Here is a 260,610-nt window from a genome sequence, read left to right as displayed (position 1 = left end):
CTTTTTGCACGACCAATACCTTCTTTTTAACTGACAGAAATTGAGAGGTGAACAAAACACACTTCATGTGTAGAACCAAAACAAAGTACTAAAAGGAATTCTGTCTTTGATGTAGGCATAGTTAACTTAACTATAAAGTTAAAACATAAATCAAACCCTCAAAATTTAGCAGGATTTAGATCTCTCTCTCTCTCCCCAACAAAGCCATTCTACACTGAAGATAATCACAACATATTTTTTACCATACCTCTCCTCTGAAGGTTGAAGAGAAGACCCCTGCTGTACCAGGCCACGGGGCTGAGGATGCTGCAGGGAAAATCCTCCAAAGCCACCACCCTGTCTTTTAAAGGAAACAGCTGTGACCTTGAAGAGAGCCAATTGCTGCCACCTTCAGCAGTATCACTCAGGGAGTGGTCTCCCTGATAATCACATCCCAAACTCTTTTGGGTGTCCCAGGCTAAATCTCCCATTCTAATTTCATTAGGGGACAAAGCAGAGGGCAGTGCAAACTGTTGGGCTGGGGTGCTCAGCGTGGTGCTGCTGCCTTTTTGGAATGCTCTTTCAGCACTGACTTTTCAGATGGGCCCAGGAAGAAACCCCAGTGAAGACTCTGTTACAGTCATTCCACAGGACTGGTACTCACAGCCAGGTCTGTATTGTCAGAAAAGAAAGAAATAAACGAATGCGCTATGCTAGGAAGAACAGATCAAAATCATCTCTTTAGACCTCTCTGTTCTGAACTCGCTCAGGATAAAGAAAATCATAATTTATATAATATTTATATTATAGTATATATATACCATAGTGTATACATATGGTGCAAATATATAGCATTATGTCCTTGCAGTCAATATTTTCTATTTCTTCTGCTTGCTTATCCAGTTAACCAGTACTTTAGCCATTCAGTATTCCTTGCCTTGTCAAGGAGGTGATTTAATCAATTAGCTTGCATATAAACCAAGCAAACTCCCTCAAGCGTGGAGCACTTTGCTGGATGATCTGAGTCACTTCATTGTGCAAGCCATGAATAGAAAAGGGTAGAGACATTTGTCAGTCAGTCAGTCAACAAATACTCATGCTTTACACAGATTTAACATCCTCCACAGGGAGTCACATGGATAATAATTTCATTATTTATATCTCTGGTAATTGAGGATAAATAAAAATCACACCCACAGTTACGTAAAAATCTCCTTTTATTTTTTTTCCCAAATTCTGCAGTTCCTTCAAAGCACAGGAAAATCTCTACTGTTTCCATCCACGTAGATCTCTAAGATTTATAAATAACTGGATTGTATGAAAACTGTGTCAGCTTATCCTCATCATATCCTTTTATATTTTGTGATACATATTTATATTTTGTGATTCCTCTAACAAAGTACTATCCACTGTAGATAAAAATTTCAGCAAAAGTTAACAAAGGCACAGTAAGGCTTCCAGATCAGTTTCATAATTTCTTTCTACAAATATAGCAGTAGAAGTCAAATATCTGCTTACAGAATGCTCAAATGGCACATTCAGATATGCTACAGTTTCTAGATCCAATCTTTTCACTTTTTAAGGTGTTACAAAGAGCCTCTAAAATGAATGTTTTATTTCAATTTTATTTGTTGAGCCAGCAAGTATTTAGTTCAATCCATATGCTAAAGGAGATATAGGCTGCAGTCCTTTTTACCCAATATAAAACAAATCTGATGATCTTATCACTGGAGCAGTCAGTGGAGATTTGCTGCTGCACCTCTGCAGATCATTTTGCTTTTGCATGGTTCCAGTTGTTGCCTCTGGCACAGTGCTCCAGTGGTCCCCTTTCCTTACCTCTCCAATTCTCCCCTTTTTCCATATGCTTTAGTTTGCAGCACACTGATAGACCTGTGTAATTTCTGTTGTCCTGCCAACTGGGAAACAACATCATACCAAAAAGGGTATAGTGATTGGTACATAAGTATAGGATGGGACAGGGGAACTCTTGGTGTACCCTTTTGTTCTCAGAGATGACTAAATCATCGCTTTGTGAACAACAGCCAGAGGCCTGGAGCCTAAGGGGCAGTGTTGTGCTCAGCCACGGCTCTGATCTTAGAAGGCCCATTCAGCCCTGGCACTCTGGTTGGTCCCAGAATACATCCCATTGGAAAAGTGAAGAGATGAGCATCAAGGCTTTGATTTTATTTTTTCCTTTATCTTATGCATTCTCCCTCAAATAGGCAGAAGAAAGTGCCTGAAGTGTTACCACTGAGGGACACCAAACTATTAAAAAAAACTCCTTTCCTCTTGGGTTCTTCATCTCCCATTGTTTTTCTAGTCACTCTTCACCTACAACAGAATAGAATTAATTGGAAGCCCTGATGTGATTTACTGCTCTTTGTTTTCAGGATGCTTTTTTAAAGTAAAAAACTGTCACAGCCAGCTAGATAAATAAACTGATTCAGATAAAAATCAAACACAAGCTATGTTACTGTCTCAAGGTGCAACTGAACTTTCTGTAGTAAGACATTTGTAGATTAGTTTTCCTTTCCATACAGTTGTAATATCTCCTCGTTGAATGACAGATGGCAAAAGAAAGCTTCCAGCTCCATTTTACAGGTACAGAATTATTTGGACACTGATACCCTTTAAGAGCTGCAGCTACCCACAAAGACAGAACTGCTGGATGATGTAAAGGCTCAGGGCAGCCTTGGCTGCAGTGAGCTTGAGACTGTGAAGTTTCAGATCTTCAGAGGAGTGAGCAAGACAAAGAAGGGAATTACAGGCATAGACTTCAGATGAGCAGATTTCAGGGAGCTGCTTGGCAGGATCTGTGGGAAATTGCCCTGGAGAGCAGAGGCCCAGAAGAACTGGCTAATCTTCAAGGGCAGCTGCCTTAGAGCATCAGAATGGTTCATTACAATGTTCAGACAGTTGAGCAACTATGGCAGAAGGCCAGCATGGATAAACATGGAGCTCCTGAGTGAACTCAAAAAAAAAAACAAAAACCAAACAAAAAAGCAGTATACAGAAGATGGAAATTGAGACCAGCTACTTGGAGTAAAGGACCTACAATGCTTGCACATGTAGGAATGAAGTTAGGAATGCCAAAGCTCAGTTAGAACTGAAATTAGTTTGGGAGGTGAAGAGCAACAGGAAAGGTTTCTGTAGATGTATAGACAGCGAAAGGAACTCTAGGGAGAATGTGCTCAGTGGGCCAGGGAACTCGTGAAAAGAGACATAGGACTTACTAGCAGGACTTGTCCCCTCTCCTCCCTGGTTGCTGAGCTCCTAGTGGGGTTTGTGGGAGTGAGACAGCACTTACAGTAGAGTTAGAGTTTAGAATCAGTTAACATACTTGGGCACACACATATTCATGGGAGCAGACAGGGTGCACCTGCAGGTGGTTGATCTCATTGTGGAGATGCTCTCTATCCATAACACATCTTCAAATTGTCATGGCACTCAATAGAGGTTCCTCATGACTGGAAAAAGGCAGACATCATACCTGGCTTTAAGAAGGTCAAGGAGGATGATCCAGAGAAGTCAATCTTACCTCTGGGAAGGTTATGGGACAAAATGTATAAGCTATGTCAAAAGCACATGAAAGATAAGGTGACTGGAAGAAGCCAGCATGGGTTTTTCAAGGAGAGACCATTCCTAACAAACCTAATTTTTTAATTTTATGAGTTGACTGGTATTGTGGACAAGGAGATGACAGTGGATGTTCTATATCTTCATTTCAGCAATACCTCTGACACAGTCTCCTTTAGCCTCATCACCAAGTTGGTGATCTATGGGTTGGAGAAGGTAAGATGGAAAATTGGCTGGAGTGCCAGAGGCAAAGAGCTGTGATCAGTAAAGTCCAACTGTTGACCAGCAAATAGTGGAGGTCCCACAAGGAATTAGTAATGTGACCAATACTGTCTAATGCCAACTGGATGAAGGGACAGGCTGCACTCTCAGCTAGTTTGTGAATTATACCAAACTAGGGGGAGCAGGGCAGGGTTTCTTTTCTGAGAAACATGGACAAGATGGGCAAACTGACAGGAATGACATAAAGTTAACGAGAGTAAATGTGAAGCCTTGCATCTGAGAGGGAATAACTCCTGGCAGCAGTAAAGACTGGTGGCTGTTTAGAAAGCATCTGAAGAAAAGGACCTGGGAGTCCTAATGGACAAGAAGTTGAACACAGACCTACAGGTACAGGTCCTTCCCAGCTGTCTGACCCTTGCATATGGAGTACTGTGTCCAATTTGGCCTTCCCAGTACAAGAAGGATATTGATATCCTGGATCAAGTACAGCAGATGCTGTCAACATGACCTACACAAAAGTCTGCGACCTCAGGCTTCTTCCTTCAGCTTGGAGAAGAGAGAGCTTGAAAGACCTTTTTGTTGTCTACAACTTTTTATCAAGGAATACAGAGAAAATGGAACCAGACTTTTTGGCACAGGTTCTCCGGAGAGGTTGTGGAACCTCCATCCTTGGAGGGGTTCAAGACTACACTGGACACAGCCCTCAGTAACCTGATCTAATTAGTCCTGGTTTGAGTCAGGGTCTGGACTAGATTATATGATTCCATAATTTGATGATAATTCATTGGATTTTAGAAATCTGTTCCCACTCTAGGTATCCAGTTGCAAAGGGACAAATTGTGACATTTTTTACAAAGACTAAGGTCTCATTCCATACACAAAGTTTTGTTAACTCTGATGGAGATAAACTGAATAATGCAAGAACAGGTTTCTGAAAATAATAAATTGTGGTACCTGTAATTCTAGTGACAAGAAACAGTCACTCATCAGGCTGCAATGAATTTTCTAAAGCATCAGCAATACTGTCAACTACTCTCACTGTACTAACCCCAACAGATTCAGTTTGTGAAAAGATTAAGAAGTTTAATAAAACATTAAAAATAGTGAAACACCCCCCTCATGATTCTAATTATAGCTTCTACTCCCTAGAAGCCAAGAGAAGGAAACTACATTTTTCTCCTATTACTGTTTAAAGGTAAAGGGGCATTAGGAGTGACTGTGGAGGACTTCATCTCCCTCTTCCTCATATTTGTAGTGAACATCAGTGGAAACCAGCAGATGACCCTGAGGGAAAAAGAACATATAAAATGACCTTAAATTTCATACAGACATATTCAGGGTCAGTATTATGAGAATACAGCAGGGCAGCAGACAGTGTGGCTATGTGCCTCCTGAACTTTAGTTAGCTTTAGAGCAGGAATGGGCTCAGATGTAAGTTAATACAACCTTCCAGAAAGCTGAGTAACACCACAGAGACACTCAAGTTGCTTATAAGCTTTCCTGAAGAGCGGTCAGAGTAGTGAGAACATACCAACATTTAGATCTGCCCAACACAGGAACACTCACAAGTGCACAAGCCTGAAAAAGAAGCAATATTCTTCAGCAAAAAATGCAGCTTCTCACCTGATTCATTTTTATTATGGGTCCAGTCAAGGTAGTGTGGGCCAAGTGAAGAAGGGGAAATCCTTTTCCTAGTTTATCTTCAGAAGAGGACAAATATGAATAAATTTGAAAGTAATAATAAAATGCATTTCAGAAGCATCTTTTTCAATAAACCCTATTTGCTTTGTCATTTTTCTTTAATCAGCATCCTTGTGCCTCCCAAGGGAGCTATTGTTCATATTTGTAAAAAAGAAAAAACTCCTGTAAAAAGTTGCATACAAGCCTCTCACAATCTCTCAGCTATCTGACACTGGGATATGACTGCCTTTGTTCTTCTCCAGATATCTGCCCCCCAAGATATGGTTTCTACTGTCTTCCACTCTGATTAAATCTCAATCTTCCTTTCCTTTTTTTTTTTCTTAATTTTATTTTATTTTGGTTTGGTTTGTTTGGTTTTTGTTTGTTTCTTTGGTTGGTTTTTGTTGGTTTTGGGGGTTTTGTTTTCTTTGGTTGGTTGGTTTTTTTCCCCTCCATTGAACCTCCAATCCTGTTGGTCTCTCTTATTCTCACCTACCTTTAAGTTTCTGGATAAAGCCCAACCTCTCTTCCTATTTGCTTTTAAAAGCATTTTACTTTTGCACCCCTCCCCCTCATTCTCTTTCCTTTCTCCTCATCAACAGCTCACTTCCTTCATCATCAGTCGCCTCACCTCTGTTTACCAGAGGTGTTTCCACCTGCTTTTTTCCACCTTCTCCACCTTTTTTCCTCTTTCTATCCTGAAGCCTCAGGATGCAAGGGTGCTTCTGCACTTCCCCAGTATGGGCCATCCTCTGATCAGGGCTTGACTGTGTCAGGACAAGACTCAAGTATGTCCCACCTCTGCTGCCACACTGCATCCAGTGAAAAGGAAACCCAAGCCTAGTGTGTGGAATGGAGCCAAGACTTGCTTTGTCCCATCTCCCAATCCAGGGGACTGAGGGAACAGGACAGCAAACCAGAACAGTGTAGACGTGTCCAGGTGTAGCCAAACAAAAAGAAAACTTCCCATAACACTGTCTTTAAAGCTGGCCACTCTGTTTTATGGTTTCATTCTTGCTTTGCCACCAACCTTGCTCAGGAACTGGCCACAATCCTTACCATTGATTACTGGGATCACTGCACTCCGTAAAGTGTAAGACAGAAAATTCTCCATAAGTGACATCTGCTGTAAGGAAAACACATTTGATGACTATTGCCTCATGCCCGTGAGATTGCATCTTGATGGGATCCTTTCCTTTTCCTTTCCTTTTCCTTTCTCTTGCTTTGCCTTACGTTGCCCTGCCTTGCCCTGCCCTGCCTATCCCTGCCCTGCCTTGCCTTGCATTGCCTTGCCTTGCCTTGCCTTGCCTTGCCCTGCCCTGCCTTGCCCTGCCTTGCCTTCCCTTGGCTTTCCTGCCCTTGCCCTGCCTTGTCTTGCCTTCCCATGCCCTGTCTTCCTCTCCCTTGCCTTGTCTTCTCTTGCCTTGCCTGCCCTTTCCTTGCCTTGACTTGCTTTGCCTTGCCCTTCCTTGCCTTGCCCTGCCCTGCCCTTCCTTGCGTTGCCCTGCCTTGCTTTGTATTGCCCTGCCTTGCCCTGCCCTGCTTTTCCTTTCCCTGCCCTTCCTTGCCCTGCCTTCCCTTCCCTGCCCTGCCCTGCTCTGCCCTCCCCTTCCCAGCACTACCCAGCCTTGCCCTGCTCTGCCCTGCCCTGCCTTGCCTTGTCTTTCCTTGCCTTGCCTGTCCTTCCCTTGCTTTCCTTGCCTAGTCTTTCCCTGCCTTGCTTTGCCTGGCTTTGCCATTCCCTGCCTTGACTTGCCTTGCTCTGCCTTGCCTTCCCTTCCCTTGCCCTGCCTTGTGTTCCCTTGCCTTGCCTTGCCTTTCCCTGCCCTTCCCTTCTCTTCCCTGCCTTGCCCTGCCCTGACCAGCCTTTCCCTGCCCTGCCTTTCCATGCCCTGCCTTGCCTTGCCTTCCCTCGCCATGCCTTGCCTTGCCCTGTCCTGCCTTGCCCTGCCTTGCTCTGCCCTGCCTTGCCTTGCCCTGTCCTGCCTTTCCTTGCCCTGCCCTGTCTCGCCTTGCCCTGCCCTGCCCTTTCCTGCCCCGCCCTGTCCTGACTTTCCCTGCTCTTCAATGCCCTGCCTTTCATTGCCCTGCGTTGCTTGCCTTGCCCTTCCCTGCCTTGCTTTGCCCGGCCCTGTCCTGTCCTGCCCCGTCCTGCCCTGCCTTGCCTTGTTGAACCTTGCCTTGTCCTTCCTTGCCCTGCCCTGCCCTGCCCTTCCCTGCCTTGCCTCGCCTTGCCTTGTCCTGACCAGTATTGCTTTGCCCGGCCCTGCCCTGCCCTGCCTTGCTTTGCCTTGCCCAGCCCTGCGCTGCCTTGCCCTGCCTTTCCCTGCCCTGCCCTGTAATAACTCCATAATATTTGGAGACTCTGATTAAAAAAAAAAAAAAAAAAAAAAAAAGCAACACCAAAGCGGTATTTCCTCACACTGGAAAGAAAACAAAATGCAGAAAATATGCTATTTTAAAGCAGAAAGAGGAGTGACAGACGACTTACCCAAGACAGATCAAGAATTGTCCAGCAACAAGTTCTGATTAATTTCCTTTATTTCTAAAGGGCTCACCTACATTCTCTAGGCACTGAAACCATCAACTTACCTCAGAGAAGCCAAGAGTGGGATTCAGCAGAGAGAACTGGAGCCTGAGGAAAAGAAGCAAAAGAAGAGGAGTCACTAGAAAGGATGAAGGTGCAAGTTATGCATGCTGCTTAAACATTTCTTTGTGGAACTGCATACTGATTTCATGCTGATTCACACATTCAACTTTGCCAAAAACTCTATGATTCCCAACAGCTTTTTTATAATCAAAACTGGCACATAAGTTGTATTATCACTGGATCTTTCTGATACTAACCTCTTCCTACAGTCATGTGTAGTCCTGGACTGCCACTATGAGACTTTGAAAATAATTCTTTTTTCTGAATTGGCATTTTCTACAATGGCTGAACTACACATTTCATTATGATTTAAATAAATTCATAGCTATTCCTAACCATGATGGTTTCCTAGCTTTTTCCACTGATGCCTGTAATGTATCCTCAAAGCACTGTAAATATAATCATGAGCAAAACCAACATTTTGAGGAACAGAAAACCACATTATTGCATCAAAAGCTGGGAGTGGCAACATTATTTCTTAAACTTTTACTGACAAACTCTGCTCACTCTAAGTCCTCTTTGCCTGTTAAAAAGTTCCAGTGACCAAAATTAAGAAAAGACTGCTCTTATTTTTCTTTAATGAAAATTTAATAGGTTAAAAAATATAATACATTCTGGAATTCTGCCCCAACTTGGAGTATAAAGCTAATGAAAAGAAACACTGATGTGGGCTACTTACCTGAAAGTCTGCACTGATACCCACCTGATGCACTACAGGAGAAAGGAACCATCTTAAAGTGTGAATAAAATTTGCTGTAAAGACAGCTGAGAACAGGTGCAGCTGTAGGTAATCACAAAACCAGACAGATCTATGCAAAATCTAAAAAGCTCTGAGCTTTGCTTCAAACTACAGACGCTTTTCTAGTCATTTCTTTGATGGCATGGTGTCTGCTGTTGTGGTATGTGCTATGCTGTCTGACTTTTCCCTTCCTCTCCTGTGCAGGCATCCAGAGAGCTCATTACAGTGGCCAGTGCAGTGTTTGCACTCTGGCAGTTCTGTTTGTGATGCTCAGACATGGCATGACAGCAACAACTAAAGGGTTTTGAATAAACTACTGAACTTCATTCTTCAGCATCAGCACTGACTCAAACAGATGCCTTTCAGGTAACCAATACATTAAATACTGTAATCTGGGAAGGTATTTAGCCTACAGAAAAAGAGTGGTATCATGTTGTGCAAGACACATGATTTCCCACATTATAAGTCATCTGCAAGATTTAGACCAACTAGTCAAAAGTAACTTAAAACCTTTGTGAGAAAGAAGGTGACTAATTTGCTTTTTCTCATGGAGAAAAAAGCACTGCCAGGCTGACACCCAGGTTCTGTTGTGTCCTCAAGTGTTGGAATCATTAATGTTGCTTTCTGAATTTTCCTTGGTTACCTCTTCAGAAGTAATGATATAATCAGCTTCTGCTTGGTTATTGTCAAATTGGCTCTGGTACTGGCTGTCTGCAGGGAAAAAACAAAACAGTCTTCTGTGACTCTACACACAGACAGATACTCTCTTAGATACAGCCCCAAATGCAATTACTTTTGTGACTAGAAACGCAATGTCTAAACTTGTTATTTGGTCAATACGCATAGATAGTTAAATCATCTGTGAATTTGGCTCTTTCTGCCAGCCACTGAGGCTGTGTGAGTTTAGTGATAATACTGCCCTGATTGCCTCTTTATCATTAGGATAATTTAAGTCCCTGCATGGCTGACATAAGTAGTTCACATTCAAGGTAATGAAAAGATGCCTGGGGACACACTGAACTATTTCATAAGAAACAAGTTAGGAAGACTGGTCATCAGATAACCACACTTTTATATATTACAATTTATTCTTGAATTATCACACAATCTCCCACATGGAAAAAAAGGCTTTATAAGTAGCTCTCTCTACCTATTCTAAATTCTAAAATGTGTGGTGCACGTTTCCTCCTTGTGTTTCCCTACAACAGAAAAGTATGCACACTTGTGGCAGACCAGTTTATGCTATTTTATGATGATCCCTATGACTGTCAGAGCATCTGGAAGACTACTGTGTGATTTTTTCAGCCCTAGCACTGAATGTTATCTTTGAGCTCAAGATACTTACTACATTCCCTGTAAAGATGTACTGGGTGGTTGAATTTGGCAGAACAGCATGCACTTCTACACAACCAGTGATTTGTAGGATGCATCTGTCCATGTTTAAAGTGACTGCAGGTGGTGATGTAGCCATCAGCTTCAGCAGCACCGGGAACGCCATTACGTAACTCAGAGAAATCTGTGGAATTCCAGAGGAAAAAAAGTCTGAACACAGAGAAGCTTTTCTTAAGCAACAGTTTCTGTGGATGCACCATAATCAGGTGTAATACTAATTCTCTTGTTAATTAACCTGTATTAAAAATACCTAAATTTAATTACACCAACTGAAATGATGAAATAAGAATTGCATATATTCTGAGTTTCAGAAACCATAGAACAAATGATGAAATCCCTGTCTCACAGATATTGAACTTATATAGAGAAATAATTTAAAGGTTGTTCCTGGAAAATGTATTTCAAGAGTGAACGTGTGATTTGAGTAATAATAATACCCCTAACAATATAAAGTATTTGGAAAAGAATCAGCCTTCCAAAGGAACCAGTCTTTTGAAAAACAGAGAAACTTCTAGAGGACAAAACTTTAGTTTGCAATGCCACAGATTCAATATTTCATGTATCTATAGTAAATATTCCCATATTAGGGATTTTAAAAGCATTTCACAGTGTCTTAATTTCTTGCATCACATTTATCAATTTAGCTACTCATGACCATGACTTCCCGTTGTATATAATCTCCAGTAATGATAAATCTTTGCATGGGGAATGTAGGCTACCAGTAGCAGAGATACCATTTACCTTGAACAGGATTAAAAAAGAGACTGATCTCACAGATGTCTCCCACTTCAGACTTTAAACTGTTCCAGAGACTGAGAGTGAATTCAGCACTTAGAGAGGCAGAAAATGGCTAAAGTGTGATATAGTTAGGAAAAGCATAAGTTTTGATGGGACAGATATGGATGTTAATCATAAGCCTGCTCAGTTTCCTTTTCTCCCCCAAACTTTTGCAAATGATCTAGAACACAGATAATACCTATAAGATACACTATCTGCTGTTCTTTCTTAAAAGGTCTGTGTAAGTAGAAGTACTTACCTCAGGAACAAAATCTTTGAGCAAAGCAGTACTCAGGTAAAAAGTAGTAGCAAGCTGTAAACAAATGTAATAAATTATATCATTATATCCTCTTGAAAAAGAGGTTTTCCTTGGGAAAAAACCCCAGCATATACTTTTAGTTTTAGATAATCCATATTATGATTGCCCTTGCCCCAGACTGATTCCTAGGGAACCCACAGGGCTCTGTGGGACAAAGAGAGACAGATTTTTCATGGCTATGTTTCAGAAATGTGTATCAGTGAACAAGCATTATTCTTTGAAAGAACAAACATAGCATCCTACTTACTTCCTGCATTTGGGACTTTCTTATAAGGAATCTGTCAGAGACAGGACTCAAAAAATTTAATTTGCCCTTTTGCTTCTGACCACTGTGATGGCCACTGTTTGCTTTACAAAAAGGGTTGTTAAACACTGGAGCAGGCTGCACAGGGAAGTGGTGGAGTCACCACCCCTGGAGGATGTTAAAAGATGTGCAGGGGGTGCTTAGGGACATGGTGTAGTGGTGGACTTGCAGTGCTGGGGAACAGCTGGACTTGATCTTAAAGGTCTTCTCCAACCACAATGATTCTCTGATACTATGATGTTTGCCAGTGACATTTGTGTCATCCATTTTTACAATGACCCTCTTAGCACTGCTGCAGTTAGCAAAATTCTTCTTGGAAATTCTGACTACTGATGCCAGTGTGGAAACAGCATTTCCAAGAGAAGTCTTGTATGTCCTTCACCCAGAGCTGAAAGTTTGGTTTCCTTGTAGCTGCTTCTTGCCTCATTTGGATGCTCTGTTAAGTCTGAGAGTTTATTCCAGCTCTCAACACAGCCAATGCATTTGTTGTGGGCCCCTCTGCAGGAGAATGTGGCTCCAGTATACTTTTTCCTGTCTTGCCCTTTCCTTTCCTATGTGGAATCCATGCAGACAGAAGTTTTAATTTTTATTCTTTCTGCAACTCCTTGCACTCTAACTGTGTGATGCTCATATTATCATTCCTTGCCTAGAGCTGCCACGAAGTTCAGACTTAGGTCTGAGCTTCACTTTGACTATTTTAAAGGATGACATACAGAATCACAGATCACTCCTACAAATAGTAGAACACCAAACATAAAGTGTTAGTCTCCTCGGCTGACTATCCATGCTAATAGTAATAATTCTATTACATGCAAGTTGTACTCACCTCTTCGGAGATAATGATGTTAAAGGCCCCTGCTCTGTAGTAAGCCAGTGAAGCAGATTTAAGAAAATAACTGGAAACTCCCAGGTAGATCATAGAATCACACTGGTCTGGCAGAACAAATGGAGCTGGCACAAAGGGAGGGTCTGTGTGATTTCCTACTGGATAGACTGTGCCCTGCAAAGAATCATTATCAAGTATTTCTAGTTGTAAGCATTTGTAGCTGTCAGAATGCACTAGCAGTAGTTGAATAGAAATAATTCTTCCTAACATGAGAAAAGATTGATTAAAGAAAACACAAAGAAAGCAAATGAGCTTGTGTTAAGTCCTGAAAATCAGCAAATTCATGCCCTTTTGGAAAAATACAGGAATCACAGAGAAAATCTGATTGTCATAGTGTCAAAGTTTTACTTTGAAAATTCATCTGAGTATCCTGGACTCCAGCTATGAGACACACAGAGAGAAAATAATCTTCTGGACCACAGTCCTCTTTCTCCTGTGGCAAAGACACACCTGTTAATTTAATTCTGAGGGTGGCATTTCAAGAAAATCTTCAGACATGTTTCAAAAGCACTGGAAGTTGCTTGGGACAGGGACAAAAAGAGGGTTTTATACTACCTAACTCTTAAGTCTTGTTCCAGCTGCAAGTCCTCCGTGACCTAGTATGGGCACTGCAAAGGTGTGGGACCTTGGTTAAGCTGTACTAAGAAAATAATTCTTAAAACATGAGAAGGTATGTGAGCTCCAACCATGAAAGACAGGAACAGTAAGGAAAACAAGAACAGACAGGAAGTAGTGTAATTACTGATACTGTAATGGTTAGTAGCTGAACAATTCAACAGGAAAAATATTTATGGGAAAAGCTATAAAGAAAAAAGTTGAGAATTGGAAGATAACAACTCATAACTACCAAGAATCAGCCTGCTCCAAGGAGTACTGAAGAGCAATAACTTTTTTAACTGATTAATCACTGGCTGACAAAGACTCCTTTAGTGTCCTATTGGAGTGTCAGCATGGTGAAGTTTAGCCTGTAAGTTCTAGTTCACCACAGTAGCTGATAAATAATAATAACTGTTCAGTACTTTTAAGCTAGGTATATCCTGCTTGCAGAGTGTGATTTGTGCACGGTAAAAGTTGCTCTAACAAAATAATCAAGAGGGAAAGTCTCAGCCATAGCTCTAGTGCATCTTTCTTAAGTGAAGTCAGTTCTAAGAGCCACAGGGATGCTCTGAATTACAAGGGCCGTTAAAGTTGCTGGAAAAGGTGGACATTGCTGAGGTATCTCCTGCCAACAAAGATGCCCCCTCAGTTTAGGAAGGATATCGAGGTCCTGGAGCGGGTCCAAAGGAGGGCAACTGGGCTGGTGAAGGGACTGGAGCACAGATCCTATGAGGAGAGGCTGAGGGAGCTGGGGTTGTTCAGCCTGGAGAAGAGGTGGCTCAGGGGAGACCTCATCGCTCTCTACAACTCCCTGAAAGGAGGGGGTAGCCAGGGGGGGGTTGGTCTCTTTTGCCAAACGACTTTCAACAAGACAAGAGGGCACGGTCTCAAGTTGTGCCAGGGGAGGTTTAGGTTGGATATTAGAAAGAATTTCTTTACAGAGAGGGTGATCAGGCATTGGAATGGGCTGCCCAGGGAAGTGGTGGATTCTCCATCCCTGGAGATATTTAAAAAGAGACTGGATGTGGCACTCAGTGCCATGGTCTGGTAACTGCAGCGGTGGTTCAAGGGTTGGACTCAATGATCTCTGAGGTCCCTTCCAACCCAGCCAATTCTATGATTCTATGAAAAATAGATAAGGAAGGAACTTCTGTGTGCTGCTAAAGGGCTCTCTGTGAGAAGTCTTTTTTTGGGATGTGACTTGTACATAAACAGGTACTGAATGATCTCAAAGCAAATACTTTGGATTGCAATCACATTGGTAGCCACCATGGATTATATATCACTGGTAACAACTGAAGATCAAGCAGCACTGGAAGAGCTGTGTATCCAAAGAACACTTTCATGCTGTTTATAAAGCACCTCTGAATGGTTTCATCTGTTAAAGATTTTAATTCTGAATAACAGCTTTGGTTAATTAACAAATGCAGTTAATCTATTAAATAAACAACCATATCTGGTTTCTGAAATAGCTTTTATTCAAAATGTCCAAATGTTTTATTGCTTTTATAATTAAATATTGGAGAGGCTAAGACTGCACTGAAAAAAAATGAAGCAACACAGCAGAGCATCAGAAGAGTCTTAGAGAGCACACAGATATTAAAGACAATTACCTTCAAATCCAAGTTAACGTGTGATTTGAAGACTGCTGGAGAACTAACTAGGGAATAGTCTATTTGTGCAAAGGCATCAATCTGGCTTAACACTAGAACAATGGACAAAAACAAAACAGCCACTATTACAAAAACACATCACAAAGAGTTATTTTTTAGTTAAAGGTATGGTTTAGTTAAAGGTGACTCTGAAGAAGAATGGTGGGAGAAGGAGGAAGAAAATAAAAAAACTTGTTATAAGGGAAAAAGTGAGAGCATCCCTTCCGGAGAAATCACTAATTCCTCCTATTTTAGGTCTTGTTTTCCTTGTTCTCTCTCTTGTCCACAACTGAATACACTCCTCAAAAATCTCTCCCATGCAATGAAAGGAGTACCCAGGGCAGAGTCCTCTTTTTTGTTATGTGTTTGCACAACAGAACTAAACACTCCCATATGATTAGTGAAATACAGGTAAATACTACTAAGTACTTTGTAAGCTGACATCAGGACATTTTTTTGCACACCAGCGTTGAAGACACAGGATGTTTTACACAAAAACAGGGGGCACTTTATCAGACAATATTGTTGAAGATTTTTTAATGAAAGGTTCTTGCAAGCTGTTATAAACAACTCACCTGTATGGTTTCTTAGCTGTGCATCCATCATTTGGATTTTGTATTTGATATATAGGCACAGCTATATGAAAAGAGAAACAAGTCAGTAATGTAAGGGCTGTATGCAACTTCCCCCTTCACTTGCTGAAACTGTCTTTGCAAACTTACATTTTTATCCAACTGGGTCTGAACAGGCTTCTTAAGATAGCCAGACAGAAAACTGTAGATCCAGCTGGAGGAAAGGAAATTAACACAATGAATTTTAATCATGGGGTGAGATCTTTGAAATATAAAGTCTAGCAGACTGGAACATCAAGGTGATATTAATGAGACACAAGTACAGTGATACTGGTAGACTATGCAGTTGACTGGTTTTATGAATTTCTGAATGTCAGACAAATGTCAGGGGTTCTTAATCTCATAAAAGCTATTTAGAAGGCAATCTGCAAAGAAGTGAATATTCATCTTAATGTGTTGATAAACAATACCCAGCTAGCCACCTTTTGTCTTCAAGTAAGACAAAAAAAAATTCTAGAAAACTAAAATGAGGAGAACTATAAGCACTGTTTCATATTCTGTTTTTTAAAGTTTTCTTATGAAATTGCAGGTCAGCTTGTCAAGAGGCATAATCAGTCTAGACTGCCTTTGTATCTCCAAACCCTAGCCTCCAATCTTGTATTCTTTAATGTGCCCAAATGGCATTTTTTCATATGCAGTATGTTTAGTCAGTTCATTTGTTGGCACATGCACAAAGAAGTATAGATAAACTGCCCTTCACAAAACCAGCAAAGGAGCCTGGTTTTGAAACCAGACCTTTAACAATCTATTTTCATAGCCTTCATTAGTTAGTAGTATCCCCTAGCTGGATGCATAAAAGTCAAAATTTGAGAAGTGGCCTTTCCTGCTTCTTCCCACAGATTAATTAGGAAATCTACTGTACATACCTAGATCCTCCGTGTAACTTGATTTTTACACTATTAATGCTCATCTGGCAGTTGTCTAGCAACACAGACAAGTGGCCTGTGCTATCCCTTGACAGTTTGAAGATAACTGCAATAAACAGTCCTGAGATGGACACGGTAATTCCTCCTTGGTCTTTGCTGCTCAGAAAAAAAAAGAAATCCAGGCTCAGTTAATGAAAAATCTGCTTTAAAGGAACAGTTTAAAAAACTACCTGTAAATCAAGTTTGAAAGGAATTCTTGTCTCTATCATCTAGAATGAAGAATGTTTTTTCTAGAGATTAAAGTAGATTAGGGACATGCCTGGTATTCACAAATAAGTTATATGCATGAGTTTCCAGGACATGGATGTTCCAGTGTTGTGCAGGATGTGACAATTTTGAAAAGTTGTGGCAATTTCAAAGCAACACAAGACATTCCAGTCCTTTATGACAGAAGGGCTCTGGGACTTCAGCAGCAGAAGCCATTTAGCTAATAAATATATAACCCAGCAGCTCTCAGCTGAGCAATTCTTCAACTTTATTCTTTCTCGTAACAATTACCCTTTAAATAAATATATTTCCCCACTCTTCGTCCTGCACCCAGACCATTCATCCTGTCTCCTTTCTGTAAAAATCCCTTCTAAGACTCCAACAAAAACAGTCTTATACCTAAATTCCAGCAAATTGAGGAGTATGGTTAGGAGTTGCAGAGTCTGTAGAACAACCAAGCAGAATATAGGGAGCTGAATGGATGTTAGAATAGATTTATAAAACCCTCATTTACCCTCATAACAGAACTGGCACTCAAAATACCACTTTTCACCCCTTCATTCTGATTACTCAGGTTTTCTTTTCCTAGGTATGACTACAGTGGCAGTACTATGATACGGAGAAAGAGCCCAGCCTAGTAAGAATCTCAAACCATGATTATCTCAGCTTTCTTCTTTACTTTTCAGGCTAAGCAAATACCCAGGAGAAAGAGGTTATAATACCAAAAGTTTAATCTTGACCCAGCCTCAAACCATAGATTAGCCCTGGCTAGTTACAAAGTCCCTTCTGCCACGACTACTACCATTTTGAACCAATTTTCAGTCTATGCACATGAAGTGGCTACCTGGAGAAAGTGCAACTCTTCAGACCCTTACTTTCCAGTCCCTAAACAATCCCCCATCCCACAGGACATTAGGAATTTTTCCGAGAGGGTTCTGCAATGTTGAGACAGGTTACTTGGAGGGGTTGTGGAATTGCCATCCTTGGCTAAACAAGGCCACTAGACAGGTGATCTGATCTAGTCTGGTGACTGCTCTGTTTGGAGCAGGAGGTTGGACAGGAATGGCTTCCAGAGACCCTTCTAACCTAGGTTTACCCCTGCTTCAGTGACAGGGACCATCACAAAAGGATCTCAGCCTTCCTTCTCCCTTTTTGGACTGCTTGGGAGATGGGGAGATGCCCAGCTTCTCCTCTGCTCCTCTGTTTTTTCTTCCTTGTATATTCTGTTCTTCAGGAGGAATCAGGATTCACTGAGGCAAAGTCTCAGCTCCAGACTTCGAGGAGCAAAGAGTCTGCCAGAAGATTTTGTGGCCAGCAGAGTGCTTTAGGAGGGCTACAATGAGACCAGGAAATTCAGGGATAACACTATCACAACTAAAAAGCTGTGATAATACCCATTTTACTGACCCTGGAAACAGCCCAGGAGGAGTGGGTTATCCATGGGAAGTTCATTTTCAGCTGCCCCCTCTAAGTCTGCTATAGAGAAAGCAAAATCCTTGGGAAGGCAGGGAATGAGAAGTAGGGCATATTCTGCTTCTGTCTAAACCTACAGCTGTTAACAAAACATCCCATTGAACACAGCAGCACAGATTGTTGCTTCTGCCCCTGAGAAAGGCAAGAAAAATCCTTCACTCCCTGGGCTACACCAAAGCTGGCTTTCACCACCTCCACCACAATCTGCTCTGCCAACTCCTGCATATCAGCTCCCTGCATCCCTAGCTGTCTGTGAAGTCTTTGAAGTTTTATACATCTGGGGTCTCTCCAGATTATGCCCAGGTCCTTATCCTTCAGCAAGAAGAAGAGGTGGCTTTGTGTTTGGGAACAGCTGATCTGCCCTGCCAAACCCAAGATCTTTTCCCCCACAGTACTGGTATGACAGAAGGCACAACAGACAGGCTAGAGACACAGTGACAGCAGTTTCCAGGAAGCAGTGATGAGACTGAATGTTAAACTGCATGTCTTTCCTCCTTTAGGATCAGGACATGGTATGAGACTTGCATCTTGGTGATCAGTCATAGAATCATAGAATCATAGAATCATAGAATCATAGAATCATAGGGGTTGGAAGGGACCTCGAAAGATCATCTAGTCCAACCCCCCCTGCCAGAGCAGGGCCACCTAGAGTACCTCGCATAGGAACGTGTCCAGGCGGGTTTTGAATGCCTCCAGTGAAGGAGACTCCACGACCCCCCTGGGCAGCCTGTTCCAGGGCTCTGTCACCCTTACAGTAAAAAAATTTTTCCGGATATTCAACTTGAACCTCCTATGCTCCAATTTACACCCATTACCCCTTGTCCTATCACTGGTCACCACTGAGAAGAGCCTAACTCCTTCTCCTTGACACTCACCCCTTACATATTTGAAAACATTGATGAGGTCACCCCTCAGTCTCCTTTTCTGCAAACTAAAGAGACCCAGCTCCCTCAGCCTTTCCTCATAAGGGAGATGTTCCACCCCCTTAATCATCTTAGTAGCTCAGTCTTGCTGTACTATCTGGCTTGCAAATAGAGCAACGCCTTCTGCTGTTACTAGTTGATTGATGAACTCAGATTGTAGAGATTAGCACCTTGCAAACTTTTCTGATGCCCCAGAAGCTTTAGCACTCCCGCAACCCAAAGGAAATTTAGAATATTTTATTAAAATCTTACAGTTTTTACTATGCTAAGATAAAAAAGAGTGGGAAAATCAGCATGCCATCATGTCATTAAAGATAACTTCATATTGCAGAGGCTCATGAAACTATGTCAGTTTTCATAGCTATCTGATTTGTGGAGTTTCTGCAGTTCTGAATGTCTGGGATTGTGACAGTGCCCTTCCTATAGTCGGAGCACTTCAGAATATGATCTACACTGTACCAGCAAATAGATTGTTAGTTATAGGGTCAACATTCCAGTTATACTCTACAAAGAAAGTAACAAATGTGGCCACTGAAAATTCTGTGGTCCTGAATATTAATGAAATACTATGTAATATACAGCCTAGACAAACTGAGCATGCTAGCAGATATATGACCAGACACTTCCCAAAGAGACAACCTGTAGGGTAAAATAATAAAAAAGAAAGATTGGTAAAAAAAAAATTGGTAAAGGCACGTTTCCTTCTTAAGCAGTTTGATTACATAGATTGTTGTTAAATGATAAAGTATGTGAGCTGAAAACCAAGAAGTACCAACTAGATTTCTGAGTTTCATCTGCAGCTCTTCTCCCAGAACTGTCTCCTGCAGCTGCCTCACACTGTGCAATACTTACAGCAGCCAGGCGTTCATCCTCCAGTCTGCACTGACCGTAGCAGAGGCCTGTGCCACTGACAGGAGAATGCCAGTGCCAGGAACAAAGGAAGCAGAAGTTTCTGGGAAATCTACAGCATTAATTTTGAGCCTGCAGAAAACAGAAATGGGGATATTAGACTGCATATTAAAAGAGTAAAAGGACATCTGATCACTGAAATCCCTTCTGATATAAAAAGTAAAGTCTGTGTTTCTGTAAAAGAATTTCTTGGAACTGATTGACTCTTTGTACATCTTAGGAAAGAAAGACAGTGATACCATTACACTTACTAGCATCCTTGGAAAAAGAATCCTTGATGTCTGCTCAGGGAAAACGAATGTATGGAAAACCTTCCTCTGGGAGAAAAACAGACTCCTTAAAGTGAAATGTGGTTGCTGGGGGAAAGTAAGTTTGTGTGTTAAACCCAGACGCTACATCTATAAATAAATACAGGTTGTCTGAATCCTAGGATTTGCTGAAGAACATAAAAGCTTCTCTTTCCCCATTCTGTATCCCCTCCCTTGCCTCAGCAAAAGTCTCTGGAGAGAATAATTTTTTCTGAACATAATCTTACTTGAAGATTTCCTTGGCAAAACAAATGTTTCTGACACTCAAAGATAATGTCTTGCAAGTGGGTGTGTTGAACTGAGCTGAACATTGTAAAGATACCAATTGTAATCTTACCTTATAGTACACGTTCCTCATTGTTTCTTGCTATCTGGCAGAGATCTCTGAAACAACTGCCTTTAATTTACTTTCCCTGGGGCAGAAGGCACCAGCTACTTTTAGTTAAAATTATCATAATTTTCCAATAACACCTTGGGCAGTAGTAGGGCTGCCTTTAGTAATCTTGTTTGTAGTGTGCTAAAATCAGATTATCCACTGGGAAGATAGCCAGTTTCAAGAATTATGGTTGGGAGAATGAATTGGGGTTTTGAAGATCATATGATAATTTATGTTGGAATGGGACCTCAAGAGCTTTTCTGGTTCAACCCCCTACTCAAAAGTGGGCCAATTCAGGGGCTCTGCCAACTTGAGTGTTGAAAACCACCAGGGATGGAGATTCTCCCACCTGTCTGGGACCTTCTTCTTGGTGCTACCTACCATTTTTCCCTAACTTCTAATTGGAACTTCTCTTGATGTAATTTATGTCTATTGCTCATGATCCCTTCACTGTGTACCTCCTGGAAGAATCTGTCTCCAGATTCTCTATAATTGCCACTCAACAGTGAGTGGAAGTTGCAGTAAGACACACGCACCCCCACCCTGATAGTGTCCTCTTCTCCAGACTGTCTAAACACAGCTCCTTCAGATGTAAAGGGATTAAGGTTGCAGGCATGCTATATTATAATGAGGCCTACCAGAAAGCAGGCTATTAGGAAAAGATTAGGATAAAGGATGCAGGTCCTACCCAGCAGAAAGTATATGAAGTCTCTCAGATTATTTTCTTGTTCTGGGTAATTTGTAAGGAAAAGGCAGTAAAATGCTGCCAGGCAGCAGGACGTGGTTTGACAGCAGTATTACAAGACCAGGTTATGATTTTCTGGGAAACATTTAACTGGTTGATAGGATTGAAGGCTGAAGGAAAACTTTTTATATTAGTCTCCTCATTTGGAGAAATTTTTTTACTTTTAAAACTTAAAAAAATTTTTTTTACAACTTTTTCTACTGGTTGCTCCTGGTACAATGATCAAACCCTACCAAGCCCTATTGAATCAAAATGTTGATTTACCACTGTAAATCTATCCAAAAGTATTCTGTAAAAGTTATCTTCCTGCCATGCCAGCCCAGACACACTGTCCCCTTGCACACATTTTCATCTTATCCCTTTATCAACTTTTTCTCACCAAACACAAATTACTTTCATTGCTACAGGTCCTTCATAGTGGCAGACTGTTAATAATGCCAGTTCTTCCCTCTTTCCCACCCCTTTCCCTTGCTGTGTCATAGCCATGCTTACATTTGTCAAACTCTGAGGTGAACCAGCTGGAAAAGACACCCAAGGTGCTCCACATGTTTTCTAAAGCACATTTCTGAGTGTGGTAGAAAGAAGTACTTAAAAAAGCAATCAGTGTTTGGGCAATAGAAGCAGAGTTAGATGAACCATTACAATTTTTCACAGAGCAAAAAGAAATAGTTGCATAATTATTACTATGCAGTAACAATACAATAAGACGTTTCATGCTAAAACTTTAAAATGTATTTCCTTTACTTACCTTGAAATTACATAGTTAACATTAACAACTGAGAAAGTCTCCTGCCCACTCCAGCTTGGGAAGGTCTCGTTCAATACTTCTTGCTTCAGGAGCTCCATCCCAATCCTCCTGCCTATAAGGGGACAGAGAAAACCACATGCCTTGTAGACTGAATTCAGGCACCCAAAGGTCCAGATACATTCCAAAATAATCTAACCACTTCTAATATAGTTCATAAAACCTTCTGATTCTTAAAGCCTTACCTACTACTTATACACCCATTTATAAATCCTACTAGCTTCCTACACAAATCATTTAACCAAGATCATCTTGTCCCTGAGTTGTGTTTCATATTCTAAAACTCTCGGCAGCTTTCTGAACTGTTACTTGTCCTTCACAACACTGATAATGTGGAAAGCCTTGGGAAAGGCTCAGTCATCACCTTTACCTCAGATTATTTCACACCTGTTGAATGAAAAAGCCAGTTAGGAAGTAGCAAGCTTTACTTACAGAAAAAGTGTGATACACATATCCAAAGTGCTGCTATGTCAAATGCAGAACTACCTGGATTGTTGTTTGTGTGCAGGAAGTTGTTTGAGGTTTAAAGACAATCCTTTGAAATGTTTTTTTCTCCTCTCTTTCAGAGTATATATGTTTTGCCACTGTACCTTATCCATCACAGAATACAGCAGATCTCTTATTTCCTTAAGGTTCCCTTCCTTAAGGTTCTTATTTCCTTCAAGGAACCCCACTTTTGGTGCTACTTGGGTACTGAGAGTGCACAGAACTATCACCATCAGAAATCTTTAAATCTCAAATTCCTTTTGCCTCCCTTCTTTTTGCTTATCTTTGACAAGGACACTGCTAAAACTAAAATACTGAATGATGTGCTTCTTTAGGATGTTTTTAGCATGAATTTTACCTAGCTTCTAGCCTCACCACTGCTGATTACAAAATACCTATTTTTTCTCCACTAAACTTTAGTGTCTTAGAAAAGCAAATAATTGAAATCAGTGACACATCTGCACTGGAATACCTTTTCATACAATGAATCTTTTAGGACGGAGAGGTAAATTATGATTCCCTGGAAATTCCTGCCTCCAAAGCTACATATGGGCTCTGACTGAAATAATTTAAAGCTCTATTACGTCTGCCAGTGAAAGCAGCCAGTGGTCTGAAATTCGTCTCAGAGTTCTTGCAGCAGTCAGGATCTATTGCCTCAGCCTGAAAATCTCATCTTAAGGGAAAAGATGACAGACAACATGCTCTTCAAATTCAAGAAATACCCTTGGAAGGCACACAGTTAATGTCTGTTCTTACTACTAATGCAGGGATGTGCAAACTTACTCTGTTCAGCACTTGAAGGGCATGCTGAATGTCACAAAAACTGAGCTCACACTAAGAAATACCAGGCTGAATTCTCATTTCCACAGGCATGAGAGATCCCTAGGGAGCAATTTCTCCTGTGTGTCTTAAGATCTGGAGATCAGTTCTGTTTGGGGTGACTGATGTTTGCCCTGCACTTCTCAACTTCTCAAAGCCTTTAAAACAATGCTTATACACAGAAATAAGTGGACCTGATCCTTGCTTTCATCTCAAAGGCATAAACCCTGAGCTTCTACTTTTCATCTCCCAGGTCTATTGTTTACCTGTCAGCATATTCAGTGCATACATGACGATTAATACTTAGCATGACCCAGCCTTTATTGAATTGCTGTTTTGTTAACCTTTAGTAATAATATTAATTCTGTAAACAAATGAAATTATATTGTGTGTCCTGCACACCTGTGGAATAAGTCTTAGGTAAGAGAATTGAAAGAGTAAGGAAAGTACACTATGGAAATTACTGATACTCCATTAAGGGGCAGAATTACGGTATCTGTTTTTGAAAGAATCGTACGTGCAGGTTCTATCTTGGCTGTTCAAAAATTGTAAGCTTTTTTTTCCAATTATGACTTATTATCTTCAATTAAATATAGTATTTTCGTTCAGGTTTTTTGACATTTTTAAAGAGATGCAGGTATATGACCACCTTCTTCTGGTTCTAAGAAAGTAGACTGATGTGAGGAACGTAGCAGAAACACTGCTGGACTGTAGAATGCAATCAGCAATGCAAGGACAAGTTGACACATGGGGTGCACAAAAAGAAAGGAAAAAAGTGGGAGAAGAAGAAAAGAGCGTTCCTGGTGTGAGGCATTTTAATATTTAAGGAGCTTGCTTGTACATGGCACCTTTATTAAGGAACTATTCTATGCACAGCACGTTTATCATAAATTAACTTCTGGCAGTATTAGACATACCATAGTCCAGCCCCTTCTGAGTAATCCTCACTTTTAGACCAGGATTAGCTTCAAGCCCCAAGGACAGCCAACATAGCAGGAAAGCATACCATGTCTGCAGCATCTTCTCACCTTTGTCACAGGGACCTGTTAACAACAGTTACGATGCAATCATGTCATAAATGAGACATACCATGAGCTGCATCCATGTATTCCCTCATTGAAACTAGGACACGGGTGGATAGTCAGGAGAGGTTTAGCCAATGATTTTAGTGTATGGAGCAGTCAGTGTGGGAGCAGACACAGGTTTTGCTTGCTAGGATAGCACTCTGGCAGGCATTAGCTGCTGGGGAGACTGAATGGTTCTGCTTCACTGTTCTATGGTTGATTTTACCATCTGTCCCACCTCCTACAGAGTGAATGTGACAGAACAATGACAGCCACAGAGAATCAGGTCTCTCCTTCTGCTCTACAGAAACTTTTCTGCTTTTTATATACACAGGACCTAGGATATACTGGATTTGCAAATCCAAAAGGTTTTAAATTACATCAGCTGATCAAATAAAATGCAGGAGACCTCACTACAAAACCTGACTACACAAAACCTTCTGACTTAATACAAACACTGACACATAAGATTATGTAAATCAGGTCACAAGAGAAGGGAAAGCAAGGGTAAATTAAAATCAAACATGAGAATAATACAGTGATCATGCAGGAACAGAGAAGAATGTCCTGGCATGAATCTGCAGAACAGTATCAATGCAAAGCTAGACTGTGAGACACTGTGTGGTGGGACATAACCACATAACACAGATTCACAAAAGCTGTGACAAAATAATTTCTTTCTGTTACACTTTCAGGGTTCTTTGTTCAAAGTTCTTACATTCATCCCAATTTTCACTACCAATGACATCCACTGCTCAGTTGCTTAGAAATAAAAATACTGTTTCTCAAGACAGCTTCTCAGTGCTGCATTAGGAAATTGTTCATTAGGGTTCTGTGGAAATTTTACTCTGGCCTTACCACCAAGATGTGTGGCACACCTTTTTCTATCATGTCTGACTGTGATCATGGTACCTGTCTATGTACAAAACCATTCTAAATGATAAGTAGCAAAAGGTCATTGATAGTTTCACAAATATTCCAGCCTGTAAGGTAATTCCTGGATTTCTAGTGAGTACCATATTGTCTTGGACAACTTATTCCATAATCTGACAGGCAACATGTAAAAGCGTTTTAAACTCACAAACCTTCCCCTCCACCAAAAAGACCCAAACCTTAACACCTTCTGATCGTCTTACTTCTGTGTTGGAATTAATATCAGGTTAGCCTCTAAGTGTTTGCAAATCCAAGATCTACCAGTACTTCATAAAATACTGCTTTTTGGTGGATTTCTGAACTATAAGACAGGTATCAGTATTGCTCAGTTCTCTGAGCAACCTTTACTAAGTTACTAAGTTACTAAGTAACCCCAAGATACTATGCCAGGAAAAAGTGGTTTCAGAGAAAAAACATTCTGAAAACATGGTCCACATTGTGACAAATTTTGAAAATCCCCCTTCTAATGAGCTCTTTTATCTCTAGTTCTTACACCTTTTTATTTTCTCTATTTTAAGCAACTCAAAGTAAATAATTACTTAAGGTAGCAATGTTATATTAGGCAGAGCAGCCACCTGGAGTCACAAATCTTGAGATTTTTTCAAAAAAGTGTCCTAGATTTCCCTGCAAACTTTCCCTTCCACTTTCTATCCTGATCATTATGGGTCAATTAAAAATCAATATAAGCTCAGAAAGATAGAATTTTCTATCATTAAAGTACATAGATATTTTCTGGATTCTTATTTAGCAGGACTACTTAGAAGCATTGATGCAGGTGAGGTACCTCGTTCTCATTGACTTTCATTCACACTGAGGAAAAAAAAAATCAGTAATCTTAGTCACTACAATACTTTTTCACTTACATGTTCTTGTTTGTATCTTAAACGTATGTCAGGTGAGAAGCTGAAAGAACAACAACTGAACTGCCAAGGCAATAAAAGATGGTAACATTTCATATCACTTTCTCAAACCAACAAGGCTGATATTCTCAGCTTTTTTTTTTTTTGCAGACCAAGGCTGGTATTGGTTTTATCAATGCCCCACTCCTCTGTCAGATGCTAGGATTGATTGTACAATGCCAGTCAGATGACTGAGATAGACAGAGCTAAGGAGATGGAAACTGTCAGTGGCCTGAGAGTGAATCAGAGATGCCAATTGCATTGTCACTGACAATACATGGTAGACAAATTGCTCTCATTTTTATCTCCAGGAACTGAGCATGCACCAAGCAATTCCTTGATGTAAATCATTCTCTTAATTCTTTTGTTTTTCCAGAGATAGTGTATTCAAGTAAGTTAAGTAGAGAAAAAGGATGACAACCTCCTTTGTTTCAGTCTGTGTAACTGTCTCACCCTAATGAAGTACTCTACTTACCAGTCTGTAGATACCACAGGTGGGTTCTCCTGGTTCTCCTTTGTGAACAGCCTACAAAAACTTTAAATAAAACTTGCAGTAAAGATTACAGTTGAAATCTGCCTAAGAACACATCTGATGCAAATTAAAAAAAAAAGTCACTATCATTGTCTTGTACTGGTTTAACACACCCATACAAACACACTATCTTTAACTGATCAACCTGTGAAACAGATTATGTCTGAAAAAGAACTTTTTCCTTCTCTTGCCTTGATCCTGTACAAACCCCTCTACTTGCAGCCCACGGAAAAAAAATTATTTCACTAAAAAAAAAAAAAATCAGAAAAGGAACCTCAATAGTTAACAAACTAAGTAAGGAAACTGTTCTCAGACATGAGAGCAAATACAGTGCCTACCCAACCTGAAGTCCAGAAAGAACACTTCAGTTCCACAAAAAACTCTGCTGGTGTCACAGAAATGGGACTGGATTTCTCAGTTTCTCCCTTGCTCCATTGTTTCTAGTTACTCTGCACCATGCTTAGGAACAGGTAGGTTTCTGCGGCTCACTCAACAATGTGAAATCACGGACTCAATAGCTTCAAGATTTTAACCCTTCCTATGCACTGACAGTCCAAATAGAAAACCACCTCTGAGGGAAAAGGAATACAAGATCTGTATGGGTTATAAGAGATATATATTGTCAGGAAGGCTTAAAGAAACCAGCAAATGACACGTTCAGGAGTTTGCTAAATGACATAAAAGAGGTGATCTCCACCTCTCCGCAACCATTGAAAATATGAAAACCTCTAAACCTCTAAAAAGCTCCTGATCATGGTTTTCTCCATGGAAAGCAATTCTGTCCACTTCCAAACTCATGAGGCAGCAGGTGATCTAGCTCAATGAAGTCTTCAGACAGAATCCATAGAAGAAATCTACCACCCTGGCTCCATGAGTTATATTTGTGAGTAGGTCTAGCAGTTCCCCCCCGACTCCTCTACTCCCCACTCTCAGAGGTTTTTGCAAAGGTTAAAAACTGTGCTACCACAGCTTTTTCTGCTCATGGATTGCCTACTGATGCCTTTCATAAAGGCTTTCAAAGCCTTGGAGCAGAGTTGCCAGAGAACTCTTAATCTGTGCCAGGCTGCAAAATAAATAACACAGCTGCAATGCCTACAAAGAATCTCTTAACAATGGATAACTATTTTGGGAAGCAGTAGTCCGATGAGCTGATGGAAAGTGAACATGTTCCACTCTTTGGATCTGCTGAGTTCATGTTGCTGACCACACTAACTGCCCAATCCTAGCACCACAGCCAGGACTACGAGGTTCATTTTTACCAAAGTCCAGTTAGCAAAAATAAAAAATAATTTAAAAATCAGCTTTCTTGATCTTGTAGTTAAGAATTTTAAGGGCTGGTCCCCAAGAGACAAGGGACGAGTAAGAGATATTGAGACCTTGAACAGGAATGCAGCAGGCATTGTTTGTCTGAGATCTCCCCAGATTCAGACCTGAATCCGTCAGTAGGCTCTAAAATTTCTTTTCTGCTTTTCTTTCACTTACTTGGCTCACTCACTAGTCAATTGTACAACCATTTAGTTAGTTTTGTGGAGCTGACAGAGGATGAGACACTCTCTCAACCTAAGCACCCCCTACTCTGGCTTTGCAAGAATGGCAATCCCATAACAAGTCACAACAGATTCCTGGACGGTGGATGCAGTAACCTCACTAAGAAAAATCTGACCTTTTGGTTAATCACAAGACATAGGGAATCTTCCTCCATGGGTGGAGCCTCTTTTTACTACCCAGAAAAATGTGATTTTGGTTTGCTAGTGCAAAGGTATCAAACTCCACCTTTGATGTGCCACTTTGAAGACTTTTGCTCTGGGCAAGAAATATATAAATCCAAGAGAGCATGCTGGTAGCTAGAAAGGTCTGAAACAGTCTGGCAGACCCCAGAAAACCCATTGAAAGGTCCTTTGCTCCATATGACCAAGACTTTTATCAGAAACAGAGAAGTTAAGAGCCACGTGGGCAAACTGCTGATGCCGCTTTAGGGTCCTCTGTAAACAGCCAACTTTATATGGTGTAAAGTAGAGCTCCACTCAATGTATTAGCTATAGAGCCCTAAAATGGTCCTTCAGATTTTCACAGATCTCCTGATGATACTCCAGCCTTCATATCCTTCTCTCTCCCATTCCACATCTTTCAGTGTGACCCTGGTACTTCAAAATATCAGTATCGTAAGAATATATACACAAATGTATACTTATTTATATGTGATATAAAAATTCAGTCTCTGTAGTGACAAATACAGAAAGAAAAACAATGCAAAAGGTCCACTGGATCACAGCTTTATTACTACACTTTGCTTTCGGGAGAAAAAAATAAATTCCATGAGGTATGTAACTGAACCCCAGAGACCTTTACTTTTTATAGTTCTCCTCTGCCATGGGAAGCTGACTGCAGGTCAACAGGACTACAGCTATATTAAGTTTCAAGTTTCTCAAGAAAAAACACTATGCCAATCAATAGGCTTTAATTTCTTCAATGGAATGGGTTCTATTGCTTGTGTTTTACACTGACTATGTGGGCAAGAAAAGCCCTCAGTAAAGTATTTTGAGTTGAAACACCGTGTTTGCTTTAACAACCATGCTTAACTACTTCATGCTGATAAGGAGCTTTCTTTTGCCACCATATTATATATTCTTCAAACAAATTAGTCTAAAAATTAGTCTAAAAAAACCCCTGCTATTTCTGAAAGTAATTTTTTTTTCTGTGTACAACTATTTCTTCAAGCTCATAAGCACACACATGTCTTGCACTATTTTGATAGAGTGCCTTCCCAGCCTGAGGGCAAGGATATGCTTGTTATTTAGGTCTCTGCCTGCAGATTAATATAAAATGAAAATGGTGGAGCAAAAATAATATTACTCATCAAATAACAGCCATTTCACAAAGATATGTGAGGGGAAAAAAATGATAGTGTTTTTGGGTCATTTGAAATTTGCACAGGCAAAGTTGAAAGCTATGGAAAATATTTGTGGAATGTTTTTTTTCTCATCATGTTTTTTTCTCAGGTGCTTTTCTGTTTAATGCTGTGTGGAAAATGTGTCTAAACTTTACATAGTGGCACGACTCACAAAATTCAAAAGAAAAATTAGCAGAATGTTAGCTCACTTGTAACTGGTGTAGCTGGTTACCTAATGAGTACTACAGCCAGCTCCTGCGAAATGGAACTATTTTATTTCACACAATTACTTTAGCTTTAATCCAAGATACTGAAATGGCATTTCTGCTGGAAACATCACGATGTATCCATGAACATTTCTTATAGCTCCACTTTTCCTGAAGAGGACGGATGAAGCAGCCCAGAGCCAGTGGGAACACAGGAGGGTGGCTAAGACAGGGACAACACTGAAGGACAAAACATGGTAGGTGACCATGTCCAGATGGCATAAAAGAAGTTTCACCAGCAGAACAGGATTTTTCTGACTTTTTCTCCTTCTTTTTTTGACTGGCTCCCTGAGCACTGTAAGGGCACAGCTCGGGCTGATCCTATAAATATAAGTTTAAGCAATGTGACTAGAGCCACAGTAAGTACATGTACTTGGTGGGAGCTTTGCAAGTGAGGTATTTCCTGTTAAGTTTCCCGTTATTTTAGTATTTTATTCCTAGAAAGTACCTCGATTTTTCCTGCACCTTGTATTTCTCATATTATTACCTGGTGTGGAGAGATGAGAGGTTGAGCAAGTTGTGTTGTCACAAGGAAAACCAAGATAACCTGAGAATAAGCATTGCTGAAAAGTTACCTCTGAACTCACTGCTCTCTAAAATATAACATTAATTCATCAAACAATATAAAAATGTGAACTGTGGCTTTTGCAATTCCATCAGCACTATTCTACTGTGTACATCCACGTGAAGTTCCGAGTACACTTCCCAAGGTCTAAGGAGTGAGGAGGAACTTTTACTTCCAGCACGGCAGATAAAGGGAACTAAATCCACTGGAGTCAAATTTGTGACATCTTTTTGGTGAGATTATTTGACGCTGACAACACTCAGATGAACATTCAGTAGCGTGCCTTAAAAACCGACTTTCCTCTCTAAACCTAAATGCTCTTGGATGCAGCGCCCTCCTTCAGCACATTTCCTCGAAATTAGCTATCAAGAGCTCAACGCCCAGGCAGCAACACTCTCAACTTTGTTGTTGTTATTACAACACCTAAGCCGCTATTCCACTCAGAGAAACCAAGTGAGTAAGGAAAAACAGCCCAACCGAAGCGCGGGGCACGGCGGCACGCAGCCCACCGGCCTGCAGACATCACCTCAGCCAGTGGCCTTACAAGCCCACAAGCGTGGCCACACCGCTAAGGGGGGATAACACCCACGGAACAACAGCGACAAACCCTGGGCGAATCGCCCACTGAGGGAACCAAACGGCCACAACGGCCGCCAACCGCCACCCCCGAGTTTATAAACGGGGGAGAGTGCGTATACGTGACGCAGATCAAGACTCCTCCTGCGCATGCGCGGGCACAGCCCGAACGCCCAATCACCGACGGCGTAGCGGCGGGGCGGGTCCCACCATGCGCGCTGCCGCGGGGCCGATGCGGGGCGGGGCCATAAGGGCTGAGGCGGGGCCGGTGCTACCAAAACAACGACACGCCCCGGCAGCCTTTGCGCCCGCTCCCCCGCTACCGCCGCCGCCACCACCACCATCGACGCCGCCAGCCGGCGGGGCCCCGCTGAGGGGTGGGAGCGGGGTCGCTGCCGCCACCACCGTCGCCATGAAGCTTCGCGTGCGGGTGCAGAAGCGAACGGCGCCGCTGGAGGTGGAGGGGGCGGAGCCAACGCTCGGGGAGCTGCGCGCGCAGCTGCGCCGGGCCTTGCTGCCTGCCTGGGGGTACAGGTAGCGTGCGGAGCCAACCATCGAGAGGGCGGGTGGGGGGGAGGAGGAGGAGGAAGAAGAGAAGGGAGGAGGGAAAAAGGGGGTGGTCGGAGCGGGCCGGCGGGACCATACCATGAGTGTGGCGGGGGGGTGGAGGTGCCTTCCTCCCGCCTCATATCCCCCCCCCCCCGTTGGAGCTGCTGCCCCCTGGCGGGCGGGCTCCGGCGGTGCCAGAACGGGGAAGGAGAGGGAAGGGAAGGGAAGGGGGCGGTGGGTAGCGGCGGCCGGCCGGGGATATGGGGTGCGCGGCTCCTCTCCTGGCCGGGCGGAAACGTGAGAAAAGGGCGAGGGGGAGCACTCCGCCCGATTGTGCCGCCGGCTGCGGGGCCCACGTTGCGCAGGCGGGAGCGGTTGGTAGCCCCGTCCCGCCGCGGGGCAGGGGGCGGCTGGGGCTGAGTCACACATCCCCGCGGGTTGAGAGGTGACGGTCCGGTGGTTTTTCACATGAACCCGTTGCCCAAGCTGATGGAAGGCTTGGCAAGGCCTCGGCGGGGGTGGGGCGGCGGGGCACTGCGGCCTCCGAAGAGTTTTGCTTCCCGGCTGTTCGCTATGGATCGGGAAAGTGAAACTTTGAGAAGCTTCTCAGCTGTGAAATGTGGGTCACATAAATGCCCGTGCGGTCTTGACGTTGTAAGAATGGAGGCAGGGTGTCGGTTTTACAGTTCTTTCAGGTTTTTTAGACAATTTCTGTGTTTAAATTTCATAAACGATTTATTTATGAAGAACTCATGGCAGCCTTTGTAGGCGAGTCCTGGAGCAGGTCCAAAGGAGGGCAACTAAGCTGGTGAAGGGACTTAAGCAAATATCCTATGAAGAGAGGCTGAGGGAGCTGGGGCTGTTCAGCCTGGAGAAGAGGAGGCTCAGGGGAGACCTCATCACTCTCTACAACTCCCTGAAAGGAGGGTGTAGCCAGCTGGGGGTTGGTCTCTTTTCCCAGGCAACTCTCAGCAAGACAAGAGGGCATGGGCTTAAGTTGTGCCAGGGGAGGTTTAGGTTGGATATTAGAAAGAACTTCTTTACGGAGAGAGTGATCAGACATTGGAATGGGCTGCCCAGGGAAGTAGTGGATTCTCCATCCCTGAAGATATTTAAAAAGAGACTGGATGTGGCACTCAGTGCTATGGTCTGGTAACTGCAGCGGTAGTGGATCAAGGGTTGGACTTGATGATCTCAGAGGTCCCTTCCAACCCAGTCGATTCTGTGATTCTATGAGTGAAGTCTTCAAAGTCACTTTAAGAAGCCCCTACAAAAGGGGCTCGTTTTGCTGATGCTGGTTGAAGCTTTTGTATTCACAAGCCTTTAAGTAGGTAGGACATACTAAAGTTTCAGCCATCAGATGCATATCTGATAGCATCGCACTGTGCTGCACAGCAACCTAGCAGAGAGAAATCTGATGTTACCCTGTGTCTTGTCATGTGGGTCTGCTTTGTAGAGGATACTCGATAGCTGATTTCGTGTTTAGGTTTTTGTTTTCTCTCATTTGCAGTTAGCATGCTGTAGGCCAGCTGCTTACCTGTTGAATGGTTTGCTTTGTCAGGAAGCAAGATGGCTGAGTCTGAAACACCATCATTAATTACTGCAAATGAAGTTATACATACCAAGCAGCTACAACTACTTAAGACATTCTTGGAGAGAAATACGGGGGAAATAATTTCTTACCGTGTTTTTTCCTCTTCTCTTTATATATAGCTAATTTTTAATGAATTAAAACCCCTGGCATAGTACTAAAATAGTATACAGTATGCTTTTTTAACTATACCTTTCTGTGCAGGGCAGCCAACTAGGTTTCCTTTATTTTTTTTTTCCTGTTTTGCAGTTCTGATACCAAGTTTTCAATAACATTGAACAGAAAAGATGCTCTCACAGAAGATCAGAAGACCTTAGCTTCATACGGGATTGTTTCTGGTGATCTGATATGCTTGTTACTAGAAGAAGCAGATGGACAACCCAAGGTGTCTCCTTCTCCTCCTTCTCCCCCACTTCAAAATGGTCATGAGCCATCCATCTTGATTCCAAACCAAAGTCAGGCCAGCAGCCCAAAAGAAGAGCAGAATGAGCAATCTGACAAGCAGAAAGCTCAGGTGGAAGTTCAGGAGAGTGATGAGAGGGTAAGTACATGGGAATTGCCCTGTACAACACAAGGCATAAAAGAAAGTATCTTACTGTGTCTGTTTTTGTACTGTAGATAATATCTTCAGAATGATTTCTTGTGTAATATTTAAAAGTCAGATATTTGGGTTCAAATTTGTCTCTATTTATTGTATATTAGCTGTGAACTGAAACTAGTTCTGATATCTTGAGATCTTTCAGGTCTGACACTTTTACAGGAGTGAATATCTTTGTTGGAACATGTGCTACCCATAGGAAATTTAGGAATGTGTTTCTTACCTGCCCCAGTGCTGTGTCCTTGAGAAAACTGGTTATAGTACTGAACAAATGCAACAGGCACTGCCTTTCAGAAACACCACTCACAAGATGAGTGCATGATTTGTTTTAATGGGTTATAACAGGCAGCCTGCTGTAGTGTGAGGTTGGTCTGTCTTGTGCATGGAGGTTGTGCTGCTGAGATAGCTCCTGCTTGTGCTTCACAGGTGTATTACCCTGTATGCTTTGTGCAGCTGGTAGGTACATTTTTTCATATTACTCTGTGGTTTGTTTCTTATGTGACAGTACATGCAGTAAAGTTCCCACCTGCTGTTTGGTATTAGTTGAGTTAGTGGTTAGTTGAGTTAGTTAGTGGTTAGTTGAGTCTTCCTAGAGAAGACTGCAGGTACAGCCTAGTGCCATCTGTTTATACAGTCCTGTCTGTTTCAGCCAGGAGCTTGAGAAACTGAGAGGAAATTATTCTCTAACATTCATTCAGAGTAGTTTTTTTGTCTTGAAACAGGCTTCAAATACAAAATGTCCCTTGATGCAGCCCTTGGGAGGTCTTTTAAAGCCTTGTTTTAATGTGTGAAAGCTAAGATTTAGGGTAAAAAGAATTGCAGGTAATGAAAGAAAATGTAGTTGGACCACTGTCCTGTTGATTCTTGTCAGGAGCAAAAATCCTTCTGTGGTGATGTGGGTGTGCAAGCTCCTGATGTTGCTAGTCAGGCCACAGTAAGCTCTGCTACTTCTGTTTCATATTTATTTATTAATTGAAGGCAAGCTGAAAGATCCTCTCATCTTCCTCCAAAACTGTGGTGAAAGATGGCAGGAAACTTTCTAGGTAACTGAGAGTCATTGTAGAAGAGCTTTATGAGCTTGAAAATATATGTTTGACTGGGGCTGTGTCCACTGCTGTTAGTTAGAGAGGAGAGGTTCCACAGGTGGGTGGCCATGCCAGCCTCATACAGACATGAGGTTGTCTTCTGCCATTGGGCATGGATCGAGGGGAGAAGTAGCTACAGCTCCTGTAGATTGTTTTTTTCCCTTTCCTAACCCTTCGCCTAGGTAAATCTGCATGCAGTTTTCATTCATTATTTTTTGAATGAGTCTTTGAGCAATTTTATAATTAAATGCAATAATACAGCTTGATTTTGATGGAAGAAAGGAAGCCACAGTGGAACTACAGTGCTCTTCAAGTGTCAACAGATGTACTCGATTTTTTTTTTTTTCCCATTCAGGCCAATTGTGTTTGTAGGTCCAAGTTATCATTTTGGTTTCTTGCCATGCATGTTAGCTATACTTAAATGGTGGTACTACAGTGAGTAAATTATTCCTGTTTATGTTAAGAAATTTCTGATGAAGGTTTAATGTATTATTAGCTCTCTGTCTTCAAGTGTTATATACAGTAAAGTAACAGACCCTTACATAAATATCAAAAAATACAGATGCTATGTGTATAATTCCAGTCTCCAGCTAGGATGGTGTAAAAAGGTGCTGAAACAAGTCTGTAAAACTAACTCAGAAATCGTTAGAATAGACTTGGTGTCCATGGGACTGGAGTAAGCAAATAATGCTGATGTACATAGAGGTGTAATTTTCTGAACAAAAGTGTTCTGCTGTCCCTTGAAGGCAGGACCCAGCCTAGAATTTTCTTCTGGATTGGTCCCAGAAGATGCAGACCTGGAAGAAGGCACAGGTTCCTATCCCTCCGAACCCATGCTGTGCAGTGAAGCTGCAGATGGTGAAATACCCCATTCCTTAGAGATGCTCTACCTTTCTGCTGAGTGTACCAGTGCCACTGATGCCTTGATCGTTCTAGTGCATCTCCTCATGATGGAGGCAGGCTATGTACCTCAGGTAGGTGCACAAACAATCAGGAAATTCCTTGAACAGATGGAGAAACCTGTGGAATGTCATGGGATTGTGGGATTGAAGGTGCTCCTGAAGATTTGCTTCTGCCTCTGTATATGCCAGTCAGCAGATGGGGCTGCCACAGTATCAGCTGTTTTAATTTTTCTGACCAGTAAGACTTTAGCTGAAGACTGGAGCAATTTTTATGTGTGAGGTGAGGCCTATCCCTGTATTGCTTTCAGTCCTCAGCCTTACTGGGACCCAGCTGATAAGCTCCTCTTTCTGCATTATACCATTGAGCTTGTGTAGATGTGCTTACACACTTCATTGAAGCATAGTCTGAAGCATCGGTGTGATCTCAATGGTGTACTGTTTAAACAGTGGCTAAGGGCCAGGTCTGCCAAAATGTCTTCAATTTCTTTTTAACTTCAACTGAGTTTAGTTAGGCTTTGGCTCTGCTTAACCTACAGAGATACTGTGTTTGAGTATCTGTGGCAGGACCTCTCTACCTTGTGTGAGTTCACCTTTTCCCCCTTAGATTTTCAGATTTGTATTGTGTGTTTGCTGTTTTGTGGTGAGCATGCAAAAGAAGACTTGCCCTCAAGGAAGGTGTTTAAATTTTTTTTCTGTAAGGCTGACTAGGGACGTGAGAGGGGTCAGTTTAAGTGTCAGGTTGACCAGTACCAATTTAGTAAATCCTCTTAAGTGAACAGCGTTTCTGTACCCTGAAATAGTATATGAAGAATACATTTGCCACTGAGAAGAAAGTTTATTTGAGTGAGTAGGCTTGGAAGTGGAGATAACTGTTGTTATTTAAGGGAAAAGTCTACTGGTACTTACGGTTTTGTTGTATCCCTCTCCATGATTCCATCTGAGCCTTTTTATACTGAAATTGAAAGAGAAAATTGTTAATCTACTCAGATTTTTCAGATTACTTTCAAGCTGTGATTTTCAAGTCCTGCCAAGAAATTGTAAGTTCATAGAAAATGTGCAATAAGGTATTTTCCATGCAGTAAATCAGCATATGTGTAGGAGCTGTCAGAATGCTGGAATGACAGAATGAAGCAAATGTCTCAAAGAAATAGGCATGAGTGCTCACTCAGCCACCTTTCCTGTCAGCAATTGGGGCAGGACAGAAAATAAACTTCACCTTAGATTTGCTGTTTAGTGAAAATGGTATATAATAGTGAAATTATGTGCATTGGTGCTAAAATATAAGTTGAATTGCAAGCATCATTCTGGCATTTTCTACCTTATTTCTCTTTTTTCACCCCTCAGTCTTGGAGCATGGCTAAAGTATGGCAATGTGTTATCCCTGTGGTTTTAGGGAACAGAAGCCAAGGCAGTGTCCATGCCGGAGAAGTGGAGAGGGAATGGTGTTTATAAACTACAGTACACACATCCCCTTTGTGAAGAAGGTTCTGCTGGTTTGACTTGTGTGCCTTTGGGAGAACTTGTTGCTATAAATGGTAAGTTGGTCAAGTTTTTATCCTAAAAACTTGTACATTGCTAAATATCATCACTGTTCAGCAAGAGAAAATTTAAAACAGAATGCATAAAAGCACATTCAGAACTGCACCTTTATTATCCAGGTTGCTGAGGTTCCAGAGATGCCACTTCTTGATGCTGAATATTCTTGGCATTTCCTGTCTCCATGTTAACTATTTTCCTCACTCCAATCATATCAGTCCTTAGGGGATTCAGCTGGCCTTTTCATTGCAATGTTGTAAAACTCTGTTGCTTCTCCAGTTTCATAGGAACTCTGGTAAACATTACCAGACATTTAAAAAGGTAGATGTTGGAGCTGGATGATGGAGCTGTTGCTCCAGCTACAGTATTTTGTCTTGTTGCCTGTTCTTTGCAAGACTTATAAACAACTCCCAGTGTATGTATTTTTTAGCTTTAGCATGTAATCTTTCTTGTAGCACAGCAACAGTTTAACTATGGTATCAAAAATTGTATTTAATTTAAGCTATTCAGTTCAGAAAATTTAGGGAAGTCTAGCTTTTGAAGCAACTCCCATATCACTAGGTGGGTTTTTGGTTTTGTTTTGTTTTTAATTTAATTTTTTTTTAATTTTTAAATTTTTTTTTTTAATTTAATGTTTTAATTTTTTAATTTGTTTCTTTTTCTTTACTTAGCATTTGAACAATTCCACATTTTTGCAGAACCAGTATTGAATTGGGACTTAGTTTTAATTTCAAGAGACCTTTGATTAAAGTTTTAATGTTTATTTATTAAACTTGTAACTGATTATGCCATGATTATTAGTTGGGTATTTTCCTAGAGGGAATCTGGTAAGGGAGGAAAGTAAAACACCTTTGAAGGCTAAGACAGTCATGAAGTGACCTTTGTCATCTCTTAGTGTGTTTTAAAAAATTATTTTTTCTTTTATTTGCAGCAACATTAAAAATCAACAAAGAGATTAAAGGTGTTAAGAGAATACAGCTATTGCCATCGTCCTTTGTTTGCTTTCAGGAGCCAGGTATGTTTGAGCTATGATATTTATAGTAGTAAAATGAAAAGTAAGGAAGGATATACTTCAGTAGAGGACCAAATAGATAAAGAAGAGTGGAAAAGAATATAAATGTTACCATTTGGATGAGTAGTAGCTTTATGGTAAAGCAATTCATAATGTAGTCATTTAATCACATTTGCATTTGAAAGAGTTTGAATGTTGGATTAACTGCCTAAGGAAAAAACTCTGCAAAGCCCGTCATCCTGTGGCCCATGTGCCTGTTATTTGTGGAGTCCTAAGCATATGTGTGAATCTGTGGGGCAGCAATGAAAGTGTTATACCAACCTTCTGCCCCAGGCAGTTTAGGACTTCAGAGGCTGATGGAACCTGATTTTTTTTTGGTCAGAGAAGATATGCTGATCACATGGTCTTCCCAAAATGCCAAAATTAAAAGGAAAACTATGGTGGGGGGCAAGAGCAGATAGGTGTGGACCCTTGTGAGCACAGACCCAACTAGACTTTTGTTCCCTGAAGTGTGCATGCACTGCTTTGTTGGCAGCTGAGGCTGACTTGGTGTCCTACACTGTATCCTGGGTAGCCCCCAGTTGCTGATGTACAATTTTAGTTGAAAGGCTTTAGTAGAATAACTGAAGAGTGCAGTGTCGTGTATAGCAGTGGAGTTTTCTGACTCCTGTTTCTTTAGAGAACAGCAGGAAAAAAATATTTCTTTCAGAAAAATGAATATTGCAAGCATTTACAGTAAATCTGGATGTTACACATGAGCTTTGAAATCTGACAGAGGAAGCTCTGACAGCTTCAGTCAGTTATTTTTGAAGTCTTTAAGTACTTCTTGTAATGGTGCTTTTTAAGGCTAGAGGAGGGCTTGACCTCACTATGGAACTGCAGTTATTGCATGATTATTACACTGTAGCTGATGAGCTGCTTCCATCAAGATTACATGCAGATTAATGTTTTGTTATAAGTAGACCACAATTCCTTTGGTCTTACACAGTTTTTGCATTATAACTCTCAGAAGTTAAGCCTTTTACCTCTCTTCTTTGATAGAAAAGGTTGCAGGTGTTTACAAAGACCTTCAGAAACTATCTCGTCTCTTTAAAGACCAGCTGGTTTACTCTCTCCTGGCTGCTGCCCGACAAGGTAAGAGAAAATATTTACAATTAGAGCTGATACTTATTTTTTTGAGTATGGAAGGAAGGAGGTATATCTAAATCCTGGAATGAAAAGTGTTAGAAACAGCTGTTCAGCGATGGGTAATAGAAAGCTTAAACATAAAGTATTTCATACATTCTAAAGTGATTGTATGAATATTTTTATCTCTGAAGATGTTAATTATTTTCTGGTTTTAATTTTTGTTTGCTGTATTCTCATTTAAGAGACCAGAGTGACTGTTTTCCACACTTGGTATTTTGAAAGTCATGCCACAATAATTTTGTGGTGGTGGTTCTGTAGTTTTGATCCAATTTTTTTGTCAAAGCAGGAAAATTTATATAGCATCATATTTGGATGTCTAACCCCAGGAATGATCTTCTCAGTAACTGGTAATTGAGGGCTTGGAAAGGATGGTAGGAAGTAACTCAAGCTGGTGTTTGTGGAACAGTAGGAAGCCAGACTTTCTCTACATAAGTATTGCCATAAAAGGTCTCAGCTTTCTGTTCTGAAGACTGTTCAATGATATTTCCTCTAGACTTCAGTATTGGAAGGTTTTATGTGAAGCGTGGTCTTTGTGTTTTTTGTGGGCTCGTGAAATTTTTCCTTTCTCTGTTCCTTTGTTCTGTAGCCTATAAACATAGTTAGGTGGGTGGAATTTTTCTCAGGCATGCAGTGGCCAATAGTGGTCAGTATAGAGTGCAGTTTTCCCTATTTTGTGCATTCTCTAATGTACTTAGAGTTACAAGTGATGTGTTTTATAAGAAGTCACGTCACAATACTTTCCGGGAAAAGCAGTGTAACTGAGGCATCAAAGGCAAATGATTTAAGGGAAAGATTATAATTTCCGTTCTTTCTTTTAGGGTCTTTAGAGATAAACTCTGCACCACTTAGGTAATGCTTCTGTTTTCTTTGTAGCTCTGAACTTGCCAGATGTGTTTGGGTTAGTGGTCCTTCCTCTTGAGCTCAAGCTTCGGATTTTCAGGCTTCTGGATGTCCGTTCACTCATCTCTCTTTCTGCTGTTTGCCGTGATCTTTACACAGCCTCAAATGACCAGCTGCTCTGGAGGTTTATGTATCTGAGAGATTTCCGAGGTAATGTCAAGACACATGTTTTTCTCATTACATTCCTGCATGTACAGGGGGATTAGGGCTGACATATTTTGATAAAAGGCTCCTCAGGCAATCCCTTCTGATTTTTATACGCTGAGTAAATGCACTCATTTGTAATGCTAAGCAGTACAGTTGGTCAGGTATAACTCGGGTGGAGGCATTTTTTTGCCATGAAAACTAATGGCAGTCTGCTGTGCCATTACTAATGGACCATATGTTTCTTAGCATTGTATGGTGCAGACTCTCCTTGTTTCCACATGGTTTTCTGGCTGCCTTGGTGTACCAGCTATTGCAGATTCTGGGAAGTGGAGGGAAGAGATGCTCCTCCACTAATTCCTCACAAGAGTTTGAAGAAATAAGGTGATAAGGAAAGTGCTGTCAGAAGCGAAAGATGGAGACAGTGCATTCAGGAACTTGTAGAAGTGATGCTTTATGTTGAGTGGGTGTGCAAGTACATTACCTATTGAGTCATCCTGGAGCTTTTTAAGATGCGTTATCTTTATGAAAAATGTATTAACTAAAGGTGGTTTTCAGTCCCTTGATTGTTCTGACAGAGCTGTGGGTATCTGTGGCACGCATGCTACTTAAATATTTATTTTTCAAATTATTTTTAGGAAATATATTAATGTTTTGCTTATTTTGTAGATCCCATTGCAAGGCCTCGGGACACAGACTGGAAAGAAGTAAGCGGTTTTTTAATATAACCTCTCTGAAATTTGTCTCCTTGAACTAAGATGATGAAACATAGATTTTGGGAGGCAGTAACTTCAAGTTAAAGTGTGGTTTTCCATATTGAATTTGGAATACATATATATATTGAATTTGGGTTATAGTAGGAAAAAACAGCATCAAGTTACATGATGCATGCTCAGATTGCGGGTTAGGGGTCTTCCAGAGATGCTGTGTTTGGTCTTTGGCAGGCAGCAGAATTGCAGTTCTGGGTTTTGAGATTGAGGAGGAGTGCTTTCCTGAGAAGTGCTGCAGAACTGAATGCAGTTGCTGAAGCTGGAACACGGAGCTCTTGCACAGCTTTAAAATGCCTTTATTTCTGTCTGCAGCTATACAAGAAAAAGTTGAAACAGAAGAAAGAGGCCCTGAGATGGAGACACATGATGTTTCTGCCCCCTACACCTCATCCAATCCCCTTTCATCCCAACCCATTCTATCCTAATCCTTTTCCTCCCAACCCATTTCCATCAAACCCAATCTATCCCCCAATGATCATTGGTGGAGAATATGATGAGAGACCAACACTTCCCTATGCTGGAGACCCAATTAACTCGCTCATTCCTGGCTCGGGAGAAGCACCAGGCCAGTTTCCTCCATTCAGACCACATTTTGATCCAATTGGTTCCTTACCTGGAGCAAATCCTACACTTCCAGGACGAGCTGGTCCCAGTGACAGGTTTACACCTAGACCCAGCCGAGGCCGCCCTATGGACATTCGCCGTGCGTTCATTTGATTGCTGCTTTTTCTCAGTGGGTTTTCTAGTCCCCGAGCTTGCTTTCTAACTGCAGGAGGTTTAAAATCCCAGGCACTAACATCTGCCTTCTCTTCACATTGTGGCAAGAACCAGGTGTGCATGTTTCCACCACAAAGGCTGGGTTTGTTTTATGCTCTGGTAGTACTGTACCACCTGGCACTAGAGTTTGTTTCACAAAGAGCTACAGTTTAGAACATGTTGCTCTGCTTCCCACCCCTTTTAATTATTTGTGAAGTGCTACTTAGAGACCAGAAGGAGACCAGCCAAATATTTGCTGCATCAGATAAAGAGCACTTTAAATGCAAACCCTATCCTTATCTGTCTTATTTGAAGAGTTTTATTAAATTGCCAGGAAAAACAGTGTTTCAAAGCTACCTGGCTAATAATCTTTATTAACAAAAATATCTACCATGTTCTGCCTAGAATAGGATGCTACCACTGTTATGGTAGATATGAGTTTGTAGAAAATGTGAAAGATAATGTTTCCCTTTTCCTTTAATGTTTTATTAGGTAAAAAGCATTTTTGTATTGTTGCTTAATACACAAAGAATACAGGGAAGGGATTTTCTTTACAATGGAAATATTAGAACACAAATCAATTTCTTTTACAAACAACTGTGTAAAGTCATGCTACAGTGCAACTCAGAAGTCTGAACAGAAGCAGAACAATTTTACAAAGAACCAGCAGCAAAATTTTTGTCTTTTGACTTTACAAATACGGAGCTGTAGTACATGGCTGTATTTACTGTGAACTAAAACTGGTGCAAAAATAAACCTTTCCTCAGGCCTGACTTGCGGAAGGAATTAAATAGGTTGCAATGGGAACAGTATCACAGCAGAAACTGAATGAGTTCTCACTTTACTGCAGTAAATTCCATTTAATTCCATTACTTAAGTATCAAAATATTTCTTACCACGAGGAGATGTGTTGAATAAGCACCTTCTAAGTGTTATCAACTAATGAGCAATTGACAAGACCACTGTTATTAACCAAGTCTCCTTATGAAATCTGCAAACTGATGCTGGAGCTCAATTAAAGGAAGACTGGAATGACTAAACTTTGCTAGAACTTCTCATTTCTTACATTTTTTTTAAGATGGGTTGATTTCAGTGTTTCTATAAATGTGTAAATGGTACTGATGACTGTTGTGACAGCTGGTATTATTTTCTAAAATCTTGAAATTCCAGAAGTGGAAATGGAATGACATTTCCTATTAAATACAAGCTATTTAGTCAGTAATTCTTGTGTGCTTTTTCAGCGATTCATCTTGTTTTGTACAAAAATCAGTGAACTTCAGTAGAGTCAGAAAGTTTTACCATTAACACCAGTGGAAGTAAAATACTTTATTTTGCTGTTAAAAGTTGTATTTCTTCTTTCTTCCCTCTTGTGCTTAACAGCAGTGGCATACCAGTGCAAATCCTGCCATGATTTAACACTCAGGAGTATGTATTGATACGAGCTGGGGGGGACAGTGGTTTCCCTTCCATACCAAATTAGCCTTAATTTTTAACACCTGCCTGCAGTGTTTGAATTACCTTGTTCCAACAGAGTTTTCACTTGAGTCTATAGTTAGACCTCTCAGAGCTTAGTGATTCTTTCTATTCCACTGACTATAAAAGGAAAAGAGAAATTTGCAGTGTGGTGGTCTCGCCCCTCAGAAATGCATATAATTCAGATAAGGTTCTACAGCTTTAACTGATAATTTATAGCTTCTTTCAATTTTTTCAAACTATTTCTAGGAACACGTATCTTACTGTGTGTGTGGGATACATTAATTTTGTGGTGCTGATGGTGCTTGTAGTACCTGAGGACAGTCACAGAGCTTGCCCTGCTGGCATGTCCCATGTCCAGTACTCCTCTGGAGCTGAGTCCTCCCTGCCATGAAGACAACCTCATCTTACTTCTGCCAGGCTAGTACCACAGGTTCTGTTTATGTCAAATTTGTCATTTTAACATTTGTTTTTTAATAAATTAATTCAGCCTTTTTACAGATACACCACTAAGTAACCTAAAGATACCCCTTTACTTTCTTGTGTTCCTTGTGTAGTAAAGGTATTGTGAGTTAAAGATAAAGGAACCTGATTTTGCCTGAACTGTCAAGTTCCCTAATTAGGAGGTTCTTGTATTCATAAAATGAGTTTGAAATATGAAAGTGTGTAGTGAAATGAGGCAACCAGGTGCCACTAATTACCCAGGAGTGGGCATGAGCTTGTGTTAAGCCCACCTGTGCCTGATTAAGGGTGAGGCTTGAGTGCCACTGCCAAGGTAGTGCGGTGCTGAGAGAAGAAGCCAATCTCCCTGCAGGCATGCTCAGGACTGAGCTGAACCTCTGTCTCAGGCCTTGCCTTTTATTGGCCCCCTAATCCTGCTCATGTGCAGTTAGGGCCCGCCCTAATCAGGCACAGGTGGGCTTAACACAAGCTCATGCCCACTACCTGGTAATTAGTGGCACCTGGTTGCCTCATTTCACTACAAAAGTGTCTTGGGACCAGCAGTGTAAAATGAGAATACAAAGCAGAGGAAACATTTGAAAACCGTCTGCTTATTTTCATCAGTTTCTAAGCTGGGTATGAGCATCGTTGTTTGCAAGCTCCATAGAAAACACAAAAGATGACCTGTCTGAAGATGAGCATTTCTCACCTGTGCTATTCATCTGTATCCAGCACTGTAAGGGTTGCTACTGTCACTTGGAAATTGGAACTATTGTCCTTAGCTTCTCTATTTATTGTTTTATCTAATTCTTGAAATTTCAGCTAATGACATGAAGCAGCTGGGTAAGGCGCAGAATGTTCAGGCCTGTGATAGTGAAAGAGAAGAAAGTGCCACTGGTGGTGTTAGAGCAGGACAGCTATTCTGAACTTCACCTTTGTACAAGACTTCTAGTTGCATGGGAAAGTAAGTGACATTCCTCTTGAAATTTCACACCTAGATATTACAAGAAAGTCAAGAAGTTTCTTGTCTGTATCTGAAGAGTAAAATGTAAGTTAATTTTCCAGGTGGCTGTCTTAGCTGTCTCTCAGCTCCTTGGGGGGTCCAAATACACAATTCTGTTCATGTTTCCTGGGAAAAAAACCCTGAAGCATGGAGGACAAAAGGGAGAGTCTGGTCAGGCGCTTGGTTTTTAGAATGGAGTGACAAAGATCCCCAGGCATGCTGTGGAACATGTCTGCCTTGTGGTTTAAATGTGACTTCTATTCACCAGCTTTTCTGTTGCCTTCTTAGTGCCCTTAATTCCTGCTGTTGTCTTTAGGTACTTCTTGGGCTCCCCAGGCATAAAATGGAGACTATGCCCCTTGTATTCACCCTCTGTCTTACTTTCTTAGATTGTAGGGATTTTGGAGTAGAAACCCTGCATCACAAGTGGTAACCTGAATATATCCTGATGTATTTGTACCTCTTGTGCTAGCCCAACAACTAGTATGTGAGCATTATAGTTGTAGATTGAAGTGTGTTGTTGGAATGTTTATAGGTATAGAGTTTTCATTATTTTAACTCATTTTGGGACATCAGTATTTTCCTTAAAGCAGTTTGGTGGATAGAACTTTGGAAATGCTTTTCAGGAACTATAGAAATAACAAAGATGGGAGTGCATGTTGCTTTTGCTTGTTTTTGCAAACTGGAGCAAGGGGGAGGAGAGATGCTGTTGTGTCTGCTTGTCCTGTGAAAGGCAGCAGCTGGGAGCTGTGGGCAAATGAAGAGATCTGAGTCACTGCTGGATGTCAAGTCAACATTGCTGTCCTGTTAACTCTGCTCCATTGGAGGACAGCCCTGCTGTGTTCAAGTGCAGCATCAGCAAGTGATCCAACTGTTGTGGTTTCAGTGGTGAACTGGGGTCAGTTTATGGGGTTAGGCCATACTGGTCTCCAGTTACTTATTTTTTTTATGAGTCGTGTTGGTAAGAGAGATGTAAAAGCCTTCAGGGGACAGAGCAGTTGAGGATTCTGCTGGTAAAACTTCTGTCTTTTGCATCTCTGGTTACTATTTAGTAGGGAAAGGCATAAACCATGCTGAAGGAACTGTTACAGAAGGAAACCCTCTCCCACCAGGTTTGTATTACCTCCTCTCAATATAATGGAGCTGATTAATCTGCTATTGTTCTTGCCAGTGGAACAGTGCTTGCTCAGGGCTATTTGTCACTCTTTTATTGCTTCTGAGGACAGCAAGAGAGCAGAGTCTGTTTTTTCCCTCAGACAATGAAGTATTTATGATGCTATGTTGTAAACTGTTTAGCATACCTGAAAAGACAACACAGAACTGAAAAAAAACCCAATCAGGGAATAGGGTGGTTCTGTAATAATTAATTTGAGGTATAAATCGTTGATCCAGATGAGTCTCTTGAGAGCTTTCCAAGCTGGAAAAGCTTTGCTGTTATTTGCCTGGAAGTGCATGGGTCACAAAAGCCATTATATGTGTAAAGGCCTGCTCCAGGGATAGGTCATACAAGGTCCAGATGACTGCATTGAATTTAGATGTTCATTACAGGTGCTGTGCAGGAAGGAATGGCTTGTTTGGCTTTATTCCCACCGGTGAATCATGAAATTCTGGATGGCAGATGCTGCTGTTGCTTTTGTTGCTTTGGGGATCTCTGTTTTTAAGTGACAGCAGCGATTTGGGCCATTGGCCCAGGTGTGTTTATCTTACTGACCTCCCTGCCTCCCTTGGCATTGCTAAGAGTCATCAGGATGAGGTTGCTAAGGGAAGCACAAAGCCAAACGTCCTTCCTTGAAGCTATATGCACGACTTGTGACTAAAGTACTTGACAGAATCTGACAAAAAGTCAAGGAGGTGAGATGAGGACTGGTGCCTGAATTAGATATGTTAAAATCGGAACTAGCACGGTGCAAGAGGTACTTTCACAGCTGGTAGAAATAGCTGTAGGTGCATTGATTTACCTAGGAAGGGTTTTGTTTGGATTATTTTTTTTTTTTATTTTATTTTTGAATCATGCATCAGGTTGTGTCATGCCTGGTCTTTGCCATGTCCCAGTTCTGGTATATGTGCTCAAACACAGCTTCATTCTGTGTTGCAGGTTAGAGGAAAAACACCTGGCAAAGATCGATCTCTGTCTTTTTTGGAAGAATAATTCTTGAGGGTGGTCAGGGAGAACTAGTAATGATCATTGCCTGCTTGGGGCAATCTCATACATGCCCTCCCAAAGCTTGGTGTCTCTGGATGGATCCCAGCTCATCTTATTTGTGAAGGACAGTTTTCCTGTTCTATTGCAGGTTTGTCACCTTGCATTCATTTGCACTCACCCCACTGAAGTCAATGGAAGTTCAAGGAGGGAGACAGGATTTCACTCCATCTCTCTCTCCGTTTGGTGTTATGGAACACTCAGCACACAAATATGTGCACTTCATCAGCTCTGCTATTAATTAAGCATGGTCCTGGGGGACGTACTTAGCCAGATGTGACCAAGTCACCAAAGTGCTTGGAGTTTAGCTGGGTTTTGTCTGGAATTCATGTGAACTGTGAACGTGAACTCTGGTGTTTCCAGGGGCAGGGGAAGAAGTTGTTTTTTTGTGTGGAAGGCCCATTTCTCAGGTTATTTTTGAGCTAAGGGTACAGGGTTAGAACATGACATTTTTCTCTCAGAACTCAGGAATCACGTGCAGGGGACATAAATGCAAGGCATGAAACAGACGTTTTATCAGCTACAAGCAGAGTGATCTGGAACAAACCAGCAGTCCAGCTGGATGACCTGCTCATGTGATCTTTGGTGCTTACTGATGTCTGGTACCGTAGTTAACTTCAAAGTGGTTTTGCTCTGAAAAGTGACCTTATTTATAAAGTTGATAACACCAAGTTCCACAGTTCACTGCGTTTCCATGCTCAAGCATGCTCACTGTGTTGGTCAATGAATACTTATTCCTGACTCCATCTTTGCACATCTGTTTCTGAAATAAGCCTTTTTGCCTTTTTGTTTTGTTTTTGTTTTTTTGCTTGACCTCAACAAGGATTCAGTAAATTGGAAGTTAGCAATTATATGGACTATATACAAATGAAAATCTAGGTTTCACTGTCATAACTGTGTTGACTCCACAGGGGTTAGCAAGAGTAGAATTTGCTTTACAGCTCAGTCATTTGAACAGATGGGGTTCTGTTTATGCATAAAACCCAGTGAAATAGTGCCACTTTTGTGCAGTCACTTTTCAGACCGTTATTGGTATATTTTCTTTGTATTAAAACAACTGTAGTCTTCTAAATTCCCTTTGCCCAGGTGTTAGTTGTAAATCACTGGCTACCACTGAAGGTATTCCAAGATGACATCAGGTATGCTGATATGAAGAGTGAGGGCTGACAAGAGGGTAGATCAGCTGCAGGGCTGTTAATCAGAAAACAGGCTGGCAAATGATTTCCTCAGGTTGCGGATGGTCTCAGCTTTTGCTTCGTCTTCGTTGGGATTTCCCCGCTGAGATGATTCAGGTATGTTGAAGGTGTTTGTCAGGGACTGCGATTTGCTGAAAGGGAAAACACAGTTGAGACTCAGCAGCAGAAGGTGATAGTTGCTGATGCTCTGTGTTCCATGACACAGACAAATATAAGGCTAAAAGGAGATGTTCGTGAGGAGAATCTTCATATGCTGACACGGTGGAATGGGAGAGGCAGGGGTGAAAGGGGATGGGGTATGGGGAGGTGGCTCCAGTATCACAGTCCAGACCTGTGATATCCTGTTTATGAAAACATCTGACTAAAAGTATGCAGTTTGGTGCAACTGTTGTAGAAACAGTTAAGTCATTTTGCTGCTAATACAGGAGTGTGGATTCATACTGGGGGTCACCTGTCTCTTGCCAGGCATACTGCAAATAATGGTCGCATCTCAGATGTGAGAGCATCGGAGGTTTGGCAAGTTGTAGCCAAGTCTCCTGCAATGCATGCTGTTGCCTACTCTCCCTGGCATCTCTGCTCTGTGCTGTGTTACACAAGTATATTTGTTGCCCAAACAGCTCAACAGCTCCTGCTGGGTGTATATCTGCTAGTGTTTAAGTTCAGATCAGGACTGTGCTTTTGAAGTAAATCTCCCAATTTTCCCTGCTACCATGCTTCCATGCTTTGTCACTGAGTGGTTTCTCCTGGTCAGCACTAGGCATTCAGGGCAAGACCAAACTCTGCATTAAAGTACCTAAAATATGTATAGGGTGATGACTGCATCCTTAGCACCAACATTTTGCTCCTTAAATATGCTGCTCTTGCTAATCATCACTGAAAGCCTGTTTCAGAGCATCACTTCTCTGCTGCCTAGAAACTGTCTTCTGATTCCTATCCTATATGAGGTTTTTTTGCCTGTTCATATAATTTTTCTCTTATGTCAACTTTTTGTCAACAAAAAACATTGCCAGTCTTTCCTGCCATAGTTCCAGCCAGATGTGCTCCATGAAGGGTGGCAGCAAAGGCTACTACAAAAGATCCACAGTAATGCAATGGTGTGCTCTGCTCCAGAAGAGCACTTAAACATACAGTCACCATCTAGAGTTTTATATACTGAGTAATGATACTTCCACTTCCTCCTGTCCTCACTCTCTTCACTGCCTTTTTGACCCCAGTTGGAAAAAGTTGCCTGGTAGAGAGCCTTATGTGATTTCTTCAGGTTTGTGTAAATTGTGGGAACCTCCTGCAGTCAGGAATGATTCTTGTTGAGTGTTCTGACCCACAATGTGCTGATTACAGCCTGTAAGGAGTAGATGCCCTGCTGGGAAGGGAGTTGTTGCATTGATATGGCTGGGGTAGAGCACACAATTAACAATGAAGAGCAAGAATGTGAAATATTAGAGTTGTCAAGTGCAATTGTTTTTCTATCAAGAGGTCAATGGCAGCCTGTTATCCCATACCCTCTGAAGGCACTCACAGTTGTCCAGACCTCTGTCCCTCCCCCTTCCTGACAACAGCTGATAGTTCCCCATATCAGCTCAGGGTACTTTTTTGCCAGTCTTTTATAATATCTGTGGGTATCAGCAGTTTAACAGAGCACCTACTTGAGATGTGGTTGTGGGCTGGCTTGCTGCTTGGATGTTTCAGTGGGGCTTGGCTGGTTAGGAGCCCGGCCTTGAGCAGGAGGTCTTGGCTGCTGTGGAGGAAACATTCCTGCCTTGGAAGCCTGGACTGGAGAGGATCCAGTTGCTGATCGGACTTGCTGTGGAGATCCAGGTGACCTTTGCTGCTGAGGTGATGTGGACTGGGGACTCTGAGGCTGCTGTCCCTGGGGAGAGAGCCGCTGCTGCGGGGGTGCGTTTGTCCGTGGGGACTGAGATCCCTGAGGCTGGCGTGGTCCACCTGAAAGGGATGTGTAGACATGAACGTGAGGAAGTGCCTGTGGTGAGCAACAAGCAAGGAGCATCTTTGTATGGGTTTTTCTAAGGGAAGAGACTCTTCAGAATAGCTTCATGCAAAAGGATAAAGAGCAACCTCTTTTATAGGTTTAACACTGGTGTCATGCCCATGTCTCTAGAGTAGTCCATTTCCCTACCACCTTCAGCAGCACTAAGGAACCTCTGTTACTCTCCCCAGAGGGAGTCACTTCAACATGCTCTAGTTTTCCTTGCAACTAATATTTCTCATCCTTGGCAAGAACTACCTGCACTGAGAAGGAAGAGTCACTGGAGACCCAACTCTGTGCAGGCAATAAAAGCTGAATTGAATCTGCTGGTTTGGTCAGCAGTCCTTTCATGGGCGTAGCATTTTGATCTTAAACTGTGCACCCTGTCATTATCCATACATCTGTTCCAGCATTATCTGCAGTGGCTTCAGCCTTGTTGGTTGCAGACTGTAAACTGTGGAGGATGTGGAGGACTGGATGTGACATGAGAAATTGCTGAACATGGCAGATAACACTGTTAGAAGTTACAGGTAGCATTGTGAGGGCTGGCTGGATTTCACAGGTGGTACAGGGAGAGTTATTTGAGAAAAAACTTCAGATAGGTGAGGGAGTAATTTCCTGCAAGAACAGCAGCTCCTTGATCATTGTATGAGTAGTAGTGCATAAAACCAAGATTACGTAGCTGCTTTTGGTATCAGTAGTACTAAATTGTGGATACAGCAAAACTGTGACTGATGAGGACATTGTAATTTGTGTTAAGGTGTTAATTTGATAGGAGATTAGGGTGGAGAAAGGAAAGGACAAGGTGGCAAGATGCAGAGTCTTACTGGCTATGTGAATTGAGAGGTTGGTGTGGTGTGGGTACCCATCGGGCAGCCCTGTACTTCTTCATCTCGGTGGAAATCAGGGCAGTAAACTAAATCTGTTGTTCTGACTAACCACACTGGTCAAACCTGCTTCTGCTGTCAGGAGGAGCTGGGAGTGTCCTCTCACTGACAGGGTATCTCCTGGTCAGAGGGATTAAGGATCCTGGCATCACTGTGTTCCAAGCCTGACAGCATCAGCACCTTCCTATGGCTTCTTAGCACCTGTGTTGCTACAGCTTTGAGCAAACACAAATACATTTTTTGGCTGGAAGCCTGCTCCAGTGCCACTTGAAGCAGTCTTGCCCACAGAGCTAAATGATACCATGTGTGTCAACTGGTTCTGTAGTAAAAATTTCACCTGGCTTTCTGAGCTGCTGTGGAATACGACAGCAACTGCTTTAACAGCACGCTGAATTTGCTGTCTACTTGTCAGTGAATTGGAACAATGAGTAGAATCTTTACCTTGGTAGCTTATATTTAGAAGGAAAACCAGTATGTCTCACAGTCTACACTGCCAGGGACCACAAAGAACTGTACCTTGGGGAGGAGGCCGTGGTTGGGACAGTTGTCCGAGCTGAGGTCCAATCTGAGATTTAATTGATGCAGGCTGAGCTTGTGGAGGCTAGAGGGAAAAAAGCCATTCCAGTCAACACAGAGTCCCCAAAGAGAGGCCCTGAGGTAATACAGGAACTGCGGAGTCATGAAGTGTTCCTTAAATACACACACACATGCAGCATCTGGCTGGTAAACTCTCATGGGATTAAAACAGAGAGCTGAGTAATAAAGAGCACAGAAGTTGTTTGCTCGCAGGGAATAACAATGAAGTTACAGTTTAGAATGTTTTTTAGGCAACTGAAACTACCAAATGTATCAGGCCTGGGGGGATCTCAGTCCCATCTCCCATTTTGGACAGTTGCCAGCACCAGATGTTTCAAAGGGAGGACAGATGAACCGTGGAAACATCTATGGAGTAATCATCTCTTTACCCTAAGGGGTCTTCTCTTGATTACTAATAAGCAAGGGCCAGCTTCAGCCCTGAAACATGAAGCTTATTATCTGCTTCACAAAATCTTTGCAAAAATTCCAGATACTCTGTTTTGATATTTACGCCCAGACCCTCTGAGCCTTGCTCAATTCTCAGCCTCACTGCCTTTCCCATTTCTTGACTCCGCTGCTTCATTCTGAGCCTCCCCTTGCTAGGCCATTTGTTATTTTGCAAACCTTTACTGAACTCTCTCTCCTTCCCCTCCTTTATAAAGCCAAGAGACTGAATCCCATTGGTCCCTCCATGGGAATGTTTCCAGGCCCCTAATTGTTTTCATCACCCACTTCTCTTTCCCAGCTTTGTGATTCCTTCTGCAGACACCAGAGGCAGATCTGCTAATGTTATTCCAGATGAAGCAGTATCTGGGTTCTCTATACATCACCATCTCCTGCATCCTAATATCCTGCTTCCCTCTTGTCAACACAGCCCCATACTGAGCAATGGTTTTTGTTAGCCTCTTTGTGACATCGTTCTCAAGGGCCATGGGTAATGCCCCTGGCAAGGTCTACAGATTATGTTCTCCCGTTCTCTACCTTTAGTCTATCTTACCTTTCAGTCTTCCATGTAGAGTTTCATTTGGTTGTGGTGGTATAACATACATAGCTCTGTCAGATGTTCTTCACTGCCATCCCTGCTCCTGCCTAATGCAAATAACTTTGTGCCATCTGCACTTTCTTCTCTCTCACTGTTTATTTTTGACAGCTATTTTAATAAACAGATTAGGCAACACAGAACTGTTGCACAGAGGGCTGGTCCAAGGTTAACAAAAGTCTGAGTAAGTCTATTGCACAAAATTGTTTTTGAAAGCAGGGGAAGCTGGAGACAGATAGGTTGGTACATGCCGGATTATTTGTGTGGAGAACAAAATGATAAAAGGGTCTTCAAGGCTCCTGGAATGTCAGGAGAATGAGCTAAGTGATTCTGGAAATGGGAAGAAATGTTTCATAGTTGGAAACACTGAAACAAGGTCCAACTGTCTAACATAAAGGTGATGAGGTTGTCAGCCCATCTGTTACACTGTGTATGTGGGGCTTGCAAATGGATGGGGAGGAGAATCTGGGAATTTTCCATTGACGACTTCAATCCTACATGGCTTGGTGCACTAAACCTTGCCTCAGTCTTGGTGGAAATTTACTGTCCTAATACTGTGAGACGTCCTGATTAGACCAGCCAAAGAAAGGGAATCAGATCTTATCTTCACCTCTGTGGCTGCCGACAGCTAACCAAGACTTCTGCTCTGCAATTAAACTTTGCCTTGGAACCCCTTGCTTACTTTAATAGGTCTTGTCTGCTACCTTACCTAAGGCTTTTTGACAGTCTAGCTACATTATTTTGACTGATTGCCTGTTATCTACCACTTTATGAGAGAATTCTTGAAGAAATGGGTGAAAAGAATCAGAAGAAAATTAATGGGACATTTTTCTTTTTAAAAAAATAAATGTGGTATATGCTTTTAATCTGTGGTTTTGTTGGTTTATTGGTCTTCTGTAATATTCTTTAAATTATTGTCTGAGATAATTTGTAAGGTCCATGACTTCCTTGTCTACATTTTCCTATGTTACTCTTACAACTTTTTAAGCACATATTTTGTATTTGTTGTATACCAATCCTCTGGAGCAATAGCTGTTTCTAATGAAATTGCAAATTTTTTTCTTGGCAGCTTAGTCATTTCCTAAATTCAATTCATTGGATGTAGCCATCTGGGCCTGGGGGCTTAATAGTTTTTAAGAATATCAGTTATCACTGATTTAATCACTGTCCTTACCCATGTCTTTATGATCAAGAAAAAATATATCTAGTTTAAGAAGTTTCTTACATTCAGCAATTAAATTTACTAGAGTCACAACACTGTCCCTGTTTTTCCTTCTTTCTCTTCATTTTGGATGCTCCACAGTGCCCCAAAGTTCTTTGGTAAGGTTCCATCTTCTGATGATCTCAAATAATTTGTTTCCTCGCTCTATCTGCTCTGCAAAATAGTTTTCTATCCTTTTTACATTTGCTTTTATTACTTGAATGATGATGCATAAAGGTCTTCTTAAATGTCAGATTTCCAAATTTGGAAGATTTTTTTTTCTGTCTTCAGCATCCTCTATCACTTTGTCACTTAACTCTATAAGTTTATTTCTTGCATTTCTGGCTTAGAAGCAGATCAGAAGTTTATATATGCATTATGGAAAGCAATGGTCTCAAACAGCATACATACAGTTTTCCTTTTAATGCTAGGGAGTTGATTAATTTTCTCATTTTATTAAAATCATATTTTCTAACTGCTTGTGTCATACCATTACGCTTTGGTATCCCATCTGTCTCTTGGACATCAAGCCTAATGGTACATATTAGCTTTCTGAATTTGTACCTTGGTATTTCTTAAAGCTAGGTCAAGGTTTGTGCTTGGATTTTGCAGTGCCAGGAAACAGACACAGAGATTGAGAACTTTCTCTGAACTGCTGTCCTACTATGATATTTAACTTGCTTCCTGATAGTCATAGTCTTACATTATTATAGCTTGTTGCTTCTTCCATCTCAATGCTCTGCACTCAGTTTCCCAATTTCTCAGTTTTTCTTGATCCAGACACTGGTACAGACAGCTCCAATAATATATATATATATATTCTATGCATACCCATAGGTTATCCAAGGGTCCATATTTCTATGTACTCAGTACTGCTGTCCGTGTATTCAGAATTGTTATTTTACTTCCTTCTGTGGAAGTCTTCACCTGGAACTTTAGTTCTGCATCTCACCAGCCCCACCTATAATTGTTTCTCTCTGCACATATGTGTGCCAAAACTATGTTTTTATTTGTATCTTGGCAGTTTCTGCAGTGTTTGTTGTACCAAGGCCTTTATAGCAAAACACTCTCGTTAACATCTGTGTGGTTTTAATTTTCTTGATTTTGTGTACATATTTGTAGGTTGTATCCTTGATGAAGACCGTTTCTTATTTAACTTTTCAATTTGACATCCTGTCCCTCCAAGACCACTTGTTTTGTTCTTATTTTCACCCTGTTCTATGTCTGTTGTAATCTAATGCAATCCAATCCTGTACCAGTATATTATAGACATAGCAAACAGATGCATCTGTCCATATTCTCAGTTTCTGCTGGCTTCCCCTTTGCTCCTAGTTCATACAGTATATGTTGGCTATTTTAGGTGGCAGCTGTTGATTCCGCTTTGGCCAGAGTAAATCCTATCCTTTCCATATTGCTTTCCCTGCCTTAAAGCATTTTTAGTGTCTATTATAAGTTTACCCTTTCACTCTAGATGAAACTGGCTTTGGGCTTATCCTGAATATATTCCATTCTTGGGACCTGGCTTGGCAGGAATGGGTTGTCATATGGCAAAGGCTGAGATCCATTAAGTGCTTTATACCATTTTTTTGTCTCAAGTGAAAATGGAAGCTGTTCCAGTGCACTGCAGCCAACATTATCCCTCAGCTTGTTTACTCTCCTGCCCTTTATTTTGTATTTAGTTGTGGTCCTCAAACCCTCATGCATGGCTAGATACTGAAAGAGGTGTAGCGAATACACTTGGGGACACAGATGATGCTCTGGTGTGTTTCATTTATACAGAACTGCCACTAGGAAATGTGGCACTAAGATTAGATGCATTTGATACTCAAAATTAATGAGAAACACTAAGGGAGTAGTTAAAATGCAAAACCAACAGATTCTTATATGAACTCAGCATTTGTCAAGCCTCTTCTTGATGAAGATGATGAAGGGCATCTCCAGAGAAGAAAGGCTGCAGTAAGGAACAACTCCTGGTGGAGATTCCCACTTTCCATTGGAAGAACAGATTTTCATCAGGAATGCAAAAACTGGAATGAAATCTGTCCTGAGGTATGGCCTTAGATGGAAATGAAGTTGGGCATTACAAGAACCTCGAAAAATCTCTGTCTTCATTGTGACTGTGAATTTAGCAAGCCAGAATACCTAGATATATGGACCACAATACACCACACAAATGTGTGATGTCACAGTTACATGGAAGGAGAGGAAGGAAGGTAGATGCTCACTCTTAGGTTTACCCACTTCAAAGAATGTGAGACATTTCTTTAGAAGAGAAGGGGTTAACCTATCCAGTACACTCCTATATGGGACTGTTCACATCTCTGTGTTATCTGACTGCCTAACACCCACAGGGAGATGTGAGAGAGAAAAAGTTTAGGATAACAACTTGGACATAAGGTCTCTGTTCACTCATACCCAAGGCCTCAGAGGTGATGGTGTAGATCCAGCAGTGCTGACAAGCTGAGTCATTTTGGAAACAACCAGGTCGGCTATAAGTTGTCTGTCCTCTTCTACGTGCTCCCCAATCAGGGGCATTGAGCTGTCCATCACCTGCCACAGGAGGGAAAAACATCAATTATTAAGGAGGTTTCCTGGCTACAGATACCTGTTTCAACTCATCTCTCACATTAACCTGTTTTGTGTCTCCACATCCTTGCCAACACCTATAGCCACCACTCCCCTCCAGGCTAAAACAGGCTTGATTTTCCTAGGTGTGGAATTTTGCTTAGGTTTTTTTTTGGAAATGGCATGTACTTTCCCCCTCTCTTCATTCCCTTTGCACCCTGAAGCCAGGCCAAGACTTCTGGTGATTGGAGGCTTTCTAAATCAACTATACATTAACTTTCTTCTTTACACATCCTGCTGAGATCCCTCTCATGGATGGGGTCTCTGGAATTGTCTCAGTATTTTGGGGTGACATTTGCAGCAGAAAGGGCCAAGCAGAAGGGAAATCATATACCAAAGCCTGAGGAGATGGGAGCAACAGGGACTAGAGGAAACCAGGAAACATTTGGGATTAATCAATGCAAAGCCCTGCACCCTGAGAGGGGAAATAAACACCACAGATGTGTAATGAAAAGGATGTCACTGAAACAACAGCACCCAATGCAGGAAAGTAAACTTATTCTCTGCTTGACTTTTTGATACTGTTGCGGTATGACTGCTTCCCAAGGAAGCACTACAACTGCTGATGAGAGCTGAGAAGCAGGACTGTGGGGATAGGAGAAGAAGAATTGTCAAAGGATCTTTGAGGTAAGAAATGGTCTGACAACAACAATAGTAATGAAAACACAGCAGACCCTCAGCTGTTTAGGAGCCCTTAACATAATTTTCAAGAGTTCATCATAAATCAAATGCTTTCCAAGCATTAGCTAAATCCCACAGGAAGAACTACACTATGATGAAGTTAAGATTCAGCTGGAGTGAATGTAATCGTACCAAAATATCAGGATTAGATGAGTTTATTTGATTTTGCTTTTATTTTTAAACCAAACATTAAAAACCCTGGAATTGCAGAGTTAAAGGTTGCACATTGCTCAAGAAAGGCACTGACTCAAGCTCGGATAACAATTGAAGTGCACTCCACCCTGGCAAGGCTGCAAGAGTCCACTCATGGAGTGAAATGGAAAGTTTTGCACCTTTTTTTTTTTTTTTTAAGATTTGAAGTAGTGGAAATCAGTGAGGTGAGTTCACCAAGTTTGTATTCTAGTCTTGCAAAATATTAATTTGTATTAATTTCTATAGGTGACTCATATAAACACTAGAGAAGCTGCTAAGTAAGTTTTAACTGGGGTTCTCATGAAGATAGAGTTGGTGTTTATATGCATAGCTTGCTTGAACCAGAGTGTGAAAGAAGGAGGTTTGAAAACTAGGTGAGAGTGCTCAGCTAAATATACAAAGTGGCTTTTCATTCCACTGTTCACTTTTATTAAAAAATGAGGCAAGGAACAGAGCTCTTTTCTGGCAGTCTTGGGGAACAGCCAGTTCCCACCTGTGTTTCACTATCCAGGGGCTCCTGGGGACCATCCAGGAGGTTCCTGTGCAGGTTGCCCTCCACTCCCTCCTTGAAAGCGTTTCCATTTTATTTGACAGTTCCAGTTCAGGTGTGAGAAAAGAGGTCCCAGCTCCCTGCCAAGGCACCGTGCGAGGGACCTGTCTGACCACCAGATGATGCCGTTGCTCTGCGTTCAGCCTGGCAAGCCAAACGAAGCTCCTGAAGCCTCTCTGAGAAAAACAGGGATACAGCTCTGGTCAAAACACCCCTAATCCTTCATTTCCCCATCTTAAGGACTGCTTTCCCCTCTTTCTGTGGCAACAGTGGCTGGAGAGGAAAGGGAAGATGCTGCTTTATGAAAGGCACAAGGGGGAATGAACTCTGGAGGAGGTCCCACTTGAACCAGTGCACCAGGGATGAGGTGATCTGCTGTCCTGCTGTGTAGGGTTTGGCAGGGGACCATGAGCTGTGGGGGGCTGCAGATACAGAAGGGAACAAGCACATGTAAAAGGGGAGGCCTTTGAAAATGGCAGTGAGTTTTGTGGGCAAAACAACACAGCTGGTTGACACTGCACTTAGAAGGCACATGAATTGCCACCTTGCCTGTCCCCCAGGAATTACTCTGCAATGGGGCAGATACAAATGTTAATGCTGAAATAAATCAAACAGCTGAGCGGAATATGTGAATCACCGGCAGTCTGCACTCATCTCTTCCTGGGGAGATCACAGAACATCTGGGCAAGACAAGGAGACATCAGCACATATGGACCTGGCCTTTGTAGCTGCCCAAGGTCAGTGGCTGCTCCTGACGCAGCTGCCGGTGCCTGATAAGGTGTGTGAGGAGGGAGCGGAAAGCAGCTGGGGAGAGAAGAGACTCAGGAAAACCCCATCCTGCTCCTCCCCCTGTGCCTATCTGATGCTGAGGCCTGAAGGCTGGACTTGTTATTCCATACTCTGATGTTAAAGAGCAGAGTGTTAGGTGATTTTTAGGGAAGGAAGGAAGCAGATGATTAGACGTATCAAAAGAAATGATAAGGCGGTCCTGAAGAGATGGGCAGAGCTTCTTGCATGGCAAGTGTGTCTAATAACACAGCTTAACTGAATGGCAGGTAGGGCTTAGCTGATCCAGCAAGACATGCCCAACACTTGCTCCATATTTGTTAGTTTAGCAGACATGTGGAACAGGGCTAGATTACCAAAAAAAAAAAAAAAGGAAGAGTGGAGATTATTAAACTAAACATACTGCTGAGCTCTTTTGAGAGACTGGCTGCTGACAGTGGTACTGGACTTGCAGTGTTTTGAGGATCTGAGCTTCTGATCAAGTGCTGACTATTCTTGCTGAATATCCCCCTCAAGTTACAAAGTTCTTTAAAGCAGAGGAAAAAAATGTACCTGCATTTACCACTAAATTCACAGCTGTTTCATTAAAATAATTCTTTGAAGAAATCTGGCAATTTCTTCAAAGTTTTCAGTATAAGCCATGGAAATTCTACTGTTTGTCATGGGAAAAGAAAAGAAAGTGAAGATCAAGTAACAGCAAATACCACGAGTGCAAGATTATTCTTGTGCTGTGCTGGTAACTCATCTGTCTTAATCTGATTCTGTTTGCAACAAACCACTGTGGTAAATCTCAGGTCACAGAACTGCCCATCAGTACCTCTGTGAATCTTTCCTGGAGAAATGCTTTACATTGTGAAAATTAACTACTGCCTGCAATTGCATTGTGCCTATTCCTTATTTGTTCAGCCAGTTTTTAGGTGTGCTTTCTTGTAAAAATGTCATAGCACACTTTTCTGTCTCACCAGGAAAAATACAACTGTTGCACTGTCAAATAATGTGGTTATTTTTTTCCCCACAATCAAAAGAAAAAAGCAAAATAAATTATCAGTTTCTGATCAAGAAAAGTACCCCAGGAAGTAGGCTGGAAGAAATTAATTAATTGTCAGCATCTCCTTCAGCTCTGTATAAATTAGAAAAGGTGACTGTTTAGTTTTGTTCTGCTCTTTGTATTTCACAACCCTACTCCTTTCCCTACAGTGTCCATCAGCCTGGCATCTGAATGCTTGCTAGGTGTTGGTACATCAGGCCTCTCAGTCAGGTTCACCACTGCACTAATTAAGCATGACCCATCTGAAGCTGATGAGTGTCTTCTGATTTGAACCATATTAGATCTGTTGCTTTTTACTTTGGTCTCAGAAAGAGAAATACTGGTGTGCATTTTGCTGTGTGCAAGCTGATGATGGCTGTTATCCTCTGGATGTGCTTTACATCCAGGCAGTCACAGACAAGGACAGATGTGAATACGCAGAGGTACGCTCAGACAGAAGCGTATAATCCTTAAGCACAGAGTAAGCCATGTGTGCACGTTCATAGGCTTATAGACAAGAATAGATGCAGGGATATGAAATCCACATTTCATGTCTGACCATGTATGGACACAGTCCAAATGTCCTTACAGTCATCTCTAGCAAGGCTGCTTTCTTGCCCTTCCTTTCCCAGCTACACGTGCATATAAACATAAAAGTGCATGACCGAGAGGCAGTCTGCTCTGGAGGATGCTCTTTGAGGTGCTAATGAATTGCACACAGGAGCAGACCCACCTGCCATGGTCCCAGCACTTCAGGAAAGGCAGAGGCTCACCAGCATTTTGTTACTGGCAGTGTGCTTATATCACATGGCCTTTGACAGGTCACTGCTCCCTGGGGAGCAGATACATAATGCAAGAATGCGCAGTCACTTGGCTCATGTGGTTCTCATCAGCATCCCAACCCTCAGCGGGTGGGACTGCTCTCCCACACATAGCTTTCCAGTGTGTCAGCACCCCTGCATGAAGCCATAGGCTGGCTCTGCTCATCTTCCTCTGCTGGCCTGTGTTGGTAGAGTTTACAGCAGGTCAGATGCTGTGCTTTCTTGAGTCCCATAGTGACAGAGGCGCTTGCTTATTTGCCAGATTTTCTCTCCCCCAGAGCATCTCTTAAGTTTCCACTTTGATTTTCTGGCCAGCTTTTCCCATTCTGCCCTGTTAGAATGACCTGAGTGTGCTATTTACCACACACTCACATCTGCCTCCTGGTCTGGCGAGGAACATGGAGAACTTTAGCTCTCAGAGCTGCAGTCTTCCAGCTCTGAACACAGAAGTTTGTAGTCTGTGCTGCCTACAGTAACTCTGTGGTGCTTTTGTCTTGCTGGTCTGTTACTATAATGAATTATGTCTGGGCAGAAGTTTTTAGAAAATACACCTGTTTTTTAAATTAACTTGTTCCTGCTACTTACAGACTTTATTGCTGCACTCTCACCATTCATTTTACTCTTTTAAATTGGCAGCTGGGATTTTTATTATTGAGGATCTCTTTAAAGTAACTGGGTGAAAGACAGGTCCATTTGGACTGAATTTTTAATGGACTGAATCACCTGGTGGACCTCTGTGTGGGTAATGGGAGGAGGTTAACACAACTGATATTCTAGCATCATTTGGCACCTCATGAATATGAGCATGTTTATTCATGATGCTGTTGATGCCTACTAGCAGCTAGGAGAGCTGCACTGGCTTTGGGAGTGCTTAGACTGGGAAGGATGGTACTGGGGCAATTGTACACTGACACACCAAACTTTGAATACTTCCAGAAACACTTGCAGGCTGTCACGTGCTTGATAACAAAGCAGCTTCACATCTGTCCCATGCTCCTAAGGTTCTGTAGGGATTTATCAGCTGGAAGGCTGTGGTGGCCAAGGCACATCAACCCTTACACCTCGCTGCATGTCTGCCAGTTTAGTTGAGACTCTAAATCAGTTTCTTGATTATCAGTGGGCCATAGTTTGGGGTATACAGGTGGGCACAGAGGAGCACTGGCTGATGGACCCTGCACGCAGGGTTAAGCGAGCACACTGGTGCATGTGAACTCTGAGGAAGCGTGTTTGCAGATACACTTCCCAAAGGAGACTTGCATTCGTGTTCCCCATGCTCTCACCTCAATGATATAGTCCTTTCCATCTTTGCTGTGGACAGCTTTGACAGCGCAGATGTCAAGACCTCCAAACATTTCTGCGCAGGCGTCCGCCCAGAGTCTGTACCTGCAGAAACCACAGAAGCATGGCCTAGGTTTAGCTGTTGTTGGGTAGTCCACCAAATACAGACACCCATCCCACTGCCCATAAGAAGGTAAAGAGGTTCAGGAGCCCTTTTCATCATAAGACAGACTTCATCTGCTTTGCTGGGTCATTGCCTCCCTCTCTTGCACAGGAGATGGAGCAAAAAAAAAAAAAAAAAAGAATCGTGCCTAAGGTTTCCTTTAATTTCAGAGTGCTTCAATCCTGCCCTCAAAGCCACCTTAAAATGTTTATTTCCCTCCTTGGTATTTACATCAGATCTCGAGTTGGTTGTAATTTAGCCAAGCTATAAATATTTAGCTCATTTAATCTCCCTGTAGTGTTGGCCCCTTAGCGTTTGTATTGGCTTTGCCTGAAAGCTCTCCATTATGCAGGCAGCTTTCTCCTGATAAGATATCCTGCACATTGAGGCTGGAATAGCATCAGAAAGGGAGTGCAGAATTTAACTAAGAGTAGCCATTCCCTCCCTGATCTGTAACCCAGGGACTCTTGCTTTTTACAATTTATTGTCTCAATTTCATCCTTTTATAGTTTCCTGTGTCCCTTCTGTCCCCCCGAATCCTGGTCCTATCCGTGCTGTCCTATCACACAGACCAGACACTGCTTGGTTGGAGGGACAGCTACAGGCTGCAGCCCTTTTCTCTAGCTGTCCCAGGATGGGAATGTGAGCTGGTGCCTCCTTAGCTATCCTGGTGTTGGAGGAGGAGAGAAAATGACAAGAGGAGTATTATAGGGGGACTGCATTCCCCTGCTGTGGAAACGAGCAGGGAACGAGGGGGCCTGGTTTTATTTCCTGTGCAGCTGTGCTGCAGTCCTGACCATTTCAATAAAAATAATAATCTCTGAACAGCAGATCTGTAAGCAGGGCTAAGACAAGATGTAAGGAGGGGAGGGAAGGCCACAGTCTCGTGAAAACAGTGACATTTTGCAGACCCCACAGGGACTGGGAAAAGAGCTGTTCTGGCCAAAGGACAAGTTTACATCCTTGAAGCCAGCCAGAGTCCCCATAGCCTGACAATATAATGATCAGCTTGTGTGAACAGTGTCTGCAGGAAGAAGCAAGAATATGGCTTACAGGTCTACTTGTGCACTCTTATCCCTAATGAAGAAACCAAGCACGTTGAACACAGCCTCCCTGAGGAAGAGAGCACCAGAGGAGGAGTCAGAAGGAGGAGAATAATGCATCCTGGCAGGAACCAGGCACTGCCAGCCCCCCTTTGGCACTGCTGTGGGCCCACACTCAGGGACACCATCATAGGAATCCCCTCTCTTCCTTGAAGGACTTCCCTAGGTGTCTGGGTTTCACAGCCAGGCTCAGGGAATGGCTGCCCATTGCAGACACCCTGACAGCTACATGACTTCAATGTTGCTGGTTCTAGGTGAGCACTGGGAGGCACCAGGGCTGCTGGAGTGGAAGAGAAGTGCTATGGGACAGAAGAGCAAATTTATGTATATGCATCAGGGGTAATATCTGTAGAGGATTTACTGCTATTTTTGCTAGTATTACCTGAACATGTCAATCCTTTGGGTTACTACTCATTACAGTATGTACATCAGGGTGCTCCTACTCATCAGAGCATTTCAGCACACTCCTGACTTTCAGCATGCACTGATGGCTCTCACACATCTCAACAGGATTTGTTGCATATATAGTTGGATAAGGCTAAAATGGTGAACTGTGGTGCTACATGTATAAAATGAACTTTCAAAGGGCAGGCTGAATGAAGTTTTAGCTGTGTCATAAACAAGCAGGATGCAGAATAATATCAAATTCCCACAGTCCTATTGAGGGTTTTGCAGAGTTACCTTCCCAAGAGAACGAAAGGTGCAGAAAGGAAAACTCCTTTACCCAAAAGAGGACACTTTTTTCAAAATCTGTTCTGAAAGAGGACAAGGAGTCTCTATCTACTCCAATTAATCCATTTCTGTGCTATGATATCCTTACTATTAGAAAATGAAGGAAATGTTCAAATAAACCTCTTCTGCTACAATTTAAGCCCAACGTATCTAACACTATTGTACAAATAATATGAAGAGTAATACCCTATTAGCAGCATTTTACATGTTTTGAGAGCTTGTGCCCTTTAAGTTTTTGGGATTTTTTTCATTTTTCAGATGAAGTCAAGTTCAGCTTGTGACAGCTTCTGCTCTCTGACAACTAATGAAGTAAAGTGAACCTCTGCACAACAGTCATATATTCATAATGCATGAGTCTTCACCTGTACTGGAAAAATATCAGTGGCCTGCTAACTAAAAAAGGAGGAAAACTACATAAGCAGTTGTTGCATTCTTTCCTCATAGACTGATTATATTTTCTCCTCTGAGCATTTCCTTTATTGTCCTTTGGGCTCTTTCCAGCTCATTACTATCTTTTTTCAAATGTGCTTTATCTCCTGTTTTCTCCCAAACCTGGGCAGTCAGATTAAACATGATTCTGACACATTAGAGGCATAACATGAATAAAGTCTTAGATTCATTAGGAAAGAGGGCCTATATATAATCTATGGATTCTATGAATAACCTCATTAAAAAATAGGATGAAGAGCAAGTGACTTGATAGCAGTTCTGTAGAATAAGGTTTGGGAGTTACAGCAAAGTTTAAGTTATCACGGATCAACAATGCCAAGCAGTGGCAATATTAGCAAATATCACAGTAATTTGAATACATGGAAATACCATCTGCAAATTTAAGTCTGCAAGATGACTGAGGCAGTTCTTTCTGTCTTGTTCAGCAAGGAGAAGAACTTCATTAAAAAACAATGTCCACTTTTACTTTTTTGAGACCAATGCAAAGAAGAATTTCCAGTACTTCAACTGACAGAAGAAGAACACTTTTCTATGTCTGCCTCTCATTAGTAATGTACTTAGAATAACTTCTTGTTACTTCTTGTTTGGTGCTGTGACCTTTCTGATTTTATCCCTACATGTTTGTGCTTGTGTGCTTGACCTTAGTACGCTGGTCTTGTTTCCTGTGGCTATATTCACTAAAGATCTAATGATTTAGCAATGCTGGTCTCTAGCTGTACTTCCAGCCTGTTCTCCAAAATAGGACAGTTTGCCTTTGTGCCCTCACTATTTTTTTAAGGAAACACTCAGTCTTTTAAACTTCTTTATCTAGCCTCCCGGGAGACCTCACTTACCAGTTCTCTCAGTCAACCAAAGTCTGCAACACAATTCCTCCCTTCTAACCCAAGAATAGCTAACACTGTCCTGAAACCCTCTTCCTTACCTCTCTGTCATTGCAATCTGTTCTAGCATCGCGGAACCTGTGTTTGCCTTCCAGTTTCCAGAGATGGACGTCCTCCTAGGAAAACAAACCAAAAGCATAACCTGAACATGCAAATACATTCCTGCCCCATCCTCCCTCATACTGTAGTCCTCATTCTTGACTCACTGCTTGTACAGGAGGTGATGAGGTGAGGTTCTTCCTCACAGAAGCCTTTACAAATCCTGCCTCAACAACATGCCATACAGGATATGTTGTTCAGACTCATGAAAGACTGAATGAGGAGTTAGACAGGGAAACCTCCAAGGAATCTTCTGCACACACCAAGCTCTGTTAGTACTTTCTTTCTTTATATATCAGACCCAGGAGAGCTGAAATGTCAGTAGAAGATCTCTGAAATAATCACCCGTGTGTTCTGCATCCTCCATCTGTGGGAGAGCAACTCTCCAGATAAACGTCTGCCTGAGCAGCTTCACAAATGTCAGCTGTGACAGTGTAGGTCTCCCTAACTGTGACTTCAATTGTACTGGTGTCATAAAAAATACTATTATACCCTCTTTTCACTGACATTTCATTGACATATCTTTGGCTCACTGTATCTGGACAAAATTAATTATTGCAATTAATAACTGCAAAATGGTTGGAGTACTGTTAGCTGCAACTGATAGTTAATTTCCAGAAAAAGTACTGTTGCTGGCAAATCCTGGGTTTTATCATCATCCATCAAGGGTTGAAAAAATTCCTTTTCTTGACTTTAGTCCCAGAGCAGACCTTGGGCAGCCTGTTGCAACATTGCAGAGATAACCTTGGAGTAGTGTACAAGCTAGCACAAGTCAACAAGCAGACAGGCTATATCCAGGGAGCATCTCCATGTTACAGGAGATTTAGATAGAGATTTAGGAGAGGAGTATCAAATGTAATCCAGCATTTCAGCGTGAAGTTGTGTGAACACTCTGCCAGTTCTTTCAACTTTTTCACATGGTGTGGAAGAAAGAATCTGAACTTGAAAAACTATGTGTAGCAGTGGTAATACTGATGTCTTGCTAGACTGTAAACCTGGATCATTACAGCTGGATACCTACGTTTCCTCTTCATTCTGATGAGGGACAGCTTGGTATCCTTTTCCCATTTCTCTTCTAAAGTGATATGTATAACTTCTGTGCAATTTAAATTGTCTTTGTAGCCCATATTTAAAGAAGTGTGAGTTGGCCCAAAGGAGCATGATTACTTTGTTGAATAACTGTGTTTCCATATGGATGACTCTTGTCCTTGATTCCCTTCACCCAGTGTCCATTTTCCTGCCTTACTTTCTAAGCAGAGGTATGGATTCCCTCTCAGGCTTTGATTGTTTCAAGCCCTTTGATGGCCTGAAAGGTCAATGTTTAGCCCTCAGCCTCTCCTTTTCCTTTGACATGGGATTCTTGGCATTATGCTTTTCAGTTCTGTAGTGGGAAGAACTACTCTTTTACAACATTTAGGTTCAGAAAATTCCTGTGCAGTGGCACATGGCATCCAGAATCTACTTATTACTAATGAGAACTCCCAAGTCTGATTAATGAAGACTGGATATCAGTGTTCAGAAAATGTACCTGGCATACCAAATGTAAATACTTGTGTCATCCCTAAGCAAACCAAACCGCAGCTATTCACTTTTGCAAGGAAATTTGATGTGGGCAAGCTCCCAAAATAAGAACTCTGTTCTGACAGAGTTGGGCTGATTGGTTTGCCTTGTTTGTATCTACCAATCTCCAGCCAACATGGGGCCTAAGATGTAAAATATTTCTTTCAGCTGTATCCATAACTTTCCTGTTAGAGAATTTTACTGGTTTTATATGAAAAAGCTTTATTTGAAGCCCTCTAGACCAGTCCCCAATTTCCTACACCATAGCCTCTCTCATGATCATTCTTTTCCAAGCATTGCCAATGTGAAGTGTGCCACCAAATTCTTCTGCTTTAACTTTTTCTGTTAAACCTGAGGTGCAAAAGGAGACTGAAGCCAAAGATCCTTCCCTAAAGATGCCCTGCCTCAAACTCCCTTTCTCTAGGGACTGAAAGTTGAAGTGCTTCGAACCGTATTAATGCCAGGGAGCTGCATCAGTGTATGGTCAGCATCTCAAAGGAAAGGATCTCAAGATATTAGAGATCAGTAGATCAAGCATATATGTGTGACCAAAACACCTTCGGCATTTCTTAGGAGAAATGGATTGATAAGCAGATCATGGGCTGTTTTCAGCCTATACTCAACATCTCCCAGCTGGGCCATTTCAGTCTAAAAGTAAAAGTAGTTTACATACAGCTGAAGCTGTAGCCCCTGCAGAGCATATTGAACTGCATTTGAGGTGACAAAATCAGAAGTGACACTCATGAAATTAGAAAGGAAAGGATATTACCCTCTTCTTAAATGCTGAAGGCAAGAAATATCCCACTCCTGAAAGTCAGCAGCTGCTGGCTTCATGGAAGGTGAACATTTCATGAGTCTTAACTGGAAATGATCACTCTGTTTGCCCCCAGGTGGAGCAGGGGTGAAAGTATAATTTCTGCCTCATTTTCCCCTGTCACGTGAGCATTATTTGTATTTTCTCTCCACCAGTATTACAGTGACAGTCAAATATGCTTAGTGGAATTTTAGGCATGTATCACATGCTGCTTATCTGCTCTTCTGAGACTGTCCCAAGGCATGGGCTAAGTAGGTGTTTGTTAGTAGTGTAGATCTGGAGTCACTGCACTGAAGTCAATGGGAAACTGAACTCAAGCCTTGGGTCATGGGCTGGAAGGAAGTGCACTGAACATCTGGGGCAGGGAGGAATGCATGAGTCACCCAGCAGCATCCTCCCTCTGGCAGATGCTTACTGCAAAGTAAACATATTCTGGAGGAATTTGGTACTCAGCCTTTTCTCAGAAGGAAGGGGCTTTTAAAGTCTCTATGTGTGGGTGAAGGTATAAAAATACTGGGTAGACTCCATGGCTCACAGATGAAAGCAATTCATGTAGTATGACGTTACTGCAGATGCTGTAATTGCCTTAATGGCTGAGATTTGCTAGCATGACTAACAATTTGAGTCTTCTATTTGAGACACCGGTGAGAGCTTTGATATTTGGGGTGCTTTTACCTATGTCCTTGGACATAGTAGGGACTTCTTAATACCATAGAAATAACCTTCTATTCTGTCTGATGCCAGGACAGAAGGAACAGCCCCTGATGGGACTGATGATACCTCTCTTCCAAGCTCATATCCATAAATGTCTCTCTCAATATAAGTCAACCTTCTGTTAGCAAGTCACTGGGTGAATTTCACTGTTTGCTTTTTTTGTTAATAAACTTAATTTCTCATTAAGGTGTTTCCCTTTCATGGCTGTTTTCACGCAAAAACATTTTTCATTTAGCAAACAATTGTTTGCGCAGCTATATTCCCAAATGGGATTAGCTCTTAGTGTGACTGCTTTCTTTGCTCAGTCATCTGGTATTATTTCTGATCCCTGTTTGGATGAGTGCACAGTGAGTGTGAATATAATAAATGGGGAGAGGATCTGGTCAGACTAACTGGGCCTTTGTTTCACTTAGAGGCAGGCTGGGACCAGGCTCTGGAGACAAGGTTGGGTAGGTTGGCAAGAAAAAGGGAATTTTAATTGATACTTTATACCTTCCTTCCTTTGGGCAATTTGAGCCAGGCTCCCTGAGATGTTAATGTAATATTAGGCAACTGTTCTATTGCTGACCTGATCATATTTAAAACAAATTTTCTCTCATTGAGTTCACATGAAGTAGCTGAGTGTCACTTAAGTCCTTCCCATGAAGAATGTGACTCAGTTATTATCTAGTTTACTTAATCACCTCTGTGCTAGGAGTCCAACTGGGAATTTTAGGCAGCTAAAGATGAAAAATATGTGATTGTGTACATTTGATTACCTGATTTAAGAATGCTGTACCAGAACTATGGCCTGGGGGGTTGTCAACATGGATCTAGAACTCACTGTGTTGTGGGTGTTAGGTAACATATGAAATTTACCTGGTGACCTGAAGAATGTACTGCTGGAGCTCTCTACTTGTCCAGAATTTTATGGCTGGATAAGGAGCTCCTGGAGAAGCTGTGCTATTTGGCTTTTCTCATCTGCTGGGTTTCAGCAAGAAGAAACAGGTGTCATACTGACACATCTGGTTACATCTTTAATTGAGCTTGATGACTACTGAAGTTTGCCTGAATGCTTTTAAATATTTTTAAGCATACCAGTGTTGAGTGTTGCTTTCATGCCACTTCCCTTGCTACTCCACAGGGCAGGGAGGAGCTTTGGAGCACCCACAGAAATGTCTCTCCTTTCCCTTCTTTGTACTCTTCAAGGAGTACACATGCAAAATGCCTATGGAAATCCTGCATGCTGGCCAGGATAAGGCCATTTGTACCCAGGTGTTGTGTGCTTCGTGTGTTCTTGTGTGACTGTAGTTCTGTAGTTCTCAGGAGATGCTGAGTGTTGTCATGGGTTGGACACTGTAGGACTCTTTGATTTGCAGTTGGTGCAACCTTTTTTTCAGTGGGTTCTGTTCCCACTGGAGAGTGTTTGGGAGCTGAAGGGTTTTGCTGGGAAAGATGAGACCTTCCACATGAGGAGGGAGAGGTGATAGTTAATGGTAGAGAACAGCTGGTATAGTGGGAACTAATTGAATCTCAGAAGAGAGATTTACCTTCTGGAAACAATGAGCTGATGGTGAGTAATGGAGAAGGTAATCGGTGGATGAGGTGGGAGGGGAACAGTAGGGCTATTCTTTGAGGAAATTAGGTCAGCTTCTTACTCCTGTCCGGAGCAGGCACTGACTGAATCACATCCACAGCACCATCTCCCCTCCATTTCCCTATCTCAATGTCATAGCCCCACACTCACATGTAAGCCTTGTAGTTGCTGCCAATTTTCTGGATTCGGATGTCGTACTTGGAGTCGATGAATGGCTCAGTGGTGGCGTAGGTTTTTGCCATGGCTACTATGCTGGCCACGTCCCGAAAGTCGTGCTGGTTCTCAACTTTCACCTTGATTGCCAAAATCCCAGGAAAAAGAAGTGATAAGCAAGAGCAACAACAACAACAACAAAAAAGGAACAGGAATACTTAGTGAGCAGAAGTCATCTCTGTGCCTGAATAGCACAATGTTAAAAACTACCACACAGATGGAGCTGAGGACAGAGCAGGGATTGTGTGATTTAGAGAAGTTCCCCAGACCAACCCAGCCCAGAGTAAATCAGCTCCTTTCTCCTTCTTCATGCAGAAGCCCTGGTAAACCTGGCACCAAGAAGACAGATGGCTCTTGCTAATGATCTTTGCTTTTATGGTACTTCAGAAAAATATTTGATCTCTTAAGGGGCATTACTGCATTCAAACATTGGATCTGCTGTTTCCTATGTTGTGATGGATGAAAACAGAGTATTTTGGGTGGTCAGGAAATAAAAACCAATGCCAGGAAATCAACAAGAGAGCTGGTTGTCTGCCACCTCTATGCTCAAGTTCCCTGGCATTTCACTTTACCCCCTTCCAGACTCTCTTTGAGGAGCAGTAAAGATCTCCTGGCTGGAAGCAAACTCTGAAGGCAAAAGATGTCTCTGGGGGACCTTGTGATTCTCAGGGAGATTTGTGTAAGTGTGATGCCATGGGCACGTGTGTGGTACAGCTGGTTGGGTGTTAGACTTGAGTTGCACTTGGAAATGAGAGGACAGTGGCCTGTGAGGTGGAGATTTTCTGAGAAGCTGGCTTTTCCAGGATTTGTGTTCAGTTTTGAGAAATGCTCTGTATCTTATTAAAAAAAAAAATAAAAGGAAAAAAGACCAAACACTGGAAGTTCTAGTGATATGATTGAATCTCTGCAAAAGCTAATTCATCTGGGACAGTAAAACTGAACAAGGTGGTAGCAAGAACACAGTGGACAACTTTACTTCATTCATATTACCCTCCCCAGCCTTCAGTCAATTGCCAAAAAACCTGCTCTGTGCATCAGAAAAACCCATGCAATTCTTGTCCTTTGGAGCAGGACAGATGCAGGAAGGGTGGGTCAACTGGCAGAAAAAAGAGCAGCATTCGCACACATTATGTGAAAAGGGTGAACAAGTGAGTGACTTTCTTTACATATTACCTAAACTTTGTAATTTGCTAACACTTTGAGACCACAGTGGGGAATTGCAAGCCCGATTTGCTAAGTGTTTCCTTGCTGGTGCCAACTGGTCAGTCTCCTCCAGAAGAGTTTCCCAGATGCGTCAGTGTGTGTGTGTTAAAGGAAGGTGATGCCAGACTATGTGGAGCCAGCTGAAGGAAACGCCTGTGATGGTATTTGGTGTTTCTTTGCAAAGAACAAACAAGTGGCTTTACATATCTACCTCAGCCGTGAGAGGGCAGGAGCCATCTTCATTAGTGAATAGAGGACAAGCTTGTTTCTAACCTGCTTTATTCTGTTTTGATGGTTTTCTGTAAGCACAAGTCATGACAGAAGCCAAAGATACAGCCACATCCTGGTGCAGAAAAGCTCTTGAGAACTGGTTAGGTTGTGGGGAAGGTGAAAAGTGCAACTAGTTTGACTTGTGACCGTTTCTAGAAGCCTGAATAAGAAGAAATAAAGCCTGGTCTTGGTTCCTCCGTTTACTGAACTTCAAATGCCCCTAGTCCTCATCCCTTTTGCGATGGCTAAAGTTCTCTTGCTATTCAGGGGCTGCTGAGGAAAGGAGCAGAGGAAGACAACAGTCGTCTGTGGGGTGGGAGTGTAGAGAAAAAAAGAAAAAAATTAACGATCACAAAGGGGAAATATAAAGGTAACCACTGCAGATCATCCAGGAGGAGCAGCCTTGCTCTGGGCTGTGTTGTTCCATTCTGTCTGAATGGGACTGTGTGTAATGCTGGCTGCTTCTGACATGGCAGGGCAGGGTAAGGTGGTAGAAAAGCCCTGGAAGTGAGAGGGGAGCAGAAGAGGGAAGCACCTCACATGGGAGAGGCCCCCATGGCTCACAAAATCATGGGGGGGGGTTGGGGAGAGTTTGCTGCTAAGCGGCCGGGTATCTGTAGCACTGATAAGGACAGATCTGGGTTGAATGAGATCAAATGAGACAGTCCCACCCAGATGGGACGAACACAGCAGGGACTGAGTGGGGAGGAGATGCACTGGCTTACGACATGTTCTCCCAGACCCTTTTGGCAATGGGAAAAGGCAGAAGCTGTTATAGAATGACCTCCTTGGAACAAGGACATTTGTGTGAGCTAAAACAAAATGCTGTGCTTGTGCAGGAGATGTATTTGGGCTCTGGGTGAAACATTTACATTCCCAGACCAGAACATTTGCCCCAGAGGCAGAGGAAAGGATGCTGCTTCCCTCTCCAGGTTGGAATTGGACTGTATTGTTCCTGCTAGAAAGGAGATAAATGATCATCTTGCTAAATTAATTTTTTTCTCAAAAATACAACATGCTATGGAAAGGAAGGGCCCATTTCTTTCTCCTCTCCATCGCCCTCTCCCTGTGGGAAGAGAGGGAAAGCACTTGAATATTTTTCTTCAATGGGCCTGAGGACTGGCTGGGTAAATAGTTAAAGGAGGGGTGGTAGAAACACCTGGCAAGGACACAAAGTAAGAAATGAAAACCAAAGATGATTCCCACAGTGCTACCCCACTGCAGTCCTCAGGAAACAGCTCTGCCATCTTGCCTGACCCATGGCAGAGCCCTTCCCATGGACTTTCAAAGAAAGCACCTCTCATAGGTCCACTTTTAGGATATTAGGCCTTATTCCCACCAGGCACCAAAATATTCACCCCACCAAAGCTGAAATCTGAGCCACCATTTGTTAATTGTTAGAGCCAACCAAATCCGACAAAATAACAGCCCTGTCCTGGGTTAATGTTGGTTTAGTCCAGGGTATGGTTATTACTTCATGAACAGGAAGCACTCAAGTTACAGTCAAATTAGATTTATTTTCCTGCCTTATCTACCAAGTCCACCATTTTATTGGCTTTCTACTTTTAAAATTTGTATAATTCATTTCCTCCTGCTTTGTGTAACCCTTTTACATGTCAATAAAATATCCATTCTTTTAACAGGAGAAGAAAAACCTTGAGATAACCAAAGCCAGGGTGGATGTCATGTGATGCCAGAGGGCATTATTTAAGAAGGGGCTATTAAAAATCATTCTAGAGCAAACAGTCACCAATTTACCTAATAAGGGATAAATCCGTCTTCTAAAATGGCAGGTCAGCCAATTTATGAAACTGAGAAAAGAAGTTGGAAAAGGGATCGACAGGAAGCCATTTTTCTCTCTCTCTTTCCCTTTCTCTCTCTCTCTTTTTTTTTTTTTTTTTTTTTTTCCCACCATTCTTAAGATAAATGCAATATCCCATTAGCTGTGTAGAGGAGTGCAAATAGTGAATGCAAACACAGCCCTTGCCCTGGCAGCCTGTTTGCTTAGCTGTGCTGCCTGTTTGAGCTGCAATAGACTCATTCTGGAGCCATCAATTGCTGTTTGCTGTAGAGTTTTAGTGATCTGTTGTGAAGAGTTTGGGCCAGTGTATTGACAAATGCCTTTTCTGAGTTAGAAAGCCAGGAGAGTCCCTGCTTCCCTATTGGATCTCTTCTCTAACCCAAGCACCAGCTGTGCACTAGCACGCTCCCTATTGCTCTCCTCTCCCAAGTAACTATCAGTAAGACAAGAGGGCATGGTCTTAAGCTCTGCCAGGGGAGGTTTAGGGTGGATATTAGGAATAAATTCTTTACAGAGAGGGTGATCAGACATTGGAATGGGCTGCCCAGGGAGGGGGTGGATTCTCCATCCCTGGAGGTTTTTAAGAAGAGACTGGATGTGGCACTCAGTGCCATGGTCTGGGAACCACAGTGGTGGTGGATCAAGGGTTGGACTTGATGGTCTCAGAGGTCCCTTCCAACCTGCCTGATTCTGTGATTCTGCGGTGAGGGGAGTCTGGCTGGATCTCTTGGGACAAGCTCATGTGACTGTCCCTTTGCCCTCTGGTGGCATTCCAAAAGCTGATACTACATGACCTGCAGCTGGTACCTGTTTCCATCCTCATCTTGCCCAAGAGGCATCAATCTTACTGCTCTTGGCTGGAGAACAGGCTGAAGGAAAGTTCAGGAAGAAATTCTTTTGTCCCATGCCTGCTGTGGACCTTCTTTTGAGGCCTTCCTGCAAGACAGGGTTTTGAAGAGTGGGTCCTGGCACTGTTAAAAACCCACTGTGGATATTTCCCAGGCAGTCTGAAACACTCATGCTTTCTGTGTGAGCCTGGGCTCCTCCAGTGAAGGGCCTGGGCAGAGATTTTTACTTCCTCTGTCTTATGGTAGCCAAGTCTACTGTCTCTCACATATCCCAGATGTTCCTAAACACTGGGGTAGAAGGGCTACAGCATTCCTCTCCCATCTTTAGCCTAAGCACTGCTAGGTATTGCCTCACAGTCCTCTTTCACTTCTCTAAGTTACATGGCCATGTGAAAAAAGTCAGGCAAAGTGGCATAATTACAATAATTTTCTGGGGATTGCCCAGCCTTGCCTCTCTGAGTGTCATCCAGAGTTAAATTTGCCTCACAGGTTACACACACACCACTTTGGAGATGGCTTGCAAAAGCAGTTTCTGTGTCCAGGCTGGGGTTAGAGGCAGGCACCGTGGTGTTTAACTGAGTCTTGGTAGGCTTGTGAAGTCTGAGTGTTTTCCTCCAGAGGAACTGGCATGGTCACACAAAGCCTGTTAATCTTTTGACAGTATTGACCTCTGCTTACCATTTCTGTTATGACTTCTCCATTTTGGGATATGAGGTTCCTGCACAGAGGGTTTCCTTAGTCTCTCTTTCCCTCTACTCCAAATTACACTTCCCTGCTCAGAAAATACCTGATCCAAGAGACAGGCATTCATTTTAGGCCTAACTTTGACCCACCTCAAAATAATAAAGACACAACAAAGCCTAATAATAATTTCCCTATAATCTTCGCATTGAAGTTCTCCAGATGTGCCTTTAACGCACGAAGCTTTGTAGTGCCTTCTCACTTTCTAATGGAGAGCTGCTCTCAGCTCCAGGTCTTGGCAGTTTTGGTCCCTGGTGCCTTGGGTCAGTCACTGTGTTCCATGGCCATCAAAAAATTCCAGACTGATGTGCAAGAAACAGGGATGCTGTTGCTATTTTCAATCTGGGTGGCACCTCCCTGCTCGTGAGTCAGTGGCAATGTAGCGATTGGGCTGCTCCGTTGTGAATGTTACATGTCAAGTTATTATTTGTCCTCTGTAAAAGAAATATTTGTTCCTTGACAAACCAAGACAGCCCTTTCCCCTTCCTTTCCTCTTTAGCACACTGGATTTTCAAAGCTCTCACTTTTGGAAAATTCTATTTCCAGTCCCGAGAGAGACAAGGTGACGAGCTGTCCTTCCTGATAAAAAGCTTGCAGTATTTTTACATTACAGAGTGTCTCTGTTTAGTTTGTGCTATATTTATACCAAGGGAAAAAAAAAGGAAAAAAAAAGAAGAGAAGTCTTTCCCATCCAGTAGGAGAGAAAATAACTCTGACAACATTATTATGAACAACAAGTTTTTCTTCTACAATGTAATAAATTCATCTGAGCCAGGATTTGTATGGGGGAGGTGTTTTCATAATTATGGGGCAGGAGGGGACAGGAGGTTACTCTTAAACTGGCCTAATTAGAGAGGTCTAAAAATAAAGCAAGAGTTGTAATATATATGTATTTACTAAATGCATATAAATATATCTATAAAAACACATGAGCAGATACTGTTTTTCCTCTCTTTGCAGATCAGGCAGTTCTTTCCTTCTCATGATTTGATCAGGAAGAGGTGAAGAGGTTCTTTGAGTGAATTTGCAGTGCTGGGTTCTGTTTCTAGGGCACTTCAGGGTCATGTTAGCACACAACTGGCAGATATGAACACACTCAGAGCTTTATTCTTTTCCATGGGCTCTGTCATTACGAGATCTGGAGCAGGAAGAAGTGAACATCCTTTCTCACTGTAGTTCTCACCCTGTTCAGCAGAGACACCCAACCATGTCTGGGTTAGGTAGACTTAAATTGTACAGCCCTTAAAAATCCCTTGACCTTTAGAAACTGCTGGGTGACCAGCAGTTCAGTTCTGTGCAGAAGGACATCTCCTCTCAGTGTTCATCCATGGTTTTTCTGAAAGAGTTTTTGAGTATTGTTGACCCCATGAGCCTGAGAAACTTAAACACAACATGAGAAAGATCCTCCTTTCCAACTCCATTATAAACCATTGTCTGAATAATATTTTTTACAGATATTTTATTTGTGGTGATTGTATTAGACCAGCAGCACATAGAGAATTTGTTATGATCTTCCAGTGCCAGTGAGATATGGAGCGACTCCAAATTTTGGAAGGGGCATAATGACAAACATGGGAGGGCCTGAGTGACATGTATCCTGTTTTTAGATGAGAAGATTGTCTGGGACCCCTTTGTCTCTCTGGGTGAAGGCTATTCCTTGTGCCTCTGTTCCAGTCAACAGAGAGGCTGTTGTTTCTGGATTCTTCAATAGAACTTTCAAAAGATGCTTTTTATTGCAGCTACATTTTCTTTATCTCCACCTGCACCTTACATGAACACATCAGGCACTACTGTTCCTCTTCCAAATTAAAGACAGTTAATAGAGCCTGTTTCTTACAAGTCCTAACATGGTTATTTTTCATTTTAGCTTTGAGGATTCTCTGTTTAGCCCTCAGATTAAAAAATGTGGTGAGTTTTGTGGATATGTTGTGAAAAGAAAGGATATGTGAAAATGAAAGCCTGACTATGCTCTTTCTACTTATTATTGCTGCAAAATTATAAACACTCATCACTTCTTTTGGTGCCAAGAGCCTTATGAACATGAATTAGCAATAAATATCAGGTAATCATTATAATCCCTTTTATCTGTAATGCAGAAAAACTGAAGACCTGTGAAATGATACAAATCTGCCTGCAAGACAAAGGTGGAAGTCTTTGGGGAAGAGGCCTTTTCTGTGACTGGAGTTTTTCTGGCTCATGGCCACTGCCTCTGTACAAATGAAGAATAACATTTTCTGGACTTCCCATCTTTGCTCTTTCTTCAAAGTCTTGGTGCCTCCCACTGCATGTGATTTTATCATTAATAGAAAGAAAAATATAAGTACTTCCTTGACAATTTCTGCTGCTAATGAGATTGTAATCTGAATGCTCACATCCTTTGAAGTACCCATTACAGGTACAAGTACATGGCTCGTTATCTTGGGATTGTTTGTTGCTGTAAGTACTATTTTTAATACTTTCATGTGTACTTTGGCTAATAGGTTGGTTATTGTATCCTTTGTTTCTTCAGTCACTGCAAGACATGACCCAGTGCAGGTGCTTTATTAGCACTTATTTTCTTATACTCATCTAAATCTAAAGCACACCTCTTTCATATTTCATATATTTTACAACTAAAGACCTGATATTTCCTGCTACTTCTGAAGACCAATGAGATTGAATTCTTCAGTTTTCTGTAGTCTCCTTATCATCACTGATTATTGCTTTTACATTATGATGGTTAAAATCACCATTACATCTCTGGGAAACTCTCCTCTTCTGAATGATAACTGGTTGTTGAATTATTTTTTTTTAAACTATAGGTGTTAATTTTTGTAATCTACCCATAGTTCTGCACATCTGTATTCCTTCTGAAATGTTCCATGGTTTCTTTCTGCCAGGCCCACATTGGCTTGAATCCTATTGTCTTAAAAATAACATAGTTCAAATTCCTGTTACTTGTCTTTTAAACCAAATGACTTATTCTTTATTTTATTTTCCCATTCTCTCTTTTTTTTCTTTCTTTCTTTTTTTTTTTTTTTCTCTCTATGCAATGAAATGCAGGGGGACTTCAAGAAAGGTAATTTAGTCAACCTCAACTTTCCTTCAGGCTACTTCTGGCCGGAGAAGGACCCAAACTACAACCAGAAGTTCAACAACCCTTCTTCCTCTACCTTTCCCATCTACAGAGCAGAGCAGTGTTGAAATTCTGTGTCCAAATCCACATCCAGACTTTGCTAGTACTCCCTAATTTCATAATGGACTAAAGTAAGCTTGGCCCCAGACCAAGTCTTTCTTCTAAGACGCTGGCTGTCAGCCTATCTTCATCTGGAACAACTTCCTACGTAACCCCCTTGTACCACTGTGTACAATTATGCCTGGAGTTTGAATAGAAATGCTCCTCCAGCAAAAAAACAACATTATTAAAGAATAAAATAGGAAGAAAAGTAAGGGGTGAAAGAAGATCTGGTGTCTGGTGCAGAAAACAACAGTTAAATATTCTGCTAAGAGTTTTGTCTGGAAACACTGTTAATATTGGGGTATTTTAGCTACCAAGGATTCTTTGAGCACAAAAGAAAACATGAAGCTCTCCCTCCATTACAGCTGAAGCTGCAGAGTGTTCAGAGACATCCAAGATTACGTGGTCTCAAAGAACTTGAAACACTCAAGGAGAGTCCTGTCCTAACCTCTTGGTTAGCGCTGGTTGGATTTTACTAATGAAATCCTTCCTAGGGACATGGTCAGTGGCTCACTCTACAAGTACCTCTGGGCTGTGACACCTCTGCCTGTTTATCATAAGCAGCACCAATATTTTAACAAACATTTCCTGCTTATTTAAATGTTTGTTCTTTGATGCTGGAAGCCAATTCTACCACTGGCCCAAGGATCTGAGCCCACTTCCTCTCTGGCAGCTACCATCCAGACAGGGGAAGATTGCAACCAAAGCAGGAAAGCTTGTGAGAACTTCCATGGACAATCCTGGAAGCCAGAAAGGACTTCTGTTTGCAAAGTGCAAACAAGCTGCCTCAGGCTTAGGTCTGGCATACCTATATATAATTTTCAGGCAAAGAGAGTGTGCAGCTGGGAGAAGGTCTGTCTGCTCCAGGGAAGCACTGTGACAGGGGTATTAGTTATGAAGTTGATGGACCACTCATTTGGTAGAGATGATATATCAGAATACTTCTAAACAATCAGAGTTCCTCCTTCTGAAAAAAAATCAAGCTTTAGCTAGATAAAATATGTTTTTTTAAAAGTTACATTCAAGAAAGAAGAGGCTCAAGGGCAGCAGGAGGGTGCTGGTGATGCCTCACTGAAAGGGGAGCCCAGTCACCCCAAGAAACAGGGGCCTCTTAATTCACTGGGGGAATAAAGATCCCAGAGAGCCTGAGAAAAACAAACAGGTCCTTCTGGGGAGTGAACTGTTATTCAGGATTCCTTGGCAGGCAACCAGCCACTCTGCTTTGTAAGGTCTTGTTCTTCCTTGCAAGGAGCTAGAAAATAACTGAAGGGCTCCTGTTTTATTGAATAAGGTCATCATAATGCACTCAAAAAGACCAGTGCCTCTGCTCCCCATTGTGAGAACTATGGGGTGTAGCTGCATATTACAGGTGCTTGAATAAACAACATTACCACTTGCAGGAGACGAGAAAATATATAAAAGATGAGCCTAATGACTTCAGCCCAGCCAGCTTTCCCCCCACTCTTCACAACCCCCCTTCCTGCATCCCAGACAGCTTCCAAACCAATGCCATTGCCTGTCTCCAAGTGCGTGACAGAGGAAAAAGGCCTTTTCTCCCACAGGAACAGAGAGCAAAACCCAGATAGGGTGTAAGGGAGGTTTAACCTCTTCTCTGGCTGGCAACACACCATGTATGACCCCAAGAATGCTGTGCCACATATATGCCTGTTTTCTGAGCTGTACATATTGTTTGTTTACTCACCTTCCCCATTCCAGCATGAGCATGCCCCAGCTTAACCACTACTGGGAAATTCAGAGTTGTGAGCTGAAAGATAAAAGAAGGAGTTCCTCATTAGTATTTCTTCCCAGACATTGTATTTGACATAGTTTACTTTTATTTAGTAGCTTTTATCCCCTTCGTGGATGCTGATGGTAGGAGAAAAAGGTCAGATAAAGATTGTCCAGGGGGTAGGACAGTAAGCAAGTAGCTCTTTACTGGGGCCCCTATAATCAGAAATGGAGGCCTGGCAGAATTCCTCAGATCTGACCCACTTTTGCTTCCTTATAGCAGTAACCTCTAAATCCTTATTTTTTCCCTTTGCTTTTCTGACCCTATACATATGGATGTGTGTACATTCATATGTGTGTGAAAAAAGCTGCACCTGCCAGTCTGCTGAGAACATCTGAACTGTGAGAAAGACAAGGGTTGTTTGTTATTTTCCACACAGACAGTTTTGCCCTTTAAAGTGAGTGTGAGCAGTTTCTCAGCAGCTCCCATTTCTCTCCCATCAGCAGTGGTGGGGGTAAGGAGAGAGGGGCCAGCCTGTGGGTACAACTCACAAAGTCCCTCTGTTCATAAAGCCTCTTTCTCTCTTCTCTGACTTCAGGGGTGGGGGCAGAGAATAAAAGAGAACAAAGAAGCGTTGGGATCAGCAATAAAAATAGAAAAAATTATGTCATGTCTTCTCCCTGGCTTGTATGGTGTTTACATTGGGCAGGGTCCTGCCATGTGAGCCATGGAAGTACATCTTAGTGCACATGTGTGATTTTACTTGGAGAACTTTTAAGTATCGTCTCTGCCTTCTATTCCTCAGTTTCAATCTCATGCAAGAATTCACTTGGAGTGATTGGCTGAGAGCTGGGTGGCTGGACTGCTGGGAAGTGCCAGGAATAATCAGGATAAATGCACCACGCCTCCCCTGCCTACCAGTTGGTCCATTTCTACACCTCTGCTTGACATCCCCTGTGATCTTAATCTTGTCCTGTGCTCCTGATTCTTGTGACCTAAGTACTATCTCTTTGGTACATAACTGGTTGTTTTGTATTGCATATTTAATTTTCTTTAATGGGAAGAATTTTCAAAGAGACTTTTGTCTTTACCTAAATGCCTGAAGCAGTGAACGATGAACTCTATTCATTAAGCAGTTAACCTGATCTGGCAAGAGGAAGGAGTTGGATTTTGACAGATAAATAGCTCTTCTATTTATTTAAGTTTAAGAGTGGATAAACAAATTGTTCTTGTGCTAATTACCAATTGTTTGTATGGATGGGCGGGCGCTATGCCCTAAAGATAGAATGGTGCGGCAGTCTCCATCTGTGGCAGCTCGCTATAAATAACAAAATTAGCAAGGAACACTGATATGTTTTGCTATTCAGCTGCTTATATAAAGCAATGTCACAGGAGAGGGGAACAGCGAGTGCCTCATGTTCTCAAACAACCTGCATCTCTAGCGAGAACCTTCTTCAGACAGAAAGCTGAAGGATCCTCTTCGGACCACAGAAGGGCACACAGCTGAAATAAATCACAGTCCTGGCACAGACAAAGACCAGCACCTGCTCTTTCAAAAGAAAAAGCAAGAGACTGTGATGGGTGGCCATCTTGAAGCCCCATAGTTAATCATATGTCCAGGCACATGAGTTTGTGCTCTGTTTTCCCTTTACGTCTAATTTGTTGTAAGAGCCTGAAACTTAATTTGTTGCTGGCATAAATTAATCAAATGGAGGACTGCACCTGAGGTTACTGAAGACAGGGCTGTAGATGGACTGTCCCAGGCCTTAAATGCTGGATGATGGAAGATAACCTAGTAATTAGGGTATCCACCTGCCCAGGCTCTGGGAGACCTGGCTCTCCTCCCAGCTCTGCCATCCGTGCCTCATGCACGCTGTTTGAGCCCAAGCATTTGCAAGTCCTGCCCTCTGTTCCCTGTTTGTGAGCAGAGGCAGCAGCTTCTTCCTACTGCACAGGAAGAGCAAGCTGCATGCTGTGAGCTGGCCTGATACCCTGGCTTGGAGGCCAAAGAAGTGTGTGGGATAGATAATATTCTCTCACCAGCTGAAAGCAGCCAGAGGCAGGAAGCGATGTCCCTGCTGCCCTCTTTGTGTACCCTACCTGCAGCTTTTGCTGAGGGAACCTGGCTCGAACACGGGGTCCTGGACTGGGAAGCATCTGTTTTCCTGTGTACATGCAAAAAAAGTTTGGGATCCAATAAACAACCCAAATTTACTGCTAGCCTGGAAGAAATCACCGGCAATGACAACGCTCTGCTCAGACCTCTCCCTTTCTATTTGCTTCTTGGAAACATAAGCTCAGCTTTCTTGGTAAGGCTTGGCTTTATCCTGGCAAGGGTCACCAGCTGGTGTGACAGCATGATAGAGTCACAAGTTGCTAGGCCTGGCCATAGAATGGGTGTCTTGAGGTAAAACACAGGTCCAGACTCTGAATGAGGGGCAGCCTTTCTGGGAAAGCTGCAGCTCCACGGAAAGGCTGGAGGACAGTTTTCCAGGAATTTGCTTCTGCCATGGAAACCTCACCAGATTTCCACATACATAAACCTGACTTACAGAGGAAGCAATGAAGGGGAGTGGCACATACACTTAACTGCATTTTATAATGGGTTTATCTACTGACAACGGATTGCCCTGAGTTTGTGCTGAAGTTCTATGGAACCAAAAGCTCTCGGTAGTCCACAAGGATAAAGAAACCAGAGCCCACAACCACCTTATAATGAATCTAGGAAGCCCTTGCTGAAGTTGTAGAAGTCAGCTGAACTACACTTCATTCAGTGGGGATACTTCCCACCAGAATCTTATTGGGACTCAGGTCCCGTTTCTGTTGCTAGTAAGGTAGCCAGCCAGAGTACTTGGCAAGCACCCAGGTGGACAGGGAAGCTGAATGAAGGGAGAATATATTATATACATGACTATGAGGCAATTCACACACATAGGTGGTGAGAAGTTTTGGGGGTGGCCACAGCCACCATGAGGGCAGAACCCTGAGACAAGTACTTACACATACTTAGTCATAGATTTCCTGGGAAAGAGAATGCTTAGAATCACAGGGTAGCACTAGAGTTTAATAAGAAAAGCATGTTTTTACTGAACTCATGCTAAGAAATATGTCTGTGTCTTTCTATGTGTTTGTTTATGTGTTGTAAGGGCTCTTTTTTTCTTGGAAAGATGGGGGGAAACACTTTGATGCTTTAAAAATGTGCGTGAACTGTTGACAGGATTGGTATAGATGACGTCTGTGGGCTGTGGGATGGGACTGTAGCACTGCAGCTCGGTCAGTGATCAGACATGGGGTGTTAGTTCATATGCATAACTCAACCCTTTGAATTGAAATGTTATGTATGTGTTCCCAGATGTTGTCCCACAGAAGCCTTGGGATGAAAAGGTTTACATATGTGTCTAAAACTCGATGTATTAAGATGCCTGGTTAGAGCCCAGCTGGAGTTTGCATCCTGAACTAGAAACTCAGCAAAGTCACCTCTGATTGGAGCAAAGGGATAGTTATGGAGTTATTTCCATTTTACAACACTGGCGGCCCAAAGAATATAATTTTAGCCCCTGATTTTAAGGTTTCTACTCTCTGTAGTAGCACTGCAAAGATCACTTTGCAGTTAATCAGTATTTTGGCACCAATGTGTAAAAGTGAGTGCTGGTATTAACCTCTATTTAGAAACACATAGCTGTAAACTATGACACTTTCCTCTCCTTTCCAATAAATAATGAGATTTTTGGTAGTTCTTGTAAATATATGAATGTTTTCCATATTTATTGCTGGTGAAGCAGTAGAACAGAGGTGGATATAAACCGATCTGTAAGGAGGAACCTTAGATTAAACCTAATACATAGCCTATTACATAAATACAAGTGCTTTCTACTCTTTGGTTTCCCATCAAGAGAGATGCTGCTCTTAGGTCTGTTATTTTGTGTACTGCCTTGTAGTCCCTAAACAATGTGGAAAGCCTTTCTTTTTTGTTTCCATCTGCCATGTTTAGTTTTGTGTATTAGTTTGCATTTTCCACCTTATCACATACAGTGCCCTTGCAGTTTTCAGTGTTACTCTTTCTTTTGCAAAGCCTTGCCATCCAGTACTAAAATCAGTAGTCCAGGCTACAGTGACATGATGGGTAATATTAGGAAGGATTTGGGTAGATGTGAGATGGAGACATGAAAACTTCATCACTATTGTATTACTATAGCATCTATGACCCTGAAGCCATAGCACAAGGTACTGTAATTTTTCCTTCTCTCAGCCCCCAGAAGTACTGCTGAAAACTTTTTAAGCTTTTATACTCTAAAACTGATCTGTCTGTTTATTTAGATGCCTTTACTTGCATGATGGCACAGTCTGCCTTGGGTGGGTACCCAATGGGTAATGGGAATGTTGCTCATGAACTTGAGAGATAATGTTGAAAGTAATGTGTGTGGCACTTCCCTGGTGTCAATTAAGTTGGAGGAGCAGTGAATATATATGATTTCCCATAAAAGCAAGCAAGTTGATTCAAACCTACAGGAAAGTGATGATGTAATGACATGATGTCATTGTGTTTATGGAACTATCTTACTGAAAATCTGAGTTGAAGAGCAGCGCTGATTGCATGCCAGCCTTGCCAGGCATAGCAAAGTCAGGGCTGTATAATGAAATACAGAGAAGCAGTAGTGCTCCCTATTAGTCATTTATTCATGAGCTGGTGTAATCACTGACTTCATGCAGAATGGCTCACTCAGTGGATTAATACTGTGGCTCCCTGGAAGTTTGTGGAGGCCAATAACCACGAAAGACAAATCCTTCCTCTCTGCTGTTTACCAGATCAGGAGTAGTGTAAGAAACAGCAAGCAAGGATGGGAGAACATGTTAAACAATAAGAGTTGCCAGCTTTAAGATCTGTGCTTTATTAAAGACATGTGATATAAATTCCTTTAAAATGGAGTCCTTTAAAACTCGTATGTCTGTATTCATTACTGTATTATAATTATAGCACAATGAAGAAAAATTAATTAGATGGGGAGAAGTAAAACCTCTTTTTAGGAGGAGTAGCTATCCTCAAGGGTATTTGGAGGAAGAAGGAGGTAGGCATTATGGTGAGAAAGGTGTTGAGATATTTGTGACAGGAGGATTTCAGTAATGGTTAGATCAAGCAGGTATTGTACAAGGTAGGATCTGAAGCAGCATGGTGACTGATCAACAGGATGGCAGCTGGAGTACAGCAGTGCACCTTCTAGCAAGTGTGGGCACAACATATCATTTTGGGATGGGTTAAGTTTTCCAGCTCGTTACTGAGCTGGGGTGATCAAATCAGTGCAAGGGACAAGGTAGATGGTTTAGACCACAGTAGTTTGAGTAGCCTGTGAGGGAAGTTTAATGCAAAGCACTGTAAGGCCAGAGGCCAAAGTTTTAGCAAGCAAGTGCAAGGTTTTAGAGGGGGCATAAAGAATATGCCAGGATGAGGCTTCTGATTAGAAGGTTTCGGGTGAGAAGAAAGATTCAATAATTTAAAGGGGATATCTGTGAGAACAATGGGAGGACCAGGAATGAGAGCAAAACAAAGGGTTACATTTAAAATGGTTTAGATAGATGGACCTTTTGTTCCATTTAGTTCTGGAGCTGAGATCTTCAGCATTAGATAGGAATGAACATTGTAAATAACTAGATGGAGTTATAGTATGCTATATACTTTGTATGAGTAACTGAAGTTAGCAGTGCCTTGATAGGTGTAATGATCCTTCAGGGTGGTAAAAATTATCCTTTGCTATCATCGCTTCTAAAAACCACAGCACAACAAAAGGAAAAGAAAACCCAACATCAACATGACTTATTCTCCACATCCTTGAGTGAACAAACCACAAACCAATGTTTCAGAGCTCCTAACACTTGCTGTGGTTAGAACTGGTCACGGAAGCAAGTGGAAAGGGTTAAGCACAAACTTGATTTTTTTTGTCTTTAATTCTACCTCTGATGTGACTTCACTTCTCCTTTATTTGAGACAGGATGCTTTTGAGTTCCCAGTGGTCCCCCTCAGCATTTGGAGGGTAAGAATGTGAGCATTTGCTATTATTCTCATTCCCTTGGAGTTTCAAGTGTGAGAATTATACAAATATATTCAGACCAGCAGAGAAGTAATATAGCATGTGTGTATATGTGCATGTGCTTGTATCCACACAAATACCTATCAGTCCTGGCCAATAAATCCCCATCATCACATCTTAAAACACAAGCAAGTTTTTTAAAGGTTTTTATGAATTAATACAAAAGTTTAATTTCTTAATGCATGGAGTTCACTTATCCAGTATTTTTCAGTGTTGCCATTTAGGACCCTCTTGTCTTTCCTTGACTGCTGGGAGAGGCAATATAATCCTCCAACTCCTGATGTTGAAAAACTGTTTAAATATTTTTTTGCTGGATGTGGTGGAAAAGAAGAAGAAACTCTTGAGTTTCCTCAGCCCCAAACCCCTGACCTGAATTGGGGTCACCTTGCTGTGTTTTTCTCTAGTCAGAAAACTCCATTCCCTGCATAAACACACTGCACGGGGGGAGATGGTGAACATCAGTTGCTGGAAGGGTGGTGAACTCTCTAGGAATTTTCTTTTGATGAGTTATCTTTGGAAAAACTGTAGCACCTGAGCTGTGCTAGTAGATAAAGGAAAGAGACAGAGGGGAAAAAAAAAAAAAGCTTATGGTGTTGTGCTGGAGTCTTCAAAGCCATTTCTCTTCCAGGAACCCCTAAGGTTCACAAGATGCTGGCTGACAGAGCTCATTCTCTTCACTCAGTTTTGACTCCCTCTTTTTGGGGTAATCTCTGAGTTCTCGCTCATTTCAAAATGAGCAGCATGGGCTTTCTTTGAAGAGAACAAAACTTCTCTGAACTTCACAGTGGAAAAGAACCACCAGCAACAGACACCAGAGGAGTAATTTGGTATCAAAGAAGCCAACCATTCCCCTATTACTGCTGGTCCCTGACCTCACCATGCAGTCTGCTGCAGGTGTTTCCCTTTCTCCAAATGGCAAAGTGAAGATGGTTCTCACCCAGCTTGTACATAAAGTGAATCTGCATGCCCTAACTGCAAAGCCTGGGAGAACCACACATTACTCCAAGGGTTTGGCTCTGGTGTTTTATTGTAATTGTGCCAATGACCCTGTGCAGCCTTGGCTGATATTGACATGTCAGATGCTGGCAGGAGGAGGGCCACAAGCAATGAACCATGGATGCTCCAGGGAACAGGATATTATGGTCCACTGGAACATCTGAAATAACTCTCAGGGCTCCTGAAAGCTGTTGGGCAATGGATCCACCTCCTTCCTTCTTGCCATTCTTCAGCACTCAGCTATAGAAATAGCAGCACAGAGAGCCAGACAGTCAGTTGAACTTTTTTTTAAAAGATTCCTGGTTTATTTTTACACTTTTAAAAAGCACAGCTAGTAGTCTTGATTAGAGCATAAGGGACTTTAGACATAAAGAAGAATGAGGAATATGGGCAGTGTCACCCTGCAGCTGGCATCTCAGGATATATCTACACAAGTAAATAGAGCAATGACATAGCAAGGACAACCTCCCTGAGTTGCCTGTACTGTTAAATTGTTAGATTGATCTCTGGCAGATGCTGGCTCATGACAAATAACCTTCTCCCACGTAATACCCAAACACAAGATGGAAACCAGCATAAGTCTGCAACCATACCCCACAGGATACTCTGCAGGCTGAGTTTGATAACACAGCTGGGGCTGGACCATGCCAGAGCTTCCAGAGAACGGGCCTGGCACTCTATGGTTTGCTACTGTTAATGTTAGAAAGTTTTTTTTTTTTCCTGATGTTTTTTTCTGATTATGCCCTATCTTTCTATGCTCCCAGTGTTTTATTGACCAGTGGTCTGTCCCATGCAGCCATATGTCATACCATTCCCACACAATAATTTCCACTGTCTACCTTTTTCAGACCAAATTCATAGTGGATACATTTTTGACCTACAGCCACAGATATTGACACAATTATTTATTTTTTCCACTGACCTGGTAAATCAGGTATTACCTCATCTTAGATATGTTTATGCTATGAGCCCAGCTTGTACTATTTTACAGCAGATCTTACTTATAGTGTTTTGAACTCCAGGCTCATGCAGGAATTGAAATGCTTCATTAATATGGCCTGACAGAGAGACACACATCCCCTGGTTTTTTATTTTTTATTTTTTATTTTTTTATTTTTTTCCTCTGAGACATGTATGTGAGAAATAAGTGTCTCCAAGCCCTATTCCTTGCACCTATCTCCTCCATGGGCTGTACATGGAATTGAATACTGGCAGCAGCCCTTATGAACCCTGAAATTTTTGTGGCATCTTTTGTAGGCACCAAGAACAGGTGGGGGCCAATTATGAGCCTTGCTCTTCCTACATCCTTGTGTTGGTTCAACAGTTTCAAATTTCTTTCTCAAGATAAAGATCTTCTGTGTTTACCCAGACTAATTTTTGCCTCATGGCAGAGACACTGAGGACATGGATGATAGCCATTGAATCCTATGATTGAATTTGCTCTGCATCTCTTGAGATTTCTTAGGAACTTTCAAATTACGTGGGAGGAGCCAAAAGCTGTAAGGAGGGCTCCATTTCAGCATCTCTCCCAATTCAGCACTTCCTTGGAGAAGAAAATGAGGTCCTAAAGTGCAAACTTCATATTTTCAAAGCTGAAAGTATCATGTGTCAATGGTTCTGAGATTGGGCACTAATGGATTTTTTTTCTATGGTTCAAAGGGGAAAGGAAATGCTGCCAAAATGTAAAAGGGAAGCTTCTCTTACATGCATTTTATGTCTCCACGTTTCATCCTTCAGGCTTTTAGAGTTTCTGACTTTGGTTTAGGAAAGCAATCTGAAACCTTGAAACCCCTCAAGAGATGAGAAAACCCTTTCCTACCCGGGGTTCATGGGCATAAACCCACTATGACACCGTATGGGTATTTGTCTCCCTCTTGTGGCTTTTTTCATGAGATATGATCCTGCTCCACCTGTTTGCTAAAGCCATTAGAGCTTCCACTGGAGTGGAAGAAACTTACTCAGTGGACATCCTGTGTGATGATCCTATCTGAAAACTTTGTCTGCCACCTCAGGGCTTTACCATTAGAAGTCAAAACCAGCAGGGGAATCAAAAAGGCTGCACATGGGACCTGGGCAGAGTTATTTTCAGCCGGGCCTGGCTTCTGTTTACACCTTTTCCCAGCTGTAATGAGAAAGGGGCTCCTGAAGTGAATGCATTCAGAAGAAGACAGAAGAAACCACTGTGTTTTTTCATCTCACAACCACCACCTTGGTCAGAGGCATTCTTCCCCAGCTGAGCACACACACTGATGTACCACAGGCTGCAGCAGCCAGGAATGGCAAGCAGCAGGAAGCAGAGAAATTCCTTTTGGAGTAACACATAGACACTCTTCTTTAGCTTGGCCAAGGCTGGAGCAGCAAAGGATGCTGTGGTCTCTGTGAGCCTGCTTCTCCTGTTTTGTCTAGAAAGAAAAGGTTTACCCTTTACTGGAAAAAGAGGTGGGGACCTGAGCTGATTTCATCTGTGAGGCAATATCTCCACTTCTCTGGGATAAATGAGACAAATGTGAGCTGAGCTGCTCCACGCCCAGTAAAGGAAGGTATTTGTTTCTTTCCCAGGCACACTACTGAAGCTGTATTGGGATCCAGGTGGGATTTTAGAATGGGGGCAGAAACCCACATGGAAGTGAGTGGGAATGTGCCCAAAAGAAGGGCATTGGGCTCAGCAGGGGAGTTCATGCCTGGCAGTCTGGTGGTGAGGCACGAGGAGCAAGGGCATCACTTGCCTACGTTACCTACAAATGTGTTGTCCTTTCATCACTGCATTCTGCTCGCTCACAGGAAAAGTCTAAAACTAGTATGGGAAGATGGGTACTTGTTTCCCTAGTATAATTCCATCTCCTTTTTTCTTCCCATCAGACTTACTGCCATTAAATTATTTTCTAAAACTGGTTGTTGAAGCCTTTTAGAATGGTTGTGCCTTTATTTCTCAGGGAGACAGTGCCAGTACCTCAGAAATGCTGTGCTGCACAAACAGTTGCTACCAAAATATAAAGACCAAACTTCAGGGAAGTGGGAGTTCCTTTGAAACAACAGCAACAATAGCAAAAAATCTTTGCACTGACAAAAAATGTTTGTTCTCTTAAAGAAGCTAAATCATACAGCAATCTGTTTAGGCCTACTCAAAACCTGTAAGATAAAACTTGAGTCACAAATGGGAGAAGCCAGTTGGGCTTTCTCACTTGTTCTTGGGTTAGCTTTAAAATTCTGAAATGAAAGAGAGTTTTGTATACACTTATCCTTGTGGACTTCTCAACTGATAGGTTTTCACTCATCAGTTGTGGGTGGGACAATGAAGAAAATGTTCAAAGTTTCCCATGAATGGGTTCTTCAGCTAATTCCATGCTTGGAGAGTAGCAGGTGTCCAGGCTGTATGTCTGTGCTCTTTTGGACTTCAGGAGCAAGAATCTCTGGTACTGGACCTTGAGAAAAGAGCACTATTTCATATTGGTTTTGTAGACAGGCCTAATTAGCTAAATTAGTTTGTCTGCATCATAAATGTAAAGCAGTGCAAGCTGGATTTGTCTCTAATTGTGGCATTGCTGCGGTGATGGGTTGCAGACTTTTTTTTAATTTTTTTTTTTTTTTAACTCTCTCATTAGTATTTGGCTTTAGGCATTTGTGAGAAACCACAGCCTCTAAAAACTCCCACTCCTGTCCTCTTAATTTTGACTCACAAGGTTTTAATGGATGAACAGAAAGCCTTTGGTTCTTGTACCATTCAGCAAACCTCCGGCTGGCACTGGCATTGTTTGGGAACCCTTGTGGGGATGAAAGCAAACTCTGTACAGATGTGGCCTCTTCTGAGACCGCTTTTTGAGGCCTGTTGATTCTCAGAACAAAAAGCACGTGAGGAGGGTGACTGGCAGGGGATTTCCATGGAGCTCTCTAAATGAAGTTATTTTAAAGTGCTCCTGCACCACACAGGGCTAGCGATAGGCCTTGGTGGGAGGGGTTCCCAAAAGCACGAAGAACGCTGCTGTGACCCTTTGTATACAGGGAAATTTTCCATAACCTCAGTGGGACCAGAGCTGTCACATCTGCTCCACAGAGTGGAACACTGCGTGGAGATCCTCTGGGCCAATAAGTTCAATGAAGCACGTCGTGAGATGAAGGCTCATCAGTTTGGAGCTGGGAAATGTCAGGCTGGTTGGATGTGGCAAAAAAGCCAAAAGCAAATGGCTTGTGCAGGGACAGCTGAGGTGTTTCTGTTCCCAGACCTTTCTAGGGTGAGAGCAGGGGGTTTAGCATACCTGAATCTGCCTGCTGTGTATTTTTGGACTTTGGTCTCCACCTGTGAGAAATTAATGGGGTGAAGCCATCTGGTTGGGTATCTCTGGGCCTGCTGTGAAGACACGATTGCAGAGCATTTATGACAAATCCTGTCCTTTCTTCCTAAACCCTCACATAGGGAGTTTATGAGGCATAATATACAAGCCCTGCCCCATGAAAGGATTAACCAGCTCTCAGAAACCGAGAGTGGTAAATGGAGTCCCTCCTGAAACAAATCCTGGTATGAGTGTGACTGCTGATTAAAGTGAGGCTTTGGATAGTAAAACTGTAACCAAGGCAGGAAATTTGATTACATCTATCAATCCAGCCATCTGACTTCATGTGGCTAATGCTATCCTGAACTCATTGCTATGGCAGCTTGGCATCTCACACGTAGAGTCCTGGCTGCACTGAAGGCAATGGGAGGAAAGCTCATTCATTTTGATGAGGCTAGAGTTGCTTTTGCAATATCTGGTAAAGAATGTGTATCTCTATTTTCTCTCCCACCCTGAGGTATTTTCACTGGTTTATTGCTTGGTGATGCAACTTTTAAGCAATTCTGTTAGGATGGCCTATCATGCCCAAAGCTGAAGCTGATCTAGAGTAGGAGGGTAGCTGAGGGACTGCAGTCAGTCACCCAGCTTATGACAAAAGGTCCCAGGGAAACATGAACCTAAGCTGCTTCAAGGTTTCCCTGTGGAGAGAGCAAACTCTTCTGGGAACTTGGAGCACTGCTGGGAAAGCCTGGAGAGAAGGGAAGCAGCCAGTCCCTTCTTCCCTCTCATCTCTTTCCATGTATCTGCAAGATTTCAGACAAGAGTATTAAGGAAAGGCTGGGACTGTTCCCTCTAGGGTGGCACATCACTATACCACACTTCTGCTGGCATGGGACCATGGGCCTCATTTGCCCCAAAGTTTCCAGGTTGCCAAGGTAATGCTAGGGAGACACAAATAATTTCTATATGTGATTTCATTCTTTTATGCCATAAGCTAATTGCTTCCTTGTACCACAATATGTTCCAGCTGTTGGTCTTTATCTGTTTCTGGGTTTCTTCTGTCACTCTGGTGCATGTGTAATTTAGAAATGTTTCCCACATTTCCTCTTTCACTTCAAAAGGAACAAGAAAACAAAAACACTCACAGTCAAAATTAGATTGCACTAAACTCTATTTCTCCATGTGAGAGGCTCCAAGATCAAATTCCTTAGAATATTGCCTATCAAAAGTGTTACTTTGCATTTGTTGATTGAGAGCAGAGCTTCTTCCTTGGTGACACTGCACACACAGAAGCCCAGACAGAAAGGGGACAAGCTAAACTGTGCACTAAATGAACAAAACAGCTTTAAATTTTAACATGGTGAGACTACTTGTCCAAAATTACAAAGACTTCCCTGTCTTGGGAGTGAAAAAGATTGATGACCCTTCAGTTTGTTTGTAAAACCTGATGTGATCCTTCTGTGTCCTCACCAATATATGACAGTGGTTATATTAAATTCAGTTCCTCAGATGCACTGGCCTGTTTTGAGAGGTGTTTAGCTGGAACACAGAACTAGATAGACAGCCAGAGATCAGATTTTCAGAGCTGCGAGCAATCTGTGTGAGAGGTGGATTAAACAGGTCCCTTTTTTCTCCAAGCACAGCCTCAAAACATCTCCCAACACCCAGAGCGAGGTTATAATTAATGTGCTTTCAAGATAGAAAGTAGCATATCAGTTTTAATTTTTTACAACTGCAAATAAGTTTTGAAGGGAAGAGGTATAAGGAGTTGCCTGGAGAGGTAGGTAAACTTGGCAGTGAGATTCAAAGCTGACCTTTCCAAGAGCTGTATTAATCACTGGCTAAGCTAACATCTGACATATAACTTCAACAAAACACAGACTGCTGAGTTTATGGAAAGAGTGAGGGAGAATTTTTCAGTGAATCGGAAGAAATTAAAACAGAAATGGCTGTATGGGAGAGGTGTGATTTGCAAGTGAACTGGCTAAATAGGGTGAAGCAGAGGGTATTTGCTTCAGTGTGAGTGCTACAGGAGTCAGATGCTCATGGACACTCTTATCCTTGGTGTCTACTGCTCTCCTTTGCTTACAGCTTCTTGATGGGAACCAGAGATGTGAAGAATTAAATACCCAGGTGTAGACTGAACCAGCTATGAACTTGAGTGACCTCTATTTCAGGCTCATTAGTCTGATCTGTCTCAGGAGTCTCAGATGGTGGCCAGAATTTTTCTCCCAAGGGATAGCCAGGAAGAGAGGTCTACCACATGACTATGTTCATGAGCAGGATGAGTTGCATCATGTTGCTTACAATGCTGTTGGGAAAATGTATCCAGCAATGAGCAGGACAGATTTAAACTGTTTGTGTATTTTTTATAATGAGTGGGGTTTATACTGACTCCAAATGACATGAAGAAATCTGAGTGCTATTGCTATCCACACCAGCTCCTCCCTGTGAACGTGATCAGACAAGCCAGTGGCACTTTGGCCCTTTGAGTCATGCTTGGGGCATGAGCCTTGTTGCCAGGTTGGCTATGGGAAATGTGTCATTTAGTGGAAGTCCATTTGGAATATGGGGCCTAAAACTGGCATGTGTGTTGGCAGCATGTTCACACTCATGTTCAGTGTCTCAGTTCCAGTTGCAGAAGATGATGGAATGTGTGTCAAGTGAAGAGAGGGGTTTTAGTGTGCCTGCATCAAGACTTTCTGCAGGTAGAAAAATTGTAGGGCTGAGCTGGTCTTTGTTCTTGGGCAGACACATGCAGCAGGAAGGGAGGAAGCCCCATAGATACTGTGGTCTTAAGAAGGGGCTTATACTGACCATGATGAAAATCAGTCTGTCTAAATGCTGTCAAGTAATAAAGTAACAGCATAATCCTATTGTGCATTAACTCTTTCTCACCCTTTTCACTGCAATTATAGCTGAACTTCCCAGATATGGAAAAATTAAGGCTTAGATCTAGGGTTCCATAGACCCGATTGGCTTGAGAAAATTATTTGTCTAAAGCCATCACTGACTGAAAACCGAGGGCACCTGCTCTGGTAACTACTGCTACTCTGGGGCTGCCAGCTTAAGTGCCAAGGTCTTCAGTATACAAAGCATTGTACAAAACCACAAGGCAAACATCCAGGCAAAACATGGAATGAACAGGAGAGCAGGTGTGTGCGGGTGTAGCGGGAAGGCAACCAGCACTAAAGACCATCAAGTTGTGACTGAAAATCACCACTGCTCCTCAGTAATTACCAGGCTAATTAGGGGTAGATCCTGTGCAGCCTATTCTGAGACTGATTATCTGACAGACGGAGATGTGAGAAACCATCACAGCAAAGCAGGTCCTTCAGCCATTCACACAATACTGACTTTTCCCAGGCGTGCCAGCCAAGCGTGCTCAAGCCGTAGTTTCTGTCTTACCTAACCCACAGGGCTGGACCTGATCTGTAGTAAAAGTCCTGCTGAGATTTCACACATTTCTTAACTCAGATGAAGTTTAAGGATGCAATGAAAGAACTAAGTTCTTCTTGAAGATGAGTTCTGGACTTCCAGAATAAAAGCCCAGGGTTTGGAAACCCAAGATCAGCATATTTCCAGTAATGAAAACTCAGTTTTGAGCATGATCTGGCAGAGGTCTGACTTACTGTCTGTCTGGGTGTGGTGGAAAGTATATTTGTTTGCAAATCTGTGAACTTGGAAGGACTTGCAGAGGTGGTTTTTTTGTTAGAGAAAAGATGCCATTATCAATATGTACAGTTAGAAATTGCAGTATAGCAGACTGAATGCTGTGAAAAAAAACCCTTCTTCAAGATTTTACAGTCAAAACAGGAAAGATGAAGGAGAATTATCACTGAAGAACTGAAATATAGGGAGATGAAGTTACTTGTCATGAATCAAACAGGCAATGTGTGGCAGAGACGAGAATAAAATCCAGACCCCACTGAAGCAACATAACCAGGAACATCCTTCCCATTGAATAGTTTAATTAACATAAATTAAGCAGCAAGTTGGCTCAATGTGTTTTTAATTTTACATGTGTACTTCAGAGAACATGATAATTGCATTTTATAATCTAAAAATAAACAAACACATATGCCTGTCAGAAAAACAACAGGCGCACAGGAAAAATAACTCATCCTTTTATTATATTTGGTGTGAAATCCTTTGTTAGCACTAAGATTATGATGTGAAGTGAAGGAAAAAAGCAAAGAACTCTCTCCTTCGGCACTAGTTTATTAGAATTAAAAATAACTCGTCTTTTAGGTCTGTGTTGTCTGAGTGCTAGGGCTTGGTGTAAACAGAAGAGCCCAATGCTGGATTCTTTAAGCACAGATACTGTCAAATCCAACACATCCCCAGTCACCCCTGGGGCATTCAGCAGGCAAGAGGCAGAGCTGAGAATTTGGTAGCACCTAATATGTGAATTCAAAATGGTGCAAAGACAGAAAGAGTCTGGGAAGCACCTGATCCCTGCCATGCACTGAAAAGGGAAGATGAGAGCGAAAGAGATACAATAGCAAATCCCAGTCAAGGGGAAGATGTCTTTTAAGCTCAACAACAAATCTGTCTGGTCTTTGAAGTTGGCTACGCCAGGCTTCATTCCCAGACAGCAGGGTGAGCATTCCTCTCTAAAATTAAGCCCCTGGCAATTGTTCCCCCCAGGAATAGGCATGTATTGAGTATAGGAAAGCTACACATGAGTGACAATAGGATTTAAAGAGCAGAGGAACTGATTTAGACCTCATGGGAACACTCACGGAGCCTTTTCTACATGCAAAACACTTGCATTGAGTTAAGCTAAATCAATATAAACCAGCTGGAAACTGATCAGTGCGGATGGTGTTCACAGGCAAACAAGAGATTATTTTGGAGGAGCTGCATACCAGCTGAGGGCTGTGCAGCCTTGGTCAGCACAGGTTCATGGGGAAGGTCAAAAGGCAACAGCTCTTATGGTACTCTCTCTGGTGAGGCAGAACGCAAGTGCATGCCTGGACCCTACACCCCTCCCAGATGACAGTAACATCACCACCCTTGACCATAGAGTACCCATCCTGAGACAGCTGCCCCTGTGGATAAGAATATATCAGCTGGAGCTGGGTGCTGTGCTAGAAAGCTTCTGTATCTCTTGGTCAGCCTAGAGTGTGTTGCAAGTCTGCTCGCTGCATGTTTTATATGTAGATCAGCCTTTATTACCTTGAGGTCTCTTCTGCAACTCTTTTCCCACAGTTAAAAAGTTTGGCAGACCTCTGGCTTTTGTCTACTGAGTTGAAAAGGCACGAAGCTCTCTTCCTGTGACACTGCTACCGGTACAACACAAGCCTTGCTTTGATTTTCCGTGGGGCAATTTTATGTACTTTTTTGTCTCTGAGGAGTGTCAGGAAACTGTCAGTAATATTTGATGCACCTGGCATTAAGTCTAAGATTGCACTTTGAGGCAGAAACTTGGCACACTGGAAACTGGTGGCTCCATCCTTCAACAGCTGCGTCCTTCAGCCACTGCATCCTTTCTTGAGAAATTGCTCCTATTGCACTCTCCTTTTCTTCCATGATCAAAGCTTGAAGAGCTTTATAAAGTCTAGGTATATCCCACTCCTGTGCCCAGCTTTATGCTGCTCACTGATGGAGCTGGAAGTGAGAGACTGGACAAAGCAGGCCTCTGTCATATTTCTTCAGTGAGATACTTCTCACCTAACATTAGGCACCCACAAATCTCAGTTCTACATCTGCAGCAGCCAGTCTGGACAAACTAGAGGTGGAGAAAACTAGAGGTTTTGGAGCCTGATTTGTCCAAACTATTTGAGATATGTACCTCAGGCTAAGAATAGCTGCTCTCCAGTGCTGTTTGTATTTCTCCCCACTGATGACAAAGACAGTGCTGATGACCAGGTCAAATATAAACACCCATGTAATACACATCTACAGGATACTTGTCTGCATTTGGTTAGATGAATCCTAGCTTTTAAATGAAACTGATTTTGAGCAACTCCCTGGTACCCATAGGTAAAAAAGCTAAGAAAATGCTCTGACTGGAAGAGTGGAGTCAATACAAGCTTCATCTTACTGGTGCTCTCTGGATGTACGGAGGGAGGGTAATTGGAGAAACTTTAAACAGAGCTTTGTTTAAAGCAGATACTGGGGACCAAGGAAAAGGAAGAACCTGGTTTGCTCTAAGATGCTGAGCAATGGTCTTCAGTGATTGTGCACAGTCATGTGGACATCTTGTGTCCTTCCAGCCTCCAGTGCTAGTATGTGGCCCTCAGTGGTTGTAGAAAATGATGCTAAGTGACTTGTCAGCTGGATGCTTCTGTGACAGTCGGTGGTGGCTTTATTTTTGACAATAGCTAGTGCTGAAGTACTGGATGTTTCTAATAGTTTTGAATTAAGCCTGACATCTGAGGCTCACCAGGACACTGTATCACAGGAATGTGAAGAATACTGGCTACCACATAAAAATGAAACATGTGAACCATATGTCACTAAGCTGTACAATAATCAGGCAAAAATGCAGCAGAGTTTGTGGTTATCAGGGGGCTGAGTAGCCAAGCTCCTTGATTTTGAGGAGCTAAGTCTCTAGGAAGAGAGCAAACATGGCTGGAACTGGAGACGTAGAAGTCACAATCTACTGGAGGAACTGGAGTAATTTTTGGGAAATGCAGTTAAAATTTGCCAGCCAAAAGAACTTACTTAATTCAGACTAAAACCTACAGAAGGCAGTGGTATCATGGCACAGAGGATGTAAACTGTTACGGGACAAGAGACTGGCAGCAGAATTGTACATTGAGCATGGAGCTGCTGTCCTCATAAAGCAGCACACACATCTACAAACAACACATGTCAGGACAATGGCTGGTATTTGGAAAAACCTTTGTGAACCACAGTAATTTCTATCACTTTCCAAGAGCCTCCCCAGCATGGACAAAGAGGACAATACCATCACGTCCTCAGATGACTCTTTATGGGACCTGTGAGCTGTGCTGCAGAGGATTAAAGCACTATCATCTTGAAAACAAATGAGAACAAATGAAATGCCTTTGCCTTGAACATGGACGTTGTTGTAAGCTGAAGCATCGCAGGGAATGTGCATGTAAGCAAGGAAAGAAAAACCATAGACAATTGACCATAAATAGATGAAGCTCAGGACTTACTGTGGCCAATTAATTCCTCTTGGAGTTGTGACTAAACTCATGGGCAATTAGCAAATTGGAAGAAGCACAATTTATAATCACACCAAGGGGAAAAAAATTATCCTTGAATAAAAACATGCCACTCCCTTTATCTCATTAAAGAGGTAGCACACCAAAGAGGCAGAAGATCAAAACAATTGAAAAAGAGTTCAAGGATATCTTCCAAGGGAATGGAAACCTGTTAAAGCTTGTCACAGATGCTGAAAGCACAGGCCAGTGAAATGAAAACTCCCATGGCATGGGAACAGTTGGTCAGCTGATGCTGTCTGGCACAGATTTCTTAATGTCTGAGGAAAGAGGTATTTATTTCAGAGACAGCCTTACTAGACAGTTGTGAAGGTGATCATACCCATTTTTGCTAGACCTAGGTGCCTGGCACAGCTAACAGCTAACCCAGCACTGCAGCTGAGTGGATCTGGGCTTAAGCACTTTGTGGGGAAGCTCAGTATGGGAAATTTTGTTGCTAGTTCAAATTTATACTGAGAACAACAGGCTGGTAGAAAGCAATATGAAAATAAGAAACCACAGAGTAAGGAGGTTAGCTGTGACCTGCATTTAGCAGTGTTAAATTATAGGATTATATAGAAGATGAATGCTTTGTCAGTTACAAAGATTTCCTTCAGCAAAAATCTGAAGAAGTAAGAAAGTGTTAGGAACTGATAACACCAAAACCTGGCACATCTATAAAGAATCAGACAATGTAAAACAAACCTTTAAGAACTGAGGTCCTGCAGCCATCCACTCCTACATGAAAGCAAAGCAGATGATCTCTACATACACACCAGAAAAAAAAAAAAAAAAAAGAGAAAAAAGAACAGCAACAAACACCAGAAAGACAAAAACCCCAGAGTTGCAAGCAGTAGTGAGATCTGAAAGGGTAGCCTTGAATTTATGACACTGCTGTAAGAAATGGGCATTTGAGCTCTGAAAACACAGGTGACTTCTCTTTTTAGAAGGGCTGAACAGATGGAGCTCAAAAGGGCAATTACTTTGCTCAGGAAGGTCTCAAGCAGGGGACAATCATAGCTGGCCGAGACATCTGCATCCTAGATTATCACACTGTAAGAATTAACAAAACTCAGAGGTGCTAATCAGTAATTGTGCTGGGTTTTGCACCAATGGGGATTTTGGGTAGGTCCATGTAACTCTACATGGTAGAGCAACCAATTGAATATTAGTTACTCTGCTCCATACAGGTATCTGGTACCCTACACTGTGTTTTTGCTGGTGAAGATATATATGGAGAATTGTACTTTCAAGAGGCTTTCCTAAAGCAAGTGGCATCAGCAGCTGCTTTGGTCACAGGTCCACGTGATGCACTGGAATAGGACAAGATCAACCCTCTTTCAGATATCATCACTCTTAAATGATTTCTGAATGACAAATGCAGCTCATTCAGGAGTAGTGTTTACTGCCATTGAGTGGGAAAGAACATCACTCAGGATAATCATCTCTTGCAATCAAAATAATTTTGCAATTACTCAGAAACTGATTGTGCTTTCATCACAATACTGATTTGCCAAAAGATCACATCTCAGTCCAGTATAGCTTGGGAAAAGCAAATCAGAAAGTACCTGAAATGCAAGGTTTCTGCAATTTACAGTGGCTTATCTTGTCGGCAAAAAATGTCATCAAGACAGAATTTTCTAGTGGAAATGTCAAATGATAGCAGGAGCATTTTAAATACAAGGAGAAGATTTAATTTCCCTTTAATGCAGAATTTTTTCCCCATGAAAATGTGTTAAAACAGTCTACTGACATTAATTTTCATGCAAAGCAGTACTATTGGTACATTCTAAATCACACACTTGTAATATTGTAATGGTCTACCTGCTCTCTTCTGCTAGGATTGCAGTCTCTCTGTTGTCTCTGAATACCACCAAACAGTGCAGATCTAATAGAAGCACATATGAATGCTCCAGGAGTTTCGGTGCAGCTAGTTACAAGCATTAATAATTGTAAACTTAATTAGGCCTTGAGGATAAGTATGCATCTCATGATTATTCCTGTTGTCTGAGCCTTAATACTTTTGGGACAAAGAGAAAGTATAGCAATTGGATTGAATATAGGTGAAAGACCCTTTATTTTGTCACTACATAGCTTCTAAATCCCAAACCTTTTCCCCCCAAACTCTATAAATCTCAAAATGCCAACAGCAAAAAATAAATCAAAGTGAAACAAAAGGGTTATCATGAAAATAAAACATAAAATTAAATCTCCTTCTGGATTGCCCAGAGGGTTCTCCCATCCCAACAAGGGAATAATGACATAGGTTCAAGGTGTCATCCCCTCTCTGAGTCATTCAGCTGCAGAGAAATGAAGGGAAAGGGAAAGCATTTAGAATGGGTCTCCAGGGCTTTATCCCACTAAATTCCTCCTCACCATACAATCTCTGGAAGAAGTGGAGGAACCCCTTGAGCAGGAAGTGATTCAGAAACATACGATGGTCTGTTTGCAGTGACTCACAACACATCAATAGCAGAATTGTCCAGAGACCTATAGAATGTCAGGACTCTTTTTATACCATTGTGCAACCACAAGTACCAAGAAACATGTGTTTCCTATCACTCAGCCCAGCTTTATGCTAGGCTAATATATATTAGTCTAAGTGCATGCTTGAAAACAGTCCTGGGCTTGCATGTATGTAGAATGTTTGGTGCTTAGGCATATTAATATTTTATTATTTTATTTTTAGATCACACATGTGTCTGTTAGAGATTGTATGGATGTAATTACAATTTGTTCTTTGTTTCCAGCAGACTGAACTACATAAATTTCTGTATATTTTGGATAGTACATACGTTTTACAGTATCTTGTATGAGCAGGTTCCATGCAGACATGTCATCGGGTCTCTGTGGCTTATCACAGTCATCTGTAACACTGCAGCAGTGACAGAGGGTTGGTGATATTATTTTGCCTATAACCTATAGCAAGATACTAATTTACTTTTTGAAAAAAATGCTGTCTGGTGACCATAGACTCGTGGAATCATAGAATGTTAGGCACTGGAAGGGACCTCTGGAGATCATCTAGTCCAAGCCCCCTGCCGAAGCAGGATCACCTAGGGAAGGCAACACAGGAACATAGCCAGGAGGGTTCTGAAAGTCTCCAGAGAAGGAGACTACACAACCTCTCTGGGCAGCCTGTGACAGTGTTTTGTCACCCTCACAGTAAAGAGGTTTCTCCTCATGTTCAGATGGAACTTCCTATATTCTAGCTTAAACCTATTACTCCTTGTCCTGTTACTGGGCACTACTGAAAAGAGATTGGCCTCTTCTTCTGGACATCCACCCCTCAAATGTTTATAGACATTAATAAGATATAAATAAGAAGACTTAGTAGGCGTGAATAAGAATGAAACAAACCATTCAGACTGAAATATTCCACCAACAACATATAGACAATTTTGGGTAAATCAGACATATACATTCAGGCATTGGAATGGGCTGCCCAGGAAGGTGGTGGATTCTCCATCCCTGGAGGTTTTTAAGAAGAGACTGATGTGGCACTCAGTGCCGTGGTCTGGGAACCATGGCAGTAGTGGATCAAGGGTTGGACTTGATGATCTCAGAGGTCCTTTCCAACCTGGCTGATTCTGTGATTCACACATACAAGCAAAGAAAGAGTTGCCCATAGTGAAGAATAAATGTGACTGCTTCCCTGGGACAATTCCAGCTATGAAAAATGTCACTGAAGCGTAGCAGTCCTTGAATTTCTTTTTCCTGATGAAAATTTGTCCAAATTTGGTCAAGCTTCAAACTTCTGGTACCTGTAGTTAGCACCTGCTAAGAACAGTCTTGCCAAAGATCTTTCCCAAGCTTATCAAAGTGTCTGTGCTGCAGGTTGCTCAAGTGCAGAGGTTCACCAAGACCTTCCCCTGCAACTGCAAGTCTCAGGTGCTATAGGTAGAAGGGAGTGTGGAGAAGGGAGAGTTTCCACCCAATGTGGGTGTGGAAACACCATGAAACAAATACAGGGAAGCAATTAACTTTGTGTGAAGTGCTATGTAGCCATTATTAGTGTTTATTCTTAGTCTGCATAAATGGGGGGTTAATTCACAGCAATCTAACCTTCAATAAAAGGAAACTAAACTACCTTAAATTTACAGCATGGTCAAGAATTTTCACACAGACAGATACCTTTAAAAGCTGATGGGATGTGCTACTACATGCTGACATTTTTGCATCTCTGTCCCCTTCTTTCTATGCTGGGCCAGTGTGCTGCATGTGAAAGCCATGGTTCTAATGTAGAGAAACCAAGGAGCAGCCCTGAGGAGGACTGTATTTGAACAGGGAAAGTCAAGTGGTGACACTGGGATTGAATACTGCTATAAAAAGAAAAAGAAAAGGAGGTCTGGCTGGGTAACAATAAGAGCAAATATATGGGGACCAATGGGACAGAAGGTCTGTGTGGAGAGAGTGCAGAGATGTGCTCTGATATGCAGCAATGAGGAAGGCAAGGAGTGGCTGGGTGAGAAGCTATGGACCAAGGAAGAGCAGGGTGTGGAAGTATCTCTATGGAAGGCAGATACCTCACAGGATCAAGGTGCAAACAGAGAACTGGGATGGGCTGGAGATAAACTATGAAATAAAGGGGTACACTGTGAATGAACGAGATGTCTGGGGAAGGAACCTCTCAGAAGAAATGAGCAGGAAGACAGAGTACTGGCAGGGAGGGGAGAGAGCACGGACTGAAGACGAGGGATAAATGCAGCAGGTGGGTCAGCCAAAGCCAGTGGCACTGTTGACAAACACTGGGATTCAGTGGGCAAGGTGTTTAAAACAGGGAAGAATAGGACAGATGTTAAACCAAACTACATGAGGAGAATGAGATTTGACAAAAGAGGCAGGATAGAAGAAGCTCAGCATGAAGATAAAGTTGAACATGAGGGAAGAGGGAAAGAAAGCCTGTCTCTGCTGTGACCTTTTCCTGTCAGAACCCTGAGTGGATTTTAAGTGTCCTGAGTGTCACCAGTTCTCTGCTAGCAGAAAATATTTGCAAAGACATCCATACAGCCACAGGTGATGAATGTAAACAGGTCTGCTCTTCATGAAGTGCAGGTCAAAGTGCCAACCTTGGTGAGTCATGCTGCCAGAGGGAATTTTTTTTCCAGTTTGCTTTGTGGTAAGCCTAGGAATCACCATGCCCATATATCATGTTAAAAGGACCTTATTAAGGTCAAAAAGCTAAGCACTCAAAATATAGGAAATGTGACCTTCATTTTCCTTCCTTGTGCATAAGCATTATGAATCAGTCTTTAATTACATGCTCATTAGGTATTTTTTCCACAAGTCTTCAGAAGGTCCTCCAGGTAGACCTGCTCTGAGGCTAAATACAGAATTAAGGAGGATATTGTTTGCAAGACCCCTGCTTAATTTCTTCTAGAAGTTGGAAAATGCATAAATTATGAGTCAGAGATTAGCAGAAAAAGAAAGGGCACTTTGATGATTAAGGAAGCTGAAAGGCATCTTAGTGAATTGGATTCTGTCCTGAACTGTACCAAAAAGTCCAAATAAAATTCTGAGAAAAATCTTACATACAAAAAACCAAAACAAAACAAAAAAAAGAAACAAAAAACCAACCAACGAACCAAGCAAAAAAGACACATTTAAAAATTGGTGTGGAAGAGAGAAACTGAAATTATTTAGGAGCTGGAGAACACGTCTATCAGTGAGTTGCCTACCAAATGTTTTGACATGTGACTTGAATATAGGTTAGAAATATGTTTCTAAAGAGTAAATACCATCTGTAAAAAGAATCTTTAATCCAGTAGAGAAAAATAAAGTAAAAACCTATGCCTGTGAGCTGAAGCTAGGCAGATCCAGATGAGGAATTTGGCATTAAGTTTTAACGGTGAGAGTAATTAATCACCCTTCAAAAATCAACCCAAGGAAATCAGCAGCTCTTTATCTCTTGAGGTCTTCCAATCGAGGCTAACTGCCTTCCTAGACTACTTGCTTTATACTTTGGGTAATCCTGAATTATTGGACTAATTACAGGGATAACTGAGTCAAAGGTATATATAGGTCCGTAAAATATGGAATGTCAGACTCTGTGACCTAACAGCTCTTATCTTTACTAATCCAAGTGCCAGGCAGTCATGGCTGCAGCTGAAGTCAGTGGAAACTTCTCTATGATTATATAAAATGCTAAATAGTGCTACACAGACAGAAAAAACAAGGTCTATGGTATTTCACTTAAGACACTCAAATATAGTACATACTTTTGAACTTAATCTCTTGCCAGCTTAGTTTTACATCTATAAATCTCCATGATGATCTCCCCTTAGCTGGAAAAGATGTTTTGAATGTACACTAATTGCCATTTGTGAAAATTCAGCAATGAGGACCACTGAAATACCCATGAGTAAAAGAACAATTCTGACTTCAGGACACAGTGGAGAAAAAATTATGATGGGGTATTGGTTCATTCAGTCAGAAACAATTATTAAGTGATGCAGAAAACTAGTGAAAATAACCTCACAGTATGTGATCTAGTAATCAAGGATTGGCATGTAGGTACATAAGCATAAGGGAAGTAAATAAAGTTGCATAATAAACATTATTCTGTCATTTCAAAAGAAATCTGGTGTTTTCAGCCTGATTGTATTCCTCATTTTATTAGCTGATGCATCCTCCACAGGACACACAGAAGAACATATAATATAGTAAAATATCTAACTGCAGCATGACATAAATCCAGGTGTATCTCCTTTGAGTCTAAACTAGGGAGAAACCTGTCTCAGTTACATAAACCAGCAGCTTATTCCTGAGCATCTGCAAGTCTAATGTGAGCCACAAAGACTGAAAAATACTGGAGAGCAAAGCCAATGGGATCTCTGCGACCGGATTTAGAGAAGAAAAATCATCCCAGTGAGAGACAGCAGGGAGGTATGATTAAATGAGTTGATTACAGTGAAGCAGAAATGTCATTTACCATGTGGTTAAGGAGTCAACACCTGGAAGGTAGTATATACAAAATAATCCCAGAATACATGGACCCTCTGTTTTTGTCAGAGACCTAAAATCATTAATGGCTGTAATGATGCAGATGTCTCACCTGGGGCCCACACCCATGGGCCCAGGAGATCTATTTAAGCTCAGTGTTGGGCTTTTGCCTCTTTGCTTGAGCTATGCCAGAAGAGAATTGGTCTCCTGTAAAGCCAAAACCTGACTCTGCTACAAAGACCTTTGAACTAGACCTCATCTTACGGATTGGCTTCTCCTGACTTGATTTTTGTCACTGTGGACCTGTCTGATGATGACTGAGCCTGCCTTATTCTACTCCTGATCTACTGACTGACTTCCTAGCTTGACCTCAGAACTGTTTCATCACCATTATACTGCAGGTTGACCTAAACTTTTTGTTGGACCTGCCCATCACCTCTGGGTCTGTCCTGCTCACCTCTCTCTGGCACTGTGGGGCTGAAACCTGGCAGGCTAAGTTCTTCCTTGGCTTCTGGCTCATCTCTGTTTAAGGAGCAACCCTGCTCTTGGTGCTGCCTGACAGATTTATCCTGGTGTTTGGATGTTTGGTGCTCCAGAGGGAGAGGCTTCCTTGCCAGCTGTACCAAGAAAACAACACAGCAAGCCTGAGAGGGAGAGAGCGAGCTCTCCAGCAAAAAAAAACCTAATTTAACTTTTCAGCCATATCAAAAGTTTGGTGACTGGTAGCTGTGTGTCTGTGTGACTAAGTGTATGCACCCAGAGCTCTGAGATGACATCAGCCCAAAGGAGCATGCCAGCAGCCTCTCAGTCATCTCTTTCCCCTTGCTTGCCAAGAGCTGTTGATGATCCCCAAAACATGTGGTAAAAGAAGCCTCAGGCATGTTTACATTCAAGGCAGGATGAGGGCCAGCCCCTGACCAGGCTGCTGCAATGTACTTCAGAGTCTGAGTCAAAACAATGCTGCTTTGACAGAGATTAATTTCTGATGTCTGCTTATTAACAAAGGCTAATAAGCATCTTTTCCCCATCTTGGCCCTTTGCAGTATCTGTTTATCTTCCATGACATTCTGAAATCTGAGGAATCAGACTTAAACTCAAGTGAGGAATAAAAATGGTCAGCCTAGGAATGACAGGAGTGAGGTCTCATGCTTGAAGCCAGCCTTGGTGAGTGGTTTCTGAGGGCTGGTACAAGCATGGAAGTTTGTGAAAAGCACTGTGTCCCCTCTTCCTGCTACTCAGCAAGTAAGTGTCATTTTCCATGATGGAGAATAACAGGAATGAGTTTATTCTGGTTTATAGACATTGGAGATAATACCAACAATGGCCAGCTTGGAACTACTGAAGCAGGCTTCATTAGTGAGCTAAATAGAAAAATTGAAGTTTGATGGGGGTGGAGACCTGTATGTTGAGGAGAGGTGGGTCTTGGGAGCAGTGTTTTCTCTCACCATCTTGGGAAGCACGTGAAAGGAACTAATTGGTAGGACTGAGTTTGTTCAGTTGGCTCATGAAGTTTTATCATCACAGGAGTTAAGTTTGTTTTTTTGTTTTTTGTGTTTTTTTAAAATTTTTGTTGTTGTTGTTTTTTGTTTGTGGTTTTTTTTGTGTCTTTTTTATTATTTTTTTTATTATTATGTGTGATAAGCTGAAGAAATCAGTGGCCTTTGAAAGTGCCCAGGAAGACTTGGAACACCCTAAGCTGTGCATGTTCTTGTTAAAACATTACTGAAGAAGTGACTGTCAGAGTCAGCACAGGCTGCCAGCTGCAATGACCTGTAGGGATGGTTAATGGACCCAAAGTGCTTGGTAGAAGTGGCCTGAACATGCTGTGTGATCTCCTAAAACCAGGGTTAGGCCTTGCTACCCAGCTGTGACAGTATCAGCCACAGACCAGCAGAAACTGCAAGCAGGCATCTCCACAGCAGCACCAGCAGCTGCTTCTTCAAAAGCTGAGGAGGCTTGAAATGATGGTTGTGTTATAGGAGAGGGCTAATTGGTTAATCTAGCCCTTACACTACACTGTTTTTATGGGACATTTTTCTGTTTATTTTCACTGTCTTGCCTTTCTTCAATAATGTGCTGTTTTGGTAAATCATTAAATTCACCATATGGCAGCAGAGAGACTGAGCTCTCAGATGAAATCAGTTCTTGTTTTCCCATATTTTGATGTGGGAGATTCAGCTGGTGTTTGTTGGAGCCTTAGAAATCAAGCTGCAACATTTTGCTGCCAGCCCAGAGTAATGCAGGAGGGGTTTAAAAATTAAGCTTTTCTTTAGATTGATTCTTTGCCTCTAGAATATGCCTAATTTCTGAATATAACAAGAGGGAGAATGGTACTTTCCAGGAACGTTTACCTTCTTAATGGCTTGAGACACTTTAGGGGAAAAGGTCCTCACCAGCTCATAAGAGCAGCCAACTGATAGGACCTCACAGATCTTGGTAAATTTTGGAAAATTGCAGAGGGCTCATTATCCTTCAGCTTTTTCAGACTTCAACATGCTTGATGAAGGGCTCTCTAAGCCTTCCTTAACCCCCTTACAGCAAATCTTAGGAAACTCATTGAGTCCATCACCTCCTACCACTCATTTGGATAAACTTCTCCCGGGTCTTGCTCCTGTTTCCCTTGGGATTTGTGGCTTTTAACTCCACAGGCAGAGCTGCATGAAAAGGAGGCTCCTGAATATGGTAGCAGGACTGCATTCAGAGCTGAATGTAATGGAGAGCTGCAATTTGTTGAACACAATGACCACTGCTGGGACAAGTGCAGAGCACAGGATTGTTCTCAGTGTTGCAGGCAAAGCTAAAGTGTATGCAGGTTTTTTTTTTCCCTCAGTCATTCTTATCTTCTGTAGAGGGCAAAGCTGCACTGGGTTCTCTGGTCCTTGCTGCCCTTTTGTACTATTCAAGGCCTTTCCAGCTCATGCTGTTTCCCAAGACAGAAATTGTCCCACTAACCCCAACCCACGGCTTCACCCAGTTAAAAGTGAAAGATGCCTGACTTGCACAGATCCTTTTCAATGAGGAGAAAAAGTAAGTTCAGCTGCCAGCACTGCTGGACTTAGTGGACACTGTCTTTCCTTGTTTAGTGTGAAAACTCATATACCCTGTGTAATTTGGATTTTGTGTAATTGAGGCTGAGAGAGCTGGGGTTGTTCAGCCTAAAGAAGAGGAGGCTCAGGGGAAACCTCATCGCTCTCTACAACTCCCTGAAAGGAGGGTGTAGCCAGGGGGGGGTTGGGCTCTTTTGCCAGACGACTTTCAACAAGACAAGAGGGCATGGTCTTAAGTTGTGCCAGGGGAAGTTTAGGTTGGATATTAGAAAGAATTTCTTTACAGAGAGAGTGATCCGGCATTGGAATGGGCTGCCCAGGGAAGTAGTGGATTCTCCATCCCTGGAGATATTTAAAAAGAGACTGGATGTGGCACTCAGTGCCATGGTCTGGTAACTGCAGCGGTGGTTCAAGGGTTGGACTCGATGATCTCTGAGGTCCCTTCCAACCCAGCCAATTCTATGATTCTATGATTCTATGATTTTATGATTCCCCTGATTATTGAACTTTTGACAGGAATACAGAAGCTTTTTTCATCAGTATTTTTCTCTCAGTGACTTTGTACCCTCTTCCCTCTTCTACTTCTGTATCCAACTTCTCTCTATTTGATTCCAGACACACCCATGTGTTGGCAAAATTTATGAATTGAATCCCCTGTATGTATCTATATTTGTGTATTACTTTTTTTGGGACAGCTTTTAACAAGTCTGTAAGGATGTATAACAATGTTGGTAGAAAAAATAGATATTTTTTTTCTTGTTCTAATACCCTGGGATCCATTCCAGTCTAGGGTCCGAAGATCCAAGTGAATAAAATGTCAGTTTATACTTGATTTTCTTTCTTCCAATCTAGACCTACTTATGCCAAGGGAGTTCTGAAATTATGCAGTAAGACAGAGATATTTATGTCCTTTTTCTTTTTTTTTTTTTTTTTTTGTGTCTTCTTGACATTTCAATCAACCTCTGAAAATTTCAAGCCAGAAACCAACCAAATCAGAAGTTAGGTGACTTTAAAACTATGTTATATGTTGAAACCCTGAGCTATCAGCCCTGGGAGATATTGCTAGTAAGCATTTGAATGCTGCAATCTGTAAAGAATATTTTAAAATTTCAAAAATAAAAGTCCTGTTTCACAAAAGAAATACTTGAGGTTTTTTTGCTGGAGTGCAGGTGATATAAATACCAATGGAAACCTGCACCTTTAATTAAAATCAGTTTATATGAAATTGTAGTAACGATGACTGTGCTGGTACTGGTTTCACTGATAAAAGTAGCAGCAGGCATTTAACATAATTCATCATAAACAATGACTTTTGAAAGCAGTCTCTGTGTTTGCTAACCAGTCACTTGTCCAGCTGGTTTCTTCAAATATACGTTTGTTAGCTGGGTGAAGGGAGCACGTCCAGCCCGTGGGCTCTTTTTAGAGATATTTGCAGCTCAAGGCACAATTTGTTACATCATACATGTTATTCTGTACTTTCCTGGATGTCAGAAACTACAGAAATACTTAGAAGTAAAAAAGATCAGACAGCCAAAAAGTCAAAGAAAGGAAAAAAATTGTAGGCAAGGAACTAAGCATGAGATATTAAGCAGTCTGCCAGTACTTACAAAGGAAAATCTATGCTAGACTAGGAATTGGACCCAGACATCCTGAATGTCAATCCAGCCTTAACCACAAAGCTGTCCCTCTTCTGATTCACAAATATTATTACAAATTAACTAGCGGTTCTCTGACTCCTTGTGATTCATTTGTCATGAACAGTGGAGTAAAACTATTGCATTCTTTGTAAAAATGCAACCCTTTGTTAGTGGGTTTTTCCTTGGTACCACCCAGAATCTTCAGCTAAAGGGTTATTAACTGTGGGCTGTGATCTGGCTGTCACCAGATTTAGAGACAGTTGGCTGTTTGTCATCAGTCTGTGTATTCCAGGATTCTCACAGGATACTACTCTTCTCTCTACTCAAGAGAACAGACTGGTAAAAAAGTAGACATAATATTAGCATTTTAGCTACCAGATCAAAGAAATAATTCTTGTGTTCCTGTCACCTGAATAAGTGCAATTTTCGTAATAGATATCATACATACATCTAGGACATAGACATGCCCTTCCAGTGATGCTTTAGATGACGAAATATTATTTGAAGGCAATTGGCCTTTTGCTTCAGGATTTTTGGATGACATCTCTTCATTATGGCTGGATACTTCTGAAAATGTCGAAATTCTGAAAGTTGTCTTGACCCATCAAGAATGGGTTCAAGCTTGCTTTCAAGACCTGGCTTAAGTGTAAACTTTTAAAATCCCAGGCTACTGCCTGGTGAGGCTCCTTATGACTAAGGACCAATTTGAGAAAAGACATTGATTGTGCAGCCGACCCCAATACTACTCCAGATGAACCAACATCACAAACTCAAGTTCTACCTAAGCATGATCAGCAGCCAACCTGTGGTCATCAACACAAATGACAGTCATGGTGCTGGGCATGAGAAAATCAAACTCTAATGCTGCCCACTGTAATTTAGAGGGAAAATGGCTGCGAGGTATGCAATGATGTAACTCTGGGCTAGGAAATTAATCTATCCGGGCAGTGAAATTTGGGAAATACCCTAGACAGATCCACTGACTAGTGACCATGAAGAATCACAGAACAATAGATATTGTGATTGCAATAGCTGAAGAAGTCATCTAGTCCACCCACTTATCCACAGAAGTAGTACTGCCAGCACATCATTAGGTCAGCCCTATCTTCCAATAGCTGAGTCCAGAAAACTGCCTAAATTGGATATTCCATGACCTCTGTGGGCTATCTGTTCCAATGCTGCACTATCTCTACAGGATTTTTTTCCTTAATGTCAAGGCTAATGTCCCAGGCAACAGTCTGTGGCTGTTATTTCATGCTGTAACATCTGACACTACTGAGGAGAGTATGTATCTGTAGTGTTTGAAATTACCCTTCAGGTAGTTGTAGGCTTTGAGACAAGCCTTCCCTTCACCTGCCTAAACAAGCCGTGATACCTCCACATACCCTTGCTTATCATGTGCTCTGATCATTGCTGTAACCTTTTGCTGGACACTTCCCAGTTTCTTCACATCCCTCTGAAATGAAGAGTCTCTATACTGGACAGTGTCACACACAGCCTCACCAGTGTCGGGCAGCAGGGAAAATAACTTTCCTAGATCTGCTAGCCATGTTCTCTTGATGCAGTGAACACTACCAGCTCATTCTGTCTGGTGTCCCCTGTAACCTCCTGATACTTTTCAGCAGTGCTGTTGCTCAGCCTGTTCACTTCCAGCATGTAGGGATGCAGGGAGTCATCCCACTTCAGGTGCAGAACTTTCAAGAAGTTTCTGTTGACACAGTTCTTAGGTTTTTGAGGTCCCTCACAGATGAAGATGTCAGTCAGCTCTCGTAATTTTGCATCTTCCACAGATATGCTGAGAGTTCACTTCTGTGTTGTCCAGGCTGTTGCTGAAGACTGAAGTATATGAAGAGCAGAATCAGTCTCTGGAGCACACCATTTGTTATTGGCTGTGAACAGATGCTAAACCCTTGATGGTTGTTCCTCTTTCAGTCTTAGAGTCCAGCTGATTTCCAGCCCACCTAGAAGTCCTTTGTTCCAGCTTTGGCACTGAAGGGCCCAGAAGGTAGCAGAGTTTTATCATTATTGGACATTTCTAAAGTAACCCTGGGACAATAGTTTCATAAATTAATTAATATTGATTAATCAAAAAAGCTTGCGTGTGTCAGTATGGGATTAAGAAAGAAAACTTGTTCAAACAGGAATTAGGTATTTGTGGAAGGGTGGCTCTGTTGTACTGTGAGCTCCAAAACTGTTATGCTTCCCGTCCCATCCTGACTTTCCTTCTTCCCTTACCTACAGAAACTGCGATTTAAATTGATTGTGCAGTTTAATGAGAAGGGATGAGGCCTGAGGTAGAGAAACAGTGAAGCTGATGCTTGTAGTTAATGTCTACAGAGCCAACAAAAAGTAGTGGAAAAAGGCCACTTTCATCTTTCATTGTCCAAATCTGTTAACTGAAAACATCCTCTTCTAGGAAAAAATACTTTTGCATTCTGTCATGATATTTAATTACAAGAGCCTTTTCTCTCCACCCCAGATAGACTGGATGTTTCAAAAAGTGAAAAAAATTAATTGCTACATTTTTATTTTTGCTTTGGCTGCAAGTCCTTCTCAGTGGTGTGAAAAGAAGGGGACAACCCCCCCCCAAAAAAACAAACCTCCGAACATTCCCTAACCAAATCTGCATGGCTCAGTATTCTGATATTTCATATCCAAGCAAGAGGTCAGAGATGAAAACCACCTCATACATCCAGATCAGAGCTTTTATAAGGGGACCTTTTATTCATTCATCTCTTCCTCGCCACTCCTCTTTAGGGTTCAGTTTCTTTTTGCTTCCTGTTAGGTTAAGGGGAATTACACATCCATATGCTAAGGAGAGAACAGATTCCTTCTTCCTCTGTAGACTGTAGGGAAAGCTAGAGGAAGCCTCAATTTGTAATGTAAGATCACCAAGGAAATCCTTAGTAATTATTACATCACAACTGTGTAATTATGAGGATACAGTTTCCACTCTGTACCTGGGAAACTGCAGATTTGAGCTATATCCTGTATTTGCCTGGTATGATTGAACAGTGCCAGAATTAAGTTCTAATGGAGAAGCTCCTCTGGTTGCTAAGCTGGTTGGGTGACCTACTTGCACCATTACTGGATACTAAGCACCCTTGTTTGAGCACAAAGTTGTCATTATTGCTGATGCTAAGACTTGTTAGTTATTTCTCTCTGCCATCCATGATAGGATTTAATCTCAAGTAATCTGAGGTGGAAATGAAACACGATGCAAAGCAACTTGAAGGGCTTTTCACATCAGACAGGCTTATTTAGTTTCCCCTTTATGGCACAGTTTGCTAAATATCAAACCAGAAACTTACAGGTAAAGCAATAGCTCTTCTCAGAGGGAAGAGAAGCCTCTCTCACAACACACCAGTGCTGTGGTCTGCTAATCCTGCAGGTGCTACTGAAATGCATTTCCTAGAGTCAGGTCTAAGAGAGAACTATGCAAGGATGCCTTTTATATAGGCAATGTACTTGTACTACCGTCTGTTAATTAACCCTGGACTATACATAATTTTTCTTTATTTGGATTTATACTTATTCTTAAAGTCTTGATCTGAAAAAAACCCACATGCTCCTCTGGTCCTAAATCTAGTCCTGCTGCACCTTGCCTGTGCCTTTCATTTTTATCCTTATGTGTTCGACTGCAAAGACTAGGAGGAAATTCTTGGGCAGTGCTGCTCTGTCACAAGAGGTTTTTATGCAGCTCTCAGCACTCATGCCCACTAGTCTTTCTTAATATATTACCCCCTCTGTGCTACATACATCCAGCAGATCTCTGGAAGGATTATCCTGGGTCAGAGGGCCTTTTCTCCCCCATATTGCACTGCTTGTCTTCACAACTTGTCATTCTCTGCACAGGGCATGTGGTTGTTTCCTGTGGATGAGCTACCAGGCTGGTGATAGCCAAGACTGGTACCTCAGTTAGCCCCTGTCCAGCTGCCTCACATTAAGTACATACCTGCATAGACCCTTACAATGATTTGCTGTGGTGAAGAAAGCTGCCCCGCCCTTGCCACCCTCCCATCTCCCCAAACCTTGCTTTTGTTCCTCTTGGATAACTAAAGGCACAAAATAGGCACCCAACAAAGAGATGAAGGAGCTGGACTTTGGAGGCAGTTTCCAGCAGTCTGGTGTCATGTCTCTCCTCCAGAATAAGCCCCTCTAGGGAGATAGGTGGGAACACAGCTTTGTCAATGGGTTCCCACCCCAAAGTAGGGACTTTCTCTGGCCTTGGGGATAAGGGAAGGGAAATTTCCCTTCAGCTCAGTGAACTGCTGCAATAAAGAGACTTTAAGTTCTCCATCTTTTGGTTACTTATTCTCCTGGCATTTTAGTGAAAGCCAAAGAATCTGTTTTCCATTTGCTGTACTTTTGCCGGAGACTGTAATTGCTCTTTGAACCTACAGGAGCAGGAAACCCATTAAAGGCCCAAGAGGACAGGGATTCAGTGCCAGCCAGCACATTCCTCAGCTCCTTTCATCCTGCAAAAGGAGAGTGCTTCTGGCTTCTCTAGAAGGGATATTACTATATTTTGTTCAAATTTAAGGCTGATTTCAAGAGTAATTCTACCACTCACCTTATAGTTATCATTGCTCCTGCTATTTGCATTATTATCTTTATGGCTATTATTATCACTAAAACGGAAATACCTAGGCAGAGGTCATTACAGAAGACCCAAGTAACAGGCTTGCTTTTCAGTATCTTGCAGACTATAAAGTCAGCTATAATAGCGAAACACCCCCACCTGGATTAAGGATGTGTCATATCAAACTGTGTGGAAAAACGTTGGTGGGAGCTTTTGAAGGCTTCTGGAAAGAAAATGAGAAGGTTGCACATTGTATGGGAAATAAAAGCTACCTGTTTCAGGTAGAGAAATTATAGAAAATCTTCCATGTATGCTGACACACCTTTAATGATGCAGGTGCCACCCAACAGGACCTTTTTTGACAAGAAGTGACATTGCTCAAAATAAGTGGGGTTGTTATAGTGCTCAATTAGCTGGGATGTGCAGCCTCTCTGCTAACTGCAGATAATCTTTCAGAAAGTGAATTACTCTCACTTTGCCCCAATACAGTGTGTCCCACAATGACTTTCCACTGCATGGGACCTATAGGGTAGATAGTTGGCTGCAGCTGAGTCTCTCTCATAGATTCTGGGGTGGGAAAGGAGAAAACAGCATAGTATAAAGAAAAAAGTATGAGTCTCAGAAGATATTTCCAATAAATCATAGGTAGACTGGGGTAATAGTGCAAGCCGAAGGCACTGATAATCTGAGCCTAAGAAATGAGAATGAGGATCTTGGATCACATGCAATGAAAGAAGGAATTCAGAAAAGTTGATTTTAAGGATGGAGTCTGAATCTGTTATTTTAGTGAACTTCACAAGAGATAGACTTTGTGCTCTAGGTTTTGGCCCATCTGGTAGCTGGGTCTGTGCCACTGTGGTTACATGGACCTTCACTTAAGATGATACATGAAACTGGTGGTGAATTATTTCAGTGCACAGGAATATAAGCAAAGTGGATGGCACTGCTGTACCATCCTCCACTGACATGGTGTCAGGTAAGGAAACAGGAGAAATGTGGATATCCTGTGTATCGTGCAGCTGCCAGAATGCCCCTGAGACTTTTTAAACTTATGTCTGGAACTGGGCTATAACAGCCAGAGATAGACAGACCAGTGTAGAAGTCAGTAATGGCATCTCCCAGACCATCCCAGTGATGGCTATACTTGAAGAAGGACTGTCACCTCTTTTAATATATTTCTGCTTACAAAAAAAAAAGGATTTTTCTGGGTAGTAATATGGAGCAAAGTCTGTCATTCATGCTCTATGAGTCCAGTAGTCACTGATTCACATATTGGCAGTGGTCATGGGTTAGGAAGGAGCCTATGCAACCATCTCACTCCCAATAGAAAATAACACTTTGCATGGGCAAATTGTCCTGCGAGTAACCAACAGCCACTTCAGCTCTGCAGTCTACAGCAATCAGCTTCTGACAGTGCAGAGCCTTTGCTGGCAAGCATTCCAGATTCCTTTATCTCAAAATAATCTAGCATAAAGATAAAAGAGAAAGCATTTTTCCAAACCTTGGCACTGCCCAAACAGCTATCTCTTCCCTCACTCATTCTTCTATGAGGACACATCTCACACACAAAAAAACCCGCATTAAAAAAATCATAATGGTTGTGGAGTCAAGCACTTAAAACACTAGGAAATCCTGGATTAAAGTTACCCAGGCAACATTTGTGCAGGTGGCTTTATGATGCTCTCTTCATTTCAAAGTGCATGGATTAGTGGTTCTCCACACCCTTGGTCTATGGGCAGAAGGGAGCTGCTCTGAAGGCTTCTCATGGCTGTGAAAGCCTTGCAACAGGTTTCCCTTCTGGGGAAAACAGATGGTGGTGGTCGCCTGAGGGGGCAGGGGACTCCAGAAAGAGTAAGGATCACCATGAGACTGAAGAAATGGACTGTGGCCTCACAGAGCTGGCTGGTGTCCCTGACACTGCCACACTGCTCCATTGTGATGCTGGTGAAGTTACTTTGTGCCACGTTTCCTACAGGTGATGGTGACATCCCTTGATGTCACAGAAAGCTGTCCCTTGCTTTCTGAATGCATGACACACCCTCCAGTCCCTGACTGTTCTCTGAGGCCCAAAAGGGTTATTTTTAATATGAAATGATTCCCTGGTCCTATTTTTAGAACAGAACCACTAGAAACTGGGAAAATCCAAGTCCTTCCCATTCTATACCAGGTACTCAAAATCTTTGCCCTTTCAGCAGGCAGTCCCTCATATACAAAATACAGAATATCCACTTTAGTGGTGTGAAAACATATTTATTGATGTTTCTGAAGCAGTTAGATATGATATCTTACTAAATGCCATGAGCTTAGAAGGAGTTTTAGTCATTCTGTTCTCAGAGCATGGTTTGAATCCTGTGTACTAGAGAAGATCTACATCTGTCCACTGAGCAGAAGGATAAAACTAGGTATGAAATAGTAAGATCTTAATTGCAGAAATTCTGTGGCAAGAATCCTGGGAAAGAAATTGCCTATAGGGAAGGGTTCAAAGAAGAAAAATTAAAACTTCAGGGGCAGCCCCTCTGAGGGCTCCTCCTATAGGCACTTAGGGGCTTTACAACCATAATGGTATTTTAGTAGTTTTAGTGCTTGAGCTATATTTTTAAAGTCATATTTTTTTGTAGCCTTTCAGTCCCTGCTGCCCTAAAACTTTCTTGACAGATAACATTTTATTATTTTAACTAACAGTCAGCAAGAAACTCAATTAAACCAAAACAAATCTTGCATATAGAAAGCTTGTTTTGGAATAAGTGGTTTATTTGATTTGGCTTCCTTTGTTATCTTTGTACAAGAAAAAAAAAGAAACACGTGGACATCTCTCATTGAGTTTATATTCTACAGGCCTTCCTGGATGGATTTGCTAGCACATCCTTGAAGAGACAAAAGGTATGTGTGGGAGCTGGATTATTGGCCCATGACCCCTTGTCAGGGCTAAGTTCAGTACCCTTTCTTATTTGGCAGCCTTTTAAGACAGGATTTTTTTTTTTTTAATTGGAAAGTAAAAAGAAGGTAATAATATTTTCAAAACTTGGTTATCTGCATCTTTACTTAGGTTTCTGCTCCTTGTTTACAGCTTGGAAGAAAAGAAATCAGATTCTTCCACCCCGTGAAAGGTTTAGCACAGGTTAAAGCAGCAGCTTAGGATTTTTCTGTAGTAATAACCAGCAAACAATGCTAAATCCTTTTGCAAAATAACAAATTTAATCGGACAGGCAGCTTTGCACCGGCTTCCGCCAATCTACTGCCCCGTGCAGAGGCACAGGAACCCGGGGGGTCACAGCTGGTCTCCAGGAAGGCTGGCACTGCTCCAGCCCCAGCTTGCCCAGCAGATAAAGGTTCCAGCTTGTTGGGAACACGCAGTGAAGTGTGTGACTGTCCCATTGGTACTCAACGTTGGGAAACTATTACAGGAATGCGTAGTTCAACAAGCCCCTACACACAAGCCTCTGGTTTTTTCCCTTGAGATAAGATTTCGTGTTATGAATTCTCAGGGCTTCCCCTGTTTTGCTGGGTAGAGGAATCCTGGCTTTACCCAGCAGATGATGAAAGGGGCCCAGAGCAGATTTTGTCACCGGAGGGACCCGCAAGCCACCTGGCAGGACATCAGGGAGGAGTTTGATAAAGCAGGGAGCTGCCACCATTGGCACAGCTCTCCATGCAGAAAGGGAACAGGGACTCTGGGAGTCCCACCCATGGTTAAGCTCAGGCCACCTGAGCTGGGTGCTAACAGCAGTGTAGCTGCAGAAGCTCAGAGCTCAGCAGGGGCTGCAGTTCCCTGGGAGGGAGAATGTGCTTGCTAATAGCTTTGCCATGAACTCCGTGGCCACGGTTATCAGCACACACACGAGATAGCTGAAAGCTGGTACGAGCTTGTCTGTGTGACCCACTGACTGGCCTCTGACTGCAACGTCACCCTGTGCTCAGCCTCTACGTGCCCTCTTGCACTGGCTCCTTTGATGGACCCCTAAATGCATGTAACACATTTTTGAAAGGGAGGAACAACACCCCCCTCATCCACTCAGGGGCTAATGGAGAAAAACCTTGTTCAAATACAAGTGCACAAAAGGCTTCAAAGTCATTTTCTTGAAATAGCTGGTAATAATTTCTTTCTTTGCCTCAGAACCTTTTTTTTTTTAATGTAAATAATTGCAACAATAGCTAATTGTCAGAAAAATGTAAGCTATTTCTAAGTAGGATTCTTGTCTGCCCATTTCTACATTCCAAGTTGTTGTCTTTGTAGCTGAGGTCTTGGCTAAATGATATAGCTCAACACTGAGCTAGGTATTACCTCTCCATAACTAGCCTGCTGGGACAGAGAAGTATTCTTGTTAAAAGCCTGAAATAAAATAATCTGTTCCAACTGACTTATTCTCAGCTCTGGCAACTAATAGTGTATATATGCCCCAAGTTACATTAATGTGGAAGTCATAGATCACAGAGAGCTTGTAGTGTTGTGTACATTACTTACACAGTAAGCCTATGGATATGACATCATTGCCCTTGTTCTGGGCTCCAGTGGCCAAAAAAAAAAAAGTGTAACTCAGAGCACAATGCATTGTTGCTCTCAGCTGCTGGGGCCAGAGTGACTTTGTGAGTCATGCTCAGCATGCAGGGGTGATACATCCAGTCATTAGTGTTACTAATTCCCTGGTTTGAGAAGAGAGTATTGCCTACTCCAAGAAAACAGGGAAGGTATGGAAAAGAGTTGGAACAAGTATCTCTCAGACTTTTCTGAGTTCATTTGTTTGTGGCACAGATGTTCAGTTGTTACAGAGGACTGCCCAGAGGCTTATACAGGAGAATTACTATTTTTTGGTGAGGCCTGATGAGATGCTCAGGCTGATCACAAGACACAAAGAATTAACCTGGACACCGTGTTTCCCCTTATGTTCTGTTAGTGTGCCAGCAGGGAGGGTCAGAGGGATTATAAACTAGAAGGTCATGACTGCTCTGCTGGCCTCAGTTGGAGAAAAAAGGAGCTGAAAAGCCCTAGAGGCAGCCCTAATGTGTGTACATTCTGATTTTGGTATGCTAGCACATATGGGAGGATTTGTGTAAGAAAACAGTAATCCCATCACAAAAATGAGGATAATGTGAATTTTAGTGAGCATGAAAAGCTAGGACTAGCAGTGCCCACAGTGACCACCCTTATCTTCATGGAATCATTTGCAGTCTTGAGATGTGAAAATACAGTGAACTAAGGGGTCAGGGAAGTTTAAGAAGACATCCTTGATCAACAAAAAGCCAGGACCCACTGAGGAATGGCAAGTAGATGGTGGATTATGCTTATCTGGAGCCACTAAGAGAAGCCACTAACAGATTTAATGGCTACAGGAAGCAGCAAACCAGAGGTTCTGGCCAGAGGTTCCCATTCCTGCTCACCTCCAGCTCTGAAGAAATGTTTGCTTCTCAGAAGGTGAGTGGTGAAGCCCTTAAATTGTCAGCTGTGAGTGGAACTTTTCTAGAGCAGTGGGAGGCAATGTGCTGCTGCTGCAGTTACGTCAGCAAGCAAGGAGAGAGGACTTTGGCAAATATTGCAGTTTTATTTATGTTTCTTTGTCCTTTTCTTTTCCAAAACAGTGCTGTTTTGCTAAGCCACTTATGACCTGTAAGCAAAGAAGTAAAGCTCTCTGAACACTCAGTTAAATTAATTTTCTCAGGTTAGGAGGGAGAACGTAACATTCTGCATATTAGTGGCCCTTAGAAACTGAACTGCCCTTGCAGCTGTCAATCAGTCTGTCAGATAGGGTACATTTATTCCTTCCTTTATTTTTTATCTTTTCCCTCTCATGTATTTGAGGGAGGAGTGGGGCTTATTGTTTGTGTTTGAGGTCTTTGCAGACTTGATGAGTCTCTGTGTCATAGGAGGATTCATTGGGAGCTAGGTACCACAAAATTGGGGTTTCAGTTTATATGTAGGAAAGAGATAAAGGGCCTGAGCACTTAACAGCTTGGCAGTTTTTTTATACCCATGGAGAGCCTGAATTGTTGTCTGCATCGGAGATATCCTCACCATGGTTGCAGTATGCAAAGGTGTGGAGGAACCAGATGTAAAAGAACTTATTTCAGTGGCAGCAAACACAACAGCCTGGACTTCAAGACAGGTCAAACATGCCCAGGCAAGATCCTGGCTAAATATCCACCAAGCGAAGCACATGACAGTACCAATGAGCTACACTTCAGTACCTGTGCTAGCTAGAGGAATGCTAGGTGGATGTGCCCCACACTGTCATGTCTCTGGAAGGATGGTGTCAAGGTGTTCCGAGTTTCACCTGTGAGGACCAGGAGACAAAAGAAGCAGCTTTGTTTATATCCTCACTGTAAGCAGGGCCAGAGGTACCCTGTGATCATGCCATCAGCATTTCCCAGAGCCATCAGAAGGACTTTTTACTGCCAGCCCACAGCTTCATGTGGAACAGCTTCTGTTCAAATGGCCACTCTGAAGGCTGTGCTTTCCCACCAATATAAGCAGTACAGCAGAATGAAAATGTTTGTTCCACTTGCAGCCTTTGGAATCTAAGGCCACTTTTGACTCTTATGATGGTGATAACAGCCTGGAATGATCTCTAACTTACTAGACTGCTTCCAAGGCTGAGGGAGTCTTTCAGTAGCAGTCAGGACTGGCAGAAGCCAACTGAATCAGGGAGAAGGGAATGCAGCTGCAGACTGGTCTGAGGCTGCTCATACAGCCCTGCAGGAGTTGGCTGCAGGGAAATGATGACTTGGGGAGACAGAATCAGATATTATGATGAGGAGAAGCTTTTTTACTATGAGTGTGATGGAGCACTGTCACAGGCTGCTCACAGAGGTTGTGGCATCTCTTTCTCTGGAGACTTTCAAAACCCACCTGGATGCATCCCTGTGTGTCCTGCCCTAGGTGACCCTGCTTTGGCAGGGGGGTTGAAGTAGATGATCTCTAGAGATCCCTTCCAACCCCTAACATTCTGTGATTCTATGACACCGGTTCACTAGCACAGGATGGAGAAGAGGCTGTTACCAGCCTAAAAAGAGTAGTTCTCTTGTGGCTAACTCTCTGTGAAAGACACCTTTGTTTATTCTGCCATCCTCCCCCATGGTATTTGTACTGCTACCTTAATGCTTTCTGCTCCCATGGAAGTTGACCCCCCATGTGCTGCTTGAGGACCTCTGTTCTGTCTACAAGAAGTCCCTTGCCAGGGAAAGGATCCTTCCTGGCATGAAAATTGTCAGAGTTGCCCTTTTTGCATAATAAATAGTGTGTTGGCCCCATGGAAGGGACAAGCCAGGTACTCTCCAAGAGTTTCAGACTCTTTACAGAGCCCAGGCCAATGACATGAGTAAGAGAAAGCTGCAGGGCATTTTGAACTGTGGTGGTACTGATGCTTAAGCCAAGGCTGACCAGGTTACAGGGTAAGCAGACAGCAAGCACTTTGCCAATGCTGCTCTGCCTCACCCTGGCCAAGGGCCAGATGCAGAACTGTGTCCAGCTTGTTCCTTCACTCCCATTTTATTCCCATGTACTTGAATCTATTCCCATGCTGTTCCATTCACATGGACTCGATTTGTTCCCATACACCTCCAGCCCTCCTGGAGAAAAGTGTTTCCTGAAGTCGAGCCCAAACCACCTTCATCATGTTACATGCCCTTTCACCTTGGTGCTCCTCCTGGATCCCCTTAAATGGGATTAGAAGATATCTAACCTACTTTGACTTTCTGAATTCCCTCTTCAGAGCGTTGTGTTTTGCTTCTTTCCCACAAAGGGGAAGGCTCCATGCATAAGATGCTGCCCAGAGCCTTTGCCCCCACCCAAAGTCTTGTTTTTCACAGTGACGCACACCCTGCTCTGCTATTACTTAATAAAAAGTGAAGTCACTGCTTTCCTCCCCTTCAAACTACTCCACCCTCAATCAGGAGGTCTGCTTCTCCACCCTTTGGCAGAACAGCTGTTTGGGGGTGGAGGAGAGTTTAAAGGGGCTGTTGGCCACACTCTCATTTGGGGAAAATAAAAAAAAAAAAGGCAAAGCCCAAACTCCTGTCCTGTTTAGCTGCTCTGAAGAGTTGGCAATAGCCCTGACAGCCTTGCCCCCTTCAGCACTTGTGAGCATTTAATGTGAGCACCAGTGAATAAGCTCACTCCTGTCAGTCTGTGAGTCTGGTTTGGGATGCAGAGAAGAGTGTAAGCAGAGTGCACCACTTGGCTGTTGTCTTCCTTTTTCCTCACCCTGGAGGGAAGATTTCCCTGAAATAGTCACCCTCCTACTTTGGCAGGTAGGAAGAGGCAGAGAAATCAGTAAGTAGAAGTGTGTGACGTGGAGCTAGGTCCTTTGGAAGGAAGAGAACCCCTAGGAGCTGGCTTCAGCTGCATCATTCTGCCTTATCTCCATCAGTGTTGGTGCAAGCAGTTGCCCTAAACATACACCAGCACTTGCAAACAAAACATGCCTGGAACCCAGTGTGTTGCTGCTATTCTTTCTTCCCATTCTTAACATTCCCTTCCTGGAATGCTGGTGGCTCACTGCTTCAGAGATACCACAGGCAGTGGAGGGAGGCCTGGATTGCATTCTCCATCCTTGAGGGGGAAGAGTGTTGACAATTGGGGCCACAACATCACAGGGAAGACTTCTGGGGAATGTGTTTGCTCCAAGAGGTGTTACATCCCGCCAGAACTTCTGCATTTAAAGGGAAAGTCTGCAGATGTTCAGAAAAATTGCATCATGCATGGAAGCACAAAAAAATGTGCAGGAAACTTGTCACAGTAGGGGAGCCAGATTTTTCAACTGGTTTGCACAGAGGGTGACAACTGGTAGGCACTGCTCCCATAAAAAAGACAAGCAGATGTTGAGGGGCAGAACACAAATACATGAGGTCTGGCAAGTGAGGAAGCAGCTGGTAGGTCCTGTGGTCAGGGTGTTCAGCTATCCTGGGTTTGAAGGACTGTACTTTCACCTCCCTTAGATCAAATGCCATTTTCTTCCAGAGCTCTTTGATACGTAGCCACCCTTCTGCTCTCTCCTACTTCATCCACTCCATACCAGTTAATGGTTTCTGTTCCACACAGCAATTTGTGTGCCAGCCCCTGGTTTTCCCCTTCTCAGCCATTTCCTGGCCACAGCAGTTGTTATCTTTGCTGTGCTAACTCAGATGCTTTCTGATTATTCACTCCAAAGTAATCAACTCAGAAAGAAAGTGGTAAACAGACAACCTAGAAGTCCCACTATTTTTTAAAATTTTATTTGTTTATATGGAGGTAGCGCCCCACTCAAATACTAGCATCACATTGTGCCAATTGCTACACAAAAATGGGACAAAAAGTCTGAATCCCAGAGGGACAATTATTTTCACATTAGATGAGATAGACGGAACACAAAGAAGTAATGAGCTAATACTAGCTAATGCCAATGGTCTAGGACTCCAGCTTTGCCATTGTTACAGAGCTCACATTCCTGGGTCAGAGAAACCATATTTTTGGGAAGGTTCAGTGGAAAAGGTTTTGGGCCTGTACCAAGGTCCTCCCAGGATTCCAGTTTTCTTAGTCTCAGCCTCAAAGGAATTTACTGCTGGCTCAGGCAGAGCTGGAAGTCCCCACAGGAAGGATTTTGTTGATACTCAGTCTTGGGAGGACAGTGAGGTTCTCTGTGAAGGGAAGCACATAGATCTGGCCATGCCCATGGCACCACACCCGCTACTCCTCCAAATCAGATAGAGTTTCAAGGACTCACATGATTGTGTCCATCTCCCCAGTCATTATTAGGAAAACCTGAAGATGGGGTGTGTGTGTGTGAGTGTGTGTTTCCTCCAGTGCATTCCTTCAGTTTGGACAAGCCCTAGCTCAGTCTGAAAATGAAACAATCTGCCAACACTGCTTTTAAAAATTAAAGGGATCTTCAGCAATCACCAGAGCTCCCCAGAATCTGTGGGAAGCCAGAAACAACCTGAGATGGCCCCTGAGTCCCCACATGTGCTCTGCTCACTGCTGGGCTTCTACTGCAAGCAGCCTGTGCCCCTGCTACCAGGCATGCTGACTACAGTGTCCTGCCTGGGTCCCACCAGTTTCAACTGGTAGAGTGGAAAAAAGTTTCTCATGCAGCATAACTTCTGGGAAGGTATTCCCTGTGGCATGGGAAGAAGAGCAATGACCAACAGCTCATGAGCTCCATTTTCCATGCAGACTGCTTCCTGCCAGCCAGAGTGCTACAGGCAGTCTTATCCATGATATCCTAGTCAGCCTTTTATTTCTGCTCCAACACAAAACCAGGGCTGTCTGCCCAATTAATAAGATAAATTTGGCCTCTGTCAGCTCCAGGCATAGTTCTCTCCAGTCCTTGAGGGACATAATAACTACATTTTTCATTTCCTAAACAGCTTCCCAGCATTACTCACCTGACTCAATTCCTTCTTAAAGCTATCAGCTGAAAATAAGGTTACTGATCTGACTCTCAGCCCCTGGACTTAGTTTTCTTGAAGACTGGAGCCAGCATCTCTTACAGATCCCTTATGGGTCCATATTCCCTTCTACTATCCCTAGTCCCACATACACATCACTTGGAATGTACACTTTGGGCCTGCAGAGCATCCTCTACAGATTCATATGTGGAGAGGATAAGAATCTGGAAGAAATTTAGGGCAAGAAAAAGTGCCACCTGTTGCTTATGTTTCTGGGAAATTTGGCTGAAATAGGAGGAGTCACCCTATCATCATACCCTCCTTTTGTGCCCTATGGTTACTCCAGACATCACATTCATCACAGACTATAGCAAATTTGGTGTAAGACAAAGCATTGACATCAAGTCACCAAAGGAGTGTAAAGCAGGTGAGACTCAGACATGGCATCTGCATTATGAATGCCATATGCTGCAAGCTCCTTCACTCCTGACTTCACGGTTTTATTACCACTTTGTTAATTTTGAACCCTCTCTAACATGTACTCTGTGCCCTTTGGCAGGGACTCACCCTGCCTGTTTTGTATTAGTACACTGTTTGGGACAATGTGGTTTTGGTTTTCCTACAGAAGAGCAGTGCCAATAAATAATGAAACCATGTCAGTCATAGTCTGCATAGGATAGGCAGTGGCCATGGGATGATAACATCTTTGGTGGTTACCATAAAATTTTCAAGAATAAGTCATTCCCCTCATATACTTTAAAAAAAACACATACAAACTTGGTATGCTAAGAACTTCTAATATGACTGTATCTCCCTTATTTGGAAAAAAGCAAATTGTGCTTCCAGTTTCCTGATCCCACTTCATTTTTGATATTTGACCCATGGATTAGAGGTTTTCACGTCATCATCTTTCAGCCCACAGAGAGTATCCCAAGGTTCAGTGAGTGTGAGAGATAGGAAAGGGACATTAGGAACAGGCCAACCACAAATAGCTAATATTAGCTCTGAGAACTGGAGTGCTGAGGTCTCTGAGGAACACTAGTCAAAGACAGAAAATGGTTGTTTGCTAAACTCCCACTTATTCTACTGCCTCTGAGGACTCCTGGCTTGTATCCCTGCTGAGACATCCTACATGGATATTTAAGAGGATTTCCCCCGCCCCTTTCCCCTCCACTGGCCATAATTTTCCATTTTTGTAACTGCAGTACAGTGTGATATGGGATTCCTGCTCCAGCAGCAAGTTGCTTACTGGAAACAGGAAACAGGGGGGCTGTGCAGAGCTCAGCCTCTGCGATAACATGGATGTCACACCCATGTGCAGGCAGGGATGCTTTTCACATATGGCAATGATCAGCAGCTCCCCCTTCTTCCCTCCTTCCCTCTTTCCTAGAAGGGCTTACAAAGCCCTAGGGAGGCCGTATATTGAGTTAGGAGCAGTCTTTAGAAAGTGTGGCTGTGTGAGGCCTCAGTTATCATGGAACATGATTTCTTGCATCATTCTTTTAGATTCTCTGAGACCAGTAAACCTGAGACAGTAAATCTTCACGTGACCAGAGCACATGGCCTTAGAATAAGACATGGAATGAATTAGAGAGGGACAGGTTATCTTTGGCAGAATCTGATGAAGGGAATCCTTTGAGAAACATCCTTTCCACGCGTGGTTTTAAAGCCATAGGCATAGCTTTTAAAAACTACCCTCCCTCCTCCTTCCCTATAATGCCTGATGGAAGAAAGGCTTTTTTGCAGCACCTGCTTTTCCTCTCTTCTTTTTCCTATTCTCAGAAGCCTCTTCTCAAAATATGAGTGGCTATGTCTGCTTGTCCTTTCAGAAAAAAAAATAAATTAAAGTAATCACATTGTTACGTGTTGAAACATCTGAGGGGAGTTTGAGGCATTGTCTAAGTTAAGGAGCTAGGTTCTGTCTCCACAGGGAGGAGAACGAAATGCATTCCCTGGGAATAAAATTTTGCTTCCTCCAGTCAGCTCTCTGTGGTGCTATTCGTTTACAGCCATGCACAGCTAATGCTATACTAGCCCCTCTAGGCTAAGTTGCCATTATATATCATGTTCAGAGGTGAAGGTTTATTCTGGATGGGAAGACCAACTTCAAATGAAGTAAAAACCTCCCATTCTCAGCTGCTTCTTCTCCTTCCATGAGGCAGGCTGTGCTCTTTTTAATGATTCTGTTTCTTTGAGACAATAAATTCCTAGAAACAAAAGAGTCTTCATGCAAATAATCAGTGGGAGAAGATTTTCTTCAGCAATAGATCATTTAATCAGTCTAGGGGAGAATGTGTTGTACTAAGCTAATGTTGGACACCTCCTACTCCTAAAAATATTCAGTACCTCGACAGCCTCTCAGCATTTGTGCTAAACCACTGCACTGGAGCAGACCAGGCTCCCACAGCAAAACACTTGGCCAACACTCTGGGAGAGATTTGGTGGCACTGTCACTAAGAGCAGAGCTACAGAGAAGAGTTTTCTTGCTCAGGGTGAATGTTCAAGCTTTGGTACCTTGATAGTACAACTCCCGATATGCAATCCATTTATATATTTGACACTTTCGTGTCTCCTGCCAGCTCTGGGTAGTTCTCATTGCTAACTCTGCTATTCATTTGAAGTCCTTTCTAGGTAGTACTTGTGGTGTGCAAGTACATTTAGCCACACCATAAGCCTCCCTTTCAGAAGAAGACCCCCACTGTAAGCTATCATGTTGCTCTTGTTACAAACTGAGTTAAAATAAAAAGGAGTTGAACTCTATTGGTATATGACACTGGTTTTTTAAGCTTCTGCTAATAAAGCATGTGATCATGATCCTAGTCTCACTGTCCCTGGTAAAGATACTTTAATACAGTGCAAAGGAAAAGTGGAAGAAGTTTACTCTGTTCCTTTTTTATGCCTTCACCTCCAGCCACATCATATCTGGTTACAGATTAGTTCTTCCTGCACAATACCTGTTGTCACTTGCAATGAAATGGAAACCAAGGCTGCTTCATTAAATGAACAGAAAGGTTCTGTAGCTACACTGTGATGTCTTTTCATAGTTCAGTATTACCCCACTGAAACACCCCTCAGAAACACACAGGCACAACTAAGTGATAGCTCAGGGGCTTCAGGTTAAGGGAGAGGGAAATGGGAGCAGAAGATTGTTCCCTTTGTCTTCAGTGAAGCAAAAATACTATTTTCGCACATCTGTGCTAAATCAAACCCTGATCTTCTCACTCCTGACATTAATACATTAGGTGTGGAACTCACACCGCCAACATGAAAAGGTCCTTTGAGGTATGTATTGCTCTTCACTCAGGAAGAGTGAGAGAATAAACAAATGACAGAGTCCTTACTCCAGGCTGCAGATCTACCATCGCCTCATCTTTTTGTCTCACACTGTACTCCAAAATTTATGGAGAAAAATTCCAAAAGAGTGAGGAAACAGAAGAGCTGCCTTTTGCTCTAGAGAAGAAAGAGATCTGTCCTTGAAAACTCACATCAGGAATTCCCCAGCTTCTGCTGGCTGGGACCTCAAGTCTGTGTGGGAAGGCCCTGCCGTAAGTGAGCAGTCAGCTGATGTTTAGAATACAGCATTGATTTGGAAACGCAGGAACAAAAGCACTGAAAAAGTCAATTTAAATTTAAAAAAAACCCCTGTACCAAGGTTTCCCACTTTTGACAGCCATGTGCTGACATGCATGACAGGCACTGCTTAATTTGTTCCCTGCTGGGACACTACCTTCATCATTAGAGACTGTTCTCATAACTAACACTTTTTTTTTCAGTTTCAGGTGAGAAATTAGTTAAGAGTTGGACCACGAGGATGAAGCCACTGGCGTATGCAGGTAGGAAGTTTTTGCATGTGGCATAGGGAGAGGCAAGAGACAGTAACTTCCTGCACCTGTTCTGAAGGTAAAAAGAAGACCCTTCCTTCAGACCTGACAGCCAAGTACTGTCTCTATGCTCATTAATGTAACAGAAAGAGGAATGCCACCCCTTTGGTGCTGCTCTTTCTGCTTTTCATACAGATGGCAGTTTCAGAGGATTCCAGCATGCTCTAAAACCAGTGGCAAATCCTAGGAACCAGCTGGCTCACTGGATATGGAGAGACTTCAGTTCTGCTGGTCTCAGGGTAGTCTAAGAGATACAGGATCACTGCCTCCCACTGTCTGGGATCTTTCTCTGCTTCCCTGCACTCACACAGAGTTGTGGAAACCACTGCGTCTCTGTGCTCTCTGATGTGTAAGAGAAAAGGGGAAAAGATTATGCTGGAAGCTGAGGGAGCAGGCTCAGTCTGTGTCCTCAGAAGGCTTGTGAGAGGCAGAGAGGTGAGGGGAGAAAGACCTGGTTGCTCAACATGCCAAAATCCTCAGGCTCTTATATCCTCTGACTCCCCTCCTGAGGGAAGCTGGACTCAGCTCCCCTGCTCCTCTGGGGCCATTCATCACTGTGAGAAGCAAGGCCAGCTCTTGAGAGATGACCAGGAATGCAGTGGCCAGCCACTTGCAATGGCAGAAATGGAAAATAAGAAAATTAAATTCTGGACCGTAGCAGGAGGACTGAAAAGCAGCAATATATTGCCTCACCACTGCCAAGCTGGGTAAACCTAATTACAGGGAGAGTGACCCACTGTGAGCAGAAGGACTGGCCAGTCTGCCAGGCTTTGTGTCTGATAAACACTGGGGAACTGTTTGGACTCCCACAAATACACCCAGCTACTGCAGTGACCAGTACTGAAACATAAACCCTCACCCATGGAACGAGATGTTTTCTGAACCTAGGAGAAAGCACTATGAGTAACTGATACTATAATGAGAGGTAGAGAATGTGTAAGTACAGCTCCACACTTGAATTTGGGCAAGACATTAAGGCAACAGTGAAAAAAAGCAATGAGATCTCTGATGACCACACCAAGCTTCAGGCTCTTGTCTCATGGAAAGGAAGGCTTGGTCCATAGCTGCTCTTAGAGCTGATGCAGAGAGTCTGGCTTTTGTGTGTCTAGTTCTTCTTCCTCAAACTCCCATTCAAGGCCTCTACAGAGATATTGTCTTCTTTAGGTTACGCTGATGGCAACGTCAAACCTCGATTGCAGCCGTGAATCTGCACATGAACTCTGCTGGCCACAATGCCACAGAGCTGCCTTAAAGCTCTCTTAAAAATGTCAGGCATTCCAGTCATTTTAATTACTGTGCATTGCATAAGCCAGAAACCAGTTCATACAAAGGAACAACAGAAAAGTGATTTTCAATCGCTCTCACTCTCTTCTCTGCTTAGTGCCAGCCTCCAAAGCTCTGGGAACACCAGCTCTTGTTACCATTTGAAGCACTTCGTCTATTTGCAATCCCTTTGTTCAGTCACTTAAAGCTATTGATGCAGTTTAGAAGGGTTTAAAAAAGAAAAACAAAACTTCAGTTTGGAAATGGCTTCAGCAGCATGAAAGCAAAGCAAGAGAAATGGAAAAGCCTGTTCCAAACAAAAATGAGAGAAAATTAATTGCTTGGAATGAAGCAACAGGCAGGTAGAGCCAAGCAAATCACATCATGTCCTCCCCACAGACTTAGACCATCTAATCACAGCCTCCTGACTTGAACCCTGCATAGTACTGAGCCCTTTGGCCCAGATCCAGAAATGCACTTAAGCTTATATTAAACTTTGTGCATGTAAACGGTCCTGTTGACTTCAGTAGAGCATCTTGTGTGCTTAAAGTTGAACATGTGCCTTAGTGTTTTGTTGGATTGGGGCCAAAGAGTGCAGTCATGTGCAGGAAACATTTGCAGCTTGATAAGACTGTTAAAAGATACCTCCTGGTTGCCCTTCTGAAGCTGATGCCACATCACAGCCTGACTGGAGGATCCCCACATGACCCAGAGAATGATTTAATATTCCACAATTCTTTATATCATACTCCTGGCCATACGTGATGCCTGTGGTCTGCTCCCAGGCTGGGTGCTCTCTGTAAGCACCCAGGTTTGTAAAGGATCCATGAGCACTGAACACAACATAGAACAGTTAGAGCTGATGAAAGTGTAATGGTGTACCTCTAATTAAAAACTTGGAAATGAGCTAGAGTATTACCTACGTCTGGCTTGCAGACAGGAAGGTGACATAATTCCTCTGCAACCCCAGAGAAAGAGATCAAATGAATTTTTTTCATATGTATTTATAGAATCAAAGACATTTTTTGAAAAAAAAGTCTTCTTATTTTAAGTAGCATATGAAGTTCACTGATACAATGAATTAATGGAAGAGGTTGTTTTTTTTTCCAACCTTTTTCACACTCAGAAATCATAGTGAATAGAACGTTTTAAACAAAACAGTATTCTTAAAGGACAATGTCAGGAAAAGCAGACATTTTGAAAAAGAAACAGATAGTCAGGAAATATAAGAATCTTTTGGTAATGCAATGCATGACCACTCTGTACTGCCCTATGACATGGTGTAACTGTGCTGTAAGAAAAGATGACTCCAAAAAGAACCCATCCTTTCCCTCCTGCTGGATAAAAGCAGAAAAACAATGATATCTCCTAGAGGGTGTGATGCTGATCTGGCATAAAAGATGCAAGGATTGTCAACTTTGAGATAAGTTTTTAGGAGAAGAAGAGGCTTTTGAGCAACTTGGCAGCTGGATAATTCAGAATGTTAATGGCAGGCCTCCACTCATGAATCCAGTCAAGTTATTGTGGAAAAGTTATAAAATGGAAAAATGTCCATACTTCAGAAGATTTTAAAATTAAGATATTGTCCATGCAGATGCCAGGACTGTTTGGACTGCAGATTGAAGTCTCCTGATTTCATTCATGCCATGTTCAGTTTAAGGCATCTGAGATCTGATCATTAGCTAGAGTGTTTTCAGCCACTACAGATGTCAGGTTTTTTTTCTCTGGAGGTGGTACTTGTAGGGATATTTCTTCCTCTCTTTCCCCTTCCCTCTCTCTCTTCCTTTCTTTCTGCATTTTTTCCCCTCTCTCTCTGTTGGATTTTTTTTTTTGACCATCAGTTCCTGTATTTTGATGCTCTTCTGTACTACTTACAGGTGCTTGTGTCAGCTCAGAGGCAGCTTTCTGCCAGCACCCAGAATCCACCACAATGAACTGTGATCAGAAGGGAAGTGAATATACCTTTAGTTCATTTACAGCAACACCTTATGCCTCTGGAAGGAATATCAGTCATTATATTATGTCAGTCTCTGCAGCTCACTCTGGGATGGTCCTTTCTGCCACAATCAGGACTTGTGGAAAGACAACTATATTTTTAGTGCAGTCCTAATGTAAACTGCAGGGAATAGTGATGGAAACATAAGGTAGTTTCCGATTAAGAGACCCAGCTTAACATCTCTCCTTTTGCAAAGAGTGGGTTCTTTAGATACTTCAAGAAATTTGGCTACATCTGCACCAAACGCCGCCATCCCTTGCAGCGCAGTGCCCCCTAGCACTGTCTCCACACATTCCTGCAGGAGGGAGGGAAGGAGGCTGCTTCGCTCAGACAGCACCTGCAGGACATGGCTTTCCCTGGGCATTTTCACACCAACTCTTGACCCAGCCCAGTCATGCCTGGCTTGTGGGACCCGACAAGATCACAGCATGAAATGGTGTGGCTGCCCAGTAAAGCAGAGAGATCCTTAATTGTGTTTAACAGTGTGTTCTTGGTGGAGGGCTGAAGTAACACAGATTTCTTTATTTGGTGACATTAACCCAAATATGAACTGTAATTTTCTCACATGAAGATCAAGGTCTTTATTTTCTCCTTCTCTCTCAGCTCTCAGGACATTTTTATGGCCATATAAGGCTTTTAAAGTTTTATCTAGGCAAAGTAGATGAATTACAGTTTTTATTTTTTCCTTTGCATTTTCTCCAACACAGACAGGACACAGATCAGGAATTCAGATGGAATTCTCCTTTCAGTTCCTCCATAGACTTTCTGTGTTACTTTAATCCCTTTATAAAAATCTTCTCTTTTAAATAAGCACTCAGAACCCTTGCTTAGCTCTTCCAGAGTACACTTTACTGGTAGGTCTCAAAGGAGAGAGGCTAAGATTGAATATGTAATAGATATCGTCATGATAAGATACAATATCTCTATTTAAAGATGATAAAATGAATGTGCAGTCAGGTAAAATGATTTCACCAAAGCCTCCTAGCAGGCACTAGCCAAACTGAACTTTCCTGAGTATTGTTTTCCTGATACTTACAAAAATAAAGCACTCTGGTTTCTGGCAAATAAATATTGTTATTATTGTACAGCATCCATTCCTGCTTGAAAAACCTGGATCCCTACTAGTTCCTAACTGGCTGCACACAGGTACTATGACTCCAGGCGATGCTAATACATGCATTAAAAAAAATTTCTGGATCACCTCTCAAACATAAAAGACAGTGGCAACCTTTGACACACAGCCAGCCTGCACACCATCCCTTCAAAGCAGATGTGCCCTGCCACCTGATCAAGCTGTGGTACTCTTTATTCATCCTGAAAAGTAATTGCAGATTACTTCTCTGGCTTATATCTGAAAAGTGAACTAGATCCTGTAAACAGCACAAATGCCATGTTACTTCAACAAGCTGGGTCAGTCTTGCTGTAAACTTTACTTCCAGTAATTTCTAGCCCCCTTTCTCTTCCTTTCCAGATATCAGAGAAGATGACTAAAGGCTTTGTTTTTCAGTTTCCTCTGAATGTGTCCCACATCTGTGTATTATAGTCAGTCTTACCATTCACACAGCCCAAACATCTTAAAAGTTTATTACAAAGCATTCAGCTTGTTAGTCCTCAGAACACGAAGGAAACGTGTTATTATATAAATGAAGAAACATACTTAAACAAGTAACTTGGCCAGAGAGTGCAGGGAGGATGTTTTGGAGCTGTGATTATAATCTAGTTGTGTGTGGGCCTAAATCTCATGTATTTACACCAGTGTCAAGTTATGGAATAACTCCACTTCCCTCAGATACTGATCTGAGATGTCGTTAGACAAGGTGTACCATGATGCTGGTGATATCAAACATTTTACAACAACAGAGAAAAATTGGAAGTGCCAGACACACCTCAGTTTTCTTTTGTGTTGCTCTGGTGAGGTCAGTAGAGTTATTCCTTGTTTACACCCAGTGAGGCTGAAATGTCAGTCCAATCTGACAGATTCAACTTCAGCTGTAGCACCTTGAGCAGACAGTCCAAGTACCTAAGGAATTGTTTGCATAGCAGTTCTCAATTTTCCAATTTGAAGCTCAACAATTCAGACACTGATGTGTCTAAATCGAATGTCCTGTTTAATACCCTGCCTCATACGTACTTTCATGACCTGTTAGCACCTCATCACTATCTAATTTTTTTTATTCATTCTTGCAAAGCTCCCATCAGTATTAACCCCCTTACACAGGCTGGGATTTGATGCATAATAAGGCAAAGCGGTCTCTGCCAGCAACACCCAACTTGAGGCTTTGTGTACCAATGCTCCAAATAAAGCCTGTGTTTCCATAAAATTGAACGTTTTAATTTTATATGGACGGTATGATTAAAGAAAAGGTGTAGGCAGGCTGTGCTTCACCCAGATGGAGCAGAATTGTAAATCTCAAGACTTAGCTGACTATTTAAAAATTTAGGACAGCTGGTGCCTGGCCTTTAATACCAGCATAATTTATAACTAGACATGCTTAAGTCTTGTAAACCCCATGGAAAGTACTCTGACATTATACACACTGGTTTGATACTGTGATTAATCGCTCCTCAGTCCCCTTTGCAGGATAATAAGGCTGCCTATATCTTGCAGCTGGCAATCTCCTTCCTTACAGTCCCAGCTCTTCTATAACATTTACATTTCTGCAGCTGACAGAAATTACAGCTCCGAAAGGGGATAAGGGAAAACAAAACAAACAGGATTTTTCTATAAATTCCACTAAAGCTGCTCTGCTAAAATACACTTCGAGATTAAATGTTGGGAGTGCCTGGGTGGATACAGCACTGCTTCTTCCAGCTCGGCTTAACAGTTTATGACCCCCTTGCTGACCGAAAGCCCTGAGAAGGGGAAGCGATGGGTGACAGGGTGACAGGAGAAGGACCGTTTGAGCAGTGTGAAAAAACTGGAGGATGAAATCCTACTTTATAGTTCAGGTCTTGTCCTTTTTTTTTTTCTCTCCTCCATCCCCTTTTCACTGCCTCTGGAAAGAAGGAAAGAACCGTCACACCGCACTTCACTACGGTTTTTCTGATCGCATAATACTGAAAGCCCTTTACAATACTGTCTCCTCCCGCAGCAGAAACAGCCTAAGCTATCCCAGCCAACAACAACCCGGCGCCTCTGCACACCCTGAGGTGCTCAGCGGCACTTGCCAAGGGGGAGGCAGGTCCTGAGCCGGGTGGCGGAGGAACTTCCAGGGGTCCGCACCCGACTACCGACTCTCTTCGGGCGGCACAAAATAGTTTTTTAAAAAGTTTGAACCCCCTCGGCAGCAGAGGAGGAGAGGGGTGTGAGTGTGTGGTGTGAGTGTGTGGTGTTTTGAGGTAACTTCTCCTCCAAGCCCCCCAGCTACCTGCGCCACCAGCCACTGTGCCCCCCAACCGCCGGCCAACGACCCACCCGCGCGGGGCTGTGCGCGCCATGCCGTATAAGGCGCTGCAGCCGCGGCCCCGCCCCTCCCCGCCGGCCTCTCCCGCCGATGAGGTAATGCGGGGCTCCGATTGGTCGGGGGCGGCGGCGCCCCCGGAGCCCGAGAGGGCGCGATCGAGGCTATAACTCCCCGCACCGGCCCGCCGCTCCCCAGCGCGGTTCCGCTCTCCTCGGCACCGCACTCCTTCCGCTCCCTACCGGTCGGAGCTGCCGACTTGCCCCTGCCCTTCTCCAGGCTTGCACCGTCCCGCCGAGCTAAGGCTGCGCTGCCGACGCCAGTGAGAGAAAGAAAGAGAGAGAGAAAGAGGGGGGTGGGGTGTCAGTGCGTAGAGTCAGTCAGTCCGTCTGTCAGTCAGTCCGTCTCAACGCGCGGGCTGTTAGGAAGTGCGGATAAAGTCAGGGGGAACATCCCCAGCGGCTGCCCTCCTGCTCCGCAGAAGTGAGGAAGGCGCCTCGGGAAAGGGGGTGTAGGGGCAACATGACGGCGTGGCTGAGTTTCCTCGTCGTGTTCCTCTGCAGCTGGAGCCTGCGGGACTTGGTGGTGGAGGCTTGCACTTGCGTCCCCATCCACCCGCAGGATGCCTTCTGCAACTCCGACATCGGTAAGTGAGGCGGGCAAAAGGACTCTCTCTGACCTTCAGCTGCCTGGGACTCGGGGTGGGTTCCCCGGGGGATAGCCGAGGCTGATTGCATGGGGAGGTGGCACCTGCCCCGCCGGTACGAAGCCCACACCTCTGGAAAGTTCTGCCGGACCCTAATGGGCTGTCCTCCCCCCTACCAGTTCGCCCTGGAGCGACCCAGAGTGAGAAGAGAAGTGGGGAGGGTTAAAGCGGTACAGGTGTACCTGGCTTTCCAAGACAGTCATGGCTCTGCCGGTAGCTGCTGCAGATAGATGCCTGGGTCAGTAAGAGGTGCGTGGTGGCAGAACCTTGCCCAGCCTTCCAGAGAGGTGATGGGGAGCAAGTCCCTCCAAGAAGGACTTTGAAGAAATCAGTAACAGCGGCTTGTTTCCCACAGTGAGGAAAAAACAGTTGTAGGTGTGGGCAGCCAAAGTTTCCTCTGCAACCCGGTGACAAATGATAGGATGAGTTCCCTCAAGCCAGGAGACTGCCTGTAGTGGTCGGTGTGGGAAAGTGCGGCAAACATAGGCGTGTGGTGCTGGGCTGGTAACTTCAGGAAGGGCTGGAAGAAGCAGGTAACAAGTGTCTGTGCTTTCTGCATGTTCCATTGTGATTTGTGCAGCTGTGGGATGTGTGTGAACATGCAAGCACCTTGGAAAGTTAAAACGTTTTTTACTGGATTCAGTCTGATGTCCTCAGCTGTGGGTTTTAGCATCCCCAGGTGTCTTTACTACACTAACTTTAGCTAGAGGACAAGGGGAACACCTAAAATATCTGAGAAGGAAGTAATGGAAACTCTAGTCTCAAGTTCTTTGGTTTGTTTGTAGCCAAGGGTGGTTAACCAAATACGGTTACAGCTTGCAAAGTGTCTGTGGCAAAGTATATGAAATCAGTTAGTGCTGTCCTTTTGAGTTAATACTTTGACATACGTCCACATAAATGGTAAATAATTGCTGTCACTTCAGCTGTTGTGAGTGGGCTGCACAAGTGAAGTCTTATTGCACCTCTAGATTGTCTTGGTAGTACAGTGTAAAAGGGGCTGGGGGACTTTGCACTGCTGGTACCCACACAGTGCTGACTCCAAGTGCAGTCTGCAAAGAAAGCCTTCTGGCAACTGCTGTGTAAGTCAAATAAAAATAATTCTCACTGCGGTAGATATTGCACCCCTTGCTATCAACCCTGCCAATGGCTGTTTTAAGTTTACCAAGCTTACTGGAAAAAAAATTCTCTCTTCGCCTTTAACTCGTCCACAGAAACTACAGTTTTGCCTGGCTATTCATCTCTAGTTTAAATAGTGTATCTGCTCTCGAATGCCAAAGAAACCATTACATGTTAAAAGTGCTGGGAAGGTTACAGTTAGTTTCAGTGATGCTAGCCTGGAAAATATTTAAAAATAGTTTTATAGTGGGGAATTCTTCCAGGAAACTTCAGTATTCAAAGTTATGTTGCTGTTTTCATAGTTGGGATCAGAAAGTGTGCCATCAAACTGGCAACAGCCAGGGAGATTGTCCTTTCTGTGAAAGTGAGACTGAGAAACCATTTTTCCACAACTAAGGCTGATGACAGCATATGGCCTTCATTAGCGTCATTTTGGGAGAAGATCTACTTTCTTGCTCTGATTAGGTCCTGTTAAACTAGATTAAGGGGTGGTTTTCAGTTTATTCCCACTTCTTAAAATTGTGTTAAATAAATTTTTGTTATGAATACTCTGGCAGTATATTTTTTCAGGATGCATAAGTGACTAGGAGTGTGGTAAATGATGAAGTATCATGTAACAGTGCTCCTAAACTCTAGGGCAAAAACTTTTTGTGTTTTCTACTCTTAATTTTGGTTGAGTTCAAAAGTAATCTTCATCTCTCTCTCTCTTCTGGACTGTTGATTGTATCTCATGCCTTGGCTTTGCTCAGAGATAGAGTGGGTGAAAAAGTTTGTGCCAGTGGGGCTGTTGTGCCTTCAGACCTCACTGCAATGCAAAGGAGAAGAAGCACAAGGGGAAGGAGTAACTCATTCTAGTAGATGACTTAAATGCAAGTATGGTTAGGACTGCAGTTCTCTGTGATGGAGTGAAGCAAAAGTAAATCCTTATATTTGCTAGAACTGTCTGGAAAATGTGATGTTTCTGCAGGCTGATTTTAGTAAAGGCTGTCACGTTCTTCATGTGCTGAAAGGGCAAAAAGCACAGTAGAGCTTTCTGGTCCTGGAGGAGTTAATCATCTCCATGGAAACTGATGGCAGTGTACTAGTGCAGTGTTTAGACAGACTAAACTACACACTGGGTTATAAAACACATTGTGGGGAAGAAAGGGACTTGGCAGCAAGTTTTTATCGCTCTTAAAACTCCTGACAAAATACCAGCTCAAAAGGGAGGAGTCAGTGCAGTAGAGGCTGGACCAAAAGAGCTTTTTAAAATAGCTCCTAAAACAATACAAGAAATTAACTAGCTAGGTGGCAGCCTAGGGAAGGCTTTTCATCTTTCCAAGCCCTGAATGTTGTTGAAGAATAAAACTTTGAGTTGAGGAGTGTAATGTAAACTCTTACTGTTGGTCTTTCATACCTACTCAGTGAAGTCTTGCTCTCAAGTTTGTTCTTATCTTCTTTGATCAGATGTCACTAGGCATTTAATTCTTCATCTTGCTGTGGTGTTCTTATGCAGCCTCCTACCTCTGCACTCATTAAAAGTTGTTAAAGTTTATTTGATGCTCAAATAAACCAATTGAAAAGGGCAGGATTTTAATATATATGTTTTTGGAAAGTGAAGCTAGTGGTCTTCTAAAAAAAGCTTGAACTCCATACACAACAATAATTGTTTTTTTTTTTTTTTATTAGTAAAAAGAGGGGGGAGTAGGAGGTGAGGGGAGAGGAACTACTGCCAGACTAGTCACAAGGGGTCTTTTCACTCAGCCTGAGTGTTCTAGCATGATGAATGGAGCAGAAGTGGAGAGGTGTGCTTCATCTGGCCCTGTGAGGTCAATCAATAATAGAATTGCTGTTTTAACTCTTGGCTTTCTTTAAATGGATAGGTGAGTGCCAGAACAGGCAGTACAATAATTAGACAAACAGCAAGATAAACAGCAACTGCTATGATTTGCCATCTGAACTTTGCTTCCTCTACTCCTGCCCTCTGCTTACAACCCCTTCCAGATGTGAATATTTTCCTTTTGCTGGAATTTAGAGACCTTTTGAAAGAACAGACACCAGGCATGTTTTGTTCCATTGTGATGAAGCTGTGACATTTCCAGTTGGACATAGATGACATGAAAAGGGCTTGTTTGTCCTTTTTTTGCAGGAGCAGCAGGAACTTTTGAGCTTGGTTGCTGAATCTTGCATTCACAGGTTTAGAAAAAACACCTTTTGCCTGGCCCCCTCTGCCCAACCTCCTCATAAATAATTAAAAAGTGAGAAAAATATGTGAAATTGCATGCTGGATTTTGACAAACCAGTCTGAGTGATAAAGTACTTTGTCCACGCCTATCTCACTTTTATCTTGTGCATATACTTCAGAAAAGTGCTATGGCACTACTAGTTATCTCTTACTCAAGTTCAAAGGAGCTTGAAATAACATTCCTTTCTCTAGTTTGTGTTGGGGGAAGAACTGGCTGTTTCAGCAAAGATGCCAGTGATTAGTGCCCCTCTCCATTCTAAATAACCTCACTCCTGGTAAGTAGGAATTGGCAAGCTTTGGGGAGATGAGGATAAGTTCTTGGTGTCCCTTGGTGTCAAGGAACCCATTCATTCCTGCATCCTGTCATTCCTGTAGCACTGAGTTCACAACACCTGCAGTGGGTAGCCTCCTTTGAACTGGGAATGTCATATGGAAATAACAAGAGATGGCAGAAAAAGAGAAAGCTTGTGAATTTGTTTAGCCTGAAATCTAAGCAGCTAATTGAAAACTTGTCTTTTTTTCTTTCACTGGTTTTCTTAAACTGATCATTCCACCTTATCCCTAATGAACTTAAGAGATAGACAGAACAACTTGATCATACATGAAATTTTGAATGTGCATCTTTTTGCCTTTACCTGTGCTCTGTAGTGAGGTTACATTTTCTATCTTATCCTTTTAGGCAGATACATACCCTCTACCAAATTAACCAAGAAGTTAAAATAAGGCAGCTCATTTGTTAATATACCAGTCCTTTGAGTTTAGATGAATTTCAAACAAATTTGAGCTACATATGATAATGGCTGCACAAGTGTTACATCAACTTTGGAGTCAGACCTTGGTTGAGGAAGCAATGATGTGGATCATTTTTAGACTGGACTTCCCTTTGAGGCATTTTCAAAGCAGGAAATCCAAGAAATGCCCTGTGAAACTTAAAATAATAATAGCAGTAGAAAGTACAGTGTGTTCCATTTTACTTGGGGAGAAACTGAGGAGATTTGTTTAACTTTTATGGAATTCCAATGTCCATGGCAAAAATGTGGTGAAAAAGGGTGTTCCTTGTGCCTGCTCATGTCTTTTGGCAGAAAGATGACCATTCTAAACTGTCTTGTCCTATTTAATAGAAGTGGAAATAGAAGTTGGTTATTTGTTGGTTTCATTGGATATTTGCAATTCAGGTCCCTAGCAGAGTAGAGAGATCACCTTTTGGGATATGGAGTTGGTCACCTCTCTAAATATACATGTTAAAAATGTAGTGGAAGTTACAAAAGATGTAGTGCAGAATGTTATGTAGGCTCTTCTGATATCTTGTTACTGCTACATCTGATTATTCCAGGTTTCCTGCATGAAGAGTGCTGAGGCAGTGGAGACCCAGATGTTCCAACCTTGAGTCTTAAAGCTTCTTGCTTTATGTAGGTGTTTCTTTCTTCCTTTTTTTTCACTGGTTTCCCACCTGTTCTTGAACTCTCCACCTGCCAACTGCTCCTCTGATGTTTCTGGGCAGCAGTGGGCTGGTGGGAAGTTGTTTTTTAGCTCAGCAAAAGCTTTCATCTGGGGCAGTAAAGGGCCTGCTTTGTTCATGTCTGTTTTACCAGATAAGCCCATTTGGTTGTTTGCCTGTGGAAGTGGCACAGGGTGACACATCCATTCTCGGCTTCATCAGTGGACTTCACGTTTTCCAAGACACTAAATGTGGTTAGCCCAAGCCTTTCAGAGTCTCTTAGATATGGCAAGTGGATTGGCACCTGATGAACTGGATCTCTGTACTCATGGATAATCCCACTGACACTCATAGTGGGTGGAACCAAGAATCTTCAGTAGGAGCACTCAGTGAGTCACCTTGGCCTTAATTGAATGCCAAAGCTATTGAGCTGGAAACGGAGGTTTCTGATGTAACAATACTGTCTAGAGTCATACTTTTTTCCCAGAGCTCCTGTACCATGTGGTGCTCTTATGTAGCTCAACCAAACCAAACATGCATCAGTGAAGAAAGGAGTTTGTTTGGTCTGGCCGGGAGGTCTTGTCATTAAATGAAACTTCTACCGGATGCTCCCTGGAAGTTCACAAGAACTATTAAACCTGAGAGGACAGCTTGGTTCGAGTTACAGGCAAAGCCAAGTATGCTTTCCTTGCCAGCTCTGAGCAAGACTAAGCTGGGGGACTAATTTCAGTCCTAATAATGTCTGGAGTGCATGTGGTTGCATTTCCTTTAATAATGACTTTTTTTTTTTTTTTCTTGTACAAGATGAAGAGGCTTTTGCTCTGATGTGTTGCTTATTGCTGTAGACTTTCAGGTTATGATTCTGTCCTTCACCTTACAAATTTGGAACAACTTAAATGATACTGGTAAAATCACAGTAGTGTAAAAGGTAAAGCAAAATTGGGCCTTTAAGCACCAGTTTGTTAAGCAAATGCAGAGCTCTTCAGTTCTTCTTAAAGGCCTATTGTAGCTCATCTAAGCCTGTGAAGAACATGTGACACTTGAAGTGTTACTGGTGTAGCTTTCATGGGCTGTTACTGCTCTTCAGGCTAACTACACCCTACATAGGCTTCCACATAGGCAAGGCTGGTCAGAGTAGCTGACTGCATTTGGAACTGTTGCAAGACTGTCTTAATGTTTCTTCAGCTCTCTGGTGCTTGTTGCAAATATCTGAGCAGAAGGTTAGTCTCTTTGGTAACCCAGAGTGCTTGGGGTAGAGACGAGGGAGGCACACTGGTGGGGATTTATTAACCCAGATCACTTTCTCTAAGTATATACCTGAAAGAGTGTGCCAAAATTAACAGTACTCAGCCCATCAGTGACTCTGCTACTTGTGTTATATGCCAATAGTGGGCTATTCCTTCTTTAAACCAGGGTTAAAATGGATTTTCTTTTGAATAACTTGAGAAAAGAACGTTAACTGGTGAATTTCAAATTTCTGCTATTTCAGAATATTAGGCTGGTGCTGGCCCTGAGGCAAATGACACCAAAGTGGGCTTACCCTCTTACACTAGATCTAAAATCTGGCCCAGCTATCACTATGTAAAAGAAATACTGGACCAACCTCATGACTTGTGAAATGTTGCTGGTCTCAGTTGTGTTTCACCATCTTGTATCTGAGCTTGATTGGACTTTGTGGTTTCAGGTTTCTGAGAGGAATGCTAGAAACACTAGAGAGCTTAAAACTACTGCTAAAAAAAAGTTAACCTTCTACTGTAATATGAGGTATTCCCCTTGAGGGACCAGAGTGAGGACTTGGTGCAGTAACTGATGATGTCTAATAACATAAAAATGCAAGTAGTTTTACACAACCCTGATTATTTTATTTATTCAACATTTCTGCCAGCTAGAAAATATTCTGTGGGTCTTTTGGAAACAAGATAGAAGTCTCTTGAGTTGTGTGCTGGTAAAATAAATGTTGACTATGAATAGTCCAGATTCCTGGTAGTGTTTATACAAGACCTTTCCAAAGGGCAATTTCAGCCCTTAGAAACAGTATACAGGCAATAAAACTCAAGTTAAACAGGAGAGAGATGAATATGCAAAACATAACATCAGACCTCATCAGCTATCACCAACATATGCCTGAGATGTAGAATCTCATTTTCATTTCAGGAGGAAAGGAGATGATTTGGGAGACTCCTGGGACTGAAATGAGCCAGGAGGCAGCTGAGAGCAGGTTGTGGGAGAATGTCTGGGAGGCCATTGTCAACTTGGAGATAGTTGCTGGAGAGATAGTGGTCTGTCAGTGGGCTCAGGTCTGAAAACTTCCATCTTTGTTACAAGCTGGGGAAGAGGATGGTCACAGAAGTAGGCTCAGTGGGAAGCTTGTAATGGGAGCAGGTATTTAGGAGCTGTAAGGGTGGGAAAGGCCCTTCAAACAGTAGTCTTGGAGTATAAGGAGAAGAGGAGAATTACTGGAGAGATGTATGGAAGTACTGATGCAGAATGAGGCACAGGTTGCTCAGACTAAGAATTGTTAGCTATGACACACAGAAGGCCACCTCATCTGAAATGATGTGGGGTGTCCCCAAGCTGAATCTAATCCATCCAGGAGAGTGAATGGGCCCTGTGCCTGCACAAAACACATAGGTAGTAGAACTCGCATAAAACAACCCAGTGCTCTACTGATTTAACAGCCTTTAGCATATTTTTTTCTGCCTGGCAGTTGAGGTGTAGGCTTTGAGAAAAACAGGCTGCAGAGACTGGCCATGGACGGAGCACACGCCCTTTACTCTAACTGGACTGTAGCCAAGCTGTTGCCTTCCTTCATTCAGGAGAATGCAGAGTTCTTGCAAATAGCCTTCAAGAAGTGCAAGTTGCATGGGCGTGGGCCTCCTTTTATTTTCACCAGGTGATCTATAAGGAAGCTACAGCTTCACTGGAACATGATGCAGATTGCTCACCAGGAGAAGCAAATGAAATTAAGCTTGATATAGCAAACTGTCAAAAGGTGCTTTTGATATATGGAAGGTAGTAACCTTACCCACTACATACGAGAGATAAAAAGAGAGTCTGCAAACAGCAGATCAATTACTGTTCAACACCTATTTGTTATTGATTCTGGAAAAAAATGTACACTCTAATAAAAAAATCCATAGCCTGCCTTAGTTACACATCTGTTGTTAAAGTGTCAGTGCATTGTAATCCTGGTTCTTGAGAGCTTAGAACTATTTTATTGGGGAGATAAAGGGAGGTATGTGTAAGGGGCCAAGAATGAAAAAGAGACACCAGAATTTGTTTTTTTTCCTTCTTAATTTCTTGATTTTGGTGTGAAATAGTCCAGGTTTCTGCTTGCCTGCACAATCACTGGTACTTCAGCAAAGTGGACAGAAATTGCATGGAATTTGCACAATGCTTGCATGGATTGTAATAGCTACACCAGGTGGAACAGCACAAAGGTAACACATTATTACTTCTTGCTCCCTGGTAGTTAATTAAAAAAGAATAAAAATCCTACAATGGCACACAGGAAAGAGAAGTACTGCTGTTCCACAGGGCCATGTTGAAAATTACCCAGGCTCCTGCTGGCCTATACTCAAGGACATGAATTTTAACTCCCTCATGCTGTACTGTAATTATGGTATGGGGACTTCAACATCTGTTTCCCTTTCTCCATGTTTCCCTCTGCATTGGGTGTTACTGCAGTGCAGCCTGCAGGGAGGTCTGCTGGCATTATGTTAGTCTGTTAATTCTGTATAGAAACATACTGAAGCATTGGTTCAGACAAGTTCAGGTTTTTTGTGATCAGTGATTGCACGAACAAGTAAAAATCTTTCTCCTCTGACATCTAATCAGCCCTCTCGAATCTCTTGCATCAGCTGTAAATAGGAAGCTCTCCCCCTAGTGAGCAGGTGCTGGTGTTGGTCTCCAAACAGTTAAAATATAAGGGCAAAAATATGTTTACTTGGACCAAGACAGGAAAACCACAGAATGGAAGACTTCCACTTGACTTTGAAAGACAGGAAATAGCTGGTGCTGGAACAGCAACAGGTAGAGGAGGAGAAGAGAGCCAGAGGATATCTGTAGAAAGCCAGCTATTCCCCAGAGACTTCTCCTTCAGCTCTGTGTTCTTTTGGGGAAAGGAGTTCCAGGCTGACCCCACTGTTTCAAGCCCTTTATACACTTTCCAAACACCCGCCCCAGTTTCCTACTTCCTGCTTCTTCTGCTATAAATATCCTGCCTGCCTTTCCTATGAAAATGAGAAATGGATAAGGAAAAAATAAAAAAAAAAAGAGAAATGAGCATTGCAGACTAAAGTGTACTGAGGTGACAGTATGAAACCACCTTCCGGCACTCTCGTGTGAAGGGTGTGATTGCAGAGTGCTTTCTTTGCTTTGGGGTTGCTGGGTCCCCTGTTTTAAATTTCCCTGAGAAAAGGGAGTGAGTCCTTTAAGAATGAAAACAGTCTCCCTGTTTATCATACTCACCTCTGGACTAGGTTACAGAGGCCTGTTTCTAAGTAAACAATTTCCTCCAATAAATTATACAGTAAATATGGCATGGAGCTACAAGCTGAAAAATTTCTGGTATTTGGGAGGAGGGAGGGTGAGGAAAAGAGGTTTAGGAAGGAACAGGAGACAGTAGCTGAGGAACCACACTTCATGGAAAAGTATAGCACTTGCAGTCATGAATGCCTTAAATGAACTGGTGAAGAGGATCAGTCCAAGAGGAAATAAAACAGCTAAGTGACCCCTGGGGCACTTATGTAGCCATCATGTACAGTACTTTAATAGCCACAAAATACCAGGCCCTCCCTTAGCATCCTGCAGGGCAAAAATCACAAACACAGAAGCGTGGGAAGACAAAGGCACCAGTTCCTATGCAAGAACCTCAGTACTGGAAAGGATTGTGCAGGGGGTAAGGGTGAGTTCTTTGTTTTATGTCTCTGAATATGAAGAGCAGCACCTGTCCCCCCCCGCCCCCCCCCCCCCTTTTTTTTTTTCTTCCCTAAGGGAGCAAGGGATTAAGGATTTAGTTGGTTATTTCCTGAAAGGATCAAGATAAAAAGGAGACTTCAGTAAGTCAGTTTCCATCTTCTCTACAAGCAGTATATTTTCAATAGAATTAAGCAGCTGTCCTTATTTTCCCCCACAGTGTAAGAGTCTGCAGCTTTACAGAGAAGCACAGAAATAGAGGATTTGACAGGATCAAACAGAACTCCAAGGTGGCACTTTAAGAGACCCCATATTATCACAGAATATGATCATATTATCCCAGAAAGTTTTTAATGGAATATTATCCACTCAAGCAGAAACTCCACTAGACCGGGTGCCAAATAGGCAAAGACCCTTATCAGCATGATGCCTTTAACATCTTTACTTGTAACAAGCACCCTGCAGCAGAACCTGTGACAGTCATATGCATTATCCAGCTAGGCTGGTGCTCTGATCCTGAGGAAATATACACCCCAGAAGCCTGATGTGGGATAGTCTGTCATCCTGTATCCCCTTCCATGCCTGTCATCCTAATCCCTTGTAGTTAGAGATTGATTCAAACCCTGCAGTTTTAAGTTTCTTCCAGAATTATTGAAAGGCATTTATTATTTTAACTTTGAAGAGTCTATTTTTGTTATCCTTATGAATATCTAATTACCTCCAAGGTGCACTCTTAAGTTGCAGCTGTCTCTTGAGTTTCCCAATGTATTCTGGTTTGCTCTTTTTCTTTTTGACTAGGAGACCAACAGGATGGGAATCACGAATGTTTTCATATTTTGTTCTGAGGATTTTCCTGACACCAAATAATTGTGGGACTATAAAGCTAGGAGTAATAAATCCATGTGTTACAGAGCCCTACATCTGAGCCCTACATCTCTCTGTTATATGACTTAGCAGAAGTGTGCTGGAGTAGCTCTCCCAGCTTGATCCCAAGGAGACCTGTCCTTTCTTTTGAAAAAACAGCAAGCAAGGTGGGAAGCAGGTAGTTACTGGTCTGTATTCCTATACCATGTTTAAATTGCTTGAAGAAATTGCTTGAAGTGTAGACTGAAAGAAGCAGAGAGCACCTGTGTATTTGGCTGGATGGAAAACAAAGCTTTCACTAGTACCGGAAAGTTTTCAAGCCAATAGGTTCCTTCCTGTCAGTGCAAGATACCATGTTTGTTTCTGAATGCCCTTCTGTCAGGCTGATTTCCTCCAGTACTAATGGCTGTTGGAAGAGGTAGGGTAAAGGGAAGCACTGGGTCTTTCTTCCCCTTCTGTCTCAGAAGCTGTTTTCCTGTTTGTCTTTTTATGTGGTGTGGAAGCTTGGGCCACTGACGTTAACTTTGTCCTTTGCGCTGTTTAAAGCTCTCCTCTTCTGAATTTGATGACGTTGCCTACACGTATCCTGACTAGATTGCCTTTGGACAGGACGGGAGAGTGAACAGAACAGGGTCCCAGGGTGATAGTTGTCTTGGAACAGCTGAGGGTTCATTTTTGTTCAGGCTCTGTATTTGTTCATCAAGCCATCATAAGGTCGGCACATAGCAGGATTCCTTTCGGTATATATTCCTCAATTTACATTGACAAGGAAACATTGACCAGAGTTGTTACTGAATGATTATTGTGGTGGTGAGTTGAGGCAGCAGCACCACCAGGTTACACCATAGAAAAATATGGAAAAGGCATTTTTTGTTCCAAAAAGTATCCAGAGTCCTGAATGGGAGGGAAAGAATTAAAGTTTTCTAAGAGGAGCGTCTTAGCTCACCAGGACTTCCTTCTCTGATGAAATCCATAAGAGCTTGCTGCAGCCGTCTTAACTTGGTCAATTAGAACCAAAATGCTGATGCATGCTGTTTCTGAATTTTGGACTATATCTCTTTATTCCATTCTTTCCTTATAAGAACATCTCTTATGTTCTGCAAGAGTAAGTTGCTGCAAGAGTAAGTATTGCCATAAACATACTGAAATTCAGTAGTGGGGACATCCAGTGTACACTGGAATCCACAGAGCAATAATGGTTAAAATAAAAACAACAACAAAAAAATCCCTCTTCCCTGTATTCCCAGAGTTATTTCCTTTGGCAAAGGCCGAGGACTGAATGGAACTAGCTACGTGTTTGCCCACCAGTTTAGTAGAAAGAGCAAGTAGGATCTGTGTTCCTTTCACCCAAAGAAAGAAAACAACATTTTGGTGAGATTTCAGTGTAATGATAGTTGCTTCAGCCCCATTTTGGTTTTAGAAAGTTTTGGCAGCAAAGCTACAGCTGGCAGGACCGGGCAATGCCAGTCTGCTTTCTGTAGAAGCCAGTAATGCTTCAACCATTCAAGGCTGTATTTCTTCCCTGCCCTGTTTTCAATGTGGAAGGGGAATCCTTACTTGTTTTGCTGCATTTTTGCTAAAATCCCTTACTAGAAAATGTTACTGTGAACTGTGGCACAGAGAATGTAATCTGTGGCTGTTTTGCATAGTTGGATAATTTGTTGGTTTTGTTTTTAAGCCAACTTGTGACTCTCTGAGGCTAGCACTGCTGCAAACCTTATTAATAGCAGTCCTTGTAATTTTAGAGGTTTTATCTTTTTGTTATTATTCATACATGCTCATTGCTGGATTTGCTAATATGTACTTTCACTACCTCATCGTCCTTGCTAGTGGAAGGAACAGTGTGCACCAATAGTCTGGTGTTGTTAACTTGTTCTGTTCATTCCACAGAATATTAGAAATTGAGATGAAACTACACATTGTTACTCCACACTTCTGATTTTCTCAGGGGGAGGGGGAAAAAAAAAGGCTATGTAACTATTCTTAGTTGATATATTAAGTGTGAAATTAAGCAGTTCCAGTGGGATGAACAACTGCTATTCAGAGGGAGGGCCTTTGTAGTTCTGCCTTCTTCTTAGAGCTACAACAGTTCAGTATTCTTGACTCAAAGTGTTAGGGCAGCGGAAAATCAGAGCCAAGCAAGGCTGCTAAAAATCCAGGCTTAGACGTGTGCCTCGTGTTCATGTGTGTACATCTTGCAGTTCGGTGATGACCCTAACGACTTCTTGAACTTTTAATGATAATGCAGCTGTCTGCTCATGGTGCTAATTAACCCAAAAGCTGATTCCTCCCTCCCCCTCGTTATCCATTCTGTGAATGAGATGTGAAAACAAGAAGACGACTTTTCCCGTGCCCTAAGGACTGTCTGAGCCTGGCAGCAGTGACCCTGCTTGAGCAGGACTGAAAGAGCTGCTGAGCAATGGCCCATGCTCCTTTTTAATGGGTTATTAAAATTCCACCTTCTCCCCCTCCCTCCAGTCCTGTTAACAGTTCGGAGTGAAGGCACTTAGGGGAAAACAGCTGCAGGAATAACTTTCCCTCTTTTGGAAGGGCAGAGACAGCTGTTCAGTTTGTAAGTCTAGGGATTCCACCACTACTTATTTAGGGCCTGATCCTGCTCCAGTTAAAACCAGTGGGAAGATTCCCTCTGGGTTCAACAGGCAGTTGAAGGAAACAGCTTCAGGAAGTAGCTTGCAATCAAACAATGCTACTGCAAAATGTTGGAAATAGCTAGAAAGGGGAAAAGAGTAGGAAGGCATTTGTCACAGGGTTGACTTGCTGAGTTGCCTGCAGTCTCAAAGAACAAGCACTCAACAGGCCATCTTTTTACTTGAGGAACAGGTTAAATTAGTGTGTGGTACCCTAAGTCACTTTTTAAAGATAGCTCTCGTATGTCTACGTTCATTTTAAGTGTGCAGTGTTGACAGAGTTTTGTTGGCACAGTGAATTAAACGACTGATCCCTGATGCTGAATGCTTATTTTAGTTAAGATACTCTTCGAGGTCATAGGGATAATGGCTTACTTTTTGAACTAATACCAGTTCTCTGCACCTTAAGTTCTCATGGTTGTGAATTTACTTGGTAATTTTGAAAAATGAGGGGGGAAATGGAATTTACTCTTGCTTCTGTCATTAGAGCTGCTTATTGTCACCTCTGATTTATACAGTGAAAGAAGAGTCTAGAAACTCACTGAAGAGGATCTGAATTTCTGTTCCATGGGGAATTTTGAAAGGGGGAAAATCTATTCAGCCTGAAATGTGAAGGGAAAATGAAAATATTGGTCTTCAGCATGGAATTTTTGGAATGCATCCGAATCTAACATTTAGAAGGGTTAATTCAAAATGTCTATTTTGAACGAAGGTGTCATTTCCTGAAAACAGGTCTCATTTTTTCTGAGAAGAAAAACAAAAACCGATTTTGCTGAAGTTGATGCTTTCCTTAGAAATTTGTGACTAAAGTAAAACCATGTTTCTTGATGGGGGGAAAAAAGCATTTCCAGAAACATTTCTACCAATCCTATCCCTGATGGTTTATGAGTAACAGCCTCCCCTTCTGGAAGTGCTGATTTCGATCATATTACACAGTACCTCTCAAGCTGGGAGAGGTTCCAGTTTATTAGTCCCCTGGGGTTTATAGTTAGCTTTTCTGAATGCTCAGAATTCCCATTAAAACACTTCCATATACTGTTTGCTTGCTCCAGTCCTTGGCAATGGGCAGTTCTCCTTGGGTTTGCTGCATTAATGAACAAACAAGTTTGTGGCTGTGCTGCTGCCTCCGAACTGAGACGAAGTATTTCCCCTTGTGTTTGTGTTAGCTCCCTCCCAGTCAATGTTTAAACATGTTACACCTGTGTTCCAGGTATGAGCTTAACTTGATCCCTGACAAGGTGGCTCTTGGAAGGGTGCTTCATTATTTTGTCCTAATTGTCCCTGTTCCAGCAATGCCTCAGGAGGCCTAGGCAGGCAGGAAGCAGTCAGGCTTGGTGTATACCCTGGAAATGATTACCCTTATATGTAAACATTCAGCAGCCCAGTGTCCAGAGAGCTTCTGCCTCCCAAAACAGTTAATGGGCCTTAGAGCATTCAGAAATAGCAATCACTGTGCCGTGATAGCCAACCATATCTTGTGACTTTTTTGTTGGGGTTTTTTATTAAGAAGTTCCAAGGACAACTAAGAAGTGTTAGCAGAAAGCAGACTTACCCCCCCCCCCCCAGCTGAAATTTTATGAAAGTTTTTAGTAAGAATACTTTATGAGGCTTTCAGATGCCAGTAGCACAGGTGAGCTGAGTGGTAGGTTCACTTCAAATAAATCTCTTTCAGATTCCTATTGTTAGACTTGAGAATTTTCATATAGCACCCCACTAATTAGCAAAATTGACAAGGAATAAAACAGTATAGGTTAGCCTTGAATTTATGTAAGTGTTGTACAAAAAACAGTCAAAAATTGGTGGTAGACAGGGACTGCCATCCATTCAGTAGTATTCTCTGTGCTTAGACAGACTTTTGCTGAGTCCTATTTAATTAATATTTCACTGGGGACATACAAGTAGTGACATACAACTTCTGTTACTTTTTCTCTCTCTCTGCATTTTCTGTGGAACAGCTTTGCCCAGTCTGTCAGAAGGACAATCAGGGTGTTCTTGAGAAAACTGTTTGAAAAACAAAGGTAAATGGGAAGTGTCTGCCTACCCTTTCTACTGTCAGTGTTCTTTGTTATTGCACAAGGAAAATCCTGTGTCTTCAGAGCCAGAGGGATGTGCAGTCTGTAGTATTTGTGCTACTCGTGGGGAGTTGTTGTGTATAGATGTTTGTAGACATGAGGTGTCTTTTTTGGGTTTTTTTGGTACCTTACTCCCACGATAAATCAACACAACTGTTTTGGAACACAGTTAAGACAGGGGATCCTAGAAAATTTTGGATAGATGAGCAAATTGGTCATTGTGAGGTTTGCCCTGAGCTTGACCTGTAGTCTGACTGGGAATTGTGAAACATGAGGCTGATTCATGACTTGGGGAGGTTTTCCACTTGCTTTAAGGAACACTGAATGGGGATCCCAGTGCTACACTTAAGTCTTTACATGGTGCTCAGAGTCCAGGGTAAAATTCTTCATGTAGCTCAGCTCAGCTACGTAGTATCAATTCTTGTGATTACATAGGAGACATGAAGAAAATGTCTAGTAATATATAAAAATAGTAAATTATATATAATATAAAAGTATATATAATAAAAAAAAATAGTAAGTTCCTTAGTCATTATGATAAACCAGAGTTTTGTCATGGACACCTCCAGTGCGAGTGAGCAGTCTGCAGGGGCTTTCAGCTTCTGAACAATTTATAGTGGCTTAAGAATGGTGTGCAAAGGTGCTGACTTTTCACAGGAGAAATTGTCCGAATGCAGGTTTAGTTCCAGGGTCAGGCAGGCCTAATACTAAGTCCTGCACAAATAGGATCAGCAGAGCAGCACACAGACCTGACCTTGTTAAATATGTATACCTCTTTGGCTTGGACAGCTGCTTAGCCTGTCAATTTAATGCAAGTTTTCTAATGCAGGAAGGAATTTGCAGGCCCACCCAGTACCCTTGAAATCTATACATGTTCCCAAACAGTTCTTCCTCTCTAGCTCCTACGTGCGAAATTGAATGTAAACCATGTGATCAGTGGAGTGCAGCCTCCTCACAGAATGCTGGCCTCAGGCCCAGCTGGGCGAGGTGCTGAAGCAAGGAGAGCCCTCTGAAGTAAGTTGCTGAAGCAGGGAGTGTCCAGTGTCCTTGTGGCTTTTGATACTCTCTGCATTGAAAGGTTTCCATGGGCTGTCAGAGCTGCCCTGTTTCTAATACACAGAAGGAAACTGCTTTCAGATGTTCTCTTTAGCAGGACTCCTTCTTCCTCCTCCTCCTGTTGGACCATTTGGATGTGAGCTCCCAGTGCATTCATGGGTTTCACAGTGGGTTAAGGAAGACTAATAAAAAGGCAGATTTGCCTCGAGTTTTCTATTGCCTCCCTGAAAAATACATTGATGAATTTATTACAGGTGTTAACTCCTGATGTCCCACAGAGGAAATCCAGCACTGAGGAGCCATGGCATGCCAGTGCTGTGTATCTGTTTATCTAGAAGTGTCTTGCTGTCATGTGAAGCCCTGGACATTCCTAACCCTAACCTTAGGGTTACGGTTAGGTTAGTCAAGTTCAACCTTGGACATTCACTGTATATATGACTGAGTGCTGGGTCAGAGCATCTTTTCCCCTTTTCTCTTGTGATGTATGTGGCTGCTTGGTGAAGATAGTGGGTTTGTTCTGAGAACTAGATCTCAAACTGTGACAGAACAGCTTGCAGAAACAATGACCATATCCCCTTAGAATGACTTATCTAGAGCTTGGCAGGCTAAGAACTGAAACTTCTGGGAGATGTGGAGTCAAAAAGTAAAAATGGAGTAAAGGATGTGCCTGTATGGCCTCCTCAGCCTCAGATCTCACTGTGTACCCATTTTGATGTACACCTAAAAGCACTGTTGTTTGAGTACTTGCAGCAACAGGCATTGCATTTGAGGACTCTATATTATCCTTGCTTAGGATCAACAGTACTTTATTTTTTTAAGCAGTGCCCAAGACCTCAAGGGACTAAACCTCAGCCCCATGAGAATCAGGACAGAGTATCTGTGATTGTAGGGGTTTGTTAAAATACCACTCAATCTGTTGTTAGCACTCTAGCACTCATTCTTGGAGTTTATCACCTTCGGAAATGGAAGATCAGCCTCACTTGCAACTGTATCACTAAATCAGAGGCAAAGGACATGCTTTCTCCCTGCAGAGGCTGCTCCCCTAACTGTACTTCTTAAAGCAATTAATCTCTCACCATATGCTCCAATTTGCTTTCCATGTTACTGCTCAATTGATGGCTTGGGAAACGATCAATGCCAGAAGCACATTCCTTTCAGGCAGTAAATGCTCCTGCAGCAGTAAGCCATGCACACCAGCGCCTTGTTTCATTAAAATGGCATATGGTTTCCATTTGCCCCTAATTGGTCTCACTTCAGCTTTGCCATGTTCTCTCAGTGGAAAGCTTAGACCCATGGCTCCTTTGAACAACTGCAAAGAGCTATGAGAAACCAGAGTCTTGTCTGTGTCCTCTCATCCTGTATGTGTTGTGTCTAGAAGTACTTGATCTGGAAGTGAGGACTGAGTTAAATTTTACTGTGCAAGTCGTACGTACACCAAATGAAAATGGAAAAGGTGCTTTGAGCTGCTCATTGCCTGACCAGCTTTGAGTCATATGCTTGTTATTTTTATCCACTGTTGTATGCTGGGTTTGGAAATGCTTTTGTGTGTTGGTTTTGACAACCATCTTTCCAACACTGCTAATCCTGGCTAAAAGCAGTTTGTTCTTTGGCAGTTGTTAGAGGCACAAAATGAGGCACAATGCACTCTGCTGAAAACATCCCTTGGAGTGAGGTGCAAGGTGACCATCCTACTGTATTCTGCTGGTGTGGCACTCCCTTCCCCTCCCTGCATTTGCATCACTTTTCCTTTCTTCACTCTGATACTTGCCTAATGCCTTTTGATTACAGCTTGCTTTCTAGCTTTCCATAACTAGTTAAAAATATTTAAGTGCAAAAAAAAGCCTGCCAAAAAGGAGATGGAGAAATGGCTACTTGGCAGGAATCACATTGGTCCCTCTTTTTATTTTACCAGAAGTTTCTCAAAGGAGGCTCAGGGGAGACCTCATCGCTGTCTACAACTACCTGAAAGGAGGCTGCAGCCAGGCGGGGGTTGGTCTCTTTTGCCAGACGACTTTCAACAAGACAAGAGGGCATGGTCTTAAGTTGTGCCAGGGGAAGTTTAGGTTAGATATTAGAAAGAATTTCTTTACGGAGAGAGTGATCAAGCATTGGAATGGGCTGCCCAGGGAAGTAGTGGATTCTCTGTCCCTGGAGACATTTAAAAAGAGACTGGATGTGGCACTCAGTGCCATGGTCTAGCAACCGCAGTGGTGGTAAAAGGGTTGGACTCGATGATCTCTGAGGTCCCTTCCAACCCAGCCAATTCTATGATTCTGTGATTCTATGATTCTATGAAAGTTGTAGGCATGGTCTTTATGCAGTCTGTGGTGTCTCTGCTTGCTTATATCTGTGGCAAACCTAGAATGTTCTACTGACAAAAGGTGTGAGACTGATTTAGTGATGTATACACTTTTGTGACTCAGCTAGCTACACTCTCCCTGTTCTAGCTAATCTCTTGGGCCTACCTGGCTTCCCTGTGCTTAGTGAGTGTAATAGCTGGTAACAATAGATGATTTTTTAATTGTTAAATAAAATTGTTTCTTCAGCTTCTTTGTGTTTATCACAAGGCATTCCTGAAGCTAGTGTCCCTTGGCACAGAATGTGCCCTCTACACATGAGTCTAGAAAATTCTACTTGTAAATGGATATAAATGCATTTTAGAACCCTCCTTTATTCCTCCTACTATCTATCCTTTCCTCTATCCTCCAAACATCCCATCTGTGTATGATGGGAAAGCCAAGGGAGCTAATACCAGTCAGATGCAGAGGCAGTGCTGGGAAGCTGAGAAGTCTTCAACCAAATTGTATATCAGAACATGAATGAAATATGTTAAAGAGAATTTGTAGTTTCTTACCTAACAAAGATCTCTCCTTTCTCTCTGATTCTAATATATTTCAAAAGGAGCTTGGGCTGCCAGAGGGTGAGATGCACCATATGGGAAGGAGAAAAATGCTTACTACTGCTGCCATCAAAAAAAATTGTATATAGTTAATAAGGTAAAGGTGAAATACCAAGCAGAAAACAAGTTCTGCTTGTTTTATGCAACCTGGTGTCTTTAGTTTGTGGTCTTGCTGGGAGGTATAACTTTCTCCAAAGTAAAGCTCTTCTAGAGGAGTTTATATGATTTGAAGTGATGGAAGGTCTGATGGAATAGTAGTCTTGCATGAAAGAATTGTATCACTCCTTATTTTGCTGTGTTGGAAGTCAACCAGTTCAGCTTGTTATGCAAACATGAGACTTCAGGGATGGGAAACCAGATTAATAGTTAGCAACTGCAATTGTGATCACTTGTTTTAGACAAAGGTTGGGCCTGGGTGAAGCCATCTAATTGCCTTCCACTTTTTTGGGTGGCCTTCAAATGGCCTTGTGATGCCACAGGGAATGTTTTTTGTTTTGTTTTTTTTATCTGTAAAACAAAGGCTAAAAGTAAATATTACAGTTCTGGTTAGAAAATGGAAAGGAAAGATCATAATAGAATCATAAAATGCTAGGTTAGAAGGGACCTCAAGGATCACCTTGAGGTGATCCAACCTGTCTAGGAGTCTTGCCTTCCTGTTTTTTACTGAGATTTTTATTGTTAATATTCCAACACACTTGCTGAGGTAAGCTCAAGTCCTTTCCAACATATTTATGTGGCAACTGTCTTAACTGGTGGAGTTGACTGATGTCAAGCTGCTCTTTCTCCATCAGTGCTTCTCAGAGTGCTTTGAAAAGGCAAGAGGTCAAGATTTGGATTGTCAGCAATGAAATCTAGTTTGTTGGTAAAGAGTATGAGAAGAAGGCAGACAGCAACAAAGTGCTGACTTCACTAACTTTTTTTCCTTCATTCTTGATGAGGTTTTCTGGTTATGCTGTGTAGCAGCACAGCTGGAATTGGCTTCTTCTAAGACAAAGCAAAAGAGGTTTGCTTTCTCATGTGGCTTTGACTGGAGGTTGTGATAGAACAATGGAAAATAAAGCTCCTCTATTGTAGTTTTTCAGCTTTCTTCTTTGCAGGAAGCTTTCAAGTTCTATATTCTGTTTTGTAAAAGAATATTATTTTGGTTAAGTAGAAGGAGGTGATGTTCATTGTAGACATATCATCAAACAGACTGGATGCTTACATCTGTTTTTTCCCCTTTTCATGAATCCCCAGTTGTCATCAACATTTCCCCCTCCGTTCTGCTTTGCTGTGGAAGTTGAGGAATGGATGGGAGTTTGTTTTCTTGTCCCCCTTCCAGAGCAGGCGCCACCCACTTGCTTCTCATACAAACCTAATGCTATCAAGCAATTTAATAGAGATTCCCAAGAGGCTGCATATAACTGGGCTAGACTTGTAGTCCAAAGGACACAATGCACTTGGAGTTATGGTCCTCTGCTTTTAGGGAGGCTGAGTGCTGATAATAATTGCTAACAGATCAGGCAGGGGGAGTGGGAAAAGGAGTGCAGCTCGTGAGAGAGAGCAAGACAGACCCAGCAATTCTGTGTATTTAGGAGCACCAGTGTTAGAAAATCTGTATGTAAAAACACCCTACCTGGACCACACCTGGTTAGCACACACCACCACAATAAATGCCAGAATAAACTAATACCTCAGTAGTGTGCTAGGTATGCTCAGGAGTCTTAAATATACAAGCTGCCTTAACCCTCCATGATGTGAGCCTTTCAGCATGTACCAACACAGCAAGGAGTTTTTGTGAGACAGGCTGTATGAGAGAGCTGCTAGTAAGCTTGGTAAAAAGTTCTCATTTTATTCATTCATTTGAATGAATAAAATGGCAGCCTCCTCCGTGGCATGCCCTGTGTCTAGTGTTAAGGCAGCGTTTCCAAGTGCACCATCCTGCTGGGAGTTGGTTTTGCTCTCCAGTTCCTGATGTGTTCAGTGCCATAAGGATAGGAGGAGCCTTTCTTCAGTCTCCTGGTGATCCTGCTGGCCCCCGTATATTTTACTTTGCCACTATGTGGATGTCAAAGAAGGGACCAGGAAAATAACTTGTCCCCTGTGTCTCCACTGGTAAAGAACATGAATCTTCTACATCTTTCACTTACTTCAGTGAGCATGCGTCTCAGCCAAACCTCTCACTTAAAAACACTCATATTGCACACCTGTAAAAAAAAAAATCCCTGAAACAACGTTAAATGTAACATTTCTTACTGTTCATAAAAAATAAGCCACAAGGGAATTGGGTTTGGAGAAAATCCTGGTCTCTAAAGGGTGTGTGCCTCCACTTGAAATACTCTTTATGGGTGACAACCAGACTACTTGCATGAGAAGCAGCAGTTTCTTATGGTGCAGGTGGGGACTGCAGCTGCATTTGTGGTGGTAGCTTGAGCAGGTACCATTGCCTGCGGCTTAAGGGAAGGTGAGGTTTGTGATAGTGTCGCCATCTAGTGGGTGGCCCACATAAGGGATAGAGGCTTTGGGGGTTGGTGCCTTTGCTTTTCAGTTGAGAAAAAGAGCTACTACACGTGTGGGAGCCTGTGTCTGCCTGGATGAAATGACTTGGTAATTACAAGTCTTCACCATGTTGTTTCCTCAGCTTGGCAAATGCTTGTCTTAATCTCACACGTCCACTTGCCTCACATCAGTCATTGCCTATTTGTCTGCTCCTTGCCTCATGAAAAGAATGCCTTCTGCTATCTCAGCTGTGAAGCCAGTGTCCTCATCTGTTCCCTGTCTTACATTTAGGCTTATTCTTCCCATGAATCTTTGAGGAAATGGCCAGGGATAAAGGCAAAGAGTTAGATGTGTGTCCATTTGGGCAAATAAATTGCATATAGAGCCTTTTTCACCATTCTAATTAGTTTGCTTTTTATAAGACCTCATTCAAGTGCCATTTGGAAAAAGATGCAGTTTTTGTATGTATTATGCAGACAGTTTGTACCACACTAGAGGTGCCAGTGTGATACAGACCTGTTTGCAGCTGTGGCAAATCTGAACCATCTCTGTTTTCCTAAGCACTGGTCTAGTTCATATTGAAAAAATAAAAAGGCAAGGGAAATGAGAAATACGCTTACCATTTGTGATACATTGTTATATGTGTTTCTTGAATCCTCAAACACAGCAGGTTATTATTTTCTTATTTTTTTTTTTAAGAATTTATATATCCAGTTTTTTTCTCTCTGTTTTCTTGTTCATTTTAAAAATCATGTCAAATGTTGAGACGCAGCTCTTATGTTTTCTTCTCTTTGAATCATAGTGTGGCTGCCATGCTTATCTTATCAAGATTTATATCCTCATCTAATTTAACTTTTCATAAATAATTACAAGTCACTCATGAGACCTTGCCAACTGCTCCAGTCCCACAAAGTGACCTGACCTGAAACCCCAAAGTACTGAGAAACATTCATCTTAGAGTATTTTCATAGGCAGTACTTCAAAGGAACTGTGGTTTAAAAATATGCAGCTATTTTGGTGACCACTTGTGTGGGATAAAGTTTCCCATCACTAATAACAGGGCTGTAATAGAGCTTCAGGGAGAAGGGAAGGAGTTCAGGGGAGCAGTCACAGCACCTTCTGCCTCATTTTGCTCAAGCATTAGGAGTCCTCAGAAGTAAACAGTTGGCTTCGTTACCATAACACAGACTGAATTTGGAGCAGAAATACTATAAGTTTGTGATACTTTGCTCAGGCTGTTCCTCTGGCAAGTATGCATGACCCTTGCTCAGTTAGGAACAATGTTCTTTATCTTTTGACCAGGTGTGAAGAGTGGTCCAGCAATGTAACTGGTGAGTGGCTATCTGAAAGAGCAAAGACAGTACCTGGGAAACGCGTGGCTGCAGATCTGCAGCTTGGACCTTGGTTCTGGGCAAAATTCCAAGTTGCTGTCATGCAGGGAGGCTTAGGTTGATCAAACTGGCCATGCAAGAGCAACCTCTGAGCAGTCTTGTCCCTCCAGCATTTTGCTCCAGTTATCCCAAAACATCTAATCCTCAGGGGGTGGGAGTTCCGTCTCACAAAATAAAGGGTGTAAACTTAAGTTGGAGTATTCTCTGCTCCTTGGCTAGCAACTTGACCTTTTCTTTTATATGGGAAAAATGAAGCAGGAGGGTGATTTGTTTGTTCCTAGCTTTTTGGTATTGGAAGGAATGTACCTAGAAAAGTTGAGTGATGAAGGCAATGTCTCCAAGATATGAGGGCTTACTCCATTTACAGAAGGCTTGAAATGCCAGCCCACATAAAGACACTTCATGGTTTTTACTATGTGAATTTGCTATCTTGATTTGTATCAACTGTACTGGGCAACAATAATCTGAAAATACAGGGACTTTAGTCCAGTCACAGATCCTTCTACCAGCTTGTAAGGGCAGCATTAGCTGAAATTGGGATGCTGTTATGAGCTAGCGTAGATGCTAATTTTGAACCTTTGGTCCTGTGGTGAAGCTGTTGATTAGTCCATAAATCAAAGGTGGTTTCTTTCTGAAGTGGCTGTGCTACTCTTAACTAGAAATTAAAAGGCTGAGGTACATGAAGAAAATGGACTTTTAATTATTTTGTCAGCAATTGTGAATGTGCTTGTCAGTTTTTATGCTGTGTTCTATGCTGTTTGAAAGCTCTAATATTTTGCAGTATTGCCTTGTAGTGTGTTTCTAATCGTCAATAAGATACAAAATTTTGTTGCCAAGTTGAGATGCGTTGAGCAAAGACCTGTTTTTTCAACGTCAGTGTGTCAAATAGATGAAGGCTATACTTTTGACACTCTTTGCTATAGACTCCAACATCAGTGAAGTGCCCTGGAATTCAAAAAACCTCAAAGAAATTGTGTTCTTTCTCATTGACTCTTAGGCAGTCTGGGTTTTGTACCTTCACTTATGGTTGTATTTGGTGGCAACAAATGGAAGAACTTAATTCTTTTAAGATATTTGCAGTCCTCAAGGATATGCTTCAGTGTAGCTAATAAATTTTGAAGAAGGGAGAGTAAATTGAAGTCCGTACAACTTGTTAAATAGCAGAATCAATAAAATTGTACTGGCATTTACTGCCATTGGATAATAGAAGCTTGAAAAAAAGAATTAAGAATGAAGTTTGACATCCAGTGAATGAAGGTTTTGTTGGTCCTTTGGATCAAAGCCAGCAAGGCTGTCTTACCTAGCTTAAAATTTATTTGACAAGTCTGGCTGAAGCACAGGATATAAATCAGAGCAGAGTGAGCTTGTCTTCATTTCACACCATCCTCATGGAATAAGTTCCAGGAACCTGGTGTGTATAACCAGACCTGCCTCTTCCTTTAGATCTGTTCTTCAGATTATTCAGAAAGCTGGGACAAGCTTTTTGCTTCATTAATTTGGTCTAGGCAGTGCACAAGAACTCTAGCCTCCAGCCTCCTCTTTTCCCCATTTATTCCAGCATGCTGTTTGAAACCTAAACAAATTAAGATGCAATGAGATGCCTGTGTAGCAAAACATATCCCTCAACTTTGTTGCTGCCTTTTTATAGTGTTACAATGCAAATATTAACTCATTAAGTTTTCCTGCTTGCAAAGTAGCACTTTCACCTCTTTGTCTCCCTTCCGTGCCTCCCTGCTTTTTACTGACTGGTTTTCTGTGATGCATTAATATGATACATTCAGCAAAACACAGAATGCTGCAAAAGATTGCTGTGAAAGCAGCACCTCTGCCCTGTGCAGAGAGTTATGATCAGAACCTTCACAGGCTTAGAGGAAATGATGCATTTGGTCCATTTTAGTTGCTGGATTTCAGTAATCTGCAACCATTGGGCCATGTATTCAGCAGAGGTGCTCTATTTGCAATTGTGTACCAACATAAGCTTTATTCAAAAGTGCTCAATAAAAGTGGGGGGGGAGGGGGGGGTGGGGAGGGGAGGTTCTTGGGTATTTATATGGAATTTTTTGGTCTTCTCTAATCTCCTGTTTTGCAGCCTTTGTAAAAATGAAGCCATTTCTGTTGCCTACATGATGTCACTAAGCTTTGCTCCTCTACCGTGGAGCTGATAGAACTTGTACTGCTCCATCAGTCCTCTTTGTAAGTTTTTTGTGGACTGTCCCAAAAATACATGAGCAGGAGAACTCAAAATTAAGCACTGACTGTAAACAACCCACTAGATCCATTTGAGTGACTTCAACACCCTTATCTATCATAGCTTGGGCTTAGTTGGCATTGCTGTGTTGTGTCTCTGGTACAATAGTGTCTGTGTCAGGCTGGATACTGCGTTCATACACACTGCCCCTTGGCATCCATAAAGGGCAGTGTACATGTGGTCTGATGGGTCACCTTTTGTGTGTCTTCCAGATGGCTTCTGGCTGGCCTGGCAGCTTTCACTGAAGATTTGCTGTTTGCTGAACAATCTGGTTTTGCACAGTAGCCATTTGTTGGGAGTTCTGTGGTATCTGAAAGGTGGCAGCTGTAGCAAGTGTCTGGCTATAGGATATTCCAGTGCACTCTATTTTTCTGGTTATTGGGAAACAGAAGCTGCATGGGGTACCTGAAGACCAATTTCAAAGTAGAAACTTGTTGAACATCATTTTGTATGTTGGGAGTTAAGACATTAGCTACAAGTTTCATCCCAGTGGCTTGGTGCAAAGGTTTTAACCTGGCTTGGTCCTAGCTGTAGTCAGCTTTGTAGATTTCAGTGAGATCTCAACATAAATAATGCCTCTTCTTCACAGAAAAGTGGATTTCTAAATAAATACTTGCTTTGGCATCCCATTTTACATGCCTTTGTGTATGAGATTTAGAGTAAATTGAGAGGAAAGTTGGCCTGTAGCTTTGTTTTCTTTTACAGAATAATTTTTCTAAGTGGCTTATTTGAAATGGAGGGTCTAGCCTAAATGTTGTGTGAAGTTGTATACAATTTGTTGTGTTTCTGCTCTCTCATGACAGTGATCCGAGCTAAAGTTGTGGGGAAGAAGCTCATGAAAGACGGACCATTTGGAACGATGCGATACACAGTCAAGCAGATGAAGGTACTTTTGCAGACATTCCACATGGGATTGTAGATATGATAACGATTCTAATTTATATGTAACAACAAATAGAGTTTGCATACTTAAAATAACAGCACCTCGACTTTTTGTATTGGTCAGCCAGAATGTGGTAGAAATTTGCCTGGAGAGGGGAAAGGAGCAGGAAGAGGTTGTTTGTGGCATCCCGTGCTTAATACCTGTGTTCTTCCTTTATTTTTAAAACTTCTGGTAGTAAAAGATGCCAGATAGGCTTCTCTAGCTACTGGAGTCCCATTTCTGTTCAACATACACATTGTTAGAGAATGGAAATGCAAGTTTTCCCCTGTAGCACTTTGATTAAATTCAAAATGTGGTGGTGATAGGGGGTCTGCTAGCCTTGGGAAGAGTGGTATTCTATATCTCCTTTCCCTGCATTCTTTGTGACCACCAGTTAGAATCATGGATTTTTTTTTTTTTTCCACGTACAGAACAAATGAAACTTGTATAGTGAACTCTTCATAGAGAGCTAAACCAAACACTGTAGCTTTCACATATCATCAGCTTAGAGCTATAAAGTATTGACTGTGAGCTGAAATGAAGTAGGTTGTCTACACCAGTTGCTTGGTTTCTCTAGTTGCTCTCTTCTAATTCTTTGCTGTACAGACTGCACTCAACCTGCTGCTTTGGACTCTAGTTTTTTTTTTGTTGTTGTTTTTTTGTTTTTTTCTTAAACTGATCCCTTGTTATGTAATGCTAAAACTCAGCCCTAGATTGTTTTTCTTGGCTGTGCCATTCCAGTCATAAGACTGGTTTATGTCTTATAAAAAAAAAAGGAATTAAAAAAAAAAAGAAAAGAAAGGGAATGGAAAAGCTTGGCGGAGACTGCAGAAATCTGAAACATATTAGACAAAGTAAAGGTTCAGAAAAAAACCAGTCACTTGCCTGCCTCATAACAGTAACTCCCTTTATAAAGCAGTTTATAGCCAAGCATGAAAGCCAGGAGGAGGAGATGCAAAGCCTGTTTCAGAAGCTGTCGCAAAACCGCACACGCAGCCAGATCTGGTCCTGGCATGGCTCTGCCACTGGGGTGGAATGCTTACACTTTGAATAAGACAGTGTGAGGTGCTATGATTACTAGTTCCTTTCATCTTGGAAGTTTTTCTTTAAGTTTCAAAAGGAAACATACGTTTGTTGCTTAACTTGTAAGGAAGGAACTGGCTGTGTTGGCAACAGTGAGACAATGCTGCCACACCTTTATTTTTTAAATTTTATTTTAACTTTCTGGTGGCTGTCCCTGGCTTCATCGGGCTTGCAGCACTCTGTGCTGTCCTTGGCCAGCTTTGTCACTCTACCTCAGCTAGTGTATCCCACTTCACAAAACTTCTCAACATCCACATGCTGCGGTGGCTTTAACAACTTCTCTTTCTCTGATTTCATCTTCATCTGCCCAAGACCCCCACTTTCCCTGCTACTATTCCAAGAGTTTGATGCTTCCTTTCTAACATGTGACCATGAGAAAGGTCCAGTGGTGATCTAGAATAACAATTGTCCCCAAAATGAATTGATGCCCATTAATCAACCATGATGCTAGCCTTGCTCCTGAATAATGATGGAGCCTGCTCTGTTAGCCAGTGAGCTGCAGTGTCAGAGGTCTCTGGAACCATATTCAGCATTCCTTCTCTGGTGAAGGAGCCTGAAGCAGAGTCCCTTCTACAAATAGGAAAGACCTCTGTGTCTCTTAGTATGGGAGGAGCATAAGCCCAGGCAAGGTGAGGATGCTGAATGAAGCAGCAGCCACTTTACTGTCAAGAGACACCATCATATCAGTCTTTAAATGAGACACCCGAGTCTGCTCTGTTTTTTGTTTTGTGGGTTTGTTTTGATTTGTTTGGGGTTTTTTTGGGTTATTCTGCAGCACAAGACCAGGATGTTTACAGCAGCTACCGCAGTAATCTGTAACATCCTGGTGCCAAGACCACAAGAGAAAATAATTGTGTTTTTGCAAGGGCAGTTCCACAGTATTTCATTAGGAAGCTACATGTCCAACAAAAGCAAGAATTATTTTGAAGGGGATCTAGTGCATTGGTCACACTGCCTCTATGCCTGCTACATAGGTGGTGGGCTGGTGAGATGTTGCAGTGCACATTTAACTGTGACCTTTGGCAGGAAGGAACCTTAAGCAGTCAAAGTGCTGAGTAAAACTGGAATGTCTGGAGGACATACTTCTTGATAAACAAACAAACCAAGAGTTTTCTTTGAAGTCTGTCTTTTTGCTAAGCATAGAGACTTCAGTATAAAGAGGGATTCAGCTCCATGCAGTAGGGGGGCTCACAATGATTCAGCAAATTTCTCCATTGCTTATCCCAATGAAAGCTGGCTGTCCTTCTGAAAAGAAAGCTTCGGAGGCCTATGGCTCTGCACAGTGGCATGGGAACAACTCTGAAGATAAAACTAATATGTTAGTGGTTTTGGCCACCTATAAAACCATCTGGACCTGCAGATGAAAAATAAACAAGCTACTGAGTCTGTCAGTGTGTACTAAATTGCCTGTGAAAAGCATGGGGAAGCCTTAAAAGACAACAATCAATCTTTGCATTTCTTTCCTGGGTTCTCTGGAGTTTGCTGTGACTGATTCTTGCTCTCACTTGTTGCTGAATGTCATAACTAAACCAGATTAGGGCCGGAACTGGAGCACAAGGTCAGCTCTCAAGAACAGAACAATACCAGGCTTTCTAGCATTCAGGATTGTCTGAAAAGGCCTTGTGCTTTTTCAAGCACCCTCTGCCTTTCCCCACTGCTTTCTCAAATAATTGAAGAGTATTTTAGGATCATGTGTCAGTAACCTGCACTGCACTGATCAAACTCCTGAATGTTCTGTGATGCTACAGTGCATTCTGAGAATGGCCCAAACCTATTTCAGGAAACTGCAAAGGAAACAAGGAGATAAGATATTTCTGCTCCATGTTCACAAACAGTTGTGGTTGACCATGGCAGCACTCTGCACAGGCTGTCGGGAGAAAAGAGGCTTTCCTTGGGTTGTTGCTAATCTGTAAAATGAGTCTAGGGGATGAAACCTGATAGTCCCAAGAGGAAAGAAGTGGGGTGGGATTAATTTAGTTTAATTTTAGACAGACTAAAATAAGGTGCTGAGTCTTTTCTGCTCTCTTGATTGTCAATGGAGAGAGACAGCAACCACCAAAGTGTAATTCAGCCCACCAGTTGTAGGCAGCTATTTTAGGATGGGCTGAGCTGTTCTGGAGGTGCCTGTTCTTGATGTTTGACTGGAGAGGGTGTCTAATGCATATGGAGTGCCTAAATATTAGGTAGCTGAAGGTTAGGAGAGATGACTCCAAGCCTTGGTAACTAATGTGACCTCATATGGGCTGGTGAGAGGGAGGAATATTGTATCACAAGGTGAAGTTTATCATGTAGCAGGAACCACCATAGGATTTGGGTGTACATTTCTGAGGCAATATGGGGGCTGCTAAAGGGAATGCTAACACAGCTGGAGAGCAGCAGTAGCAGACACCACCATGTGATGCTTGCTAATACTTTGTTCCCTGTCATTATGCTTCTGAAAATACACTTTTGTGGTGACAGGAGGACTCCAAAGGTAGCAGTTAGGAGAGAGCCTAGCTTTATGGTTGGCTTTCTTCTGACTGCTCTAATAGCACTTTCAGGATATTTTGTCTATCCAAAAATAATGGTTAAGGTATTGTTTTTTCCTTTTGAAAGAGAGCATCTGTAGAAGATTCCCCCTTGCCAAATTTTTTTTTCCCTCCTCTGAGAACCAAGGTTGTGCTGAATTTTCTTTAGTCATCAGAGGATGAGGAAGGCGCTGTCTGCTCCCAGCACTGGGTCAGCTAGTGTGACAATTTCTAGCATCCACGGGAGGTCACTGAGGGGTAAGCTGAAGTGCTTTTTGGGAGGCTGAACTTGCTTCCTTCAGTAGCCCTGACAGTGGTGTCCCTGGTGGTAATGAGAACAGCAAATTAGATCCAGGATTTGAAAACCAAACAGCAGTTCAGCATCACTACTTACTTCAGAGACTGTCATGTTGAACTTGATGGTGCAGAAGGTGGGAGGAGTGTTGACTGTAAGGGTCCTGTAGGAAGGGCCTGAGAACTTTCTCAGAGAACTGATTAATCTAGCTTGTAGCCCTTTGTAGGGAGGGGGAGAGTGGACTCAAAGTGTGCCTCTGCATGTGTAGACCTTGTAGCACAGCTGCTTGATTAGCCCAACACTACCTGGAGTGACAGATCTCTTGTTCTGCACATGCACAGCACACAGATCTCTGAACTGTAGATAATGTGCTGCCTGGAGAGGCTGGGAAACCCCAGCTGTTATCTTAGGTAGTCTTATCTGGTTAGATACTGTTATCATAGCTTCTTGGTGTGACACCAACTAGAATGAGGAAAGAATGCATGATCTTGAATCTATGTGCCTTTCCTCACAGTAGCCTTTGCAAGTGAGGCAGAGCTGTTCTACAGAGGAGGAGCAGAAGTCTATTGAGGGCTAAATAATTCATGAAAGGACAGAGAAGGTGCTTGTGCCAGAACCTAAATCTCCAGCTATCTTGAGCATAATTGGAAAATCTGAGTAGACCATACCAAGAAAATTGCAGGGATAAAGCAGAGATTAGGCAAGGTTCAGCTTTTCTATATTCACTGAAAGACTTTGCTTACGTATGGACACAATGATATATTCCAAACATGATCTGTGAGTTTTTGTTGATACAGTATGACTAATTTAAAAAAATGCTTTCCTTGCATATTTGCTGAGCGTAGAGGGAATGCTCGAAAATGCAAACCCTTGAGCATGTCTTTTATTGCACACAGCAGTGCTATTACTGAATTGTGATACTATCATAAAATTATGTTGTTTGGGGTAACGTAACTAAGGAGCAAAAAACCCTGGCATGGATGCCCAGAAGATAGCCTGGTCTCCAGCATAAACAGAATTAGTAGAAGTTTTTATATTTTGATGTGCAGTATCTGGGCCTACCATAAAATCCAGTAAATCAACAGACAGTCACAGAATCATTGCAGTTGGAAGGAACCTCTAGAGATCATCTAGTCCAACCCCCTGCTAGAGCAGGGTCACCTAGAGCACATTTCACAGGAACACAACCAGGTGGGTTTTGAATGCCTCCAGAGAAAGGGACTCCACAGTCTTTCTGGGCAGCCTGTGCCAGTGCATTGTCACCCTTTCATTAAGGAAGTTTTTCCTCGTGTTTAGATGGAACTTCTCATGTTCTAACTTGTGTCAATTGCCCCTTGTCCTGTCACTGGGTACCACTGGAAAGAGCCTGGCTCTACCTTCCTTACACCCACCCTTCAGATATTTATAGGCTTTATACCCTTTCAGAAAGAAAAGGGTTTGTTGTTTTTAAAGGAGGTGGGGAACCAGTGAAATACCCTGGAATAATAGAGGACTTTAAAAAATAGAATACTACCTGGAGAACAATACCATAACTTAGGTGACAGAGCAGCAAGGATCTACAGCTCTGGATTCTTTATTTATTATTGTTTTCTTCTTTTGCCTCACTTAAATATTTATGGTTAAACTGAATATGGATTTTACTCTCAGTTAATCTGTCAGAGAAAAGGATAGTCTGGGAAATGCTATAAAACTGTGATTCTCTCTGACTCTTACATTTTCCTTTAACTTTTAAAAGTTGGTAATTAGTATAGTTGGTGAGGAAAAAAAGAGACTGAATGTTTTGAAAAGATAACCACATTTTAAAGATGGAATTTTCAGGAAAATAGTCATCAATGTTTCAAAAATAGGCTATTTTTTACTGGCGTGCAGCAGTTGTTGCATTGCTGTGCACAGACTTCATTATGCTACTAGCAAGTGGGTATGAGTTTTCCTAAATTGCAGTTGTACTGTCAGGTCAGATAGGGACACATGCTAATTTCTGACTGAATCCAACTGACAGAGTATCTGTGGGTTTATATTTCAATTAAACTGAACGGTAAAAAAGATTATGAAAAAGGGGAAGGAGTATAAAGGTATTATGTATACATGATATTTTTCTCCATGGTGCCCGTCAGCTCTGGGCTAAATTTAGGACATGTGCTAGAATTCTATTTCTGCATTCATTTAGCTAGAGAAACACTAAATCCATGCTGAGGTCAGCAGAAGTTGCCTATGTAAGGGGTTTGAGAAGAAGGTGTCTGGCTTGGTGACTTGGATCAAGCGCCAAAGGTCTGAAACCCGTAAAGCAGCAACACTGGAAAAAAGGGTCATTGTTTAAAAGCAAAAAACATTGGTTTGGAAGAAATTGTTTAAATAACATGAAGGAGAAAGTTCCAAACTTGAACTAATTTAATTTCTGCCTAATTATGAGCTATATAAGGGGAAAAAAATTGTTCAGGATGTTGGCAGAGCTTGCAGTGTTGGCACTTTGCTTACTCAGTGCCACTGGAACTAATGTGAGTGGGAAAAAGTGGTCCCTGTGCTGAATTGTGATGGCTTTGTAGCAGGTGGATATTCTGCTTTACCAGCAGATTTGGTGGGGAGATTTCCCTCAGAGTCCTGTTAGTGCCATTAGTCTTCACTCTTGTAAATGCCAGAAGCTCACTGCTTGCCACCACAGTCTAGGAATGTAGATTGTAAAGAATCTAAATGAAAAGTTATCATCTTAAGTTATCTTAAAGCATTTTTATTCTTCCTTTAGATGTACAGGGGCTTCCAGATAATGCCACATGTTCAGTACATCTACACAGAAGCCTCTGAGAGCCTTTGTGGAGTCAAGCTTGAAGTCAACAAGTACCAATATCTGATTACAGGTAAAGGATAATGTACTTACAATAATCAAAATGTCTTCTGTTCTATATATATACCTCCTAAGGACATGGACAGCTGTGTAGACAGCTCTATAAGCAACTTCCCAAGTGATGGCCTAACAGTATTTTGGTGTGCAGTACTTTTTAATGCTGAGAGTCATCTCACTTTCTAGATTTCCCTCTCATTCCTCTCATATCTGTTATTCTAAGCCATGTTGTGACAAATATGCTGTATGACAGTCCACAGATGTCAAAACATACCTGAGCTGGCATGTCTGTCACAGGGAACTGGTTGTAACTCTGCTGCACCAGAAATGGAAGATCCCTTTTGGAATGAGCTGGAGAAATACAGGCTGCTGAGGTGGGGGGATGCAAGAAGACAGAGATGTAGATGTTGCCAGGTTATGTTTCTTGTGAAGGTGTCAATTCACTTTTCTCTGTCATTGAGAGGAGTTTGACAGCAATGCTCACCTGCATGTTGTTGCTGGTGCTTACAGCTGGCACGACACTCCCAGCTTCCAGAAGTTCTGTAATCTCCTGGCCAGAGATTCCTCAAACCAGTTAATAAAACGAAAGCAGTTGCTGAGCAATGACTGGAGCCAAACATATTGAGGTCATTAGCAATCTCAGGAAACGAGAAAAGCATTTGAGCTGAGAAGTGCTAACGTGTGACCATGTCTCTGTTTTAAAGGCCGTGTGTATGAAGGGAAGGTGTACACTGGCCTGTGCAACTGGTATGAGAAATGGGACCGACTGACGTTGTCCCAGCGGAAAGGCCTCAATCATCGCTATCATCTGGGCTGTGGATGCAAGGTATGTGCAGCTCTGATTAGGTGGTGGTAAGATGTTCAGACCCTAGAATTCTGTTTCCCCTGGCTAGGAGTACCAATTTGCTGGTGAACAGCCAGTGAGAAATGCAGAACAACAATTTTTACAGCAAAAGAAGTAAAGCTTGACTTTAGTGTTTAGACCAGAGAAAATCAAATAAAATGCAGAGCCTTTTTAATGCACTGTTGGAGTTAACTGGGGTTGGAGAAGGCTTGCAGAATCCATGCAGAATCCTTAGCAGGTTAATGAAATCACGTATTGGAGGCTTGGACAGATATGTCCAGCTTTTTTCCTGTGAAAACATTTTGAGTGCTTAAAACCTCACAGCCTGGCACTGGCACTAAGGTTTTTGCTCATGGCCCCAGGCCTGCAAAAACATAGACATGAGCTCAACTTTTCTGCACCTGAAAAGCCCTTTTGACTCTGGAATTACCTGTATATGTGAAAATAAGAACATGCTTCTGTGTTTACTGAACGGAGGCTGAATTTTGGGTTAATAAGCAAGATTTGAGGGAGTGGAATTTTAAATCCTGTATCTGTGGTTAAAAGACATTTTATATAATGCTGTTTTTCCATGTCACCTCACCTGATTGTTCTTTACAATTGCAGATTAGGCCCTGCTACTATCTGCCCTGCTTTGCCACCTCCAAGAATGAGTGTATTTGGACAGACATGCTCTCCAACTTCGGGCACTCAGGATACCAAGCAAAGCACTATGCCTGCATCCAGAGGGTGGAAGGTTACTGCAGCTGGTATAGAGGATGGGCACCTCCAGATAAAACGATAATCAATGCCACAGATCCCTGAGCACACTACCCCTTCCTTATCTCCCCTCTCCCTTACTTGTGGCTGATCTTCCTTTGGACACTAACTCTTACCAGATCATGATGATGACAATGAAATTAGTGCCTGTTTTCATGCAAATTTTAGCACTTCGAACACTTAAAAAAGAAAAGGAAAAAAAAAACAACCAACCAAACAACAAAACAAACAGGAGAAAAAAAAATCTGTGCTACCTTACTGAATTTGTAATCACATTTTCCATTTTTTGATACCACTCATTTTGATCAGACGACATTTGGGAGCTTACTTTTGCACACCAGAGGGAAAAATGGGAGGAAAAAAAAAAAAAAAAAGATTGGAGCTCTTGCTCTCTTACACGTATCATTAGCTGTAGCAATATAATCTCTATTTTTTTAGGAAAACAAAAATCTAAAAACTATGCCAATTAGGCACTGTACTCTTCTATTCGCTCGCTTCCCCTCACCCCTCCTCATGCACTAAGTGCTGAAAATACTTAGACACATCTATTTGAAGAAAAACAGGTTTCATTAATCAGATTGGCAAATGAAACACACTGAAAAGAAACCCAGCCTAAACTCTGGAAAAAATGACGTCCAACAGAAATCCTCCTCTATGGGAGAGACTGGCAATGTGACTCCAACAGTGGGAGAATTCACCTGGTGTGTCTGACCACATCATCTGGTAAAAGCATTGATAACTTATTTTCCTAGCTAATTCAGTCACAGTGTGAAAGCAACAACACAGAGAGAATTTTGTATCTTTGTTGTTGTTTAAAAAACAAAAGCCCCATCCCCTATGTTCAGGGAGGTAAATCCACCTACAGCAGAGCAAATGAAATGCTGTGCCATACTGTTTTAAGCAGCATTGGCCCCTGAAATTTTGCAGCTTAGCTTCAACAGCAAAACCACCTTGTGACTTCCTTAAACCAAACTTGCAAAAATACCAACTCTCAATCGATCACATGGAAGAGGGAAAGGGGAGACTTACTAGAGCTCTTACTATAAAAAAAATAAATCTATTGCCAAAATAGTGTTTTGCTGAACTAAGATGTATATACACTTAATGACATAAGCTATTTTTGACAGGACATGGAATTTTGTTTTTGGTATTATAAACAACAGAATGGTTTGATTGTGTTTTAAAGGCAGAAATATTGACATTCCGAGTCAGTGAGTTGTTTTTAAGATATTGAAGCTCCAGTGTATCTGCAGTGGCTACAGTCATTGTTTCCTCTGTACCTCCTTGCACCATGGTTCCTCCCCTGCAGCTACACTAGCTGCATTTGTTTGTTTAGTGAGAGGAAGTGTGTGTGGGGGCTAGGCAAGAAAAAGTGGTCTCCTAATAAGTGCTGGCCGGGATCATAAAGTTTTTCATCTGCCCAGAGGATTCCTTCTGTGTCAAGTGCTGTGTTTCCCTCTACGCACTGTTTAAGCATAGCTCTGTGCATGCACTCTCATACCATGCCCTGCACTGATGTGGGAGGAGGAGCCTTGCTGTCTTGTGCTTTGTTGTCGACTGGAGAAGTTTTTTCTTTTTTTTTTTTTTAATTAAGAAAACTATAATATAATTTTTCTTATCAAATAAAAAGTATTTTAAGTTTTAATGATGGTGAAGAAGGGGTTCTGACAAAATGGGTGACTGAGTTTTGGATGGGGAGGGCTTGGGAAGGGAGAAGATTATGCTTAACTTCATTTTTGTATTATTATGATTATTTATATTAAGTTTTCATATATCTTCAGTTCATTCCACTTAGAAAGCAGAGCTGCCACCAGCAGGAAAAAGTGTTGCAGTGATTTCCAGCCTGGGGCAATACAGCATTTTACAGTCAGTGACCTCAATTACCAGAGAGTTGTTTGGAGCCTCTTTGTCGGGTGGGAAGGAAAGGGTGTCTGAGAGAGATCCTGATGTGTCTTTAGGTTCCTTGCATACTGCTGGACCTACATCCCTTGAAATGCCCCATTTACCAGATTAATTGTTGCAGCAAAACCCACGTAGCTTCATTTTCAACATGAGCTTTAAAGGGCATTTTCAAAGAGTTGATGTAAGAGGTGCTTAGATCAGCTGTGTATATTTTTTCAGCTGCTCCGAGTAGCAACACAGCACAAAACACATTGAAAGTCTGTTGGATTTTCCTGTGATTCAGGCTTGGAACACTTTTCAGAAGTCCTCTTCCCTGTGACTACTCCTGAATAAATCATGGGTTGGAGATGAGAGGGAGAGCAGGGTGTTTCACAGCACCCATCACAGGATCAAGCAGTGGGTCAGAACGTTGCCCCTTTTTGGCAGAGCACAGGGTTGGGCTTTGGGCAGAGTGGAGCAAACTCCCCGTGACCTGTGCGTGGCTGACAGAACCTCTGAGGGTCACTGAGGGCAGAGTGGAACCGGCTTCGCCATCCTCGCCATTTGCATCCTGTGGAGTTGGCATTGCTGGAGATGGCCCTCCTCAAGCTCAAGGAGACTTCAGCAAGCTTGATTGACCTCTCTTTGAGTTGCCACCATTTTTCCTGGCTTTGGGAAGGCTAAATGAAAATGCCCCTCGATGCAGTGAAGTGTTGATTTGAATTTTCATGAAACCGCAGTTCTGCGTTATTTTACCTGTCACTGATTCATTTAGCTAGCTGAAACATCACAGTATTGCACTCAAATTATTGTGAAAATATTTGCATTCTAATGCTATGAGGACTTGTGTCCCTAAGTAGGATATAATGTAGCTATGTGCTTTGTAAACAACAAAACAGCAGATGCATTACCAGAAAATGAAGCGTATTCCCATTTTGTATTGCAGACGGTAAAATATTTCTGAAATGCAGAAAGCTAGACCAGCAGGGGTGTGTGTTTGATAGCAAATCTTTCCCCTTGCTGTGTAAAGAAAGAGTTTTTAAGGCTTTTAAAAATGTGGAGCCAAAAGGAGGGGAAAGAATCCAGTAAAAATACATTTCTTTTGGGAGGCTTCTTAATTTTGTTTCTGTGCATGCTATCAGGGACATGAATTTCGTGGGCTAAGCTTTAGCTTGTGCTTGCATTAAGAACCTGACTGAAGGCTCCCTTGAAGTGGGAGGGAGCCATTAAATGGATTGAACAGGCTCTAAATCAGACTCAAAGACTTCTTCCTTTCTGTCCTCTTTTCTTGTGTCTTGCTAAGTCACTTCTGCCTGCCACTGGACAAAGCTCTCTCCCCCATTACAGCAGGCCATACAAGATGTGGGAACACCAGGCATGGAGATGTGAGGAGGCAGATGAGAAGTTCTCCCCATAATGTCAGGCTATGGAGCATACAAGGGCTTGCAGCAGCACAAGTATCTTCCTGTCACCTCTGACGTGCTCCTCACTTCACCCCGTAACCTAAGGTCAGAGGAACTGTCTATGGCACAGCTCATGTGAGCATGATCTTTTTACACGGACATGATGAGAGCTTCCTCTCCCCTCCCCAGTGCTTTAGGTATACCAGGATTATTAAAAGTACCTTTGAAAATGCATAGCTCATTTCTAGACTCTTCCTCCTTCCTTTCTTATTTATACACGGTTTTTCCCTTATTTGCTTGAGAGTGTTTCCCCCTTTAGAATTAAAAAAAAAAATAATTTAAAAATATGGTGAAGGCTTGGGAAAGATTTGTTTTGATTTTCCTTTTCCAAAACGGAGGGGGTAGAGAGCCAGAGGAGATCTGGGCAAGGAGTACCTAGAATAAAGTCTTCTTCTGGGAGGCTTTCCCTCTCCTATGTATGGAACAAAACTGCCATTTAAGGTCTAAATTTCCCATACTTTGAAGAATCACATGGTCCTTTATTTAGGACTATTCTAAAACCTAAATATATCACCATATCCCATTCATACTTGGCTGGAGCAAAATATTACCTCAGGGTGATGGGAAACATACAGTTGTCTTTTTTACAGTAAAGACTGAAGTAAAGGCCTTCATGGAAACAAGTTTCCAGTCTTTCAGATGTCTCTGAAAGTGCATCTCACTTACAATGTGTTTTATAGCTCAGAAAATCAGAAACAAAAATATAGGGGGCACAATTTTTTAAATTTATTTTTTTAAAATAAGTTGTCTTTGGGGCTACCAGTCTTGAGAAAAATCTTAAAAATCCACTAAACATTTGCTGCTGCTTTGCCTGTACTGGCTGCTGCTTCTCTCTGATGCTGTCCTTCCTTCATAGAGCCACTCTGCTGTTCCTGATAGTCATGGAAACTTGGGGAGGGAACCAGACCCATGTGAAAAATCTTGTCCAGAAGGAATGTATTTGTTGCTAAATTTTCTAGCACTGTTTACAGTTTTCCTCCATGTTATTTATAAATTTTATATTCAGTGAATGTATATTGTCTTTTAAGGTAATGTTGCATAATGTTCACTTTTTATAGTGTCCTTTTATTCTAAACAGTAAAGTGGTTTTATTTCTATCACAGACATTCTGTCTCTGCTTCACTTATATTCGTTTCTGTCCACTTCAAATGTACACACATGGATTTGCAAGCAGATTTATTCATTTCCTCCCCTTTCTCGGTACCATTTTATTGGGCCCAAAGCAGGTATTTCACCTCTGGCAATTCTTGCTCTTTGGCACAGACATCCCTCTAGCAGTCCCTCCCTCTTTTTAAGCCCAAGGAGAGGCAACATAAAAAAAATCCCTTTTGAAGTTAATGTGTCCCGCTTGTTAACTGGCCATAGGGGGTCACTACAGAGCAAGGCTGTCAGGATGGCTCTCAGGTAGCACCAGGAGGGCCTCAGAAGAGCAGTTGCCAGATTGCTCTTATTTGCAGTAATCTGATCCCTGCGGAGAGAGTTGAAAGGTACATGCCCATGGCAGAGGGAAAAAAAGATCCATCTCTCCCAGCTTTTCAACTGTGAAATGTCAGAACCTTGCGTCCTTTCCTTAGGTTTACTCCTTAAGTCTGGCTAAAAGTGCCCTCTTATCAGGGAGTGAAACTTCTGGTAAAGCATTTTTAGCTACGTTAAAATGCTCACAGAAATGGATCTGCTGTTAGGAATTTCCTGTATCTCACTTTTGCTGTAGGAAAATCTCCGTTGTCTACAAGGTTGAAAGAATGAAACATTTCGAAATCTGTTCTGTGTTTAATCCAAAGTAAGCTTTGGAAAGTTTTGGATGTAGAAGAATGAGGATCTCTTTGTGAGGACTTCATTGCTTAAAGTATATCACGTTGCAAAGAGGTAAAACCATAACACAAGTTATAAACACGCCCAGGGGGGCAGCTGTCAAAGGACCACAGTGTGTTTTATGAGTGCTAACTGGTACAGCTTGAAATCACCTCCAGGAAAGGGGGGAAAAAAGTGGGAGAGGGGCACCATTATTTTCCTGACTGACACATGGGGAGGCTGATACACCACGGCCAAGCAGCTTTCACAGGTGCTTCACAGAGTTGTGACTGCAAGGGAGCTTGCTGGGCTTAAGCACCTGCCCTGTTAGCCTCTCACAGCCCAGGATAGTGTGAAGATGCACCCTGAAGTTGCCCATTTGGGTTTGTTGCTTGTATAAATGTTTGGAAAGTGACTGATTTAAACCAGATTACTCAAGCTTCCTTATCAACAATAGTGTTTGTGTTCAGATTAGATTATCTGCAGTTTAAAAAAAGTCCTTTTGGAAGTAAGCAATAGCCTTTCCAAGTCATAAAGATGACAAATATGTGAAATTAAGATCAGTGCTAAACTAAACCAAAGTGCTGTGCTGATAAATGCTAAGAAATCAATAATCAGATTTCCAGTCAGGAAAATAATGGTGAAAATGCTAGCTAATGTTTTTGTAATGAAAACCTTAATCAAGTCTCCCAAAAATACTGTTCCTGAAGGGATGGTCAGACAGAGTCACAGCTGTTCTCAAGCATTATTTATGTCACAAACCCCTCTTTATAAATCGACGGGAATTAAATGCAACAGAATATAATCAACTAATTTGTCTTAAAAATCTGCAACAAACCTGTCATATCATGTCTAAGGACCATCTGTTTCTTTATGACTTCAACAATTACACAACTTTCACCACTGCATAACTGGGGTGCATCACAGCACTCGTGACCGTACTTACCCTTCATGATGTGCCTGTCAGGTGCACAGCACAGGTAGAGAACAGAGAGATGAAGGACCAACAAGTCATGGTCTTCAGGTTCCTTGTGAGTACCAGGGGAATTTTGCACAAAAATCTACATGGAGTTCCTTTTTGATTTTTGAAGCTCCCACTAGGTACCTATATCCACCATCAGGTACCTACCCTGTACCATGCACTGTGGTTGACCCACAGTGTTGTGGAAGGTGTGTGAGAAAAACAGGGCCCTAATTTGACATCTCAGCAACCCCAACCTTCAGGCTGCTGATCCTGCTTGAGTTCACAATCAAGTGTAGGAAATAAGCTCAGGCAGCCAGTGGCTCACAAGGAGGGGGGTGGTCATGGATCTCATCAAAGCCTCAGTTAGGTAAAAAGAGCCATTTATTCACAGATACAAGTTGGAAGCAAAAACTCCTGAAGGACCAGACAGTGCCTTAGCCCAGGGAAAGCAAGAGACATGGAAAGTTTTAAACAAAACCACTCACTTTGCTGTGTTCTCCAGGACTAAAAGCACCTAAACAGATCTCTTTGGAAGGTGCCCTAAGAGTTTGGTACAGTGCCCAGAAACCACACGAGGCAATGAGTGTTTAGTTGGTGACAGGAAGACCAAACCCTAGAGCCACTGTGCAAAGGAAACAATACAAGCTGAAACCAACTCTTTCTCAAGAACTGCTGTTTGCTTTGAGAACCTCGTCAGGCTGATAAAGGTTTTATGGATGGCAACCACGTGACAAACCAAGCAAACCAACATTGTGAAACAAACATCCTTTATGGTCCCTGTCTGAAACTGTCAACATATTTTAAGCAATTCTAAGAACGTAAGAAAATCCACCTTATCTATATAAAGTTACTCCTTGCTCTCAGGGATGAGCTTATGCTGACTAGATTTTACAATTGATTTTTGTTTTGGTTTTCAGACTGTTCTCATTGTTCACCTTTTCAGGGTTCATAGATGATCTAGGGGAGGGCTGGGCAAGAAAGCAAAGAGGTTCCTGAGCAGTGCTTCTTGCATATTGCTTTTTAGCTGGTACTTCTCCATAAGTAAAATTGAGCCTCTTCCCAGCATTCCCACTACCATCTCTCGTGCCCAGTTCACATTTGCTGCTTCTCCCTCATTCACACTATTGCCAAAAGAAAGCAAAGGTACTCACCATCTGCTTATGGCTTGGGAAGAATGTTTGCTCCACGAGGGGGAACTTCTCAGGACCCAGCGAGTTGAAGATTTTAATGAGCTGAGAGAACTTGGGGTGAGAGAGCGGGAACAAAAAAAACAGACACAGTGGATATAAGTGGCTTATTGTATAACAGGTAAGTGCTTGCAAAATACTCTGATACTGGTGAAGGTGATGAGAGAAACACAGTATTATGTCCTTCCCACATTGCTTTCTTGACCTGAGAGCAGCAAGAAAATTTACAGTATTTACCCAAGGCCAAACCAGCCTTTGTACACAAACCTTGGACTAAGAGAGTGGAGAAGGGGTTCAAAAGCCAGAAGTGGATCAATTTGGGTGTAGTTACACATTTGCTATGAACAAGCTTTGCTTTCCAAATGTGGCTGGGGAGAGGTGGGGCTGGTGGCCCTTCCTGACAGAGCCAAGGCTCAAAGGAGTGACCAGGCAGGAAATCAGCATCACCACTCCTGAGCATAGACAATAAATCAAAGCTCCCCCTTGGATTTCTGCCCAACAGCCAAATCAAAGTTGAAGAGAAGGAGAACTGCTAAGGCACAGTGATCACTAGAGGGGATTGCCCATGCTACCTGATCTGAGTATTAAACCAAGGAAATATGAGCCCACTGATATTTATTATGAACCAAAGGTCTCCCAGCAAAAACCCACGCATGGCAGGAGAAACGGGAGGTCATCAGATATCCCTGTCCCATCCACCAGTGAGGTCTGAGGGATGCACTAACCTGTGAGGATGTTAGTATGCAACATCCTCAGAAAGCAGTATGTAACATCAATGGGAAAAGCAAGAGGGCTGGCATTTCACATACCAGGGCAAATATTTGCCATTGTCCCAGCCTGTCAGCTTGTATACATTTCATCATAGAATCATAGAATTGGCTGGGTTGGAAGGGACCTCAGAGATCATCAAGTCCAACCCTTGATCCACTACCACTGCAGTTACCAGACCATGGCACTGAGTGCCACATCCAGTCTCTTTTTAAATATCTCCAGGGATGGAGAATCCACTACTTCCCTGGGCAGCCCATTCCAATGCTTGATCACCCTCTCGGTAAAGAAATTCTTTCTAATGTCCAACCTAAACCTCCTTTGGCACAATTTAAGACAGTGCCCTCTTGTCTTGCTGAAAGTTTCCTGGGAAAAGAGACCAACCCCCACCTGGCTACACCCTCCTTTCAGGGAGTTGTAGAGAGTGATGAGGTCTCCCCTGAGCCGCCTCTTCTCCAGACTGAACATCCCCCAGCTCCCTCAGCCTCTCCTCATAGGGTCTGTGCTCGAGTCCCTTCACCAGCCTGGTTGCCCTCCTTTGGACCTGCTCCAGGACCTCAGTATCCTTCCTAAACTGAGGTTCCCATTATCACCACTGTTTGCACTATTATAAACTCTTTATCATTCTGGGAAGCAAGCAGATTATTCTGACCATTGTCTGCAGCCCCCCCCTGTTCAATCTATCATTGATCAGCTAGAGAAAACCTCAAAACCATATGAAAGAAACTTAATAACCATGACAGAAATGTTGCTGAAGCAGGGTTGTTATACCTAAGAGAATAAGAGGTGAGATGCATATATATATATAAAAATATATATGTTCATATCTATCTATCTATTTATCTCCACATGCACACCAGTAACCTTCTGGATCTCAGGACTCAGAGGCACCTTGTATTTTCTTCACTCAAACCTCCAGCCATCCTGCATTCTCTCTGTTACCATGGGCAATTCTGAACTGGCAGTGCTGTTGGTGAAGTGGTTAGACTGCCAGCCTTGCAGAAGGGGATGTAAAGCTGAATAAGGAGGTTTGATGATATTCAGGGATTTTAAGAGAATAAAATGATTAGGGATTGCTCCCCAGGTAAGAATTCTGGTTCCTGGCCAGCTGGTAGGTGTGACTGAATGGAGACAATTATGTCTTATTTGCAAAGTAATTTAGAAACTGAATTTAGTTTCCAAGTGCCCTGGAATTTGATAAAAACATGTTAGATTAATAAAAGCCTCCAGTCTGGGCCAAGTCTCACTGCAAATCCTTCACACAAGTTAACTCAAGTTCCCCATCAAAGCTAGGGATTCATTCATCTTGAAGGAGAGCTTTGTGTCACCTGTGTCACCTGAGGGAGGTAACAAACAGATTAAGGGAAGGAGACAGACATCTAGGGAACAAGGGAGGGGAAACAAAGTCCCCTTTCTTCCCAGTAGCAACAGCTGCCTGATCATACATGTTTTGAACACTTCTGAGCAACAGCTGAGGCCAGTAATTGTACCAAGTTGCAACCCTAAGGTTAAATTGAAGAGAGAGCTACTGAGAATGTTTTCTACTAAGTACCTACCTTAAGGCTCTTAGGGCTAGTCTAAGTAAAGACATTTCTGTATAAGAAGTTGTAACTTCACTTGGTGTTGGAGCAGAAATGCCTCTTTGGGAGTGAAGGTGTGATAGGGATGTAGAACCAAAAATGCAGCCAGTGTGCAAAAAAAATTATGCTCCAAGCTGTGTGCAAGCCCCAGACCACATGCTGAAGGGGTAGCTGCCAGCAGAGTTGGAGACAAATGCTTTTTGAATCCTTTTCTGTAGTGAAATGAGGCAACCAGGTGCCACTAATTGCCAGGCAGTGGGCATGAGCTTGTGTTAAGCCCACCTGTGCCTGATTAGGGTGGGCTCCAACTGCACATGAGCAGGACCAGGGGGCCAATAAAAGGTGAGGCTCAAACTCACAGGCTCAGCTCATTCCTGAGCAAGTCAGCAGACAGGCCAGTTGCTCTTGGAGCAATAGCACTGATCTAGGCCCGTCAACCCTGAGGGCTATAGGCTCAGAGCACTACTTGTGAGTCTCTGCTGGAACACCTGGTTGGACCTTGAAGTGCCGTGCCCTAAAAGAGGTTCGTCTTTGTTACACTTTTCTTAATCTTGTGGGTCAAAATGTGGCATTTTAGAAAACCCAGAAAGCACCAAGAGGTGGCATGTCCAATCAGTAATACCACCGCCCTCTCGCATGCAACAGCCGATTAGATAAAAACTGCCCATGTAGAATAATTATTGTTGGCAAGGATGGTATTGATGTTGGGGAAGGAGGCCAGCTTGCTCCTCTGAACTACTTGCACTAGCCCTGCAAAGCCCAGAGAAGAAAAATAAAGCCTTGTTTTGACTAGCAAAGTGAGCAAACAGGGTTTAAAAGTTAAACCAAACTAGACAAATACAGGGAGAGGAGGAAAAGTACCATGGCTGGGAAAAGCACACCCCCCTGGCTGCACATGCATGCAGCCCTGTCCCACCATGGGTGCTGTGATACTGAGATATCAGAGGGTTATTCTAGGAAAACAGCTCAAAGAAAATAACTGGAGCTATGGTGCAGCTGACAGACAGCATCCTGACTCATTCTTTAGGCTTCCTTTTGAAGCATACAGCTCTTGGCTGTTGGCAAAATAATAATTTCAGATAGACAGATGAGGGACTCAGACATCTGGAAGCCTCCTCAATGGGCCAAAAAGGTCTGGCTTTGGTATTGAACCTCATGGGACAGTTCTCTCCAATTTATTTTTTTTGTTGTTGTTGTTTTATTTTACAATTTGTTTTGGTTTGGGGTTTTTTTTGTTTTTTGTGTTTTGTTTTGTGTCATTTGTTGGGATATGATATGGACAAAGAGACACAAAGAGGCATCCATGTTATATGCTGCAGCAGCCTCCTAGAAACCTGACAGGAGAGCTCAAGCAGCACCTTCCAATGGGTTTTGGATGGGTAGGAATGTCACCGCCAGCAGATCAGCTAGATATCAATGTCTCTTCCACATTCTAGTATGAGTTCTTACTTTCCATGGCTCCACTGGCATTCAGACCACAGAGCAAGACATGAGGCATGGCAATGTGGCACAGGCTGGGTTTTAAGTGAAACGCCTTGCTGGGATGGTTGGACATGGGATTTACTTGCAGGTAATATTTACAGAAATAAAAAACACATTCAGAGGGTCTCAAGGGCTTTTGCATATTTTTGAAGTGCCAAGATGGTCACAGAGATTATATACTGGAAGTCTCTTGTAATTTGTAGATTATTATCTTCAAGACTTCATATTGCCTGCAGTTATTTAGATGCAAAGGGTGTCTAGATGTTGCAGGCATTAACTGTATGGAATATCAATAATACTCTGAACATTGCTCCCAGGTTTTTTTATTCTAACTTGTATAATACAACAATTATTGTTAGTGGTTGAAGTGTTGTGTTTAGGGTGCTTGTAGCTTTGTTTCTCAATAATTCTATGTTCATCTTAAAACTTAGATTTCTTAGAGGTTTATCTGTACAGGAGATCACTCAAATATTTTGGTTTTTTGTCAAAAATGCCTATTTCAAAATGTGTCCATGTTTAGGGCAAATTTTAACCTTAGAAGAAATTTGTGTATTGCAGTATTGGAAACCTGGCAAATGTCATTTAAAAATGGGGCTGCATGATTGAGTAAACTTAAGCCCAAACTCAGCTGATTGTAATTAGATTTGCTGAGAACAAACATTGGTGCAAATTGCCAAGGAAAAAGAGCCTCACTTAGATCCCACTCCACAAAATCATAAACATTTCTATGGCCTGGAACCATTTTTGGAAAAAATAAAAAGAGAGAGTGAAAAGCACATTTCCCAGGGGTATTCAATTTCATTTCTTCATGTATGTCAACTGTTTTCTACTTCCAAAACGTTTCCAGTAATCTTTGCTAAGCAGATAGATACCTCATTTCAAGATGTATGTTTTGCAATCAGAGTGGGACATGCACTGAAGTGCTCTGTCCCTATCTCTTATTTCAGAATTTTCTGATTCTGCTGCCAGTGAAACCTTCTGCCCTCAAATGGCCCCCTGAAATCTCTACCTGAGTTTCAGCCTGGTAAAATGTCAGTGGTGCTAAATATCACCTCAGATCCCTTCCAAGCTCTGAGATTCCTTTGTGCATTGCAATGGTTGGTTTGTGTGGTGATGTTGGTGTGGGGGCAGTGGGGACAGGAGGCATTCAGCAAACCTGTTTCAAGGGTTTATAAAGGGTTTCCTTGACTCCTCCAGGAAGGTTTCCTGAACCAGCTGTATTCCCTGTGAGGAAAGCACGGTACAACTGGACCCAGATTAGCTACGGTCCTGTTACTGACAGAGCCAATTTCTCCCATACTGACTTGCCAGCTCTGCTTTTTTTTCCCTTTTAATTCTATTTATTTATTTTAAATTTCCTCCTCCCCCCAGTGTGATGAGTTTGCTTATTTTCTTTTATTTTAATTTCCTAAAAATAGTCCTGTCATATCTGGAGGCCCATCCATGCACACTCTCACAAACATTATTACGAAACAGGAGTTGAAAAATATCAACCTAACCCTGACTATCTTCACCTCCACCCCAAAATCAGATAGAATAGATGCCATGATTTGTCTTCCTCAGAAAAAAAAAAAAAAAAAAAAAAAGGAGTTAAATACAAATTTTTTTAAAAGACAGCTGTGTTTATCAGCAGCTCCGAATTCATTTGGCCAAAGTATTAGCTTTGGAGTGCAAAATGGGATTAGTCAACATGGCTTATAGCCTAATGTAGGTTACATGGACAGATGATGGGGGAGTGATATTTCCTTCAAGAAAAGCTTATTTGAATGTGTCCATGGCTCTTCCTCCTTATTTTGCAGAGTCTGTGGGGCAGTAAAGTGGGAAAGGACTTTGGAAAGTCATGTTCATTCCAGAGCACTGGGAAGTGCTTTGCAGCCTTCAGGGTTTGGCAGCATTTGGAAGGGATGCTCTGTGGATCATTCTGGAGGTTTTTGTCTGGTCATGGGGGTCAACACATTTGTACATGTCAGGCCTACTGTAGGGAAGAATGCAAAGGGTGTTGTATTGAGCCTGGTACTTGATCCATCTCTTCCTCTCTTTTCTGTTTCCAGCAGCCCTCCTCACTCAAATGCAGACTGAGGACAAATGTCCATCATTCACCTAGACACTGATGGAAAAGGTGAGATTTTTCTCTCTACTCATAACTCACCAGAGCATTTTTGGAAAGCACAGGACCCTGCTTTTGATCTTAACAAATCCCCCAGATGTCATGAAAGAGGTGAGAACTGTGAAGAGCATGTTTGTAACACCGATACCTTTTTGGTAAGAAGAGAGTTAAATCCAACACGGCATAGTCATGGAACTAAAAGTCTGAGTCATTGCAGACATCTTCTGGATTCAAACTACCAGTCAACACACTGAAAACTAGTAGCATATTTATTCCATGGAAAAAACAACAAGAAAGACTTAATTAGGTAGTGGGGAGGATAGTTAAGTCTTCCTATAAATATAACATTTCATCCCAAGCTCTATTTATGCAATGAGTAAGGGGAATTCCTAAAAATATACCTAGTGGAGGGCATACTGAAAAGTCCCATCACCTTCTCACATCTATATAGGTTGTAGCTCCCTGCTTCACACCTAAAGCAATGCAGAGAAATTTCCATGCTGGTAGCACTAGTGATCAGAGAGGGCACTTCAGGATGAAACTACTTGGAAGACTCAGCTGTGGACTCCAAAATTATGTCAACATCTGACTTCTTCCTGCAGGTGCTACAAAAGCCAGCCTTGATCTTCTGGCTCCTGATGTCCAGCTTCATTCCTCTGACTCTCCTGCAGTTCCTGCTGACTTAGAGATAGTCCTAAAACAAGCCTGGGGAATTATTACAAACTTTGATCTGGGGCTGAGACAAGCCAATGATAATATTTTTTAAGGTTTTCTGAGATTTCCAGGTGAACTTAAAGTTGAAAGAACGGGTGAAGAAAATTCCCAGTGCAAAATATTGAAACACTGTCCTGTTCTCCCCAGAATCTGACTCAGCCCAAGGTCTTTCCAAAGTTCAGTCTGTCAGGCTCAATAAGCCAAGATTTTCTGGTAGTTTTGTATTTTCTTCTGAAATTGCTGAAGCTCTCCACGTGTTTTCCCCTTTTTTTGTGCCTTTTTCCAAGGTCTTTGTTATTTTGTGTTTCCTTTTTTCTTATACCTAGCTGTTGAAGAAATCATCTCTTCCTCACTTGCCTTTCTTGTCAACAGATTTCCTCACAACAAAGAGCCACTCAGAAAAAGTCAGAAAAGAAACAAGTGCAGGTTGCACTTCTGCAAGAAACAGGTAATCTAAAGGAGTCTTAGGCTGGAGACAAGAAGTGCACATTTGATAAAGGATGCCAGAAATAAAGCAGTTCAGATGCCCTCTAAACAGTGAATGTTCATGTTTCTTTTAATGTATTTTTACCATGTTTTGGTCAGGACAGAGACCTGATACTATTGATCTGCTATTATTAATCTGTTACTATTCACCTGCTCTTCCTTACAAGAAATCTAGATGTTATTGTTGGCTGTTTGTGAAACCTCAGAGTTCATGACAGGTGAAATGTCCTATTCAAAGTGAGGAAATATCTTAATATTACTGGGAGCTGATAAAAGAGTAATGCTGGGGTTTTTTTCCCCAGAATTTGCCAGCTGGATTCCCAAAGTTGTTTATAGAGTGGCTTTAATCTAAAGAGACAAATTCCCCCGGAGCAGGCTGGAATCTGAGTTTTGGGCTTTATTGGTGCTTTACAGTGTGGGCATGCAGTAGATCTGGATTGTCACTTACCACCCAGGGCTTGCTGCAGAAGTTGTAGATGGAGTAAAGGGAGTTGACCGTGTGGATGCCACCGTACTGGAGGCCAATGATGAGGCTGCGGAAGTCCTCTCCCAGTGCCATGCTGTAGGCATGCTGCCGGATCAGGACAAAGTCAGGCTTAAAGGACCTGGAAGAGATGAGGGGAGTGATGTTTTTTTTTCTTTCAAAACCCTCAGCCACACTTCTGGCCTCCCCCCATTTCTTCGCCATCCTTCCCCTTTCCTTAACACGCATTGTTCTCCTCTGTGCCTCTCGTCACGGGTTGCTCGCATTAGAAGGTAACAAACCAAACCAAAAACCCCAGTCATAAAAAAAAAAAAAAAAAAAAAAAAAAAAGGAAACATCTAACATAGCAGTGAGTGTGAAAGTGTAGAAACAGGCCAGAGAGATTTGCTGCAGTTTCCATGTTGCTCAGGCATGCACAGGAACAAGCCGTGAGCGGAGCCAAGGGCCATAAATTTGCTGGTGGGGGGATTCTCTTTTCTTTCTAAAAGCCTGGCTTTATTTGGCAAGCTCATTGCAATGTGTGACACAGATGAGGGAGCAAGTTTGTTTCTTGACAATTGGACTCAATACTGAGGCAATGCCCAGTGGGTGGGAAGATCATGAGGGATTTCAAAGAGCTGTGGTATGCATCCATGCATTGACATACATTCCCCTTTTAATCAGTTTACTCCATACGCAACACATCCCAGGCTCTTATGGCCATGAGACAACAAATAAAGGGCAGGCACGGCAAAGCAATTAATCAAATGAGCAGAGCCCCTCATCCAGTGCTGTGACTCATGGCGTGGACTTCCAGAATATTATTTAGCAAGACTGGAGCCCAAAACCCTACAGTTCAACAGCAGCAGCTCTCAGCAAATGTACAGAAAAGTGAGGCCCTTTCTAGGTAAGCCAACAGGCAATGGGTTATCTTTCAAATAGCCAGATATCAATTCCTTGCTGATGCTGTGTCTTTGGAGCCATTCGGAAATCTCTGGAAAGAGCAGCTGGGAAGAAACTGTTTCCAAAATGGAGCTCAGCAGTTCATTCTCAAAGGCATGGAAGGGGCTTTTCCACTGAAACAGGGGGTTATTTTATAGTTTAACAGAGGTTGCATCAAGGACATTGGAAAAATTTCCATGCTGTATTAATGTTTTTCAGAGAAATGAGCTCTGTAACCAGGTCCCATTACCTCACTACCCTTGAAAATTTTCCTTGCTAAGAGACTATAATTTCTATCCTTTGGATGTATGAGCTGGAAATACTTTGGTTTTATAGCCCCTATTTATATTTCCACCATTCTGGCAGGGAAATCTGAGATGGTGACTCTGGGCCAGATTGTGGCAACAAACACTGAGTACAAACCCCAGCACAGCTTTGTTGTTTTGAAGCTGTTCATTTGGTTTGTTGGCCTTGGGCTTTTGTTATCGCCTGAGACACGGCGAGGAGCACGCTCTGCTTTTGTGATGCAAGTGGCCAGGCTTTGGAAATGTTGTGATTTCCTCCCATGGAGTATTTTTAAACCCAGGCATGTTCCTTAATGTACTTGGCACCAATGGTGGTGGTTTCCTCCAGCAGCGAGATGCATTGGGAAGGCTGTGCTATCACTGTGCAGCTGATTTATGGACCTCCCTGCTGTCAAGGGGGTTGAGGCAAGGGGTGACCCCCTGCTGAGGAACAGCACATGAATACAAATCTTGGAAAGCTTGAGCTGCTCCATTCTGATGGACTTGCCATGTAGAAAGTAACCCAGAGGCAGGCACAGGTCCTCAGGGAAGATTAATCAGCTCCCTAGGGCCAGGACTCAATGTTCAATGTCTGCATTGAGTGACTGAACAGTTATGGTGGCTGGAGGGGCAGGAACTTCAGGCATGTCCCTTCCTTCCCTTCCTCCCTTCCTTCCCTTCCTCCTTCCCTTCCTTCCCTTCCTTCCCTTCCTTCCCTTCCTTCCCTTCCTTCCCTTCCTTCCCTTCCTTCCTTCCTTCCTTCCCTTCCTTCCCTTCCTTCCTTCCCTTCCTTCCCTTCCTTCCCTTCCTTCCCTTCCCCTTCCCTTCCTTCCCTTCCTAAGCAGCAGCATTTGCCCTTTAACAGCTCCCCCAACATCCTAGGGTGGGGATGTGGGGTTGTGGTGGGGAGGAAGCATGAGAATGAACTTGGACAGACCAGGCTGGGGGTGAGGGGGGAAGGACACATAATGACTGGGAAACTGCCTTCAGTGCCTTTCCTTCTGCCAGCCAAAAGTTTAGGGGAAAAAAAAAAAAAGCTCTTGTCTTTAGAGATCCTGGCAAAGGAAGAGAGTTTCAGCTCAGACGATGGACACAAGAATACAGACTTAATGTAGAAAAGCCTATTCTCAAACTTTGTATTGTGTAGGAAGGCAGGGCAAGCTCACTCCCATACAGAAGATGAGGAGTGAATCTCTAAAGCGAAGGTGGACACTGAATCCCTGTTTTGAAGCAAGGGACAATGAGGATGTTCCCATGGATACTGAGAGCATGGCGGAGGAGTGCAGGGCCTGGGACTAGCTAGGAATAAACATCAGCTGGAGAGCCCTGGAGTCTGTGAGACTCTGTAATGGAGAAACTGAGACCAGTGGCAGACTGTGAGGTGAGGGACTAGGAAGGATGGCAGGAAGCAAAAGGGAAATGAATAGTCATGGTAGGTGTGGTGGTGTGAAAACTGAGTAACTGGGGTTACCAAGGAACTTCAGAGAAAAGAGCTTCATTTTTTCTCATGAGAATTCTTGGGGGTTTTTTGCTAGAAAATAACGTTTGCAAGCTATTCTCATTCCCATGAACATAGCATTCCTTATACTTGAAACAGCCAATTTAATCCAACCTAGTAACATTGAAAGACAATTGAAATCCCAGTCAGGAAGACAGGTTGGGCAGAAGTACAGCATTTGAAACACTGTTACCAAAACTTTGATTAAGTCAAACTAAGTAGCCCTCGGTGTGCTAAGGGTTCCAACACTGGAGTTCAGCAGGACCAGGAGAGCTATGTCAGCATCATGTACCTCCCCTTCCCCTTCTTCCCCTTCCCCTTCTTCCCCTTCCCCTTCTTCCCCTTCCCTTCTTCCCCTTCCCCTTCTTCCCTTCCCCTTCTTCCCTTCCCCTCCTCCCCTTCCCCTTCTCCCCTTCCCCTTCTCCCCTTCCCCTTCTCCCCTTCCCCTTCTTCCCTTCCCCTTCTTCCCCTTCCCCTTCTGCCCCTTCCCCTTCTTCCCCTTCCCCTTCTTCCCCTTACCCTTCTTCCCCTTCCCCTTCTTCCCCTTCCCCTTCTTCCCCTTCCCCTTCTGCCCCTTCCCCTTCTTCCCCTTCCCTTCTTCCCCTTCCCCTTCTTCCCCTTCCCCTTCTTCCCCTTCCCCTCTTCCCCTTCCCCTTCTTCCCTTCCCCTTCTCCCCTTCCCCTTCTCCCCTTCCCCTTCTACCCCTTCCCCTTCTGCCCCTTCCCCTTCTACGCCTTCCCCTTCTGCCCCTTACCCTTCTTCCCTTCCCCTTCTTCCCCTCCCCTTCCCTTCTTCCCCTTCCCCTTCTTCCCCTTCCCCTTCTTCCCCTTCCCCTTCTTCCCCTTCCCCTTCTTCCCCTTCCCTTCTTCCCCTTCCCCTTCTTCCCCTTCCCCTTCTTCCCCTTCCCCTTCTTCCCCTTCCCCTTCTTCCCCTTCCCCTTCTTCCCCTTCCCCTTCTTCCCCTTCCCCTTCCCCTTCCCCGTTAAAAGCAGGTCATGGCAATGGGCTTGGTAACAGAACACAGGAGAGTCCATTCAAACATCCAGGGATGGGACAGATAAATGGAACTCACTTGCTGGACATGGCACACAAGTTTGATGGACTTGGCAATGCTAGATTAATGATTGGACTTGATCTTAAAGCTCTTTTCCAATCAAAACAGTTCTATGATTCTAAAAGTAAGTCACAGATTTAAAACGTTGCTAATAAGCTGTGCTCTCCACACTGGTATGGTGCCCATCCTGGGCTGCATGGCACACACCTACCTGAAGGTGTGAATCTTCCTTAGCATGATAGACTGATGGATGAAGCTTTCAGGAGAAATCTGGAGCCCATCTTTGGCCACAACCCTTTTACAGAAGTCTTTTCTCAAACCCTGGAAGCTCACTTCTCATTTAGAATTTGGCACCTAGCACTTCCTGGTAGAATGAAGACCACTAAAATACATGTACCAAATTCCCAGACTGGTTCAGAATTACAATAATATTTTGTTGGGTTTTTGGTTTTTTTTATAAAAATAATCCACTAGACTGCAAAAGTTTCATTTTCAGGCTGAAATGCCTGGTAAGACTTCACTTGCCTCTGGAATGCCAAAGTACCTTCCTTTCAGCTCATCTTGCCACAGATGATGGCCCCTGCCACACACAGCAAGTGCCCTTCAGTGCTCTTGGCTGATGCAGGACAAACCAGCCACCTCCAGAGTGAATCTCACAGACCCTGTGGCTCTTTCTCTCTTTGCAGGAGCTGCCTCCTTGTCCCAGAAGCCAGCCAAGGCACACGGCAGCCACTCAGCCTACCTCTCCTCCTGGCAGTTGAGGTTGGCCATTGATTTCCAGTCAGTCAGCCCCAGGTGATGAAAAATCTCTGGCTAGGAAGATTCCAGTGCTGCCAGTCCTGAGCCTGGACTCTGACACTGCAGTGCAAACCACTTATTTTCATTTAACTAACTCTTTTTCAACTGGTTCCAATGCATTTTAGCAGTCACTTTCCTTCTTTCTTAGTGGTAAAGTTATGCTTGAGAGACAAACCAGTATAAAAATACCTAATAGGAAGAGATCTGACCACAGAATATATTTTCTAAAGTTCAACTCATTTACCCTTAAATCTGTGACAACATTTGCTGTCCTGGAAATAGTTTGGTCAGAAATGAGGAAATATAAAACAATTTTAGAGCTTCCTCATTTTAAATATGAAAGTTAAGGAGCAGTAGCTATTCTGGTGCTCATGTGTCTAACTTGTCTAATAATGAGAGTCAGCCCTGAGAAGGACATTGATAACATTTCCCTAGAGAAAGCAGGTCCCCAGCCACTGTGAATGTGATAGAGAACAGTGCCTCTGTTCAGCCTTGAGAAGAGAAGGCTTAAGTGAGACCTTATTATGTTTCAGGACTTAAGGGGGGGATGGATACTAAGAAAATAGAGACTCCCTTTTTACAAGAAGTTCCTTGGACAAGACAAGGGGCAATGGGCAGAAGTTGCTCCTGGCAAGATTCCAATTGAACAAAAGAGGAAATTTTTTTCAATATGAGGACAGTCAGACATTAGAATGCTCTCCCAGGAGAAAGTGGTGGATTCCCCCCCTTTAGAAAGTTTTAAGTCTCAGCTCAACAGGGTGGTGAGAAATATCATATAAACAACAACATTAGAAGGGTTGAACCAGATGATCCTCGAGGTCCCTTCCAACCTGACGTTCTATGATTCTATAACAAATTCTGCTGGGAGGTTTTATATCTTAAAGACATTTCCTATTTCTTATTTCTACATCTAGACATAACTCTGGTTTGCTTCCTGGTCCTTCAGCTTTTCTCAGGGAAGCACCAGGAGCTTTGGTGAAAAGAGAAAGCAATGCAAAAGAATAGATTGTGTTGTCAAAATAGTTTTTAGTGATCCCTTCCACCTTTCACTGGGAATAATCATCTGCAGCCAAAGAAGAGATGAGCTTGACACTTTAGCACTATGATGGGTTTGGGGAGCTTGTTGCCTGGGCTGTGGAGGAAGGCTAGGCTCTATAGGATATATAGGATTCTCTATAAAGAGTACCAGTCTTGAAGAAATTTTGCCCTTCATGTCAATAGATAAAGATCTTTCTTGGACACTGAAGAAGCACATCCTCACTTCAGGTTCTGTCCACCCTTCATTATTCAAGAAGGCTTTACAATAGTTTTCTGACACTTGCCAGTGATCAACACATTTTGACTGAGTTCTGTGCCAGAGCCTGTCCTATCTGCTTGGCATGACAGAGAAAGGAAGAAAGGTGCATAATTAAGCTAATAATTAAGTATAATTAAGCAACAAGCTTTTCATTACCAGTAATTAATGGAGCCTTCAGGCAAGCTTCTGAGGCACAAATCAAAGCCATAACTGGATGCAGGTCCCTGAGATGTGCTAAAATCCTTCCAGCTAGGCAGTGACTCAGGTGTCAGAGGTAAAAGAAAATTACATTTACAAATAGGAACAAGCTCTTCTAATGCTCATTTTGTTGTTCGTAGTATTATTATTAGGTTACTGAGAAGCAATAAAAAAATCTGTGAGTTTTTCACCTAACATGATGTTAGATGTTGGATGTCATGGTAAAAAGGGAAATTTGCTAGGAAAAAAAAAAAATCTCATTTTGGTCAAAACCTCACGTCATGTTTTCCACAGAAAGAAGTAAAACCTGCTGAATTTATTCAAAGAAAGAATGGATGTGATGACTTATATGAATAAGGCAATGGAGAGCTGATTTTATAGAAACAAGAAAGCAACAGTGAATAAAAAGTGGCCTCACTGGCTGGAGGAAAAGGAGAGGAGGAGGTTGTTTGGGGCACTGTTATAGTGAATGGCTGGGGAAAAACCATGGGGTGTGAGGGAAATCAGTGTAGCAAAAGCAGCTGGAACCAGGAATCACAGTTGCAGTAGGACCAGTACCCCTACAGGCAGATGAGGAAAACCTGGAAGTTGCTCTGAATTACTTCTCAGTAAGAAAGACCCATGGTGAATGAGCCATAAAAATTGCATGTCACACACTCTCCAAACTGTACTGTGGCAATCTCCAACTCTGCCATATATTTTAATTTACTGATCAGCATTGACAAGGAAAAGCATATGGACCCAGCTAGTATCTCAAAGTAGTAACAAACACACTTGCCAACAGCAAGCTTGCTTTCAAAATGCTGTTGACCCAAACCTGCCACAAAAAGTGATCTGAGTACTTTTCAACATCGCAGAATAAAGTCACAGAGTAATTTAGGGTAGAAAGGATTTCTGGAGATCATCTGGCCCAACACACTGTTTATTGCAGGCCTAACTTTAAGGTGACATTAGGTTTAAGAAGATCTTGTCTAGTCAGATTTTGAACTTTACCAAAGTTTAATATCCCTGTGTCTCTATAGGCACTCGTTCCAATATTTGACCACCCTCACTGTGAAAGTTTTTTAAAACTCATGCACCAGCCTCAGGGAAAATTGAATAGAACAATGAACTGTTAAAAACTACCCTGGATGCAATGGGTGGTGGAAACTTGAACAATTGGAGGAAGCATTCACCACAAGCCACCTGGATGGTAAACACCAGGGAGTCCATCAGCCCAGCTGGTTCTGCTCAGTCAGACCTTCTACATATACATAGTACATGGGGATAAAATGCCTGTGGAACATGAAAGAAACCTGCTGGGGAAAATCGGTTTGGGTTTTTCCTGCTGTCTCATTGGAATTTCACCTGCTTTGACTTGTGATTTGTTTCTTTTCCTTTCACTGTAAGACTTCAAGAAGAGTTTGGCTTCATCTTCTCTATGAAGATCATAGAGATCTTCTCTATGCACTGCTCTTACTTGCCTGGTGGATCACCAGATGGATCACCCTCAACCTGAACAAACTCAACAAACCATCTCTCAGTCTCTCCTTGAATGTCTTTGGTCCAACTCAATGAGCTTGGTGGCATTTCACCCATCTTATTCCAGTGTGTTGTCGCCTTTTTTGACTGGGTAGCTTACAGCTGGACACAGCATTACAGATGTGAATAGTGTCTCAACATCTACACACTTGCTAATATCACCCAGTGAGCAATTGGGTTTCTTCCACACATAGGACCTCCAGGACCTTCTGTGCAGAACTGTTTTCTCCCCAGCAGTACTGAAGTAATTCCTTCCACTCTGCAAGACTTTGTGATTGTCCTTATTGCCTTCCATGAGGTTTCTTTTGGCCCATTACCCCAGTTGTTGGGGTCCCTCTGAATGGCAGCTCTGCCCTCCAGCTTATGTATCATTCCCCATCCTTCAGCTTGCTGCCACCCATGAACTTGTTGAGGTTGCATTCTGTGCCAGTATCAGGTCATTAATGAAGATCCCTCTTGACCAGTATAGTGCATGAGCAGCAGGCCCCTGGCCCTTCACTTCTCTGTTTGCCATTCCCTTGAAGAAACTTTAGCAGAAACTCATGTAGAAAGGAAACAAATTAGGGCAGGATTGGGGAAAAAAAAAAAAAAAAAAAAAGCTGATCAAGACTGAAACAATCTACAACAGTCTTTAATCATTCTTGCATTCAGTCCAGGATTCACTAATTAATGAGTGCTCTAGGCCCTGGCAGCACATTTCTTACTGGAAAGAATGACTGTGAATGCAAAAAGGGCCAGGGAGTAGTTTAGTCTCTGAGAAGCTCCCCACCCTGGTCTGCTCAGATTGACTTTGACTTTCTGGCAGCTGCCTGCATGCCAAATGTTTTCCCAATATCTGTCAGCATCCTGCCTGCACGTTGGCTGGGAGCCAGCTGCTGGGGAGGTGAAGGGGGAGATTATTCATCTGGGAGATCAGTAAGCCCTGAAGGGAGAAGCAGGCCTCTGAGCAGCTGTTTAGCAGCAGGAGCTGAGATGGAAGCAACTGAGAATAAATACATAAAGAAGCACATCCCAACTCCTCTTTTTTAGTTTCTGCTCAAAAAGGAAAAAAAAAAAATTAAAAAAAAAAAAAAAAAAGATAGGTGAAGAAGATGGAGATGGAGATGTTAGGTGTTGGGAATTTATTCTCCAATTCCCCCCATTCCCCAATAATTTCTTGGTCTCTAAAGGTTTATTGGAAGTATTAAATTGCTTCGTGTGTGACTACAGCTTGCCAGGGTCCAGCCTATTTTCACCTTGTCCCAGCACATTGTCCCTTCAGGGTACTTCAGTGAGGAAAGTGGTCATTTGGCACGCTGGCATTTTGCTTCAAGTACACTTTCAAAATCTTACAAGCTGTTACACACACTTCTCCATTACCTTTACAGATTGCCATGCCATGAATGCAAATATATATTGCCCAAATGTTGCTCGGTGTTAAATATATAGCACATATTGTACTATACTGTGTGGCACATCCTGTGAATTCTGGGAGAACCACACGCTCAACATGTTTTTCCATCTGGCTTCTAGAAACCTAAACTCACCCAGTCAGTTTCTCCCATTTTTTTCCTCCCATCTGCATTTTTGCAGAAATTTTCAGAATTTCAGTTTGGAAGCAAGAAAAAAAAAAAGAAGAAAAAGAAAAAGACATCCTAAAAAAAGACCCCCCCATTAGATCAAAAGTTAAATTAAAAAAGACATGAGGTCCTCTTTGACAAAAGCTTTCTAATAGACAAGAAGCTGGAATGTGACCGACTGCCTACCAACACATCCCACCCAACCAGCATGTCCCACATCAGTGGCCAGGGACAGCAGCTACTCCCATGACTTCCCTTGAAATGTTCCCTGTAGAAGCCCCTGCCAGAAGCCACCAGCTCTTGTCCTCTATAGACAAGAATCATAGTATCATAGAATCATAGAACATTTTGGGTTGGAAGGGACCTTAAAGATCACCTAGTTCCAGCCCCCCTGCATGGGCAGGGACACCTCCCACCAGACCAGGTTGCTCCAAGCTCCATCCAACGTGGCCTTGAACACTTCCAGGGAGGGGTCATCCACAGTTTTCCTGGACAACCTGTGCCAGTGTCTCACCACCCTCAAATTAAAGAATTTCTTTCTAAGGTCTGACATAAATCTCTCCTCTTCAAGTTTTAAACCTTTTCTTCAAGTTTTAAACCATTTTAAAATGGTTTAATATTTTAAAAGAGAAGATTAATCTCCTAGCAATGTGCGGCTACTGTGTGGTGAGAAACCATGGCCTCTGCAGGTGTGAAAACCCAAATGCCTTTTGTAGGAAGTAACTTGTCAGTGGCCCTGCAAGGTCAGTGAACTCACTGGGATGAGGAAAGGTGTGGTGGAAAGGGGACAGTATCCTCACTGTGATCTTGCACCATGGAGCAGGCAGAGCTTTTCTAGTCAGAGTACATCTCCTGGGGTCTGCAAGGTCTGAAGAGTGAGAAAACGCTGCTGGGCTGGCTAGTTTCTTCCTAGCTCCCCTCATGTAAAAAAGATTTCCTTACTCATACTGTGATTGTGCTGCAGCTTGCAGTGCAAAAATCTGATTTGGGAAAGAAACACTTTCAGGTGCTGGTCTATTTGAGATGGTGATTGAGCAGGCTGCTGTCCTGTTGTCATAGTGCAAAGCATGGTATAATCATAGAATCATAGAATTTTCAGGGTTCGAAGGGACCTTTAAGATCATCTTGTTCCAACCTCCCTACCATGGGCAGGGACACCTCCCAGTAGATCAGGTTGCTGAGAGCCCCATCCAGCCTGGCCTTGAACACTTCCAGGGATAGGGCTTCCACTACCTCTCTGGGCAGACTGTTCCTGTGTCTCACCACCCTCATGGTGAAGAACTTCTTCCTAATATCTATTCTAAATCACTGAACCAGCTGATTTCCCCCCCAGCACCGGGGAAGTCACTGTTAATTAAAAGAATGCATGGGCTTATATGTGGTAATCAGAGCATTCAGTAGTCACAACAAAACTGCTCGTGACATGGGTGTATCAGCTAGGGTGAGAAGGGTAATATACACTTTATTATATACACTGGCCAAATTCAGGCCTGTAGGACTAAACACCACTCCGTGGCAGAGATCTTCCCCTGTAAAAGGCTTTGTCCATGGTGCTCAATTCCTCTTTGCTTTGCTGCCAGTTTTATCACCCCTTCCCACTTGCTTCATGCAGGGCCTTCCCTATTTCAGACCCTGGGCATATCCCAGTCCATCAGGTGTTGTCTGTGCTGTGGTATTACAGAGAGTCTGCATTCCACAATGTAAGTGATATGGTCACCACTGTGGTGGGCCCCATGCAGACACACCAAAAGGTGCTTTTTGCCTTGGATGATGAGCCCCAGTGGCAAAGAAGCCAGCTTCACAGGGAGACAGGAGATGAGAGAGGTCTGGTGCATGATTAATTGATATCCTTAAAAGTCTGAAATGCTCCTAAAGACATTAGTATTCCCTGCTTAAAAAAGCTGTCCAGGTTTTCAACATACCCCTGCCTTATTCCCACATCTACTGGAATTAATAGCTGAAGGCTTGTAGAGCCCATGAGGCAGACACAGGACTGCATTTAATCTAATGCAGAGGCTGAGATCATCGTTTGGGAGTCTAAGTGTTGTCAGAAGCAGAGACAGCCCAAATTCTCATTTATACTAAGACACTTTTATAATATCCTGAAAGTATAAATGCACCTCAGAGTGGGTGCAGTGCCAACACTGACGGCCTCTTTTACACTGTGGAAACATTGCTATGAAGGGCCCTTCAGAGAAATGAAGACAAGTGAAAATGAAAATCCCATTCCTTATGCCTATTCCCAGCTGGGGTGACACAGTCCAAGAGCTTTCTAAGGTAAATTAGGTTCCAGACAGTTCACCATGTGTGCGTAGACCTGTGCAAAAGGAAACTGTGGATGCTCTGGAAGGAAGATGAAGCATCCACCCAAGGGTTTTAAAAGCAGGCATCTTCCTACATTTGTTTTTTTCACGCTAATTTGTGGTCCAGCCATTGCACTCAGAAATGATTCCTTTTCTCTCTTGACAGGGTTTCTATATCTAAGATGGTGAGGGATACTTTGGGATGAATAAGTGACACCTCGTGCTTCCCATATTTAATTTTTTGCTGGAGGAACTCTGGCACCAATTGTACCTAAGGAAGTGCTGGTGTAACATGGACCAGCATGTAGGAGATCATTCCTCACCAGTCCTGGCTGAACCCACTGCTATCCAGTGCCCAGCTCACCCCCCTGCTCAGTCCTCAGACAGGACACATGTTATGGGGCACTGAAGTAGGAAAGTGCTTGCTAGGGACCACCTGAGACACTCCACAGCCAGTTCTTTTTCTTCTAACTCTGAAGAAAATATTCTGAATAGGCTGATGGAGCCATCATATATCACAGTGGAGTAGCAGAGAAAAAAACATGCGCTTTTTAAGGTTTGCTAGATGATAGTCTCTTGCCTGGTAGCACATTTCACTGAGACTATCAAAGCCCCATTCTACAGATGTGCAACCTTAGTAGCTAAAAAAGGAGGAGCTTGAGACCCAGATTGTAAAAGTAAACTCTATGAGCCACACTTGTTTGAAAAATCAGGCAAGCAAAGTAATGTCTGGCTTCTGTTACGTTGTTTGCTAACTGACTTGATTCAAGACATAGGGTAATATAGTCATAGAGTTCTGTATACTTCTAGTATCTCTCTCTTTAGTGGACAATAATGTTTCTAAAGTCCTTTTTTTCTTTTTAGAATCACAGCTCTTTCCTGGTGCAGTTCAAATCAACTGAAAAAGAGACCAAAAGAATGCAGTAAATCTAAGGTGTTAGAAAGGATGAAGGAATCAGGAAAGAAAGAAAGAGCTTTGATTCAAATATGCAATAAAGAAAGAACTAGGAGACCTTCTTCAAAATCACAGAATTTAATTGGCCAGTAGATTGCTAGATAGTTTCTCAATTAATGTAATTTGAAGTTGGAAAGAATAGCCTAGTGTTTACTTGATTATTATTGCTGTTGTTTTTATTTTTATTGCTGCTGTTGTTAAAAACATCTTTTTCAAATGCAGTGGTCTGTGGTATATTCTCTGTCTTTTGATTAAGGTGCCAGGGTCTGTTGCTTTTGCTTTGAAGAGGAGAGTCAAGAAGTCAGGGCTCCCACAGGGGACAATCTCAAATGTGTCTGTTAGCAAGATGCTGTCATATTTCCTTCCTAAAACTTGTCAGTGGGACTTCCAAGTATTCTTAATATTGAAAACCTGTGATGACCACCTAGAAACCTTCTGACTTGTGACTGAATATTTTGCTTAAAAATTAACAGAAGCCTAATAAGTGATGGAAAAAAATACCACAGGGTTGGGACACACCCAAAAAACCCCCCAAAAACATCACGGTTGGGACACAATGTGAGCAAAGGGTATTCCACATGGGATCTCCCTTTGACTGGGCACTGAGGTCTGTGGCCAGGGAGCAATCTGGAGAACTGGGGGAATAGGAAGTCAGCTGCACCCTTGTGGATGGTCTGAGGGACCTCCACACAGCTCAGTACCAGCATACTCCATAATTCATCTTCTAAGGTGAAGAAGAATTTTTATTTCTGTAACTTCTAAAGAAGTGGTAGGAGTGGTTGTAGAAGCTGGCTGGCCTGAGCCCTTAAACTTGCTGAGCTGGCCTGGACAGGGACTCATCAGCTAAGAATGTAAATAAATGGCTATTGCTTGTGAGGACTGTAACAAACCATGGACAACACATGCCATGCAAACTGGATATCCAGGTATGAATTTGCCAAATTCACCTCCCACTACACAAATGCATATATCCTTACAACAAGAAAAACTCTGAACTAATGTAATTCATAAAACCCTATGCATTTATACATATATATATATATATATATAACCATTCAAAAAGGCTCACTGTAATACCTGTGCATTTGCACAAGTACAATCATGAACACTATGCCCCAGACACTCTTGTGAAATAAATTTTGTCTTCAGTTTCATTTTAATACCTCAAGATCTTTCTACCAGACATATGAATGGCTCTGGGAGAAAAGGCCCAGGAAGGAAAATGAAGACATGATCAACCTAGGAAATGGTTCTTGGGAAACCTTCCAGCAGCTTGAGCAAGGGAACACAAGAGTGCATTAGCACAGTGTGCTGTCTGATGGATACTCCAGTGGCTTATTCATGGGACATACACTTTGTTTCAGTGGGAAACAGACATTTGTGTGATGAGAGACAGCAAATGGATATAACAGACTCAACCTTTAAAGTTTTTAGCAGGGGCTTGTGAAATTGTACCAAAGAATGAATGGAGACTTGTGGATGTACTAAGAGCTGTCAGGACCTGGAATTAATTGATGGACCACAGTCATAGCTAATTGACAGTGACAAGTGTTGCTTTGCACTATTTGGACTGAAAATGTCATCTTGAGAAATAAAAATGAGGCTAGCATGCTCAGAAATGCCATTTTTCAGCTGTTCTAATAATCCTTTTAAAAAATATACCTGCATGATACCTGCACGTGTCCCTATTTCTGAACTAGAAGCAAACAGATAAAAGTGTTGATTAAATGTGTAAAAAGGATTGAACTTGAAGATACCATAAATATCATAAATAGCATGAAGGTATTGTACAAGAAAAATTAGGGAGGCTAGAAAAATAGATTTGGAATTACAGTGAGATTTCAACAAGAACAAGAAAAAGATATTGTAACAGAGCTGAAACTTAGAGCTGGAAGCTGTAATAGTAGAAACTCATAAAGATCTAGGCTTGGGGATAACAGGGTGAAAGGTAATATCAGGGCTATGTAAATAGAGGCATTTTGCCATCATACAGAGATTTGACAATTTACATTGCTCTTTATACAGCACCAGTAAGAATGCATCTAACATAAACTCTGAATCGCAGGCACTCAGATGTCAAAAAGAAAGGGGAGCAACATTTTTGGGAAGAGGATTGGGTGCATGACAGGAAACGCATTGCTCAGGACAAGAGTCTGCTTGGAATGACCACAGTTTTGAATGCTAGGGACAGACATCCCCATCCAACAGAGATATGGTGTCCCTTCTGAGATACACCACAGGGCAAGGATGGAGCATTGAGAATTGCTGGTAAAAACAGTGATATTTCAGAAGCAAAATAGGCTCTGAGGATCAGGATCATGGAAAAGCTGTGTGACTTTGTGACATAGGTAGACTAGTCAATGTTAGATGCTGTTACAATGAAGGTTAGTGGACAAAGGAGGGGAAAATTAAGGGAAAGAATGATGTGCTGTCACTTTTATTGGGAGGTCTGAGACTAAAAAGGCCCCCAAATGGAGGCTCTGTGGTTGCATGAAGGGTCTTCACTGGAAACTGTGACTGTAAGCCACAATGTGCCACTCTACAAAACCACTTGAGCCAGGTCAGTGTTTCAACCATTTGCAGGAAGGCTTGAAGGCATCAGGACAACATTGCCCTAGTTCAGGTACCAGTCAGACCCTGAGGCCATCCTGCTTGCCTCAGCACTGCTCCAGAAAGCCCCGTTTTCAAGCCCAGCTGGTGCTCCTCACCTGACCACCTTGGTGCCATTCCTCATGACCTGCATGTCCACCATGCAGCCGCCCGTGACATAAGCAGCCAGGTTCAGCTCGGAGAACTCAGCCTGGAGCAGAACAAAAGGACAGAGTGTTACAGCAGAGACACAAACTCAGGGACACTCACAGACATGGAATTGTCTTTGTCTGGAATGTGCCTTTCCTTATTTTTCTTTTTTTTTTTTTTTTTTTTTTCCTTGAGGCAATGGGAGATCCAATTACAGCTGATTTGCCCTGGAGATACTGCAGAAGTATTTACAGCTTCCACACTTGGGGTGTACAAGTATAATGGATTAGGCTTATTGCAGTAATAAGTACTGAAGGAATTAAGAATGAGCAAGCTGAAAAACGCATACAGGAAAGAATAATAAGAATAACAATAAAAAGAGGTAAGGTAATTTGAATTCAAATTCCAAGTTTCCACTTGGAAACATCCATTTAAAATTAAGCCTGAGTTGGCTGTTGTGCTACTGGCCAACCATAACCCTGACACAAAAGATTTAAACCTTCCTAAACAGCTAAAAAGCCTCATTATGCTTCAGGAAGGTGATCAAGGGTAAAAAAACACCTGATGCAGTTTACATATTAAGATTTTAGCATTAAAGGGTCAGCAAAACTGGGTAATCTATTAACAGTATTCTCAATTATTAAAAAACATAAATGTTTTTAAAAAGGTTCAACTTGCAAGGCTGCAAAGGTTGTTGAGGAATATTTAAGCTACGGGGAACAAAAGGCAATGTGAATGGTGACAATTATGACTGCAAAGGGTGTAAGTGAAGGCTAAGACACAAATCAGAGAGATTAACTGGGTGAGAGGTGTGATCAGACCAGAGTGCCAGTGAGACTCAATGATCTCCAGCCACTGTGAGGAGGAAAATTATGTCAGAAGTAGCTGACCAGTTCTCATCTTAGGCTCCAAATCCTAATTTTGCTCTTTAGCAGCAAAGAGTAGCCTTTAAGCTATACTAGACTATTATTCAGCCATGCCAGACCTCCCTTTCCAGCACAATGCAAACATATTTGTATGGCTTCAGTATCCTATATTAAATCAGTGCCTGCATATATAAACAATTAGGCTTCAGTTTCTGAAAGTTTAGTCTTCTCCCTTTTAAAACTGTTCTTTTCCCCCACTTCCTGTTAATGCATTTCTTTCAGACTTAGTGATGGAGATGGGGCAGCAGTAAAATCATCTTCTAACTGGTGGCTGTCTTGTGTCAGAATATTCAGTGTTGCTAATGCTTCTGATTTTATTGCACTTTCTTCTGACCCATCTACCAGGCAGAACCAAAAGATGGTGCCATGAACAGTATGACACATTATAGAGAAGAAAAAAAAAACAACAACCTAAAAAAGTGCAGGTTTTATCCTCACAAATGCATGGAAAAAATTTCTAATGGAGAACTAGTGCACCTGTAGAGGCTCAGAGGCCAGAAGACAAATGAAAAAGTCTCTTCCAGCTTTATTTTTTCTGAAATCCACATAATTTTAAAGCAACGACCATGGACTGGTGACCTGATGATGTAATGAGATTTCACGTCTGCGGCTCTGTGTAAACTTTTCAAAGCAACACTTTTACATGGTCTTACATCATTCTAGCTCCCAGTTACAATGAAAGGAGGGTGAAGATTCTTGTTGCCAAGAAATAAATCCTACTTCACACTCACACACACACACACACACACACACACACAGAGGGAATGGCAGTGGTTCAGATGACAGGCTAGACACTGCTGCCTTGGCCACAGCCATGCTTCTTCCATGGTCATATGGAATGAGAAATATGACAATATGTACCTCTTAAAGGCATCAGCCTTTTATACATTAAATAAAAATCTCAATAGATGTAGGGAAAGGAGAGTCTACCCTGAACAAATCTGGCAATACCAGGTGCATTATTGAGCTCCTCATTGGGTCAAGTCCACTGGGACCCAGCATGCCTGCTTACTAGTTTACATGGGGGCTAGAGAGAACCTAAAGACTGGGGACATTAAAGGATGGCTTCCCCACCTCTGGAATTGTCTGAGCCTCAGAGATGTCCCACTCTGAAAGTAGAGTGTTACTGACCTGGACCTTCAGCTTCTGCACCTGAGGGATGCAAGTGAGAGCCTGAGCAAGAGAGGGAAGTTTTAGGTCTGTGTTTTTATGTTTCTTATGCTTTTCTTTTGTTACTTTTTTCCCTGAATGGTTTTGTGCTAAAGAGCTTAATATTTTGCTTTGCTAGGGGTGAAATTGGGCAACCTTCATTTGATGGCTGGTACTTACAATCTAAGTAAGCTTGTGTGACAGGCATTGCCTGAGGCAGTCAGACCAAACAAAGCTGTATTCAGGCCCCGACATCCCAACAGGCCTGAGAATCCCTGGAGCTGGTGAGTACTTCATACTGAACTGCCAGGACCAATTTCAGGCTTGCTGATGTCAAGAGCCAGAAGAAAGGGAGAAATCCCCTTTGGCAGCCATTGTCCAGGACATCCCTACAAGGAGAGGGGAATAAAGGGAATGCCTGGGGGACTCAGCAAGCCCAGAGCAGCACCCAGCCAGCAAAACACCCAACTGTACAATCACACACAATCTTAACTGACTAGGTTAAGAACCTTTGCTGCTTTCATGTAGCTGCTTTATCCCACCCGACAGGCCACTGCTAGCTGGTGTTTGGAAGAAACTTCAGTCAGCAGAAATTGTTTCCTGTTGATTTTCCAGTGCTCCCTGTATTTTTAACTTTGTGGGTTTTGTAGCCCGATGACTTTCCTTGGCTGGGATTTCAAGTCTGAGATCATCTCCAGCCTGAGTTTACCTTGCAGACAAAGAGGTCTTTGAAAGCAGCCCATGCAGACAGAGTGACAGGTACCTATGCATAAAACAGGAGAGCAGAGTCCTTTGCATTAGGACTCACTGAATATAAGAAGGTATTACATTAGCCTGGTGGTGTTTTATACTTGCATTGCAATGGTGCCAGGGACTGCAAAAACATTTAGGGTGAGAGCAAACCACGTGTTACAAACGTGACACAATCCTTCTTGAAGAATAACCTCATACAGACTGTGGGAGTAGAAATATTTTGTACCTCTGAGAGGCCCAAATCTGGGAGGATGCCACAGATACTTTAAGGATAGTTCCATTAAAAATGCGTATTTCAGGTATTCAGGTCCAGAAATCTCTCCAGATCATTTGGACTGAATTATAAGGTATTCTCAGTTTCTCCTATCAATGTTGAAATGCTGGAGATCTTCTGGGTGAGCTATTTTAGAATTTCTGGTTTTGCTTGCTAAAGGAGGATTTTTTCATTTAAAATTACATGACAGTAGAAATGTCTGGCTCAATAGCCAATGCTTCATTAGAGGTACATGTTCTAGGTGGATTTTGAGCATTTTTCATTAAACAACAGAAAGTTAGGTTGAAAGAACTTAAAGACATGTCATAGTCTGTTTTTCTTGCCTGAGGCCAGATGAATTTTACCTTTCCCATTGTGTGAAGATACTAAATAACCTTCTTTTGTCTTACACAGATCAGGAACCTCCTAAGGCAATCCATGCCTTAACCACTGTGGAAAGTTTTCCCAATGTCCACCTCAAATCTCTCCTCTTACTTTTCAAGCATGTATTTTTTTGTCTATTACTTCCTTCTGGAGAGCCTGAAGGCTTACCCCTGGAAGACTTACTCTTCTTTCTTTCTTCTTTCCATAGACAAAACCAACCCCATTCTTGCAAGATTTTCCTGTAGGTGATGTCTTTAGCAGCACGATGGTCAAAGCTGTTGCTGTCACTGGGATCTTCTCTGCCAGGTCAGCAATTTTCTTGAGTTGTGGTGGTTCAAACTCGCTATGATCCTTCAGCAGAGACCTGACCATCATTGAGTAGTCTGGAAGGATTAGGCCACTCATCTTTTGTATAATACTGTTGTTTGGATGTTCCAGTATGGGTTTGTCACACGTGTGCATCAGTGACTTTCTTTTTAACTCACATTCTAGTTGAGATCTGCTCTAACCCTTGCATTGCTTTGTCCAGGCTACTGACTTTTCTTCAGTTCCCCTCCTTGTGCATCTACCATTGATGGCTGCTACTCACAGGAGGAATCTGTCAATGTCTATAAAAACTTGAAAGGATAGAAGGTATAGAAAGCATAAAGATATAGAAGATGGAGCCCTGATTTTCTCAGTGGTGCTCAGGGAAAGGAAAAGGGGCAATGGGTACAGACTGAAATATGCTACATCCCATGAAAACATCAGGAAAAAAACCTTTTTACTGTAGTGGTGATCAAACACTGCAACAGGTCGCCCAGAGAGGCTGTGGAGTCTCCATCCCTTGAAATACTAAAACCGTGATTGACTGTGGTCTCAGCCTGCTTGAGGTGACCTTATCTGAGAAGGATATTAGCCTAGGAAAAATCTAGATGTGCTTTCCAGCTTTAACCATCCTGTCATAAGTTTGGTATCTGGTATCTGGCAGCTGTCTTTACTAAACTTCACCCTGCCTGTCAAGGGGGAAACCCAGAAAAGCATCTCAGTTTGTTCCTTGACAAAATGCTAAGAGACTGTTCATCTTCAGCATGACAAAGGAATGCAGGAATAGGGGGTGCAGGACAGGCTTTGGGGTTTGTATTTGGAGACACTGTGGGTGAGTTTTTTTAAAGCAAGCAGGTTAAGTGTGACCATGCAATGACAAGCACATTGGTATTTTTTGCAAGCTACTGAACTTACTAAGCTCTTATCTAAGCTCTTATCTGTCCATAACCTAACTTAAAGCTACTCAGGTTGGTTACTGCTTAAAATGAAGACACAAAGTTATATTATACTTTTACATGACTATTTGCACATAGACCCCTATTTGAATATCTTCTGCATATGCAGAATAGCAGAGGGGGTTTTAGAGATGCCAAGGAACCTTTGCACTTTCCCTAATGCAACATGTCATATGCTGACACACACACACAGCACTTATGCCAGTGCTGTGACTGGCATAAGTCACAGCACTGAGCTACCACTACAGGATATAGATTTCCATCAGGCTATGTGGAGTACCTCCATCAAGATCCCAAGCATAAGTTTGGTAGTTATTCTGACCAGCAACAGGTGTGAGGGAAAATGGGTTCAGCTTGTAGCACTGAACCCACAGATGGCTTGGAGGTTGTTTGGATCTCTCATTTTGCTGGACACCCTCAGCATCCATGTATCCCTTGGCTCTTCCCTACCCACCTACTGTGCTCTGACGAAGGGTCTCCATTTCCCCAGGCTGGGTCCTGAAACTCCTCATCAGTTATCACTATACATCTTGTTTTCTCCCCCTGTCCCTTGACACAAAATGCAGAGAGAAGAACAGGCTGGCCCATGTCACGGTTTAGGCACTTGGGATGAGGAATTACTAATGTCTAATCAAATCATATATATTCCTCAGTGGATTTTTATACTTTAGTTTTTGGTGGATCTTCTAATACATAAAAGGAAAGAAAGACTTTGGCAGACACTAGGCTGCATTCCTGTAGCAGCATATTTCATGACAACCGTCACAAACATTTCAGGGAGGAGAAAAGCATGAATGAATGAGAAGAGGGGTGAGGCTGGGGCTATGCATGCTTGGTGCACACATGCATGCAGAATTAGAGATTGCATACCCTGATACCCTGTGTTCCTTTGCTGAGACATTGTCCTTTGGGAAGGCACCTTGCTCCCCATCTGCCCCCAGTATCAGGATTGCTTGCTGGGAGGAAAGGGCAGAGAGGGCCTAGCTGGGAAGAGGATGCTGCTGTGCAGCTCCAAGGGGAGCTCCCACAATTGCTCTTCACAAGTTCTGAATCTAGGATGTACGCTCCTGGCCTACAGAGAGCACTGATACTGAAGGTCCAAATGCCTTGATGGGTTCGAATGCCTTTTGTTGCGTTATCTCTGATGGCATTTGGAATGGTACCTTAAAGTTTCTTTTCAGAAGCTCTGTGGCTGCCTGAAAATTTGAGCTCTAAACCCTTTGATCCCAGGAAACAGCTCAAAAAACATGAACTCAATAAGCCTCCAAAAGCCAAAGGAAAACAAAAAAAGAAAAAGAAAAAAAATCAAAGAAATAAAAAAAATATCAAAGATATTATTTATTTAGGAAATAAATTATTTTTGAGTCATTCTTGCTGTTTCTCTGGTTCTGTTTATTCATGGTTTCTGAGTGCTTGCATGTGGCAAAGCCATGAGAACTGCTGCTGTTGTTCTTGAACTGCTCTCTGGCTTTCAGCCGGAAAAAAAAAAAAAAAAATCCCTAAACATATAATGAATAAAAATTACACAGTTATTTGAGGAGAGGCTAATTTTCCTCTCATCACATGTGGGCCTATCAGCCACTACCTTTTGAAAGGACCACTTTATGCGGCACATGAAAATATCACTTTAGGTCAGGAAGTACAATGGAGCTGGAATTCATGATTTGTGTTACAATTATCTTCTGTGAGCGCCAAGTACAACTTTTTTCCTGACAGTACTGCCAATGGAGTCATAATCTATACCACAAGACTTTTCCAGAAGCATGTACATAGGAGTTCACTGAATAATCATTCCCTGAAAATAAAGCAGGCAGCAGGAACAAGTGAATGAGCTGTGCGAGAAGAATGCGTGTCAGACGGGCAGACAGACCCACCTTGTCACAGCAGGAAATGGTGGGAAGGAGACTGGGGGACAAGCAACAAGAATAAAAAAATTCAGGTTAACCTTTTGGCCTCATCACCTCTCCTTCACCTTTTTCACCCCTCTCCACCATCAATTAGCTAATGCCAGAAAAGATGGATATATTGAAATGCCTCTAGGAAGTACCTGGAGGAACAGTACTCTGAAAGTGGCAGTCTCTAAAATTTCTGCTTGCTCTTGCCTGATGGGTCTGTGCTCTCCTCTCTCCCTTCTGTGCTCTCATCAGTCAACACAGGGCACAGGACTGGAAAAGACCACCAGAGCCAGAGTCTAACCCCTTGCTACTACAGTCACCATGTCCCCAAATCCTTTCTTAAAGCAGTTCATTTGTTGAAAGCAGACATGGCTCCTTTAGCCTCTCTTTTAGGAGGATAAACAAACGCATCTCTTTCAGCTTCCTCTCATCAGCCAGGTCTCCATGGTCATCCCAATGACCCTGCTCCTCACAGCTCCTGCTTTGTGGACATCTCTCTCCCATACAGGTGCCAAGTATGCCACTCATCTGGTCACCACCCACAGTGTCACAGTGTGCCTGATGGTTCTGTGGTTGCCTGGGTCCCAGCTCCTGCTCTCCTGCCCTCTACCCAGTACCTCAGTGTGCTGGGGATGCATGGCCATGTAGAGGGGTGCCCTTTGTGCATGGGATATGCTTAATGCCTAAGGAGACCCCCACCTGGGGCATGTTATGATCCATTTGGTAGACCCCAGAGTCATATGAAATCCTTAGAGTGTGAAAGGATTAGTTTTCTCTGGGACTGGGAAGAGAGGATGGGAAAGGTGGTGCTGAATTACTGCCAATTGCCTCTAGTGATGGAAAAACTTTGACAGAGTGTAAGCCTGTGGTACAATTTTTCCTCTTTATGTTTCTACTCTTTTTCCTAATGCCTCCTGTCCTCTGGCCAGTGAAGACTGAGAAGATAAAAGCAAAATTATTTTGGGGAGAGATGAAAAGCAATGTGGTCAACTCCTGTGGCACTTAAAGATTCTTTAAGGAACCACGTATTCAAACATAATTTTAATTTCTAAAAGACTTTCTCTAACATTTGTATTTCCAGAGAAGAGAACAGGAGATGTATACATTGCAGTTCTTGAAGATAAAGATCACAAGTCAAGTGAAGCAAGAACATGGCTCAAAATCTAAAAACCTTATTTTTTGCACAAAATAGTGGTAGTATTTTTAGACCCAGACACTCTTGAAAGCTTAGGGGTTTACCCACACTGAGTAAAACTTAATCCATCAGGGTTTTAATGGGAATAGGTCAAATAGATTTTCAGCTTTTGATTGGTGTTTCCTTCAGCCTTATGAATGACTATCACTGCTACTGAAGCACTTGTAGTGGAAAAAAATCTGAACAACCCCAATATAATACAAGCTGCCTTAAAAAAAAAAAGAAAAAAAAAAGGGTGGGGCCCTGAGCCAGGAGAGCATTTCCACTTGCTCCCCATGGCACCCATCACTCTTTCAACCCTGTGCCTCTCCTCCTGCAGCCAGCAGGGAGGAAGCAGTGGTGTTGCACGTTGGATTTCACTCAAGGATGAACAATAATAAATCCCAGAGCCTCCAAAGCATATTAATAAATATGTTTGCTGTGTTATGCTGAAGATTAGAAGAGAAGGGACAAAGGTGAAAACAAAGTCAGGCCTTGTGTTCGTTTTAATGAATGACAAGAGACTGCAGATACTGAAGAGGAGGTGCCCACCACAGTGTCCTTGAGAGCTCTCCTATTGCCTAGCACCAGGCAGTGCCCACAGTGTCTCTTGACTCCAGCTAGCAGTAATGAATATTGCTGAAGAAAAAGGGCTGAGGGGTGGCATCGAGGTCATGCAATTAATTTCTGTGCTAAAGAAGAGGAAAACCTTCTTTAAGAGCTCATGAAACCTATTTTCGTACAAGGCAAGGCTTAATAGAAGCAGCTCCCTGAGAAGCAGGGTGGGATTTAAGCACTCTCTTCCCTGCAGATTTCCAGTGTTTAGCATGAACTGAATTCACCTCTTGCAGAAACTCTGTATCTTGAAACTTCTGCCTGTTTCTCCAATTGGGCTGACATCAGAAAATGCCTTCCACAGTGCTGGGTGTGAGGGATAGACAGAGCAAGACAGCAGGATTACATATGTCTTGCATTCCTCTGACAACAGCCAAAGCGGGGAGGCAGCTCAGAGAGCTGGTAGGGGTGTAAAACCAGATTAGATAAGTGACATCCTGCTGCTGAGAGAGGGAGAAAGAGCACTGGTTTCAGCACTCCTTCTCCATTACAAATAAATGATGTCATGAGTTCTGAAAAAATGATCACCTGCTCTGCTTCCCCCCAAAGATTGCTGAAATGGCTTGCTAAGAAAGAATTAAGATGTAATAGAGATGGGGATGAAAGAAGAAGAGAAAGCAATGAGACAACCTTTTCCTTTGGTTTAAACCATCTACAGAGCATCCTGGAAGAATGGCAAAAAAAATTAGCAGTGTCAGAAAAAATCATGCAGTTGCTTCTTCCTATTGTGGTTTTTCAAGTGTATTAAACATTTGGATATTTCCTTTTGCTGCTTTCTGCCATTGAAACCTTTTTGTTATTTAACTTTTCAGATCAGAAGTATATTTGACTCATATTTCTGGCTGAAGCAACAATGTGTAGGGATCTGAAGCAGGATCAAATGGAAAACTGAAAAACTGAATGAACTTACTGAACACACCAAATGGCTCAAGAGGTGCCCAAGAGTCAAACCTTGAATATTTTGCAGATGTTATTCAGAAGTGAGGAACCAGAGGAGGGTTTACGTGGCGTGGTACAACTGAGGTTTGGTTTCCCCACTCTGAGGAGCAGGGAGGGGCAGAGGGGACCTCGTTCATTGCTCTTCAACTCTCTGTCCCACTGTGCACTTCATTCCCCTGTGCAATGATGCAGTCACTATGCTGAATATTTCAAGTGGCTTGGCAATGGTCCTCTCCAACAAAGTCACACTAAGTAGCCTTTTGCTTGGTGCAATTTGATGCCTTTTCTCATCAGTGGATATTCAGAATATGTATCAAGAGACAGTCTGGGAGAGTCCCACTGAAAGAGTTCATGGGGATAAGGTCCCTGGTGACAGTGAAAAGGGTCAATCTTGGGTTTAATCAATCTGGGATCAAGATTCCACTTCTTCCTCTATCCAATCTTCAGCTTTTTGAGATAGTTTCTTTATAAAGACCTCAAGTGAAATAACCTTGGGGAAGAAGAACTGTGAGGTGAAAGGCAGAGGCTGGAGGTTAAGAAAAGAATCAATAGGTCATTTTGAAGAGTGCCCGGTTTAGCTTTGAAGCTAATCCTCTTTTGAATGGTGGGATGGGCTGAAGCAGAGGTTTGAATGGTAATTTTTATTTGACTCCTCACTTCTATGTGAAATATGTGATTTTTTTTTTCTTTTTCCTATTCCCTGAGGCAGCCATTAAAATAAAGACTTTGATAGGAAAGTGTAAGTGGGAATTGTTCTAGTTAATACCAGCCAGTACTAACAAATGTGTTATTAATAGAAAGAGGAAAATGTTCATAGGGTAACAGTTGCAAAAATAATGACCTGCTAACTTTTCTGTCCCAAACACAGCCTTTGACCAGAACATATGGGCTCACATATAGTCCTAGGCAACTGGACAGCACTCTTTTAAAAAGCAAAGGAACACCTTGCTAAGGGCAATGGGTCCTGAGAAAGTTTTCAAACACTACACTGGTGCTTCCATATATACTCACATCCATGCACACACACACACAGTGCAGAATCACCAGCTATGTAAAGACAAAAAATATAAGGTAATTCAAACAAGGGTCAACAGCTTTTTTCATCCATCCATGGAATTTTATTGCACTAATGAGTATAAAACAAGCATATGACTCCTTCATGATCACCAGCCACTGTCTACATCTCTCTCTTCTTATGTCTGCTTTCAAGTTAGGCACCTGCAGAGGATTATTAATAATTGTTTCTCATTGACAATAGCATCCAAAGTCTCAGTCAGTACTGGGACTTTATTTTGGCAGACACTGCACCAACACAGAGAGGAGGGGACAGCCCCCAGTGTGAAGAATTTTTCACTGAAACACACGACTGCTGCCAAAGCTAACACAGGAGCAGGGGGTTTGTTAATTGCCCTGCAGAGCAGATCAGAAAACAGGCCATGAGCCTCCTTACTGTTCCTATGGACTTTTAACAGACAAGAATATATTGCCACATATAGTTATTTTCAACACTTAAAACCAAAGGTTTCAGACTCATATAGTACATGTGAAACACAACTTCACCAGTAGGTACAGTGGCATACCAACTTCTGCACCTTTTCAAGCACCGTTATGGAGCTGTGGGGTTGTCTTCCAATAGAACAAATTATAGTCCCATCCCCAAAACAGAAAATATCATTTTAAGGTGAAATAGGGACTAATTCTGCCAAGGTAGGGGGGGGGGGGAAGGGGTGCCTCAATAAGATATTTTCATTTATGGCTCCCATAATTCTATAAAATGGATTGGTCTAAAAAATTCTCATTGCCTCCTTTCCTCTCTATAGGAATATCCATGGATTATCTGTCATTAAGACCTCAGATTTGTCCATACACATTTATTAGACCCAAATTCAGTTGTCACTGACCTGTTCCACTCGAATATCAAATTCTCCATTCACCCTCTTCCCCTGGAAATACTTGGCCCTGCAGAAGAAATGATACAGACATGGTTAAAGAAGATTTCACCGCATACTGTTTTGCTCTGCATTTCCCCTTTTGCTAAAGAATTTATATCCGGGTCACAATATGTTTTCCTAATTCTTCTCTTCTTTCAGCCTCCTGTTCTCCAGGAGAAACCTGCCAAACCAGATGAAAACCACATTGGAAAATTCCTTCAAGGCTTATGACTTTTTAATTTTATTTTCAAACTGAAATCCAAATGCTCTCCTAATCTTTTCCAGAGCAAAAACTCTAATCAATTATTCCTTGCTATTTCTTGTTTAATAGCCACTCTTTATTCTGCTAAAGAAAGAGAACAAGATAGGGCACTGCCTCAGAAACTTTATCTGATATTGAGCAAGGATCTTTATCATCACAGCTGAAGTACTTGACTTGCTCTCTTGCTATAGACTTGTTTTACTTTGTTGCAGCCTGTTTGTTTCTGCTACTGATGTAGAGAAACAGAGGAAATGGCCCAGAGACTGGAGGAAATGGCCTAAATTTACACCAGGGAAGGTTTAGACTAGATGTGAGGAAGACTTTCTTTACTGAGACCATAGTTAGGCCTTGAAATAGGCTGTCCAAAGAAGTGGTCGAATCACCATCTCTAGAAGTATTTAAAAACAGTAGAGATGAGGCACTTTCGAACATGCTCTAGTGGGTGATACAGATACTAATTTATATATTTTATCTGGGGGGGAATATGGTGATGCTGATGGTTGGACGTGCTGATTTTAGAGGTCGTTTCCAACTGTGAGAGTTCAGTGATTCTGTGAAGCTGTATCTGCTTCTACAGAGTCACTCATGAAGGATCTCTTCCCCTGAACCAAGAAACTCTTTGCTTTGGAGTTGAGCAGCATCCTGAGAAGGATTTACACCTTCCATCACCTCTGCTACTAGCTGCCTTTGCTATGCAAACAAAACTTCCAAAAGGATGGGTTGATTGTGAAGAGCATAAGAATGACAGAAATGCTGGAAAAGAAAACACAGGACAAGAGTGAGCAGTTCTAGCTTTCTTTCTTCATATCTGTGTATAGTGCCCCTTATATTGATATAAGTCAGGGAGAAAATAGCCAATACAATTTCCCATGTGAATTTTCTCCCTGATTCTTCTCCTTGCCAAACAAGCATGACAGAGGAAAACACAAATTTATTTCCTCAGACCTCCCCCCTAAAATTTCCATACGACCATGTAGGTTCCAAAACCCCCTTCAATTTGGAAAGCATTCAAAACACAGTTAAGCCCTGCAAGAGCTATTTCCAGAGTCAAAGTAACTCTATGCATTCTGTTTCCAATTGGCAAAGACAGGACAGAGGAAAGAAGTAAAGGAAAATGAGAAGAAGCCGGCTTTGCTCCCTATTTTATAGTATTAGCAAAAAAAAGAAGCTGGCTCACATTTTTACTATGTGTCTATATGTTCCAATAAAAAAGGGACAGACAGTAGAAAGGCAAGTTTCCCTATGGCTGAAATACTCCAGTTTCCAGTTGAATACTCCCTTCCCGCAACAATGTGAAATGTAAATAAAAAAGTTGTTTTGTTTTGTCATCCTGGCTCAAAACCCAGTCAAAAGTTTCCATTTCTATTAGAAAAAGACATTCAAAACCTCAGAAGTTTTCCACTTGACTTTAGTGAGAGTATCTGAAGGCCATATCACGCTTCCCTTCCCAGGTGGCATCCATCTTCATCTATCATCATGGTGTGAAGACCTCTACATAGATGTTAGTGAGAGACACTGTAGCAGCCAGGGGTGACCAAGACCAAGTGACTCAAACAACTTCTGTCCAGGATAAAATGTGGCCATTTTGTATTTATGAGCATTGGATATAAAACAGCAACTCAGAAGACAAGCTGAGACAACATGACTCTAACAATAAAGAGGAACACTAAATACACTTAATAATTCCATCGTATTTCTGGAGGCATGGCTCTAGAGGAGGGTCTGGCAACATTCCTTGCTCCTAAACATTGGAGATATTGCTGGAACCAGTGACTTCTCAAAAACTGGAACAACTTTAAGTGGAGCAGTCTGAAATTTCAAGCTCACTATTCATTGGTACAAGCTTGTTTTTATTCCCAGCATGCTCGTAACATATATTCCTTACCCACATTTTTGAAACGCTCTTCCTCCCTCTATGGCCTCTCCTCTTTCTTGACCAGCTGGTTACAAACTCCTTGGTGTTGCTTTGCTTCAGCTTGTAATGAAGTGTGATTAACCACACTTTTCACCCCAGTACAGAGGGAGCAATGAAGCTTCCGCTGCCTTTTTTGGGAAATGAGCCTTCACAGGGTTAAAGAAATCCTCTCGCCATCTCTACAGTGCTGGTCCTGCTCTTGGATAGTCACACAGATCAGTCCCATCCCACATCAGGAGTTCTTGGAGACAAGCAAAGGACCTTGACCTTATGCACAGTGGAGTCTCTCCTTCTTATCCCTCTTTCCACATAGGTTGTTCTACCCTGTGTCTCAGATAACTTTCTTTTAACAGCACAATATATCACTTTCTTTCAAAGCCAGCTCCTCAGGAGGGTTAACTTGCTCCGAGTGTCTCTGAAGAGTACAGGTGCTCAGCAATTTGCAGCCAAATATTTTGGTCAGCCCATCAATTTTGACACAGTCCAGTGTAAGAATGAAACAATTCTTACTGGATCATCTCTGAAATGGATGGACTGATGTTTTCAATTCACACCTGGGGTTCTGGAGCCCCTGGGCAGCACAGGCTAGTATGTTGAAATGAAAAATGGCTTCAGCCTCACCCCAGAGCCCCTGAAATTTCAAGCAAGATGGATTTGTTGCTGATGCTGCAGAAACATCATGACACGTCTGTTGCAACAGGGAGAGTCTTTTGGTCAGTACTGTGTGGTGCATGAAATGGTGTCTGGTCCCTACTGTAGGGTGTGGGATGTAAGATGGAGGAAAGGAAGACCATGCTGATCTGGCAGGAGAAAGAAATATGGATATCTGTGGCAAGTGAGACTGCAAGACATCTGTGGATGCTCTCTGTCCCCCTGAACTCCCTGAACAAGGTTTACCAGACTTCTGCCATAGTAAAGTGACATACTGCAGGGTTATCTAAACAGCCTGTCCGGCAGCAGGGGAGTGGCACCCAGAAGACCAGTCAAAAAGCCTTTCTGGGAAGCCTTTAGAAGTGTCCCCATTGACCTCCAACACAGGCAAACTGCCGGCAGATCAGAGGAGTGGCTCATTGCCCCAGGAGGAGAAGTGCCTGCCTAATCCCACAGGAACCCACCCCCTTTCCCAGGCAGCCTGCAGCACTGACCATTGCCTGGCTGCCCATCCCTTTATTTTAAAGCATGTCAGACGTTCAACCTGCCAAAGCACAGTGTAATAATCTGGCCAGGCAGGGTGCAGATGGGATGGTGTGGTTGCTGTGATCTCAGTAAATTAGCATGTAAACATGTTTTGACTGAAGAAAACTGCAGGGTCGTGTTCAAGAGTGGTTCCTGGGTAGGATTTACAGTGCTAGGCAATGCATTTCAATGTGGCCACAGTGGCTCTGAGGGAGGAAGCACCATAAAAACCAGCCAAAATATCTGGCCTGGCTTCCAGGGAGATAGCTTGTCTTGAGCCCTCCTCTCTTTGCCATGAAGAAGGCATGTGGTCTGGAAAAGGACATTTTTTCTGGGTGCAAGAGCATCCTTAAAAACATAATCTATGCTTTCTGCCTCAGCCCTGACATGATTACAGGGCCACAAGAAACCTGATGCCTCTTACGAAGTAATTTGGAAAGAAGAAAACCTTATTTTCCAGAGCTGCCACGAAATGGTCCCAGTCTTCCTCAGAGACCATGGCTGTAGGAATATGTGATTTTCAGGCAGATATGGAGTGCATTCTTAACAGCATCAGGGAAAATAATTTTTCAGTTCTCTTCCAATTACCTGCATCAGAGGTGATTCACAGAAAGTCCATGTATAACCTTAGTGCTCTTAGGTGTTTGCAAAGCATCTGTCTGAGCGAGGGATGCCAGTACTGGTCCAAGACAGCAAACTCACCTGTGAGACCCTCAAATACCAGAGTTTATTCCTTTGGTGTCACTGACAGTGGGGACAGCTTGTACTGCACCCATGAGAGGGCTGCCCAAATTGGCATCTTCATAATAATGCAAACACAATGCTAAATGCAAACACAGAGATTTAGTCCTCAAGGGCTGCCAAGTCACCTGTCAAAGCCTCACTTATGACAGGCCCCAGGTGAGGTGGAACTGGGTCAATGGGCCACAGGTCCTGGAGCTTTTGCCAGCCTTCACCTCTCCACTGCTCCTGCACCAGGGGCTTCGAGGATGGGCAGCACAGGGACACAGCTAACAAGTTACTTTTGTTAGGAGAGCACAGACATTGTAAAGTGACTTTCAGCTTGCAGTTTCTCTCAGTACATCACATAACCAGTTACACCTGGGTGTTCTCTTCCTAAAATAAGAGGAGGTGCAATGGGTGCCCAGCCCATCAGCTAATACACATGGAATCCAGCTATTTGTACAGAGCTAGTACCATGTCTCCTGGAGTTATTTCTTCTCTCCCCCCCGTCTTTTTTCTCTCAGTGAAAAGAAACATATTCAAGCTTCTTCAGAAGACTGCATTAGTGTTTTCTTCTGGATCTATGGGAAACACAGACATTAGGAATGCAAATGTTAAAGCTGTTCCTGCAGATCCATTAGCTGGCTGGAGCAGAGGTTATGACACATGCAGCCTTGAAGACAGGCTGATATTTTCTGTTAAATTCATGGGGCTTCTTCAGGGTATCCTGTAAATTGGGTTCCTATATGAAGCAGTTTTCTAAGAGAGGAAGAAATTAAAGAGATAAGCTCAAATTTTACTGTGAGAGACCCCAGTGGAGCCAATGTAGCAAACTGCAATTGCTTTTACTACATCTTGGAGTAACTGGGAAGCCATCCTTCAAATGAACAAATAAGCTTGAGCCCAAATACCCTTTTTTTGGGCACCTCTGTTTGACAGAGGCCTTAAGCTACAAACTCAGGAGCAACCTTGTACCTTCACCCCAGGAATGGGCTGACTACCACTGAAAGCATGCTGAAGAGGGGCACTGGGATGTTGAAACAGCAAATTCCTCCAAATCCTCTGACTGAGCTTGTGCTACTGGAGCAAGACACAAGCAAAGGAAGCCAAGCCACACTTTGGATGGAGACTATTTGTCCTCTGGAGCAGGAAGCAGCCTTTCTCACCCTGTGAAGAGGCCAGGGCAAAACATGCTGAGGAGTGGGGAAATGTGTGGGACTCTTGGGGAGAAGTGAGCAAGGCAGTGGGTGGAAGAAAGGAGGAGGAAAAGGATGAAGAAGAGACACAGGTAAGTGAACCAAAAGGGATTCATGGGTAAATTCTGAAATTAACTGAATTATTTCCCTGGAATCACATTACACATACTTATTTCAAGCCCCTTGAGAAAATAAAGTATGTATTTTCATTCTGGATCAGTGCTGGAAAAGGCAAGGCTGCAACCTCCTGAATTGCGTGTGGGGGGGTGACCTCAGGGAGGGAGGGGTCAGCCACTGTATGAAATCCCCATGTCAAAGGGCCTGGGGGCCCAAGTGATGCACAAGGCACTCACTGTATGTCCACATTGTCTCCTTCATAAAGGGGGCTGGGACTGGGAAAAAGGAGGCAGTTTCCAGGATACTGGCCAGCAGCTGCTGGAATGCCTCAATCCCCCCTGCCCAGCCCCTCCACACTATAAAGACAGTGGGGAGGGGAAGAGGGAGGAGAAGTTGCATTTGTGCCCTTTTTTCTTCAGGGGTGAAAACAGGGAAGGTTTTCCTTTCAGGGATCAGCCCTCAACTAATTCACCTGTTCTTCCCAATTTAGCAGTTCCCAGCAGCAAATAGTAAAGACTTTTTCGATGGTCAAGTCCTGACTCCCCAGGGCATAGAAAAATGACTCAAAAAATGCTGAGGTCTGCAACCTGTTGGAAGTTTTGTCCACATCTGCTTTGGCTTAAGAACTCTGTGCTCTCTTCAGCTGTGGGATGGACTAGGTGGTAGTTAATGTTTATTCTATACCTTGGGACAGGGGAGGAGGCAGTCAGGACGCTGAAGTTGGTAGATGAGCACGATGGGTGTGTGTTTCAACACCTCAGAAAACAAGGTCTGAATTCCAAGTTAAACAGACAAGAGGCAAATGCAGAAAGAAGGAAAGGATACCTGCACTGTACAAAGAGACAGGGAGGGGCTAAGAGGAACAACTAATTTTTAGGTTGGGTCATATGATAGCCCTGAAGACACTGATACTTTACCAGAAGCTCCACAAAAGTTTCACCTCCAGCCCCAGGGTGCACAATTGCTGCACTCAGCCCTGGGATGAGATCACCTTGGTCTTGGTGCTGTCAACACCTTGAGCCACCTATTCGAGGGCCATCTTAACTGTTCTGCAGGTTGGTTCTTGGTATCCAAGTCTGGGTATAATGGGAACAGAGCATCTTTGTTGCCATCTGAGAAGAACAAGAAGACCCAGCCTACCCCAGTTACAGTCACGCAACTCCCATATTAGCTATGGATCACACCAAGGAAAGAAATGCTTCTGCTGAAGATGTTTGTATCAGGCTGTAATGGTGGCATTGGGTTTTATGGGTTTATGTTAGTATTTTTTTTTGGATGAAGTGCCGAGGTCCTTGATGAGGACTGAAGTCCCACCCTACATGGCTGGAAGGATTTTCTGTGCTTGAATGCACACAGAAAAGGAAGCTTTAGGGCAGGAAGGGAAGGAGAAGGGTTTTTGTAAATCATCTTTTGTGAGTCCTCCCTTTCTCTCAGCGAACCAAAGGCTGTTTTTCAGGGGAGACCTGGGTTGGCAAGCCACCAACACATTAATGATTGCAGACACAACCATTCAGGCAGCTCTTTCTAGTCAAGGAACTACAGAGTCCCACACAATACTGGCCTCCCAGCATCTTCCAGTGCCACCTCCTCCTCATGAAATGAGTGTAATCAAAGCCACGCTCCCCTCAAAGAGAAGCAGCACTAGCACTTACAACACTATTGCTTTTGGGCACAGCTTTTTGTGCTTCTCTGAGCTGTCAGGATAGGAAGGACACTTTGCTGTAGGTCTGGTCCCCCACCCAGGCTCCATCGCGGTCACATTCCTCCTGGCCACAAAGAGCTGCAAGGCGGGGGTGAAGGTGGGGGACTGCTTTGAGTACATCATGAGGCAGCAATTTTATTTCGTGTATTATCAAAAATTGTACATTTCTGGAATATTTCCACATTGCTAAATCTAGATGGTATGGCCTGGAGCTGTTTTCCAGGGGTATCATTTTGTTGAGGATTGTGCAATATTTTGTTCCAGCTACTTCTGCCCTCCCTGAACTCAAAGAGAAAGGGCTGACTTGAACCAACACTGAGGCAGGGATGCTGGCTTTAAAGCACAAGAAAACTGGCTCACAGGTCTTGAGAAACACATCTGAGGGATTTTTAATTTTTAAAAATACGTACAAGACTAGGCAGGACATTCTGAGGTTAAATTCTATGCATTTACAGGAACTCTGGTAAAGCAATTAAGGTCCCAGATTTGACTTGCATTAGCATATTTATAACCTGGCGGGGAATGTTTTCCATATTCCTTGTGTCTATTTTTGTAATGATACTAATCCTTTCATTTCTGTATCACCTTTCATTCAGGAGGACTAGATCCCAAGTTGCTTTACATATGCAGAACAAAAATACAGGCAGATATGATGGTGCTATACCTAAACCAGGTTGGAAAGTGATGTGATAAATGCAATTTATTGAATATCTTTGACAACCTTACCTTCTTTTCACCCCTTTGACTATATATTAGAGAATACAGAAACTCCTCATGCTGCTTCCAAGTGCCTATGCTCTCATACACACGTTTTACATAAACTTGCCTCCTCTTTCCCTAAAATTCCATGTTGTCCTCAAGTCACACTTGGCATGAATTGTAGGAATTGAAACATTCCGTCCCAGGGAGAAATGACCAAATTAAAAAAATTGAAGCTTTTAGACAGAAAACTATTGTTTTGAGAAAACATAAATTTCACTTGTAAACTTTTTCAAATTATAGCTGCACAACTGCACAGAACTTGTGAAATCTTAAAAGGTCACCGCTCTAGAATAAAAGGTAATTAATCATAATTTATTGTCAGTTACCACCATATTAGATGCTGTTGAGTTTCTCAACAAGAGCCATAGACACTACTTTGCAATTTAACCTCCAAATCCCAGAGGTCAAGTCTGAAGTATCAGTTCAGAAAAATAATAATAATAGTAAAGATAAATGATAATGAAATTAATATCCATAGCTTTTTCTGAACTTTCTGTTATATTTGGGTTAGGTAGAGAAATATTTCTCTGAATGGGATCCTTATTATATCTTTTTCAGACTACTGAAAGCATGAAATGACTCATGACACTCATTGAATATTTTTGAAAAGGAATTCCTTGGAAAAAAAAAGAAGAAACAAAAAAAAGGAGTTAGGAAGTCCCATGTTAATAACATTTTCTAATAGACTTTAATTATTTGCACAATTATATTTTGGGGCAAATGACATATTTGACATTAATACTACTAATAATATTCAATAATTCAATATAGTCATGTATTGTCAGAGGTAAGCCTAGTTTTGTTTTAATAAAAACGGGTTGATAATTTCCTCTGAACAGTATGAAACAGTAATCTTGTCAGGTCAGTCTGTAATTAGACCTGAATCATGAAATCACTGTTATACAAAGGACCATTTCAGATTTCATAAGAGGATTTCATTCAGTATTAATCACAGCTTTTCTCTTCCTTCATCTTCAGATTTTTGGAAGCAGTGTGTTCAAGCCGATTTGGCTATAAAATAAATAGGAAAACAACAACACAATTTTCTGTACTGCAAAATATCCTCTGTGTCTGGATTTTTTTTTCTGTGAAACATGGCTTTTTTTTTTCTGTGAAACATTCTTATAGAACTGTCACACATAGGACATGTGTGTTTTGTGCAAGGCACTGTGTAACATTTTTAGCTCACAAAGGAGCCTGAAGTTTGGTGAGAACACACCAATGGCTTTGAAAAGTGTCACTAACCATTTCACAAGTGCAGTAAAGATACCTGACAAATGAAAAAGAACAATTTTGTTGTGCTGCCTGTTCCAGAAAGCAATGTTTTTAGCACATGTTGTCTTTGCTGTGCCTGGTCACTTCCCAAATTAGCTGGTGAAACACAAAGCATTAAGGCTGGAAAGCTGAGTGCTTTCACAGAGGATGGGGGTCAGCATTTCACAGTACTAAATCCTCTTTGATCTGCTGAAAAATTCAATCCAACAAGAGCATGATTTTACTTAACAGCACGTTGGATGAGAGGGTTGGCAGAGGTGGGATGTTTCCCTCCTGGCTGAGATCTGGCCCCTCTGCCATTACAGGGAGTCCTGCCACCCCCTTCCTCCTCATGGTCACACTCGCTTCTGCTGTGTTTGCATGTGTGTGCCTGTGCTTGTGCTCAGGTCTGAGCTCCCTGTTTCTGGCAGCTGCTGTAGGTGAGTTGTGGGTGAGTTTTTTGAAGTCTCCTGAGACACAGATACTGCTTGCCCAGCCCACAAGAAGGTGCCTTATTCTCCAGGTGGAGGCTACTCGGATGAGATATGCACCATCAGTGACTGAAGAAAAGCAGAGTTTTTCCCTAGTATGCTAGCACATGGATACAGCCCCTGCTGTGGGAGCCTCTGAGGGCTGCCTGTCAAAGCCAAGGGTAGGGGGGAGCTATACAGATAGGGTTTTCCTCTTGTGCACACCCTGCATGTGACAGATTTGCTGTGTGCTTCCTTGCAATGTGCTGGAGCTTGGAGAAGGATGGAAAAATCTGTCAAAACATTTCTACTTTAACAGAAAGCTGGGTGAGTTCCCTTGCTTTTAATAGAAGTTACCTTTCTTTTACTGCTAAAAATGCTAATGCAGAAAGCAGCTGATCTTATTCAGTAGGGCTCACATTATTTTTATAGTATTTTGTCTTTGGAATAAAGCACAGCACATTGTGAGTCAAGAGTGGTAAGGATTTTATGGAGGAAGACAGGCCATGGATTCCCATGGATGTTCTTGGCTTTCTCCAGACTTTTGAGCAAAGCTGAGTGCTGTACCATACCATCAGACACAAAGTAGCTCCTTAAAAATAAAAAGGATTGCCATTTGTCACTTCAAAATGCATTCAACAGGCTCTTGCCTATTTGGGTTGTTAGGATGTTTCATCACACACTTTTGAAACACTTCTCCCTATCCCACAACTGCAGCTCTTTGCCTCTGCTCTAATACAAACAGTGATGATAAATTAATGTCTGGCTTGGCAATATAGCTACAGTCTCCAATTATGAGAAAGTGTTTTCATTTAGAGGAGAGAAATCAAATGACAGATTCCACTGTCTCTCACCCTTCCTGTCTGTGAACAAGCTGGTCCTTGTTGTAAACCCTGTGTAACTTGCTGTGAGGGAGGAAGCATTGTGGAAGCCCCCCATCCTTAAACTAGAGGTAGTGCTTCAGTAGTTATTCATTGGGGTTTTCTTTCTAGTAGAGTTAACTGTTTCAAAAAGAGAAGGAAAGAGTTTCTTGAAAACCAAATACAAAGGTTTTACAAGCATCAAGAATCAGAGCAGGCAGAGGTGAAATGAGTTGTAAACATGATGCTTCCTTCAAGCACAAAATCACCAGCACAGAAGTAACAACAGGTTGTTGTTCACCCTTCAAAGTCTGGGACTGCTTCCTTATGTGATGCAGAGTGGACAGCCAGAACCCCAGGACAAGCAGCTTCTTCAGCTCTGCTCTCACAAGGCAAACACTGCTGCCTCAGGCTGGTCACCTGGAGCTCACATAACACCTTGGCTGTGGCCAGGATGACTGGCATTGCTCAGGAGTACCTCACCAAGAATAAACATCCACAGAGCCCTGAAGCCACTGTTCTCCAGTGCTGCTCGCAAGGGCTCACCAGGTTTCCTAGAGACACAAAAAATCAAGTGCCAAGTATCACTCTTGGCACGCTGGAGTGGCTACATTGGTATGCTCTCTGAGAAAGGACCACATGATACCTTCAGGCTGGGGAAGTTTCTAGACATGTGTTACTGTCCATGCTACAAAGAGCCATGGAAATCTGTGGCAGGCAAATATTATCAGTGTTGTTTCCTTGGGTTTCCAGTCATAACCATGTCAGGATATGGTCATGAATGCGTACATTAATTCTGTTTGGTGCTTTCACAGCTTTAGAGAGAGGGAAGGCAGGGAGCCTTTGCAAGCAGCAGTATTTGATACCTGCAGGCCTGTGGATAGAGGCTGGGAGGAATGAAAAGAGCCCCCTGTCACAGTTTAGCATGCAGAGGGATAGCCAAGACAGCAGGATGTGTGGAGTGTTTGCGCATGAGTGTAGGAGTGAAGAGAGCACGAGTAGCTGTACCTCCTCTTTGTATCCCCCAGATGCTGGTCCTTAGGGAAGCTCAGCTCACTAACTGTGAAATCTGTATGAGAGAACAGCAGCTGGGAGATATAAAGGCAGGGATTTGAATGCAGTGTGTATTTTCAAACATGAAAACACTGGAACAGAGTCTAACCCCTCTTTGTAATTTCCCATGCCCAGGCTACCTTCAGCACCATTAATCGCAGGAAAAAAACTAGATTGGCCTTTGAGCTAGGGCTTTCCTCCCTGATTACAATGTTTAGACTAAGCAGTGGTGGCTAAGCCCCAGATGCTAAAGCTGTGCATCGGAGGCACTCCCATTCCCGGCTGGAGGATGATGTGTTAAGGGACTGCCACCTGGCAGTATCTTCAAGGAACTGCAAAAACCCTAAGCAGAGATGAAGGGTGTTGGGCAACAGCCTACTGGGAGACTTGCAGGTGCACCTAGGAAGGAGACATGAAGAGTGAGCCAAACTGGTACTGACTACTGAACTATCTGGTGATAAATTGCTACTCTGTCAGAAGACACCAGGTCTGTGAGATGTTGGATACAGTGACCACATTATCAGGGGCTTTCTCACTCCGTTAAAAAGTTGGTTTTTAGAAAAAGTTCAGAAGAAGTCTGACCTAGTTGCACTTATCTATTGCACCTTTCTAACTAAGAGCTAAGCTCTTGCTCTGTGAAGATAGACCCAATGAGGCAGGTCCCACCTTGTCCCAACTCTCCTGGGAAAGCAGAGAAGGTCAAAGGTGACAGCTTGTCTGGAGAGTGTCATGGGATAGAAAGAACAATAAAATAAACTCCTTTGGCCAAGTTCTGGCAACGCAGCTATTTCCATTTTCAAGTCTTCAATATGGTCCACTTGCCCTTGCTACCCTCTCCTTTATTTCTGACAAGCTGGCAGACAAAACTATGAACACCTCCCCAGCACATGCTCTGGATTTTTTTCCCAAATAGGTCTCTTGGCCAGCTGGCCTAAAGCTTTCTAAACCAGCCAGCTTTGAGAAGGAGCAAGCAGCAAGCAGTAAGTCACTTATGTAACAATTTGGAAGACATGTCCTACCCTTTAGAAAGTGCCCTCAGCTGCCCAGTATCACAGGAAACAAACCTCCAAACCTCCAGGTCTCTAAACAGAGACCTGCATGAACAAGACAAATTAGAGGCTTGACTGAACCTGAGACCCTTTTTCCAATAGCCACCATGCTTAGCAGGTGAATGTCCCTTGAGGAGCAAATGAACTCCAGTCATTGCTATTTGCAGTAGTAGGCTTGGGTTCTCTTTTAGTAATTTATGTACAAATTTTCAGACAGAGTAAAGCTCAAGAGAGATTGAGAGCTGCAGAGACTGAGTCCCTTTTTACTTTTATAGCCAGGACAATCAGTATGCTAAGGTTCTGGACAACACCACTAACACGCCTTCAGCTACAACTTCTTAAGACCATTGCTAGACATGACAGCTCAGGTAAGCGTGTTCATATATTGAATATTTTTTTCCATGGAAAATATGAGAAAAGGCTACTCTGCCATTTACACAGTTCACTGGAAAGACACTGATTGGGGACACATCTGGCAACCTAGATGTAAGAGTACCTCCTTAGCCCCCTGAAGATAGCCCATGACTCACAGATCCCTCATGTCCTCCAGACCTGGAGGAGCTGAAGGCAGCAGGGAGGCCTTGATACTTACCAATCTGTGTGTGCATCATCGATCACCAGGAGGATCTTGGGTTTCTGGGCCACAGGTGGTGTGGGGCTGACCGAGTGGTCAATTAGTCCTGCGGCCGCTTGCGTGGTTTGCTTCATGGCACTGGAGATGGAGCTGAAGATGCTGGTGCCAGTAGAGGGGGAGTGTGAGGGTTGGGGTGGCTGCGGGTGCTTTCTCTCCATGGCAGGAGAAGCGGGGGAGCTTGTGGAGCTGTCAGGCCTCTGCAAGTCCATCATGTAGCCATTGGGCAAATTTGCCACAAAACTACTGTCTGAGAGACGTCGCCGGAGGAAATTCATTGTTGGAGCGTTGTGTGGAAACCTCCTCAACAAGACTGAGTCTGAAGAATGGTGTCACCAGTCCCAGGGAATGTTTCTGTGAGAATGTAGGCTACCTCCGTGCAGTCCTGGCAGGAAGGCTTTGCCCCTTGAAATCCTGCTGGAGAAATGTGTCTTTGTTTTATGGCTGTATTTTCTTTCTCTTCTGTGGAAAGAGAATCAAAGACATATATGTGAGACACAAGCTGTGAGTTTCAGACAAGAAAAACACTTTTAGCCATTTAAATAGGCACTATGCAGTATGCTGTGCTGGTATAGCCAAACAGGTAGGAGAACGTACAATGGTCTTCCTCCTATCCAAAAACCTTTTTTTCTAGTTAGGGAAGAACAACTTACACCAGCTTAGATGCTAACATTTCTATAACCATACACTGTGGGGAAAGAAAAATAATTCTGAATGTAAATTATAATTTTTAAAAGAAAGAAGCTTAATTGGGAGGTTTAGGCTGGATGTTAGGAAATTTTTTTTTCACTGAGAGGGCTGTCAGGCATTGGAATTGCCTGCCCAGGACAGTGGTGGAGTCACCATCCCTGGAGGTATTCAAAAGGCATTTGGACCTGGTCATTAAAGATGTGGTTTAGTAGTTGACTCTGGTGTTGGGCAAAAGTTGGGCTGGATGATTTTGGAGGTCTCTTCCACCCTAAACATTCTGTGAGTCTGTAAATGTTCATGAACTGTTTTGTTTACAGATTCCTATGATGTGTCTTTTTTAATTGTAGTCTTTTCTGTGTTAGAAATAACACACATAATGCACCTGTTACAGAATAAGCAGCATATGATCCAACAGCATAAAAAGTTGTGTCATCTTTGGCAGTCTTGTAATCAAGGCTCTGTATTTAGGGAACATATGTCCTAAACATAGCATGTAGAAAATAAATAGTGGGAAAATCCTCATACACATCTTAATCAAGTTCAGGGGCTGCTTCAAACTGCTTGGTTCTGTCCCTGCTGTTCTCTGCACTCAGAATTAGACTTAGAAAGGTGCATGCTATTAGTTCTAGACATAGCAGACTACACGATTTTACAAGTTCACTTGTAGGATTTTTGCAGTTTCTCAAAACTGAAAGTCTGACTGTATAATCTTCACACATATTTTTTTGTTAGTATTTTTTTTACTCTTACTCTGCTCACCTTTTCCAGTGAGAAAATGATCACTGTAAAATGTAATTATCAGGCTGCTTTCCCTTGACCATAATATGATAACTTTTTAATTTTTTTTACCCATAACATTAAGTTTTTGAGCAGTTATATTACCTCACAGTCTTCTTTTTTGTAATATATATTTTTTACTTGAAAGCACAGCCCAAAAATGAGATTTCCAAGTATTTAACCAAGACAGCCTTTGAGTCTCGACCAGAAACTGACTGGTGAGATTTAAGGGAAAAAAAAAAAAGAAATATATTGCTCTCAAAATATAAATGTTTTTCAAGACAGACATATCTGCAGCTACAAAAGTGAGAGCTACTCCATTCATCAAGCAAGACAAGTCACATGAATTCCTCGTGTCTATGCCAATCCATGTCCCAAGCCCCTTCGTATCTTTTTGAAGAAGCTCCCTACAAAAGCTGGGGTCCCTTGCCTTGGCCTGCCTGGTTTGTCCTCCCTCAGTGCCCATGCTCTTGTCCCAGCCTCTGGTTTCCTCCTGGTGACAGGAAATTGTCTTTTCCCCCTAGGCCCAAGAGAGCTTGGTGTCTGTGATTCTCCCTCGTAGAACTGTAGCTGAGTGCTCATGGAACAACTGAATAGCTTTCTGAAAAGAAGATGCCATTTATTTTCACCTCTAGGGATTTGGAGACAAAGGATTCAGACCTGTCTGTGTCTGTACCTCTCTTAGCCCCTAGAGCCTTAGGGAGGCTGGGGTGAGACTGGATGGAGTAAGCGAGCTACAAAAGAGCCCCTTGGCACAAGTTCCCCCAGATCTCATCATCCATCACCACCCTGACCCTGTGGGCACAGGTAATGATTCTGGAGCAGAGGGCTCCTTGCTGAAGCTGCTGACAGCATTTTATTCGTGCAATTTTTCTTCTGATTTCTTAGCCCTGGCAGTACAAACCCTCTGGATTTGCCAGAGCCTGGAGGTAGTCTTTTCCCAGGGAACAGCTCAGGAAATCTTTAATGACTTCCTGCCACATTTACAGTCGATAATGTATCTTGAGGCATTGTGCTGACTTCCCACCCAGTCCTGGCATGCTCGGTGACTTCACCAGCAAATGCATGCACTGGTGAGTGCTTCAGTAACAGGGTCTGTTTATGCAGCAATTGTTCCAAGAAGCACATAATATATTTTACCCAGGAATCATGACCCAGCTACTTACCTCATATATACACACAGCCTTTGACCTACTCGTGTCTATCAGAACAGAACCATCCACTTTTACCTGCCCAGGATGACCAGGGTTGTAGAGCCTACAAAGACTTTGGGGCAATTGCATACGTTGTGCTGGGTGAAAATGTGCTGCTCTGTGCTGCATTCAGGAACCTGTGCTTTCTACCTTGCATAAGAAAAATAACAAAAATCCCCTCACTTTAATGACAGTCCACTCAACAGTAGGTTTGGTCCTTTTTAAGAGGAGCATCCTAGAGATCTGTCTACTACTAAAAGGACTCCAGATTACTTGTTCCTGTGTACACAGCAATTAGGTATGTGCTCTTGGAGGACCTTGGCATGAGCTGGCATGTGGTGGGATGCAATTTATTACCAGTCTTGGGGGAAGCAGTTCTAGCATGAAACTCCTTCCCTTTATGTGCTTTGCACAGCATCAGAGAGAGCTCTGTGACTCTGCTCTGGCAGAGTCATGGGGGCGAACACTGCCCCAGCCATACAGGCTGAACAAGGCTCTTCTCACAAGCCAGAAGCCTTGGGACAGGATCAAGCAGGGTTTACAAACTCCTGTAAATGTTTCTGCTTCACTGCCAGGTGCTTGCATGGCTGCTTCCTCCTCTGTGGGCTTTTCACACTCCAGAAGAACATGGGCTCCTTGCCTAGCAAGTAAAGAGATGGGCAAATGTCTCTTCTCTGCCCTACACTGTGGAAGAAGAGTTGAGAGTCTTGTGGTATAGGATGTCCCAGAGCTGGGAAGGGTCAGAGTACCCTGAGATATGCTTGGAAGACACACAGGTTTCCTTCACAACTGGGCTACCCTGATAGTACCTTTCTGGGTACCACTTACAATAAAAAATGTATTACATTTACTGAAAGGACCTGACCATTTGCCTCCTAGACGATTTTAAACAGCAATATTTACACTCCCCCAACATTTTTTTCCATCATGATTTGGTAGTAGAACATGTTTCCCAGGAGGCAATGGACCTGGCAAAACTCTCTTGTTCAGAGAGTTTGGGATGCTGCATGGAGGTTGCCTTTCCCTCTGCTGGCTGGCACTGCCTCTCCTTGCTGTGAAGACTGAGATGCATGCTGTTGGCTTGGGAAGGAAGGAAGGAGAGAAAACCTTAGCAACTGATGATGTCACAGGGAAATCTCCCTCCATCAAAATACAGAGAGGCTAAATTTAAACAGGATGACACTGGTAAGGCAGAGAGTAACACTCGGATCCACTCAGGATAGGAGATGGCAAACCAACCGGGAATTTTGATTTTGGGTCTGTCAAAGCAAAGGCACAGACTGTCCTCCTCTCATTACATACATTTTTCTAATGAGCTGGGCAATGTAATTAAGATAGAATTTTATTTTTTTTTAAATAATGGAGTTATTAGTGGCTTTGCTGTTATTGATTTATTGGTTGTCTTTAGTGCCACCAGAGATCTTCTCTGCAATGTGAGCAGTCTAAACTGCCAGCAGATTCCTTTGCTTACTAGAAAACCTTATTGTCTGCTTCTGCATCGTGTACACATACTTATAGCTTTCAGCAGCAGGTGTTTTCATCCAGGCACAGCTTGAGTGGGTTAGGACCTCATTTTCCTGCTGTTAGAAGATCATTGTGGACATCCTGAGGTCTTAGCACACCAGGTCAAATCTGGCTCTGAGCAGCTCCCATGGCATGCAGCATTCACCTGCTGGAAGTACAGATCCTGCCCTAGCAGGCAAGCGAGGCTGTAACTGTGACAAAGCCAGGAGCCAACACCTCTTTCAGAAGCAAGAAATATCTGCTAAGTGGTATGGTGTCACTCCAGAGCCACGGGTGGGAGAGCTGCTGACTCTACACCACCAAGCTGTACTTTGCCTCCGTGTACACACCAGTGTCTTTCTAGTGCTTGCATGGAAACAAGTCACCTGCTTCATGATGGGCCAGGCACAAACCTGCTCCTGGGAAGGTCTGTAGCACTCTGCACAGTTGATATACAGCCCACAGGCTGCTTCCAGGAGAGGCAGCAGCTCCTGTTGCATTCCTTCAAGCTGCAATAGAGCAGATGCCTCCCACCATGCAGAAGTAGCCTACTGCTGTGTGGAACAGCTGCTCCTGAAAACTAGCTGGGAAAACAGTGGGCATCTGGGCCATGGAGATGCAGATCAGAGAGCTGGCTTATATTTTATGATAGGGAAATAATAAAAAACAAGCTATAGGAGAACGAGTGGGTTTTAAGAGAAGCGAGCAGGCAGGAGTGAGGGGGAGAAGAGGAAGAGGAGAAGAAGGCAGAAGCAGAAAGGGAGGAAATAAGCAGGAATCGACTTAACAAAAGACAGTGTGGGAACACACGGAAATGCCAGAAATGAGAAGTGATGTGAGCAACTAAATGAAGCAAAGGAAAGGTCAGTTAGAGATGACCTTGAAAACAACAGCAAAGAGGCTGGCACTGTCAGCCCCTTACTGACATGCAGTTACCCTTCCTGGCTGATATTTTGGAAAGGGAGGCATGGGAGGGTAAGAAACCTACTCCCTCAGCACATTGACAGCAGTCAGGCACCTACCTGCTTTTTCTCAAGCATATACTCCAGAGAGACACAAGTTACCTCAGAAAACCTGTTGACGTGTTAGAAAACAAGAACAAGTTCAGTTAAACCTCTTGCTGCGTTACTTTCTAATGTGTGGTGGCATCCAGAGGGAACCAAACTCAACTGGGTAATATCTGTGAATTGTACTTAGATTTCTCCTGAGCTTGTTACCTATGCCATCAGCTAATGAACTGACATGACTACACCAGCCTGTATCTGCTTCCTGCTCTTGACAGCCACAATTGAGCAATGCTGAAAGAAGATAGAAAGAAGAATGCAGCAAGATAGAAAACAAATGTGGAGAGTTTATCCTCCTACCTCACCTTAAGGGCACACTTACTTCTGCCCAGAGGTAGAGGAAAAAATCAGGGGATGCTCTTTACCTGCCAGTGGCCACTTACTAGTACCCCTCACATCCATTTTGTGGATAGACTACAGCATATATCCTCATTTTAAAATATTCCCACAGGATCCTTTCTGCCTTCAGGCATATTGGCACAAATGTGGGAGTGGACTTATGTGGAGGAACAGCTGTGTTAGGGAGCTCCAAATCCAGTGGGATGGTTTTCCACATCGATGATAATAATAAATAATCTCTTGCTTCCTTCTTTTTGAAAATACATCTTCAGTGTTTTACTCTGAATGGCTTCAACATTCCCAAGCTTGGCATAGCTTTGTATTTCTTGGGAAGAATTCAAAGCAGAATAAAACAATTAGTTCTAAAATTAATTAGAAATTTTGCTGGGCTTTTACCTCACTTGTTGCAGTTCTCAGCTCAAGAGGTTCACATGTTCAAACCTTTTTTGGTATTTTTCATGTGAAATTTCATAAATCAGGCAACTAAAGAAATAGGAGTTAAAAAGAAAAAAGGAAAAAGAAAGAATACCCCACCACCCTCCCTTCCCATTTTGTAAAAAAATTATTTTGCACATAAAATAAATGGAAGCATTGAAAAGACTGTATGATGTCCCAAAACCAGGAAAGCAAAGTGTTTCCATGCCCAAATTATGTTTGCAGAGAGATTTCCCAAGCATAGTAACAAAACACAACTCTAACATAGACACTGTCAGAAGTTTTCTGAAGCATGTAAAACTACAGCACAATTTCCACCTAAAATCAGAAGTGATTTGTTCATGCCAGTTCCATAGAGACTTCTGAAAATTGTGTATCTGCTATGCCTGACACTGGCAGGGCCATGCTGTCTCTCTGAAGCAGCTGCATGAAGTCAGGACCCTGCAACTGCAGGGCAGTAGAGAGAGCAATTTGTCCAGACAGTGATGCTGCTCAGAACCTGGATTCCTGGGGGTGTGTTAGACTGTTTTTCATCAGGAATTCAATTGCTTCCCAAGTTTTTTATCACTTTTCACAGCGGCAGTGATTTCCATTGGCAACGTACTCTTGAAGGATTTTTGCAAGAAGCTAATGTCTTGTGCATCCAGTTTCTCTGTTTAGGGAGATCCTTAGGAGGTCAGGAGGTCTCCTTGTCAGAAATGGGTCACTTCACAATGTTCAACATTCTTCATTAAGCTACTGGTACAAAGAAAGGTGCAATGGCTCTCTTGACTTATTGCTGGATTCCTGTAGATCTCTTCTACTTTCTTGTGTGGCTATTAAACTAGGTTTAACAAAAACTTTTTTTTCTTATTTTTTTTTCAAGTTTCCAAAGCTATCACTGCTTTCTATATAGCAATTTTACCACAGGGTCCTTATCTGGTCCTAAAAATAATGGATATGGGTATGTTCATACTAAACTGAGTGCAAACAGGACTCTTTAACAAGAGTTATACCCAGCACAGAAAATAAGTTAGTTTCTTCCCTCTTTTGCTTGTTATTTCATACTGGTAGGCAAGGAAAAAAAGAAGGAAGAAAAGACTCTAAAATGACAAAATGTCATTTTAAAATCATCAGGCTTTCAAGAAGATTGCAAAGGAAGATGACTAATGCTATGAACAATAGTGAAAAATCTTCCAGTGTAAAATAAATCTGAGTATTATTATAATACTCTATGGCTTTAACACCCTCAAGAAGAAATGATGATGTGCCACTTTTTGGAAACAATACACTATTTCTTCATTTTATTCTCACTGTGGTAATCCTTTTGGCACCCTAAAAGCCACAGTGGTGTCTCAGTGGTAATAACCCCTTGTCAATGAGCTTAGAGAGGACTTTTGTGGCCTGTCTCTGTTCAATATCAATACTTGCTTATCAGCAAAGCCAGACCCAGATCAGCTGGAGCAGGCAGTACAGGGAGAAGAAATCCTGTGCTAATCCTCAAAAACTATAGAGTCATCTCCATCTGAAAGTCAGTTGAGTTGGCAAACTCTACATTTCTTATTTCCCTAGGGTATTGTGGTCATTCCCATCCTGAGCAATAGTGACACTAATGCTTCCATTAAGGGTAATACTTACACACATGCCAAAGTGGCTCCTTACTGTTACATTAAAGTAAATCAGGAGACAGCAGTCCAAACCAAAGAATTTGTAGAGATAAATGCTCTGCATGTTAAACAGATAACATTGTAAGAAGGAAGCAAGCAGGGCTCTGAAGCCCCTGTCTTTTTTCCTTTACAGTTTTGGACCTGATGCAATTCACATTGTGTGTGAGACATCCTCTAAATTTCCTGCAGTAACCATACAAGTCCTGATTTCATGGTGATGAGTGAAACAGCACCAGACATGCCATTAATAGAGTGGGGATTTCCTTCAGCTGAGAGATGTGTTGCTTTGAAGAGTGCTGATCTGAATAAAATCAAGAAGCAGGATGTATTTAACATGTAGGGCCTGCCAACACACATTAGGGCTCATCCAGATGAAAGATGCCTAAGGGACTGAGAACTCAGAGGTTCTCAGAGGAAACTGCCACAGCCTTCCAAGTATTAATGGGGCTCCTGTCTTGATTATCATAGAACCATATATTGATCAGAGTTGAAAGGAGCTTTAAAAGTCATCTAGTCAAACACCTTTGCAGTAGGCAAAGACATTCTTTATTAGATCAGGTTGCTCAGAGCTCTGTCCAACTGGATGTTGACTTTTTCCAGGCATGGGACTTTTACCATTTCTCTGGGCAACCTGTTCCAGTGTCTCACCACCCCCACGGGAAAGAACTCCTTCCTAATATCTAACCTGCATCTGCCCTCTTCCATTTTAAAATCATTGCTCCTTCTCCTATCACTACGTAGCCTTCTGAAAAGTTGCTCCCCAGCTTTTTTGTAGGCACCCTTCAGGTATTGGAAGACTTCTATAAGGCTTCCCCAGAGCCTTCTCTTCTCCAGGCTGAACAACTTCAACTCTCTGAGTTTTTGCTCACAGAAGAAGTATTCTGACTCTCTGATCATTTCTGTGGTCGTACCATGGACTTGTTCCAACAGCCCCATGTCCTTCTTGTGCTAGGGACTCCAGAATTGGATAGAGTATTCCAGGTGGGGTCTCAGCAGAGCAGAGGAGGAGAATCACCTCCCTTAACCTGCTGGCTATACTGCTTTTGATCCTTAACCCTAACCCATTGCCTTACCCATCTGCCAGTTACATCAAGTCCTTCCATGCAGGGCTGCTCTCAATCCTTTACATTCCCCAACCTGTACTGATACCAGGAATTGCCCTGACACATGCAGGACCTTACTCTGGGCCTTGCTGAATGCCATGATGTTCACATGGGTCCACTTCTCAAGCTTGTCTAAGTCCCTCTGGACTCAGACATCCCTCTGGACATCGCATCCCTCAGGTGTGTCAACCACACCACTCAGCTTGGTGTCATCTGCAAACTTGTTGAAGATACACTTGATCCCACTGTCTATGTCACTGATTGAGACATTAAACAGCATCCCAATACGGTCCACTGAGGTACACCACTTGTCACTGGTCACCAGATAGATGTCAAGACATTGACCACTACCCCCGGGATGCTGCCACCCAACCAATTCCTCATCTACGGAACAGTCCACCATCAAATCCATCATGATCACTTACTCTTTTGCATCCCTTTGCCATTTTCTTTCTACTGTATTTCAGTTCTGCCACAACAGGCTGGTTGTTCAAAATGCAGGTGAACATAATATTTTGTTACGAAAGAGCTAACTATATAAGTTGAGGGGTGGGTGGGAAATAAAGTGCTACTGGTCATGAAAGGAAAGGAACAATTCACTACGAGGTCATAATATACACCAGATAGATAACTTTAAATTAAAAAAATTATAATAAGAAGGATTTTCTGTTTGGAGCACAAATTGTATTACTTTTCATATATTTATAAGCCAAAAATCAATTCCATATTTCCAGATAACAATCTTTTAACACAACTCTGCAAATCTTGCATCAATGTTTCTAACTCGTCTTAAAATGCTACAAAAATTCAACTTCTTTCCCAAATGTTCTATGTTTCTGGAGGTTAAAAAGCATCCCTTCAAACATCTGAAGTCTTCTAACCATCTGTAGTGCTAGTATATTCCATCTAAGTTCTGCTACCATTTGCATCCACCCTTTTTCTCCCCTCTTCACTACAGCCCAGTTTCACAGATTTTTCCCATACAGCAAGGAGCTTCTTATAATACTTGAAATTTACTTAACCTAATGCTATGAACAGCAGGTATCTGTAGAAATAAAATGCTGTGATTTGCCATTTTTGCAGTAAGGTGCTGATTTGCTTTCTAACCACCTCATGTAGCAGCACCTAATATAGAGAGAAGAGAAAGCTGAGGATTCGAGCTCCCTTACTGATTTGTTTTGATGATGCAAGAGAAAGACAATGTTTTACAGCACTCTGGGGAAGATCTCAGACACAAAGGTAAGATAGCTTGATGCCAAAGTCTTTCATGTGATGTAGAAGTGGTAGGAGATTGACTGGCCTGGCTTTTCCCCCCAAAGCAGCAGAAAAAAAGCGGGATCAAAAGACCATCTGGAGCACTATAGAGATTCAGACAGCTATATCTGTCTTAAGCTTTGTGATGACCAACTCAAACTGTGTTGAGCATTTCCAGGAGGTGTATTTCATCACTTTCTGCATGATTGCCATGGATCACATGGAGACAAATAAAAGGATGTGTGGGCTTGTATAATATGTCCCTTTTTCTCTCACCAGGTACCCACACACTTCTCACCCCAGCAATGGTGGCAATCCCCTCTCCCAGAGCTGGACTGAACACTCCAGTCTTTGCACTGTTGTCAATGTCTGCTTCCCAGCTGCAACCTCAAGATGTCCATGGGATCCTGCTCTAATGGGGTCGCAGTTTGGAGCTCCAAGCCAAAGATATTCATGGTGCCAGCAGGAGCTTGTGCAGGACAATCAGGGGGCAGGTACTTTGCTTCCTTAAATAAAGCATCTGGACAGGTTTCAGTTGCCATTTAAAAAGTTATGCCAGATCTGTAGAGATTCTGTGTTGACAGAAAGCTGTGTCAACAGGGATGCATTGTTATAATTAGAAAGTATGTTTAAAAAAAACCTAATGACACATTATTCCTGTAATTATTTTGATAATTGTTCTTTCTCAGCTGTCTTCTCTCCTGGTTCCCCTCTGCTGGCTGGCCTATCCAATTTTTGCATTCATGCTGGATGGTGTAGGAGCTCTCCATAATTGGCTCTAAACACAAGAAACTATGTTCAGGCAAAAATGCATCAGTAATACTTGAGTGTGGGAACTGGAACAGATCCTGGGTTCAAAGTCCTGAGGGAGTAGGCTAGTGGACTGGGCACAGACATGGAAGTAAAACACATTATTTTAATAGAGTTCTCTGCCATCAGCTTGGGGAAAGATCACTCAACACCAGTACCAGTACCTTGGCTTCTTCATGTAGAAAGACAGGCTTAGTTTTGTAGAGTGCAGGTCTGCTGTAAAGCTCAGCTCACATCCCTGCATGCTGCACCACTGAACCAAGCATGAGCAGCTTCTACTGGCCAGCAGCTCTGGTTCCCCTGCTGATCAATAGCTGAATTACAAAACTTTTAAGGATTACAAAATTGGCCAGCCTTATTTAAGAACCCAACCACTGTGCTTTTCAAGGGCTGGCAAATATGCAGTCACCATGAGTGGGGGGAAAAAAAGAAAGCTTTCTTGGAGGAAAAAGTGTGGTTCTTAGAAACATTTTGTGACGGGGAATATAACTGGGATTGATCCACACAGCTATTTTAATTTCTCGTTCTCTCACATTTGCAGAGCTTCTTCCCCAAACCTGGAAAGGAGAGAATGATGGGGAAAAAGGGAAGGGAGAGCATCTGAAGCTCTGCAGCTGGGCAGCCCCAGCTGGGTGCAGTGGGAGGAACTTGAGCCTCATGCGTTGGTGTGAGCTCTTACAGGGTACACAGACAAATACAGCGTGACTAACCAGTTACTGAGAGCATGAGCATTGCAGCAGGCAAAAGAAAAATAGGGATGTCCTAAAAAATTATCGCTCTCTACAACTCCCTGAAAGGAGGTTGTAGCCAGGCGGGAGTCACTCTCTTTTCCCAGACAACTCTCAGCAAGACAAGAGGGCATGGACTCGAGTTGTGCCAGGGGAGGTTTAGGTTGGATATTAGAAAGAATTTCTTTACAGAGAGGGTGATCAGACATTGGAATGGGCTGCCCAGGGAAGTAGTGGATTCTCCGTCCCTGGAGATATTTAAAAAGAGACTGGATGTGGCACTCAGTGCCATGGTCTGGTAACTGCAGCAGTAGTGGATCAAGTGTTGGACTTGATGATCTCAAAGGTCCCTTCCAACCCAGCTGATACTATTCTATGATTCAATGAAATCTCAGACAGAAGGTACCTGAGAGCCACACCAGAGCCTCCCTCTCTGCAGTTGTGTCCTGACTAGCAGGACAGGTAAGCAGCCACTCTTGATGTATAATTACACGATGCTTTCACTAATGATAGAAGCAGCACTGCCAAGTCTTCCTTTTCCTCTGTGGGACAGTCTGTGTTTGATCAGAACTAAATGGTGCGGCCCCATGTGAGTGAAGTTTACTGACAAAAGCCATTTTTAGTGTGGTAAAATGATGTATCCCAGAGCAGACTGTAAAGTTAGCTGAAGAGTCCAAAACAAACTCAGCAGAACTCTGAGCAATAGCTAGAGAGTGGTCTTTCTCTACTGGGTTTATTTTCAGCTCTTGCCCAGACCCAGTGTCTGAGCCCTCAGGTTCATCAAGGCCATTGGGTTTAAAACCTTGTGTGTTGAAACTGGCCATCTTGCAACCACTTCATCACTTTGTCATCTCTACACAGTCACAGAAGTGGTAAAAACAAAAAGAAAACGAAAAAAACCCTAGAAAACCTCAGGCACAACTTCTTAGCTTCAAAATGTCAGAGGCTGACTCGGATGGCAGGGTGTTAACTACAGCAGACTGAGGAAGCATGCTTATGCTTATTCCCTAAAGCTTTGCAGAGCTACATGCTCATGGAGTGTGGCATCCCCCTGTAGAGACGGTGAGGCAAATCCTGCCTGTGCTTACACTTGCATATTCTGTTTTCCATAGGCTTAAGAAAAAGTGCAGAGCTGATCTTTTGGCATGCTGCAGTAGGGCAGTGTGTAAAAATACAAAAAATATTATTCTGTATTTCAAGACTGCACACAAACTTAAGGTTTTGTGGACAGAAGCGGTGTTTCCCTTCTATGGTATTTTTTTTTTCAATGGACTCTTCACTTTGAGTGACTTAATTACTTTGAACCTTAGTCTGCTTGATTGTATGATATTTCTGTTAAATAAAACATGGAAAGGCTAAACTGGGTCAAGTTTGAGAGAGACTGAGATGTGCAATGATACAAGTACAGGTTGCAGAGTTGTTATATTATATATAAAGTAAGTATATCAGCTATTTAAAATTAAATCTACCTGAAAAACATAGTATATGGAATATATGGAATGTACTATGGAATAATGTACTATGTTCTGAGCTCAGAGTAGATCTGCTAAGAGTCCAGATTCAGAGCTGATGACTGCAAAAATTGTTCTGCATACCCAGAAGACATTAATAGCGTAAGAAAGTAGTGTGTGGGTGATCTTTTATAAATAAGCCAGCTTAGACACAAGGATATCTGTCCCCTTTCCTATCTACTCCAATGCAAAAACAGCATCCAAAACTGACCCAGTGAATGATGGGATTATGAAAACCTGGTAACTCAGTTCCATAGAAGGAGTGGGTCACCTTCATGTGCTGGTCATAAACTCTTGCACATCCACATGCATTTTCCTAAGAGTTGCAGAAAGAAACCTGGTTAAGTCACATCATATGGAAATCCACATGTAAAACCAGTACAAGAGAGGATCATATTGTGAGCACTAATAATCTATACTATATGATAACAAATACATGGAAGTCCTTCACTACTATCAGCCTAATCACTTGGACTCTTTAGCTCCCATCATTAGTATCTCATTTCTAAAAGAGGATAATTGCTTTGGATCTCTTCAATTATTACTAAAGCACTGCAGAGCACTTGTACAAAATCAAACAGATTTGAAGATGAGGATTATTGAGCTTGGCCTCCCATGTTGTGCAGCCTGTGTAGTTTCTCCCAGTAACTCTTTCTGTGCTTATCATAGCTGGTTAAAAAGCCAACTCAAGAGCTAGTTTGTAAAAACTCACCAGTGTGGTCCAAACTAGCCCTGTATCTAAGCCATTGCTGCTGCAACAACAGCAAAGCAGCAGCTCCCTGAGAACCTGAGTGAAGTGATCATCACCTGCGATGATCTCCCAACTTCAGCAGGGACTGCACGGCCATATGATGCCCCAACATGAAGACACTTGCCTAAACACCCCAGAACAGCTCAGATGTTCAGGCTGTAAAGCAGCAGCTGTCTCCTGGGCAGGGAGATCTTGAGCAGCAGCTGCTGCCAGTGCCCCATCTGCAGGGCTAGTCAGTGCCTGGCAGCAACCTCCACCTGAGTTGATTTTCCAGTTTGCCCTACCCTGAAGGCTGAACAAGAGACACTGTGAAACAGTGCAGGAAAGAGCAGCTGGCTTGTCAGCCTTTGTCCTGCCCTCTCTCTGCCCGTTCATCACTGAACCCCATGGCAGAACCTATCCCTTAGACGTGCTGCCTACCAAGCTTTCTTTGCTAGCAAGCAGCACCGTGTAAATGTTGTATCAAATATTCCATTGATTCATAGACTTTCTTTTTCAAGCAAATTTTCAAAGATGCCATTTCCAAAGCCTGTCTCACAGATGCTGAGCTATGGTCTTTCAGTAGAGAGAAGCTGCACTGAAATGTCACTGGCTCACTACTTCTAACAGTAAGGTTGAAGGAGTACTATGAGGTTAACAGCATGTTACTGTTACTTATTCCAGGCAACGAAAAATGGCCTCAAAACGTTTCCATCCCAAATATGAAATGCCACAGCAATATAGAAGATCATGTCATATATTTCTCTGATTACTGCATTACTTTTACTGGAACATTTACCAGACTTCTATAATGTGTGCAAGTTAACAAAAGGGAGCATACAGGAAAGCTTGCAATGTGAATTATTTAACTGGCAGTTTTCTCAGAACTCAGAAAGTTATCTCATTCCCTACCAGCTCAAGCAAAGTTTACATCAACTTCAGTGGGATTCTGGCTGAAATAAAAAGAAAGTTTGGAGTCTGGATCTGAAACTCTCAATTTCAAGATTATCTTGGATAGCTGGCATGAATTCTGTGAAAGATTCCAGCCAGTGACTTCAGAAGATCTGCGACTGCCCCGGGGTGACTAAAGACACCATCCTGTTCTTTCCACTTCTAGGGAGGGAACACTAATTACACAGCCTGACCATGGGGCTCAGCAAAAGAGTCTGCACTTTCTTTCCAGACAGAGGCATGACATGTAAAGCCAGAGGCCTGTGACCTGTGACCAAGAGTTGGAGACATCAAAGGGTCTTCCTGGGAAAAGCCTCCCTTCACATTAATAGGAAGTGTCAGCTCAAGCTCTTGACAGGCGCCATCCCCTCCTATGGCTTGTATTTCTTAGGAGCTGTCATGTTGAATGGCGTCAAGAAACTCTCATACATGAAACAGCAGGGGAAACCCTGACTGAAAAGCTCTGTTGAATTATTAAGGTTGCCCAGAGTAAACCAGGATAACCTTCATATTAATTCCTGACAGCCTCTTTCAGTTTTATTACAAAATGGTGCTCCTCTCTCCACCCATCATGCCTCCTCCTCTCTCTCCTGTTAAAAGAAACTTCACAAGGCTGTTGAAGTAAGAAAGCCTGCCCAAAAGATTAACTACACACAGGCCTATTTTAGATAGATGCATCAAGTTAAATACAGCAGCCTTCAGCTGATGGAGGGAGTGCAGCATCTAAGCCAGCCCCTCTCACCAAAGCTCATTAATGCTTTAGCAACCAAAAGTAAAATACAGGCACTGACTCTCATCCTTAAGCAGCAAACCCAAAAACTTCAGGGCTAAAAAAAAGAATAAATACTTCCTAACTTGTCACATTACTTAGTTTTCTTAAGCTGACTTCAGAAATCAGCTGGGTATGTTATCTGCCCACATGTTGTGCCCACAGCCCCTGGCAGCATCCTGTGATTGACACAGGGCATCAGAGATGCACACAGTGACTCTGAGACAGAAACACCCAATCCATCACCACCATGACCATGTGAACATTCTTCATTCCAAATTTCCATTTTTTGTTCATTGTACTGAAGCTGTGGCTAAAAAAACCTGTGCTGTGCCAATAAGTGGAATGAGAAAACTGGATTTCTTGACTCCTTTATCCAAGAAGGATCTGTATTTTCTAGCATCTTCTCCCAGAGCTTATTAACTTGTTCTGTGGAGTCAAGAAAAAGTGTTTCTGCAGCCCAGAAGGTCTTTGATATGTTCCTGGGCTGCAATGTATAACAGGGCTGCTCAGCCTTACTCTAAACCCAGCAAGTTACAGATCACAGTGGGGGAGGAAGATGACAGCGTAATGGGTGTGTTCATTGTACTGTACAAAAGATGCCAACTATGCAGGGCCAGGATACCATATATTAAAAATAACATATATTATCTAAAAAAGGAGTGTTACTATATTTTAAGCTACAGATTTTAAAGGTCTGAATCATCTTGGAGCTGAATATTTTGCTGCTCTTGGTTTTGCTTCTCTAATAACCCTATATAAATATGCTGCTATTTGCTTATGAAGCTAATTCAGTGCTGGCAAAAGTCTATCAGTCCTTCTAGATTAAAAATATTTTACATTGGCTACATAAGAGGTATGGTGTAAACATTTCTGGCTTGTTTTTTCCACCATACTTGAAAGTCCTGTGTCCCAGTGGAGTGGGACTTTCTCCATTCACTTGGATGGGAAAGATACATCAATTAACCTCTTCTCCTGCTCCAAGTAATGTGAATTGTTTTAGCTATCACTTCTACTGAAAAGCAGCTTGTTAGTATCCTTTCTTAAACAGGCTTGTGGTTTTAAAGGGCTAGAACCAGCAAGTTAAAAATATTTCCTTCTGTGTTTGTGCCATGGTCATTTCAACATAAAAGTGAACTGTAATTCAACACTTAGGGGTTGAGATAAAACAGTTTTTACACTTGAGGGAGCTGAACAAACAGCCATTTCAAACCATGAAGACCTGGCAGAAGACACTGGTTGCCATCTTTTAAAAGAATGTGTGTGTGTGTGTGTGTGTGTTTGTTCCTGTGTATGAAAAGAAATAAGGAATCCATGCTTCCCAGCTGAAGTATATAGGGAAGAAGTGTTGGCACTGGTTTCTGCTGAGAGCAGGAAAGAAAGCAGCCAAACCCTACAAAGCTTGGCAAAAAAGAAATTTCCTTCTTCCTAAAAAAAGAACACCCCTCTCTCCTATTTTGTTCACCTCCTCTCCTTCACTTTGTGCAGGTCTTCACTTGTTTCCCCATTCCCATCATTTTCCTCTCTTCAGTATAAACTCAGACTTCTCTTTTAGACCCATAGGAAGAAAATACTGCTGATGTTCTTCAGGCTGGAGTAGTGTACAACACAGGAGCTGCCCGTCTTGTTCACATTCCAGCCTGGTTGTTTACAGCAAGATGTAATATGCCTTTTAAAACTATCTCAGAAGTGATTTGAAGGCAATAATCCCAGTTTCAGGAAGCCTGGAAAAGAGGGCTTCCCTTCCTCATCCCATCTGCTTTGTTTCCCCCCATGACAGCCCACCACAGGCCACCCTGGGAAGCAGACAATCTTTTCTTCCCCTTTGTGCCACTCTGGTGGCAATGAAGAATTCAGCCCTTTCCAACAGATTGCTGTAACCAGGAGGAAAGACCATTTCCACCCTGGAGGCCATATCACAGCCTCTTTCTCCTGCTTTTTCAAGGCGAATTCATTATTTTCTACCCCCTTTATAAGCAGAGCCCAAATTACAAGCACTTGCCCTGGGCCATCTCTTCTGTGGCCAGTGTAGTCTGCTAATGGCAACCAAGTCACACTTTACCCTTGCTCAGAAACAGTAGGATTATTTCTCATTAAACAGACAATTGATGAATGTCTGGAACCTGACAGCCATTATTACAGACATTACAAGTTCTGCATGATGACTTAATTTTCCTTGATAACCATATTATAAATAGATATGACTCTACAGTACTGAACCAATAACAGATCTGCTATAATTTCTAATCAGATCTCTGCTGTTTGTCAACACACAAGAAAAAATCCTTGACATTTTCTATTCTCTAGATGAATACCACAACAAGCCATGAAGGACGGGAAGAAGTGAAAAATTACCCAGAATGGAGCAATAGCATGGCTTTCCCACTGCTCGAGCAGAAAGGAAACCATTTTATCCCACAAATAACATGCATATCTAGAAACTGGAAGGTTTCCATTTAGTCTTACCGAGTCTCTTTGAAAACTTATGATCCAGGGCTTTGTACGCCTCTGGGGATGCAAACCAGCTGAAAACAAGGAGGCCTGAGGGGAGAAGAGAAATACTGGAGGGAGCAAGGGGGGGAGGAATACAGGAGGCAGAGTATGATGCCGTTTGGAAGAAAATACAACAGCTCTGAAAATCCCCTGGGTGTCTTGTTTGATATTTTGAGTTAGTAGTTTCACTCACCAATAGATTATAAGATTAAGTTGCTGCAACTTTATCAGGTAAGAACTGTATCTGGGCCAGGGCGGTGCTTCTATGCTCCTCTGGGAATTCTGTGCTTATTTGCTTAGCTATTAAAGTGACAGGGAAGGGATTTTTAGCCTAAAAACTTCAAAAATGAATAAAACATCCTAGAGTATTTACTGCAAAACCTGACAGCCTGGCATTCCTGAGATTTTCCAGTCTGATTAAAAACTGATCCTACACCCCTGTAGACAGGGCAAAATCCTCTAAGGCAGAATGCCATAATGTATGTGTTGCTGTGTAATAATAATAATAAAAAAAAACTTGCTCTTTAAAATTTTTATATATTTTTAAAGAAGGATAATCAGGTATTTTTCTTGCTGGAAAGTACAGCGTAAATCAAATAAGTACAGGAATTTTTGGAAAATGGAATGAAATTTACAAGGTAAAAAAGGCCTTAATTAAATTAAAATTAAAACAACAATCCTTTTTATGGAGATGGGAAAGTTAAAGGAACTATGATTCAGTCCTCTAGGGCTTATTTTGCTATTCAACTTACAAGCCCCGTAAGAGCAATTGCTCATACATCATATATGAGTGTCCATCCCTGCGCTCACCCACACCCCTAAAGAGGAAAAAAGAAGAAGGAAAAAGAAGATGATGAAGGAAGAAGAAAGAAGAAGAAAAGAGAAAGAAGAAAAGGAAGAAAGAAGAAAGGAGAAAGAAGAGAGAAGAAAGAAGAAAGGAGAAAGAAGAGAGAAGAAAGAAGAAGAAAGGAGAAGAAAGAGGAAAGAAGAAGGATGAAGAAAGAAGAAAGAAGGAAGAAAAAGGAAACAAGAAAGAAGAAAGAAAGAAAAAAAAGAAACAAGGAGGAAGAAAGAAGAAGAAAAATAAAAAGTAAAAAGGAAGGATGAAAAAAGAAAAAAAGAAGGGGAAGACTGGAGAGTCAGAGAAAAATGGTACACTTTCTGCCCTTTCTAGGTAGGAAAGATGATGTGGAGAACACTGAGGCTAGTTTGTTGTAGTCAGCATTAATATCAACAAGGAGCACAAGTTCTGCATCCCATCACGCCCCTCATTACTAGAGTACATAACCTCCCAACCTCCACCCAGAAAAATGATATCATTGCATGAATTAATTATCTGGGCAATAAATGGCAAAATCAACCTCAGGTTTCCAGCACAGTCTCTGGCATCAGTGAATGAGTAATGACGTAAACTTCCCTGGGAACACTCTGGCACTTTGCCCATACCTGAGCCTCGCTGTTGGCGCTGAGGGCAGAAGCAAACAATGCGGTCACCCGACCGGCGATAAACGCTGCCAGCGAGTGCCAGGCTACTGCTGCCACAGCATCAGAGGGATGCTCCTCCTGACAAACCCCCGTCAGCCTCTCCCAGGGAACATGTCTGTGTCCCAGAACATTGAAAGTGCAAACGGCATCCACTAATGCTTAAAAGATGGAGCTTCCAGGTGTGCCGAGTGCCTACTTCTTGTGCAGTAAGGAGAACCTCTTGCTCTGCACCTGGAAGCTATACAGCCTCTTGGTGTATGTAAATAAGTAAGTTATTAAATAATTTCTCTTTTGTTGGGGGAGAGAAGTTTATTACACTGGGGAGTTAATTTTCAGATGGTAAGGCTTGATTTGCTTCATTGCTGATCTCACTCTGCTGTTGCAATTGTTTTGAAAGTTGGAGTCAAACTCAACCAGCACCATGTTTTTTCTAACTTAGAATAGCTAAGGCATGAGAAATCAAGAGACAAGACCCCATTACCTTTATGCCCCTAGACTCGTTTTTGAGTCAGCTATGCCAGGTAAGATAAGGTGAGCATGGGTCTGTCCTATGGCAGTCTACAGCATGTTCTCTTAGGGTTTTCCATCATCAAATACAAACATCTTCTGTAAGCTGGAGCCTCTTTGTACCTGTCCCAGTGAGTGCCCCTTTGATCTGGCCTCTGGCACATGCACAAAGTGTGAGAGAGAGAGGAGCCCACCACACCCAGTAGCACATCCCAGAGACTTCAGGAGAGGTCATGGGCAGAGGGTGGGTGTGATCTGGAAGGGGCTTTCTGGGGTGAATGTAACTCGTGTTTCTGTTTTCCCATCTTTGACCACGTAAGAAAACCACAGAAAAGAAAGGAGCTTTGGGAAGGGATAGTCAACCCCTAATTTAAGAGATTTCATGTCAGAAAGGAAGGAGAACTTATTTGAGGTTGGTTCTTCCTTGGGGCAGACACATTTTGTTAATCCAAGACAAGCTGGTTTTTTCTCCCTGTGGAACTTTATTCCTTACTGCTCTTTTTTTGGAGGAGGCCTCTGGCTATTGCTTTCTGAGCAAGCAGAGTCCCTCTGCACTCATGCTGGGTTAGTTTCCAGCTGAGATGAGATATCCACAGGTGAGCAATATCTCAAGTTGTTGTCTCAACAATGCTTTTGTCTGGATCCTGGCTTTAAACATGGTGCTGAAAACCCATAAGAAGCAGCTAAACCTGTTAATGCCTTACACCAAGCTGTGATCCCTGCTCCGGTTAGTGACTGGGCTAAGGTTTCCCAGCTCAGGACAACCTTGCCTTAAAGGCTTGCAAAGGTTTCAGCTTCAGAAGTGTGATTATAGCATCACCACTGCAACCAACATTCTCTATCTACATGACTTAATGCCACATGGCACATTTGTAATCCAGCTCCCCCAAGCTGCCCAGTCTGTTTAGCAATCACTTGTTATCAGAGCAAAGGCAGTGAAACAAAAGGAAGGGCAGAGGCTAATTTGTTTGATGTGCTCCTGCTCTCCCATCTAACATTAATTTGCAGGTTCTAACCTGATCCTGAAGGGTTTTCATCCTTTCTTTACATCATTAAAAGGCAGATAGCAAACCTGGGGAAGCAACTCAGTAGGTTATCACTTCAGCAGAGGGTAAGCAGGACAGTTTTATCATCAGTTCTTCTAACCAGTCGGATAAACTGTCTTGGTCCTGTCCCTACTTTCCAGGTGTAACTAGCTCAGCAGATAGGATTAATCCGTTTTTCCCACTCACTTGCACTCTCCATGTTAGAGAATCCGATTACACAAATTGCTTGCAATTTATCTCCACCTGCAATGACTAATGTTCCAGTCTGACCTCCTCTTTCCCCTTTTTAACATCTCACCGAAGGTTTGACATACCCGGACGGATGCACACACACATTTGCGCTTTTTTTTTTTTTTTTTTTTTGTTAACAGCTCACTAAGAACCTCAGCATTTTCATTTCCAATCAAACCAGAAAGCACCACTGTATTCCCTGCACTGCCCATGAGGTAATTTCCCCCTTCTGACTTCCCTCAGTGCATTTTTAATTCACGGGCATTGTACATTGCTGCTCTATCCACAGAAAACACAGGCATCTCCATGCAGACATCCACAATGAACACGCAATGTATGCACCACATATAAAGACAAAGGCACATGCTACATGCACTGTGCAAGTGCTGCCACACACATTCCTGTTCCCTCAAAACCCCGCAGGAAAACATTGCCTGCAGGGAGCTTTCCTATAAACAAAAGCACACATGCAGCACAGGGTCCGTATATGATTCTGGCAAACCCCGTTCCCATTCTCTCCCTTACCTTTCCTCAGGCTGCTAATCTGGGGCTCCTGGACTGATTCACTTTCCCTCCTGCACACACACTGCCAGTCCCTGCTGCTTCACATTCACAGCACGCCAGCAGGATTCACCGTCATCCCATTCTGCTGGATCCTTATCACCCTATTGGCCAAAGCCAGACAGTAAATTCAATTAGGCTCCTCCTCATAACTATATTATCACAGGAACAGGATGAATAATTTAGTAAAACAACAAGGGTGTGCAGGCTCTGGTGTCACAGGCTTCACCCCCACTGGCAGGCTTTTATCAAAGAGAGGCGGGTAAAGAAACCAGAATCTGTCATTCTCCTGCAAAGGAGACCTAAGATTACTCATTTGTATTTCCCATTCTGCCCTTCTTCTCCTCTTCCCCCTGAAGCCATGGCATTCCCTTTTTATTGTAGTACATCCACCCCCAGCCTGCAACGCAGTATTTCCCTGCTGAGGAGTCATAAGCATCTCCTTGGATGCAGGGATTTCTGGCCAGGCAAAGCCATACTGCAGCACATCAAACACGTTGCCTCTTTTCTGAATGCAAGACATGAGTCAAGAATTAAACTGCTTTGCAGGAGGGAGTGACAAGATAAGCAGACCACTAGGAAATCAGAGAGTCTGTCTTGTGTCATGGTATCTTCTGCTCAGCAACTGCTCTGTCATCCCATCAGTTCAGACACTCATGGGATGTAAGGGATTTTAATTTTTTTTTTCCCCCATCAGACATTTGTATTGACAACGAACTACCCCTGTATTTTCCAAGAAACCTTATTGCCAAAATGAACACTGCTTTTTTTCTTCAGGTGATGCTTTCTTTAAGTAGTTACAGAGCACTGCATCTTCCCTTAACAGAACCACCACTGTCCATGTCAAGCTCCAGACCACCTGATTTGCCTGAAAAGGTTTTTGTTATGGGACCAGTGCTAGAAGTGGACGAGCACAGTGGGACAACACCCCCAGTGCTATCACCCAGGTCAGACCAAACAGCCTGCAAAGCTTTTTAATGCTAATACACAGCAATATTGAAAGCTATTACTAATACATGTTCACGTGCACAGTATTTACAAACAACCAGATCATTCCACTGTAACTGAAAAATCAATAGGCAGGAGGAAGAAGCCATTCTTCTTCCCTCGTAGGACCCTGTGTGCCTCAGAGTCCAAGAACACCCTTTCCCCTCATCTTCCCCTGAGCTAATGTTGACTCAGCAGAGTCTGTATAACTACTATCATAAAAATCTGAGGCTCAGATTTGCAGTAGAACCCAAACTCTTTCAAGCAACTCCTACACCAGCTCACAGTGTGGCTCCTCTCCCAGCACTGACTGGCTGGGTAGCCCTCAGCTCCTTAAGGCAGCCAGGACATGATGCTCAAGTCAAGGCCAAGTCCCACCAAAAAGGCTGGTGCTGCAAAGGCAGATCACTGGGGAGAGAGAAATGGTTTTCCTAAAGGAAATGTCTTTCTTTTGGCACTGCCTTCATGCTGAAGGAGTAGCAGGGAGCCAGGACAACACGCAGTTGTTGTCCCCTGCTAAATTGCCTATCTCTGTCACAGCCCTGAGGCAGGATGGAGAGCCACGCTGTCTTCTCCAGGGCCATAGGGAACAGGAATGGTGAATGCTTTTGCCCTTCCCACCAAGTTCAAGGTGATCTAACGAGAGAAAAAGGAAGAGTCTTGACAAAGTTTTTGCCTTTGTCTGTTACAGATTTTTCTACCACAAAAAGGGATAAAATAGTCTTCCTGCTCCTGAAAATGCTTCACTTTCGAAGAATGGCAGCCAGTCTTACCCTTCCTCTGTCCCTTGCAACCATCCTAACTTCTAAGAGCTTTTGTGTTAAAGGAAATCTTGAATTATGCACTTGGTGATAGCTTCAGAGCAATTAAATTAAGCCATGTGGCAAGTTGCCCGATGTCACTTCCAAAACTCAGGATGTTTTAGCATCATTTATTGAAGAGTTTTTACATGGTGCTTACTTAAATCACAAAAAGAGCAAATTAGGTTGTTTCCATGACAACTAGAGAACCTGCTCAAAATTCAGGAGATGCTGGGGAGTGGGGGAGCTCTTCAGTGGAGAGCTCCACATCATTAATATGGCCCTTGGTTATCAAATCCCTTTCAAGTTAATTCCTAGCACCAAAGACTCCCTGACTAATCAGGAGCAAAGCTTTGGCTAAAGAGGGCACAAGCCAGCTCTCCCAGCATTAATATGAATTTACTTCTGGTGAGAGGAGCTCAGCTGAGAGCCCCACAGAGCAATCACAGAAGTGGCACAAGTAGCACATAACCACATAGGAGGCAGCGTTGGAGAAGTGGCAGGAGGCTCCATTGCAGGGAAGCACTGGGTTGCAAGGCAGGTCATGACTCCATGGTGCAGTGAAGATAAATGACAACTTTTACAGAGCAGGTGGGGGGGGGGGGAGAAAAGGAAGCAGGATCCAAAACACTGCTTGTAGAAATTAATTAAACACTGCCCAAGAAATTAATTAAAGCAAATAAGAGAACAAAATGGCAAGACAAAAAGCAGGATCAACTGTGTCAGGAGAAGCTGAGCAAGTGGAAGACAGGCTACTGAAGTTCTGTAGGAATTAAATCCTTGGTAGGAATGTTGAATTTTTTCCATCAAAGATGGTCCTTTGTGTAAATTCTTTTTCCCAGCTGAACATTTTTTCTGTTGCAAGCCTTCTAAGAAAATCACTGTTTGAACAGAAATTTTTCAGTGAAATCTTTTGTGGTTTTTTCAGTTGAAATAGCTGAGGTATTTTCTGATGAAAACAAAGAATGTTTTTTGGAAAAAAATCAGAAGGCTTTGTAGCTTACATGGAAGATCTCTCCTTCCTCATAATTAGTTTTGATCAGACAATTTATTACTATTGGAAGCCTTGGTTTGTTTCTATGAAATTATGCTTCTTTGGACATCAGCCCCCTTCGAAGTGTGGGAATAATAAGTGGGAACATTCTCCAAATTTGAGAAAATTAAACACACAGGGAAATGGAGTAAACTGTGAAAGTTCACCTCGGCCCCCTCCACCACTGATTCATCCCCAGATGAGAGGAACTGTGTTTAGAGAAGAAAACAAGAAGAAACTGAGAAATTTAGGGAGAGATCACCACTGTGTTGCTGTGCATGTTGTACTCCAACCATACACTGGCCAAGATAAAAGGATGCATACTACAGGGATCCAAACGTCCAGAAATCATGAAAAAACCCACTAATAACAAGTATGCATTTTCAAGACATAAATACCCATTAATCAGATGTCTTTTTTACCCTTTGGGACTGAAGACTGATTATTGTCAGTCTGCCTGACTTGGGATGTTGTGGGAATATTTCAGCCCAGTGAGCTGGTGATGCTGATCTTCTTCCTCATGCCTGGGTAATACTTCTATAGGTTACTAATAATGAAGTATATAAAAAAAGATTTTGATTGGTTATCTACCTGCAAATGAGTCTGCCTATTTCTTTTTATGTCCCCTCACCGTCCTTCCCAGTATCCTGCCAAAATCTTGCAAAAATCATTTATTACCTAATGACACTGTAGCAATGGGTCAGGCTGCACACAAGCCATCTCAGCTTGTTTTGGAGCCACCATGTGTGGCAGAGATGAGAGGCTGAGCTGAGCATTTTGTTGTGCTGAATATATTGTGACACCCTCTCTAACAGCTGCCAGTTTGGCAGACAGGCTCTTGGGATGGTGTAATAACAGCAGAGACATCCAAGGGGCAGGTTCCAGAGAAATAAATTTGAGGAACAGGGGACAGTGTTGGAGAGAGAGAAAAAGGAAAAGGACAATGCATAACAGAATAGGAAGGGGATATTTGGAAGTGTCTGGGATGTTACTCTGTGAAGTGAGATGCCTTTGGGATAAGCTGTATTTTACCTAGTCAGACAAGCATTGTCCTGGAGTTTCACTGCTACTGTTTATATATATAATGATCTCTATAAGAAGCCTATCACCATCCCAACTTTCAGTATCCCAAACATGGTTCTAAGTAAAATTATTTATCATTCTTCAACAGTTGTGACTTGTGATTTTAATGAACTTTTGAAAACTTCTAGATATCTTGTCTTAATCTAGGAAAAAACCCCAAAACAACAACAAATCCACAAATATTTTTTTGACTGACATTCTTATTTCTATAACATTTTTCTATAATATATTTATTGGTTAAAGTGACTTCTTGTAATTTCAAACTCCATAACAATATGAGGACTTTAAAAGCCATTTCTTATCCAACTATACTATTCTAACACAAGAAAACACAAATATCATTTTTTTTTCCATGAGCCATTTGAGTGAGAATTTGTTTAATAGCAATTAACTTCAACAGTACAAGTACACCACATCTTTACCATATCACCTGCCATACTTTGCAAAACACTGTTCCTAGGCTGTAAAAGTTTCCAAGGTGAAAAAAATACTGCTTTTTCCTGATGAGAAAGGCTTCACTCTCCCAAAGGTTAGAAAAGAGAGAGACATATCCTAATTCTATGTCATAATAGCCAATATCCTGAAGTTAGGGCACTCATTTAGAATGCAGGAAATAGAGGGCTTGAACTTGAAAAAGCCAACTGGACCTTCACCGCTAGGTCCTTTCCAGAGCAGAAAGTAAGTGCACTGCCTTTATCAGCTATTCAGAAGAGGCACCATCATTATATCTCCTGTATAAATTACTCTACTGTAAAGAGACTCCTGCAACATTGGGCCAAAACTTAAATGGATGACCAGTGGCCAAGACACCCACCAGAAAATAAGATTTATGTCAGAAACATGTAACTTACTGAGCACAACTTTGACCACTTTGTCTCTAAAATTATTTTCATCCAAACTGCAAATCATGCATTGCACATAGCTAACTGGAGATGGAGACTTTTGATATTTTTGATTGTTTGTTTTCTTGAATGAGAAAAAACTACTTCATCTTCTGGAATTTTTATCCCCTTTGAGAACCCGAGAGAACATCTGGTGCAAAATCTGAGGCCAATTATCTTTTTCAAACAGACAGCCAAGCTGAATTCTTCTTTGGCTTCCTTTAAGCCAAGGGGCATTGCTCAATCAAAGACACCACAGACAAGATCTGTGCACTGACCAAATCTTGTCTCTCACCTCACTTATTCCCATTAAAAAGAGTATTTCTGGGATCACCAAAGAATTCACATTAGGGAAAATCTCCTGTAAAGTTAAAGCAGGATTATCATTCTCTCCTTTAGCAGACAATCATCTAAAAAGGGACAGTGCAGATGACACATTGCAATGGAGTAGTAGCTCAGGAGAACCAAGAGCTGATTTGGTCAAGCAGTTTGCTAGAGATAATCTGCTTCTACAGGTGCCTCCATGCTTTCCCATCCTCCTCCTCCTCCTCCCCCATTCCCTGGTTGCCAGGCAACTACAAAAAGAACCAGAGACTGTGCTGGAGGAAACCACCCTATAGCAGTTTTCTAGAAAACACAGTAGGTTTTCTTTCCTAGAGAATATTCAAGGACAAAGTGGCCTTGGATTTGGAGGCACTTCCTTGCTGTTGAACATGGTTTGCATGAACACTGGCTGTGGGGTAAGTGATGTATATCCATGATACCAAAACAAATGCCTTCACAGACTCCAAGATTGCTTCTGAGCTTTTTCTCAGGCTTGGACATCCTCCACCAATTCCACAGATCTATAATTTAAGGAGCTGAAGCATAGAAATTCCACAGATCTATAATTTAAGGAGCTGAAGCATAGAAAAAGCAGGAGATTTCACAATACCAGATACCCCATGTGGTTGTTGGGATGTGTTAGAGGATCACTGCTGTACAACACTGGCCACAGCCATATGTTTACAGCACTGACTTAACAATGTCCCATAGGGCAAATGAAAAAGAACACAACATTTTTGACCAGAAATCTGCTTATAAAAGCTCAGTCACTTCTGGATAAGAAGTGAGATCAGCTACTAAAAAATGAAATGGAAAATCCTATGCTGGAATCCATTAAGTCCCTTGGCCAACTTGGTGTGGGAGAAGCTATCTCAGTCTCTCAGGTCTATCCAGCTTCCTTCCCTCAAGGTTTATACTAAGGAAAAAGCCTCAAATATACGAATAAGAGAAACTGGGATCTGATGTTTGGAGCTGCAAAAAAGAATAGCTACACCCTGAAATGACATCATATAAATTCTAAATGCATTTAGTTTTAAAAATGGTGACATCAGCTAAACATGGGCACAAAGTCAGGTAAAAAATACCTGGAAGATTAGACACACACCTGTGACTACTTTCAAAACAAGCTTAATTTGCAAAGTCTTACCCTGTTTGAAACAGAACCTAAGCAGAAAGAGAAGAAAAGAAAGTTTCTATTTCACCAACTTTAATATTACATCTGGGTCACTGTAATCACTGAATTCTTGATGCTTTTCAGTACTTTAGGCATATTTTTGAGACCTATTACTGCACAATAAAATCTTATTTTCACCCCTACCCCCATATATCATGCCAGAAACTTCATCTTTTCTAAACAGTTTTCCATTCTTATTATCTAATGTTCTTCCTAAAATGATAAAGGCTGTACCCTGAGGCCAGTCAATCAATCTAATAGTATTCACTACAGACTTTATAGTCACAGTTTAGGACCATATCCTCTTAGTCATTTATCACAAAAAACTTGTGAACTTAGGACTAATTTTCATAGTTTCCTTAAGAACTCTCCTTCCTGCCTTGCCCTTCTGAGTAGCCACTTTCTTAAAGATTACCTTAAAGATTACCCAGTTCCAAAGCCCCTGCTATGGGCAGGGACACCTCCCACTAGACCAGGATGCTCAAAGCCCATCCAACCTGTCCTTGAACATTTCCAGGGAGGGAGTATCCATAACTTCCCTGGACAACCTGTTCCAGTATCTCACCACCCTCATGGGAAAGACTTTTTTCCTAGTATCTAATCTAAATCTATCCTTTTCAAATTTAAAACCATTACCCCTTGTCCTATCACTACCCTCCTTTATGAAAAGTCCACTCCCAGCTTTCTTGTAGACCCCTTCAGGTACTGGAAGGCCACTAAAAGGTCTTCACAGATCCTTCTCCTCTCCATGCTGAACAACCTCAACTCTCTCAGCTTGCCCTCATGACCCTCCTCTGGACTCCATTCAAGAGCTCCATGACCTTCCTGTGTTGGGAACTCCAGAAGTGAACACAGAACTCCAGGTGGGGGTCTCATGAGAGCTAAGTAGAGGGGGATTATGGCCTTCCTTGACCTGCTGGCCATGATGCTTTCAATGCAGCCCAGGATGCAGTTGACTTTCTAGGGTGCAAGTGCACATTGCAGGCTCATATTGAGCTTCTCATCAGCCAACACTCCCACGTTCTTCTCCTCAGGGCTGTTGTCAATCCTTTCTCTGTCCAGCCTGTATTTGTTTTTGGGATTGCCCTGGCCCAGGTGCAGGACCTTGCACTTGGCTTTATTGAACTTCAGAAGATTGGCACTGGCCCACCTCTCAAGCCTGTCAAGGTCTCTCTGGATGACCATTCCCTCTAGCCTTCCAGATCCAATACCCTTTGGCATCTCAGTCAAGTGTTGTTTCCCACATAAGCTTCTTTTCTTTTCTCTGGTTCAGTAGGTTCTACTGAAACACAGAGATCCCACAGGGAAAAAAAGAAAACACCAAGATCACCAAATGTTTTAGCAATAACACCTGGCCTTTCCTTGTGAGCATTACTGGGCAATCTTTGCCCATTCTGTTCTTCAACATTTGACTAAGAGCAGAAGTTTGAAACCACCTTGCCATACATCCCCAGTGCAACCACATGCTAAGCACTACCAGTAAAACCCTCAGAGAGGTTTACTTTTTCTGAAAAGAGCTGCAATGATTTATTTGTGCTGGGACTTCTTCATATATATTCATGGGGTCTGTTTACTCAAATAAAGCAATGTGTGAAATTAAACAGACACAGAGCCTCCCAGAGAAGTCTTCTGTCTGCTTTAATTAAAGAGAGAAGGAAAACACCCAAGGATTCTTTACTGTAGTGAAAGTTAAAAGGATCAACAGGAACTGCTGTGGGCGGATGAAGCTCCTACATTGTAATGACTTCTGACATGTCTTTAAGTCCTCCAGGCTTCAATCCATTACAATACAAGGAAGCTCACTGTGGTCACTAGACAGGCAGATACTGTCCCAGATTGTGCTGCCAGTTGTTAAGAAGGAGAAATATAAACCAAAACACCTTCTGCTTCAAGGGGGGTGTCATGGTTTGGGCCCAGCTGGTGTCAATCTCTCCCACCCCTCACCTCCACCATGGGACAGGGAGGAGAAAAATCCATCTTAAGGTTCATTAATCAAGACAAGGAGAGGGAGGTTTGCATTCTCCAATTGTAGTAACAGGCAAAAACCAGACAGGTTCAGCTTGGGAAGGAAAAGAAATTATTGTAATCTACAAGGAGAAAGTAGTATAATACCTTCATCCCACCCCTCCCTTCTTCCTAGTCCCAGATCACTGAGGCACAGGGGAGGGGCAGGGGGGGTTCAGGGTCAGTTCCCCACACGGTGTTTCTGCTGCTCCTTCCTCCTCAGGGGGAGGACTCCTCACATTCTTCCCCTGCTCCAGTGCGGGGTCCCTCTCCCAGGAGATTCCTTCAGGAACCCCTGGGAGCCCCTGGAGCACCTGTGGGAGGGTGCAGTCCCTCAGGAACTGCTCCAGCCCGGGCTGCGCACAGAGTCACGGCTGCTGCCGGAGCAGTCACCTCCCCTGACACGGGGTCCTCCCTGGCTGCAGATCCACATCTGACCCTCTCCATGATCCTGCACAGGCTGCTTCCTCACATCTGTCCACCTGTGACACTTCAGGTGATACAAATCCACATTTACCCCACCATGGTCCTTCAGGGACTGCTCCACCGTGCCCCTCCATGGGTTGCAGGGGGGCAGCTGCCACCTTACCATAGGCTGTGGGGAAATCTCTGCTTGGGCACCCTCCTTCTTCACTGACCTTGATGTCTTTTCTCTGGTATTTCACTCTCACTTAATCCTCTACTCCACTCTGCATGTCCTTTTCTTATATTTCTGCAGTTTCATTTTCCCTTTCTTAAACTTGTTACTCACAGAGGCACATCCAGCTTCCCATATCTGCTTGTTCTTGGGCAGAGGTGCAGCAGGGATTGGAACTGGGGGAGCTTCCAGCAGCTTCTCACAGGAGCCACCCCTGTGGACCCCCCTGGTTCCAAACTACCACAGCACTAACCCAATATAAGGGGAGAGAAGGGAAAGCAGTCCTTACCTGTGTGCTGCAGCTCTCTGCTTCTAATATGTACATCACGAGTAAGAAATTCTAAAAAAAGCCAAATCTCAGGAATGTCAGTTAGGAAAAAAACCCCAAACAACCTACCTGTGGAAAAGAATGATTCATAAACAAGTAGAACCGTAATGTTTTCCTATGTTCCTTGCCATTTTGTTTGGGTTGAGGGTTGATTTGTTTACTGTATATAAAGGTCTTTTTTAATGAGTTGTGTGAAATTTGGCAGACACATAACCTCTTTGAACAATAAAGAATTTTCTGCATTAATGAAGGAGTAAAGAAGGCCAAGAATTAATTTACTACAACACATTAATTACTGCATGAAGTAAAAGTTCAAATAATCAGCAAGAACCACAAGGGGGAGGTCAAGGTGAGAGGAGATTAAATATGCATATTCTGATGTGGCCATAGGCAAAGAAAGGCCCCATTAATACAAAAAAAAAAAATTATAAGAAATGCAGGTGGAGTTGTTATTGAAAAATTATAAGTAATTATATTAAGGAAAAGTCTGGAGGTATTTTCTTTTGATAAAGAGCTGCTCCAGCCTTAGAAGAGGAAAGATAAAAATAAAGACAATTCAGCCATGGCTAACAGGTGCATGGTTAAAATACAGAATTTCAAAGCTTGTCCTGAGACAGATAAGGCACACATAGAAAACATAGCTGGACACCTCAGGGAAAAGTCTCACCACAAGAGGGGATTAAAAAAAATACACACAAAATTATAAAACTATTCCCCCTGAAACAGGGCGTTCGAACTGTATGTTATAAAAATATGTGTGCATGCATTGTGTGTGTGTGTGGTTAAATACATGGAGAAGTTACACGACTGAGGCAAGCAGTGAAAATGTCATTACTAGAGCATGAAATGTCAATACAATCATTTCTATGCCTGCACGTGCAAATGGAGTTGAGGTTCTTCTTTTGCAGTGCATATTGGAATTGCTCCTAGAGACAAAGCAGCAAGGAACTGCATCCCTCACCTCCCAGTCTCCCAGTGTTTGTCACTCTTATCTCCAATACAATCAAAATCCTCCACTCAAAGAAGAGGTTACAACAATCTTACCCAGAGCCCAACATTTTTGGTCTTGAATTCACAGCTTGTTGGCACAGATCTGGGACCAGACCTCAGTATTGCATGGTTCATACTGTGCATATGATGTATTACCTACGATGGCACTGACAATTTGTGGCAGCTGTGCTTGTGCCCTGCCCTTACTAATGACCAGGAAGAAGCAACTCAGTGTTGTCTTCCACAGTTTCATTTCAAGGTTTACTGGGAAAAAACCAAAATGCTGAATATGGCATATGCAATGAAATAGCTATAAACTTGCTGGATTAGCTAGCTTGAAGAATTTTACTGAGTCAAGTATTGTGATAGCATTGGCTTCTTTAATTGCCTATAAGGTGGTCTGCAAATCTTTCCCCTGGAAGAATGAGATGAGCATTTGTGGTCTTGTACTTCTGTTCTTCTAGGTTTCCTCAAAAGAAATATGACTTTGCAATCAGTAAGATATGTGGATGGTAAAAATCTTTCATTGAGCCATGAGTCCTCAGCACATAAACCAGAGCTACAGGTGGAGACCCAGATTTTCTGCAATGGTATTAACATTTCCCTCTGTGTGAACAGCCAATGTTAGTATGAGAATAATTCTGTAGGGGACACCTTTGGTACTTGTTTCTGGAGTATCCCACAACACCATGTGGAGTGCAGATCTCTTGCTCCAAGACATAAAGGCTGTCATGAGGCTGATAACTGCAAAGGGAAATGGATCAACTGCATGCAAGACAGATACTCAGAGAACATAAACAAAGTGCTCTGAGAGGAGGTTTGTTCTTCATCGGACCACTTCTTCAGTCCTGCTGTCCAGTCTATGCAGAATACCTCAAAAGTCACACACGAGTGGTGAGCTGCAGTGACAGCCTGAAGAAATCCAGTGTGCCTGGCAGTGTTGGCCCAAGCTCGTTTGCCAGGACAGTGTTTCCTGGAAAAGGAGTGCTGCTCCCTCCCTTTGCAGCTCTCCCACTCCAAGCACTGATGGTTATTTTACAGACAGCCTCAGTCACTGCAGGCTGCACTTGCCTAAGGCTGGAAATCCATCTCCTCCCACCTCCCTCCTCCCAGCCTGCCACTAGTTTTGATGGGAATTATTCTCTCTGCATTAGCCTGCTCTCTACTGCTCTCCCTTCCTGAGCATTGTCCTGTTTCCTCCTCCTAATTATTCATGCAAGAGAGCAGATGGCAGGAGGAGTAGATTTCCCACTTGCTGGGAGTGTGCTAGCTTATACAGACACCAGGGTTTGTATCACAAAAGGGAAATAACGCCAAGTGCAGAAGAAAGCAAGATATTACAGAGCCTGGTTTGTAGCATCCCCTGGTCTCTGTTCTTTGGTTCAAACACGATGTATTTTGGGCAACACTATTCAGATCTCAGTGTGTATTTATGCCAGTTACATCACATTTTGCTTTTTCCTGCTCTTGTTTTAAATTTTTAATTAGGCTGAGAAAACAATTGACAGCATATAATCTATCAAAACAAATGCTGCTTTTTCATCTCAAGAAATAGCTGCATCTCCATACTATCACCAGCATCTGGGAGTACTATTTTCACATCTCGAATCATCAGTAGCCCTCTGCAAATCTTCCATATTCAGGCAGTGCAGGTCTGTTTCCATGAGGTAAGTGGGCTGTGGGCAGGATCTTTGACTAGAGGACACTTCTAGGTGCATTTTTCTTGCCAACTCCACTAGGACACTCATCAACCTTCCCGGCGCCTGCTTCAGTGATTAGGGTCTTGCTGGGACTCTTCCCAGTAGGCAGCCTGTACAAACCATGCTGTTCTGTGATCCAGTAGTATTTACTGTCACAGAAATAAGCCACTCCATGCCAGTTGGCCTCAGTAGTCAGGGACATTCCTGGACATGCATAATTTATTAGATTAGATGTAACTAAGCTACAATTACCCACACAGGTATTTCAGTCCTGCTGGCCCAATTGACTTTTTCATTCTCATGTCAAAATGTTGCCACTGGAGTGTGTCTACAGCTATCAATTGGTAAGGCTTCTGTCTCAGTTATCACCAGCAACAAAATAAAATGCAGAGGAGAATATATAAACATTTACCCAGCCCCAACTCTAGCTGGCAAACCTCTGGTAGGGACATTATCAGCAAAGCTACCGTTGTAGCATCATTAATAAAGAACAGCAATGCTTTACATGAAGTCTGGTAGGTGCTGTAGCAGTAGTAAAGTGCAGTCACCTTTTGATTTATATTGGCACTCAACAGGTACACAAAGAAGAGCACAGAGAAAGAACCCCCCTCTGGGGTCTGTGCAGTTTCAATTGGAGCAACAATGCTGGTTTTGACTGCAACAAAAGTACTGCCAGACTTTAAGAGTTTTTGCTGTGTTTCAGAAAGCCTGAACTGAAATGACTTCACAGAAAACTATATGCAACTGAAAACAGCAATTCAGAAAATGGACAAGTCAACCAAGACCAGATTTTAATCTCTGGTTGCAAAAGCTCCACTCTCATGCTGTAAGTTAAGGTAGCTGGGTTGTAAATCAATGAAATTGCAGTGGGGGAGAGCTGTAGAGAGAAGAGCTGTCTGATGTTTAACACACTAAAGCAAAAGATCTATTACAATTTTATGTCAGGAGAACGAGCAGCAGGAGTCAATGGGCTTCCAAGAAGTAGTATAACAGTTTATCAAGGCATATCTTGTAAAGAAGAAGCCAGCAAAGAGGAATGAGGAGAAAAACAACAACAACCACATGATAAAGTAATCTAAGGTACTGTTTTCAGACATCGGAAGCCATTTAATCAAATCTCTTACTAATGCAAACGCCACTTGGCTTCCATTTGTCATCAGTGGTGCTAGATCATCAACACAGGCAAAGGAAACTTAAGAAATGTGTTTTCATTA

At 42.5% G+C, this 260,610-nt stretch overlaps 4 protein-coding genes across 5 annotated transcripts; 2 read left to right on the top strand and 2 right to left on the bottom strand.

Moving 5' to 3' along the window:
- Window positions 1-4,983: 4,983 nt before the first annotated feature.
- Window positions 4,984-24,453, bottom strand: LOC115598024 (BPI fold-containing family C protein-like). The gene is given in 15 exon segments (XM_030447010.1): window positions 4,984-5,061; window positions 5,401-5,477; window positions 6,517-6,583; window positions 8,050-8,092; window positions 9,490-9,557; window positions 10,192-10,362; window positions 11,275-11,328; window positions 12,465-12,638; window positions 14,735-14,826; window positions 15,349-15,409; window positions 15,496-15,559; window positions 16,272-16,427; window positions 19,787-19,915; window positions 22,021-22,132; window positions 24,300-24,453. Coding segments are annotated over 15 exon segments (1,500 nt in total).
- Window positions 24,454-31,352: 6,899 nt separating this feature from the next.
- FBXO7 (F-box protein 7) lies at window positions 31,353-43,178 on the top strand. The gene is made up of 9 exons (XM_030460241.1): window positions 31,353-31,641; window positions 33,497-33,788; window positions 35,677-35,904; window positions 37,226-37,367; window positions 38,300-38,383; window positions 39,422-39,514; window positions 40,442-40,618; window positions 41,282-41,319; window positions 41,695-43,178. The coding sequence occupies exons 1-9, from the start codon at window positions 31,520-31,522 to the stop codon at window positions 42,097-42,099; spliced, it is 1,581 nt and encodes a 526-aa protein (XP_030316101.1). The 5' UTR covers window positions 31,353-31,519; the 3' UTR covers window positions 42,100-43,178.
- Window positions 43,179-48,295: 5,117 nt separating this feature from the next.
- SYN3 (synapsin III) lies at window positions 48,296-225,907 on the bottom strand. Of its 2 annotated transcripts, XM_008505115.2 has the most exons (14): window positions 225,591-225,907; window positions 212,430-212,487; window positions 201,153-201,239; window positions 198,864-198,871; window positions 186,017-186,173; window positions 178,396-178,485; window positions 80,186-80,248; window positions 70,341-70,483; window positions 65,469-65,543; window positions 62,101-62,203; window positions 56,554-56,688; window positions 51,839-51,923; window positions 50,095-50,392; window positions 48,296-48,582 (listed from the first exon to the last, which is right to left on the bottom strand). In XM_008505115.2, exons 1-14 carry the CDS (start codon window positions 225,905-225,907, stop codon window positions 48,450-48,452), a joined length of 1,752 nt encoding a protein of 583 aa, XP_008503337.2. In that variant the 3' UTR covers window positions 48,296-48,449. The 2 variants fall into 2 exon arrangements, with proteins under 2 accessions (XP_008503337.2, XP_008503345.2); XM_008505123.2 differs by lacking the exon at window positions 198,864-198,871 and having other exon boundaries at window positions 201,148-201,239.
- On the top strand, window positions 135,975-171,503 carry TIMP3 (TIMP metallopeptidase inhibitor 3). The gene is made up of 5 exons (XM_008505102.2): window positions 135,975-136,488; window positions 162,703-162,785; window positions 169,447-169,558; window positions 170,247-170,368; window positions 170,993-171,503. Exons 1-5 carry the CDS (start codon window positions 136,365-136,367, stop codon window positions 171,188-171,190), a joined length of 639 nt encoding a protein of 212 aa, XP_008503324.1. The 5' UTR covers window positions 135,975-136,364; the 3' UTR covers window positions 171,191-171,503.
- Window positions 225,908-260,610: the final 34,703 nt, after the last annotated feature.

The sequence above is a fragment of the Calypte anna genome, chromosome 1 (genome assembly GCF_003957555.1).
Source record: "Calypte anna isolate BGI_N300 chromosome 1, bCalAnn1_v1.p, whole genome shotgun sequence".
Lineage (NCBI taxonomy): Eukaryota > Metazoa > Chordata > Aves > Apodiformes > Trochilidae > Calypte > Calypte anna.
This window is presented reverse-complemented; position numbering and strand designations above follow the sequence as displayed.

What these genes read in the sequence shown, in the direction of transcription:
- SYN3 (XM_008505115.2), bottom strand. Translation starts at nt 225,907, where the DNA reads ATGAATTTCCTCCGGCGACGTCTCTCAGACAGTAGTTTTGTGGCAAAT. An exon ending in TTGATATTCGAGTGGAACAG is followed by an intron (nt 201,240 to 212,429) that starts GTCAGTGACAAC and finishes GTTCTGCTCCAG; the next exon opens with GCTGAGTTCTCCGAGCTGAA. An exon ending in AGCAACTACAAGGCTTACAT is followed by an intron (nt 65,544 to 70,340) that starts GTGAGTGTGGGG and finishes TTGTTTTCCTAG; the next exon opens with GAGGACGTCCATCTCTGGAA.
- FBXO7 (XM_030460241.1), top strand. Translation starts at nt 31,520, where the DNA reads ATGAAGCTTCGCGTGCGGGTGCAGAAGCGAACGGCGCCGCTGGAGGTG. An exon ending in TTCAGGAGAGTGATGAGAGG is followed by an intron (nt 33,789 to 35,676) that starts GTAAGTACATGG and finishes TGTCCCTTGAAG; the next exon opens with GCAGGACCCAGCCTAGAATT. An exon ending in TGTTTGCTTTCAGGAGCCAG is followed by an intron (nt 38,384 to 39,421) that starts GTATGTTTGAGC and finishes CTTCTTTGATAG; the next exon opens with AAAAGGTTGCAGGTGTTTAC.
- TIMP3 (XM_008505102.2), top strand. Translation starts at nt 136,365, where the DNA reads ATGACGGCGTGGCTGAGTTTCCTCGTCGTGTTCCTCTGCAGCTGGAGC. An exon ending in ACACAGTCAAGCAGATGAAG is followed by an intron (nt 162,786 to 169,446) that starts GTACTTTTGCAG and finishes TTCTTCCTTTAG; the next exon opens with ATGTACAGGGGCTTCCAGAT. An exon ending in ATCTGGGCTGTGGATGCAAG is followed by an intron (nt 170,369 to 170,992) that starts GTATGTGCAGCT and finishes TTACAATTGCAG; the next exon opens with ATTAGGCCCTGCTACTATCT.